The 288,358-nt window shown below is 43.5% G+C and overlaps 2 protein-coding genes across 2 annotated transcripts; both read right to left on the bottom strand.

Annotated features, from left to right (window-relative positions):
* Window positions 1-164,259: 164,259 nt before the first annotated feature.
* Window positions 164,260-249,156, bottom strand: PCBD2 (pterin-4 alpha-carbinolamine dehydratase 2). The gene is made up of 4 exons (XM_069954096.1): window positions 248,937-249,156; window positions 243,730-243,861; window positions 168,528-168,608; window positions 164,260-164,463 (listed from the first exon to the last, which is right to left on the bottom strand). The coding sequence occupies exons 1-4, from the start codon at window positions 249,051-249,053 to the stop codon at window positions 164,371-164,373; spliced, it is 423 nt and encodes a 140-aa protein (XP_069810197.1). The 5' UTR covers window positions 249,054-249,156; the 3' UTR covers window positions 164,260-164,370.
* A 13,265-nt stretch (window positions 249,157-262,421) lies between these two features.
* On the bottom strand, window positions 262,422-274,372 carry TXNDC15 (thioredoxin domain containing 15). Its single transcript, XM_069969603.1, has 5 exons — window positions 274,223-274,372; window positions 269,299-269,768; window positions 267,091-267,254; window positions 264,769-264,899; window positions 262,422-263,847 (listed from the first exon to the last, which is right to left on the bottom strand). Exons 1-5 carry the CDS (start codon window positions 274,290-274,292, stop codon window positions 263,651-263,653), a joined length of 1,032 nt encoding a protein of 343 aa, XP_069825704.1. The 5' UTR covers window positions 274,293-274,372; the 3' UTR covers window positions 262,422-263,650.
* Window positions 274,373-288,358: the final 13,986 nt, after the last annotated feature.

Below are 288,358 nucleotides of genomic sequence, written 5' to 3'. Positions count from 1 at the left end.
AGTGTCACTTTAAGGGTGCATTCAAACCTACAGGAACCGCAGCTGATTTTCTGCTGCGGATCCGCAGCAGATCTGCAGCAGATCCGCAGCAGATTTCATTTAAATAAGTGAACACGGCATTAAATCTGCACCATCAAATCTGCTGCGGATCTTGTAGGTGTGAACGCACCCTAAAGCAGAACTTATAACAGACAGAAAACAGAATTGTAAGAGAAGGGAAACATTTACTTTTTATGATCAGTTGAACAGATTGTGATGCCAAAAATTTTATGTCTCCATGTTCAATGCAGAATACTTAGTTTTTATATCATATCGGGATTGATGATTTCATGAAGTAATGTTGGCATGGTTTTACCACTTTCTTATAAATTAGATAAAATTGGTAAAGAAACCATTTTATAAAAGTCTGTCATGGAAGCGCTGCTGAGATCTTAACTGTAACTATGTGCGCTCGTAACAAGCGGCACTGACAGGGGGAGAGCCATTGGCTCCCTCCCTGTCAGTCACTCTTGTGGCCGCAGGAAGTGTTTTCCCTGCGGTCACAGGAGGCCTCTCTGTGTCCCTGGTGCCGGCACTCTAGAGGGGTCACTGGAGCGCCGGTGCCATGACAACGGGAGAGCGGCCTCTTGTGACCGCAGGGAAAACACTTCCCGCAGCTACAAGAGTGAAGAGAAGAGGAGACACCCGGGTCCAGGTGAGTATAAGTGGGTTTTTTTTGTGTTATATACTATTTGGTAGAGGGAGCACATAGCGGGGGTTTATATAAACGAAGGGAGCACACAGGGGGGCTATATAAATGGAGGGGGGGAGCGCACAGGGGGGGGTCTATATAAACAGGGAGAGCACTCAGGTGGGCTGTATAATGGAGGGAGCATACAGGGGGTCTATATAAATGGGGGGGAGCACACAGGGGTCTATATAAATGGGGGAGCACACAGGGGTGGCTATAAACTACAGGGGGAGCGCACAGGGGGGGCTATATACAAGTGGGGGAACACAAAAGGGGGTATATAAAACTGGGGGGAGCACACAGGGGTATATATAATTGGGGGCAGCACACAGGGGGTCTATATAGTATACTGGTGGTGCACACGGAGCTATGTATAACTGGGGCAGCACACAGGGGGTCTTTAAATAATTGGGGCAGCACACAGGGGGTCTATATATAACTGGGGGAGCACACAGGGGTCTATATATAACTGGGGGTCTATATACTACTGGGGGCAGCACACGGATATAGATATAACTGGGGGAAACCGAAAAAAATTGCACAATTATTTAGAAGTATAACAAAGTCCTTTATTTACATTTACAAAAAATTTATAAAAACTAGGGAATTTCATGGGAAAAGACACAGATAACACAAGGCCAGAGGGGGAGAAAGATCTCAGTGTGGATCAGAGAAGACGCCCCCTGTGAGTCACTGGATGTATCTGCACTTTGTTATAGGCTTTTAGTGATAGTGGTCATAGTGTGGTAGTATTATGTAATGGCATCATTGGTGATAGCTTTCTGTTTTGTTCAGAGCAGTTTTGAGGCCTCGACATGACTTCGCTTGGGGCCCCAGAAATGCCAAGACCGCCCCTGCTTGGAAGTGAAACGGGGATCGTTCAGCTCGGGATCAAAGATGACATAGGACATTACTGGGAGCGCGAAAAGGTAAGAATAGGCTGGTCGTTATGTTCTCACAAAGGGCAGCAACATATTAAGAAATCATTTTAGGCGGAATACCCCTTAATGCCAGTTTCACATATACAGGATTGCAGCGGATTTCACACTGCAAGTTCCGCAATGAAATGCGCTGTGATCCTGTGTCCTGTCATTTTCTACAAGCTTATATACTTGCAGCAGATTTTTCATTCAGCTGCGAGTATGTAAATCCCCTCCCTACTTAACCCAGCACTGCCCAGCGAATACGTTACCTGACAGCACTCCTGCTTGCTGCCCTGAGCAGCAAGCAGGAGCGCGGCCAGGTAACGTATTAGCAGTGCTGGGTTAAGTGGGACGGGGCTCTGCATACTGTAAACCTATACAGTAGACAAGTCCGTCTTTGAAGTCGAGGCAGGATCACTCAGCTGGGACCCAAAGAGGAAATTTGGGAGAGTGTGAGAAGGTAATAGGCTGTTTATGTTCTCACCAAGAGTAGTAACACATTAAAAGCTTATTTTTAGCAGAATACCCCTTTAATAATAAACACTTTATGCTCATACAGTACTTATACTTAGGGATAAAATAGAGAGATAAATGTCTGAATTGCGGCATGTTTTTCCAAGAAGATGACAACTCTATTAACATCCAACTTTTTTGTTTGGAAGGTTCTGTATATTTAACTACTAATATCTTCATACATCCTATATAAACAATTATGCCAAGTTTGATGGACTGTTTCATAAATACATAAATAGACAACTGTTTTTATTTGACGTAATACATTTAATTACTCTGTAATATATCTTCATTTAATTAAACAAAAAAAAATTTACCCAGTGCTGCTCGGGTCCTGTATACTTCTATTGTACAGTGGGGGCTCTCATATACCTGTAGCTTATAGTTGGGGGGGTTATGTATTACCTGTAGCATAGAGTTGGGGGTCCTGTATACCTGTGGAGGTGGGGAGTCTACCATTTTATTTCTATGAATCTGTTTTGAAGCAGCTGGCCCTAGCAACCAATCAGATTCCAACTGACTTTGAAAGTGAAAGTATTATTCATATTGGTTGCTAAGGCCTCAGTATGCCTTCCCAACTACCATCACTTCGTGGGTGAGAGAGAGAGAGGAAGAGAGAAGAAGGGAGCGTGGTCAGACACTGACATGTCTCTCTAGCTCTGGCTGAGTGCTTATTACCTCACCTGTACATCTGGCTAGGATGGGACCTTCGCTCTAACCTTCCTGGGCACCCAATATATCTGTGTGTCAAGTTTGGGGTCCAACAGTTCAGGCGTTCTGAAGTCTATAGAGGACAGACAGATAGACATTCATTTTTATTATATAGATGGTTGCTGTGGAGATGCTGGAGGGCTGCAGTTTGGAGACCCATGTTCTAAAGCAGTGCTTCTCAAACTGTGAGGCGGGCCCCACCAGTGAGGCGCCCCCTAGTTGTTGGTGAGGCCCAGCTGGGGAGCCAGTTTTCACAAAAGTGACTATGATCTGCACAGTCCTTTTGCTGTTTGCAAACATCTCAATTTTAGCAACATTATTAACTTATTTTGTACTTGCTTTATTAGTATAGAGAGCTTGGGAGATGGGTGAAAGGTAGCCCTAGTATTATTTCCAGCTTTATATGGACTTTCACCACAGATAGTGAGGCCCAGGCATCCTCTTGGTCAGTCTGGTGAGGCACAAGCATTGTCTTGGTCTGTTGGGTGAGGCTCCAGTAGAAAAAGTTTGAGAAGCGCTGTTCTAGAGGGATAGTAAAATAGGCCTTGCTTGACAAAGGAGCATAGTTAGGGTATGTTCACACTGAGTAAAAAAAAGATGGAATCCCACCTGCCTCAGTGTGTCAATGGGATGCCTCACGATCTGCTCAAAGAAACAACATGACAATTTTTAAGGCGGAGGCACCTGTTTTACTTAAAGGGGAACTCCAGGTTAAAAAAAATTAAACTTGTGCAGAAGCAGAAAGTATTACTTACCTATGTATCCCAGAGATGAACTCACAGTCCTTCACAGTTCATCACAGTCCTCCACCCTGCCCTTTCCCCGCCCAAATCTGTTGCAGAACATCTAGGCTGTGTTTACACATTGCAGTTTCATTGTGTTCTCTGAATTATTACTTTATTATTTCACAGCACACAGTTACTACCTGTATTCTTTACCTGTACCTCTGGAATATTGAAATAAAGTAAAGAACTTAAGTTGAGGCGCACAATAAGGAGTTTATCCAATACTATCTTACATGGGATATACTGTTTATGTCTCGTTTTTTGTCCAGGCGGCAGTGCCGTCTCTGATCCTCTCTGCCGTTTAGCATAATTTACTTGTGTTACTGCATCATTTTTGTGAATACGCTGTAGTACTGCAATGAAATGCGAACATGTATGAACACTGCCCTAAATTTCACTGCAGCGAGATCAGTGCAGAAGCCAGTCAGAGATGGTGGATCACTCAGGGGATTGGGGGATCCAGCCAAGCCTCCTGGGACATCATGCCCTGCCCCCTGTCTGCCACCAGTGTGGCAGAACCGTACAGATACGATAATACATTATATAGACACATCTATGTAACTTTTAATGTACTTTTAATAGAAAACAAGTTTTCCTTATCCGGAGTTGCCCTTTAAGCTCTATTCACTTTAATGGAGCTAAGTTGCAAAACAAACAACCAAACTGGAGTCAAGAGTGGTGCTTTCTCTGGAGGAAAGTAGCCAGGTTTTTGTAGCACTGGATAACTCCTTTTAGTTGCAGACAGCCATGCGTTTTTGTTTTGTGTTCCCCTAATGAAATAAGTCCAACTCCCATAATTTTTGTGGGGACGAGTCATGGCCGGAGGAGTCTTCATGATGGTCTGAGCCAGTTGGAGAAGAAAAGGAAAAACAAACAACTTATATTAGCAAAACTTCACTTGTAACTCATGTAGAGAAGATGCCTCCTATGAGTAACTGGATGTAACTGCACTGCAACTACTTGTAAGGTCTGTAGAACCTGTTTAGAGAGGAATCTCTATATGGCCCTTGCTGGGGGAGAATATTGATCTTTATTATCTAGGCACTGTGTGGTGATATGTGGTCATGGTTTGACAGCATTTTGCCCTGTCCTGTTGTAATAATCTTCTTAATATAGTGGATTTTATTCAGTGACAGTATAGTGGTATGATCCAGTCACTGTATTGTGAGGGTAGTGGTCATGATGTGATGGTATTTGTACCATATATTCTGGTATTATTGGTAATATTGGTCTTTCATATAGTGGATTTTATTCAGTGACAGTATAGTGGTTGTCAGGAACTTACCTAGCCGCGCCCCAGCGATATCTTTTCCGGTTTAAGCGCAGCGCCGCCTTCTCGGCCGGGGCAGTGTGACGTCACACATATTCCTCGGCGTCCCTGGTTACCAGGGGCGCTGCGGGCTCCAGTGACGTGCGGCTGCTCAGCTGTGAGCTGTTTAGCTCAGGTTGAGTGGCAGATGCTGCTGCCACTCAGCCTGCAGCCCGACATGTATTTTGGATCAGCACTCAGGGTTGTGTTCTGGTCCGGGCTCCTGGTCCTGTATTTAAAGAGCCAGCGGTCATTTCCTGATCGCTGGCAATTAAGGTTCATACCCTGATCCTAGCAAACCCTACTCTACCACTGCAATCCCAGTTAATTTCTCTGCTTCCTTGACTCATTACCTGACCTCCCGCCTGACCTTTTGACTATTGTTAGATCCCTAATTTTGTACTGCGTTGCCCGTTTGGTTCTGACTTGGCTTGTTGACTCTCCTTTGTTCTGTGTTACACTTATACAGTATAGGGCACGTCTTCGTGGTTGTCCGCGGCTGCCTAGGGCCAATCGAGGCAAGTAGGTAGGGACAGTGGGTGGGTTCAGGTCCACTGTCTTATCATGACCCTACCTCCCCGTCCTGACAGCAGTATTATACAGTTTACTGTATGGAGATAATTGTAGCGGTTACGGTGCAACAGTATTATTTGTACTGTTTTTTACTGACATACTTTTGTCTAGAGAGCAAGAGAGAGAGAGGGGGTATGTAGATATCTATTAGCTCATTAAGTATGTTGGTTTGCCCGTACAGAACATGTATCATTCCAACAGACATTTAGACAACTAGATGTCACTTATCAGTGATTAAAAACGTATTACTTATGCAGCCTTTGTATGGTGGGCAAAGATAGTCAGTTTAGAGGGATTATCCAGGATTTTAAATAAAGTTACTCTGAAAAACAGTGCCATACCTGTCCTGTCAGCCATGGGTGCGATGTGCAGCCATTTCTGTCTTTTTGGCTTGTGCAGAATTTAAAAGCTGCCATCAGTCCTTCCAGAATTGCGTCCACAGCTGACACAGGTATTATCCAGAAGCTTCTGGCTGTGTACTCTGCATTTTGGTGCATTTCATTGGCTCTCACTCTGCAGATCAGCACAACTGCGCTTCAAGAACTCTGCATTTAAGATGGAAATCAGCAAGCTGGAAAGACTGGATATCACCTCTTTTCAAATCCATTTCCGTCTTTGGCACTAAAAATCGGTCACATATCTGTTGGTGTAATAGGGCCCTAAGACCCTGTGTAGTTCCTGCAGGAATAGAATTCTGGAAGATTTTATGGAAGGACATTACAGACCTTCTCAGAGAGGAGATCAAAGCTTCTCTTCCTTCCCAGGCCCCTGTCCCTTCAAAGGTAGGAGAATTCTCTAGAACCTAGACCAGGTTCCAGTATGGTGGCAGATGATGAGGAACATCTGTCTGGGTTAAAAGAATCGGGGGAGGTTCTGGACCCTGATACTGACTCCTCTCACTCTGAAGCTTCTAATTTCTCTACTAAGGACATAGACCCCTTAGTTAAGGTGGTCAGGCTTACTGTGCAGATGATAACTCTGTTACTCAGTCCACCCAGGATATGATGTTTCAGACTCTTACTCCTAAGGAAAAGAGGGTTTTCCTATTCATCAGAGTATTAAAGATTTGATTTAAAAATATGGTCTAACCCTAATGGAAAGTTCTTCGTCCCCAAGGCTATGAAGCGCAGGTACCCCTTTAGTGAGGCGGAAACAGTTATCTGGGATAAAGCCCCCAGTAGAAGATATCCATAATATATCCAAAAAGTTTGCCCTACCTTTTGAGGATTTGGGTTCACTTGGGGACCCCACAGACAAAAGGGTGAAGGTATATCTGAAGAAGGGATGGAAAGCGGCTACTGCTTCATTTCAACTCCTTATTGCTGCCACTTCAGTTGCTAGATCCCTGGACATATGGCCTAATAAACTTACTAACCACATTAAGGACAATACTCCAAAGGAGCAGACACTTGCCTCCATGCCTACCTCTGTGGTTAAATTCCTTTTTGAGGTATCAGCAGATTATCTTAAATGTCTAACTCAGTGTGCAGTACAATGTGGCTTAAAGACTGGAAAGGGATGTCACTTTTAAGTCAAAACTTTGTGCAATCCCTTGTGAAGGTGAATTCCTGCTTGGTTCTTAGATTCTGTTTTGAAAAAAGCCTCTAAAAAAAGAATGTGTTTCCTGTCCTTACCCAACAACCTAAGAAAGATTTCAGGGGCAGAGGTAGGGGGAACCAGAGGGGATCAGGAAGAAGGGACAGAAAGGTTCCCAAGAAGAGTAAGGGCCCTATTCCACCGGACGATTATCATTCAGATTATCGTTAAATCGTTCGAATCTAAATGATAATCGGTCGTTTGAATAGCAGTTAACGACTAACGACCGAACGAGAAATCGTAGATTGTTTAATAAGACCTGTACCTATTTTTATCGTTGCTCGTTCGCATTGAATAAGAAGTCGTTCAGTCGTTCGTAGTAGTGATGAACGCAATAGCGACGACAAGCCGACCACAAGAACAATCATAAGTTTTAATTATCTTTCCATGTAAGTGGGTGAACGATTTCAGGTATTTCATAATAGCGGTCGTTTGGATCGTTTATCGTTAACGATTATGCGAATGATAATTGTGCCGTGGAATAGGGCCCTAAGGGATTCCTGTTTATGGGTACTAATTCCTCTAAAAAAAAAACTAGTACCTAATGATGCCAGGCCCCAGTGGGAGGTCGCCTTTCCCTTTTTGTTCTGGAATAGGATAAGATCTCTTCCAGTGTAAGGCAGTATATTTCATTTAGTATTTTGGTCCTCATGTTGCAACCAAAACAGGAGTGGATTGAAAACACAGAAAGGCTATGTTCACACAATGTTGAAATTGAGTGGATGGCCGCCATTTAATGGCAAATATTTGATTTTGGCAGTTTGAGATAATGGCAGTTATTTACCGTTTTGTGGCGGCCATCCACTTTCAACATTGTGTGAACATAGCCTTTCCGTGTTTTCAATCCACTCCTGCTTGGGGTTGCAAAATACTGACCAAATACTGAATCAAATATACTGTGTGTGAACCCAGTCTTAGGGTAGCTTCACACGTACCGTATCGCTGCGTTTTTATCGCTGCGTTTTTGGTGCAATTTTTACATGCGCGTTTTGATTTTCACATGAAAATCATGTGAAAATCAAAACGCGCATGTAAAGATCGCACTAAAAACGCAGCGATACGGTACGTGTGAAGTCACCCTTAGGCTGCATTCACACATCCGTATATTTTGCGGGCCTACAGATGAATGCTTGTCCTGGATTGTTCCCTGTCAGCATGGAAAACACTGTCAGTGATAATAGTTTCACAATTACTCACGCTACGGTATAAATAATGTTTGTTTTTATAACTTTTTTGTGTTTTATTGATACAATTAGGCGGATTTTTGAAACTTTTATTGGGATGGGGCTAGTCCTCCCCCACACAATTTAAGCCATAGCATAGCATTAATCAGAGTTATCTATGATCATTACATAGAGCGGAGGGGGGTGCGGGAAGCCGCCCAGGTGATTGCTAGATCGTCATAGCAGCGGGCAGTAGATCGTTGCTATGAGTCATTTGCCTTTAACATGTTGAAAGACAAATGACTGCAACGATAAGCCAACATTGTTCATGATCGTTGCCTCCTATTACACAAGATGATTATTCTTAATCGTTCCATGTAATAGGGCCTTTACGATCGCCAAGCTTACTGGCAGGAGGAAGGTAAGAGACCTCCGGCAAATAAAAATAATCAGGACCCCCGCAGTCCACAGCTCCTGTCACTGTCTTAAATAGAGCAATCCCAGTGGCCCATCATTAACAGTGGGGACCCGGCTACTGATAGCGGCCAGTCCCCACTTCTTAACTTATTTCATAGCACCGCTGGACCCACTGGTGTACTGGTACATCCTGGGTCCTTAAGGGGTTAAAGTGCTGCAATTGAAACTACAGATATTTAATACACAGGCTTCACAGGAGAGGGCTATACTATGTGGGGGCTACAAAGCGGAGGGCTATACTATGTGGGGGCTACAAAGGGGAGGGCTATGCTTTGTTGGGGCTGCTGCACAGAGGGGCATAAATGGGGAACACATTGGGCCAAACTACTATGTGTGGCACAGAGGGCACTGATTACTGACTACTATAGATAAAATATGAGACTGCGCCCCATGGTGTAATCCAGACAAAGGTGACGATGTATATGGAACTCAGAAGTTTTCAAGATAGCCGGGCAAGATGGTGAAGAAACACAAAAGTGAACAAGAGAAAACTTCCCTTGTACGTCATTGAATAACTGCAATATAATCACTTATAAGGTCTGCCAAACCTTTGTAAAGCCGGATCTACCTCTATATGGTCAATGCTGAGGAGGAATATTGTTCTTTTGTATAATGGATGTTATGTAGCAATGGTATGGGGGTATGAGTTACTGTGTGGTGATATTTGTTTCTTTTATAATAGTAATAGGTGATGCGACTATGGGGTGTGTGGCACATTGCCATGAATGTCCCTCTTTCCTTTTACCAAAAAGTTGGGAGGAATGCAACTATACAGTTTCTGAAGTATTATACAATTCACACTCCTATATGTTAATGGTGTGTGCAGAATCTCCAGTGTATCCTATGAGATGCAACTTCACAGTAGAGATATTGCAAAGAATGGCAGTAAAAGACAGCAGTTATATAATTCTTATCATTTCAGCCTCCTACTTCTATCCCCGCATCATGCTTGTAATTGATAGATTTCTCCTTGTCAAGTGATAGCGGTGTGCAGAAGCATCTCAATATACAGGAGACTCTTCATGATTCTAGAATTAAATTGAAACCAACTTCTCCATAATGCAATTCTTTATTGCTGTGTTTTAGCAAACAATGCCCTCAGGTAAGACTTGACATACACCAGTGTGCATTGTGAGATTACAAAGTGAGTGTGCATCTTTTTAAGAACAGCTGTCAGCCGACTAGTGCTTGGCTGGCAGCTATTGCAGATGCATGGGCATCTTTTTAGTGTCATTGTGAATATTACTTTAGGTAGGTGCAAACGTGGCAGAAAAGTCAACTGTCTAATCCATATGCGTAATATGCATATTTGACTTTAATGTAGAAAATATTCTGTTGCATGTAGATGAGATTGGTTCATATACCCAACCATATGGCTAGTACTGTAATCCATAGTGGATCGCCACCGAAAATCCAGAACAATTAGCCTTACTTCTGGGCACACACCGCAGCAATTTAGATAACAGACTTATTTAAATCACTTAAAGAAGATCTCACCCTGATAACTGAGATTACAGTGAAAAAATTAGTTTAGTGTTAGTAATACACAAGGAGATAGAGTATACTGATTAAGTAATGTCCAGGCACAGGGGGAAGCACTGATAAAAGCCCGCTTAGAATAACAAAGTCTACAGCCTCGCAATCAACAAAAACACTCAGACAGTAATTTGGTGAGAATTTGAAGGCTAATGTCTGCTAAATAACCTGAAAGACATCACATTTGTATGCTTGGCTCAAGGAAAGTTAATTGTCTTCTAAATGCTGAGATTCAGTTCAAGGCTTTGTTTACTGAACTGAAAAAAGACTACTAGGAGTTAGACAGCCCCAGGCATGAAACTTGATTTTTTTTTTTCAAAACTAAAAGATTGAATTTCAGTTTGCAGGATTAGGAAGAAGTCCTTTTTTTTAGAGGGTTATTCCTTGGAAAAAAAGCAAAGGAAAAGCAGCTGGGAGGGATTAGTACAAACTAGCGTCTGCACATTTCAACTGATTCAGTTTATTACTTACAAGACATTGTATATCAGGCTTCCTGGAGAGCATTCAAAACAAATAACACTTCATTTTTTAACATTTGGGAAAGTTATCTATTTGAAAAAAAAAATAGTTTTCAATTTGAATGCAATAATTAAAGAATAATTAATTATAACCACAAAGTAACAAATTTAAACCTTATATCTATGTTCACACAATTTGCATATAAAGTGTGTATGTATGTGTGTGTGTATATATATATATATATGTGTGTGTGTGTGTGTGTGTGTGTGTGTGTATGTATGTATATATATATATACACAGTGGTACCTTGGTTTAAGAGTAACTTGGTTTAAGAGTGTTTTGGTTTAAGAGCTCACAGTTTTTCAAAATTGTGACTTGGTGTAAGAGCATTGTTTTGGTTTAAGAGCTCCCTGTACTGGGTAGGAAGGGGAGTGGGGGAGGGGAATGGTCTGCATAGCGGGGTCTACAGCTCTGTACTCTGACCCAGGAAGTCTCCCTCACCTTCCAAATCATAGCAGATCCACTTCAGGCTGGGGCTTGCATCAGGGGACAGGACTGTGCAGGTAATCTCTCCATAGCTGTAACCCCTCTCTCCCCAGACAGAGAGTGCTGCTATACTGTGTCCACATCTGTCCTGCACATTCCTTCATGCTGCCTGCAGTCTCTGTCAGCCCTTGTGTTTCCCATCCTCTCCATTACTGTACAGTAACTTATAATATCACATATTCTGCTGTTTCTGAATGTTTGTTTTATTAGTTTCACATGTTATTCTGGATAATAAATCATTATTTTTGGGGTGTGGAACCAATTGTCTGCATTTCTATGATATCTTATAGGAAAATGTGCTTTGGTTTAAGAGTGGATTTGGATTACAAGCTCCGTCCCGGATCAAATTATGCTCGTAATCCAAGGCACCACTGTGTGTATATATATATATATATATATATATATATATATATATATAGATAAAATCTTGTATTTAAAAAGTTTAAAATTATACATATAAACAGTATAATTTTAATTTTTTTTTTATTTCTTTTACCTTTTTTTTCAATTTCTACTGCCTGCAGCTTTCTTAAGTTTAAAGGGTTTTACATTCATTTTTGCTGGATTGTGTTATTATAGTTCTAACTTACTAACATGTTAATTTAAAGCGTAACTGTCATTTCAGGGTCATTTTTCTGAAAACATTAAATATCAACAGTACAAGCGATTTTAAGAAACTCTGTAATAGGTTTTATTTACTAAAAGAGTTTCCTTCTGGACTGAAAAAGCAATCTCCCAGCCTCCCCCCTCACATCAAATGAAGCAGGATTTCTGTCTCCATTATGTGGCTATGGAGAGGGGAGGGGGAGGGGAGAGTGACTGAGCACGGAGCAGTCCTGCACAGCACAACACCCTGCAATCTTCTCTCAGTGAGTTCATAGATAAGCACTAACCTTTCTGACACCTGAATTTAGCGTTTTAGCTGCCCAGAGAGTCTACAAACAGCTGACCTTCATGTCACCTCTTGCTGCTCCCTCATCTCCCTCAGCCCCTCCCCCCTTCATAGGCTTACAATGGAGAGAGCAGAGCCCATCTTCACTGGCTTCTCTGTAATGAAGACGTGTTTGCCTGACAATGCACAGATAAGAAGTCAGGGGGGAGGCTGGGAGATTGCTTCTTGAGTACAGAAGGAGGCTTTTTTGGCTGATGAAACCTATTACAGAGTTTCTTAAAATTGCTTATACTACTGATTTCTGCAATAAAAAAAAAACATGACAGTTACGCTTTAGGGTACAAACCCACTTGACGTATTTGCTATGTGAATCAGTCTTAAAAATAAGCAGGCAAAACGCAGGTTGGCTTTATACAATTGTTCTGCGTTAAAATACGCAATTGCGTATTTTTAAAGCGTGAAGCTACATGCGATTTTCACACAGGTTGTTAACAACTGATGCTTTGCTAACAACAAGCTTCACGCTTCAAAAATACGCAATTGCGTATTTTAACGCAGAACAATTGTATAAAGTCAACCTGCGTTTTGCCTGCTTATTTTTAAGACTGATTCACGCAGCAAATACGTCAAGTGGGTTTGTACCCTAAAAGGGAAACCTGTCAGGAGATTCATGCTTCCTGAACCACATTACAGGCTATTATAACAATGAACTATGATGTGCTCTGAAAAGCAATGGTATATAAGAGAAAATCATAGTTTTAAAGCTTCCTCAGAATGGTCCATGACCGTGGGGAGGGCTCAGTCGGTTTCTCCCAGCCCTGCTGGACTTGATTGATAGGTCCCGTCCTATACACAAGTAGGGAGACATCTAGTAATAAAGTCTGGCCGGGCTGGGAGAAGACAGCAAAGACAGCCCCAGTGAACAGCCTTGGTTTCTAAGGGCCCTATTTCACCGGACGATTATCGTTCGCATAATCGTTAACGATTAACAATCTCAAACGACCGATATTGCGAAAGACCTGAAAACGTTCACTCATTTCCATGGAACGATAATCGTTACTTATGATCGTATTTGCAATCATTTTTTCTTCGCTATTTCTTCGCTATAGTGTTCGTATCTACTGCTAACGACCGAACAATGTCTTATTCAATGCGAACGATTTTGCGAACGAGCAACGATAAAAAGAGGTCCAGGTCTTATAAAGCGATCAACGATTTCTCGTTCGGTTGTTAATCGTTAATTGCATTTCAACCGAACAATTATCGTTTAGTTTCGAACGATTTAACGATAATCTGAACGATAATCGTCCGGTAGAATAGGGCCCTAAGATTTCTTTTTCTGCCGTGTTTCAGAGCTACCTATAGACATCTGTAATAAGGGAGCTTTTTCTAGTTTTAGGGTATAAACCCACACACCGTATTTGCTGCGTATTTGCTGCGTATTTGTTGCGTATTTGTTGCGTATCTGCTGTGTATACGGTGTGTGGGTTTGTACCCTTATACTGCCTGGGATACTCTGTATGCCTGTAAAGTCAAGGGCATGTGGAAGAACAAAAAGACCCCATAGACCCAATAGACCCCATTATGCATGAGGTCCACACATTGCAGTCATAATATGAAAAAACAGAAATGAGTTCATCTTGAGTATTCAGGAAAGCCTTTTTATTGGGAGTATCCTTTTTTTATTAGGGGATCCATTCCCATTTTGGTGCTAAACAACCTGGAGATTGTTGAGAGCTATAAAATACTTGTGTGCATGAGACTTAAGGGTATATTCACCTGCTGCTGTAATGAGGCAAATCGGAAATGTATGTATTTTAAACGATTAACAAGTATGGTATGGTAAAATTGTGGCTATTTCTTCTGTTCATACCATACTTTTTGGCCAGCTTATGTAGATATACCAAAAAGCTATATGCACTTGCTTATATTCTAAATTAACAAATAGGCTTCCATTTCTCAGATCAATGGATTTCTTTTTAGGCTATGTTCACACGTCGCAAGAGACCGCAGTTCTTAAAGTGACATGGTCACCTCCTTTTTGCATTCTGACATTTCTACACAGGTGTAAAGGGTAAATTTAGCGGTTTTCATACATTATTTTATATCATACATCATGGTGCTTGTTCAAGTAAAAAGTAATCTTTTAGCAACTGCAGATAGTGTTAAGTAGGCGGGGCCTCACAGCATTAGCGACACTTAGCCCCGCCCACAATGCCACAGTTAGCCCCGCCCCCTCGCTGGCCATTGGAACAGGCTGTCCGAAACGTCTAGACTCCACCCCCTTTACGTCGGCCAACCAATGGGCGTCAAGGGGGCAGGGCCAACGGTGCAGTTGTGGGCGGGGCTAAGTCACGCTAATGCCGCTAGGGCACGCCCACTTAATACAATTTGCAGTTGATAAAAGGACACTTTTTACTTGAACAAACACCATGACGTATGATATGAAATAAGGTATGAAAAACGCTAAATATACCCTTTACACCTGTGTAGAGATGTCAGAATGCACAAAGGGGGTGACAGTGTCACTTTAAGTACCGGCTGGATGATCTGTCCGGCTGCAGAGCTCTGATGCGGGCGCATCAGCGCGCGCCCACATTAGAGCTTCCCCCTGCACACTATGGAGCGGTTTCCTACAGCCGCAATTCATTTAATTTGCGGCCGCAGAAAACTGACATGTCAGTTATTTGCAGGGCCGCACGGGATCCTGGCCAGAGCGTATACGATGTGTATACGCTCCGGCCGGGATCCCACTGAAACTAAGGCATTGTTCCACCCCGCAAAAACTATGGCCGTTGTTGCCATCGGCAACAACGGCCGTAGTTTTACGTAGTGTGAACATAGCCTTATAGTGAAAATCATAGTTGAAGGTACTTTATTGTTTTGTTGTTTTAACCCCTTCCCTCCCTGGCAAATTTTCATTTTTGCGCTTTCATTTTTTTTCTTCTTGTGTTTAACCCCTTAAGGACAGAGCCTGAAATGGCCTTAATGACAGAGACAAATTTTATGAATATGACCAGTGTCACTTTAGTCATTAATAACTTCGGGATGCTTTTACCTATCCGGCTGATTCTGAGATTGTTTTCTCGTGACATATTGTACTTTACATTTCTGGTAAATTGGAGTCGATACTCATAACAAATCTTTATGAAAAAAACCCAAATAATGTGAAAAAATGTGAAAAAATGCATTTTTCCAACTTTGAAACTTTTTTGCGTATACAGAAAGTGGTTATACCACATATATTATATATTAAATAGCATTAGCAACATGTCTACTTTATGTTGGCGGCATTTATTAAACTATCTTTCATTTTTTTTAGACGATAGGAAGCTTAAAACATTAGCAGCAAATTTCCAAATTTTCAGTAAAATTTCAAAATCAGATATTTTTAGGGACCTGTTCAGGTTTAAAGTGTATTTGAGGGGACTGTATGTTAGAAAGCCCCACAAAGCACCCCATTTCAGAAACTGCACCCCCCAAACTCTGCAAAAGCATATCCAGAAAGTGTTTTAACCCTTTAGGGGAGTCACAGAAATAAAAGCTAAGTGTGTAAGGAATTTGAAAATTTTAATTTTCTGTGCAGAGATTTTATTGTAGTCCAATATTTTTCATAATTATAAACCTATTACCAGAGAAATGCACCCCAATAATTATTGCCCCGTTTCTGCAGTTTATAGAAATACCCCATATGTGGCCCTATTGCGCTATTTGACGCAACCACAAGCCTCAGATACAAAGGAGCGCCTAGTGAATTTCAACACCTCCGTTATATTTGGTCATTTCTGACTGTACCACTTCAGGTTGGCAGAGGCTCTGGGGTGCCAAAACCTAAAAAACACCCCTAAAGGGACACCATTTAGAAAACTACACCCCTCAAGGAATGTAACAAGGGGTGCGGTGAGCATTTAGACCCCACAGGTGCTTCACAGATTTTCCGAACAATATGGCGTGAAAAAAGAAAAATTTATTTTTTACACTAAAACGTTGTTCTAGCCTTCAATTTTTTATTTTCTTAAAGGGATAAGAGGGAAAAAAAAGACACAAAATGTGTAGCGCAGTTTCTCCCGAGTACGGAAATACCCCACATGTGGCGATAAAGTGCCAAGGGGGCGCAGGACGAGCCTCCAAAGGGAAGGAGCGCCAATTGACTTTTGGAAGCTGAATTTCACTGGAAAGGATTTCAAGGGCCATGTCGCATTTACAGAGCCCTTGTGCTGCCAAGACACTGGAAACCCCCCCACAAGTGACCCCATTCTGGAAACTACACCCCTCAAGGAATCTAACAAGGGGCACAGTGAGCATATGGACCCCACTGGTGACGGGCACAAATGTGGAACAATGTGACGTAAAAGTAAAAAATTTCATTTTTTCACTTTCATGGCACAAATGTGCCCGTCATCAAGGGGTCCATATCCTCACTACACCCCTTGTTAGATTCCTTGAGGGGTGTCGTTTCCAGAATGGGGTCACTTGTGGGGGGTTTCCAGTGTTTTGGCAGCACGAGGGCTCTGTAAATGCGACATGGCGTTCATCATCCATTCTAGCCAAATCCAAATGGCGCTCCTTCCCTTCGGAGGCTTGCCCTGCGCCCACATGGCGCTTTATGTCCACATGTGGGGTATTTACGGACTCGGGGGAAATTGCTCTACACATATTGTGTGTTTTTTTCTCTTTTAACCCCTTGTGAAAATGATAAATTCAAGGCTAAACCAACATTATAGTGTAAAAAATGTAATATTTCATTTTCACGCCACATTGTTCCACATTTGTGCCCGTCACCAGTGGGGTCCATATGCTCACTACACCCCTTGTTACATTCCTTGAGGGGTGTAGTTTCCATAATGGGGTCACTTGTGGGGGGTTTCAACTGTCTTGGCAACACAGGGGCCTTTTGAATGCAACATGGCCCCTCAAAATCCATTCCATCCAAATCCAGCCTTCAAAAACGAAATGGTGCTCCTTCCCTTCGGAGGCTTACCCTGCACCAGCATGGTGCTTTATGTCCACATGTGGGGTATTTACGGACTCGGGGGAAATTGCGCTACACATTTTGTTTTTTTTCTCCTCTTTTAACCCCTTGTGAAAATGATATATTCAAGGCTAAACCAACATTATAGTGTAAAAAATGTAATGTTTCATTTTCACGCCACATTGTTCCACATTTGTGTCCGTCACCAGTGGGGTCCATATGCTCACTACACCCCTTGTTACATTCCTTGAGGGGTGTAGTTTCCATAATGGGGTCACTTGTGGGGGGTTTCAACTGTCTTGGCAACACAGGGGCCTTTTGAATGCAACATGGCCCCTCGAAATCCATTCCATCCAAATCCAGCCTTCAAAAACCAAATGGCGCTTCTTCCCTTCGGAGGCTTACCCTGCACCCGCATGGCGCTTTATGTCCACATGTGGGGTATTTCCGTACTCAGGGGAAATTGCTCTACACATTGTGTTTTTTTTTATCTTTTAACCCCTTGTGAAAATGAAAAAATCAAGACAAGATCAATGATTTAGAGTAAAAATTTAAAAAAAAATACACTAAATGTTGGTCTAGCCTTGATTTTTTTCCATTTCCACAAGGGGTTAAAAAAGAAAATGAACACAAAACGTGTAGGGTAGTGTCCCCTGAGTACGAAAATACCCCACATGTGGGCATAATGTGCCATATGGGCACAGGGCAAGTCACCAAAGGGACAGAGCGCCATTTAGAGGCTGGAATGGAGGATGGAGGCCATGTCGCAATTACAAAGCTCCTGTGCTGCCAGAACAGTAGAAACCCCCGACAAGTGACCCCATTCTGGAAACTACACCCCATAAGGAATCTAACAAGGGGTGCAGTGAGCATATGGACCCCACTGGTGACGGGCACTTACGTAGAACATGTGCCGAGAAAATAAAAAATACAATTTTTTTCATTTTCACGTCCCAAATGTGGCCGTCACCAGGGGGCCATATCCCCGCTGCCCCCCTTCTTAGATTCCTTATGGGGTGTAGTTTCCAGAATGGGGTCACTTGTGGGGGGTTTCTACAGTCCTGGCCGCACAGAGGCTTTGTAATTGCATCATGGCATCCTCTAATGGGAATGGCGGCCATACCTACTTAGCTGGGGAAAAGGGACAATTCTAATTTATTTGGGGGTATTAGGCCAATTATTAGTTTATAAGGTTGGAAATGACAGGTGTCCATAATGGCGATTAGAATAATCCCCGGATCAACGTGACCCCTGAAATAGGAATAAGGGACAGAATTTAGATAATGTAGAACCCCAATGACGTGTGGTGCGCCTTGGAGCGATCCAATATGCAGAGGCCGGGGTGATCAGGACAGGTGTCACACTGGAAAATGGTGTCCTTCCTGATCCCCCTGTTACGCCACACTCTGCACTTCTTCTGGGGTCTCCTGTTTTCCAGTGTGGGGGACGTCACCTGGAAAATGTTGCCCTGGTGCGATACGGGGTCCCTCATATCCAGAAGCGCTGGGTCCGCTCTATGGCTGCTAAATATTAGGGCACTATTACGTCTTCTGATATGTTCGGATCATGCCGCAAGCTACAGTAGCTCGGGCAGCGAGGGACCGGAAGAGGGGGGTGCTGGTATAAAAGTTATCCCCGTACAGGTGGTGACCTTTATCCAGCAGTGGGAAGATCAGTTCCCGAATGATCTTCCCACTAACTCCGAGGATGGGGGGGGAGGGGGCATCTGGGGGCTGGATTCGGGTGTCCCTTCCTACATACACTCTAAGGGTAAGTGCACACTGCGGAATCGCGACAGATAACCCTTCGTGCATTCCACAGCTGGCACCCACCGGCGGAGTGATGCAGGCGCACGTCTCCACACGTGTCATAGACTCCATTCTATGCACGGGCGGATTCCGCTCTCCGTCCAACGTGTTCATTCTTTGGATGGACGATGGAATCCGCCCGTGCATAGAATGGAGTCTATGACACGTGTGGAGACATGCGCCTGCATCAGTCCGCCGGTGGGTGCCAGCTGTGGAATGCACGAAGGGTTATCCTTCGCCATTCCGCAGTGTGCACGTACCCTATATCTGTAAGTGTACCCTGAGATACGCTCACAGAGTTTGTAGAATTTCACACCATACCGTCATCTCTTATTGGGACGGTACTGGCGGAAAAGATGTGTCTGGGGGGCAGCGTACGCTACGCTACCCCCCAGACACGTCACAGGATGATGAGGATGAATGGAGGAAAGAAGGATCCCCCCCATTCATCCTCACTGGCTGTTTCGGTGTCGGAGGCAATAATAACGTATCCCTCTGACGCCGAAAACACCCTGGGGGCCATCTTTATACGGGGATTGGTATATGGGGTATATAGTGGTGTAGTCTCAAACTTTATTAAATGTAGTGTGGTGTAATGTAGTGTTTTTTACATGTTTTTTTTACAGTAAGTATAAAAAAAAAAACTACGCCAACAAAGGAGTTGCTGATAAATGCCGCACTTATGTGCGGCACTTATTAGCAGACTGTGGCAGTAGAATATAGAAAAAAAAACACCCTACGCCAAAAAGGAGGAGTTGCTGATTAGCAGCGCACTTTCGTGCGATGCTGATCAACACTCAGCGGCGATAGGGTGCGGAAAATAGAAAAAAAAAAATTTGAAAAAAAAAAAATAAAAAAATTCTACATTCTGAACATCCCTGTAGCTGCTGATAAGTGTATTACACATATCAGCCGCTAGAGGGCAGCAGAGCGCAAAATACGGAAAGAGCCGATGCTGGAGCCAAAAATAGCCGAGAGAAGCCGAACGTGACGTCACGGAAGAAGCCGAAGACCCGAACGAAGACGAGGATGCCGCGAACCCGGAAGACGCCGATCAGGAGCCCGGGACAGGTGAGTAATGTACAAATACCTGCTCTGGACCCCTCGGCTACCTAGCTGAGGGGTCCAGGGCAGGTATTTACTATTTTGTGGGACTCTGATCGCCGTGCCACCGGCCCGATCGCCGTGAACGGCCGGCCGGCCGTTCACGGCGATCGGGCCGGTGGCACGGCGATCACCATTACTTTTTACAGTAATGGCGGTCGGTGCCGTCCTCGGACAGCACCGACCGCCATTTTTTTCCGGGTCATCGGGTCGCCGATGACCCGGAAAGGTTCCGATCGCCGCTATTGGCTGATCTGAATTGATCAGCCTATAGCGGCGATCGTAAGCACGGGGGGGTGTGAACCACCCCCCGTGCCGTGAAGCTAAGATGGCCTGCTATGATTTATAGCAGGCCATCTTCCCCGACCACTGTGTGTGAACACGCAGCGATCGGGGAAACATCGGGCGTAAATTTACGCCCTGATGCGCCAAGTACCAGGGCGCGAGGGCGTAAGTTTAGGCCCGATGTCGTTAAGGGGTTAAAAGGCCTTAACACTTTTTTATTTTTTGCAACACCAATTATACTTTGCAGATACAGACTTAATTTTTCCATTTAATATGCTGTAAGACCAGAAAAAAATTATTTGTGCAGCGAAATTGAAAAAAAAGGTGCCAGAGTCAGCTGTCAGCGTGTGGGCCAGACCTAGAGCCTCAGTCCCAATCACGGCTGGGACTCCAGGCTCCATAAGTATCTTCCCCTGTGTCCCATTACTTTCCTGTGATAGAGCCTTGTTTACTAGTGTCTTGACCTTTTGACCTGGCATTTTGGTATATCTGGTATTTTTGACTTTTTGCTTTCTGGACTACTTTCTCGGATCTTGTTGTTGTACTGTGCCGACCTCCTGTTATTGACTTGGATTTAATGTGTTTTGTTTGTCTTGTCCTTGTTACATGTTCACACTATATAGGATAGGGACCGCCAACCAGTTGTCCGCTGCCATTTAGGGCTGATGGGGCAAGTAGGCAGGGACAGCGGGGCAGGTGCCAGTGTTAGGGCTGCACCTGTCCTTTGTCTTGCTGGTCCTATATATCCTGGCAATCATATTTCTGTAGATTGGATGTATTGATCCCTTTTATTTTTTTTTATCTCTAAAATGTATTAATCCTGGATTTTTTTTTATTTTTTTTTTGCTTTTTGTTTACGCATTTTGTTTTACTTTAATAGATTGGACAACTACGCACATTATGACATATAAAATGTTAATTTTATTATTTTTATGTGTTTTTTTATTTACATGCAGTCATTAGATTGCATTTAATGATCGCTGCTATGTCATAGCATTGATAAGTGTTATCTGTGATCTTCTGATAGAGACCTGACCGCACGGAGGAAAGTAAGAGTCCTCTGGAAGTCAGGCAATGCGATTGTGACCCCTGCAGGCACGCTGCAGGGGTCCCGATCGGTAAGTGACAAGAGCTGCTTCTGTCACACTTAAGGGGTTAAAGGCAGGCAGACATGCGATTGAACAGCAGTCATTGACTGTGAAGACCGATAGCAGCCAGTCCTCACCCGCTATGAAAAAAGTACAGCTCCTGAGCTCGCTTCATAGCTCTGTACCTCCAAATAAAAGAAGATGGATTCTGCACCACCTGAATAAAGGGGTGCTCTACTACATACCTAAGTATTGTAACACTAAACCTACAAGAAGAACTATGGGTATGTTATGTAAACGTAAAGCACACCACAAAAATATATACAGTGGGGGAAAAAAGTATTTAGTCAGTGACAAAATGTCATCTCAATACTTTGTTATATATCCTTTGTTGGCAATAACAGAGGTCAAACGTTTTCTGTAAGTTTTCACAAGGTTGGCACACACTGTTGTTGGTATGTTGGCCCATTCCTCCATAAAGATCTCCTCTAGAGCAGTGATGTTTTGGGGCTGTTGCTTGGGAACATGGACTTTCAACTCCCTCCAAAGGTTTTCTATAGGGTTGAGATCTGGAGACTGGCTAGGCCACTCCAGGGCCTTGAAATGCTTCTTACGAAGCCACTCCTTTGGTGCCCGGGTGGTGTGCTTTGGATCATTGTCATGTTGAAAGACTCAGCCACATTTCATCTTCAATGCCCTTGCTGATGGACGGAGGTTTGCACTCAAAATCTCACGATACATGGCCCCATTTATTCTTTCATGTACCCGGATCAGTCGTCCTGGCCCCTTTGCAGAGAAACAGCCCCAAAGCATGATGTTTCCACCCCCACAGTAGGTATGGTGTTTAATAGATGCAACTCAGTATTCTTTTTCCTCCAAACATGACAAGTTTTGTTTCTACCAAACAGTTCCACTTTGGTTTCATCAGACCATAGGACATACTCCCAATACTCTTCTGGATCATCCAAATGCTCTCTAGTAAACTTCAGACGGGCCCGGACATGTACTGGCTTAAGCAGTGGGAAACGTCTGGCACTGCAGGATCTGAGTCCCTGGCGGCGAAGTGTGTTACTGATGGTAGGCTTTGTTACATTGGTCCCAGCTCTCTGCAGTTCATTCACTAGGTCCCCCCGCGTGGTTCTGGGTTTTTTGCTCACCGTTCTTGTGATCATTTTGACCCCACGGGGGGAGATTTTGCGTGAAGCCCCAGATCGAGGGAGATTATCAGTGGTCTTGTATGTCCATTTTCTAATTATTGCTCCCACAGTTGATTTCTTCACTCCAAGCTGGTTGCCTATTGCAGATTCAGTCTTCCCAGCCTGGTGCAGGGCTACAATTTTGTTTCTGGTGTCCTTTGACAGCTCTTTGGTCTTCACCATAGTGGAGTTTGGAGTCTGACTGTTTGAGGGTGTGCACAGGTGTCTTTTTATACTGATAACAAGTTTAAACAGGTGTCATTACTACAGGTAATGAGTGGAGGAAAGAGGAGACTCCTAAAGAAGAAGTTACAGGTCTGTGAGCCAGAAATCTTGATTTGTATGTTTGTAGGTGACCAAATACTTATTTTCCACCATAATTTGCAAATAAATTCTTACAAAATCAGACAATGTGATTTTCGGGATTTGTTTTCTCATTTTGTCTCTCATAGTTGAGGTCTACCTATGATGTAAATTACAGACGCCTCTCATCTTTTTAAGTGGGAGAACTTGCACTATTGGTGACTGACTAAATACTTTTTTCCCTACTGTACTTAGAAAAATACATGATTCTTTATTAGCATAATCCATGATAGAAAAAAAACATATATACACATGGAACAAACTATGTACAAAATAGGTACCCTACTACTCAACAACCAGTAATACACACTTACTCTGAATGGTAAACTATAAATAAACAAATAAGTGAGCATGTGCAAGTGCAATAATAAAGTAACCTGGAATAGATCATTAAACAATATGAAGAATCGACCAATCATAGTGACCACCTTAGAATGCAAAAAAACATCACCATGCCCAAAAAGTAACCAGCCGGAGTAAGGAGGTTGGAGTCCGTACACCCTAAGCGTTACGTTCCCTACTGGAACTTCATCAGGGATTTACCCCGGCGAGGCGCCTGTTTGAGCGAAGGCCCAGGCTGCAGGGGTGTAAATGTACACCCACTGTCGTTAAGGGGTTAAAGCAAATTCCATGAAGATACATGTCAACTTGTTCCTTTTAAAATATGTTAATATTTGGACTTAAAAAGTTATGATCCTCAGTGCTTTTCTCCCCAGCTCACTGCCTTTTCCACCTCATTGCAGCAAATGCCCTCCATTTTAAGTATATGGGGACAATCTCCTGCAGTGAGATGGAGATTGCACCACACATGGAAAAGCACCTAGCCACATGCTTGTCCCGGCTCTATCTAGCAATCGTTGATAGAAAATCATTGTCTGTGCACCCAGACCATAAGGCATCGAAAGTTTACAAAGTAAAATTTAATGATTGATTTAATTAATTAGATGTAAAGGGCTCCATACACAATCACTGACAGCCAAACGATCATTCAGCTGTTGGTTATTTTTCACATCCTTTCCACACGCGGGGATTTTCGGCACGGCCAAACAATCCTGTGTTCTCTATGGGGAGGTTTAAGCTGAAGCCAGTCAGCACTTGAGCGGCAGGTACGGCCAACTGAAGTATAAGGTATGGGGACCTTAAGCCTGCAGAAGAGAGACCGTGGTGTAAAAACTTCACAGTATAGCCAATGTATCATGAGTAAAACATGGATGTGTTTTATTCCACCCTCTTCAGATTCAATGTAACTGCCTTTATCAAGCATGAAGATGGAATAAACACCATGTTTTACTTGTGACCCTCTGGCTACTTTTTACCTTTCATCTTCAATTTTGACTGTGGTGAGGCGAGATTCCCCACTTTCTGTCATCATGTGGAACAGAGGTGCCTGTCTCCCGTTTTCTATTGTTTTGAAATGGTGGTGTAGGTATATTGCTATCTTTTTAACTTGGCTTAAAGGGGTTGTCTGGGATAAAGCTATGCTGCCGAGGCTTTGGGGGACATGTCAGTGAGATATACTTACCTGTCCAGCTTTGCCTTAGCTGCTGGGTCGCGGGCCACCCGATCTCTGCTCCTATCTGCAGTTTTAGAACATTAGGTGACGTGCTGTTCTCTCTTGAAATGGAAGCTCAGCGCAGACAGTATAGAGTCTATGCTGAGCTCTCATTTTTGGTGGGAATGGCACGTCACTGGGTGTTTTGAAATCGTGGAGAGTGGGTAGCCTGGGATCTAAGAAGCTGCGGCCTAGCTGGACAGGTAAGTATACCTCACTGTCATGTCCCCAGCAGCATAGATAAATATCATTTTATCCTGGACAACTCCTTTAAAAGAATTATGCCACCTTTATTACTTCTAGAAACCTTCTTTGAGAGCACACTATCTTTTGTCACATAGACAGTGAATGGAGGGCCAGGGCATGTGGTTGACTGATGTGCCTTTCTAATGGGAGACTTTTGAACTTTTAGGGGTTCCAGAGGTCAGACCCCTGCTATAAAACTCCTTGTCCTGGACCAGTGTTTAAAACTAGACCAGGAGATCTCAAAATAACCCAGTAGCGCTCACTATACAATACACTTGCTAAACATTTTAGACATTTTTTTCTTTTGCCACTTCAATTTTACACCTAAAGTGTTTGGTGCCTTTTTAACCATGGCCACTTTTCTTTAACACTGTGACCCCTTTCTAGATACTATCTAGTATACTGCAAAAAGCGTATAAAACATATATTTTTTTTAAACCTAGCCCAAAACCAGTTTAGAAATGTTTTAAGGTCCTTTTAGACAGCACAGTCTTTGGCCAACGGCAGCCGTAAAGGAGTGTCCAACAGTGAGATCAGCATTCGCTTTCAGTGCCTTCAGACTGGACAATTGAGCAGCTGGGCGAACTATTCCTTGTATCGTTTGTGTGACCATTTACATACATTTCTACACAGGGAAATATGCCGCAGATAAACAGTGATTTATAGAGCCGCACAAAAGAGGTGATCAGCCGGGGATTCAGTGTTTTCCCGCTGATCAATGGCATTTGTACACAGGCCGATTATTAGCTGAATGAAGGTTTTAAGCAATGCCCTTTAACGATAATCAGCCTGTGTAAAACGACAATTAGACTGTCTTTGTATACTGACATACCTGTGTATATTTGGTTCATGTTCTCCTGCAGCACGGTAAAGCTGTTAGTAATGCCTTCCCTCTAATTATAATTAAATACCTCCTCTCATCCTGTCTTGGCCTATACAGAAAAGCAGATGTTGGCTACAGAAATGTGTTCTAGTGGCTAGTGTGAAAACTCAGATTAAGTTCAGGCCATAAAGTGGTTGCACACCAAGATCCTGTGTGATATGGAACTAAACTTAGCTCGCTCCTGAATTCTATTGCGTTATAAGTTCAGGTCCGTAGAACCTTTACAATGCAAAGCCTATGTGGGCGATATGATGCATAATGCAATGGATAATACCTAAGAAAACTGATGTACATCAAGAAAAGGACACCTGTTAAGAAAGGAAAGTAAAAATTAATCAGTTTACAAAGTTGTTAGACATATAGCCTTACCTGTCCCTGCTCCCGCTGTGTCATCCTACAGGACTTTGCTGGTTCCTGCTGATTGCAGCCGCCACTTGCGAGACAAACTCCTCTTGGAAGTGACTGCCCACTCAGCCAATCACTGACTGAGATGTGACAGCACTACAGCCAGTGATTGGCTGAGCGGACTGTTGATCTTTCTGCAGGGGGAGACCTGTAGGAAGACACCGGAGGAGTGTGAACAGGTAAGTATTGATGAGCAAACTTGCGATCTGCAAATTTTCAGCGAAGGACCAATGATAATTTGAGAACATGTTGAAAGACCAAGATGAATGATTTCTCGCTCATCGCTTGATTGTTGTGTTTACATGACCCGATTATCGCTCAAATGCGAGCGTTATCTGGAAAAATTGAACGATAATCGCTCTGTGTAAAAGGACCATTAGAACGCCAGTAAGCTGAGGCTTGTCTGTAATAGTGTCAGTTGCTCATAACAGCTGGCACCTGCCTCCCATTATTTCAAACAAAAGACCCACCTTTGTCACACAGTGCTTCCATGTGCCCCTCTCTTACACGCTGCTCTTTATAGGTCTCCCTGCCCCATACAGAAAGGCCCCCACCTCCTGTGGCAGACATCCAAAATAGCCAAATTACAACCTGCGTCTAGTGCAGGTGTTTTATACACGTGGCACCTCCATACATTATACTATACTGGTAAAGTACTGATCTTGTTCTATGGACAGAGGGGCAGGACCGTTGCTCCTCAGAGTTATCCCCCTGAATATGAATAAATGAATGAAAATGAATAAAGAACTTTTCATCTGATTTGCAAACAGGATCCAATATTTTTTTTTTTTTAGAATAAGGCAAGGTTCACACTGCGTTTTTGCAATTCATTTTTACAAAAAAAGAGATGGAAAAACAGGTGCATTTGTGTTCATCCATTTGATGTTTTTCTATTGACTTCCATTAAAAAATAATTTAAATAATTTTTTTTTTTGTGTACACAAAAATGTGGCCGACCATAGGTACGTTAAAAAATCTCATTTTGATCCCTTTTTTTTTTATAATGGAAGGTAATGAAAAAACAGATGCACACAAATGGCACTGGGGGGGGAGGCACTAGGGTACATACTGGTCCCACCTTATGCTGAGGTACCCACACAGCCAAACCCACCCTGCTGGACACCCTGCAGTTGCGCCTACGCCCTCTCCCCCATCTGGGCAGTAAAGGTGGCATACACTGAATTGGGATGGCACTGAAAATAATCCTGTCCACAGGGTTTCACTGGAAAGGAGGGGGGCATGGAGGAAGACTGGAGAAGCAATAAGGATCTAGGTCATAGAAGCTGTAGGCCCCATCCCTTTGACACCATGCCACCAGAATAAAAGATGTTTTTAAAGAAAATAGCGGCATCAGCAGCTGAACGGACGCCAAGGCAGGACATGGAATGAAGGGCACAATTCAGTGGTACCAGCGGTTTTTGATGGGATGGGGGGGAATACGGATTTGCTTTATGTCAATTTAAAGGGAATACAAAGTCAGCCAAAGAGCCAAAAAAAAAACAGTCAGCCAAAGTTGCTGATTTCTGTGGAACTGGCCGACAACCTAATGCAAATGGTGGTTCCAACTGCCCCCTAGCAGATGATTGGGGGGGGGGGGGGAGAAAGCTTGGGTTGGGGAACTAACATGCACCATTGCTTTAATGTGATAGATAAGCCTATGCCTATTCCCCTCTTCCCAATGAAAATACAAATGCATTTGGCCAGAGTGTGCACATGTATGCAGTTTATGGAAGAAATGGCTATCTACCAAATAGCCGCTTATAAGGGGTCCATCAGCTTAATCGTTTTATACTAATAATTGCAGTATAGTCTGTGCTGTTCATGTGAAAACAATGGAAAACCGATGTCAAAGAGTGATGGTAATGTTAACAGAACCTAAAATGTTTTCTTTCACAAGTTGCATATAGTACCGTATTTAAGTATGAGAACATTGATAAAAATATGGTTGTAAATTTGACACTTCTGAGGTATTTGGGCATTCTAGAAATCTGTTTCATTAATATCTGTTTGATGTTACTCAAAATGTTACTGATTCCATAGAAATTTGTGTTTTATGTGCTTAGACATAAACCATTTTCACACATTTTTGTTGCTGGTTTATGCCGGGCCCTAGATATCTCAGGAAGCAACATTATGCTTGTGGCAGATGGCAAAGTTTTGTTCATGTTCAGTTTAAAGAAAATATTTCAAGGCATGCAATTAAAGGGGAAAATGTTTAAGTAAGTAAACATGGAAGTTAATTGAATCCACATGTATCACAGACAGAAAAGTCATTCTAAAGTATAAAGATTCATTAAGTTTTATATAACTGTAAGTCATGTGATTTTGGAATCCATATAGGAGAACGGCTACAAAAGGCTGTTTTTAGAAAACCTAGTTTGGTTTTGTTCTGATAAGCAAAATGTATTCAGAATGAGCGTTTTATTGTGATTTATCTCCAGTGTGGATATCTAGGTATTTTTTTCATAATTGTCTATATTTTCATATAATAGACAGAAAAAGAGTATGATCCTGGGCATGACTTATCTCAAAGACATATGTCAGTCTTCTGCCTTCTACCAAATGTATTGTAGCAAAAAATGGGTCAGATAAAGTTAATTATGACATGATCAGACTGCACAACATTTGTTTGTAGTCTATTACCATGGAGACACTCCACTTGCCATGGAGACATTTCATTGCACATTAGTAGTGAAGTGTCTGCAGCTTCATCAGCACAATGTGCATGCACCCAAAATTGCTAGATACTGGAACTGTACACTTTAACTTGAACAAGCTGGAAAATTGCAGGAACCAACAGACTTCCTATAGGCATTTTTAGTACACTAAACCCCAGCGGCATAATGATCTGCTTAAACTTCACTGCAAACAACAGTAATTTGACCAACAGCCTATCAAGACATATGCCACCCAGGTACAAACTAGCTGGGGCCTGTCATTTTACCCGCTCACTGGCTTGTCTTGAGGGACATTGTCCTTTATTGATGGACGATTAAGCAAAAATATTAGTGTGTATATAAACCAAACATACAAAGCCTTTATACAAAATATTTTATTTAGGGATTTAATACAATTCAGTAAAAAAACGAGTAGAAGAAGAAATTAAAAGGTTAGGTATGAACAGCTGGTGTAGTCAACAAGACAAGTCTTTTATGCTAAAAGTTTGTTTCAATTCAAAAAAGCATTTGGATGAAAATCTGGCATATTTTTACAGATAGGCTTCTTGCCTTGTTACAGCCACTTTAGCATTTAAAAATTTTTTGTACAGATTAGGGATGGTCCGAACCTACCGAGGTTTGGGTTCGTATGAACCTTAACTCTCGGCAATGATTCCCCCTGTCTGCCCGCTCCATGGAGAGGATGGATACAGCGGGAGGACCGCCTGGAAAACTGGGATACAGCTCATGGCTACGGCTGTATCCCAGTTTTCCAGACGGTTCTCCCGCTGTATCCACCCTCTCCACGGAGCGGGCAGACAGGGGGAATCATTGTCGAGAGTTCAGGTTCGTAAGAACCCGAACCTCGGCAGGTTCAGACCATCCCTAGTACAGATCCCTAGTTTTAATGGCGTCCTGACTGTGTGCTGATGAATAAGTGAATGCTGTAGTGGTGCATCCTGTTGCAAATCTCCGTTCTCTTCACTTGCCGAAGCGCAATATGCTTGGGTCTCATGCCGCCAGAGGAAATTGTGCAAGACACAGCATGCCGACATCACTTTGTCTATATTGTCAGGTTTCAGATTAATAGCTGTGTGATATATAAGGAATCTGTTGGCCATGATTCCAAACGCATTTTTAACCACCCTCCGGGCATGGAACAACCTGTAGTTGAAGATTTTTTTTTTTTTTGTCGGATGTGATATTCCTCTCTGGAAAAGGTTTCAGGAGGTTGGGTTGTAGAGGAAGAGAGTGATCCCCAATGAAAACAGGTTTGACACCGTGTTCTGGTTCCCTGGCAAATGCAGAGCAGACTGGCACAACCTCCTGTAAGCTCCAATACACCTCCATCTGACATTCTGCCATTGGTACCTACGTCCATCATTAAAAATTCATATTTTGCATTTACCAGACCCATTAAAACAATAGAATTGGGAATTGCCATAATTCATTAAAATCTTCTGCCACAGCCAGCCACCCTTATTCACAACTGGGAAACTACATAGAACAGAAAAAAAATATGTAGCATATAAAATATCCTAATTTCAATCATGGATAGAAAATTATATTAAAACCACAAACTGTAGACTGCCCTAACCCCCCCAATGAGACTGACACCCCACTACTGCTTCAGGGCAGGGGGCAGCTCTCACAGCTCCTTGCTTCAGGAGTGATGTAGGGAAGCTGTGAGCTGTGCTGCCTGCTCACAGAAGCAAGGAGCTTACACCAGGGAGTGCAGTACACCCTCTCCCTCTCCCAGACCCTTTACTCCGCCCCCTCAATCATGGCCCCGCCCACACTCAGCGTCCATGGGGGAAAGTTTAATTTTTATTATTTTTTTGCTCAGAAGGTGCCGCCCCCTGCAGGGTGCCGCCCTAAGGCACCGGACCACGATGCCTAGTGGCAAATACGGCCCTGTCTATGGAGCAACACATTCCAAGGGGCAACTAAGATTTCTCAATGGACCAAGCACAAATAAATAAAATTATAAAGTCCTATTACAGAAAGGGGGGGAAATGGGGACACTTGATGGAGAAACGAGGGGGGCAGCACCACTTTGACTGCTGGGGAAGGGGCTCAACTGCCATGTTTACACACCTAGGTGGCACTTTCCAGTCCACTGATGCAACTATATATGAAATGTTTGTACACAGATGGGGGGAGATTTATTAAACATGGTGTAAAGTGAAACTGGCACAGTTGCCCCTAGCAACCAATCAGATTCCACCTTTCATTTTCCAAAAAGTTTGTGAGGAATGTAAGGCCCCGTTCCCACTGAGCAAAGGTAGCGGAATTCCGCAACGGAATTGTCCGCTGCGGAATGCCGTTAGCCTCCCGCTCATAATGGGAGTCTATGGGAGGCGCGTGCTGCTGCTCTATACGCGCTGAAGAATGAACATGTTCATTCTTCAGCGCGGACAGGGCAGGAGCGCGCGCCTCCCATAGAGTCCCATTATGAGCGGGAGGCTAACGGCATTCCGCGGCGGACAATTCCGTCGCGGAATTCCGCTACCTTTGCTCAGTGGGAACGGAGCCTAAAGTGGGATCTGACTGGTTGCTAGGGGCAACTGTGCCAGTTTCACTTTACACCATGTTTGATAACTCTCCCCCATGGTTCATACAAAGGTGACAGTATCACTATTAAAAAGTAATCTTAGAACTGTATTAGTTCAGCCAAAATTTCAAAACCACGTTTCTTCTTAAACATCGCCATCATAAAAATGGATCAGCAGATGGATCACCAAGAATAAAAAATAAGAACAAGCTTCGAAAATGTGCTCTGCTCTCTGCAGCTGAAAGGACAATGATCAACATGAAAACTGCAAGCTGTGGAGATGATACAGTAGGCTGGACAGTCTCAAATTCACATCATGGTTTACAAGTTTTGTCACACCTCTGTCACACCTCCACCTTTCTTTTCCCCACCTACATGATCACCCATTTTCCGATACTGCGAAAGTTTAACAATACTCATTCAGTACATCTATTGTTACATGGAATAATGTGCAAATCGTTTGCTAATGTTTTTTAAACATTAGCAATCATTTTGCACGTTTAGAGCGATAATCGCTTTGCAATTGCTTTGTGGAATAGGGGCTTTACTGTGGGAGGAAGGAGGCAGGAAGGCTGGAAGTTAGGAAATTGAGCTCACCAGGGAGCAAGCTCTAGACAGTAGCCCCTCATGCCGTATTTTGTGCATAGAGAGTGGCCCCAAAGAGACCTACAGAAGTTTTGCAGGTCTGTTGTCTGGGCAGGGGTAACCTGGTTGACGTGACTATTTGCAGATAAAGTTAGTGTGATGTCTCAATTTGGTGCAGAGTGGTATTTGTGGTTCAAATAAAGTATGGTGTAAATACTGTATTTACTTCATTAGTCTCCACCTAATGTTATTGACGGTTCTGGGAAGGCTGGTGGCAGTCTACCTATATTGCTTGGCAAATTTTGAATTTAGTCTTAAAAAACTGGGATTCAACCTCTAAAGAAAGTTAAAGTCGCCCTGTCAGCAGCAAGAGAGGCCTCTGGATAGACAAGGCTAGTCACAAATCAGGACATGCCTTTTTATATCTCCATAGTCCGTTCAATTGTCGATTATGTGTTTTTAAAATGTAAATGGGGATTACGTGGTCAGGGAGCATTCTGCAGCATAAAAGCCCAAGTAAGTCTATGTCCTCTTTATCTAGTGACACAACTCGCATAGCCATGCTTGAAGACAGTTCAATATGCACTTCTTAAATAAGGCTATGTTCACACTGCGTAAAACTATGGCCGTAGTTCTCGCCGCAGCACTACGGCCGTAGTTTTGCGGGGTGGGACATAGCCTATGTGCAATGGGATCCCGGCCGGAGCGTACACACATCGTATTGCTATTGCGAAAGACCTGAAAACGTTCACTCATTTCCATTGAACGATAATCGTTCCTTATTTGCGATCGTTTTTTCTTCTCTATTTCTTCGCTATTGCGTTCGTATCTACTGCGAATGACCAAACAACATCTTATTCAATGCAAATGATTTGCGAACGTTTTGCGAACGAGCAACAATAAAAATAGGTCCAGGTCTTATAAAGCGATCAACGATTTCTCATTCGGTCGTTAACTGCATGATTTAACGATAATCTGAACGATAATCGACCGGTGGAATAGGGCCCTTATTTGTGTGACTCTTCAAATGAGGATTGGTGTTTATCTTGTGACTGATTTATTATGTAGCACATTTTTATGTAGCACTGCCATAGTGAATGTATCTAGTAAAAGGCCGCAAAAAAAAGCAAAAATTGCGCAAACATATTCACCTAGTTTTGCACCTGTTTTAAAGTTGCAAATATTACTTGTCCAGGCTCCCCCGGTGTCCTCCAGCATTGTATGTGGGATTTCCCGGTCACCGCAGCTGCAGCTCTCACTTCTGGCCCCGTCTTTGAAGTGACAGGCCACTCAGCCATTCGCTGGTTTAGTGGCCTGTCATTTCAGACTGGACCAGACGTTGACTGGGGAATCCCACCTAAAAGGCTAGAGGATACTGGGGAACGTGATTAGATAAGTAGTAGCTTTATTATTTTACTCCAGAGCAAGGGCTTCACGCCATCGCTAATGATGTCCGTGCAGCCCATGCTGCACAATAATCAAGCTTTGTAATAGGCTCTGTATGCTTGGGGTGTATAATACTTAATTGCACGTTGATTTGTAAGATAAAATGCCAAACATACAATTTTTTTTTTCCAAATCTTAAGGGCGGAAGTATATGCTTACCCACCTTACAAGTAGTGGCAGTGGATTCCACGGTTTCATAGACTCCATTCTATGCTTAGATGGATTCCACGGTCCACCCAAAGAATTGTAAGCAAGTTGTTGGAGAAAGGTTTTTCAGATGTGTTTAGGTTGTCTGTGTCAGGGACGATGGTGGAATCCAGGGCAATTGGGAATTTGAAATCTGCAGGAGCACCCCGATAGAGTACTAGAAAAATTTAGGAAGGAAGTAAGTTTGGGTAGGATGGCTTTTATGTACCCTCCCCATTAAAGGATCTAGTTCTGTCCCCATTAGGGTATGTCCCCAAGAATGATTTAGAAATTTAGAATGTCGTACCCAGGGAGTCATTCAATAGGGCTAGTGATAGTTGTGTAAGGTACATTACCAATTATTTGAGGTGGCAGTTCAGTTGGTGAGGAGTGTGGGAAAGGGTGATAGGTTGATATATAGTCAGCATTTAGGTTGCTCCCTTTGCACCCTAGCAGTTTCAAGTTCACTGGCTGTTTCAAGGGAGGGTACTATGTGGATAAGTGTTTGCCAATGAGTTGTGCCATATCATGCACACTGTTTGAAACTAGCTCATTTCTAGCTCATTTTTGCATTGTTGTCTGGTTGAATTGAAGGGGTTGAATTTTTCGTGGCTGTTTTGACTGTTTTCTTTTTATTGGGCCACAGGGATCAGGTATTTGGGGTTGTGATGAGAAAATTCACTGGACTCCTAGAGGGGTTTGGGGTGCTGGTACATGAAAAACAGTGGAATCAACCACTAGACTCATACTTGGATTCAAAGGCAAGAGTAAGGAGACTTCCGAAGGAAAAGGTGGTGATTCTTAACGAGTTGGTGCAGAAGGTCCACGGAAGTGAGAAGGTCTAACTTGGGGATATGAAGTCATTGGTGGGTTCCTTAAATTTTGCATGTCAAGTGGTTCCTATGGGGAAAATATTCAGTAGACTGCTTGTGCTTGAAAGGAGCATGGTGAGGGTTAGGAAACCATTCCATTAAAATCTGGATGACAAAGCAGTTGAGGGAGGATTTGGCTGTGTGGGACACGTTTTTGTGTGGTTTTAGTGGGGTTGCTCTTTGGTTAAGGGAGCCAGCATCAAATAAGAAATTGAGATTGTTTACAGATGCGGCTGGGTCCTATAGTTTGGAGGCATATTTTGGGGGTAGGGGATGTACAGGAAAATGACAGTCAGTTTAATGGGAGTACATTGTGCCATTTTCATAGTTACATAGTTACATAGTTAATACGGTTGAAAAAAGACACATGTCCATCAAATTCAACCAAGGAGGGGATGGATACAGGGAAGGGGGAGGGATGATAAGTTATACATATGCATTTATATTATTTTGCTCTAAGAACTTGTCTAGCCCTGTTTTGAAGCCCTCTACTGTTGTTGCTGTGACCAGATCCTGTGGTAGACTGTTTTCAGTCTTGTATAGTGTTGAAGTCTTTAAAGGGGTTATCCAGCGCTACAAAAACATGGCCACTTTTCCCCCTACTGTTATCTCCAGTTCAGGTGCGGTTTGCAATTAAGCTCCATGTACTTCAATGGAACTGAGTTTCAAAACCCCACCCAAACTGGAGACAACAGTAGGGGGAAAGTGGCCAGTTTTTTGTAGCGCTGGATAACCCCTTTAGGAGCAGCAGGTCTAAATCCTGCAGATTACGGGTCGCAATTCTTCTGGATAGGTGCAGCTTCGGAGATTGCTTAGGGGAGGAACATATAAAAGACATAGGCAGATGGAAGTCAAAAGCTTTCATGACATATGTTCGAAAGATCTCAGTGATTTGGTGGTTTTCCATTATGGTGTACTGTAACTGTTTTATGTTCTACTCTCCTAGGAAAAAAAGGTTGTTTGGATTGTCAGGCGCCCTTATGTGCATTGGGCAGCAAGGTGGGGTGAAAGACGCCCATATAAATTTCAGCTCGTTCTGCCTATTTTGCGTGAATCAGGGCAAAACTGCAACCAGTAGCATTAGAGAACATACTGAAGAACCTTAACACGTGACTATGATGTCCTGTACAGTCTGCACTATGGAGGTGGAAGACTAAAACTACAGGTATTTGCCCTACCTGTTCCTTTTCCAAACAGTGGTACAGGGTGAAAAGTGGGGGCAGGGGGATACCGAGTGACCAGTCTGGGGATGCAGCAGGAGGATAAAGGATAACCAGAATGGGGTGGGGCAGAAGGACACAGGGTGACCAGTCTAGGGTGGGGGCAGGGGGATACAGGTTGACTAGTCTAAGTTAAGGGTAGGGATACACGAGAGCAGGGTCATGGGAGCAGTGTATGTGTGAAGAAGGGGGGTATTTTAGTGTAATTTGGGGTCTAAATTAATTTTGGTGTCTGTATTTACTGGTCTGGTTGAAGTCTGAAAAAATATTGTGAATTGAATTAAGAGTGAATAGGTTGGACATTATTTTTTACTTTTACCACTTGAATACACGTCTCCAGCCTTGCACCTTAGAATAACATTGCACTGGGGCTCAAGCTGGAGATGGATCAGGAAACTCCGCCTTCACAGGTACAAATAGCAGGGAGGCGAGACAATGGCACCTTTTGTTAAGGTATTTAGGCACCAAATTCAAAATGGATATGGATATGGAGTGTTGCTGTAACTTTACAGATACATGGCAAATATGACATCATGTATCTCGCTAGTGCTGCCATAGTTATAGTGGGGTGGAGGGGCAGAAAGTAGGGCTGGTGATCACCTGGGGCCCTACCTTTGGTGGGATGGGGAGGGATGTCTGTCCGGATTACCCTCAGTAAATGGATGTTTCTTAGTTTCCTGGATGATGGGTCCTGATTTACGACCAGCCTCCTTTGTGTTTCATAATAAAGTGCAGCTCCAAAGATGTGTGTTTTATTGTAGGGGAAGGGGACACAGAGTTGTAAGCAGCTATTGTGTGTGCACCTTTTCTGTATACTGATGTCATCTTTCACTGTACTTTTGTCTGTGTTAATAACAAGGACACTGCTAGGAAATGATCTGTAAAGAACAGGAAGTCTCAGCTTAGTTTTGGAACTAATGGCCAGAATGGAAACAAGATTTCAGGATTATTTTATGGAAATAAAGAATAATCACCAATCATTTTGTTTGTAAAATGTGACAGTATATTTTTAGAATTTTGAGGCTAAAAATCCTTTGAGGATAGGCTAACAGGGTTGGACTTTTTAGTGGCATAAACTGGTCATACATACTATACCAGTTGTGTAATATTATAACCAATAAAATGTTCCATTTGGAGAACTATCAGAGACAACTTATCTGCAATGAGCGTGCATGGTTGGCCAATAGAAAATTATATGATTATAAGATACTCGGATGAGATAGCTGTTGGCCAAACCTTTGCTGTCTTGCAATATATGTATGCCCTGCCTTAGGACTTTTTCCACCAATTATCTAAATATCATGTAATATAGTGTCCATATGACTAATGTCCTTTTACAGTAAAATCAGAAGCCTATTAGCAGTATTCTTTAGAATATTTATTGAATTTTGGAAATTCTTAGATTTTCTCTTTGTGGTTTCATTGGGTGCTAAGAGCAATGGGCATATGATGCGTTCCTTTTAGCTGCCCTCTGTGAGATACACTACTGGAAAATTGTAGTAAAGACGCAATGACAGATTCTACTCTTGCTAATAGCTGTACTATTCGAGAAATGTTAAGCAAATTTGAATGCATTTCACTAAAAAATGCTATTCCATCTTTTAAAATATTAAAGGCACCAACTCGCTAATAATCCATGCAGCGTAAGTCACTGATCTTCAGCCATTTCCTGTATAATAATATAACCTTATGATTTCACAATACCGCTGTAGACCCTGCCAGCTAGATCCTACAGACTAAAACAGAACTTTTCTTATCAGCTCTGGAAATTATCTTGAACAGCTTAAATAACTAGTATACTGTAAAGAATGTTAACATGTGACTTATTATTAAGGATGTCATATATTGTAAATTTAGTGAAGCCATTAGAATATGGCGCTGACCTTCTAAACAAATGATCTGTTTTATAAGTGGTCATAGAAAGGTATATTTTATTTTGGTAGTAATGTAATCTGCAGCCATCTGACAAGCAATGTCTGGAAGAGTATCTAACCCTTTAAGGGTATGTGCACACTGAGGAAAACAGGCAGAGGACTTGCGGCGGATTCCACCTCAATGCACAGGCAGATTCCGCCATTCCCCCGAAGAATGAACCTGTTCATTCCTTGAGCAGGCGGTGAAATTTGCCTGACCATAGAATGGAGTCTATGCCAAAGGCATAGAGTGAATCGAGAGCATGCGGGGATGAGCGGTGGTTTCCGCCGCAAGTCCTTCGCATGTTTTCTTCAGTGTGCACATACCCTAAGAAGGCAGAATAGAAGCCAGCCAGACATATTGTATATGGCATCATTTGTTCTTTCACTTTTTAGAATGATAGAAGGCTTAGAAAAGGTGTGTCAAAGTGGTGGCCCTCCAGGTGTTGCAAAATTACAATTACCATCATCCCTGGACAGCCAAAACTTTGCCTGTGACTGAAATTCTCTTTCATCTGTTCAAAATATACTTGCATTTACTTCAATGTTTGTTTCTGTTTACAAAAAAAGTACTATACTTGCAGCCACTAGGCGGTTCTCTTCCCAATAAAATGCAGCCCATTACTAATAGATTCTATTTTTAGCAACTTTGGGTACAGCTTCCCTCCGGGGCAGAGGTAGGCTACTGGGGGTGTAGTATAGCCTTAGCAGGCAGGGAAAAGGTGGGGGAGAGACTATTGGCTACAGAACCCCTGGTCATAAAAGGGGGCAGGCCGGTCCCTACCAACTTATTATAGCAAAAAGAGGAGGGGGGGGGGATTGATACAAAACCACCACCCCTTGTCAGCACTTTGCCTGCATAGAACCAAGGACCACATAGGGGCCGACTACAGTCCCTGGTCACCCATTCTATTTGTCCATGTGTCTCCCAAGACTGTAGTCAGGTGAAACATACCCAAACCCCTTTGCAATGTACTGACTTCCCATCCCACCTTGAATAACGACCCAAGACGTAACTTTTGCTGGACGGTGGTCAGTCACAGCGTTTATTGCTCGTATAACTAAAGGCACTCAAAAAATCATCTCCAACATGGAGACATCAGATCCACACTGGAAGCGTTGTGCCTGCTGCTGGACTCCCAGCGGGCACCTCGACCTTCCAGGCTCTCGCTACTCTCAAGATAACCACCAGAACCGCCAAGGAGGAGACCTCATGTATCTATACAGGGCTCCGACCCCCGCCCAGCAAGTACATGGCCTGCTCTATGCCATCTTGCAGCCCAGAGATAAAAATGTCAGTTCCTATATTAAATAGGTGCACCCCATCCAGCCGTATAAGGCGCTGTTATCGCCTTCTTATTGCCGGTGTTGCACCACCACCCAGGACCGCGATTTCACAAACCTGGAAACTTGGGAGTTAATGGACCTACAAGACCGGTCTACTGCCTCAGCATCCCGTGCACCCTGCCACACCATTTTCCATAGGATTTCAGACCCCACCAATACAAGGTCCAGGAAAAAAATTATTAAAACGCTCAATATCCACCCTCATTAATGTCATTAATTCAGCCATCCTCATTGAACAAAGGTCATTCCCTCCCACATAAAGAACCAGGATTACTGGACCAGAAACCCGTGTACTGATGTCGACCACCTCTGAGAAATTTTGGGTCCAACGCAGACCACTGATTCCGCGCCAGTGCACATCCACTCCCCGGAAACATAGGTTGCGACCACCTGGATGGCACTCCGCTCTCTGTGACGCACTCACGAACTCCTGAACGATACTCCTGAACGATATTGATCAGTCTTAGAACTGGTAACAATGTCCTTGCAGCCCTTGTTTCGTGATCATCGGGGCCGTGGAATAGGCCCAGTAAACGAGCATTTACATCATTGCTCGGCCCATGGAATAAGGCCCTAAGTTGTCCTCTGGGGAAATCCCATCGTTGACCAAGGCACTTCTCGGACGCGAAAGGTGATGAATAAGTTGATATTTTCCCATTTACTTTTTGGGCACCATGCCTAGGGGAGAAACCCGCATGTTGGGGGAAAGTTGGTAAGCCAAATGGACTCTGATTCTGCCCAGGGAAGACTCCTTTGTCCAACTTCTCCTGAAGGACCCTGGGGTGGTCCCTGGCTGATTTGAGGTTATCTGTAAACAAGGGAGTGTGACTGAGAATGAAGAGGATGAACAAACCAAATGTAAAACCAACCCGCAACTGCGTTGCAGCCTGCTTATTGGGATATAGATTTAGCCAGGGCTCCATCGTGGCTGTGTGAGTCCTTCGTATCACTAGTACCTGGCGTTGTGGACTTGGAGATGGTTGATCGGCAGCGGATGGCAGGTAGGTTTCCTCCACAAGTAGAACATTCATGTCAGTACTTGCATAGTCCGGCGAATCTACAGTGACCTTCATTGAACAACAAGCATTCACCTAATCTACGAACGGCCACTGTCCCCTGTGCGGCTGTGGATCCGGCAACAGTGGCACCGGAATGAAAGGGGTAAGCCCGTTGAGCTGTCATCGGTAGCTTTAACTCCCCAACCAATATCTGGCTGGAGACTTAAGCGACGACAAAATTCTCTGTCATACCGCCACCATCCACCATATGACTTATAGACAGTATAAACTGTGTCTAGATATGTAAAAAGTTCTTGACATAGTTCTGGGTGCTTTTGCCCCATAACGCATCCCAAGATGGCAAAGGCTTGTAGCCAGTTATTCATCGTTTTTACTGGCTTAGGCCTAGCATCAGCGGAACGATGCCAGTGACCAGGTATTAGTGTACTGGTTATTCCAGATCTTTTCCCTCAATTCGGAATCTACATGAGCCCCTAGTGGGTTGACTCTGCAGAAAAAGGTGTCCTTCTGAACACCCGCATAAGGTCACATGTCTTTCTGTGCCACATTTATTGGAGGAACAGTAGACTTTTCTAACAGGGATTTTAGCAGAGTGAGCATGTCCCCAGAACCCGCCCCCCAAGCATTTGCAAAATTAAACTCACTGGCAACTGATGGAGTAGGAAGAACAGGTGGAGCAGGAGGAACAGATGGATCAGGAGGAGGAAGTGAGACAGAGATGGGAAGAACCTCCTGGGTACCAGGCTGTGGGATCTGGATGGCGAAGGCTCCTGCCTCGTACACAGGGGCGTAGCTCATGTCTCCTGGGCCCTGGTGCGAGAGGTCAACCTGGCCCCCCCCACTTTCACGACCAAGTGATGCTACTGGTAGGTGTATGTCTGTGTGTGTGTGTGTATATATATATATATATATATATATATATATATATATACACTCAAAGACAGATATTACCAATAACACCAGCATATAGGAAGAGAAAATATTATCACCATACATATTACCGCCATATTGTTACTGTATACTGAGACCAATATTGCCAAAAATACCAGTATACAAGGGGCAAATATTAACGCCACACCACAACCACTATTATCACCACCATATTGTTACTGACCTAATCCAGTATGCTAAGACCAATAAAACACAGTACCGGATAACACGTAACCAATATTACCACATACCGACTAACACCGCCACATACCGACTAACACCGCCACATACCGACTAACACCGTCACATACTGACTAACACCACCACTGCTACTGAATCCACTGTACACAGTTCACTATCACCTCATACAGTTATATAGAGGTGGACGCAGCTCCACACAGGTTCTGTACACCATATAAATTACAGTGCAGTTATATCAGGTTACTCACAGAGGACGTCTTCTCTGATCGGAGTTCTTCCCTTTTTATTTTCTTCTCCATCTGCCCTGGGCCGTCATGAAAACTTCTCCAATCCGCGAATCCACAGAATCTGCCAGACAGACATATTAGGCTCCTCATACTGGCACCTTCCTCATCTCTCTACACACTGCACATCTGTATTGGCCCCTTTACACCCTCATTTAGTGGGTAGCCTGACACTATGTGACCCCCCTTATAGTATATATAGATGGCCCCCACTGCATGTTGCACCCCCCTTATAGATGGCCCCCTCTCTCCCCCTTCCCCGTATAGATGACCCCCTCTCCCCCTCCCCTTATAGATGACTCCCTCTCCCATGTCTTATAGATGCCCCCCTCTCCCCCATTATAGATGCCCCCCTCTTCTCCCCATTACAGATGCCCCCCTCTTCTACCCCCTCTCCCCCCAATATAGATGCCCCCCTCTTCTCCCCCATTATAGATGCCCCCCTCTTCTCCCCCCTTTATAGATGCCCCCCTCTTCTCCCCCCTTATAGATGATCCCCCTTCCCCTCCCCTTATAGATGCCCCCCTCTCCCCCCCCATTATAGATGCCCCCCTCTTCTCCCCCCCCCCTTATAGATGCCCCCCTCTCCCATCCCTTATAGATGCCCCCCCTTTCCTCTATGCTTAGCAGAATTAAAAAACAAACACACACAAACTCACCTGACAACCCGCTCCCCCGGCGATCCTCTCCTTCTTCACGCTCCGGCTGATGCGCAGCTGCCGGGGGTGTCCCATCCTATTCCCGGCAGCGCGGCGCATCAGTGAAACTCCCTGTACGCCGGGGCTGGGACTTCCGGGACAGGAAGGGATAGGATGGGACAGCCACGCATCAGCCGGGGGCCCGGGCGAGCCTGCTCTTGTGACCGTAAGCAAAACAATGCTTGCGATCACAAGAGTAATTTAAGGGGGGAGCAGTGCAGTGGCAAGGGGGGGCCCTCGCGGGCCTCCCCTTGTAGCGGGCCGGGTCGCAGTGGCGACCGCTGCGACCCTGGTAGCTACGCCACTGCTCGTATGGGTATGTAACCGCCTAACTTTGCTGGAGGACCATTCTGACAATGATCGGGAATGCCAGCGGGACAACCTAGACCTCCCAGATCGTATTGAAGATCTTGAATAATGGCGAGTATGGCGCCTCCGTTAACTGCAGTAACCGCGGTTCCCATAGCCCTGGGAGGAGGAGGAGGAGGATGAGCCAGAGCGGTGGAGGGGTCTATGGGGTCTCCTAGTTGCCCCGGCAGCTGGCAACATAGCAGCAGCCTGTGATGATGGAACAGAAGCAGCTGCTGCAGGTGTAGGTAACACAGCTGCTTCTGGGGTGGCAGCAGGAGCTATAGATGCTGCTGCATGTACAATGGCATGGGGAGCTACATATGCTGCTGCCTGTGCAGGGAGAGGAGCATCCCTGGAGGGCTGAACTACCACTGGGGCTGGGAGTGACACCTGCACAGCGTCCTCCACAGGCTGAGTGGGAGGAGGGGGTGGGGGGGCGCTCAGAACAGGAGCTGTGGCTGGCTTGGGCACCCATGCTAATGGTTGTGAGGGCTGTGGGCTCTGCACAGGAAGGAGGGGGGAGGTGCCAGATTACAGTCACCGGGGTGGCGGGGGGGAGATAATGCAGCCTACCGGCGGCTTAGTGGCACTTCATCAGCTTGAACATGGGCCCTGATGAGCTGAAGCAACTGTTCTTCAGACATGGCTCTGTAATTTTGGACAGCAAGTGTGCAATGTGGACAGCTTGACTCCAGGGCACCATGAGGGAGAGGGTAGGCTACTGGGGGTGTAATATAGCCTTAGCAGGCGGGAAAAGGGGGGAAGACTATTGGATACAGAACCCATCGTCATAAAAGGGGGCAGGCCGGTCCCTACCAACTCATTATAGCAAAAAAGGGGGGGGGGGAGACTAAAAGATATAAAACCATAACCCCTTGTCAGCACTTTGCCTGCATAGAACCAAGAACTGAATAGGGGATGACTACAGTCTCTGGTCACCCATTCTATTTGTCCGTGTGCTTCCTAAGACTGTAGTCAGGTAAAACATACCCAAACCCCTTTGCAATGTGCTGACTTCCCATCCCACCTTGAATAACGACCCAAGACATAACTTTTGCTGGAACCAAGGACTTTTTGCTAGAACCAAGGACCGAATAGGGGCCGACTACAGTCCCTGGTCATCCATTTTATTTGTCCGTGTCTCTCCAAAAGTACAACATCAAGCATCCTTCTGGCAGGTGAGAGCACATAGAACAAAGGGCAGTTTAGTGTAGACTGCAGCTGATTATCTGCAGGATACAGGATGTGGAACAGTGACCAACCACCAATTGCAGTAAAGCGCTGATTGTTTATAAATAACTTGCCTAGGTTTTAGGTGCACACTCAGGCTTCAATCAACCAGAAACAGTTTTGACAAACACAGTTTACGGGGAACTGTCCACCTACTGGGGGAAAATTTTTAAAGCATGAGCAATAGAATGGAGTCTCTGGCAGGCACAATAAGCACTAAAAAAAATAATTTTGACCTTTTATTGTTTTAACCCATAGGCAACCCTGGACTTACCCGTACGTCCAGGGCCGCCTCCATATGTTCAGAGCGGGGCCGTGCTCTGAACCGCCGTGGTCCTGGGTGCCACTCGTAGCCCAGGACCGCGGCCATTAGCGGGCACGGTCCGATCGCCGTGCCCGCTAATAAAAGTTGACAGCTGCATCCGATTACTTGATGCAGCCGTTCCCTGGTGTTGTCCTGGAGAAGCGATTCACACTTCTTACCCCGTCTGGGGTCAGTGCCGTAATGGCGCTGATCCCAGCTCGTCACTCGATCAGATCAGAGTACTTATACTAGAAGTCCCCCAGGGGGGCTTCTAGTAAAAGTGTAAAAGTAAAAATAAAAGTGTTGTTGTTAATAAAAAGCCCCCTCCCCTAATAAAAGTTTGAATCACCCCCCTTTTCCCATGTTATAAATAAAAATAAATAAATAAACATGTTTGGTATCGCCGCGTGCGTAATCGCCCAAACTATTAATTAATCACATTCCTGATCTCTCACAGTAAATGGGGTAAGCGCAAAAATCCCAAAGAGCAAAATTGCGCACTTTTGGTCGCATCAAATCCAGAAAAATTGTAATAAAAAAAGCAATCAAAACGTTGCATATGCGCAATCAAGGTACCAATAGACAGAACACATCATGGCGCAAAAAATGAAACCTCCTACAGCCCCATAGACCAAAGGATAAAAGCGCTATAAGCCTGGGAATAGAGCGAGTTTAAGGAACATATATTTGTTAACAATGGTTTGAACTTTTTACAGGCCATCTGATACAATGAAAGTTATACATGTTACATATCGTTGTAATCATAACGACTTGAGGAACATATATAACAAGTCAGTATTACCCCAGGGCGAACGAAAAAACACCAAATAAAAGAAATGCGTTTTTTGTTTTTTTTTTCAATTTCACCACACTTTAAATTTTTTTCCTGGTTTTGCAGTGCACTTTATGAAAAAAATTCATCCTGTCATTGAAAAGTACAATTAGTGGCACAAAAAATAAGGGCTCATGTGGGTTTCTAGGTGAAAAAATGCAACTGCTATGGCCTTTTTAAGCACAAGGAGGGAAAAACGAAAACGCAAAAATTTAAATTTGCCCGGTCCTCTAAGGGTTAAAAGCAGCATCATTTTCTCTAAATGAGCCTCTTACTCTCTTTAAAGTACCACTTGCCACCATGAAAATAATCCTGGTGGCGCAGTCCATTTTTCAAATTGCCACCTGGTTCCCACCATCTACAACTTTTTTTTTTTTTTTTATGTGAAAAGCGGGCCCCTCTGTGAACTGCAAGCCCCAATATCCCCTTCTTTCTGTGACATGGCTCATTTAGAATAGTCTCTGTCTGCTTCACCGAGGAGAGGTGGCCTAATTTTGCACATTAAGAAACCAACACAGATGGCGGGAACTGGACCGCAATTTGAAAGACCGCACCACTAGGGAAGTCATGAAGGGAAGTCGTACATTTGCTTTAAGGGACTGCTTCCTCCTCCCTGCCCATCCACCAATTTTTGTGTTAGTGAGTTGATAATTTGTCTTCGTCTCTTTCTCTGAAGATGGTTATTCCCAGTAGCGGATTATAATAGGGGCGTTTTGGGCGGCAGCCCGGGGCCCTGAGCTCCTCGGGGGCCCATGACCACCCAAAAAGGCTTATACTATCAGTGGTGTACTGTCTCCTGGCTACACTTCCGCCATGATTTGCAAAAAATCACTGTTTTTTTTATGGCAATTTTGCACAAATCAGGACATCATGACATTATCTGTCCTGTACTATGAACGCCAGGCTAGTGTTGCCATAGTTACAGTGGGGTGGGGGGGGCCTAGGCTTGGTGAGCAGCCCGGGGCCTATGGTAAAGTTAATCCGCCCCTGGTTATTCCAATGATTTGGGTGAGGTCATTCTGGATTGCATGCTAACTATTGCTAGACTAATAAATTGGCTAAAATGTACTTTATAATGTCTGAGGAAAATATACACAGTGGGAATAACTGAGACATGGCAGAATGATAGTTATAACTGGGCGGTTAACTTACAGGGATACAGTTTATCCAGGAAAATCAGGAGGAGTGAGAGATTTGCCTTATTAGAAGATATGTGAGAGGTGAACACGTGGATATAAGGATAATAAAATAAAATAAATGCTTTAACAACGGTCAAAGACTGTAGCCATGTTTTCTGGCAAGTCCTTGTGCTTCATCAATCTTCCCCAGCCACTGGGAGTTAAAGTGACTCTGTATCCACAATCTGACCCCCCCCCCCAAACTGCTTGTACCTTTGGATAGCTGCTTTCAATCCAAGATCTGTTCTGGGGCCCGTTCGGCAGGTGATGCAGTTATTGTCCTAAAAAACAACTTTTAAACTTGCAGCCCTATGTCAAATTAGCGTGGCTTAGAGTGTCTATGTATTAGGCTTCACAACCTCTCTGTCCCTTCTCCTGCCCTCCTCATCATTAGGAATGCTCCAGGCATATTTTCTACTATTCATCACTTGTGTCAGCACAGCACATGGGCTGGATCGTTAAAGGAGAAGTCCAGCGAAAATTTTTATTAAAGTATTGTATTGCCCCCCAAAAGTTATACAAATTACCAAGATACATATATTACAGGAAATGCACATAAAGTGATTTTTTTCCCTGCACTTACTACTGCATCAAGGCTTCACTTCGTGGATAAAATAGTGATGTAACAACCCGACTCCCAGAGCTGTGTGAGCTGTGGCTGCTGAAGAGGATGATTGCAGAGGGATGCTCAGTGTCCCCCCAGTGCCCTGTGTCCCTCAGTGCCCCCCCCCCCCTCCCTGCCATCATCCTCTCCAGCAGCCACAGCCCGCACATCTCTGGGAGTCCGGGTCGTGACATCACCATTTTATCCAGGAAGAGAAGCCTTGATGCAGTAGTAAGTGCAGGGAAAAAAGCACTTTATGTGCATTTCCCGTAATAAGTGTATATTGGTAATTTGTATAGCTTTTGTGGGGCAATACAATACTTTAATAAAAAATTGAATAGTGTCTATGGCACAGGCGGAAATGCGCGCCGTCGCGTGCGAGGGGAAATTTTTTTTTCATTTGTGGTGCAAAATGTCAGAGGGGATCCCAAGATCCTTGGGACTTGGAAGCTGGCTGACAATCAAGAAGGGATAGGGATGGGAGGGGGAGTGAGGAGGTATTTCAGCTTGCAGTGTTTTCTTACCTGTTGTTACATTTCCATAGGGTGGAGATGCTGAGGAAGAGGGTAGTTTTCTTACCTTAACCCTTACCACTGCCTCTCTGCAATTCTCATTGTTAAAATTCTGATTAGGTGATTTGGGTCACTGAGGCAATGGTACAGCTTTTAATATTCCATGGCCCGGGCTGCTGCACACTGGTGATGTGTGCAGCTTGGTATGCTCTGGTGTTTGGGGGCCTTGTCACAGTGGCAAAAACCACACACGGGCACTGTGCTTAAAGCGACTCTGTACCCACAATCTGTCCCCCCCCAAACCACTTGCACCTTCGGATAGCTGCTTTTAATCCAAGACCTGTCCTGGGGTCCGTTCGGCAGGTAATGCAGTTATTGTTTTAAAGCGACTTTTAATCCTACAGCGCTGTGTCTAACAGCCGGGGCTTAAATTTGTATGTGCATTAGGCTGGCACAACCTCTCTGTCCTTCCTCCCCACCCTCCTCATGATTAGGAAAGCTCCAGGCAGATTGCTTCCTATTCCCCAGCTGTGTGCATAATGAAAATGGGCTGGATCGTTAAGACACCTGTGCAAAGCTCAAACAGCAGTAAATGTTCCTGGATCATTACTAATGCTGAGGAGGGCGGGGAGGAGGGAAGAAGAGGTTGTGCCAGCCTTATGCATATACAAATGTAAGCCCCGGCCGTTGGACACAGCGCTGCCGGATTAAAAGTTGTTTTTAGGACAATAACTCCATCACCTGCCGAACGGACCCCAGGACAGATCTTGGATTAAAAGCAGCTATCCGAAGGTACAAGTGGTTTGGGGGGGACAGCTTGTGGGTACAGAGTCGTTTTAAAAAGTAGGTCAGTTGTGTTGTGTGAGGGTGCTGGTGCGGAGTAGTATGAATCCTCGGTCTCTGTCTCTATGTTGGGCTCCCACTGAAGATTCTTTGAGGTGGACGAGCATTGTCGGTTAGATGCATCGGCACTTAGCAGCTTTGTCTTACTGGGAGTCCCTCTGCCTCTTCTACGGGGTGATTGTCCTGAGGTTTAAGAAGATCCACGGTATAGACAATGGTGTCTTAACCCACGGTTACCCCGCTTCTAAGGTCTCAGCACTGCATGCTAGTTAGACTCCCCACTGAACTATACTCCACTAGGTCAGGACCTAGACTCCAGCTGCAACTTTCCCTAAGTGCACAGAACAGGAAAACCCATCTTTTATATAGGGTGGTGTGACAGGAAGGAAGAAGAATAGAGTAGGAAGAGTAAAGTGTCTTGCACCTGTGAATGGCTAAACACACACATAGCTAAACCTTAACCCCTTTAGGTCAAGGCCAATTTTCATTTTTGCACTTCTGCTTTTTCCATTTTATGTTTAAAAGTCCATAGCGCTTGCATTTTTTCGCCTAGAGACGTATATAAGTGCTTATTTTTTGCAAAACCAATTGTACTTTGCAATGACAGGCATTATTTTTCCATAAAATATGCTGCGAAACCGGAACCCTATGGTAAAACTGACTTGTTATGCATGTTCCTCAAGTCGTTACGATTAAAACGATATGACATGTATAACTTTTCTTGTATCTGATGGCTTGTAAAAAATTCAAACCATTGTTATCAAATATACATTCCTTAAAATTGCTCCATTCCCAGGCTTATATCGCTTTTATCATTTGGTGTATGGGGCCGTGTGAGGTTTCATTTTTTGCGCCATGACATGTACTTTCTATCGGTACCTTGATTGCGCATATACGACTTTTTGATCGCTTTTTATTACATTTTTCTGGATTTAATGCGATCAAAAATGCGCAATTTTGCACTTTTGATTTTTTTTGCGCTGATGCCGTTTACCCTGCGAGATCAGGAATGTGATTAATTAATAGTTCGGGCGATTACGTGCGTGGCGATACCAAATATGTTTATTTATTAATTTATATTTATAAAATGGGAAAAGGGGGTTGATTTGGACTTTTATTAGGGGAGGCGATTTTTTATTAATAAAAAAACACTTTTTTACTTTTTTTTTTTTACTGTAACTAGAAGTCCTCCTGGGGGACTTGTATATACACAGCACTGATCTCTCATAAAGATCAATGCTCTGTATATACACAGCAAAGATCGATAAGATGGGTCATAGATTGCTTTGGCCTGCTGCAGCGCCGTTCAGAGCGCCGTGACCCCGCTCTGAACACCCCCTGCGGCACCATGACGTACTAGATACGTCATGGGTCGCTAAGGGGTTAAAGAGAACCAATCACCAAAAATTATATGCAGTTATTTTACAGTAGGGAGGTAGTAAATATAACAAAACATAAAATAAATCACCCCTAGAAGCATTAGGGCTCTAAATTCTGTCATTATATTGTAAGAAAACTAACAAGGAAATAGCTCATAGAAGTGGCCATCTTGAGGCTGGCAGCTATACACATAGGCTACGCCCCCAGATTCCAAGCTTGTGTGCTGTAGGATTCCAAGCTTGTGTGCGCCGCAGCCTCAGACCCTTATCAGCAGCAGGGTCAGTGCTTTGGACTATAGGGTTTCTCCAGTGTATCTAAAGATTATTGGTACTGTGCTGCTAAACTCCTGTATCTAATCACATGGTACTTCAGATATGTTTTAGGGTGCCTTTACACATATAGATTTATCTGATAGATTTTTTGAAGCCAAAGCCAGGAAGAGACTTTAAACAGGGAACAGGTCATAAAGGAAAGACTGAGATTTGTTCTCTTCTCATATCCATTCCTGGCTTTGGCTTCAAACATCTGTCAGATAAATCTTTCTGTGTAAAGGCACCCTTAGTGCAGCAGTGTATCTAAACCCATGGAATTCTTTGCATCTATGCCCGTCATGTGTGATACTGTCTGCACGGCAGGTGTATCTATAACATACCCTCTGGTCTTCTCTTCAGCGGCTGAGCAGGAACACTGCTTCAGACGCTGATGCTGGCCAGCTTTTCTGAAGAGGCAGAGCCTGGCACACTTGTATCTTCTCAGTGTGCCAGGCTCTGCTGAAGATAAAAGATGTTGGGGTGAGTATCAATAGGGTTCTCCCTTCTTCCCCCAGCACTGTACCCATCCTAGCTAGGGGGGGGGGGGGTAAACCCCTTCCTTGCTGTGATGTGTACATTGTGACAGCAATGTGGCCCCTATAGGGTTTATTGAGGATGCTATGCATCCTCACTTAACCCCTTGTGTGGCAGACCGTAAGCAGCATCTGTTAAGATGCTGTATACTGTAAGGTGCAGAATACCTGTCACAATTATGGGTGTTCTGCTTGTGGCCTTTTTTTGTGGTTTTTCCTTTTGTTTTTCCGATATCGATATCCTGTGGATTATATCGGATTTGGGGGACTACGTCGATGACCAGCGGTTGTTGTTTTTTTTAAATAAAATGGTCAACGAGGGGTGTTCTTTTTTGAATAAAATACTTTTCTCTATTGTGTTTTGTTTTCTTATTCTTTACTTTCAGACTTAGTAGTGGAAGCCGTCTGATAGACAGAATCTGTTACTAAGTCGGGGCTTAATGTTAGCCGGTATAAAATGGCTAACACTAGACCCCCCTATTATTACCCCAGTCCCCAATGTCACCAGGGGTACTGGGATGAGCTGGGTGACAGTAGTCCCGGAGTGTCAGAATTGGCGCTCCTGGACTGGGGCGGCAGCAGGCTGGTAATATTAAGGCTGGGGAGGGACAAAATAAATGTCCCTTCCCACCCTGGTGTTACCAGGCTGCTGTTTGGTTTTTAAACCCGGCTGGTTATGAAAATAGGAGGGTCCCTACGCTTCCCCCCCCATAAATAAATAATAAAAAAAAAACACAGTAGGGTCCCCCCTATTTCCATACCCAGCTGGATTAAAAGCCAAGCAGCAGCAGCCTAGTAACACCAGGGTGGGAAGGGACATTTATTTTGGCCCCCAGCCTAAATATTACAAGCCTGCTGCTGCCCCAGTCCAGGAGCGCCATATTTGATGCTCCGGGACTACTGGCACCCGGCTCTTCCCAGTACCCCTGGTGTCATTGGGTACTGGGGTAATAATGGCGGGTTAGTGTCAGCCATTTTATACCGGCTAACACAGGACCCTTACTTAGTAATGAATTCCGTCTATCAGACAGCTTCCACTACTAAGTCTGAAAGTAAAGACAAATAAAACACAAAACAATAGAGAAAAGTATTTGATTTAAAAAAGACCACCCCCACACCCTTCGGTGACCATTTTATTAAATAAAAAACAACACTTGTCATCGACGTAGTCCAACGAATCCGACATAATCCACAGGATACGAATATCTGAAAAACAAAAGGGAAAAGCTCAAAAAAGGCCACGAGAACAACACCCATCATTGTGACAGGTGTTCTTCTCCTTACAGTATGCAGCATCTTTCCAGATAGCTGCTTACAGTCTGGTATCCAAGTGGTTAAGCAAGGATGCATCCTGCTTAACCCTTTGGGTGACATACTGAACAATCTAGGCCCGCAGGGGGTTAAGTGAGAATGCATTGCATCCCCAAATAACCCCCTGGGGGCCAGACTGATCTTACACTGCACCCCTAACAGCAAGGAAGTGCCCCCCCTTCCATGCTGGGAGAGATGCAGTGCAGGATACATGCACAGGGGAGAGAAAGCAGCTCCCCTGTCCTGTATCCTCAGCTCACACTCTTAATGTCCCTGCAGCCAGGGCTGTATTAACGGCTGCTGCTGCCCTAGGCACTAAACCTGAAGACGCCCCATCTTCACACACCTATTGGCGATACCAGACCTAACCAATACCACCATACCCCCCACCCCCATGGAAAAGACACCAGATTTACTGGCAAGCCTGATGGGGAGGAGGGAAACTAAAAAAATAAAAACTAAAAAAATCGCTGTTCCCCTGTCCTGCATCCTCCGCTCACAGCCGGCCCGCAGAGGACGGGATTCACTGCTTTAAGCCTTCCTCTCCTGGCCAGCCTGTGAGCTGAAAGTAAAAGTGCTGCATACCTACGGAACGGCCGTGCCGCACTGATTTCGGGGCTCCGTTCCTGAATTATGATCTTACGAACCGAGCCCTGGATCTGTGAAACAGCGGCATCGGAATCAGCGCGGCGCAGCCATTCCGTAGGTATGCAGCACTTACTCACAGGCTGGCCAGGAGAGAAAGGGTTAAAGCAGTGAATCCCTTCCTCTGCGGGCCGGCTTTGAGCTCAGAATGCAGGACAGGGGAGCAGCTTTCTCTCCCCTGTGTCTGTATCCTGCAGTGCACGGGGGGCGGGGGCTCTGTAATGTCTCTGCAGCCTAAGTTATAGGCTGCAGGGACATTGACACTAAGAGCTACATCTTGTGATTGCTCTGTATCTCCAAAGCACAGAGGATGCCGGGAACATCCGGCAAAGCTGTCACGCGCCGACTCTTTTGAAAAGAGCCGGTTCGTGGCAGTTTATAAAAACTGTTATAGCGCCTCACAGAGGCCAAAAAAGTAATGACATATATTTACAGTAATGCAATGGCACTTAAGGCCATTGCATTACTGTAAAATACCAAATTATCAACCGTAACCCCCCCCCCCCCCCCCCCCCCCCCCCCCCCCCCGTGATTGGTTCTCTTTAACTTTGAAGTTGAGCACAGTGAGACACCTAGTGGCTGTAGCGGAGAATCACAGCTCCCAGCTCTTTGTGTGACACCTGACAGAACTACTTTCTGACAGGCGACAAACAAGTTAGTTGCTCCTGTACTGGAACACTACCAATAGAAAATAATCCTTACTTGAGGTAAAGGAAGGTGTTAATATTCATTTTTAACATTTGAACATGTAATTCTAATTCTAAGTATAAAAAGGGGGGGGTATAAAAATTGTAATGATGATAATAAAGAATTCAAGTATTATGACACAAGTGCTTTTTAGTACAAATTGAGGTAAAATTTATGGAGCGCCTTAAAACAAATATAGTACATGCTTCCAGGAGCCTTCATTAAAATGTAACTAGCACATAGGATCAATTTCAGGTAATTCAGTTATGATTATTCAGTCTGCCATAACCGTACCCACATAAAGTGAAGTCAACGTCTTCTAAATCAAATTAACAAAACACGCTTGGACAAAACAATGGCGCTAGCTCACATAGGAACCTTACCTCTCATAGTAAGATGTAGGAAGTAATTAAAAGGTGTTTTATAAGTACAGGTTCCTGCTGTTCAACAGACCAGTAAAATCTTACTTGGGTTTTCTGATCGAGGTGTGCAAGGATGGTTAGCGCAGGTGGTCAGATAAGTGTGTTAAGTTATTACCTGTTGAATGATTGCATTGTAAAAATTTCATCTCATTTTCAGTGTCACTGGAAAAAAAGGCCTTGAGACAACTGTACTTAAGGGCTTTCATTTGCTATTTTTCGAAACTTCAGAGGCACTGAAGCGTGCAGTGTAATCATTCGGCATAGCATGACGGCGGCAGCTGTCTTCCATGTTTTAATAGTAGAACTGTAGTTTATAAAAGGACTGTGTGACTTTCCCATTGACGAAGGATAGCACAACATATACATAGCCAGTGTATGTTCATTTATTGATGCATGGTTGCTCATGTATAATTAAATGTGTATTTTTTTTTATTTTAGTTATTTCATTGACAAAAGTGCAGTAGGTAGTGGATGGATAACTCCTGCCTTGTAAACCCCACTCTAGACATATTAACTGGCCTTATAATAAAACAAATGGTCAACATGAACTGTGTTATGGCAAGTAAATTTCCAGAATCAGAGAGTAATGGACATGACCAAGGGTCCTATTAGACAAAGCAATTTTTAGTTTTCTCCAATAAACAATTGCAAACGTGTTAGTTGCGATCATATGTTACGATTGTTCTTAAACTCTAGGATACAAACCATTATAATCACAAGCGAACAATGTGTACATACACCGCAAATCTTTCAAATGGCTAACAATAATATGGTGAGCTCAAAAAGATGCGATCAACTACATACAGATTTTCGTTAGTCGTTTGATCATTGCCTCCATACATAGAGTAAGATTATTGCTTAAATTCAAACAATATGACCATATTTCGCATGATAATCTGTCCGTGTTATAGGGCTCTGAGTTAAAACCAGTGGGAAAATTTGACATTTACCCAACAAAGTATTCCTTATGGGGTTCGTTAACGGTGTTCTTGTTTGCAGGCCATATGGCATTTTTTTTCTGGCGTTTTTGTCACCTTTTGTGGTCCAGCAGCTAGGTCATGTGATGGCAGAGGACGCCTAAACCACAAAAAAAACATCATTCACACACACAGTCAAAAATGCCAGAAAAAAATGCAACCACACGAAGAAAAATCATGCGCCGCAAAAAAACTATGTGTGAGGGCACCCTAAATGTATAATGACACCATAGAGGAGTGATCCCCACAACAGAAGCTTTCCACAAACAATATTGGTAAGATTCATTCTGGCCTACAACCAGAGTGATCATATTTTCACTCTATGATATACTTTTTATTGAGCCCCAAACATACCAAGAGACTGGACATGTGCATATGACGGACAGGGATTGTTGCTATAATGCCCTGGTGTCCCCATAAGGATACTATGCCACAGTTATTTAATGCACTTGCCATATTGGCCGTGTTTTCTATTTGCGCTGCCCTGTGCCAACCTGTATATTGTCTGAATGTGTAAGACTTATGGGAGGCCAACAGGCTATACTATAACATGGTGTTTTACAAAAAAATTTGTATCTTCCAGTTTTCTACTATACTGTACAGAAACTTCAATACTCAGCTGTTGCCTGACATCCTGAGGATAGCAACCTGATTATTCCTGTAGCAAAGTCCTGTTCACTATATAGGGGTTAAAAGGTAAAGATTTAGAATTAACTCAAGTGTAACCTTGCCAAACCTATTGCTTACTAGGTCCACATCTGTCCAGGTAGGCCTCATGTCTTTCTGCTCTGGCCATGGATCCCACTTCATGTACTCTTGCTCAAAGTGGTTAATAACTGTCCCACTAGCATAATTGTCAATGTGTTGTTCCAGGTCCTCGAGAACAACTCATCTGTGTTGAGCACCCTTATACCTCCAGCCCATATTTCAGTGGCAGCTGTTTTAACACCATTGTCTGCATCTGCAGCCCTAGTTTGCTTTTGCCATTGCCATTATTCACCTCATATTAATGGTAAGTCCTGCAAAGAGTTCCACAATCTGTGTACTGTACATTTTAAAGTCTTAGGGCCCTATTACACAGAGCGATAATCCGTTAAATCTGGCTGATTATCGTTCAGTGTAATAGAGAGATTGATCAGCCGATGCAACAATTATCGGCCGATCGTTTCTTTAGGTCCTAACCTAAAATCATTGTATGTCGGGCGGCATCACTGCCTGTAACAGAGTTGGGCAGCCGATGGCTGATGATTGTAGTATTTAAATAAAGCATTAACTCGCCTTACCATGTTCCCTGATGTCCACGGGCCTTCTCTGGTGTCTGCAGCATTGCCTTCTCTGCACTGACAGGCTGCCGGCCACTCGGCCGATCACAGGCCGAAATAGAAGGCAGAGCTGCAGACATCAGGGAAGGCCTGAGGACACCAGAGAATGTGGTAAGGTGAGTTATTACTTTATTTTATACTAAAGGCAAGGGCTGCACGGACATCGCTAACTATGTTTGTGCAGCCTTAGCTGACCGATAGTCGTCCCTTCTAATTGCTCAGTAATAAGGCACCGATCTAGCTCGTTTACAGTTTATGATTGGGCCATCTAATAGGACCCTAATGGTACTTTTACACGGGACGATTGATCGTTCGTTTTTGCACGATAACGGTCGAATTCGAACGATAATCGTACGTGTAAATGCAGCGAATGATCAAACGACCAGCAAAAAATCGTTCATTTTGCTCTTTTAACATGTTCTTAAATCATCGTTGATCGTTCGCAAAAAATTCGCAGATCATTCCGTGTAAACATTCTTTCAGCGATTTCACCTATGTGTGAGATAGGCTTAAACGATCGCAAAACGATCGCATAGCGAATTTTCCATACGATGTATCGTTCCATCTAAGCGCTGATCTTTATAAAAAAAACATTGTTCATTCAAAATCGTTAATCGTGCGATCGGGCGAATTATCGCACCGTGTAAAAGTACCATTAAGCTGTGTGATCTTTGACAACCAATACTCTAAAAAGGCCACTTGAACACTAAGCAAATACTGGTTCTCTTGGCCTTCACTACTGTTCGAGGACCGCAATCTTGTCATGTCCAGTCTGCAGGATTTCTTAACGTTCTTCCATAGAATCTTTTAACCCCTTTACGTCTGTAATACGTATATTATGCAGTATTATGCAGTAGGAAAGTATATACAGTGGTGCCTTGGATTACAAGCATGGTCATGGAACGAATTATGCTCGTAATCCAAGTTACTCTTAAACCAAAGCAAATTTTCCCATAAAAAATAATGGAAATGCAGACATTTGGTTCCACAACCCAAAAATAATGGTTTTATATTCTAAATAACATGTAAAACAAAAGAAACGAACATTTAGAAACAGCTGAATGTTATATTATGTTACTGTACAGTTTAGCCATCAGCATGTGGTGTATAATGTATGGTGTACCCGAAAGAACAGTAGCAGTTTGTAGTTACAGGATGGAGCTGCAGATCCCCATAATGCAGTAGTGTAGTACAACAGGCTAGAATAGAGAAGCAGGGCTGCTGTCAGAGCATTGTGTGGTCACATGACAGCAATGGGGAAGGGGTGTGGGTTCAGCCTGGACCAATCAGGAAGTGAGAATCACAGCTGTGCAGGAGGACAGTAACAGAAACTTCTATACAGCAGTGTGTATAGCTGAGTGTAAGTGCGGGCACATTATAGCACCCACTACAGTCAGCTCTTAAACCAAAGCAACGCTCTTCTGTGAGCTCTACTGTGAGCTCTTCTTGCAAAGCGCTCACAATCCAAGTTACTCTTAAACCAAGGTACCACTGTATGTTACTATAGTGAATGGGCTTTAAATGTGTGTGGAACCATTCCAATGCGAGCGGTCCCACACATCAGTGTGGCCGGAGCTAATGAAAGGCAGCTGTGGTCATGCAGCTGCCTTTCATTAACCCCCTTAAACACCACGATGCATAGCGATTGTGGCATTTAAGGAAGTCAGTGACAGGTTAAGCACCTGTTACTGACTGATCGGGACCATCGCAGCATGGCTGCAGGGGTCCTGATCACTTGTTCTGACAAGCGGGGGTAAGCCACTTACCTCCGTCCTGTTGGATTGGCGATCTGTGCATAGAGTCTGATCTATGCTATGGCTATGTTAGCTGACTATTCTCTTGGATTCTGATTTTGTACCTTGCTGCCTGTCTGGTTTTGGTTATCAGCACAGATTCTATCCAGGACCTTGCGATCAAGGTAGAGGGTATGTCAGGCCTGGTGGTAAAGCTGACCAGGTAATTTACGGAAACGGGCCTAGTTACTCAAATCAGACTAGGTGGTGTATCTACCTCAGTTTCTGCACCACAACCAGCTGTTGTAAACCTACCATGCTACCCCTTGATGGGTTCTCTGGTGACCGGACTGAGAATGAAACCTTCTAGGAGTCTTGCCGCCTGTAGTTCAGGGTTAACCACTACAGCCCTTGGTGCACTGACCCTTCCTGCCCATCCGCTGCTGTTGGACTGGGTAGATCTGAGCACCAAGGTCAGTAGTATAGTGCCCAGTGCACCATACAACCTAATTAATATATTCAAAAAATGTTTGTAATCCAGAGTGGTTCCCAGGAAATGGAGTATGAATAAATGGAATAAGATTCTATGTAAACCCAGAAAGTTAGTGACCCTACCACCCATGCAGTTGCAAGACCTGAGTAGTATTAAAATAGCTGTGAAGGTATGGCTCCCCCAGTCCTTGAGTCTCCTTATTTTTATATAGTGGTTATACAACGATCCTTTAGTTTGGTGTTTAGACCAAATGAAACGTAGTACCAGTGATTGCAACTTCTGAAAGTAAGTTAATGGGAGCCTAGTGGGCATGGTGTATAGTACTATGGGTAGTAATAACATTTTGTTGACACTCTTCCTACCAATAGATTATTTACTGCTGCAGACTATTAGATTCTATACTGATAAATTCCATAACCTGAACATAGATTAGTCTATGGAGAGCATTGTGGGTGGCGGCGAGAGTCATTACAAAATAAAATGTAGCAACAAATGTAGAAGCTTCTCCAACCACTTCAGGTGCACGGAAGGTTCAAGTCCAGAAAACATCAAATATAGGAGACGGACACCGATTGGAGTAGAAAAAACTTCAGTCTTTATTTAAAATTACACACCGGCATAAAATTCGCATTGAAGCATACTGTTTACACGTTTCGGCTATTTGCCTTGTTCACAACATCAATGGGAGACTTGAGCTTTTAACCAGATGCCCCTTCCTTGGCAAAGGGATGGTTTCCGGAAACACCATGGCAATGAAACAGCAGGGGGAGCATGCATGCTTGCATCTTAGACTCCCAGGTTGCAGTATTATGCCGCTATGATGCGGCTCCATTAGAATCAATCATAGAGGGGCAAGGTTTCCTCCCACTGGGGGGGGGGGGCGCCTCAAGTGCTTCACCCCCGGCCAGTGATCGGGAATAGAATTTCGCAGTACAGGCCACGGTTCAAAAAGAGGACCATGGCACCGGCTTCCACATGCCAGCACCTTTCTATCCATGCGAAAAACTTAAAGCAAATATACAGTACTGCAGTACTGGTACATTTGCTTTAAAATCTTAAACACTATGGCTTTTTTTATATATATATATATATATATATATATATATATATAAACACCAGGAATGCATTACAGATACTTTGTGTTTTTTGGTTTCGTGTTTTTCTCTCCTCTCCTGTTGTTTTTGAGGCTCATTGGCAGTTTTTCCAAAACACAGCATGCTGAGGGTGTGACTTTTTTTGTTTGTTTTTTTGGCAAACTGTGGCATTTTTTTCTACCATAGACTTCAATGGGATTGTTCTGGTTGTCTCCAAAAACGCCATTTTTGTCCACCTTTTCTGATCCAGTGACTAGGTCATGTGATGGCAGAGAAAAAAAAAAAAGTTCAGTACACAAAAATGCCTAAACCACAAAAAGATCATTCACAAATAAAGTAATAAATGCAAGAAAAAATGCCAATGCATGGAAAAAACGCATTGTCAGTTTTTCTTGCATTTTTTTTGAAGGCCTGAAAAACGCCACACAAAAAGCATGTGAAAGAGCACCCCATCATGTTTTTTGTGTTGAACTTCGACATGGAGACCTCCAGAAATTTTCTAGCTAGTCCTGGGAGGGGCTTTCTCCAGTGACAAAGTAACTGTGCCAGGCGATGTGATCATCAGGTATATCTTCTGCTGATAGCAAAACACCACAGCTGCAAAGTGGGGCTACCTGATGGTGAGGTGGGTGCCAATATGGTGCATCAATGAAGAGAAGTTTGAGGTGCAACAGTAGGCACAGCCTATACCAAATGGGCTTCAATACCATGGCCATTCTATTGATTTTTAAAGAACGGTCGTTGTTTAACACACTACGGCAGACATTATTACAATGACTGTTGTCGCTACATTATTGTAGATTAGGTTTGACATGGCCACTTTTTACACCCTTTTGAGTGTGGCTATTCTAAAGTTCCATTCAAAATTGTGCAAACTATGGTCGAAGGACAGTGAAAAAAAAAATGTATGAGCAAACAATGTAAAATAACGTCTGCTGTTTGCTAAATAATGGCCGCAAATTAATTACGCAAACATTAATTTTACACCCATTGTGAACAGCTGCTGTTTTATACATTGTGTGAACCAAAACGGCCGTTTTTTTTTTTTGTTTAAATAAAATGGCGTCCATTATTATATAGTGTGAACTTGGCCTTGGTCTGAGTTTTTCGATTCCTCTGCATCACAAGTAAAGAGTAGGAGTGTTCCAACAAGAAATAACTCGGCACTTAACCCCACAACCGCATTTGGGCACTGTCTTGGTATGTGAACACTCACTGCTCCCGGACTTGTACTACTGGTGGTGCTCAACTTGCATAGTCCCATATAGAAACAACTTCTCCAAGATAATAAACGTGGTACTCACCATGTAGCAAATAATCTTTAAACTTTATTTCATCACCAACACAGGTAACATGAAGTGGATAGAACAAAATAGGCGACAGCTGTTTCGCACGTCACGTGCTTTCTCGCAGCCCTGACCTCATCACGTATTCTCACCCTTATATACTAAACACAGCGTCACCATAAATTTACATATTAAAAAACAGATACCCCGTGAACATAAAAAAGATAATTATACAAAAGATCATATTTGCACAATACAACGTAACTGGTAATGTATAGTCCATTCTATTACCAACAGGTACCGTGTATGCCCGATCTATCATTTAGACCTAACGGGCCCAAAGCGTCCGATTTTAATATTAATTCAGTCTCTTTTTGAAGTAACTTAAGTCCACAGGATGCGGGTGTGCAGGCTATACGGCGTCGATTGCTGGGTATTGGAACTATGGATGACACGCACGTACTATATACTTGTGAGATCCTTGCTTTTGTCCTACAGCACAACGCGTTCCAGTTCGCTGATCGGTGGTACCGTCAGCGAACTGGGACAGCGATGGGGACTACGGTCGCCCCAACTTTCGCAAATTTGTATTTAGCGGAGTTGGAGGATGAAATCATTTTTAATATCTGGAATAAATTTATTGTAAAAATTGCATTATATCTCAGGTATATAGATGACGTGCTAATAATGTGGACTGGGACGAAAAGTGATTTTGAAGACTTCATACAGTATATGAATATGAATACATATAATATGACTTTTACATCAGAATTTGGTGGCACGCAACTTAATTTCCTGGATGTACACCTGGAGGTAATTGTTGGTAATTTAAAGACCTGTAGCTATCGTAAACCTACGGCCACTAATTTACTGTTGAAATATGATAGTTACCATCCTGGACATGTTAAGAAGTCAGTCCCTTATGGCCAGTTTATTAGATTACGCCGTATTAATAACAGTGATATCTTTTTTGAGAGCCAAGCAATGGCATTGGAGAGACGTTTGGTTGAGCGTGGTTATCCAGTAACTATAATTAGTAAGGCAAGAGAAAAAGCCCGAAAAATCCCTCGTAAAAATCTATTAGGGGAAAAAAAGTGTAATAATAAAAACACCTCTAGGTTTGCCTTTTCTTTTAGACATACACCTATGGACTCCGTGATAAAGACAGCCGTAATGAAACATTGGCGGTTACTTGAAAGTGACACTGACCTGCGAGGGTTAACTGAACAACGTCCCCTAATATCTTTTCGCCGTTGCAGAAATCTGCCCGACGAGATTGTAAGAGGAAGGTTTTCGTAAGCTGAAAAAGGTTCTAATATGTGGCTAGGCAGACTTTGTAATGAAAAGGAAACTATAAGTGCCGAAGGTGTAAATATCTAAATGATGTGAAAAATTTGCAATTGGAAAGTCTACAATGGGAAGTGAAAGCCTTCATTACATGTAAAACGCAATATGTGGTTTATGCTATAATTTGCACGTGCGGTTTTTATTATTTAGGCAAAACCATCCGCCCTATGCACGTACGCTTTGCGGAGCATATCCGCTCGCTGAGGACTGGAAAGGGATGTCCATGCCTAATCTCTCATGTTCAGAGCGTACATAAAGGTGAAATCTCAGACCTTTGCTTCATGGGCCTTATTCAGATTAAGCATTCACCAAAAGGAGGAGACCGTGGACTTAAGTTACTTCAAAAAGAGACTGAATTAATATTAAAATCGGACACCCGTTAGGTCTAAATGATAGATCGGGCATACAGGGTACCTGTTGGTAATAGAATGGACTATACATTACCAGTTACGTTGTATTGTGCAAATATGATCTTATGATCTTTTGTATAATTATCTTTTTTATGTTCACGGGGTATCTGTTTTTTAATATGTAAATTTATAGTGACGCTGTGTTCAGTATATAAGGGTGAGAATACGTGATGAGGTCAGGGCTGCGAGAAAGCATGTGACGTGCGAAACAGCTGTCGCCTATTTTATTCTATCCACTTCATGTTACCTGTGTTGGTGATGAAATAAAGTTTAAAGATTATTTGCTACATGGTGAGTACCACGTTTATTATCTTGGAGAAGTTGTTTCTAAAAGAGTAGGAGAGTTTGTGTGAACACCTAACGTTGCAATGAAGAGTCACTGTAACTGATGCTAGGCACAGAGCTCATGCTGTATGCAACCGGGCTATGTCCCCTACCCTATATTTCTCTTCTCAGCATGGGTTGGTTGCTTAGATCTCCTGGGTACTGTTGTTTTTTAGATATATAAATGGGTAGATGCATACTACTCACCAGTGAAATTTTATCGTAAATGTAAAAAGTTCACACTACAGCAATATTATCATGAAAGTAGGGCATTTGAGTAGAGGCCTGCAATGATGACTTCTTCATTTCACTAAATTTATTAAAGCAAAAGCCATCAACAGTAGTGGATATACCCCAACAAAAATGTCAGTCTCAATAACTTGTCATGTGAACTGCATGACACATCATTGTCAAGCTGTAATTGATGCTGAAGGGCACAAGCTGACTTAGTGGCTGCCGAGACATGGCATCCCACTCTACTTAAAGGGATGGCCCTTAGGTTATTGAGGTTCTGGAGTACAAAGTTACGAACCTGTACACAGTGACAATAATCCCATAAGTTTTCAATTTTTAGATTTAGGTCTGAAAAAAGTGTAATGGACCATATATGCACCAAGTAATCGCCATGCTCAAAACCATAGGGTAGCGTTACTTATCCTAAATAACCCACTTTCACATTGTAAAAATAGTCATCTTTTCCCTAACAGTTTTCCTGAATAACTGCTCTGGATATTATCTGTAATATTTAATAAGGCTGAAGAATACTTGTTGAGATATCTTGGATTGCGCCTCTATTCAGACTATTTTCACATAATTTTAGGTCATCACTTGTGAGCTGCAACATCAAAGAGCAAACAGATGGACTGGCACTGTCAAGCACTGATGAGGTTAACCACAGGTATAAATCTCTATAAAGGTGCTCTGTGCAAATGCTAGAGCAGTCAACTTCTTGCGTGTGCACATAACATTCATCACTGGAGCTCATCAGGTTTATCTCCTGATTAAAAGACCACAAGTCTCGCAACTATTATTTTTAATTGTCAGCTGAACGCTCATAAGTGATAGATTTTATACTGTAAATGTTCCCTCAAATGTTTTCCCCAGGGATACATGAAATGGTTATAGGCAACAATGGGGTTCCTGGAGCAACACAAATGCAATTGTATTTCGTAAATATTTACATTTCTTTAACTGCTGACAACTGATATTTTCCTCCAACTGTAGAACACTCATTCATTGGGCCCACACAGTCACATGTTCTGACTTCTACAAAGGAGAGAAACATTAACCCCTTCCCGCATCAGTCAGTACATTTACGTCCCGATGCGGGAGGGGGGGTTCAGAGAGGGGTCGCACAGCGACCCTTCTCTGAACTGCCACGATTCTGGGTGCTATGTGTAGTCCGGGACCGCGGCTTTTAGCGGGCGTGGTCCGATCGCCGCATCCACTAATTAAACATTTACATGCAGCTGTCAAAACTGACCGCTGCATTTAAATGTATTGTTTCCCCCTTTCCCTGGTGTCTAGCTGTGCGATCGTAGAGGGGAGATCCCCCCCCCTCTTTTTTCCCATTTTATAAATAAAATTAAATAAATAAACAAACATATGTGGTATTTCCACATGTGTAATTGCCCCAACAATTAAATTATTTAATTTTGGATCTCGCACGCTAAACGGCGTAAGCGCAAAAACCCACCAAAGTGCTAAATTGCGCATTTTTTGTCACATCAAATCCAGAAAAATAGTAATAAAAAGGGATCAAAAAGTTGCACATGCGCAAGTAAGGTACCGATAGAAAGTACACATCATGGGTGCTATGTGTAGCCCGGGACCGCGGCTTTTAGCGGGCGTGGTCCGATCGCCGCGTCCACTAATTAAACATTTACATGCAGCTGTAAAAACTGACAGCTGCATTTAAATGTATTGTTTCCCCCTTTCCCTGGTGTCTAGCTGTGCGATCGCAGAGGGGAGATCCCCCCCTCTTTTTTCCCATTTTATAAATAAAATTAAATAAATAAACAAACATATGTGGTATTTCCACATGTGTAATTGCCCCAACTATTAAATTATTTAATTTTGGATCTCGCACGCTAAATGGCGTAAGCGCAAAAACCCGCCAAAGTGCTAAATTGCGCATTTTTTGTCACATCAAATCCAGAAAAATAGTAATAAAAAGGGATCAAAAAGTTGCATATATGCAAGTAAGGTACCGATAGAAAGTACACATCATGGAGCAATGACACCTTATACAGCCCCATAGACCAAAGGATAAAAGTGTAATAAGGGTGGGAATAGAGCAATTTTAGGAACACTTAGTTGTTGTTTTTTAAAGGTTTTAATTTTTAAAAGCTGTCAGATAAAATAAAAGTGACATAAATTACATATTGTTGTAAATGTACTGACTTGAGGATCATATACAACATGTTAGTTTTACCATAGGGCGAATGGCTCCATACAAAAGTAACAGATGTATGTCATGGAACACTAGGCACACAGCTATATATTTAGAAATATATAAATATATCTTTATTAATGGCAAAATACAAACAAAGCAGCCCTACACAAACCCCTAAAAATTAAGCAGTACAAGGGACCCCTATCTCCCCCCACTCAGCTTGCTGTGAATGTACACACACTCTACTGCGCTGGGCCACTGCACTGAGAGTAGTAGTAGGTGGTAGTACTGGGTAGGGACCTGGTTAGCCACTTGCCTGATGGTATGTCACGGTATGGGCACGAGGGATAGCAGCTGTAGACCGGGAACCTGACCAAGCGGAGGCCGAGCAATTCTTCGTTGTCCTTAGTCAGAGCACCAATAATTACACCAATGCCAAGGTTCAGAAACAACGATAGTTGTGTATTTATTATAACGGTGGTAACTCGTAGCAACAGTCTCTCCGGATGCAACCGGGAATAAGGCAGACTTGGATAAGGCAAAGTAATGGGTGATGCTGCAATAGGCTGTGAGAGTAACGTACTGAATGATGGGAGTAGTAGTAATACTGAAGTTGCGTCGCTGGGCGGAATGAAACTGAGATAAATACTTGCTGTTGATGATTAGAGATGATGATGAGAGTAATAACTGAAGACAGCACCCAGATCTTGTGGTTAGAATGAGAATCTTGAGAACTTGAGAATAGAACACAGCCAGGTCCCGACTGGACCGGAACACTTCTAGTCAGTGCAGCAGCAGGTACCGCAAGGTTGCGGCCTTTTGACACAGGAGCAGCAGCAACACACACCCTTCTCCCCTAAAGGTGGAGAGAAGACCTGAGGTAGGACAGGAAGTCACATGGTATTCCCAGCCAAAGCTTTATGGCTATTGGGGCTACCATGGAAGCAGGGGACAGTCATGTGACACCAAGCCATTGCATCATCACACCATTAGGACATATTGGATTGAATATACATGAGAAGTACCATACTTGAACACTGGGGGGGCGACACAATACCATTAGGCACTGATAACTGAATATGCATGAGAAATAAAGGAAATAACAGACCTGAATACTGAGAGGGGTGACACAATACACACAGTTTGCAGTAGACCATAGCTTTCCAGAACAGAGGCAATAACATATTGACTGACTCAGATATAAAGATACACTTTGAAGGAAACAACAAAAGAAGGAACTCTGTTCTGGGACACTGCACTACCACATAAATAATAATAGTATAAAACCTCCAAAGTAGATGAAATCACACTATGCCAAAGTGCAAGTGCATGAATCCAACAGTGAAAGCACACAGAACAGAATATCACCAAGTAGAGTGTGGTCAGCTGAGTGGGGTCCAAAGCACCCTACGCGTTACTACTCGAACCCGGAACTTAGTAACCCCTACTGTATTGATCCAGAGGAAGGCAAAAACTCCTATGAGGCAGATGACAGTTGCACCATCACAGGGAGAAAATTCCTTCCTGACTCCAATGGCAATCAGAATAATCCCTGGATCAACATATCACCGAAAATCTAATGCCCATAACTTGTAATATTATATTTTCAAAGAAAAACATCTAGGCCTTCCTTAAACTTTATTTAATGAATCAGCCATGACATGTGGCAGAGAGTTCTATAGTCGTACAGTATGCTCTTACAGTAAAGAATCTGCATCTGTGCTGATGGAGAAACCTTCTTTCCTCTAGATGTAGAGGATGCTCTCTTGTCATTGTTACAGGCCTAGGAGTAAAAAGATCACTACAAAGAGCTCTGTACTGTCCATTCATATGGTCCTTTTCGGAAGCAGTTTTTTATTTAGCAAATATTGTACTTTTTGGCTGTTGTTTTGATCAGTTGTTTTCATTTTTTTCATTGCTCTCACCCCAAGAGGTAGCATGAGGCAGTGTCTTCAACCCGCAGAAGTTGCTCAGGTAGTGCCGCTCATCCAGGAACATCAATATGAGCATAGTGTCTAGAGCATTTTGATTTACACTACTCATTTTCTGTTTTAAATTTCTCAACGCATTCCACTACGCAATGAATAAAGATTTGCAACTGGAATTTTTTTTTATTTATTGAGATCTAGAATGAGGTTTTTTAGTGTTCCATTTTTTTTTTAAGCCGTGTATATAGATGCCTAATAAAACCCTGAAACCTATTGGATATTTAGACTATCTACATTGATGAGACTGTGAAAATGTCAGATAATATGTGTGTTCTGTGTTTTGTTTTTATAATATGTCCTTAATGAAATATTATCTCTTCCTATTTGTGTTTATCAGTTTGGTGTATACTATTATATGGTAACCATTATAATTTTTTTTTTTTAAGTGGTGTATTTTTTTTTAACAACCCTGAATGTATTTATATGTTTGTTTTTGTTGTTACAGCACCCGAGGAAGATGCCGGTCCAGCCTTGAAACACATAGGGGGGAGATTTATCAAACGTGTGAAGTGAAACTGTCTCAGTTGCCCCTAGCAACCAACCAGATTCCAGCTTTCTTTCATAAAGAGTCTGTAAAAAATGAAAGGTGTGATCTGATTAGTTGCTGATTGCTGGATCCATCTAACCTGCTGCTGGATTGACTTTTCTTGTATAAGGGTATGTGCACACTGAGCAATTCTCGAGGAATTGAAGCAGAAAGTTTTCAGGCAGAATTCAAGCTGAATTTAAGCCCCCCTTGACTTCTATAGGATTCCTCTAGCAGATTTACAGCAGAAAATTCTGCTTGGAAATTCTGCAGTGTGAACAACAGAGCAGAAAACCCATTGAACACAATGGGACTTTGCTCTTTACATATTTTACAGGAGGAATTTCAAGCTTAAATTCCTCTTTAGTTCCTCACCTAATTCCTCGCCTTTTCCTCAGTGTGCACATACCCTTAGGGTATGTGCACACTGAGCAATTCTCGAGGAATTGAAGCAGAAAGTTTTCAGGCAGAATTCAAGCAGAATTTAAGCTCCCCATTGACTTCTATAGGATTCCTCTAGCAGATCTACGCTATGTTCACACTATGTATCTGTGCGGCTGTATTGCGGGCTGTAAATAATCGGCCGTATTTTTCAGGTTCATGCATACGCTGGAAAGTATACGATATACGGCTGCACAGTGCACACTATGTATGAGCCTATGGCCCGATCGTAAACGGACCCGTAAAAAATGAACAAGACCATTGTTTGCGGCCGGAACTGTGCAAATTTACGGCCGTGGATTGACAGGCGGTCCGTACGGAGTACTTAAAAAAATAGCCGGCAATAATGCCGAATGCCGATGCCTCTAATAGTTAATATATTAAATTAACAAAGTCCCTTTCGTTGTTCAATAATTTAATTCTAACGAATCCATCATTGTGCAATTAAATATGCTGTTAAAATAAATATATATATATATATATATAAATAAATGTATATTTATATATATATTTATTTTTTGACAGTATATTTAATTGCACAATGATGGATTCGTTTAAATTAAATTATTGAACAACGAAACTGATTTTATTACACCAAAAATGTGTTTTATTAATTAAATATTAATTAGTACAGGAAGCTCCATTAAGCTGTTAATTTATATTCCCGGTAAATAGAGCATTCTGTACTAATCAACACTTTACTTTAATGAAAACATCAAATGTTTCTTCTAATTATGTTATCACAATAGCATTATTAGAAGAAACATTTTGAATTATATGTGCGCTCAGCTGATTGGCCGGAAGAGGACACATCGGGGTGAGTATACAGCTCTCCCCACCCCCTCCCCAGCACTGCACCAATCCCAGCAAGGAAGGGGGGTCACTTAACCCCTTCCTTGCTGGGATGGGTGCAGTCTGACATCAGTCTGGCCCCCAAGGGGTTAAGGGGGATGCAATAAATAATTTAAAAACCCCGCATAGGGTCCCCCCCCCCTATTTTAATAACCAGCCGGGTTAAAAACCAAGCAACAGCAGCCTGGTAACACCAGGGTGGGAAGAGCCATTGGTTTGGGCCCTCCCCAGCCTAAATCTTACCAGCCTGCTGCCGCCCCAGTCCAGGAGTGCCAATTTTGACGCTCCGGGACCACTGGCACCCGGCTCTTCCTAGTACCCCTGGTGGCATTGGGTACTGGGGTAATAATGGGGGGTTAGTGTTAGCCATTTTATACCGGCTAACACTAGGCCCCGACTTAGTAATGGATTCCGTCTATTAGACGGCTTCCACTACTAAGTCTATAAAGTAAAGAAATAAAAACACCCCAACACCCCTCATTGACCATTTTATTAAAAAAAACACCAAACAACCGCTGGTCATCGACGTAGTCCACCGAATCCAACGTAATCCACTGGATACCGATATCTGAAAAACAAAAAGTGAGAAACACACAAAAAACACACAAACAGGAGCACAACACCCATCATTGTGAACGGTGTTGTGCAACTTACAGTATGCAGCATCTTTACAGATCGCTGCTTACAGTCTGGCCCCCAAGGGGTTAAGGGAGGAGGCATTGCATCCCCCTTAACCCCTTGGGGGCCAGACTAATGTCAGACAGCACCAATCCCAGCAAGGAAGGGGTTAAGTGACCCCCCTTGCTGGGATGGGTGCAGTGCTGGGGAGGGGGTGGGGAGAGCTGCAGGGCCGTTTTAACAGTACAATGGGCCCCTGGGCAGAGGTGCGTATTGCCCCCCCCCCAACCGCCACCATCAAATCCCCCACATCTTTGCATATAGTGCCCCCCATAGTAGCCCATCCCCCCATATAGTGCCCCCCATAGTAGCCAATCCCCCCATATAGTGCCCCCCATAGTAGCCAGTGCCCACATAGTAGCCAGTGCCCCCCATAGTAGCCAGTGCCCCCCATAGTAGCCAGTGCCCCCCACAGTAGCCAGTGCCCCCATAGTAGCCAGTGCCCCCCATAGTAGCCAGTGCCCCCCACAGTAGCCAGTGCCCCCATAGTAGCCAGTGCCCCCCACAGTAGCCAGTGCCCCCATAGTAGCCAGTGTCCCCCATAGTAGCCAGTGCCCCCATAGTAGCCAGTGCCCCCCATAGTAGCCAGTGCCCCCACAGTAGCCAGTGCCCCCCACAGTAGCCAGTGCCCCCCACAGTAGCTAGTGCCCCCCATAGTAGACAGTGCCCCCCACAGTAGCCAGTGCCCCCATAGTAGCCAGTGTCCCCCATAGTAGCCAGTGCCCCCCATAGTAGCCAGTGCCCCCCACAGTAGCCAGTGGCCCCCATAGTAGCCAGTGCCCCCCATAGTAGCCAGTGCCCCCATAGTAGCCAGTGCCCCCCATAGTAGTCAGTGCCCCTCATAGTAGCCAGTGCCCCCCATAGTAGCCAGTGCCCCCATAGTAGCCAGTGCCCCCCATAGTAGCCAGTGCCCCCCATAGTAGCCAGTGCCCCCACAATAGCCAGTGCCCCCCACAGTAGCCAGTGCCCCCCACAGTAGCCAGTGCCCCCCATAGTAGCCAGTGGCCCCCATAGTAGCCAGTGCCCCCCACAGTAGCCAGTGCCCCCATAGTAGCCAGTGTCCCCCATAGTAGCCAGTGCCCCCCATTGTAGCCAGTGCCCCCCATAGTAGCCAGTGCCCCCATAGTAGCCAGTGCCCCCCAAAACAACAAACCAGTTTCTCACCCGCCCGGCGGCCCCAGCAGCTGATATCTCCCGTCAGCGCGCACTCCCGACATCCTCCGGCACAGGCAGCGGGGTACAGAGAGACTGCCTGTGCCAGAAGTGACCTGCTGCATGACACATCCAGGACACAGGCAGCGTCTCTGTACCCCGCTGCCTGTGCCGGAGGATGTCGGGAGTGCACGCTGCCGGGAGACATCAGCTGCTGGGGCCGCCGGACGGGTGAGTTCCTGGACTGCCCGCCCCTTCTATCGCCGCTTAGCTGAGTCGATCAGAAGCCCAGGAAAGTGCTGCTCATTGCATTTTCCTGGGCTTCTGATCGGCTGTCAGCTGAGAAGCGATAGAAGGGGCGGGCGGAGGGGGTGGCTCAGGGCCGCTCACTATGCATATGCATAGTGAGCGGCAATAGAGGGGGCGGGCGGGACGGCTTCCTTGCGGTGCTCAGCACTGCTTGGGAGCCGTCTTTGCTTTATAGGACGCACTTAGTTTTATAAGTGCGTCTTATAAAGCTAAAAATACAGGTCACAGAGGGCAGGGGCCCCCTAGGACGCAAGGGCCCCGGGCAGCCGCCTACCCTGCCCAATGGATAAGACGGCCCTGGAGAGCTGTATACTCACCCCGATGTGTCCTCTTCGCTGGTCCGCAGCACAATGAAGTCACTGTACTACGGACCGGCTCTTTATATGTGCGCTCAGCCGATCAGCCAATCAGCTGAGCGCACATATAATTCAAAATGTTTCTTCTAATAATGCTATTGTGATAACATAATTAGAAGCAACATTCGATGTTTTCTTCAAAGTAAAGTGATGATTAGTACAGAATGCTCTATTACCGGGAATATGAATTAACGGCTTACTGGAGCTTCCTGTACTAATTAATATTTAATTAATAAAACACATTTTTGTTGTAATAAAATCAGTTTTGTTGTTCAATAATTTAATTTAAACGAATCCATCATTGTGTAATTAAATATACTGTCAAAAAATAAATATATATATAAATATACATTTATTTATATATATATTTTTTTAACAGTATATTTAATTGAAAAATGATGGATTCGTTTAAATTTAATTATTGAACAACAAAAGGGACTTTATTACAACGAAAATGTGTTTTATTAATTAAATATATTAACCATGAGAGGCATCGGCATTACTGCAGAGGATCGCAAACCCCGGTAATAGCGATTCCTGTAAACTGTTTCCCTGCTTTCCCAGATGCATCCAGAGGTGTTTGCATCACTTTCTAAAGATTTTATTTGTTATTTTTAGTTGAACCAGATTTCCAAGTAAATGACCGTATGTTTTCAGCCGCATGTCTATTTTTTCCCATGGCCGTAGTTTCAGCCGCACATTTCCAGCCGTGTAAAAACTACAGCCGCACAGATACATAGTGTGATCATACCCCTACAGCAGAAAATTCTGCAGTGTGAACAACAGAGCAGAAAACCCATTGAACACAATGGGACTTTGCTCTGTACATATTTTACGGGAGGAATTTCAAGCTGAAATTCCTCACCTAATTCCTTGCCTTTTCCACAGTGTGCACATCATCTAGTTTAAAGTAATTACCATCGAAAATGCTGATCCAAAGGATTTGTCTGTTACTTACTATGGTTTAAAGGTGGAACTCTAAGTAGCTTTGTTAAAAGGAAATAAAAACTTCCAAACAATGCAAAAAAAAAAAAAAATAGCTAACATTAACATCTGGGTGTTAATGCTGTAACCTGGGGGAGTTGCTAGGTGGTGGTAGCAGTGGGCTATTTGGTGTTTTAAGCGGGCACTTGTCACGGTGGCCAGGAGTGGTGATGCCCACCTCGGGTATACAAGCACTGGGCCTTGGTGTTTAGATGCTGGTGCAACTGGTAGTAATAAGCAGAGTCCAGCACTTAAACAAGGATATACCTTGAAGAAACACAGCAATATAATGTCCTTTCTCTTGATGGACAACACAGAACATTTAGCTTTTGGGTGCTTGGAGTCTATGTTAAGTATTGCTGAGTTCAGTTCATAAGGAAGTCTGTGAGTTGAGTAGAGTAGGAGGCTGCCTTGGGGTCCTTGCCTAAGTAGTACAGTACTCTGCCCGGATGGCTTGTAGTGACTTGGTGTAGAAGACGACTCTCATAGTCACAGTTAAGATAAGAAGAAAAAAAAAGCGCCTCATGCAAAACAAGTCCAGCGAGTGTTAGGTTTGGTAGCACGAGTCCCAGGTTTGAACAACTGGGCGAAGCTAACCTCTCAAGATTACCTGAGTAGACCGAGCAAGGTTCAATGGAGTACTTTGGCTTATGCTATTTTCTCCACTGCAGATCAATCCTGACTTTGGATTGTCCTGGCTTTAGAAAGATCCTAAGTGTAGGCAAGGTTGAACCCAGGTGACAGTTACCCCACCTTTTTAGGTTTAGCAGTACATAGTTGGAGAGAGAAGCTTTGTAAGAGTCTGTGAGAAAAGTTACTAACAGAAGACAAAGGCTGGCTGTAGACTGCAGCAGCAACTCTCTCTATGTATTTCCTTCACTGCAGACAACTGAACAAAACACCCTCCCACCAGTAACTAAATATGCTTACTGTGAAGCCATCTTATGCAATACAGGGAATGGCAGTGACACTTATGTCCCATTTATTTGATGCCCTACTATTGAATTATTTTAGGAAAACCTAACTATAACACTGCTGTAAACTTGTCCTAAATTTCTGTGCAAACTCTAAAATTAGCATTTTTAGGGTGTGTTCACACGTACAGGATTTGCAGCGGATTTTTTTGCTGCAGATTCGCAGCAGATTTCATCTAAATAACTGAACACAGCATCAAATCTGCACCATCAAATCTGCTGCAGATCTGCTGCTGATCCTGTATGTGTGAACGCACGCTTAGGGTACGTTCACACTTACCGAATCCGCAGATGATTTCATTTAAATAACTGAACACAGCATCAAATCTGCTGCGGATCTGCTGCAGATCTGCTGCGGATCCTGTAGGTGTGAACGCACCCTTATACTACTAAATTAGCATTTTTAAACTACTCCATTTCCATATTAAAAAGTCATCTGGACTGTTCAGTTAAAGTAAGCCACTGTGAAAAGCTGTGGGATATGGAATGGTTCAGCAACATTCTTGTCAGACACCTTGGACAAGCTTCAGGCAGTGGGGAGAAATTCAAGATACAAGTGGTGAAACACTTTAAAGGTTTTATAATGAAAAGCAGTTAAGTATAGAAGAAAGATGTTGTCCCGGGGAGTGCACAGCTGTTACACACCAAATTGAGCAATGGTGGTCTTTCAGTTCAAGAGTCAGATAACTATCTAGCAAAGGATATTCGTTTCCAAGGATTTGTCTTTTTCCCAGGAGAATTTTCTTTGCTGTATTGTGGCTTGTAAAATAAAACTCCAATGGCAAATGCAGCTTACTGATCTGCTACTGTAGATGCAGCTGAATAACACTTCCAGTAAAAATCTGCACTTTTTGCATATCTAAACAAAATGCAGGTATCATATAACTAAAATGTATGACTTTCATGTATGACTTTCATTTGTAGATTCCCAAAATTTAGCTTATTACAGGTTTTTGCAGTAGTGGAACTTGCAGCAACTGCAGACAAACTGTAACATTGGTGAATTCCCCCACAGTGCCACCACAGTTGAAATGAAGCACTACATGGTACCTCTGCGATTAGCAACATATTCGTAATATTTAATTAGTGCCATCATATTCTACAGGACTTTACAAGTACTGATAAGGAGATCGGTTATCTATTTTTTAAACTGCCTTGTATTTTTTTATTTAAAAAAAAGCAACTTTTTTAAACTAATACATTGCTGTGCTGAATCAGTATTTTGTGTATGGGCAGCAGCAAATTTGTTGGGGATCCATTTTTTTCACCTTTTTTAACTTGTCTAGGTGACAAGTATCTGATCAATAGGGGTTCAGCTACCAGGGCGACCAAACAAAGATAGCCAAGTGCTGTGCTATCCCCAGCAGTCCTGTAGAGGTGGTCAAGCATGCCACTGGGAAATAAAAGACTACTTTCGTTATCAGTTGGGGTCCCAGTGGTTGCCCCTCCCCCATCAATCAAATATCTATCAGCTATCCTATAGACAATTGAGAAGTTGGCAAATCCTTTACTTCATCTTGCCATGGCAATGGGTTTTTATTCCTAGCACTTTTCTATTTTAGTGTAAAATAGTATAAACATATTTTATAATATTACTAGAGATGAGCAAGTAGGGAAATATTCAGCTTTCGAGAATTCGAATCGAATAGGCACCAAGATTCGACTATTCGAACGAATACTCAATCCTATTATAGTCTATGGGAAAAAGATTTGAGGCACTTGGAAATCCAAATTCGACCACTTGGAGGTCACCAAGTCCCCCATGAAACCTCCCTAAACGATGCCAACACCTCTGGAATGACATTGTGACATCAGGGGGAGCATGCCTGGGTGCACCCAACAACCCAAAATCGCAGTATAATGCCACTATCACAGCCTCTCAACAATAAACTCCAAGCACAATATAACTTCTATGTTAAGTTGAAAAAACACCAGGAAACCCTCTTTCCTCTACCTTAACATAGACAGAGCCACATTTTAAGCAAAAGAAAAATTGCATGTACCCCTTTAAATCACGTTGCCTATGCCAACCACAGATGGCATAGGCAAGGAGGAAATCAAACAGCACCCACCGCTAACTGTCATTGTGTGTTATGTGGTGAGGCATGTCTTGTGACGAAGTGAGTGACCCGACCTTGCCCGGTGTCATGTGTAGCATTTAAAGCTGTGGGGATGTTGAGGCATGCGTAGCACCACAAAAGGAAGGCTGCAACCAGCAGGGCCGCATCACTTCCCCAAGGCAGGCCTCTGCGCAAGCTTTCCCCATCAAGGGCTCGTTCTTCCTTGGTCTGGAGATATTTTAATGTGTGCGCAAATGAAAAAATTGAGCGCGGTTTGCACACTGTGGCATTCGAAATTAAGTGGGGGCTCTGAAAAAAGTCCAAGTACGAGTGACCTGAAAAAGAAATAAAGAGAAACAATTAGCAAAAGGGGCGGATTAAGGGCCCTTTTACTCCAACAGATCTGACAACAGATTATCTGCCAAAGATTTGAAGCCAAACCATGAGTGGATTTAAAAGAGGAGAAATCCAGTCTTTCCTTCCTGACCAGCCAAGAGTCTGTACTGCAGAAACCTCACTCTGATCCTCCTTCTTCCGAGCCAGGAATGACCTGAAAAAGAGAAACAGAAACAATTAGCAAGATGAAAAACAATAAACTCAAGCAGTGGACACTGCAACAGTGACCTGATGGCGGCCACATACCTAACCTCTGTATCCCGTCCCTAGCCGTATGCTGTAACATCGGGGTGGACTCTGAGTTACGTGGTTAGCACAAAGATCCACTTGACCACCAAAACGTGGACAAACAGTTTTGGCCAGGGACGCTACATCTCCCTGACGGCACACTGGGTCAACGTCGTGGAGGTGGGGACCGAGTGGCCCAAGGACTGGCTACCTTCTACCCCCACCCAAGATTTCTGGCCCTGGTTCCGTAACCCTTACGGACAGCTCGGAGAACCTTTGCTTGTGGTGTTGTAGTCTTCTGAAATCCCTGGGCTGGCAACATGCATAATTTCCAATTCGGTTCAAGCAGGAATGACCTGAAAAAGAGAAACAGAAACAATTAGTAAGATGGAAAACAATTAACTCAAGCACCACGCCTTTGGTGGGGACAGCCCGTAGGTTGTTGAGACTGTGGCACACATGGCAGATTTCATGTTGGACTGCTTGGAAAGGGACCGAAGCGTTGGCCGTATAATAAACAGTAGCCGATACTGGATCCTTGCACTCGTGAACCCTCGGTATCCGCTGCTGCCTCTTCCCCTCGTTTGTCTGCTGCCCCTGCAGTCCAGATGACCAGGCAGGACACTGACATATCGGCCTTCGCTTCGGTCACGTCTCGGCCTTCCCCTTGGCCTGTGTCCGGCACTTCGCCCACACCTTCGTTTGCCTCCAGCCAACAATTGTCCATTGTTCAGGTATTTGAGCACAAGCGAAAGTACGCAGCTTGCCACCCACAAGCCCAAGCCCTAAACAGCCACATGTCAAAAATTCTGGCCCTTAAGATGTTGTCGTTAAGGCTTGTAGAGACCCAGTCCTTACGCGACCTGATGGTGGCTGGCGTGCCATGGAATTTGGTCCCCAGCCGCCACTACTTTTCCGAGCGTGCCGTCCCCGACCTGCACCAGCACGTGTCCGGTAACATCAAGCGGGCCCTCAGATACTCTGTGAGCGCCAAGTTCCACCTCACCACGGACTTGTGGACAAGCGTCTGCAATCAGGGACGAAGTGCAGCAAGTCAAAGTGTGGAGCAGAATTATTGTAGCTTTTAGCCTTCTTTAAAGAGATAGGTTTTCATGTTACTTTTGAAGGTCTTGATGGTGGACGAGAGCCGGATGTGTCGAGGTAGTGAGTTCCAGAGTATGGGGGAGGCTCAGGCGAAGTCTTGGAGGTGGTTGTGTGAGGTACGAACAAGGGGGAAGCACAGAAGGAGGTCACTGGAGGAGCGAAAGTTGCGTGAGGGACGGTAGTTGGATATCAGGTCAGAGATGTATGGAGGGGACAGGTTGTGGACAGCCTTGTATGTCATAGTCAACATTTTGAATTGGATACATTGGGCAATGGGGAGCCAGTGAAGGGATTAGCAGAGGGGAGAGGCAGAGGCAAAGCGATAGGAAAGATGGATTAGTCGGGCAGCAGAGTTAAGGAAAGACTGGAGGGGGGCAATGGTGTTAGAATGGAGGCCAGAGAGGAGGATGTTACAGTAGTCCAAGCGAGAGATGATGAGAGCATGTAACAGTAGTTTTGTGTAGTCAGGGGTAGGAAAAGAGCAGATTTGGGAAATGTTCTTGAGGTAAAGGTGGCAGGAAGTGGTCAGGGATTGGATGTGCGGTATGTATCACCTATTGTGATATATACTGTTCCAGTAGCCCACTAAGGGCACGTTATACATAGTTTTTCTATAGCCCACTGAGGGTATCTTAACAATTATGAAGAAGGGTAGTGCAAAGGGACGGGGCCGTAGATGCGGTAGAGGCGGTTTAGGCACAAGACGTGTGCAAGCACCCGGACAATCAACGGCTGCTGCTGAGGGGCAGGCAGGTTTAGGTTCTTCCAACATCCCTCAGTTCCTTAACCGGCGAGGCATAGGGCAGAGTACACCACTGTTAAGGCCAGACCAGCAGGAAATGGTGGTCAAATGGATAGCAGATAATGCTTCCACCCAAATGTCCACAGAGTCCATGTCCCTTCAGCAGACAAGAGTCTGGACTGCAGAAACCTCACCGTAACCCTCCTTCCTCCCAATCTGCCCAATGTTAAAAAAACATTGATGTCACCTTTGCCCAGTCCCTGGAGTTGTTTTCTGGCCCTTTTCTAGCATCAGAACTGAAAGAATCCTAGGAGCTACCTGCCTATTTTATATGCACTGATGCACAAAGTTTGGAGCATCCGCCATCTCCAGGTGATGTCGTTGTTGAGGAACGGCACCCAGCAGGTGGAATTTGCATCGTTGACAATAACGACGAGACACAATTGCCATCTGGGGAGGCAATGGGTCTGTCCGCTGAGCAGGAGGAGGATGACAGTCATATACTTGAGGAGGAGGCGGTCGACGACTTAGTGACCAACCCAACCTGGCCTGGGAAATTGTCCAGCGGCATTTAATAAAAGTGTCAATAACCCAGAGCTACTGTCAAAAGCTATCGGTTCACTTCACCAAGGCCAGGCAACTGGGTGACACGTATCTGTCATCTACTATGACAAATTGTATGTTCTCACAAGGCACATGAGGTGAATCCTTAAAAAATTAGCTTGAGGCCCATGAGGTGACCACTGAAAAAAAATTATATGGAGGCCCATCAGTTGAGCCCTGGAAAAATTAGAAGGAGGGGGCTTGAGTTAAGCCCCCCAAAACATTGCCTATAGTAGGCCCAAATGGTTTTTCCTTTTGAAAATCAATTGGGGGATCTTAAAGCGAGCTCCCGGAAAAATTGGGTCTAGTAGGCCCTACATGTGCAGTCACGGGTTAAGGAGAAAGTAGGAGGTTGAGAAGGAGTAGGAGGTAATGTGATAGGGAAGTGCACAAGGCACTTTACTGTTGGCTGCTTTGCTGTGGTGGACAAGTTCGGAACTCTTGGTCTATCCAGTTGTTGTTCATCTTTATAATCGTCAGGCAGTCAGCACTGTCCATGGACAGCCGGCTGCGCTTATCGGTTCTAACACCCCCAGATGCGCTGAAGACCCTCTCTGACAGCACACTAGCAGCAGGGCAGGCCAGCACCTCCAAAGCATATAGAGCCAGCTCCAGCCATATGTCCAGCTTGTTCACCCGTGCCTTTACTGGGCTTCTGGAACAGCATGTATCACGCGCCTTTACTAGGCTAGGCTTCTGGAACAGTATGTAGCACATGCCTTTTACTGGGCTACTGGCACAGTATGCGTGAGGTGCCTATTACTGGGCTACTGGCACAATATGCATGAGGTGACTTTTACTGAGCTACTGGTACAATAACTATGAGGTGCCCTTACTGGGCTACTGGCACAATATGCATGAGGTGCCTTTTACTGGGCTACTGGCACAATATGCATGAGGTGCCTATTACTGGGCTACTGGCACAATATGCATGAGATGCCTATTACTGGGCTACAGGCACAATAAGGTATCACATGCCTTTTACTGGGCAACTGGCACAATAGGTATCACTTTTCTTTTACTGGGCAACTGGCACAATATGCATGAGGTGCCTATTACTGGGCTACTGGCACAATATGCATGAGGTGCCTATTACTGGGCTACTGGCACAATATGCATAAGGTGCCTATTACTGGCCTACTGGCACAATATGCATGAGGTGCCTTTTACTGGGCAACTGGCACAATAGGTATCACTTTTCTTTTACTGGGCAAGTTGCACAATATGCATGAAGTGCCTATTACTGGGGTACTGGCAAAATATGCATGAGGTGCCTATTACTGGCCTACTGGCACTATAAGGTATCACATGCCTTTTACTGGCCAACTGGCACAATAGGTATAACGTTTACATGCCCTTAGTGGGCTAAACCAGGGACACTATAAGTCACTTGTACACACAGGGTACTGGAATGAATACACCTGCTGATGCTGATGCTGCTGTTATATCATCTATTTCTTAGCACTGAGAAGAGCTTTGGATGCAGACTTCAGAGATGACTTTTTCGCTTGATCTTAGCCCTGAAAAGGACTTTTGGGTTCAGTAGTAATCCTGCCTAACCAAAACGCTACTAAAACCTATTTCTCCCTTCTCCAAGAACTCTCCCTGACTAGGTTGAAAGCGCATCTGCGGTCGAGAGGCGGAAGTCAAGTTTTAAATATTCGAGGTCATGGGGTTCAGCCATCCAATGAGGGTAGACACAGGTTTCGCGCTGCCTGCATACTCCCAGGGTCCCTCACAGCCTCCCTGCATGGTGATTGGATTAAAAAAAGCGCCAAGTGCGATGGGAGGGCTTTCGAATGTTTGCCATGTATTCAACACACTACTCGATTGTATTCACCTCTTTCGAATACCGCAATATTCCATCGAATACCGCAATATTCCATCGAATACCTACTCGATCAAATTGTTTACAAGCTTTTAACTCCTTCAAGACAGAGCCCTTTGCATTAATTTGACCCTCACTTTTGTGCATCAATGTTCCTCCCCGCCTTCTAAGAGCCATAGCACTTTTATTTTCCCACCTACAGGACTGGTTGGGGTGTCATTTTTTGCACCATGCCTGTGTTTTGGGGTTTTTTTTGTTTACCGTACGGAAACAATAATGTAATATCTCAATAGATCAGACAATTCCGCACGTTACGATATATAGTGTTTATTTAATTTTTTAAAATATTTTTATAATGGGCAAGAGGGTATATTAAACTTTTATTGAGGCCGGGGGTATAAGGGTTATTTTTAATACTTTTAAAAAGTTTTTTACTACTACTTGCATGTTTTACTGTGAAAAAAGTGTTTAAAAAAAGTGTAGTAAAAAACGTTTTTAAAAGTATCTAATACTTATGCTGTGCCATCAGTATTATCGCCGATCTACGCATAGAGCCTGCCTAAGAGCAGACTCTATGCATAGAACGCCGAACTGACAGGACGGACAGGAGGTAAGAGGCTTACCCCCGCCCGTCGGTAGATGGGATCAGGACCCCCGCATCCCGATCACTCAGTGACAGATGCTTTTCTGTCACTGAGTACCTTTAAAGCTGCAATCGCTATAGATCGCAGCGTTTAAGGGTTAATGAGACGCAGCTGCGGGATCGCAGCTGCCTCTCATTACCCTTAGCTCCCTCGACACTGATGTTTGCGGGACCGCTCTCACTGCAGCGGTCCCACACAAATCAAACCCCTACTTAGTATGTGCAGCAGGAGCGTATATCTACGTATTGCTGACGTGAAGGGATTAAAAATTCTAAAAATTAAAAGGACTTTAAATAAATATAAAATAGATTTTGTTAACTAATTTATGTGGCATGACTTTTTTTTCTCACAAACAAAATATAATTTTAATTTTGAAAAATGCCAATTTTCTCTCCTCACCTTCATGACGGCACCACAGGAGTTAACTCGGGCCCTGAGGGACAGGAAAAGCACAAACACGAGAGGTTAAAAGCCCCTCCCATTCCCACTCTCACCAGTGCTTTTCCTGTCCCTGTAAGGGCAGGCACGAGAGTACGGGGTCCGTCATGAAAATGAGGATTCCTGTAAAGAAAAGTTGTCTTGTTACCTCCTTCCAGGGGCCTTGGTCTCCTTCCTTCTGTTGGTGTGACAAGGCCGGGGATCCTACACGCTCCGACCTCTGTAGCATCTCAGTAGTGTGCACACCGGGACATTATGGAAAAAAAAGGGAAAAAACTGTGTGTGTATATATGTGCGTGTGTGTGTATATACTGTGTATATATATATATATATATATATATATATATATATATATATATATATATATATAGTGTGTGTGTAAATCAGGGATTATTGAGAAGTTTAGGAAATATTACTATTTTATTTTTGATTTGTGCTTTTAAGACTGTTTAGTTCTTCTGTCACTTTGGATCCCACATCTTAGATCATCCTATCATCATTTATGTTGATTCTATTACCTTTTCGATATTTGACCGATTTTACCTTTGGCTGAACACTTTGCACTGTTAGTTGAGTTATCACTGGCTGAACAAGTTGAACTATTATTTTTATAAATCACCTTTGGCTGCACAGGATGAATCTTCAATCAATTTATCCTTGGCTTAAAATGTACAACTGGGATTTCAGTTGCTCCAGTATTTACTGGAAAAGTGAATATAATTTATTGACAAATATATATAAACTTTTCCTGTTCAGTCCTGAAAAAAATTAATCTCCATATAATAGATTACTTTACATAATATTTCACATTATTAAGTCATACAGAACATGTTTATTAGATAATTCAGATATTATCATTCAAATTTGGGATTAAGAAACTAACATTTTTGGGACACAGAGAAACAAAGAAATATGTAATTATCAAGGCATAGAAAAAAAAAATGTCCGCTTTCTTCTAGCAACAGCATCTCTTCTGTCAGTTTAGGGGAGGTTTTGCAGCTGACTTCCATTGAAGTCAATAGAGCTGAAGTGTAATACAAAAAAGAAAGCTGAAGAAAGCAGTACAAGCACTGGCAATTCTCGACTAACCCAATGTCTCTGATAACTTTTCTTGACCTCCTACAGTCTGGCTTCCAGTCCCTTCACTCCACTGAAAGTGCTCTCACCAAGGTGTCAAACAATCTTCTGAAGGCCAAGTCACAAGGAAACTTCTCCTTGTTGATTCTCTTGGAACTCTCAGATGCGCTTGACACCCTAGACCAGTGCTTCTCAAACTTTTTCTACTGGAGCCTCACCCAACAGACTAAGACAATGCCTGGGCCTCACCAGACTGACCAAGAGGATACTTGGGCCTCACTATCTGTGGTGAAAGTCCATTTAAAAGCTGAAAACAATGCTAGGGCTACCTTTCATCCATCTCTCAAGCTCTATTTACTAATAAAGCAAGTACAAAATAAATTATTAATGCTGCTAAAATGGAGATTTTGGAGGATTGTGCAGATCATAGTTACTTTTGTAAAAACTGGCTCCCCAGCTGGGCCTCACCAACAACTAGGGGGCGCCTCACAGTTTAAGAAGCACTGCCCTAGACCACCAGATCCTCCTCTCCATACTTTATTCTCTTGGTCTCAAGGACTCTGCTTTCTCCCAGTTTTCTTCCTATCTCTCTGACCACTCCTTCAGCGTATCCTTCTCTGGCTTTACTTCTTCTCCCTTACCTCATACTGTTGGGGTTCTCCAGGGATCAGTCCTGGGTCCCCTCCTCTTCTCCCTTTATACAGCCCCCCTCCGACAGACCATCAGCAGGTTTGGCCTTCAGTACCATCTTTATGCTGATGACACGCAGTTATACACCTCTTCCCATGACATCATCCCTGCATTCTTCTAAAACACCAGTAACTGTCTGTCTGCTATCTGAAATATGACTTCTCTATTTCTCATATCTTTCTAAAGTTGAACTTATATTCCCTCTCTCTAACCAAATTAAACCTGACATCTCACTCTGTCTCTGGTACTAGTATAACCCCCCCTGTATTCAGCTTGATGTCCTGGGGTTATGCTAGACGTTGTTGTTGTTGTTGTTGTTGTTGTTGTTGTTGTTTCAGAAACATCTCCAGAATCTGCCCATTTCTTACCATTTGACACAGCTTGGACTTTTACTATTGCCCTGATCCATTCTTGTCTTGACTACTGTAAATCCCTACTAATCGGTCTTTCTTTCTCTAAACTTTCCCCTCTCCAGTCTTTCATGAATGCAGCAGCCAGACTCCTCTTCCTCTCCATCCATTACCCTGATGTCTACCCCCTGAGCCAGTCACTGCACTGGTTGCCCATTAAATCCCGAATATATTTCAAACTCCTCTCCCTCACCCATAAAGTCTGTTGCTGCTATACAAATAAATATTATTATTATTATTATTAATACTTTTTTACAACCTAGTGTGGGCTGTGTCACTCTGTACCTAATCTGAGGGACAGGAGGGAAATTAACTATAGACTCCTATAAACCGACATCTGGAGGAGTGGGACATATTTTGTTGGATAGTTTTAACCTGCTAACCCCTTCAAGACAGAGCCATTTGATGCCCGGGTCAAATTAATGCAATGTTCCTCCTCACCTTCTAAGAGCCATAACGCTTTTATTTTTCCACCTACAGGGTTGGTTGGGTTGTCATTTTTTGCGCCATGATCTCTAGTTCCTATTAATATCATATTGGTGTGACAGAAAAAATTTTATTGCTTTTTATAAAAAAAATTCTGATATATAATTTAATAAAATCAGCAATCCTGGTGTTTTTTTTTTTTTTTTTTTCATTTACACTGTTCACCGTGCGGGAACAATAATGTTATATTTTAATAGATCGGACAATTCTGCATGCTACTATATGTAATATGTTTCTTTATTTTTTTGAATATTTTTATTTTTATAATGGGCAAAAACATTCACAGTAAAACATGCAACATTCGATTGCATGTACTGATCTATGCTATGCCATGAGAACAGACTTTAGGCACAGATCGCCGAACCTACAGGACAGAGGTAAGAGGCCTGTCGGTAGATGCGATAGGGACATGCTGCGGGGGTCCCGATCACTCAGTGACAGCAGCTTGTTCTCTCACCTTAAACGCCGCAATCGCTAGAGATTACGGCGTTTAAGGGGTTAATGAGACGCAGCTGTGGGATCCAGAGGAAGGCAAAGACCCTTATGAGGCATATGACACTTGCCCCATCACAGAGAGAAAATTTCTTCCCGACTCCAATGCCATAAATCCATGGAACAGTGTCCTTTCACATATAATCTAATGTTTATAACTTGTAATATATTTTTTCAAGAAAAGCAACCAGACCTTCCTTGAACATATTTAACCCCTAGACGACCTAGGACGTATGGGTACACCCTGGCCGCCTGTCACCAGACGACCCTGGGCGTACCCGTACGTCCTGAGTTACACTGATCAACCCCTTTTAAAGGCTTTAGACCTGATTTGTGAGGGCAATCTCAGTAGTTTAGATGCCTAGTCGGTGTGGTCTTGTAACTGTGCCACAGTGAAGTACTGCCCTCCTGTTCCTCGTGATCTAGTAGATAAACCAACAGAGAGATAGCAATGACTAGTTACAGCTGCCAAGTGTTTCCATGTTTGCTGCTGACATAGTTATCAGTCTATTAGTTTATAGCTGCTCTACTTCACACCCCAATGTCAGGAAGCTACTTGCAAGTATTTCTGCTATGAGGGATCATTGGAAGAGACAGAGACCAGAGTGACTCTTGTGAAAGCTAATCCTTTCCTTATATTCACCTGCAACCATAGAAGATAACAGTCAGTATTAGCCTTTGCTATAATGTCAGTGTATGGAATTCCAAAAAATACTGAATTTGCTGGTATCCCATAGAGGCATTACATCACCCTGATTACTTTTCACTGTGAAATGAAAAAGAAAAGAAAAAGCCTAGGGATTAAAACCGGCTTCCTTTTCAGCATTATACAGATGAGCACAGCACATATTAGTAGTAGGAATCTTGCCAATCGCTGTGAAATCTAAATACCTGCCTGCAGCGAAGTATTCCACCATCCAACCAGACAACTCCTTTTACAAGACACTATAAACTACAGGGAAGTTGCCTTAAAGCTGCCTACCTCATAAAATTAACCTGCTCAAATGTTCTGTGATGGTGCCATCATTTCCAAATGACTTCAAATATTTGTCGGGGAACTATTCTTTCATGTTATATGGATTCTAGCCAATAGTGCGGATAAGTTAATGGTTCACCTTTAAGTAGTTACGTTTCTTTAGATACGTGATCTGTCGTCCAAAACCTGTTACTATCCAATTATTAATGTCTGGGAGACTCTCATAATAAAGAGACCACCTGAAAAAGCAGGTAAGGACCTGGATGTAGGTGGGCTGGAGTCTGAGGACTTAATTGTGGGCTCTGTATTTATTTCATGGTCCATATTTTAGATCTGGAGTCTGTGTTTATTTTGGAGTCCTAATTCCATATATGTCAGTATTTGTATGGACACACTTGAGTTCCTGACCTGCAGACAGGGATTCCCAGCTTCTATCTGATCTGGTGCAACCTGAGGCCTCTGTTAGACTTCACATGGCTGCCTGACTCTGCAACTGATCCAGCCTTCCTCTCAAAAGACTAAAGCAATAGAATGCTGAGTTAATGGATCAATGCAGTACATAGGCACTGTGTTGATCTCTATGAGTAAGTTGTTGCTCATAGAAGTCAACATTGGGGACAGTGTATAAAAATATAAATAAATATAACCCATTATAAAAGTTTTTAGTTTACTTTTTTACTGCACAATAAATGGTGTAATAAAATTTAAATTTTACCTCACAAACAATATTTTTCCTGTTTAGTGGTATAAATTGTGATAAAATGAAAGGAGTTATAAAGCACATTTGCCTCTGCAAAAAAACAAGCCCTTATATGACTCTATAGATGGGAAATTAAGAGTTAAGGCTTTTAGAAGGAAAAGATTTAAAAATGAAAATTCTAAAATTTCCATGGTCCTTAAGGGGTTAGAGCATATTGTAATACCAAAGAATTACATGAAAAATGGGATCTGTTGCCTTGGATACTTTGTTAAATTTGGGTTTGGCAGCTTCTGAATAGCTTGGGATCTTCCTTTCTCCTCCTCCCTGCTTGGTTGACACCTGGAAGCTCGGGTAGGGGAGAGGGAAGTGAGGAAGTGTTAGGCCCCATGCACATGTCAGCAAAATCTATCTGGATTTCTTTCTGGATAGAGTTCCTGACCCATAGGGTTATATTGGCCATGGACACCCTATAGGACAGATTCTATCATTGATGATGGTTTTCTGATGTTCTTCCAGACCGTAAATACTGATTACTGATGGGGCTGAGTCGGGCTACCATGCGATGCATCCCGACAGATGCACATCTGGACCTGTCCAGAATTCTGGATGCTGCCAATAACATTCTATGGAGCATCCATGTTGGAATTCTGGACAAAAGTAGCACATGTCCTATATTTTCCCAAGCCATTTTCTGGCAAGGATATTCTTCAGGAAAAACCCTGAAGAGTATCTTTGCCCAATGGAACCCTATGGGTCCAGAAATGTATCTGGATTTCCTGATAAGAAGTCCAGATACATTTATCAGACCTGTGAAGGGTGCCTGCCCTTCAGGAGCTCAGGAAAGACATAACCTAGCCATAACATAGAAAAAAAAGCATCTTTCTATGTTATGGAAGCACAGACAAATTTATTTAAGTCAACGTGTCTCCTTGACCTATCAGTTATCTAGCAGTGTCAGCAGTTTGGAACACGAATTGTAGCCAAAAGATTGCCTTTGAATAATGCTCCATGCAAACATATCCTATACAATTGTATGTTTACAACTTTGTGGGAAGTTTGTGGACCTTGCTTTGTGAACAGGGCATGATCATGCTGGAATAGAGAGAGGCTTTCTCCCAAAAACACAGATGCATTCAATACCTTTTTAAGATGAACTAGACTTGTGATTGCAAGCCACGTCTTCTGGTCAAACTTCATTGCATGATTTCACAAATGCTCTTTGTAAAATAGCCTGTTGATTAAAAAAAATGCATTTCAACATTTCTACTTCTGTAACCAACCATATAGATGGGAGTGGGGCATCTTTCTCTCAGAAAAGAACAAACAGAATCTAGTGGTGCAGTGAATGCTGGCAACACTCTGCCAAAACCTCTTACTCTGTTTTGGAAAAACTGGCGATCACATTCAATTACGTGTAATGTCTCTAATTATATCATCACAGCCCGTTTCAAGGAAGTTCTTTGCACTCACCAGCACAAAGTAATTGGACATGTTAAGGTCATTACTAGGCTGAGGAAAATGGAGAATTTATCCAAAAGAAATTAACTATAGATCATGTTCTGCTTAGTGTAATGGTTTTCAATGATTGTCTCTGAGACCTTGTATATATTGGACACATACCTGAACAGAATGGTGCATCGAGAACTGTAAAAGTACTTATGTTTACAAATTGAATTGACTTCTCCCAAATAGTCATTCACTTATGTTTAGTGCCTGACTGTGAATTATCTTTGATAGCCATGTATGCATATTGCAGTAATCACTGCCCTAGCTAAAGCAGTCATATCAAACTTCAACCCAGTGTTTACCGGAAAATGTTGGTTTACTACTATTCGCCTATAAAGTTGATTGTGTTTTTAGGACAAAGGCACTTCATACATGAACTATTCTAAAGTTAGGGTAAGTTCAGATCACACAAATAGAAAAAAAAATCCTGACATAGAATTAAAGGGGTCATACTGTGAAATGAAACATATTTTCATTTCTGAAACTGTACTGTATGAGAGAGAGATTTATGAATACCCCATGTGCCTGCAATTATTGGCCAATTACCAGTTCAGACCGATAATCATTTAGTGTAATAGCACAATGTTGGCTGATCATCGTCTTTCAACATGCTGAAAGATCACAATTATGTAAGTGACGGTCTGCTGTGTGTTGCTCTACATAATAGGAGGGGCGGCAACTGATTTCAATGGCACATCCGAACAATCTAGAGTTCTTTGAGGCCGCTCCTTCCTGCCCATTGTCTGTGCTTGTAATAGCACAGACAGCGAGCGGGGAATGAGGGGGAAGGGAGTGCTGAACTGACAGGTCCACACTCGCTTCCCTTAGATTATCATGCCGTGTGCTATGGCCTTTAGGTTGGCCAAGCATCCTAAGTTCAACTGCAATCTTCAGAAACTACTGGCAGTTGGTCTCCACTAAGCTTTCAAGCAAGGAGGATTGTAGGAAAGTGTCTGCACTGTTACATGGCAACAGCAGGGTCACAGTTTGAAGAGGAAACCAGGAAGTGATCCATGGGGGGAGAAAAACAGTACAGGTATGTAAGTTACATATATCTATAAACATATATATATATATAATATATATATATATATATATATATATATATATATTACACACACACACACACACACACACACACACACACAGTACAGACCAAAAGTTTGGACACACCTTCTCATTTATTATTATTATTGTTTATTTATAAAGCGCCCTTAATTCCAGAGCGCTATACAATAGAAAGGCAACAGGCAGGAACAATACAAGATCAAAAAACATTATGTGACGGCAAAAGACAGACTGGTACATGAGGGAAGGAGACCCTGCCCGCGAGGGCTTACAATCTATAGGGTATAGGGAGAGAAACAGGAGGTAAAGTGCAGCCATTCAAGTGTGATGCAGAGTTATTGTATGTTGTAGCCTAGTTTGAAGAGATAGGTTTTCAGGTTACTTTTGAAGGACAAGATGGTGGATGAGAGACGGATGTGTCAGGGTAGGGAGTTCCAGAGTATGGGGGAGGCTCGGGCAAAGTCTTGGAGGCGGTTGTGCGAGGTACGGACAAGGGGGGAGCACAGACGGAGGTCACTGGAGGATCGAAGGTTGCGTGAGGGACGGTAGCGGGATATCAGGTCAGAGATGTACGGAGGGGACAGGTTGTGGATGGCCTTGTATGTCATGGTCAACAGTTTAAAGTGAATACGTTGGGCAATGGGGAGCCAGTGGAGGGATTGGCAGAGGGGAGAGGCTGAGGCAAAGCGAAGGGGAAGGTGGATTAGTCGGGCAGCAGTGTTAAGGATAGACTGGAGGGGATCAAGGGAGTTAGCTGGAAGGCCAGAGAGGAGGATGTTACTGTAGTCCAAGCGGGGGATAATGAGAGCATGTACCAATAGTTTGGTGGAGTCAGGGGTGAGGAAAGAGCCGATTCTGGAAATGTTTTTGAGGTGAAGGCGGCAGGAGGTGGTCAGGGCCTGAATATGTGGTTTAAAGGACAGGGCAGAGTCAAAGGTGACCCCAAGGCAGCAGACTTGGGGGACAGGGGACAGCGTGCAGCCATTGATAGTGATTGACAGACATGGGGGAAATATAAGTTCTGTTTTGTCCATGTTGAGTTTTAGAAAGCGGGAGGAGAAGAAGGAGGGTATGGCCGATAGACACTCTGGAATCCTGGATATCAAAGAGGTGACATCCGGAGAGGTAGATCTGAGTGTTATCGGCGTAGAGGTGGTAGCTGAAGCCGTGGGACTCTATGATATGTCCCAGGCCAGAAGTATAGATGGAGAAGAGAAGAGGCCCAAGTACAGAGCCTTGGGGAACACCAACAGTAAGGGGACGAGGAGAGGAGGTGGTGTGAGAGTGGGAGACACTAAAAGTGCGGTTGGAGAGGTAAGAGGAGATCCAGGAGAGGGCTAGGCTAGTGACACCAAGGAATGAGAGGATTTGTAAGAGGAGAAAATGGTCAACTGTGTCGAAGGCAGAAGATAGGTCAAGGAGAAGGAGCACAGAATATTGGCGCGAGGTTTTGGCAGTCAGCAGGTCATTAGCCACTTTGGTGAGGGCGGTTTCTGTGGAGTGGTGGGGGCGGAAGCCAGATTGCAGGGAGTCAAAAAGCGAGTTGGATGAAAAATGGGAGGAAAGTTCATGGTAGACATGTTGTTCCAGGAGTTTTGAGGCAAAGGGGAGAAGAGAGATGGGGCGGTAGCTGGATAAGGAGGTAGGATCAAGGGATGGCTTTTTGAGGATGGGTGTGATGGTTGCATGTTTGTATAGAGATGGGAAGACGCCAGAAGTTAGTGATAGATTGAAGAGATGGTTTAGTGCTGGGAAAAGTGCTGAGGAGAGGTTGGGGATAAGGTGGGATGGAATTGGGTCAAGTGCGCAGGTGGTGAGATGTGATGTGGAGAGTAGTTTGGAGATGTTCTTCTGTGATGGTGGAGAGGTGAGTTAGTGGGGACAGGCAGTAGACAGGCATGAGGGGGGGCTGAGGGGACTGCCACATTCTTCAAGCAGAAAATCGATGACATCAGGGTAAGCTTCACCTCACAAAGTCCTCAGAAGAGATGAGCGATGTGGGGGGTGGCAGTGGGGGGCGGAGAAGAGAGTTGAAGGTGCCTAGGGTTGTGAGATAAGGAAGATATGATGGAAGAAAAGTAGTCCTGTTTAGCAGAGGTAAGGGCAGATTTGAACTCAAGGAGTGCTCTCCTGTATGTTTGGAAGTGTTCCTCAGAGTCGGTTCATTCAAAGAGTTTTCTGTATTTTCATGACTATAAAAATTGTAGATTGTAGCGGCATGCTATTCCATCCGGTTTGCGTTTAGTTGGACCATCATTTATTTTTCAACAGGACAATGACCCCAAACACACCTCCAGGCTGTGTAAGGGCTATTTGTCCAAGAACGAAAGTGATGAAGTGTTACGCCAGATGACCTGGCCTCCACAGTCATTAGACCTGAACCCAATCGAGATGGTTTGGGGTAAGCTGGACCACAGAGTGAAGGCAAAAGGGCCAACAAGTGCTAAGCATCTCTGGGAACTCCTTCCAGACTGTTGGAAGACCAATTCAGGTGACTACCTCTGGAAGATCATCAAGAGGATGCCAAGAGTGTGCAAAGCAGTAATCAAAGCAAAAAGGTGGCTACATTGAAGAACCTAGAATATAAGACCTATTTTCAGTTGTTTCACACTTTTTTGTTAAATATACTGTTTAACTCCACATGTGTTAATTCATAGTTTAGATGCCTTCAATGTGAATCTACAATTTTCATAGTCATAAACCAACAGCTACCAATGCTCTTTTGCACTATAGTAGCTCCCCCCCCCCCATGTCAAGAAATCCATTCCATTTAGTCAGTTCCTACGACTGCGCCGCCTTAATAGTTCAGAGGAAGGGTTCCATAAACAAGCATTAGAATTAGGGGATCGGTTAGCAGAGAGAGGTTACCCTGAGAAGGCAAAGGAGAGGGCTTTATCTTATTCTAGGAAACAAATGATATTAAAGAAAAAGAACAGAGACAGGAGATTCGTATTTTCCTTTAAATACACCGAAATGTATGGAGAGATTCAGTCTGCAATTCAGACACTGGCATTTAGTTGAAGGTGATGAGGATTTGAAAGAGTATGCCTTTAGACACCTCTCTTCTCCTACAGATGTACCTGTACTATAAGAGATTTGTTATCTGACTGCGATTAAAATAAGATCGAAAGGTAATAAGAATTGGCTAGAGAGCTGTGGTCCTTGTTCCTTTTGTATTTTTTTGCGAGAGGGAAATGAGGTGACCATAGGAGGCACAGGGCGGTGTTGATTACTTGCAGATCTAAATGTGTTGTTTATGTCTTCTTGTGCCCCTGTCAGGGGCGTTGCTAGGGTCCAAAAACATCTGGGGCCCGGGCCCTCTCAATGCCGTCATAAGCAGTTAGCCAAGGAGCCCAGTGCAGAAGCTAGTAACCCCAATGACCGCTCTATTAGCCAAGCTCTATTGCCGCCACTCATAATAACTGCAGCTAAGCAGAAACAGGCAGCCACCCGCCCTTGGCTCCTGTCAGGGTCACTGTCATTGGTAATGGTGCCCACCACTGCCCAGGCAGCTCCTTCACAGCTCCCCCTGCACACACTGCCTCTGGGAGGTCTACCCTAGCTCCTATCCTCTAGACCAGTGTTTCAACACTGTTTCTACCTCGGGGAACTCCTACCAAATAACATTCTACAAAATGCAAAAACCTCATTCAGTGACTCACAGGTGACGTCTTCTTTGATCTGAGATGTTCTCGTTCTCTTTCCCTTTTCTTTTCCATTTGGCCCAGGCCTCCATGACGATTTCTTCCAGCTGCAATTCATCTCCTCAGAACCTGCCAGACAAACATCCTTCATCCTTCAACTTCATTCCCTTTCTCCCTCCTATAGGCTCCTATACAGTAATAATTCCACTGCTTGGTGTCAGTAAGTAGGTAGGTATGTGTGTTGCCCCCTGTATGTGGGATTCTCTGCCATGCCCCCATATAGTAATAATGTCCATTGTTGTGCCCCATAGTAATAATGCCTCCTGCTATGTTACCCCACATTGTAAAATGCCCCAGGCTGTGCACCCTTATATAGTAATAATGCCCCCAGTGTGCCCTCCATAGTAATAATGCCCCCTGCTGTGCCCCTCTACAGTAATAATGCCCCCTGCTTTGCCCCTATATAGTAATAATGCCTCCTGCTGTCCCCTCCATATAGTAATAATGTCCCTTGTGCCTCCATATAGTAATAATGCCCCCTGCTGTGCCCCTATATAGTAATGTCTCCTGCTGTGCCCCCATATAGTAATAATGTCTCCTGCTGTGCCCCCCATTAGTAATTTCCCCTCCTAGTATATAGTAAAAGTACAGTGCAGCCCAAATCTCAGTAACCGAGGTAACCAGACAAGGACACAATACCAAATGCGTCCAACAAACAAACCAAAGTATTTAAAACCAGTCTGCCCTCTAGGTCACAGAAATAGGGGGTAAGAAATAATACTTCACACCAAAACACCATTAACACCATTGTAATTACTGAAAACGTATAAATGTATTAAAATAAAAAAAATACAGAAATTAAAAACAATATATATAAGAGTGCAGAATGAATTAGCAAGTGAGCAAAGATCACCCTTTAGCAGCATTGGAGTACAACTCCTATCATGGAAGTTGTTATCAGCAAATGATGGGGAAGTAGTCCAGAATCAGCTAATTCAGGATGGACCGTGCACAGTAGTATCAGTGCACAGAATTAAAGCAGTCTGGTGAAGTTTATAACAAACAGCACATCAAACAGCACATCGGACTGTTTTAATTCTGTGCGCTGATACTACTGTGCGCTGTCCATCCTGAATTGGCTGATTCTCGACTACTTACCCATGATTTGCTGACAGCAAATTCCATGATAGGAGTTGTACTCCAATACTGCTAAAGGGTGATCTTTGCTCTTTTCTTAATTCATATATATTGTTTTTAATTTCTGTATTGTTTTGATTTTAATACAGTAATACGTTTTCAGTAATTCAGTAATTCAGGTATTAATGGTGTTTTGGTTTTAAGTTCCCCTCCTGCCTGCAATTACCTGACACACACACACACTTCCCCACCTTAACCCCACACACACACACCCACACTTCCCCACCTTAACCCCCCCCCCCCCACACACACACACACACACACACTTCCCCACCTGACCTTCACCCCCACACACACACACACTCCCCTACCTGACCCTCATCCCCCCACAAACACACAACCTCACCAGACCCCCTCCATACAAGCATACTACACCACCTGACACACACCCCCACACACACACATACACACCTCCCACCGGAAAACCATCTTAAACCCCCCCACACACAGACACATAACACACACATTACCTCACTTGAGCATGATTGCCCTGAGGTGATGAAGTGCGGCGGGCAGGAGCTTACAGGGAGACTTCCAGGAGCGAGGCTTGGAAGGAGCTTGGCGCGGTGGCGGAAAGCCCGGGCGCACGCGTACAAGATACAGGTGACAACTTGCAGGAAAACTTCCAGGAGCGAGGCTGGGCTGGGCACAAGAGGGGCTGGGCAGAAGCTTGGCGCCGCAGCAGTCGGCCATGGCTCACACACGTACAAGGCACGGGTACCGTCACTGAAGCTGCACCCTCAGGTACTGCTCAATAAAGGCGGCCAATGCGTGTTGTGGGTCGGACCAGGGGTCAGAGGCCGCGGTTGCTGCCAATTCGGTGCTGGCGGGTGCCGGTCGCAAATTACTTTCGGGGCTAGGCAGAATTCATTTGGGGCTTAGGCCCCGAATGATTATGCGTAGCGATGCCACTGGACCCTCTGGTCACTTCTATATTGGAAAAATAATTAGATTGAACTCTTTTAACAATTAATCAGATTTAACACAATCTGCAGTTGATAAAAGATGACTTTTTACTTGAACAAGCACCATGACGTATGATATAAAATAAGGTATGAAAACCGCTAAATTTACCCTTTACACCTGTGTAGAGATGTCAGAATGCAAAAAGGAGGTGACAGTGTCACTTTAACTCTTTATTAGATTTAGAGAGCACTGCAATTCAATCAGAACAATTGTTGGGTCACCCCGACTAATAGATCATGCTCTCAAAGTACATAATTATGACAACTATCCAATAATTCCTTCTAGGCATAGAAATGGTCAAGCCCCCTTGTGATGGAGGAAATCGCCATCATCTATTAAAACAAGAGTCCTGGTGGATTTTGCATACTGGAGCATTAGGATCTTTGGACCTTAAGGACAAAAATGATAGGAATGTATTCGTATAACTGCAGTATCTTATGTAAATATTTTTACACTGTAATGACTTTTGTATAGTTATAGTAAGTTTTTAGTCTATTCTTACAGTGATATTCTGTGCATATTATTAGGGATGAGCGAACCGAACCGTAACGAACAAGATTCGTTACGAACTTTTCAAAAAGTTTAAAATAACAATAACAATTAAAATCAAAGACATCCAAGACATCTTTAGAAAGTGATGCAAACACCTCTGGAATGCATCTGGGAAAGCAGGGAAACAGTATAACAGGAATCGGCATTACGGGGTTAGCGATCCTCTGCAATAATGCCGACTCCTCTAATGGTTAATATATTTAATTAATAAAACACATTTTTGTTGTAATAAAGTCACTTTCGTTGTTCAATAATTTAATTAAAACGAATCCATCAGTGTGCAATTAAATATACTGTTAAAATATATATATATATATATATAAATAAATGTATATATATATATATATATTTATTTATTTTTTTTTTTTTTTTTTACAGTATATTTAATTGCACAAGTATGGATTCGTTTAAATTAAATTATTGAACAATGAAACAAATTTTATTACAATGAAAATGTGTTTTATTAATTAAATATTAATTATTACAGGAAGCTCTATTAAAGCTGTTAATTCATATTCCCGGTAATAGAGCTTTCTTTCATAATTAATACTTTACTTTAATTAAAACATCAAATGTTTCTTCTAATTATGCTATCACAATAGCATTATTAGAAGAAACATTTTGAATCATATGTGCGCTCAGCTGATCGGCTGAGCGCACATATAATGAGCCGTCCGCAGCACAGTGACTTCATTGTGCCGCGGACGGCGAAGAGAGAAGATGGAAGATAGAAGAGAGAAGATCAAGACATCGGAGGGTGAGTATACAGCTCTCCCCAACCCCTCCCCAGCACTGCACCCATCCCAGCAAGGAAGGGGGGTCACTTAACCCCTTCCTTTCTGGTATGGGTGCAGTCTGACATCAGTCTGGCCCCCAAGGGGTTAAGGGGGATGCAATGCATCCTCCCTTAACCCCTTGGGGGCCAGACTGTAAGCAGCGATCTGTAAAGATGCTGCATACTGTAAGGTGCACAACACCGCTCACAATGATGGGTGTTGTGCTCCTGTTTGTGTGTTTTTTGTGTGTTTCTCCCTTTTTGTTTTTCAGATATCGGTATCCTGTGGATTACGTCGGATTCTATTATCGGGAATATGAATTAACGGCTTTAATAGAGCTTCCTGTAATAATTAATATTTAATTAATACAACACATTTTCGTTGTAATAAAATTAGTTTATACCCTAATCGGATGGGACGTCATCACCCCCGGACGAAGGCAACGAAACGCGCGTCAGGGTGGTGGCGTCCCGGAGGATTTACACAAAAACTGACCTTTATGGTAGTTTACTTGCTGGATCCCCAGAATTTGTGGGGTAGTAACAACAAAAAATAGGTGGATTATAGGACTAATGTTATGATGTATGCTAACTTAATGAATTTTATGCACTAGCACTTTGTTATTGTCAAGATAAATATAGCATTTTTTAGCATATTTATTGTGTATTGCACTTTATCCATCTGTTGAGCAACATGTGTTGTGGGTCAGGGATTGCAGCAAATAGTATGAGTTAACAAATATAAGAACCACCTCCGGGATAGCCACCGTTCTTTTTAATGTTAGGTTATGTTTCTCTCTTTTTATGAATTGTTTTAAATATGTATACTCAATAAAGATTACATTTTCTTGCTACGTAAGTTCAGCATTTTTCTTTCTTGGATAAAACTGTTAGTAAAGCTGTAGTAGCAGTACAGAGGCTGCATGCAATAAAATAGGTGATCATAGTGTATGCAATAGAGCACAAGGCATTGCTTTTAGACAAAAGTGTGAATAATATGATAGCATAATTAGAAGAAACATTTGATGTTTTAATTAAAGTAAAGTATTAATTATGACAGAAAGCTCTATTACCGGGAATATGAATTAACAGCTTTAATAGAGCTTCCTGTAATAATTAATATTTAATTAATAAAACACATTTTCGTTGTAATAAAATTAGTTTCGTTGTTCAATAATTTAATTTAAACGAATCCATACTTGTGCAATTAAATATACTGTAAAAAAATAAATATATATATAAATATATATTTATTTATATATATATATATATATTTATTTTATTTATTTTTTTATTATTTTATTTTTATATTTAATTGCACAATGATGGATTTGTTTTAATAAATTACAACTACATTATTAGTTATTACAACGAAAATGTGTTTTATTAATTAAATATATTAACCATTGGAGGCATCGGCATTATTGCCAATTTGCTATTTTTTTTCGCTATTTTTGCAATTTGATTTTTTCCACTTTTTTTATTGTAATAGCAACTGCAACTACACAAAACTATAGCCTATCAAACTCCCACTATTGTAGCTGCAATTATTCAGCCGTTATTGCAAGGTTAGTTTTCAATTCGGTTCGTAAGAATCCGAACTTCAGGAAAGTTGTGGTGCCGGCTACCCACCATCTCACTCTTCATAATAAACACGTCACCTACACATATAGGGAAAAGTGACATTTAAAAGAAAAATTTACTTAGAAACCTTGGAAGTAAATGATTTTAGCGTGAAATATCAATGTGAAGAGCTCTTGACTTCCAACACTTCTACATTCATCCTATATTGGGCCAAAATGTTATGTCTTTTAGAGAAATTGAATCCAGATGACTGGACAGTGACTGTACAATAATTAAGTGTTACATTTTTCTGGGTAATCACAGATTTTTCTTCCTGCCACAAAATTGTTTACTATTCATAATTCATCCAAAAACCATACATTTTATTGGTGGAAAAGTCAGGCCGAGTTAATGATTGTTGAATTCTTGGTTGGGTAGTGAGTTGAGTAGTGAGTCAGGGGTGACATTTGTTAATGTTATGATCCAATAATTGAAACATGTTAAAGACAAATTAAGGATTTTCCTCGGTGTCCTGCAGCTCGGAATTTATACAGTAGCAATGTGGTTGCATTTAAGTATCCATGTATTACATATAATGGACCATTCCCACGTTAAACTACTTTATTGTCTTTCCCTCTGCCGACTATAGCCCTGGTGGGGTGTACAGTAATTAGCGCAGATGAAAAACCTCAAAAGTCATTTCCCTTAATGTGTCAACAAATTATCAAATGTGGTTTTTGGCACTCATAATGGATATTGTGTTTTACTTAATTCACACCCATATGCTTGATATGAAAGTGAAAACTATTAAACTGGTATTAAAGGGCTCTCTCCCCCAGAACGCCAGTGTACGAGTGACAGTGGACAATGCAGATCCTATGGAGAACAGACAGCTTGCTGGCTTAGTCTTAAGATCCCTATACACTTTATAGTTCTGTCAGCCGAGCCCTCTGCTTATATCAGGTTTGACCATCAGTATAAAGAATATTGGGGGCTCCCGAGACCCCACCAACTGATGATTTAAAATCACCAGCCAACCCCTTTGTTCTTGGAGAGATAATCTGCCACCAGACATGCAGTATGTGTACATGGAGACCAAGATAGATGACTTTCAACTGAATGAGTCTTAAGCTAGCCATATATTTCAGATATATTTTTAATAATTACTTGATCTATATGCTGTGTTTTGGCCATGGTTATAACTCTGGTGGACCAGTCCATGCACCGTATTTGTGCCTTTGGGTTTTTATCTCTTGCATATCCCCAGATTCTGCCCACTGCACTAGTTCCCTGTTCTGGGAATTTTTTTCTATTATGTTCAGTTTGACATACATTATTATTATTGTTAGAGATGAACGAAGCGAATCTGGCGAATCAAGATTGCCAGTGAATTGCGCTATCAATTTCCTTTGTTCTGTAAAACCAATTCCCACCGTTTTGTTAAGGAAATTCACAAAAAAAAAGAAAATGGCATCCACACAGGGTGTCTGAAGCATCACTGGGCAGAGAAAGGGACTAACCATAATCCCTAGCACCCATCCAATCAGCTGCAGGCCCCTCTGGGATGTCAGCATCTCCCCCTCTATATAAAGAGGTTCGTTAACGGAGGTGGCCAGTCGGCTGTGTGTGGAGGAGAGAGCAGGATGGCAGTTAGAGCAGAGCAGGGAGAGACTAACAGAGCGATTTAGTCACAGAGATGAGAATAATGGTGGAAATTCTAACTCCCTTTGTATCTTTATTTTTATTTATTGAATAATGTTATATAAATATAACCCCTGTATAGTATAAAAAATAATCTGTTGGCGCTATACAAATTATTATTATTAAATTGGATGATTGACTGGCTGATAATGCACTTTTTTAAATTGTGATTTTCCAATTTTTTACACTTTTAAAACAACATCCTTAAAAAAATTGCCCTTCTGTAATAGTCCCAGTATTGTAGTTACTTTAATGTTTTAATGAATGACGTTAAGATTCGATTAGAGAATTTTAACGAGTTTGACTGAAAATTTGTAAAGCTTGTGAAACGAATTTCCGGCTGCTGTGTTCATCTCTAATTATTATGTATATATTTTTTATGCAACAGTTTTCCCATGCAGCTGAAAAGCCATGGTTGTCACAGTTGCACAGCAATATAGTCCTGTATGACATTTATTACAATTGAAGATGAGCGAATTGCTCATCTTAACAAAGCAAATAGTTTTATTTGCTCTGCCCTTCGGTCATCAAGTCGCTGACCTTTCAACACTGCTCTGCTCCCTGCCACACAAAGATAAGTAGGTTCCAAACCTGGGAAGCTTCTCCTAGTTTCCCAGGATTTGATCCAGCTTCTCCCCAACACCCGGGGTGGAGCTGCAGGGAGCGGAGCATTGCTGAAAGGCAGGCGGCTGGGTGACCGAAGGGCAGATCAAACAAAGCACTTCGGTTAGATGAGCGATTCATCCCTAATTACAATCAAAGGTATTCAGATTTGTTGTGTTACATGACCCTGATTCCAATGATCACTTCTTTAAAGGGAAGCGAACAGCAGCTTAGAAGAATCTAGTTTTTTTTACCTTCATCTTCAGTACCATTTTCATTCAATCCTGTGGTTATGAATGTGTTAATTAGGCGATTTGGTAGCCATATGTGCATCTATCTGATTGCTGCCTTCAGGAATATTGATCCAGTTCTCTGCAGTGATGTGCGGCTGGAGGCACATCACTGCAAAGCACCAGCTAAATATTCATGAAGCAGGACAGACAGATAAGTGCACCAAGGGCTGTAGTCTTGCCCCCAATGCACATAACCATTTTAACATATTAACATATCCAGCGCTACAAAAACATGGCCACTTTTCCCCCTACTGTTGTCTCCAGTTCAGGTGCGGTTTGCAATTAAGCTCCATTTACTTCAATGGAACTGAGTTCCAATCTGGAGACAACAGTAGGGGGAAAGTGGCCATGTTTTTGTAGCGCTGGATAACCCCTTTAACACAGAGAATTGCACAAAAAAAGTGCTGAGTATGGAGTTAAAAGGGAAAAAGCAGGTTAGAAGACTTTTGTTAATGATGTAATCACTGCATGTCCTATACTATATCAGATTTGTTGTGTTTTGTATGATTCTGAGCCTTGTTTCTGGTTGCATTATTCAGCCAAGCCATAATTCTGTAGCAGCAATAATCGTCAATGAGTAATCAAAAAATATGATAGCTTTGACTACCGTATTCTCAACATACAGGCCAGCCCTGTCTAATTGTTCACATCATCAGTATATTTGCATGGCTATATTATAGGTGGTCTTTAGTTTTTACATCCTCACTCTTTCACTCTAAAATTAAGTATTTTTTTTGCTCATGTACTACAGTTGAACAACATACTGACCACACGCGAAAATAAAGAAATGTTCCACAGCTGGTATGAATAAAAAAAAAATCCCCATGGTACAGTCATTAGAGCAGGTTAAAGTGTATAAAAAAAAAATTAAACTAAGAAATAATAAATAAAAAGTTTGAGCCACTAAGTGTATGCGGCATGAAGAGTTTATGCTGGAATTAGGTTTGACCTTATTAAGGCTATGTTCACACTATGTATGTGTGCGGCTGTATTTTTTATGCGGCTGGAAATGTGCGGCTTAAACTACGGCCATGGGAAAAAATAGACATGAGGCTGAAAACATACGGTCATTTACTTGGAAATCTGGTTCAACTAAAAATAACAAATAAAATCTTTAGAAAGTGATGCAAACACCTCTGGATGCATCTGGGAAAGCAGGGAAACAGTTTACAGGAATCGCGATTACCGGGGTTTGCGATCCTCTGCAGTAATGCCGATGTCTCTCATGGTTAATATATTTAATTAATAAAACACATTTTCGTTGTAATAAAATCCCTTTCATTGTTCAATAATTAAATTTAAACGAATCCATCATTTTGCAATTAAATATACTCCCCCCGCTCCCCCCCCCCCCCCCCGTTCTCCTCTCTTACCCTGTTCTCCTCTCCCTCCCCTTGTCCCCCTCCTCTCCGGATTCGGCTCCTTCCCGTGCTTGTGCTCCCCCCCCCCCCCTCCGGGCTCATGCTCCCCTGTGCTCCTGCTCCCCTGTGCTCCCGCTCCCCCGTGCTACCGCTCCCCTGTGCTTCCGCTCCCCCGTGCTTCCGCTCCCCCGTGCTCCCGCTCCCCCGTGCTCCCCCGTGCTTCCGCTCCCCCGTGCTCCCCCTCCCCTGTGCTCCGCTCCGGTCCCGTCCCTCTCCCTCCCCTTGCCCCCCCCCTCCGGATTCGGCTCCCCCCGTTCTGAACGATCAGGTCCCTTCACTGATCGTTTGAATCAGCCACAGGGACCTGATCGTTTGAATGAGTGTCAGTGTTACACACTGACACTCATTCTCTATATAATGCATTACAGCACTAAATATGTGCTGTAATGTATTATATATACACCTGCAAAAGTAAAAAAAAACACACACACACACAAATACATAAATAAAACAAATAAATTAAATAATTCAATAAATAAATACATAAAAAAAAAAATAATTAAAATAAATATACACATTCCCCATCCCCCTTTATAAATGATCCCCTATAAATAAGATACACATATTTGGTATCGCCTTGTCCGTAATTACCCCATCTATTAACCTGTTACATTAATTATACCACCAGATTAACGCCATTTAAAAAATAAATAAAAAACTAACCAAAATGACAATTTTTTGTTAATCCCGCCCCCTAAAAAATATAGAAAAAAGCTATCAAAACGTCACATGTACCCAAAAGGTGTACCACTAAGAACGTCAGCTTATGCCGCAAAAAAACAAGCCCTCACATAACTCCATTGGCGAAAAAATTTAAATATTACTGCTCTTTTAATATGCAAGACACAAACAGTTTTTATAGTATAAATGCCATAAACTATAGCAAAAGCTATATAATATGGATATCACTGTAATCGTACCGACCTGACGAATAAACATAACATGTCATATGTGACGTATAGTAAACGGCGTACAAAAATATGGTGAAAAACAGCTGCTAAATTGTGTTTTTTATTCATACCACCTCATAAAAAATGTTATAAAAAACAATCAGGGTGTCACATGTCCCTCACAATGGTACCGATGGAAACGTCAACTTGTCTTACACAAATATTTTGGCACCGCAAGACCCTGTGACATGGTGTAATGGCTCTAAAAAAAACCTGAAATAAAAAAAGACCCCAAAATTCCCCAGGTCTCTGTCATGTCTGCAGCCTGTGGTTGAGTCAGGTGACGCACTGCGGCCACATATGGGGGAATTCTAGAAACATAGGAATATGGGGAATAAATACTGAGTTCCATTTCTCAGTTAGTAATTGCTGTATTAGAGGAAAAAAAATGGATTAAAATGGAATATCTGCCAAAAAAATGAAAATTTTTAATTCCCCCTCCAACTTGCTTAAATTTCTGCAAAACACCCAAAGGGTTAACAAACTTATATAATGTTACTTTGAATACTTTGAGAGGTGCAGTTTTTACAGTGGAGGGATTTATGGGGGGTAACTAACATACAGGCCCCACAAATACACTTCAGAACTGGACTGGTCCCTAAAAAAATCAGAATTTGACATTTTCCTGATATTAGAAAAATTGCTGCAGAATTTCGAAGCCCTCTAACATCCTAACAAGTAAAAGGACGTTCACCAAATGACGTCACCATAAAGTAGACATGATGTAGATGTTGCAGTAATAATTAGTTCATGCAGCATGACTATCTTTCTCAGAAAAAGAGAATTTTGAATATAAAGGATAGTAAATTTTTCTAATTTTTGCGCCAATGTTGTTTTTTTTTACAAAAAATACTTAGTGTATCAACCAAAGTATACCACACACATAAAGAGGAATATGTCACGAAAAAACAATCTCAGAATAACCGCGATAGGTAAAAGCATTGCAGAATTATCACTACATAAAGAGAGACAGGTCAGATTTGAAAAATAGGCCCTGGTCATTAAGGCCAAAACAGGCTGCGGAGGCAAGGGGTTAAATATTAATTAGTACAGGAAGCTCCATTAAGCCGTTAATTCATATTGCCGGCAATAGAGCATTCTGTACTAATCATCACTTTACTTTAATTAAAACATCAAATGTTTCTTCTAATTATGTTATCACAATAGCATTATTAGAAGAAACATTTAGAATTATATGTGCGCTCAGCTGATTGGCTGATCGGCTGAGCGCACTTATACAGAGCCGGTCCGCAGCACAGTGACTTCATTGTGCTGCTGACCAGCGAAGAGACAACATCGGGGTGAGTATAGAGTATAGTACTCTCTCGACTCCCCTCCCCTGCACTGCACCCCTCCCAGCAAGGAAGGGGGGTCACTTAACCCCTTCATTGCTGGGATGGGTGCAGTCTGACATCAGTCTGGCCCCCAAGGGGTTAAGGGGGATGCAATACATCCTCCCTTAACCCCTTGGGGGCCAGACTGTAAGCAGCAATCTGTAAAGATGCTGCATACTGTAAGGAGCACAACACCGCTCACAATGATGGGTGTTGTGCTCCTGTTTGTGTGTTTTTTGTGTGTTTCTCCCTTTTTGTTTTTCAGATATCGGTATCCTGTGGATTACGTCGGATTACGTGGACTACGTCGATGACCAGTGGTTGTTTGGTGTGTTTTTTTTAATAAAATGGTCAATGAGGGGTGTAGGGGTGTTTTTATTTGAATTAAAAAAAAATTTCACTTGTGTGTTGTCTTTATTTCTTTACTTTATAGACTTAGTAGTGGAAGCCGTCTAATTTAAACGAATCCATCATTGTGCAATTAAATATACTCTCAAAAAATAAATATATATATATAAAAATATACATTTATTTATATATATATATTTATTTTAACAGTATATTTAATTGCACAACGATGGATTCGTTAGAATTAAATTATTGAACAACGAAAGGGACTTTATTACAAAGAAAATGTCTTTTATTAATTTAATATATTAACTATTAGAGGCATCGGCATTCGGCATCATTGCCGGCTATTTTTGAAGTACTCCGTACGGACCGCCTGTCAACCCACGGCCGAGAATTTGCACATTTCCAGCAGCAAACAATGGTCTTGTTCATTTTTTATGGGTCCGTTTACGATAGGGCCGTAGATTCATACATAGTGTGCACTGTGCAGCCGTATATCGTATACTTTCCAGCGTACGCATGAACCGGAAAAATCCGGCCGATGATTTACCGCCCGCAATACAGCCGCACAGATACATAGTGTGAACCTAGCCTAATACAGCAATGATTTTAAAAGGGCAATGTGAAATAATAGGAGTAAAAACAGCAAAACTTGTACTGGCATTAGTTTGGCCTTTGTTCCTGCCTATGTACCTGCTTTGTTTTGATAACCTGTTGCCCTTGCTTATGAGCCACCTTTGGGCTGGGGTGCCTCTCTGTCTTTTGAATATGTTGTTGAATATATTTTCTACCTAAGGTTCCTTTTATATACATGTTGGTTGTCATGTTTCATTTTTTTTATATACATGCCATTTATTGGCCAGTAGGGCCTTCCCACTTTAGGTTTAAGTAGTTGACCAGTCTCCCTGGCTAGCACTTCTTGGATTGGAACTATATACCTGTTTACTAGATGTGATTTACATTATGCAGTCAACTTGTTTACATTATTGTTGAAGCCAGATTATGATGGTGGCCTGGAACTATGGAAGTATCCTTATCCATCTGCCATTTGTTTAGTTTAAAGTGCCTCCATTCTTCATTGTTCTGTTGTTCACAGGTTCCACTCTTTGTATATAGTTTATCTCATGTTAATGAGATGGTTTTTAAGCCGGCAGTTCGATAAAATTATGCACTTTTACATATTCTTGTATATCCGCTGTTAGGTTTGTGCTTAGTGTAGGACGTGGATCATATTGGTAATGGTAAAGTCGACTTATTGTTTTCTGAGGCATGGCTTCCCACTCTTCTTGATGGGAAGCCCTCAGGTCATTGAGGTTCTGGGGTACAGAGTTACAAGTAGAGATGATCGGATTTCTGGTTTGTGAGAACCAGAACGATCGGCGTCAGATTCCCGCTGTCTGCACGCTCTCCGTGCAGCGGGTGGATACCTCCTAAGGAATGCCTGGAAAACTGGGATACAGCTATTGGCACTGGCTGTCACCACCCCGGCACGGGGGGTGGCAGGTTCCCTTTAAGACTTTTATCAATATGATGTTTTAAAAACTAGAAAATCATGATGCTAATTGATGAGTGAAGATGGGGCGTTAAATGCCTAGGGCAGCAGCAGCTGTTAATACAGCCCTGAGCGTCCCCAGACAGAATTGTCTGATTGCTGCAAAACTGTGCATGTAGATATGTCAATGATTATAGATGTGGTGTGAGTCTTGCCCTAGGAGGATGGAAAAGTCATTTACACCTTTTCACTACCGCCCCACTGCCTTGTAAAAAAAAAAATGCTCTTAGGGGCTACTTTTGGGCAGTGTACATATTGGTGAGAGATCATTGACCGCTAAGCATTTCTCTACGACTCACTATAAGACATTTTGCTTACTTGACAAACTTTGTAGGTACGCATACATAAAATGAATAATGTAAAGGAACAATTTCCAAATCACCAGGCAACAGATACACAATACAACTTACTAGAGTTTAAAAGCATGCACAGTTCATTGTAGCCACTCCACTCATCAGTACTATAATATAACCCCCCCCCCACAAAAAAAAAAAGTATAAAACATAAAGCCAATCTGCAGAATCAAATATTTTCCTTTAACCCATTCGACATGGCTGCAAGACAAAACATTGAAAATTTTATAATGTACAGGTTGGCTTTTACAGTTCACAGCATATAAAATACTATTTTTGCATCATATATTGGTCTATGAAGGTTCCACGTTCCTTTTGATGTCTATAGTTAGATTTATATAGCAGACACAATGTGGAATCTGATAAAATATTGTCTCTGCAGCTTGATTTCCATTCAGCCATTATCGTGATTGAATTGTGCACGAACCACATATGCCAGACACTGGCATTTCTATTTTTCATTTTTCACTAAATTCATAGACCTATAACTTTCTCAATGGAAATTTATTGGAAAGTAATACTGCACCTTGTTCAATTTCCTAGACCCGGGTACAATCCACAGTTTTGTGGTAAGTAAGCATTACTTATATATTATCTGTACACAAACCAAAGGCATATAGTATAACAAAAATATTGAACTTTTTGTAATACATTTTTGCTCACCTTACAATAAATTGATTTCTAAGAAAATTTGACATATCTTCATCTGTACATTTTTTTTAAAAAAAGAAGTTGTTTCATGGCAACTTCATTAACTCTAATAATCCAATATGTAGCCAAAGCAGAGAACCTTTACTGTCTTAGGGTATGTTCACACTGAGTAAATCGGGCAGAATTCCTTGGCGGGATTCTCAGTGTGAACATACCCTTAGGTTAAGTTCACACAACGTGAAAATTCATTAAACAACGTCCGTATTTGCAGTTTTGCAAACTCTTATTTAATGAATTGGCCGATCGCATTGAAATCTATGGTATTCCAGGCGGCCATACAAAAAATTGACTTGTCAGTTTTGTGCAGCCGCTATTCATTAAATAGTGACCACACAAGACTGGCAGAGCAGACAATGTAAAGTTCGGCTTCAGGCGCACTTTACATTGTCGACTGTGGTTAATTGCAATGCTGGCATGCCAGAATATGCCTGAATTCCAATTTAAAAGAAATGAAGTTCATCCAGCCAGTACTGCAGTACCAGCTAGGTAGAACTTCACAGACAGTGGCTGTTCTGTGACACAGCCGAATCACAGAACGGCCGCTATCCGCCGCGTGTGAGCCCAAAGCCTTAAAGTGGACCTGTCAGCAAGAAAACAGGCATGTTAATAAGCCTGAAGCTTGATATGGGCATTCTTGTTAACCCCTTAGTGACCGCCGTGCTGCCTTTTCACGGCGGCCACTAATGGGCTTTATTCCGATGCGTACACCCTTTAACGGCGTAAGCATCGGAATGAATTGCCGCCCGGAGGCGGCAGCAGAGCGGGGGATCAGCGGTCAGTGTGACCGCTGACCCCCCCCTGAAACTTCCCGGAGTGGAGGATTCTTCGCTCCGGGCAGTTTAACCTGTTAGATGCCGCTGTCATGGTTTGACAGTGGCATTTAACAGGTTCCTGTCGGCGTCGTACGTGATTGCGATGTCCCGTGGCATGGTCTGGTCCTCCGATGTCTCCATGGTGATCCCGGGGTCCTAATGAAGGTCCCCGGGGTCACCATGGAGATGCCTCATGCTGACAGGGGTGGCTGTGGCTATTGCCTGTCAGCATGAGGCATGATACAATACATTACAGTAAATCAGGTACTGCAATGTATTGTATCAGTGATCTAAGTATTTTACACTAGTGTACAGTAATGTAAACTAGTGTAAAAGTAAAAAAATTTGAAAAACAATGTGCACCAAATATAACACAGCCCCCCCTCCCAATAATAAAGATGCATTACATTCCCTATACCCAATAAAACGTGACATAAAAGTGATCAAAAACACAAATCCTATACATATTTGGTACCGTTACGTCCGTAATGACCCAATCTATAAAACTATATCAATAATTGTACCGCATGACACACGCTGTAAAAAAAAAATAAAAAAACAGTACCAGAATAGCTGTATTTTTATCAATCCACTTTAGAAAATACGTCATAAAAGAGATCAAAAAGTCATATACATATAAAACTTGGTATCAATAGAAACTACAGATCTTCCCGCAAAAAAAAGCCCAAAACCAGCTCTGTCGCGCAAAAGATAAGAACGCTATGGATCTTGCAATGCGGCGACAGTTTTTGTGGGTTTTTGCTAGGAAGATAGTTTCTATTGCGCCAAAGTGATAATAGTTAAAAAAAACCTATACAAATGTGGATAACCGTAGTGACCCAGAGAATACATGTATTATGTTATTAGTGACCGCCAATACAGATTTTTACGGCGATCACTAATGGGCTCTATTCTGCTGCCATCAGCTCTTTATGGCGCAGAATAGTGCAGCGGCGCGTGTGGGCTCAGTCCCGGCCAGTCCCCTCACCGGCGGCCACCGGTAACGGGCATTGCCAGCGCAGCTGAACGCTTTCATCTCTTCTCTTAGTGAATCCACGGTGAGAAGAGATGAGAACATGTCCCCCCCCTGTCCCCAGAATTAACCCTAGTGACCTGGTCACTGACCCTCCCCTCCCTGGGCGGCCATCTGATCCAAGATGGCCGCCGCCATCACTGTGAACAGACTCTGTTCACAGTGATGGAATTTCTAAAAATGATCAAAGCTCCATTCTCTCCACCACCAAAGGTAGCAGAGAGCATGGGACAATGATCAGGGACCACCCGGTGTGGTCCCAGTACAAGCGATCAGCGGTATATACTATATACCACTGATCGCTTGTTCCAAATGGTGCCGGCACTTTTTTACCCGTCACCAAAGTCAAGTTCCCTGGATTACCCGTAACCACCCCAGATTACCTGTAACCACCCCAGATTACCTGTAACCACCTCAGATTGCCCATCACCACCCCAGATTGGCCGTCACCTCCGCAGATTGCCCGTAACCACCCAGATTGCCCGTAACCCTCCAGACTGCCCGTAACCCCCCAGATTGCCCGTAACCCCCCAGATTGCCCGTAACCATCCCAGACAGCCGTAACCATCGCAGACAGCTTTTAACCATGGCAGAAGGCCCGTAACCATCGCAGACAGCCTGTAACCACCACAGATTGCCAGTAACCACCACAGATTGCCACAGACTGCCCGTAGCTACCCCAAATTGCCTGTCACCACCCCAGAGTGCTCGCAACCTCCCCAGATTGCCCGTCACCTCCCCAGATTGCCTGTCGCCTCCCCAGATTGCCCGTCGCCACCCCAGATTGCCCGTCGACACCCCAGATTGCCCGTCACCACCCCCAGATTGCCCATCACGACCCCAGATAGCCAGTGAACACCCCCAAGTAGCCAGTAAACACCCCCAGATTTCCCGTAACCACCCCATATAGCCAGTAACCACCCCAGATTGCCCGTAACCACCCCGGATTGCCTGTGACCACCCCAGATTGCCCGTAACCACCCCAGATTGCCCGTAACCACCCCAGATTGGCACAGACTGCTCATAACCACCCCAGATTGCCCATAACCACACCAGATTGCCTGTCGCAACCTCAGATAGCCACTAAACACCCCAAGATTGTCCATTTCCACCCCAGATAGCCAGTAAACACTCACATATTGCCTGTAACTAAAATGACACTCCTTCCCTTCTGAGCCCTGCTGTGTGCCCATACAGTGGTTTATGCCCACATATGGGGTACCATTGTTCTCAGGAGAAGCTCTGTTACAAAGGTTGGGGTGCTTTTTCTCCCCTGTTCCTAGTGAAATTGAAAAATTTCAAACTAAACAAACATGTTATTGGAAAAATTAAATTTTTTTCTTTTTTACTGTCTAGTTTTGAATACTTTCCTCCAATACCTGTGGGGTCAAAATGCTCACCACACCCCAAGATGAATTCTTTGAGGGGTGCACTTTCCTAAATGGGGTGACTTTTGGTGGGGTTCTCTTCTGCAGACATTACAGGGGCACTGCAAACGCACCTGGCGCTCAGAAACTTCTTCAGAAAAATCATGCACTGAAAATGCTAATTGGCGCTCCCTTCCTTCTGAGGCCTGCTGTGTGCCCATACAGTGGTTTACGCCCACATATGGGGTACCGTTCTACTCAGGAGAACCTGCATTACATATATTGGGGTGAGTTTTCTCCCCTCTTCCTTGTGAAATTGAGAAATTTCAAACTAAATGAACATATTGGAAAAATTCAATTTTTTTCATTTTTACGGTCTAGTTTTGAATATTTTCTTCCAATACCTGTGGGGTCAAAATGCTAACTACACCCCAAGATGTATTCTTTCAGGGGTGTACTTTACAAAATGGGGTGACTTTTGGGGGGGTTCTATTCTGCAGACACTACAGGGGAACTGCAAATGCACCTAGCGCTCAGAAACTTCTTCAGCAAAATCATGCACTAAAAATGCTAATTGGCGCCCCCTTCCTTCTGAGCCCGCTGTGTGCCCATACAGTGGTTTATGCCCCCATATGGGGTACCGTTATACTCAGGAGAACCTGCGTTACATATATTGGGGAGAGTTTTCTCTCCTGTTCCTCGTGAAATTGAGAAATTTCAAACTAAACAAACATATTATTGGAAAAATTATATTTTTTAATTTTTACTGTCTTCTTTTGAATACTTTCCTCTAATACCTGTGGGGTCAAAATGCTCACCACACCCCAATATGAATTCTTTGAGGGGTGTACTTTCCTAAATGGGGTGACTTTGGGGGGTTTCTATTCTGCTGACACTACAGGGGCGCTGCAAACGCACCTGGCGCTCAGAAACTTCTTCAGAAAAATCATGCGCGGAAAATGCTAATTGGCGCTCCCTTCCTTCTGAGCCCTGCTGTTTGCCCATACAGTGGTTTATGCCCACGTATGGGGTACCGTTCTACTCAGGGACACCTGTGTTACATATATTGGGGTGCTTTTTTTTTCCCTTTTCCTTGTGAAATTGAGAAATTTCAAACTAAACAAACATATTATTGGAAAAATTCTATTTTTTTCATTTTTACTGTCTTCTTTTGAATACTTTCCTCTAATACCTGTGGGGTCAAAATGGTCACCACACCCCAAGATGAATTCTTTGAGGGGTGCATTTTCGTAAATGGGGTGACTTTTGTTTTTTTTTATTCTGCTGACACTATAAGGGCTCTGCAAACGCACCTGGCGCTCAGAAACTTCTTCAGCAACCTCTGAACTGGAAATGCTAATTGGCGATCCATCACTTCTGAGCCCCGCTGTGTGCCCATACAGTGGTTTACGCCCACATATTGGGTACCATTGTACTCAGGAGAACCTGCGTTACAAAATTGTGGGTGCATTTTCTCTCATGTTTATTATGAAAATGAGATACTTTAATCTTAACAAATATATTATTGGAAAATTTCAATTTTCCACTTTTTTCCGGCCTAATTGTGAATACTTTCCTCCAGCCCTTGTAGGGTTAAAATGCTCATTATACCCCTAGATTAATTCTTTAAGGTGTCTAGTTTCCAAAATGGGGTTTCCAGTATACAAGCCTCCTAAATCAACTTAAAAAAAGAACTGGACCCTAAAAAAATCAGTTTTGGAAATTATATGAAAACATCATAATTTGCCCCGTAACACCCTAAAAAAGTGAAATATGTTTACAAAATGAAGCCAGAATAAAGAGGTCATATTATCAATTTTTTTTAGAAGCAAAGAATTTCAAAGTTCGTAAAGTGCAAATTTTTCATGATATTTTGATGTTTTTCACAAAAAACACACAAGACAGTGACCAAATTTTGCCACTAACATAAAGTACCATATGTTAGGAAAAAACTATCTCAGAATCGCTAGCATACGTTAAAGCATCAGTGAGCTATAAGCGCATAAAGTGAAACAGGTCAGATTTTGAAAGCCTGGTCATTAAGGTCCAAATAGGCTTGGTCCCTAAGGGGTTAATATGCAAATGATGCCCAAAAGCCCAGGGAGCATTCCTCAGCATGATAAAAGCTCAGGTCAATCCAGCCAACATCCGCTTAGCTTACTACCTCTGTACCCCATTCTAACCGCCTATCCCATTTGACTGACAGCCACTAAAGAGGTCTGTGGCTCTTGCTTTGCTGGGGAACAACCCCCTGGGCTTCTGAGCCTCGTTTACAGATTAACAAAAAGGCTTATATTGTGGTTCTGTAAAGGGCTAAGCTGATAAAGCCAATCCCAGAATCCTGATGGCTAGCTATATTGAGTCAGGAGCTTATACCACTGTTTTACTGCTGACAGGTCCATTTGTTGAGTCCTGTCTTTAGTCAAAGTGAATGAAATTTAGTTTTTGGTATTTGTTTTTCAAAATTTCTGATGAATCTGTTGGCGATATACAAATTATTATTAATAAAAAATAAACTGAAATCGGATCTGCAAGCATCTTATATGTTGCAGTGGCTTAATGCAATTTTGTGTACAACAAACAGTAAACCAATTGCCAAAACTCCCACATTTTGGTTTTCAACTAATGACAGCTGCTTTAAACTCGAGGAGAAAAAAAAAAGATATTTTAGACTAGGGAAGCAGAATAGTAAATATTATCTAATGACACAAACGGGGGAAAAAATGACTTGAAAGGTAGCAAAAAATAAAAAAAAATAAAAAATTGGTTGAGTAAAAGTGCCATTAAACGCTTAGAGAACCTAGCAACCAATGTATCACGACTGAGATCTTGTTCACTTCATACAGCTCTTGTAATTCAGTATTTTCTCTGGCTGGCTTTCATTCTTGGCTACTGATGCCAAACGTAGAACTTCTGGCTCTGTTCTCTCTTTGAGTTTTACGACTTGCCGCAACTAATAAGACTTAAAGCAGCAACTGTGTCTTTTTTGGCATGGGGCTTGCTCATGGCCACAGAGCCTGCAGTTTGCTTCACAGCAATAACTAAGGAAAACAAAATAAAATCTATGAACTCATAAATGCAAAGTTCACTGCAGTTACTGATATTTACATGGTCTGTATGCATCTGATAAGCAGCAGGGCTGTGCTGACAAAAATGGTATTTATGTTTCAGCTGTTTGGCATCTTGAATTCCTAAGGCCTTCGCAGATGTAAAGATTTGTGTTTGCACAATATCAGCACTGTATTGTATGCTTGAGGAAATCAATCATAAAAACTCATAATCCTATTTATATTTCAACATACTGTGGTATTAAGAAGTGAAATTTTCTGGTCAAATTTGGCATAGTTCAGTAAAAGCAAAAGTTTTACGCCTGCAATTATTTAACAATATTGGAATAGTGATTGGTCTTGGACAATATTAAATTGAGATTTTTCTGGTCTCCACCTACCACTACAGAGCACGCTGTGGTTATTCTGCTACAGTGAAATTTAAATCCCAATATTACTTGCCAGTCTGGTTAGCAAACTTACTGAAATCTAATTGTTATGTTCCTGGAAGAAGATCAAAATGAGAAGATCAGAGAAGAAGTTATTAGTGCTTGAGTAGAAACTGAGAAAACCTAATGGACTGGGTGGCAGCTAAATGGTAGGGAATTTCTAATGAAGACTATTTAGAAACAACAATAAAAATAAAATAACATTTGGTAACAATATGACTATACTGTTTGCAGTGCTTGGTCTCAATGAGCAGCTAGGTTTCATAACCCTGATTTGATCTGTGCCTGGCTCCTTGGGTGGGTCATATGGCACCTGTTGTGAGAGACATATTTCTTACTTTTCCATATACGGAGCCACATGAGGGCTTGTTTTATGCAAAACGCTCCCTTTATTATTGCCATACAATTGGTACACATGCGTTGGTACACAGAGCTATTTATCTGACAGATTGTTGAAGCCAAAGCCAGAATGGATTTTATAAGAAGAGAAATCTCAGTCTTTCTTTTATGACCTGTTCCCTGTTTATAGTCTGTTCCTGGCTTTGGCTTAAAAAATCTGTCAGATAAATGTCTCTGTGTAAACGCACCATAAGAGATGTGTGATTATCATTAATGATAATGATCATTATGATTAATGCCCATGTCCCTTAAATTATGGTCGCAATGTACGGGGATTTCCTTAATGGAGCATGACACAGAGCTGTGCGGCTGTGTCATCCAAACAGTTTTCCTGCTCCCGGCATGATGCCCGGAGCAGGGAAACGGTCCATCACAGGGCTTCCCTGTCCATAGGGCCCGTAATTTACAGGATGTGGGAAAAAACGCACATTTACAACGCACATTTCCCTCTAGCGATATAAACTTGCCAGTGATCAGCTGAATCTTTTGGGCGGCCATATACATTACTGATATCAGTGGCACATTGCCCTATATATACATGGGATGTGCGGCCGATAACAATGTAGGTAAATGGCTGCAGACCGGCTGCATATGACTGCATAATGGGCCATGTAGAAGGGGCACTATTCTCATATAGGTCCTGTGCTGGGAATATCTATCACTTATCTTACTATACTAATATGGCTCCTGTACTGGGAATATGTATCACTTTTCTGCTCCTTCAGTTTCTCCTCATCAGACATTTATTGCAGCAAAGAGATAGGGTTAACCCTTACATTGTCTGCACAGGTAACTAATTCATAGGGAGGCAGTGTGAGGGTTAAACTCTCTGCAATAAATATAAGTGACTGATGAGGAGAAACTAGTGAAGCTGCCCATCCCCCCCTCCCCACTCACATCGGGCCCTGATACTGCTGTCTTCCTGGTGACACACACGACCCCCCACCACCACCACACACAGCTCAGATCAGCTGTAATAAGATAAGGGAGCAGGACTTACACAGGGGCTGTCATGCTGTGGCCGGGTCGGGAAGGAGACGCTCTGATGGCTGCTGGCTGTGTGCCAGATAACGTCCCTGCTCTGCTCCCTTCTCCTCTTCGAAGCAGCCACAGGTTAATCCAGCTATCTCCCAGGACACAAAAGGGCCCCAGGGGCCGGGTGCTGCATGTGGGGGCGCATTGGACACTAAGCCTGCAGCTCTGGCACAGACAGTATGTTGGCCACTGCTGCTGAGTGAGGTGTGGGAGGGCGCCCCCTAGCTGTCAGCGCCCCGTGCGGTTGCCCCACCCGCACGGTGCTAGAAACGGCCCTGTTTATTTTACTAACTTGTCAGTAACTTACCTAAACACGATCCTGCAACGTCCTCTCTCGGCTTTCATTCCAGGGACGTCATCGAGTCTCCGCTACACCACTCGGCTCCGTCAGGGGGAACAGAGCCGCACTTCCGCCCCGGCTGCCGTAGCCAAGCCGAGAGACAGGACGTCGCAGGATTGTGTTTAGGTAAGTTACTGACATAACTTAAATGTAGTGATGAGCGAATACTAGAATGCTTGTTACTGCTTGGGTGCTCGTTACTCGAGGCGAATATCTCTCGCTACTTGATTGCTTGTTTCGAGTAACGAACCCCATTAAAGTCAATTAGAAACTCAAGCATTTTGGTAGGGGACCCAAGTTTTTTAGAGGGAAGGTCGTGTGAAAACCTGTCAACCTCAGAACATGATGGAAACTCCACCGAAATGGACAGGAAACAGCAGGGTCAGCATGTATGCATGCCTCTGTGGCTGCCTAATTGCACCATTATGCCAAATTCTGGGTAACAGCTGTGGGATACAGTCTGTTGGTGGCTGCACCTATACACACTCTGTGACACCCCCATTACACTGAACAAGCAGTAGTGAACTTAGATATGCCTTGCGTAAGAAATACAGAAACCAGGAGATATAGTAGAGGGCTCGCTAGTTTTTAGGGGGCTGTGGGATACAATCTGTTGGTGGCTGCAGCTATATACACTCTGCGACACCCCCATTACACTGTGCAAGCAGTATTGAACTTAGATATGCCTTGCGTAAGAAATACAGAAACCAGAAAATATAGTAGAGGGCCCAATAAAATAGTACTGAGCACTTCTTAGGGGTCTGTATGCAACACCTAATGTCCCCTTTCTGCCAGCAGCCGATCACCACAGTTTGCTGGTGAAATCGTGGTAGCTGCACTGCAAGTCCCAGCCAGCAGTCTGTAGTAATACAATTTAAAAACGTTTTGAAGCCCTTACAAGGGCTGTTTGGTTGTTTCACTAGTATTCCCTGCCTACTGGAACGCTATTTCCCTCCCTAAAGCTCTCCCTGACCAGCAGCAGATCTGTCCCTAATCACTTCAAGCATATATGTGAGCCGACCCTCGGCGGCTGAGATTTTTATATGGCAGGGTCATCTGATCTGGCCAACCAATCGCTGATATCGACATGTATGGGTCCCACGTGATCGCAGGATTTACCAAAGCGTGTCCTGCATGTTTATTGGCTGAGAAAAAGCGCTGAAACTTACAGGAAATGGATGATGAGATTTTCTCGAGTATTGTAAGATGCTCGTCTGAGTAACGAGTACCATTGAGTACCCTAATACTCGATCGAGTACCAAGCTTGGACGAGCATGCTCGCTCATCACTACTTAAATGGTAACTGTCAAAAAGTATGCAGGACTTGACATGGCATGCATTCCATTTGCCATAGGAAGTTTTAGTATGCAAGGAGATCCCACACTAGGTCGGTGATGTGCACAATCCCAATTGAATCAGAATGTGTGTTGCACCCAGCTCGGACCTGGCTTGGTTGTCTCCATGGATACTCCATTGACTTTCTGCAGGAAATGGAATGGAATACCTGTCACAGGTATGCTTTAAAGACTTGTGTCTTTTTATTTTTTGTCTTTGAATTGCCATATTCTTACCTATATGATTTATTTTATTTATACATTTTTTTTCATCTATCTGACATATGGCCACAAATCTGCAAGTGTCACGGCCATGGCATGTACCTCTGCCCATGCCCTTGTCCCTGCCCACAGCCATGTGCAGCTCCCTCCTCCTTCTCTACTGCAATTTAAAGGGTCAGTGCATCACTACAGTAATTGATGCAGGCCCTATAAAGCCCAGGCTCTTCCTATTGTCCCCACCGGATTTTTAGTGCTCATAGCCTACTGAGAAAGCATTCTTTGCCTGTTGTTTCCATTTCAGTGTACCAGTTTTGCTATCGTCCCTTGACTTCATTCTTGCCCTGACCTGTCTGCCTGTCCCCTACTACGCATTTCTCTCATGCTACTGTACTTCGCTTCACCCCTCCACCTATGCAAGCAAGTTGGACCAAGGGGTTCACCTGCCACAGTGAGCCTATCCTGTCTTGCAGCAGAAGCTGTTGAAGACCAGCGGCCCCTTAGACTGAGCTTCTTGGTGCAGCTTACACCATCGCTTGTGCAGGCTCAGAGGATACACTACACTCCAGGCGTTACAGCAAGTGGGATCAATAATGTTATAGTTTGATAGTTTGGACAATTACATTTAGGATGATACCAATAATTTTTTTTATATAACGGTTAGTGTTATAGTTCACATTTGAGTGAGTTAGCTAGCCAATCTTATGCATGTCTCAATTACCATCACAGACCATTATAATGTAAAAGAATGTGGTACCCGGAAGTGTTGGTGCATTATACATTACCTGATCCGTGTCGCGCCCGTCCGCCATCTTGTGCCACAACGTCATCTTCGGACGGACGGCCGAAGCTCTCCTATCTTCCCGAGTGCCGACCGCCCTCTGCCGCATCATCATATGCTCAGCCGCGATTGGCTGAGCATAACTGTGCTAAGCCAATCACGGCTGAGCGGCTGATGACGCGGCAGAGGGCGCCCGGCACTCGGGACGATCAGAGAGCTTTGGCCGGCCGTCCGAAGATGACGTTGTGGCACAGAAGATCGGGGACGGGGGTCGGCACATGACCGGTATGTATAATGCACCACACTTCCGGGTACACGTGCGGGGGTGGGGGGACACAGGGAAGGGGGCGATTCACAGACATAACATACATTACAAAGTTGTATAACTTTGTAATGTGTGTTATTCTGTGAATAATTTCTTAGCGCCACACTACCCCTTTAATGAAGAATTTGTTTTACAGCTTGTTCTAGGGAGATATTACCCCTGTATGGAGAATGAAGAGCAACCCTAACAAGTAAAATATTGGGAGAACTGTCAGTTCAAACTAAAGTTCAGGACCCTATGTAGCAGTAAATGTACTGCATACCTAAACAAGATGTATGATCTCCACAGTCTTACAGATTTAACATAAGTAATGTCAGATATTAGCTAGTCTAGCTGTCTACATTTTCTACATCTTTGAAGCACAGATGGATATATAAAAGGTACCTTTTCCTAACAGCTTTCTTACAGTGTCAGCAGTTCGTACTACATAAATCCCTATGAGCCAGGAGGACTACAAATTAATTTAAAGAAAATAAAATAATATATAAAAACTCCCAAATCCTAATAAAAGTTTAAATTACCCCCTTTCCCTATTAATTAAATTAAAAAAATTGTCATTGTCGCATGTGGAATTGCCTAAACTGTCAAATTATCACATTTGTGGTCTTGTAAGTAAACAGCATAAGCTCAAAAACCTGACAAAGTGCAGAGGCTGGGGTGATCAGGACAGGTGTCACACTGGAAAATGGTGTCCTTCCTGATCCCCCTGTTACGCCATACTCTGCACTTCTTCTGGGGTCTCCTGTTTTCCTGTGTGGGGGACGTCACCTGGAAAATGTTGTCCTAGTGCGATACGGGGTCCTTCATATCCAGAAGCGCTGGGGCCGCTCCATGGCTGCTAAATATTAGGGCTCTGTTACTGCTTCTGATATTTTCGGATGGTGCCGCAAGCTACAGTAGCTCGGGCAGCGAGGGACCAGAAGAGGGGGTGCTGGTATAAAAGTTATCTCCGTACAGGTGGTAACCTTTATCCAGCAGTGGGAAGATCAGTTCCCAAATGGTCTCCCCACTAACTCGGAGGATGGGGGGGGCAGGATTCGGGTGTCCCTTCCTTCATACACTCTAAGGCTGGGTTCACACACAGTATATTTCAGGCTGTATTTGGTCCTCAAGTCAGGTCCTCATAGCAACCAAAACCAGGAGTGGATTGAAAACACAGAAAGGATCTGTTCACACAATGTTGAAATTGAGTGGATGGCCGCCATATAACGGTAAATAACTGCCATTATTTCAATATAACAGCCGTTGTTTTAAAATAACAGCAAATATTTGCCATTAAATGACGGCCATCCACTCAATTACAACATTATGTGAACATAGCCTTTCTGTGTTTTCAATCCACTCCTTGTTTTGGTTGCTATACAGCCTCACAAATACAGCCTCAAATATACATAGTGTGAACCCAGCCTTAGGGTACGTGCACACTGCGGAATGGCGAAGGATAACCCTTTGTGCATTGCGCAGATGGCACCCGCCGGCGGACTGATGCAGGCGCGCGTCTTCCCCCGTGTCATACTCCATTCTATGCACGGGCGGATTCCGCCCTCTGTCCAAAGAATGAACATGTTCATTCTTTGGACGGACGACGGAATCCGCCCGTGCATAGAACGGATTCTATGACACGGGTGGAGACACGCGCCCCCATCAGTCCGCCGGCGGGTGCCAGCTGCGGAATGCACAAAGGGTTATTATTTCATGTAGTGTGGTGTAATGTAGTGTTTTTTACGTTTTTTTTGACAGTAAGAAAAAATATCCCTACGCCAAGAAAGGAGCTGCTGATAAATGCCGCACTTATCAAATGACAGTAGCGGTAGGATATAGGGGGGAAAATGCCCCTATGCCAAAAAGTAGGAGTTGCTGATCAGCGGTGCACTTACATGCGATGCTGATCAGCACTCAGCGGCGTTAGGGCGCATAAAAAGGGGGGAAGGGATTTTAACCCAAAGCAACTGATCAGTGAATAACATTCACTGATCAGCCGCTAGGGGGCAATAGAGCGACACTGGCTAAGACTTCCGAGGCCCGCTGAAGCCCGAAGAGCCGAACATTTTCAAAGTTAGACGACGCTGGACCCGACGAAACCCGGAAGCGATGCAACGAAGAGAAGAGGAAGCGCGGACCGCCGATCGCCGCTCCGGACGCCCAGATCAGGTGACTATAGTGCACCTACAGTATACACACCTGTTCTGCACCCCTCAGCTACCTAGCTGAGGGGGCAGAACCCGGCGACACTGTTTTTTAACAGTTTGATCGCTGTGATGGGCCGGCCGGTACTGGCCGGCCTATCACGGCGATCGTGGGGGTGGCACCGGCACCATCTTTGGTGGGGACACTGATAGCGATTGGTGCTGTTTCGGACAGCACCAATCGCCATTGCTTTCCGGGTCACCGGTGACCCGGAAAGCTGAATTTGGCTGCTATATGCATTGATCAGCATATAGCAGCGATCGTCGGCACGGGGGGTTAATCACCCCCCGTGCCGACAAGCAGGGATGGCCTGCTATACATTATAGCAGGCCATCTTCCCCGATCGCTGTGTGTGAACACACAGCGATCGGGGAAACATCGGGTGTAAGTGTACGCCCGTTTGCGTTAAAGCCCACCCTGCGAAGGCATACACTTACGCCCGACGTTGTTAAGGGGTTAAACACTTCTATTAATTTTTTAAAAGGTTTTGTTTTCTTAAAAGCTGTAAAATAAAATGAGCAAAATTGCCTATCATAATTGTAGTGACTTGAGGAACATAGATAACATGTCAATTTTATAACATTGGTGAAAGGAGTAAAGACGAAACGCTATTAAAAAATAGCTTCTTTTTTTTTTTACCACACAAATAATTTTTTTTATAGCTTTGCAGTTCATTTTATAGAAAAATTAAGTTATTACTCATATGGGTCCGTAGATGAAAAAGTGCAAGCACTATGATCTTTTAAACACAAGGAGGGGAAAAAATCGAAAATTGGCTCTGTTCTTAAAGTGTTTTTTTAATTTAAAAATACTTGTCCCCTATCCGCAGGACAAGTATGAGAAGCGAGGGGTCATACCTCTGTGCATCCCAGGGATCTCTCTATTGGCAGCCTGTCTCCTTTGTTATGAATTTAGCCGCAGGTTTGCTATGAAGCTACTGGAAGGAGCAAAATGTACTCCGCTTTCTCCGACTCATGCTCATGCTCCAGAAAATGAAGAAGAGCAGGTCACATGCCAATCTGCGTCACATTGAAGGCGGGTCGCCGATAGAGAGATCATTGAGGGGCACGAAGGTCAGAACCCCTGCCATCTTATATTTGTCCCTTATCCTGGGAATAGGGGACAAGTATTTTTAAATCAATTGACATGTAAATGCCAGTCTTGATAAATTTCCTTCCATATAATCACATGGATTCTCATACCTTTTAGTTGAAAAGCGTGGTAGTTGTAGTGGCTTCCATTAAAAAGGTGTTAGATTTATAAAAGTGATTTTTCAATCACAATTGGAGATCTATCCAAAAACAAAAAGCTTGGTCAATTCATAAAAAGAGGTGCTCTGCTATAGCAATATTGGCAAATACCCTGTTACTATGATGCATTGGTGACACAACATTTTGGAAAGTGCACTTTTACAGCAATGATCTCTCCTGCAGCTGCAACTGGTCCATGGTTACGAGGCTGCTGATTCCATTTGTTTAAAATGTAATATTCTGTTATGTTCTTTCCTTGGCATCTACCCAGAATCTATTACAGAAAAAGACACCTGTATTTTTTAAAGTGGAGACATGAAACTTCCCACTATTGTGACTCCTCCACATCCAAAACAAAAGGAATATTTTGGGTGTCTTTGAAATTCTTCATCTCAGTCCCCAGACACGCATTCAAACAACTGCCAAAATTTCAAGTCTGTGATTTCTTCTTGCAGTTGGCTCCATCTACTGAAATTGAAGCTACTCACAGCTTGGATAATGCAGGCACCAAATGGTTTTTAGCAGTTATTCTGTTGTGAAGTGAAAAAAATAATTTACTGTACTATTCATCATGAGCAACTGATGTGCTTATGCTTTTCTGAGATATTGAAAAAGTCACATGTCCTAGCAGTAAGTCATTTATACAAAAATAGATTTATATGTTAAATGTGGCCCTGAGTTGACAAGCATATTATATTTATAAAAGTGATTTGACAAAGTTGGGCCTATTTCAAGCACAATTTACATTACCGTTCAAAAGTTTGGGGTCACATTGAAATGTCCTTATTTTTGAAGGAAAAGCACTGTACTTTTCAATGAAGATAACTTCAAACTAGTCCTAACTTTAAACAAATACACTCTATACATTGCTAATGTGGTAAATGACTATTCTAGCTGCAAATGTCTGGTTTTTGGTGCAATATCTACATAGGTGTATAGAGGCCCATTTCCAGCAACTATCACTCCAGTGTTCTAATGGTACAATGTGTTTGCTCATTGGCTCAGAAGGCTAATTGATGATTAGAAAACTCTTGTGCAATCATGTTCACACATCTGAAAACAGTCTAGCTTGTTACAGAAGCTACAAAACTGACCTTCCTTTGAGCAGATTGTGTTTCTGGAGCATCACATTTGTGTAGTCAATTAAACGCTCAAAATGGCCAGAAAAAGAGAACTTTCATCTGAAACTCGACAGTCTATTCTTGTTCTTAGAAATGAAGGCTATTCCATGCGAGAAATTGCTAAGAAATTGAAGATTTCCTACAACGGTGTGTACTACTCCCTTCAGAGGACAGCACAAACAGGCTCTAACCAGAGTAGAAAAAGAAGTGGGGGGCCATGTTGCACAACTAATCAAGAAGATAAGCACATTAGAGTCTCTAGTTTGAGAAACAGACGCCTCACAGGTCCCCAACTGGCATCTTCATTAAATAGTACCCGCAAAACACCAAAGTCAACATCTACAGTGAAGAGGCGGCTGCGGGATTTTGGGCTTCAGGGCAGAGTGGCAAAGAAAAAGCCATATCTGAGACTGGCCAATAAAAGAAAAAGATTAAGAGGGGCAAAAGAACACAGACATTGGACAGAGGAAGACTGGAAAAAAGTGTTGTGGACGGATGAATCCAAGTTTGAGGTGTTTGGATCACAAAGAAGAACGTTTGTGAGACGCAGAACAAATGAAAAGATGCTGGAAGAATGCCTGACGCCATCTGTTAAGCATGGTGGAGGTAATGTGATGGTCTGGGGTTGCTTTGGTGCTGGTAAGGTGGGAGATTTGTACAGGGTAAAAGGGATTCTGAATAAGGAAGGCTATCACTCAATTTTGCAACGCCATGCCATACCCAGTGGACAGCTTTTGATTGGAGCCAATTTCATCCTACAACAGGACAATGACCCTAAACACACCTCCAAATTGTGCAAGAACTATTTACAGCAGAAGCAGGCAGCTGGTATTCTATCGGTAATGGAGTGGCCAGAGCAGTCACCAGATCTGAACCCCATTGAGCTGTTGTGGGAGCAGTTTGACCGTATGGTACGCCAGAAGTGCCCATCCAACCTATCCAACTTGTGAGAGCTGCTTCTAGAAGCGTGGGGGGGCAATGTCTCCAGCTTACCTCAACAGATTAATAGCTAGAATGCCAAAGGTGTGCAATGCTGGCATTGCTGCAAAAGGAGGATTCTTTGACAAAAGCAAAGTTTGATGTAAAAACAATGTTATTTCAAATACAAATCATTATTTCTAACCTTGTCAATGTCTTGGCTCTATTTTTTATTCATCTCACACCGTATGGTGGTGAATAAGTGTGACTTTTCATGGAAAACACAAAATTGTTTGGGTGACCCCAAACTTTTGAACGGTAGTGTATATTATTATATATATATATATATATATATATATATACAGACACACATTTTTCAATGTAATGTAAGGTACAATGTAATAAAAAAAAGAAAAAGTGGGATCACATACAGTGCTTTTTCCCTACACTACTGCATCAAGGCTTCACTTCCTGGATAACATGGTGATGTCACGACCCAACTCCCAGAGCTGTGCAGGCTGTGGCTGCTGGAGAGGATGATGGCAGAGGGATGCTCAGGGTCCCTCCAGTGCCCTGTGTCCCTCAGTGTCCCTCTGCCATCATTCTCTCCAGCAGCCACAGCCCAAACAGCTCTGGGAGTCGGATTGTAACATTACCATGTTATCCAGGAAGTGAAGCCTTGATGCAGTAGTAAGTGCAGGAAAAAAAGCACTTTATGTGCATTTTCCGTAATAAGTGTATATTGGTGATTTGTATAACATTTGAGGGGCAATACAATAATTAAAAAAATGTTCGCCTGACTTCTCCTTTAAGTGCGTGGACAGGTGTTTTTTTTTTGTTGTTTTTTTTTTATTCAGGTAACAAGTTTAAATAGGGGCAATTAATGCTGGTAATAAGTGCAGAGTAGGACAAGCTTTTTTAAAGAAAAACTAACAGAGAGAATTTTAAGCTTTTCTAATGTCTATTTTTTTTTTAAACAGTAAAACGTTTTTTTTTTACGCAAATAATAATGATTCAAATGGCCCCACTGTGACACTTATAACCAGGGCTGTGAAGTCGGTAAACTGCAGTTTCGACTCAAACTCTGACTCTCACTCCAACTTCTTCATAAATGGCCAGTCACACACCAGGAGACTTATTTGTTCAACTAATGTAAAGTAGATCTAGTTTAGCAGCTTCGGTGTAATGTCCTACATGATCCTGGGGGGACTTCTGAGGGAATAAGGCAAAGATATAAAGCAGATTCTCCTGTGTGTGTGGTGGATGCAGCTGGTCTCCATGTCCTGAACAACTCAGAACTAGACTAGATGGAGCAGGTGTACTATGTTTTTAACCTGTGATATAGAGGGGTCAGCCATAAGGATATAGAGGTCACATATAGTAATACACCTTCTAGTGCCCCTGCTCTCTACTGTCTCCTCTCATTGCACACACAAAGTCCAGGTGCCATATATAATTTCCAAGACATTAGGCAACATATAGCAATGTATGCCTTTATAAGTGGAAACCATCAACATGTGTGGGAATTCTCCCAGTGTAAAGGGAATAAACCTTCCATTATTGACAGCCAAACCATTGACTGTCAGTTATTAGAGATGATCGAACAGTGGAAAATCTTAGGTTCTATAGAACTCAAACCTTGTCGAACCTTCTGCATTTGATTGCCGATACCTTACCGGTCCGTGGGAAAGGAGGAGACAGCCTGGGTACCACCTGGAATTCCGGGATACAGCCTATTACCTAGGCTAAATCCCAGGTGGTACCTGGTCTGTCTCCTCCTTCCCCACGGACCGGGAAGGCATAGGGAATCAAATGCGGAAGGTTCAACAAGGTTCAAATTCTATAGAACCTAAGATTTTCTGCTGTTCTGCTGTTTGTTACAGAATAAATACTATGTATAAATCCTCAGAAGAGGACACTTAAACTCAAGTAAGGGCCCTGCATGAACGACCACTGAATGAGGTTCATATATATATCGGACATGCCTCTGCTCCTATTACTATTACATGGAGCGATGTGCTGCAGACTATTGCTGATTTTTTTTTAAAAGTTGAAGGACCACGATCAGCAAACATTTACTGATGATTGTCCTTCAACATGTGCTATTACATAGAATGATTATCTGCCTGAATGGTTGGTAATCACCTAAGTAAGGCCCTAAGGGAAAGAGAGAGATTACAGATTATTCTCTATTCCAAAATTGATCAAACAACCTCTTTAACTCACAAAAACAAAGAAAGATGTAGTGCTAAAGAAGGTTAACACATCCCTCAGAGAGTCCTTCCACACCCCTATCCCCCCCCCCCCACAACCACACACACACACACACACACGCCTTTCAGACAACTTGTTTGCCTCCTACTGCCCATTAAAGGGGAGGGGGATCCGGTGCTCCAGAAATTCCTGACTCACAGTGGTCTCCTGCTTAAAGGGAGAAGTAGGGCTGATGCATAGAAAGTACAGTAGGTGAGAATAGTGACTATGACTAAATGTCTAGCTGAACCCTATACACATCTGTCCATATATGAAGTCCATGGTTTCCATATGTTTATTTGCCAAAGCAAGCACACGTTATGGTAAAGGGAAGTAGAAAAAGGTCTGTAGAAAAGATTTCCCTTTTCTGAGATCCATTGGAGACGGCTCAACCCATAAATATGGCTGGCTAAATATATGTGTGTGCATGCCTAATCCTTGTCCTTAACTTGGCTTAAAAGTAATGGCTAGGTCTCTAATAGCGTCCACGGCTACATTTGAGGCCCCAACAATTTTACTAGTTGACCACAATTGACCACATAGTACACAATAAAACCTTGAAAGCCTTCATTGTCCCATACTAATTCAATATACTCATGTTTCTCTCTAGCTAGACATAGTTCCTCTATATCTAAAAACAGAAACAGGGAAGAGGGATATTTGCACTTGACACATATCCAGAACAAATGAAGCACATATTTGTTTTTAAAGGAAGTGGAAGCAAACAGTGCAAGCTCTAAATATAAGGCAGTATGTGTGAAGGAAGTAAACAACCAGCTGTAACAAAATGGAATAAAATGTGGCGGCTACCTGTTATCACTATGTTAGTCACTAGTCATGACAACACCATCAACAACAAAAAAGGCTGCACCCAATGTTTAATTTTTTTTTCTAAATCACTAGTCTAGAAGACCTGGATTATTATTTTTTGTTATTTTGTTCATAGCAAACATCAGTAGACTCCTTTTAAAGGGGACACCAGGGACACAATTGTAGACCAGCCCAAGGCTGGGATGGGCTACAGGACAAGAAGGTTAAAAGGTAACAACTGTTGGTGCAATTATTAGAAAATGGAAGAAACACAAGATGACTGCCAATTTTCCTCAGTCTGGAGCTCCATGCAAGATCTCCCCTCGTCGGGGAAGGATGGTTTTAAAAAATGTCAGGAATCAAACCAGAACTACACATCAGGACTTGGTTAATGACCTGAAGAGAGCTAGGCCCACAGTCTTAAAGATTACCATTAGTAACACGCTATGCCATCATGGTTTAAAAGCTGCATTGTAACAAATACTTCTTTTTCCCACTTGAATTTTGACCAGACCTCTGGTGCTGTGATCGTGATATACACTTGGCTTGTAGATCCGGACTGGTGCTCTGGTTGGTCAACTACAGGTTGGATGGTGTCCCGTGCTGGCTTTCACATTATTTGCATCAAAAGCTCACCCATGAAAATTCAGCTGCAACCATAGGGAGACAAGTGCAGGCCCTCATGACAATAATAATTGTGAAATATGTACAGGAAGGGTCCAGCCGAGAGAAAAGGATGCGATAGCCCCTACAGACCCCAGTAGAGGTAAAACTTTGGAAAGGTGGCATTGGGGTATGTTGCTTTAACCTTTCTGTGTTGCTGGGCACCCTGTAAACCAGTGCTTCTCAATTCCAGTCCTCAGGCCTCACCAACAGGTCATGTTTTGAGGATTTCCTAAGGGCCCTATTCCACCGGACTATTATCGTTCAGATTATCGTTAAATCGTTCGAATCTAAACGATAATCGTTCGGTTGAAATGCAGTAACGATTAACGACCGAACGAGAAATCGTTGATCGCTTTATAAGACCTGGACCTATTTTTATCGTTGCTCGTTCGCAAAACGTTCGCAAATCGTTCGCATTGAATAAGACATCGTTCGGTCGTTCGCAATAGATACGAACGCAATAGCGAATAAATACGGAAGAAGAAACGATCGCAATTACGATCATAAGTAACGATTATCGTTCCATGGAAATGAGTGAACGTTTTCAGGTCTTTCGCAATAGCGGTCGTTTGAGATCGTTAATCGTTAACGATTATGCTAACGATAATCGGCCGGTGGAATAGGGCCCTTAGTATGTCACAGGTGATATAATTATACTCAGTGCATCAGGTATTATCGCAGCTGTTCTTTGTATGGGAAATCCACAAAACATGACCTGTTGGTGAGGCCTGAGGACTGGAATTGAGAAGCACTGCTGTAAAGAATGTTAGAAGTCTGTGCTAATTAATTAAAAAGGAAAGCCTAAATTGTTGCATTGACATAGGCATTCAAAGCCATTACTCAGTAGTTTGACTGGAGGCTGCCAAAATGTGCTTTGACTTCTTGGAAATTATGCCACAAGGTTTGCACATCTGGATTTGGGGATTGTCTGACATTCTTCTTTGCAGACCCTTTCAAGCTCTGTCACATTGGATGGAAACCATCAGACAGCCATTTTGATGTCTCTCTAGAGATGTTCAGTTGGTATTTACAAGCTCTACAGCATCATAGTACTGGTTTAGTCTGCAAAAAGCTAGTAACCGGTTTCTTTTAAGCTGAATAAATGTTACATTGGTGTTGATTATTATAATTTGTCCAGCAATTCAATAGTATGTAACTTATTACTGTTTACCAATAGTTGAGTGAACCAACAGCAAACAGATTTTAATTGAAAGCTTCATTAAACCCTTAATGACTGCTGATACACCTGTTATAGCAGTGTGGCAATAAATATAAAGCAGAATCACAATCTGAACAAGCTCTATAATGCGGCAGGTGCCAGCTGTACCTTACAACTGACATTTGCCTGTGCCTGCCATAGTAAACCTGCTTATACCCTGCCTCAGACAGGCTTTACTAGCAGAGCACTATTCTAACAGATTTATGCAATGTTTGTCTTGCCCTATATAAATAATCTAATGATTTCTTAAAGCCATTTGTACCTGTAAGATCTGTCCTGAGGTCCGTTCGGCAGGTGATGCAGTTATTGTCCTAAAAAAACAACTTTTAAACTTGCATCCCTGTGCCCAACGGCCATGGCTTGGAGTATCTGTGCCCCTAACTTTGCACCACTCCTCTGTCCCTCCTCCCTGCCCTCTTCAAATTTTTTCCTATTCCTCTGCAGTGAAAACTACACAGGTGCCTTAACTATCCAGCCCATGTGCTGTGCTCACACAAGTGATGAATAGTAGAAAATCTGCCTGGAGCATTCCTAATGATAAGGAGGACGGGGAGAAGTGACAGAGAGGTTGTGCCAGCCTAATGCATACACAATCTAGGCCACGGCCGTTTGGCACAGGGCTGCTAGTTTAAAAGTTGTTTTTTAGGACAATAACTGCACCTGCCGAACGGACCCCGGACAGATCTTGGATTAAAAGCAGTACAGGTAGAAGCAGTTGGGGAGGAAGTGGGGTCAGATAGTGGGTACAGAGTCACTTTAACCCTTTCAAGACTAAGCCTATTTGCACCTAAAAGACCAGGCTAATTTTTCAAAATCTAACCTGTCTCACTTTATGCGCTTATAGCTCAGTGATGCTTTAACGTATGCTAGCGATTCTGAGATTGTTTTTTCGTCACATATGGCACTTTATATTAGTGGAAAAATTTGGTCACTACTTTGTGTGTTTTTCGTGAAAAACATCAAAATATCATGAAAAATTTTAAAAAAAATTAGCATTTTATGAACTTTGAAATTCTCTGCTTCTAAAAAAAGAAAGTCGTATCACATAAATTAGTTACTAAGTCACATAATCGATATGTCCTCTTTATTCTGGGTTCATTAAATAAACATATTTTACTTTTTTAGGGTGTTACGGGGCTTAGAAATTTATCAGCAAATTACCACATTTTCGTGAAAGTTTCCAAAACTAATTTTTTTAGGGACCAGTTCTTTTTTTAAGTTGATTTAGGAGGTTTGTATACTGGGAACCCCCATAAGTGACCCCATTTTGGAAACTACAAGAATTAATCTAGGGGTATAATGAGCATTTTAACCCTACAGGGGCTGGAGGAAAGTATTCACCATTAGGCCGTAAAAAAATGAGAAATTAAAATTTTCCAATAATATATACGTTTAGAATAAAGTTTCTCATTTTCAAAAGGAACATGAGAGAAAAAGTACCCCAAAATTTGTAACACAGGTTCTCTTGAGTATGGGCACACAGCCCATTTTACTTTTTTAGGGTGTTACGGGCTTAGAAATTTATCAGCAAATTACCACATTTTCGTGAAAGTTTCCAAAACTAATTTTTTTAGGGACCAGTTCTTTTTTTAAGTTGATTTAGGAGGTTTGTATACTGGGAACCCCCATAAGTGACCCCATTTTGGAAACTACAAGAATTAATCTAGGGGTATAATGAGCATTTTAACCCTACAGGGGCTGGAGGAAAGTATTCACCATTAGGCCGTAAAAAAATGAGAAATTAAAATTTTCCAATAATATATACGTTTAGAATAAAGTTTCTCATTTTCAAAAGGAACATGAGAGAAAAAGTACCCCAAAATTTGTAACACAGGTTCTCTTGAGTATGGGCACACAGCCGGGCTCAGAAGGGAAGGAGTGCCAATTAGCATTTTCCGTGCAGATTTTTCTGAAGAAGTTTCTGAGCGGCAGGTGCGTTTGCAGCGCCCCTGTAATGTCTACAGAATAGAACCCCCCCAAAGTCACCCCATTTTGGAAAGTACACCCCTCAAAGAATTCATCCTGGGGTAGGATGAGCATTTTGGCCCCACAGGTAATAGAGAAAAGTATTCAAAATTGGCCAGTAAAAATGAAAAACTTGAATTTTTCCAATAATATGTTGGTTTAGTTTGAAATTTCAAAATTTCACAAGGAACAGGAGAAAAAATTTACCCCAAAATCTGTAACGCAGGTTCTCCTGAGTACAACGGTACCCCATATGTGGGCATAAACCACTGTATGGGCACACAGCAGGGCTCAAAAGGGAAGGAGCGCCAATTTGCTGGAGTAAAACCGCAGCTAGTAATAGTTATTAGAATAGCGCAGTTACTAAAATAAAATAAAAAAAATGAGATTACAGGTAATGTGGGGTGGTTACGGACAGTCTGGGGTGGTTCCGGGTAATCTGGAGGTGGTTACGGGCAGTCTGAGGTGGTTCCCGGTAATCTGGGGTGGTTACGGGTTATCTGGGGTGGATACGGTCAACATGGGGTGGTCACGGGCAACCTGCTGTGGTTACGGCAACCTGGGGTGGTTACAGGCAACCTGGGGTGGTTAGAGGCAACGTGGGGTGGTTACGGGCAACGTGGGGTGGATACGGACAACCTGCTGTGGTTACAGACAATCTAGGGTGGTTACAGGCAACCTGCTGTGGTTACGGGCAACGTGGGGTGGTTACAGACAATCTGGGGTGGTTACGGACAATCTGGGGTGGTTACGGACAATCTGAGGTGGTTACAGGCAACCTGCTGTGGTAACGGATAAACTGAAGTGCTAATAGGTAATCTGAGGTGGGTACCTGTAATCTGGCGTGGTTACGGGCAATCTGGAGGGGGTCACTGGCAATATGGGGTGGTTAGAGGCAAGGTGCAGTGGTCAGAGGCAAGGTGCGGTGATCAGAGGCAAGGTGCAGTGGTCAGAGGCAAGGTGCGGTGGTCAGAGGCAAGGTGCGGTGGTCAGAGGCAAGGTGCGGTGGTAGGAGGCAAGGTTGCGGTGATCAGTGGCAAGGTGCGGTGGTCAGAGGCGACGTGCGGTGGTCAGAGGCAAGGTGCGGTGGTTGCGTGCAATCTGGGGGGTTACATGTAATCTGGCATGATTACGGGCAACCTGGGGTGGTTATGCGCAACCTGCGGTGGTTACGGGCAACCTGGAGGGGTTACAGACAATCTAGAATTGTTGCTGATAGACTGAAGTGCTTATAGGTAATCTGGGGTGGGTACATGTAATTTGGGGGGGTTACAGGCAATCAGGGGTGATTACAGACAATCTGGAGGGGGTCACTGGCAACATGCGGTGGTTACGGGCAACGTGCGGTGGTTACGGGCAGGTTACTGAAGTGCTTATAGGTAATCTGGGGTGGGTACATGTAATTTGGGGTGGGTACCTGTAATCTGGCGTGGTTACGGGCAATCTGGAGGGGGTCACTGGCAATTTGGGGTGGTTAGAGGCAAGGTGCAGTGGTCAGAGGCAAGGTGCGGTGGTCAGAGGCAAGGTGCGGTGGCAAGGTGCGGTGGTCAGAGGCAAGGTGCAGTGGTCAGAGGCAAGGTGCGGTGGTCAGAGGCAAGGTGCGGTGGCAAGGTGCGGTGGTCAGAGGCAAGGTGCGGTGGTCAGAGGCAAGGTGCGGTGGTAAGAGGCAAGGTGCGGTGGTCAGAGGCGACGTGCAGTGGTCAGAGGCGGCGTGCGGTGGTCAGAGGCGACGTGCGGTGGTCAGAGGCAAGGTGCGGTGGTTGCGTGCAATCTGGGGGGTTACATGTAATCTGGCACGGTTATGCGCAACCTGCGGTGGTTACGGGCAACCTGGAGGGGTTACAGACAATCTAGAATTGTTGCTGATAGACTGAAGTGCTTATAGGTAATCTGGGGTGGGTACATGTAATTTGGGGTGGTTACAGGCAATCTGGGGTGATTACGGACAATCTGGAGGAGGTCACTGGCAACGTGCGGTGGTTACGGGCATCGTGCGGTGGTTACGGGCAATGTGCGGTGGTTACGTGTAAGCTGGGGGTTATGTTAAATCTGACGTGATTACGGACAACCTGGGCTGGTTACGGGCAACCTGCGGCGGTAACGGGTAACTTGGGGGGGGGGGGGGGGGCACATCACTTTTTTTCCCCTGTCACCAATCATTTATGGTGACAGGGAATAAAAAGTGCTGGGGAGCACAGGGCACAAGCGATCAGCGGTATATAGTATATACCGCTGATCGCTTGTACCGGGACCCCACAGGGGGGTCCACGATCACTGCCCCATGCTCTCCGCTACCTCCGCTACTAACTCTGCGGATGTGTGCCATAGCCCTTGGGGGCACATATATCATTGTTTTTGCACCATTATTTTAGCGAAGTTTGGGTTTTTGTGCACGTCAGAAAATTTTACGCATCATTTATGAAGCAGTTTGTGCTATTTTTAAGCACTTTTAAGCCAGCTGCACCATTTTTGAATTTATTTTGCTTGGTGGGGGCGTTGTGGGGTAGTGGTTTTATGTTAGCCACTTTTTTAGCCAGATTTATTATGTGCAATTTTTTTTGTTCTGCGCAAAAATAATTGGGCAGCATCACTTCTGTCAGACCATGGCATAGTTTGTTAGCCATTCTTTTAACCCAAATATTTTTGTGCAATATTTATTAAGGCACATACTCCTAATGATAAAAAGTGTGCAAGCGCAAAAATAATTGTGCAAGTAATACATACCCCTCTTTGTGTTCATTTCAAGCTCTAGGTTTAGAAAGCAGCACAGATATGTAAAAAGTCAGTGAAATGCCTTTGCGTCAGCATATCTAATATTACCCGGGAGTGTGGTATGAGGTTTGACTGAACCAAAATAAATATTATCCCAAGATAACCCAATGCTTGCATTTAGCCTGTGTGTATTTTACATTTTTCATTCAGCGATTTGTTTTAAATATTCGCTGACTCTTAGAATGTTTATGACTACATACGGTTTCTTAGATTCAATTTCAATAATTATACTTTAGAGAAAAGTATTTGTTTAAATTACCTTTTTTTTTTTTTTTTGCTTATTTGTAATGATGATACTCTGTAAAACAAAAAAGAGCTCTCACGTTTCCATCCTTGTGCCCAGACACATTTCCCAATATTTATACTGGGTAAATGCACTCAGAGGGGATGGGGAGGCGCAATAAGAATTCAATGTACTTTCTTGAAAAATAAAAAGAAAATGGCAGTGCCAGAGTTGCCAAGAACAACAGAAAAAAGGAAATGAATGTTGCTTTGCCTATGAGAGACTATGGTGCCATATGTTTCTAGGATATGATTGAATACATTCCCTCAGAGGAAAATCGCTCCAGTACTTTAGAGGCTGGCTTTTTTAGTATGACGACTTGTAGGTAGCTTTTTACAGGGAAACGCTTTTGAAAACTAGGAGTTGTATATGGTTGTATACACTCACCGGCCACTTTATTAGGTACCCCTGTCCAACTGCACGTTACCACTTAATTTCTAATCAGCCAATCACATGGCGGCAACTCAGTGCATTTAGGCATGTAGACATGGTCAAGACAATCTCCTGCAGTTCAAACCGAGCATCAGTATGGGGAAGAAAGGTGATCTGAGGGCCTTTGACTGTGGCATGGTTGTTGGTGCCAGAAGGGCTGGTCTGAGTATTTCAGAAACTGCTGATCTACTGGGATTTTCACGCACAACCATCTCTAGGGTTTACAGAGAATGGTCCGAAAAAGAAAAAACATCCATTGAGCGGCAGTTCTGTGGGCGGAAATGCCTTGTTGATGCCAGAGGTCAGAGGAGAATGGGCAGACTGGTTCGAGCTGATAGAAAGGCAACAGTGACTCAAATAGCCAACCGTTACAACCAAGGTAGGCAGAAGAGCATCTCTGAACGCACAGTACGGCCAACTTTGAGGCAGATGGGCTACAGCAGCAGAAAACCACACCGGGTGCCACTCCTTTCAGCTAAGAAGAGGAAACTGAGGCTACAATTTGCACAAGCTCATCGAAATTGGACAGTAGAAGATTGGAAAAACGTTGCCTGGTCTGATGAGTCTCGATTTCTGCTGCGACAGTCGGATGGTAGGGTCAGAATTTGGCGTCAACAACATGAAAGCATGGATACATCCTGCCTTGTATCAACGGTTCAGGCTGGTGGTGGTGGTGTCATGGTGTGGGGAATATTTTCTTGGCACTCTTTGGGCCCCTTGGTACCAATTGAGCATGGTTGCAACGCCACAGCCTACCTGAGTATTGTTGCTGACCATGTCCATCCCTTTATGACCACAATGTACCCAACATCTGATGGCTACTTTCAGCAGGATAATGCGCCATGTCATAAAGCTAGAATCATCTCAGACTGGTTTCTTGAACATGACAATGAGTTCACTGTACTCCAATGGCCTCCACAGTCACCAGATCTCAATCCAATAGAGCATCTTTGGGATGTGGTGGAACGGGAGATTCACATCATGGATGTGCAGCCGACAAATCTGCGGCAACTGTGTGATGCCATCATGTCAATATGGACCAAAATCTCTGAGGAAGCTTCTAGCACCTTGTTGTATCTATGCCACCAAGAATTGAGGCAGTTCTGAAGGCAAAAGGGGGTCCAACCCGTTACTAGCATGGTGTACCTAATAAAGTGGCCGGTGAGTGTATGTTGCAGTGAAATGATAAAATCAGGGATTTGATCAAATCCCGGGAAATGAGGAAATGACCGCGCCATTCCATCATTTCCCTAGGGAATTGATCAAATCACTGACCCCTTTCAGGGAAATGATGGAATGAGCTCATTTCCCCCTGCGACATAGAATTTGATTACCGGATAACCTCTCTGCTCCCCCCAACCTGTCCAGTCTGCTCCCCGTTCCACTCGTTTACCCTGCTACACGGCTCCTGCTCCCAAGGCCTGTTCGCTCCACATCCGCCCCTGCTGCTGTATGCCTGCCGGGAGGTGTACCGCTCTGCTCCCCTCTACCTCTAGTCCCGTCTGCCCCGGCCTGTCCGCTCTGCTCCATGTCTATCCCAATGCCATATGCATGCGGGAGGTGTGCCGCTCTGCTCCCTGTCCGGCCCCGATCCCATCCGCCGAGTTGCCACATGCCTGCCAGGAGGCTTGCCGCTCAGCTACCCCGTCCGCCCTACCGCCATATGCCTGCTGGAGAGGTGTGCCGCTCTGCTCCTCCTTCCACCTCCGCCATTGTGCCTGCCGGGAGTTCCCATCCGCCCTGACTGCCATATGCCTGCCAGGGAGGTGTGCCGCTCTGCTCCCCCTCCAAAGATAGAGCTGGCAACTCCTAGGGAGTCTTTAATATTTCTTATGAAGTCTTAATAATTTCCAATAGGCCAAAAAAAAAAGGAATAGCTATAGAAGGTGAAGTAGCAGTAGCAGTCCTAGTGCCCCAATGCCCCTCTGTCTTATAGGATACCATCATCATAAATGGCACAAATCAGGGCAGAAGGTTTTAAACTGAAGGCCAGAGTCTATAAATTATGTTTCTGGGAAGGGCCTAAATATATATCTGTTTAGTAACAGAAAGAAAAGTGAGTCCAACATATGATGGCCCCTACTTAAAATATATGAAAAGTACAGTGGCCCCTCCTAGGCCATCATTAGTTGAATATAGCATCATTTGCTGACTTTGGTCGTTTTGTATGTTGAGAGCCATTGGACTGAAGTAGCTGTGCACCTATATGTGTCTCACCCCACCTGCTCCACACCTGACCCCTTATACTTTATCCAAGATCTTGACTCAAGTGTCACCACTAAGCAACAGATGAGAAGTTCTGTAGGCCAGCCTCATTGTTTGTGGCTGCTGAGTAGATGCCCATTATTCAGGTACTGGAGCAGCGCCTCTTTCTCACATGATGCTTGGAGGGGTAATGAATTGAGTGATAAAATGGCAACAATCATTATTCAGATCAGAGTTCAGACATGTGACATCAGAGGGAGATAGTATAGTATATAAAGTAAGGTTCCAAAGACAACTCTGTAGCAAACCATGCATAGAGATAGGACCAAAACAAGTCTTCATAGCAGTCTGGGCCGGATGAAAGTGAAAATGAAAGACTTAGAACAGAGAAGACATCACTTGTGAGTCACTGGGTATAACGGTTTGTTCCGCTCCTGACTTTGTCTGATTGGAGTTGGGGGAAACCCAAGCTGAAATGTTGCACCAGGGCAGATAAGCAAACTTCGAGCATGCTCTGGTTCATCCAAACCTGAACTCTCGCATTTGAAGAAGTTGGCCGTATCCATGTTTTCCAGGCAGCCTTAGGACTGCATCCAACTTCTTCAGCCACCAGTAATCAAACGCCAAGAGTTTGGGTTTGGAAGCGCCTGAGCGTGTTTAGAGTTCGCTCATCTCTAGAGAGAGAGTTTAAGCATCTAAACTTCCAGGATTCGCTGCCCAGTTTCACGTACAAGCACAGGTTAAATATGTACATAACTAGAAGGCAGATTTAACCATTCGATTTTTTTTTTTCATTAAGATATTTCACCATTTTCTATGTGCCTTTTATCTACCTCATTATTCAACAACTGAACTTAATAAAACCTTATATGCAATGTTCATTAGATTTTATGGTTTTGTATTTATTATATTCACTTAGTTTTAATAAACGTGAACATCTGCATGAGTGTAAGGATCCCTCTGACCTTCCTGTAAACTAGCACATTTACCTTCTGATTGTGAAACTATTCACCAAAGCTGAAAAGGGGATGTAAGTTAGATTGGGGTCTCCTTGGAGTGAACTCTTTGGCTTATTATGAAAATGTTCTTGGAGATTATTAAAAAACGAAAATTTAACAAAAACTGATCTAAAATGAAAATAGCGGGGCTGGATCCTCTGATAAGACGACTTAATGATTTCTTTTCATCTACTTTACTGAGAAAAAAAAATAAGTTTCACAAAGGTTACGTAGAGAATTTTGGTGAATAGAAAATACTATTACTATGGATTAATATAGCTTCAATGGAATAGATTTATAGGTAATGCCAAATTCTGATAACCAGTAGTGTAAAAAAAAAGTAAATCTTCTATTGAAGACCATAACAAAATCCTTAGTAAAAGACATTTAAGGCATGACATATGGTCCTATGAGTTTCCATAGGTGAAGTATCAGGACATAAGGAGATGGACTAGATGTACATGAGGGCTAATGTTTTTCCCTCCTATATCAGCTGGACATCCCCCAAATTACCTAAGTGGGTCATTGTATTAGTATTGTTGTATAACTTCCCCTACCCGATCCATCCTTGAAATGTGTCCATTTGAGAAAATCCACTCCTGTAAATAGAAATCAATCTTCATAATTTGGACCTAAGGAGTTATGCCCATCTGAAGATATTATTTTTTTATTTACAGGTTAGGGGACAATAAGCTGAGAACAGGAACAAGATAATCTCAAGTGAACGGAGGGCACCACACATGCACACAGCCAGCATGCTGTTCTTTCTCTATCACCATCCATTCTCTATGTCAGCGCTTCTCAAACTTTTTCTACTGGAGCCTTACCGAACAAACCAAGGGGATACTTGGGCCTCACTATCTGTGGTGAAAGTCCACTTAAAAGCTGAAAACAATGCTAGGGCTACCTTTCACCCGTCTCCCAAGCTCTATATACTAATAAAGCAAGTACAAAATAAATTAATAGTGTTGCGAAAATTGAGATTTTTGCAAACAACAAAAGGGCTGTGTAGTTTATAGTTACTTTGTGAAAACTGGCTCCTCAGCTGGGCCTCACCAACAACTAGGGGGCACCTCACTGGTGAGGCCCGCCTCACAGTTTGAGAATCACTGCTCTATGTGGCCCTCAATCATGCCTAGTGCTGAGCTTGGCAATTATCAGAGGCTGCACAGAGAATGTACAGAGACTATTTTTCCCCATTCGTGGGATCAGTATTGGTCCCAGATCAGACCACCACTGATAGCTTCATATACTGTACCCTAGCCTGCAGGTTTCAAGCTTGTAGTCCTCCAGCTCTTACACAACTATAATACCCATTAAGCCTGGACAGCAAAAGCTTTAGCTGATTAGGCATGATGGGTATTCCAGTTTTGTACATGTTTGACGCCTGTACTCCAGACTCTGAATAGGGAATAACATCTTTTCATAGGAGTACATCTTTAGGCTATGTTCACACTACGTATATTTGAGGCTGTATGTTTGAGGCTGTATAGCAACCAAAACTAGGAGTGGATTGAAAACACAGAAAGGCTATGTTCACATAATGTTGTAATTGGGTGGATGGCCGTCATTTAATGGCAAATATGTGCTGTTATCTTAAAACAACGGCTGTTGTATTGAAATAATGGCAGTTATTTACTGTTATATGGCGGCCATCCACTCAATTTAAACATTGTGTGAACAAAGCCTTTCTGTGTTTTTTTAATCCACTCCTGGTTTTGGTTGCTATGAGGACCTGACATAAGGCCAAATACAGCCTCAAATATACATAGTGTGAACCCAGCCTTAGGCTGGGTTCACACACAGTATTTTTGCTCAGTATTTTGGTCTTTTGGTCCTCATATTGGAACCAAAACCAGGAGTGGATTGAAAACACAAAAAGGCTATGTTCACACACAGTTGAAATTTGACAAATAATGGCCATTATTTTATAACAACGGCCCAAATTTTAAAATAACGCCAATTATCTAACATTGAATGGTGGCCATCCACTAAATATTATTTATTTTTTATTTTATTTGTATAGTGCACACAGATTCTGCAGCGCTTCACCTATCTGTATGTTTTTGGGTGTGGGAGGAAACCGACGCAAACACAGAGAGAACATACAAACTCTTTGCAGATGTTGCCCTTGGTGGGATTTGAACCCAGGACTCCATTGCTGCAAGGCTACAGTGCTGCCATGTGCTAAATTTCAACAGTGTGTGAGCATAGCCTGTCTGTGTTTTCAATCAACTCCTGGTTTCGGTTGCAATATGAGGACCAACATACTGAGCAGGGATGGTCCGAACCGAGTTCGGTTCGGGTTCGTAAAGACCCGAACTCTCGGTAATGATTCCTGCTGTCTTCCTGCTCCGTGCAGCGGGCGGATCCAGCGGGAGGACCGCCTGGAAAACTGGGATACAGCCATAGCCATAGGCTGTATCCCAGTTTTTCAGGCGGTCCTCCCGCTCCACAGAGCTGGCAGACAGCGGGAATCTGATGCCGAGCGTTCAGGTTCATACGAACCCGAACCTCGCAGGGTTCGGACCATCCCTAATACTGAGCAAAAATACTGTGTGTGAACATAGCCTAACTGTTTATGATTTCCTAAATAAACATCAAAGGGGGTTATCTGGGATGAGAAAAAATAGTTGCTTTCTTCTAAAAACAGCACCACACCTGTCCATCTGTATTTACTTCAGTGAAGCTGAGCTGCAATACCATGTAGCAACTGAGAACAGGTGTGGTGCTGATTCTGCAAGAAAACAGCTCACTTTTTCTAATCCTGGATAACCCCTTTAAGACCTAATAAGTAATAAAACACTGAAATTATTATTTAAATGCTACATGTTTTCAAAGCTCAACTGGATGGATGTGGTTTTTTCCAGCCCTACAAACTATTAGTATTGCAAAGATAATCTTGTACCTTTGACTACATCAAAGTAATAAATATTTGGAAAAAATATATATTTTGTTTGTGCATTTTGTGTGTGTGTGTGTGTGTGTATATATATGTGTATATATATATATATATATATATATATATATACAATTTTTTTACATTATTTTTATCTTTTGTGGAGGTAGTCTACATATACTCTTTAGTTTTGTGTACAATGCCCCAGATTGGGTAGAAGGTGTTAATCTTTAGGCTTCAATTTTTATGTATTTAAGCTTCGTTGTTTCATAGATTAACACCTTGTAGTGAGTCAGGGCCAGCAGCTTTATAGCGATCCCTTTCGACATTTCTATACACAAATTTCAAAAGCTACTTGGTTCAAATTTCATGTTTAAAGGACAAGTGCCATGAAAAACTTTTTCCCAGTAATTGAAGCACATTACAAAGTTATATAACTCTGTAATGTGCTTCAATCACCTATCTGCCTCCCTTCCCTGTCTTTTCCCCCCTTCATCCCCCACCAGGAAGTGTAAGAAATCACACTGACCTAATTACTGTCGTCACAGTCACCAAGCTCTTCTCTCAGCTCCTTCTCCTGTTACACCAGCCTCCCCCCTCCCCTGCCTTGTCAGGTGACAGCTTGCTCAGCTCCCATTGGCTGAACAACTGCAAGCCATCACTTGTCACATCTCACTTGCTTATCTTCCCTCAGACTGACTCCAGCACTTAGGCAGCTCCCCCCTCCCCTCATACCCTCTCTCCTGCTGCCGTGGACTCAGTGAAGAAGTCATGTCACTAGAGAAGATAAGCTGAGCAAGCAGAGTCACCTGACAAGGAGGGGAGGGGGAGGCTGGTGTAACAGGAGCTAGAGCAGCCCTCCTGCTGATGACTCATCCTCACAAGAAGGAGCTGCCTGGTGACGGTGACGACAGTAATCAGGTCTGTGTGAGTTAGGACACTTCCTGGTGGGGGGTGGAGGGGGGGAAAGGCAGGGAAGGGAGGCAGATAGGTGATTGAAGCATATTACAGAGTTATATAACTTTGTAATGTGCTTCAATTACTGGGAAAAAGTTTTTCATGGCACTTGTCCTTTAATAGCTATAAAGAACTATGCATTCAACTTACATCCTTCCCAACTACAATACAGATGAGAAACTGCCAAGTGGCACCACCAAGAGCAGCTACACATACTGTAACCTTAAATATTTAATAGGGTCAGGACTGATCAATAAGTAAGATATGGGGAATATTCAAACACAGCTAAAACAGATGTTTTGAGGTCTGTGTAAGATTAGGTAATGCCCTGATTCATTGTGGAAGATTTTAAGTCTCTTACAACATAGAATAACTTTATTATATGAAATAACTCCAGTGTTGTCTTGTGCTAGTTGTATTGCTGTCATCCCCAAATACTGTGGTAGCATATAATAACCATATCATATGTCACACCAGTACAAGACAACTTGGGGGAGCAGAAAGTTAAATAATCAAACCTAAAAAAAATGTATCCGAGTTTCTCATTTACCATATATATATATATATATATATATATATATATATATATATATATATATTTTTTTTTTTTTTTTTTTTTTTCATTGTAGTATATTCAACTGCTTTAAGTTATACCCCTTATGACCAAGGGCGTAAGTGTACGCCCTTGCGTCATTAAGGGCGTTCAGAGGGGGCGACCCCGCTCTGAACTGTCATAATCCCGGGTGCTATCTGCAGCCCTGGACTGCGGCAATTAGCGATCAGAGTTGCCAGCTGCATTTAAATGCTTCTTTTCCCCCTCGCTGGTGTTTAGAGGGGGGGGGGGCGAATTGGCGCTGATCCCGGCTCGTCATTCTATTGCTCTCGGCTGCCAAGAGCAATAGAACACAGATTTCATCAATCTATGCAGTATATCTATACTGCATAGATCTTAATGAGAGATCAGAGCAGTAATACTAGAAGTCCCCCAGGAGCTAGTGTTATATATACAGGTGGTCCTTGGGTTACAACGGTCTGGAGTTTCGACGTTTCGTGGTTACGACGCTTTGTTCCGACGCCTTGTTCCGACCTACGCGGTTCCGTCGTAAGTCGAGTACGTGCAGTGGCGGAAGAATACAGTACAGTACTGTACTATACTATACAGTGACAGGTTCCAGACTGAGAAAAACGAGTCTCCTGGCTGCTATAACGCCCTGCATTATGGCTCCCAAACCTAAGCCAGACTCTGCTGATGCCACCTGATGTACCTATTGATTGTTTATTGATACTTATGTAGGGTACTGTGTTAGCATACAGTAGGTGTTAGGACAGGTTAAGTGTTTACAGCACAGTACTGTTATTATGGTACAGTACTGTATGAATGTATGATCCGACTTACGTCGAAATTCGGTTTACGACGCCGCGCAAGAACGGATCAACGTCGTAAGTCAAGGACCACCTGTGTGTGTATATATATATATATATATATATATATATATAATAAAATAATCCCCTTCCCTAATAAAAATTTGAATCACCCCCCTTTCCCCATTTTATAAATAAAAATAAACATATTTGGTATCGCTGCGTAAATAATCACCTGAACTATTAATTTATTTCATATCTGATCTCTCACGGTAAATGGCTTAAGCGCCAAAAAAGGATAAAAGCGCTATAAGCATGGTAATAGAGCAATTTAAAGGAACATATATTTTTTAAAATAATAATTTTTTAAAAGCCATCAAATAAAATAAAAGTTATACAAGTTACATATCGTAATCGTAACAACTTAAGGATCATTCATAACAATTCAGTTTTACCCTAGGGCAAACAGCGTAAACACGAACCCCCCCCCCAAAAAAAAGGACTCATGTGGGTCTCTAGGTGAAAAAATGCAAGTGCTATGGCCCTTTAAGCACAAGGAGCAAAAAAAAACGAAAGCACAGAAATGGAAATTGGCCCGGTCCTTAAAGGGAACCTGTCACCGGACCCCCCGCTAGAGCCCCCTATACGCACCGGGTCTCGCTTCTTGATCTGGTTCGGTGACGGAGATTTCAGCGCCTGAAGCCCGGCGCGCACGCTCCTGAGATGAGTCCGAAGCTCATAGAGAATGAATGGAGCGTCGGACTCACCATTCATTTTCTATGGTCATCGAACTTATCTCAGGAGACACTGGACCGGATCAAGAAGCGGGACCCGGCGTGATCAGGTAAGTATAGGGGGCTGTAGCAGGGGTCGGGAGCCTGTCACCCCGACATGGGGGGGTGACAAATCCTCTTTAAGGGGTTAGGGGTTGTGCAGCAGTGCTTGATAAGCGCTAAAGTCCCAAAACTGTCCCTGCCTTGCATTTCCAGACACAAATGTTGGCAGTGGTGGTAAATTAAAAAGTATACATTTATTTGATTGAAGTTTTATTACAAAGTGTTGCAACTATTAACGTGGTTGACCAGTGAAAATATTTTACTTTCAAATTAACTGGTATCAGAAAGCTATACAGATTTGTACATTACTTCTATTTAAAAATCTCAAGTCTTTCGCTGCTGTATGTTCTGCAGGAAATGTTTTATTTTCAGTCTGACACAGTGCTCTCTACTGACATCTCTGGCCGAGACAAGAACTCCATAAAGAAGGAGAGGCTTTCTATGGGAATTCCAATAGAAAGCCTCTCCTGCTTGTGACAGTTCCTGTCTCAGCCAGAGATGACAGCAGAGGCCACTGTGTCAGACATTTCCTGCAGAACATATAGTAGCTAATGGGATGGGAAAACTAGATATTTTTAAATAGAAGTAAATGAAAAATCTATATAACTTTCTGACACTAGGTGATTTGAAAGAAAAAGATTTCCGCTGGACTACTTTAACCCCTTAGCGACCCATGACGTATCTGATACGTCATGGTGCCGCTCGGGGTGTTCAGAGCGGGGTCCCGCCGGGACCCCGCTCTGAACGGCGCTGATCCCGGCTGACACATGCAGCCAGGCAGTGCCTCTATTAGCCGGCGCGGGTCCCGTTGCCGCGCCGGCTAATTAAGCCTCTAAGTGCAGCTGTCAAACCTGACAGCTGCATTTAGAGGCACTGCGCCGCACGTCCCTGGTGTCTAGTGGGTCTAGATGCGATCGCGGGGGGGAGATCCGTTCTTCTGCCCGTGCCGGGCCTCAGCGTCGGAATGACGCTGATCCCGGCTCGGCAATAGATTGCTATGGCCTGCAGCAGGCCATAGTAATCTATGACCGATCTAATCGATCTTTGCTGTGTATATACACAGCATTGATCTCTATGAGAGTTCAGTGCTGTCTATATACAAGTCCCCCAGAAGGGGCTTCTAGTTACAGTAAAAAAAAAAGTAAAAAAGTGTTTTTATTAATAAAAAATCCCCTCCCCTAATAAAAGTCCAAATCACCCCCCTTTTCCCATTTTATAAATATAAATTAATAAATAAATAAACATATTTAGTATCGCCGTGCGCGTAATCGCCCGAACTATTAATTAATCACATTCCTGATCTCGCACGGTAAACGGCATCAGCGCAAAAAAATTCCAAAGTGCAAAATTGCGCATTTTTGGTCGCATCAAATCCAGAAAAAATGTAATAAAAAACGATCAAAAAGTCGTAAATGCGCAATCAAGGTACCGATAGAAAGAACACATCATGGCGCAAAAACTGACACCTCACACAGACCCATAGACCAAAGGATAAAAGCGCTATAAGCCTGGGAATGGAGCGATTTTAAGGAACGTATATTTGTTAACAATGGTTTGAATTTTTTACAGGCCATCCAATACAATATAAGTTATACATGTTATATATCATAGTAATCGTAACGACTTGAGGAATATGCATAACAAGTCAGTTTTACCATAGGACGGACGGCGTAAATGCAAAACTCCCCGAAATCAAAACAAATTAGTTTTTTTTTTTCAATTTGACAGCGCAAATGATTTTTTTCCGGTTTCGCAGCATATGTTATGGAAAAATAATGCCTGTCATTGCAAAGTACAATTGGTTTAGCAAAAAATAAGCGCTCATATACGTCTCTAGGTGAAAAAATGCAAGCGCTATGGACTTTAAAACTTAAAATGGAATAAGCAAAAGTGCAATGTTAAAGCAATGTTTTAAGAAAAATCCTCTGAATACCCCTTTAAGCTAATGATTAGCTATAACAAAAATTTTTATGGAAGTGCCTACAATAAGTAAAATACATTTGCATCTGTTTGGGCCCTTTTTACTATTTTACTAGTTGGTTGACAGAGGTTGAGGGGGAGCCAGTTTTTACTCCCCTACTACTAAAAAAATAAAATAAATAAATAAAACACAAACTCCATAAAAAATGCATTATATGAAATTATATAGAATTAAGGCCCTATTACACGGAACAATTATCAGCCATATTCGGCCGATAATCGCCCCCTGTAATGGGGCTTTTACACAGACAGATTTATCTGACAGATCTTTGAAGCCAAAACCAGGAACAGACCATAAACAGAGACCAGGTCATAAAGGAAAGACTGGAATCTATCCTCTTTTCAAATCCATTCCTGGCTTTGGCTTCCAAAATCTGTCAGATAAATCTGTCTGTGTAAACGCACCATAATAGAAGGCAACGATCAGCCGACATGAACACTGTCAGCTGATCGTTGCTGCCGTTTGTCTTTCAACATGTTGAAAGACAAACAGCTTTGATAGCAGTGATATGCTGCGGGGGCAGCAGACCGCCACTATCCTCTATGGGCTGCCCGGACAATCTAGTGATCACCAAGGCAGCCCCCCACCACCACCACCGCACCTCCCTGTGGTCTCCGCTGTACTCACCCGCTCACATGTTTGCCACCATTATTTGTGATCTTTCACCTTAAAAGAAACCAATCACAACAAAATTAAGCCTGGCATATAAGTAATTGGTAACTAACTGAAAATTAGACATGGAGCCTGCAGAAGGGAAGACTAGTGGTTCCAGAATACATTGCTTTCCCTCAGCTGTTCATCACAGTCCCCCACCATGCACATTCCCCGCCCAAATCTGTTGCAGAACATCTAGGCTGTGTTCACACATTGCAGTTCCATTGTGTTACTGAATTAATTGCAGTACTTTATAATATCATTGTAATCCCACCCACATGGCGCACTGTTACTACCTGTAATGCCGATATTGGAACAAAGTATAGAACTTTTTGAATTTAATTCTTTTTTCTTTTCATCTCCATGCACATATTATGATCAAGCATCTTTTATCTTTGAGATTGAGCCCCACAATAAGGACTTTATTTGATATTATCTTACATGAGATATACTGTTTATGCCTTGTCTTTTGTGCAGGTGGGATTGCCAGTGCCGGCTCTGATCCTCTCTGCTGTTTAGCATCATTTAATTGTGTTACTGCATCATTTTTGTGAAGATGCTGCAGTACTGCAGTGAAACTCCAACATGTGTGAACATAGCCCTAAATTCACTGGAGACTTTTTCACAATCAGTTTAGATGCAGCAGCTGCTTCTGGCTGGTCAGAGATGGTGAATCACTCAGGAGGCTTGGCTAGATCCCCCAATCCCCTGTGACATCACGCCCTGCCCCGTCTGCATCATCATTCTGTGCTCAGCGAACACACACAATGTGAGACAGAGGCATGTAATCTCTGTCTCCTAAGGTGGGAAAGCAGTGGGAGCAGGAGACAATGTGAATTGGCAAAGCGGCCATTTTTCTTCACTTCCTGGATTTCTATCAACTACCAGTGTGGCAGAACCGCACAGATATAGCAATACATTGTATAGACACATCTATATCAATTTTAATAGAAAAACAGTTTTGGTTATGTGGAGTTCCCCTTTAATTGCAAACCACACCTGAACTGGAGACAAGAGTGGTGCTGTCTCTGGAAGAATGTGGCCATGTTTTTCTAATGCTGGATAACCCCTTTTCAGTGATCTACAGACTCAAGCCAGCTAGCTTTAAAGGGAAACTCCAGGTAAAAGTAAAAAAAAAAAAAAATTAACCTTTTCCAGAAGCATATAACATTACTTACCTATCGATCGCAGTTTTGAAACTCCCAAAAAATCTATTTGTTTGTTTGTTTTTGTTCTGTATTGTGTTTCTGTACTTCCTGGTTGAGCAGTTGTACACAGTACTACAGGTTCCAGAGTGCAATGCTTTCCTTCAGCTGTTCATCACAGTCCCCCACCATGCCCAAAGCTGCAGAACATCTAGGCTGTGTTCACAATTTGCAGTTTCATTGTGTTACTGAATTATTTGCAGTACTTTGTCATTTCATTGTGTTCCCACCCACACAGCACACTGAATTCTCTACCTGTAACACCGGTATTTGAATAAAGAACTTTAAAAAAAAAAAAAAAAAAAAATTCTTTTCATCTCCACGCACATATTGTGATCAAGCATCTTTTATCTTTGAAGTTGAGCTCCACAATAAGGACTTTATAATATATCATGGATGTATACATGGGATATACTGTTTATGCCTTTTTTTGTGCAGGTGGGATTGGCAGTGCCGGCTCTCATCCTATGTGCCTTTTACCATCATTTAATTGTGTTACTGCATCATTTTTTGTGAATACGCTGCAGTACTGCAATGAATCTCCAACATGTGTAAACATAGCCCTTATTTCACTGAAGAGTTTTGCACAATCATTTAAGTTGCAGCACCTGCTTCGGGCTGGTCAGAGATGGTAAATCACTCAGGGGATTGGAAGATCCAGCCAGGCCTCCTGTGACATCACACCCTGCCCCCTTGTCTGCATCATTATTCTGTGCTCAGCAAACACACAAAATGTGAGTCAGAAGCATGGAATTTTTGTCTCCTAAGGTGTGGGAGCAGGAGACAATGTGGATTGGCACAGGGGCCATTTTTCTTCACTTCCTGGATTTCAAACAGCTACCAGTATGGCAGAACCGTACACATATGGTAATACATTATATAGACACATCTATATAACTTAATAGAAAACAAGTTTTCCTTATGTGAAGTTCCCCTATCACAGATGCACTGCACAAATCTGTAGATGTAGAATTCAAAAGGAGCTTTACTAAAATTCAAGACAATGCATTTTGAGAATACGCTGCTCCCTCCATCAGTTCTAGCTATTGTCTTGCTTTTCAGTAAAGCTCCTTTTTGAACTATACATCAACTGACTCCTGCAGCGTTTCTATGACAGCAATCCCCTCCCTCTGTCCATTTATATCTGGGACAGAATTGTAAGAAATTCCTTTCTATGCGTAAATCTTCTTTCAATCACCCAAACAACAATGAGCACTAACACTAATGGTCCCCATACACCTTATACTTTAGCTGGCGGTGGGTTCGGCCATAGGTATAAGGTGTATGTGACTCTCCCAAATGACCACCAACTGATGATGCTGGTGGAAAGAGCGGTCGGGCCTGATGAAAAATCATTGCCTATCCCCTTTGTTCTGGTAGAGATAAGCTGCAGTCAGAGCTCTTTGGTTGCTGTTTAACCTTCCCCATAGAGAACACAAGAATGCTCGGCCATGCTTTTAACCCTTTCCCGCATGAGGACGTAACTGTATGTCCTCGCACGGGTGGGGGCATTCAGCGGCGACCCCGCTCTGAAACACTGCGGTCCCAGGTGCCGCATGTAGCCCGGGGCAGAGGCTATTAGCAGGCACGGTCCGATCGCCAAGCTCGCTAATTAAGTCTTCCAGAAGTCCAGAAGTCTTCTAGAAGTCCCAGAGGGGGCCTTCTAGTAGAAGTGTAAAAGTTAAAAATAAAGTGTTATTATTAATAAGAAGCCCCCTCCCCTAATAAAAGTGTGAATCACCCTCCTTTTCCCATTTTATAAATAAAAATAAATAAATAAACAAACATGTTTGGTATAGCCACGTGCATAATTGCCCAAAATATTATTTATCATATTCCTGATCCCCTACGGTTAAAACAGCGTAAGCGCAAAAAAATCCCAAAGTGCAAAATTGCGCATTTTTGGTCGCATCAAATCCAGAAAAATTGTAATGAAAAGCGATCAAAACGTTGCATATGCGCAATCAAGGTACCGATAGAAAGAACACATCATGGCGCAAAAAATGACACCTGACATTGCCCCATAGACCAAAGGATAAAAGCGCTATAAGCCTGGGAATGGAGCGATTTTAAGGAACATATATTTGTTAACAATGGTTTGAATTTTTTACAGGCCATCAGATACAAGAAAAGTTATACATGTTACATATCGTTTTAATCGTAACGACTTGAGGAACATATATAACAAGTCAGTTTTTCCATAGGACACACGGCGTAAAAACGAAGCGCCCCCCCCCCCCTCCCCAAAAGAAAAATTGTGGGTTTTTTTCAATTTCACAGCGCATTTAATTTTTTTCTGGTTTCGCAGCATATTTTAAGCAAAACTTCAGCCTGTCATTGCAAAGTACAATTAGTGACGCAAAAAATAAGGGCTCTTGTGGGTCTCTAGGTGTAAAAATGCAACTGCTATGGCCTTTTAAGCACAAGGAGGAAAAGACAAAAATGCAAAAATGAAAATTAGCCTGGTCCTGAAGGGGTTAGACAATCAAGCAAGGTGGCAGAAGGCTAATGCAAAGCACCAATGGAAGTCTGATTATCTTTAATCGCCAATGATAAATATATACATAAACTTTTCTACTGAATTTTAATATAGTGTTGCTTTTTGGTTAAAGGACCAGAGGAGGCCTTCAGAAAAGGCATATCAACTAATTGGGTTTATATTTTTCATTAATTATTCCATTTTTTTTCCTCTCTTTATCTGCAAAAACATATGAAATGAAATAATTTTCTTTCATTCGTGGAATGTTTCATGATGTCAGAACAATGTGTTTAAAAGCCAAACAGTATGTGTGTTTGCTGAAAAGGAATAAAAGTTGGGCGATTCTATATTTTTTTGCCAGGGGTTATAACTTTTCTGAGTTTACAATTTCCACTCTGCGATAACTGTTTTATTGTTACGTTTCTATTCTATGAAATAGAGAATTCTGGTAATGACAATACATTTTGATTACCTTTACATCTGTAATTTTTTATAATATTTTCTATGAGAAGGACACGTATCCTCTTGATTTAACATTTCTATAGATAATATGTTTCTTTGGGACATATTAAAAATATCCGGCATAGTGTTTTTATAATGTCCTGGATAAAAGCCAATGGGAAAATGTACAGCTGTCATTTTATTGCATGTATTTTTTTTCTATCGATTAGTAAAGAACATTATTAACACAAAGCACAAATAAACTTCTACCTAGTTTAATATCAAATGCTAATTAAAAAAAATCCACTTTTGAACATTTCTTAAGGTTACAAACCCACTTGCCGGATCTGCAGCGAGTCTCCTTGCTGCGTTTTTGCAGCGAGACTCGCTGCAGATCCTGGCCCTATACTTTCAATAGCAGAGAAACTCGCAGCAGGGATGTACACAGGGGCTGGCTGGCACATTTTAGCCTGGGGGGCAGGTACACAGCAGTGGCCCATGAGTAGCCGGCTAGCGGCCCATCCTTCAAGGACCACTCTGGTCCTTACCTTTTATTACGCTCCCCACATCGGTGCGAGGAAGGTAGATGCCACCCACTCCAATACTTCCTCCAGCGGCAATGTTCTCACACTTCGGATAACACATTGAGCCCTTCCAGTCATTTGTAAACAAGGAATTCCTACTGTTCCCTGTGAAGGGGTCGGAAGACACTTTCCTGTATAAGTCCATGGGACGGCTCAGCGCTGACACGGATCATAGTCCCATAGACTTACATTGACAAAGAGACTTCTGGCCCTTTCACACAGAGCAGTGGGAATTCCCTGGTCACAAATGACCAGAAGGGCTGGAGACATTATCCAAACTGTGCTGCTGGCAGAAGTACAGGCCCGGGTTATCATCCACCATCCCTGCACTGATGTTGGGAGGGTAATATTTGGTAAGAGCACAATTGTGCTGATATGGTTTTCAGCTGCACAGTATAGATTTACTGTGCATCTCCCCGAGGCTACCAACCACTGGGTATAAGATGCTGGGAAAGCTGGGTGACCTCCATTACACTGAGTACAATACAAGATGCTGGGAAACTGGGGTTTCTGTATTTTCACCATAGTCACTTTTCCCTTCACATGATCACTTTTGCTGTCGAAATTCCCCCCGCCCCCCTCATGTGCGCACCCCCTATTAGTAAAAATAATAATAAACATGGGATGCTGTGTGTGTGTGGAGGGGGGGGGGGCTGCAGGGGATGCTGTGTGTGTGGGGATGGGGGGCTGCTGGGAGGGGGGGGGGTAGGATGGGGGGCTGCAGGGGATGCTGGGAGGGTAGGATGGGGGTCTGCAGGAGATGCTATGTTCGGGTATAGGGGGGTCTGCAGGGGATGCTGTGTTTGGAGATGGGGGGTCTGCAGGGGATGCTGTGTGTGTTTGGGGATAGGGGGGGGCTGCAGGGGATGCTGTGTGGGGGGGATGGAGGGGGCTGCAGGGGATGCTGTGTGTGTGGAGGGGGGCTGCAGGAGATGCTGTGTGTAAGGATGGGGGGGTGCAGGGGATGCTGTGTGTGTGGGGATGGGGGGTCTGCAGGGGATGCTGTGTTTGGGGATAGGGGGCTGCAGGAAATGCTGTGTGGGGGGGATGGAGGGGGCTGCAGGGAATGCTGTGTGTGGGGATAGGGGGGCTGAAGAGGATGCTGTGTGGGGGGGATGGAGGGGGCTGCAGGGGATGCTGTGTGTGTGTGGGGATAGGGGGGACTGCAGGGGATGCTGTGTGGGGGGGATGGAGGGGGCTGCAGGGGATGCTGTGTGTGTGTGGGGATAGGGGGGCTGCAGGGGATGCTGTGTGTGTGTGGGGATAGGGGGGGCTGCAGGGGATGCTGTATGGGGGGGATGGAGGGGGCTGCAGGGGATGCTGTGTGTGTGTGGGGATGGGGGGGCTGCAGGGGATGCTGTGTGTGTGGGGATAGGGGGGGCTGCAGGGGATGCTGTGTGGGGGGGATGGAGGGGCTGCAGGCGATGCTGTGTGTGTGTAGGGATGGGGGGGCTGCAGGGGATGCTGTGTTTGGGGATAGGGGGGTCTGCAGGGGATGCTGTGTTTGGGGATGGGGGGCTGCGGGGGATGCTGGGGGGGGTAGGATGGGGGGCTGCAGGGGATGCTGGGAGGGTAGGATGGGGGGCTGCAGGGGATGCTGTGTGTGTGTTGGGATGGGGGTCTGCAGGAGATGCTATGTTCGGGTATAGGGGGGTCTGCAGGGGATGCTGTGTTTGGAGATGGGGGGTCTGCAGGGGATGCTGTGTTTGGAGATAGGGGGGGCTGCAGGGGATGCTGTGTGTGTTTGGGGATAGGGGGGGGGGCTGCAGGGGATGCTGTGTGGGGGGGATGGAGGGGGCTGCAGGGGATGCTGTGTGTGTGGAGGGGGGCTGCAGGAGATGCTGTGTGTAAGGATGGGGGGGTCCAGGGGATGCTGTGTGTGTGGGGATGGGGGGTCTGTAGGGGATGCTGTGTTTGGGGATAGGGGGCTGCAGGAAATGCTGTGTGGGGGGGATGGAGGGGGCTGCAGGGGATGCTGTGTGTGTGGGGATAGGGGGGGCTGCAGGGGATGCTGTGTGGGGGGGATGGAGGGGGCTGCAGGGGATGCTGTGTGTGTGTGTGGGGATGGGGGGCTGCAGGGGATGCTGTGTGTGTGTGTGGGGATGGGGGGCTGCAGGGGATGCTGTGTGTGTGTGTGTTTGTGGGGATAGGGGGGGCTGCAGGGGATGCTGTGTGGGGGGGATGGAGGGGCTGCAGGCGATGCTGTGTGTGTGTAGGGATGGGGGGGCTGCAGGGGATGCTGTGTGTGTGGGGATGGGGGTCTGCAGGGGATGCTGTGTTTGGGGATAGGGGGGTCTGCAGGGGATGCTGTGTTTGGGGATAGGGGGGGTCTGCAGGGGATGCTGTGTTTGGGGATAGGGGGGTCTGCAGGGGATGCTGTGTTTGGGGATGGGGGGGGGGGTCTGCAGGGGATGCTGTGTTTGGGGATAGGGGGGCTGCAGGGGATGCTGTGTTTGGGGACAGGGGGGGGGGGGCTGCAGGGGATGCTGTGATTGGGGATAGGGGGTCTGCAGGGGATGCTGTGTGTGTGGGAGGATGGGGGTCTGCAGGGGATGCTGTGTGTGTAGGGATGGGGTCTGCAGGGGATGCTGTGTGTGTAGGGATGGGGGTCTGCAGGGGATGCTGTGTGTGGGGATAGGGGGGGCTGCAGGGGATGCTGTGTGTGTGGGGATGATGGTCTGCAGGGGATGCTGTGTGTAAGGATGGGGGGGTGCAGGGGATGCTGTGTGGGGGGGATGGGGGGGCTACAGGGGATGCTGTGTGGGGGGGATGGGGGGCTGCAGGGGATGCTGTGTTTGGGGATAGGGGGCTGCAGGGGATGCTGTGTGTGTGGGGAAGGGGGGGCTGCAGTGGATGCTGTGTTTGGAGATAGGGGGGTCTGCAGGGGATGCTGTGTTTGGAGATAGGGGGGGCTGCAGGGGATGCTGTGTGGGGGGATGAAGGGGGCTGCAGGGGATGCTGTGTGTGTGGGGAAGGGGGGCTGCAGGGGATGCTGTGTGTGGGGATAGGGGGGCTGCAGGGGATGCTGTGTTTGGAGATAGGGCGGTCTGCAGGGGATGCTGTGTTTGGGGATAGGGGGGGCTGCAGGGGATGCTGTGTGGGGGGATGGAGGGGGCTGCAAGGGATGCTGTGTGTGTAGGGATGGGGGTCTGCAGGGGATGCTGTGTGTGGGGATAGGGGGGCTGCAGGGGATGCTGTGTTTGGAGATAGGGGGGGTCTGCAGGGGATGCTGTGTGTGTGGGGATAGGGGGGCTGCAGGGGATGCTGTGTTTGGAGATAGGGGGGGTCTGCAGGGGATGCTGTGTGTGTGGGGATAGGGGGGCTGCAGGGGATGCTGTGTTTGGAGATAGGGGGGTCTGCAGGGGATGCTGTGTTTGGAGATAGGGGGGTCTGCAGGGGATGCTGTGTTTGGGGATAGGGGGGGCTGCAGGGGATGCTGTGTGTGTGTGGGAGGATGGGGGGCTGCAGGGGATGTTGTGTGTGGGGAGGGATAGGGGGGCTGCAGGGGATGCTGTGTTTGGAGATAGGGCGGTCTGCCGGGGATGCTGTGTTTGGGGATAGGGGGGCTGCAGGGGATGCTGTGTTTGGGGATAGGGGGGGCTGCAGGGGATGCTATGTGTGTGGGAGGATGGGGGGCTGCAGGGGATGCTGTGTGGGGATGGGGGGCTGCAGGGGATGCTGTGTTTGGGGATAAGGGGGGCTGCAGGGGATGCTATGTGTGTGGGAGGATGGGGGGCTGCAGGGGATGCTGTGTGGGGATGGGGGGCTGCAGGGGATGCTGTGTGTGGGGAGGGATAGAGGGGCTGCAGGGATTGCTCTGTAGGCCTCCCCTGTACAGTAATTACCTGGGACTGCTAGGATACCCTTTGCCACGTGAATGGTGCTAGCTAAATAACTGCACAGACAACAGTTCCAATTTTAGTGGACGGGGTCGGCCACAGCTTTTATTAACTTAACCAATATCAACCAAACTTCGTCGGGGTTGTGCCAGCCGTCGGAAGGCCGACGGGCACTGCCTCCATTTCTCCTTCTCTTCACCGCCAGCTGTGACTTTATAAAACACATTCTTTTTTTTTTTTTTTTTTTTTTTTATAGTGACGTAACACACACACCAACCTCTTAAACAGACAAACCAACGCCACTGAGTACAAAACATAGGGAGGGAGGGAGGGACAAACTCCTGTTGAGGCAAAGCCGAAAGAGGGTAAGCCCGCCCCTTCCTCGGGCTTATGTATCCTTGCCTCCACCCATAGCCTGCCTTTTCCTGGTAACTACTCCTCCCCTAGTTACCACCGGAACTTCCCATGTGCAGCCATCCCAGCTATACCCCCTTCACTAACCATTAACCCCTTACGCTCACCACCGCCCCATCAGTCCAAGACACCATGCCTTATACAGGCTGGTGTCCCCTAGACTGCTAGGATACCCTTTGCCACGTGAATGGTGCTAGCTAAATAACTGCACAGACAACAGTTCCAATTTTAGTGGACGGGGTCGGCCACAGCTTTTATTAACTTAACCAATATCAACCAAACTTCGTCGGGGTTGTGCCAGCCGTCGGAAGGCCGACGGGCACTGCCTCCATTTCTCCTTCTCTTCACCGCCACGGAGGGGCTCGGCTAAGCCTAGACCGAGCCCCGACCCCCCCCCAAAATATACAAGGCCTGTTCCACCCCGTCCTGGAGCCCCGACAGGAAAATATCCAAACCAATATCATTCAGGTGAGTTCCGTCAGCAATCATTAATCTCCGGTTGTCCCCTTCCAATTGCCTATGGCGAACCACCACACCCCCGTTCGCCCGCACGAATCTAGAAGTGCGAGCATTAACAGTCCTACGGGCCCTCTCCATCGCCGCTGCATCCCTAGCGCCCTGCCACTTGACCCTTGAAACTATTTCTGACCAAACCAACACCACTTCATTAAAAAAGCCCGGCAATCTCTCAAAGTCGGAACGAATGATGGTCAGTAACTCATTCAAACGAAGTAGGCACAAATCATTCCCCCCCGCATGTATAACCAAAACCACTGGAGAACGAGCAGAACGTCCTATCTCGATCGCCTGGGACAGGACCTCGGACCAGCGGAGCCCCTTGACTCCTTTCCAATGCACCTCCAAATCCCGGAAACCAAGAGACCGGCCTCCCGGGCGATGCGCTGCTCTCTGTGCCGCCCAATAAATGTACGAGTGGCCAATTAGCCACACCACCGGACGTCTAGGACCTGCAAGAAAAACACATTAGCAAAGAAGTTCCGGCCTAACATAAGAGGCATAACATGCGGACCTCCAGCGCCCTATCCTCATCACTTGCTCCTCTGACAACCCCGCTCTAGCTGCCTCCGTCGCCGCGCCAATTCTAAAGGAATGCGTCCCAAACTCGGCCTGGGGGGCGCCGGCCGCCTCCAAGGCCTTTTTCATCAATGCTTGAAACTGGTACCTAGATAAGGGAACACCATCTGCGTGTACCAGAAACTGGGTGCACCGAGGACGAGCCGCCATGTACCTAGAGACAATGCTGACGGGACAAGCCGGACCTTGAACCGGAGATAGGGGGAGCCATGCACCCAGACCCAAAAGATCTGTCTTGGATCTGCGGACCCTAACCCTAAGCACCCCGTTGGATAACAACACATCCTCGGTCAAAAGGCCTCCAGCCCGAAGACTAGATGGAGGAACCAGCTCACTGACTCTAAACGCCCCAAAAAAAGCCAGGACAAAGGCAGCAGAAAACAGTAAAACTTCAAACTCGGTCCGACATAACTTATCTAACTGATCTAATAAACGAACTAACAACGAATAAGAAATCGGCCTGCGACTGTCCTTAGGAGTCTGACTCCTCCTCCAGCCCTTAAGGGCCTGACGGATAGTAAAATTGCCACTAACGTCCGCCCAACCTCGCAACTTAAAGTGGAAATTAATGCCCGCTATCCTACGCTGCGCAACCACACCTGATAGTCCTTTATCCCGTAGAGACAGAAGGTACTCAACCGTAGTAGAAACACGGTCGTCCTCGCTCAGCATGACATTTCTTGAACCGACACAACCCAACCACTCATCCCATGCCTTACCATACGCAGACCACGTCGATTGCGACACTGAAGCCTGCACTAGCGGGAGCAGCCGTGTGTCACTAAGTCCCAGAGGTGCTCCGGGCATGCCAGTCCATTCGGCGCCGCTTCCGGACGGAGCTGTCGAAAAACCTGCCAATCAAAACGGGATAAAGCGTCAGCAACCACATTAATTTTACCTGGAACATGTTGTGCCCTGAACACAATATTACCCTCGAGGCAACGCAAAACTAAGTGTCGCAACAAAGCTAACACCGGGAGGGAAGACGAGGTTAACTTATTAATACAGAAAACGACACTGAGGTTATCTGTCCAAAAACATACCCGCCTGTTAGCCAGAACTCTTCCCCAAAGTTCAACAGCAACCACTATGGGAAAGAGCTCCAGCAGCGTAAGATTACGACAGAGACCAAGCTCCTGCCAATCCGGAGGCCACGCCTCTGCACACCAATCGTTGCCCAGGATGGCCCCAAAACCGCAGGAACCGGCCGCGTCTGTGAACAATTCCAATTCGTCGCTGGAAACCTCCTGAGAGGGCCAGCAAGTGCGACCATTGTAGGAACCCAAAAATTCCTTCCACACCATCAGATCGGCCTTCAAGGCAGCGGTCAGCTGGATGCGGTGGCTGGGCAACCTGACTCCTCTGGTGGACAGCGATAAGCGCCTGCAGAAAACCCTGCCCATCGGCATGATTCTGCAGGCAAAAACTAGCAATCCCAACAGGGATTGCATTTGCCGTAATGAGACCTTACGCACAGCCAGGAAACCGTCAATCAGAGAAGCCAAGCGAGCCAGCTTGTCCGCCGGAAGTCGAAAAACCATGTCCATGGAATCGAGTTCGATCCCAAGAAAAGACAGCGAAGTCGCCGGGCCCTCAGTCTTTTCCCCGGCAATAGGAACACCAAATTTACGCATATAAAAAAGGAAGGTGTTCAACAAAAAACGACACCAATGGGAATCTGCTGGGGCAACAAACAAAAAATCATCCAAATAATGAATGATCGCATTACTCCCGGTTTCATAGCGCACCACCCATTCGAGGAAGGAACTGAACATCTCGAAGAAGTGACACGAAATGGAACAACCCATAGGGAGACAAGTGTCATAGTAATACAAACCGTTTATCTGAAAACCCAGCAGATGATAACATTCCGGATGCACCGGGAGGAGACGAAAGGCAGACTGTATATCCGACTTCGCAAGGAGGGCACCGCGGCCGGCCGCAACAAGAAGGCGGACAGCACTATCAAAAGAAACATAAGAAACCGCGGCGTCCTCCTTGGGAATACCGTCGTTGACAGAACTGCCCTTAGGATGAGAAAGGTGATGTATCAAACGAAACTTACCAACTTCTTTCTTAGGGACAACACCGAGAGGTGACACCCTCAAATTCTCAAAAGGAGGAACAACAAAAGGACCCTCAACCCTACCCAGGGCTAACTCCTGACTAACCTTATCAACGAGGACCTCATGTGCTTCCCGGGCAGATTTCAGATTATCCGCCCATAACGGATAGGGAGAAAAATAGAAAGGTATGAAAAACCCATGGGTAAAACCATGTAACAATTGACTAGCTGCATCACGCTTAGGATAACTACTTAACCACGGGCGCATCGCGTCCACGTTCACCGGGGTCTTTCCCGTCAACACCCGCAGCTGGCTTTCCTGGCAACTTAGATCGCTGGCATCTAACCGCCGCGTGCTGCCCCCCGCAGGAGGAGCACTCGTGGCGGAACTTACAGAGTCCGAAGAACTTGCAATGGCCCTCGTTAAAAAGCCAGCAGGTTCCTGGCCGTCGCACGGCCACTGCCCCGGGTACTGCAGGCGCTGAGGCAGTGGCCGCTGAGGGAAAGGGATTGCTCTTCTGAGCCATCATCAAGCGCAGCCACACATCCGTGGCCTTCACACCCCACCCAATCTCAGGCTGCAAAGCAAGGCGGCGGCGAAATTCCTCATCGTACCGCCACCAAGCGCTGCCCCCATGTGACTTAAAAGCACTATAAATTGAGTCCATATAAATGAAAAGCTCAGAGCAACGCTCCGGGTGCTTCATACCCATAACACAACCCAGTACAGAGAAAGCCTGTAGCCAGTTGTTTATGGTCTTTGCGACCTTTGGTCGTTTATCATAACGGTCAGCAGCGACGCGTCGCTCTTTGTCGACGGTGTGCTGATCCGTAGTGATCAAGGACCAAATATCAACATATTGGTTAGCCCAAATTTTACTCTTTGTGTCATCGTCCAAATGCGTGCCCAGCGGGCTAATCCCACAGAAAAAGGCGTCCTTATGAACGCCAGCTTTTGCCGGAGGCTGCCTAGCTCCAGCCTGTGGCGGGGGAACCGGGTCAATTTTGCTAAGAATCGCCTTAAGGGCAGGCACTAAATCACCCGCCCCCCCACCCCATGCCCGTGCAAAGTCAAACTCACCCCCAACTGCAGATGACGCCTGACCAGGCATCTCCTGAGGAATAGGCATCGAAATCGAGGGCAACATCGGTGCTGCCGATAACGTCTGTACCGGCGCCGGCGGGGCTGACGGCAGAGTCTGTGCACTTGGAGCCGCCGCTTCTGGCCGAACTGAGCAGCATGGACTCCTCTTCCGGCGTGAAGGCTCCCGCCTTTTCTTGCCACGAACTGACTCCCCATCAGAGCTCGAGGGGGTACGAGACGAGGACCCAGAGGAAGGGGATCGCCACCTAGAACTTCTGGAGCGCCTCGATCGGCTCCGTTGTCTAGACTCCCTATGGTGACGTCTGGAATAGCGAACTCTAGAGTCGCGGGATCTATGGCGCCTATGCCTGGAAGATCCTCTGGAGGACGCATAGGATGGCGAGCGGGAGCGCCTATGCCCGCACACACTGGCACGAGACCCACCGCACGCCTGCGAAGTCACAGGCAGCCGCTCCCCACAGGAGGCCTGATCGAAACCACGCTGCGCGGTGAAGCCTAATGCAACGGGAGGCTGGCTGGGCGGCATAAGGGTGGGAGGGGGGGGGGGGAAGGGGGGGGTCATCAGGAAGGGAGAGGGGATGGACCTCATGCTGTGTAACAGGAGGGGGGGGGAGGGCAGTCAGGCTCGGGCAGTTAACAGTAGCCTGCTGCAAAGGGCTGGGAGAGCTGCACTCACCGGACTCATGTGAGGCAGGGGAGACTCCAGCCTGATTGCCCATCGCTGCTGACACTGATAAAGAGGGGGGGGGACCGGGCACTGGTGGAGACTGTGCAGCCGCGGTACACCCGGACACGATGCTGGCAGCGTGGGCGCAGGGCGGAAGGGGCGGAGCCAACGGCGGCGCAACCGGAAGTGACGCCGGTGCAACCGCTAATGCGGCTCTACCACCTCCCCCTTGCCGGCGCCGGGCAGAGAGCGGGGGACTGGGACTAAGGCGCGCGGGTGGGCGGATGCGCCGAGCGGACCGCCTGCCACCACTGGACAAAACCTGCCCCGACTCTTCCCCCAAACCTGCCAGCAGGCGGCCGAGGAAAGACGGGTCCTGCTGCAGCTGCAGCCGCAAAGCTTCGGTCAGACTCTCCTGAGACATGACAAACTCCTGTTGAGGCAAAGCCGAAAGAGGGTAAGCCCGCCCCTTCCTCGGGCTTATGTATCCTTGCCTCCACCCATAGCCTGCCTTTTCCTGGTAACTACTCCTCCCCTAGTTACCACCGGAACTTCCCATGTGCAGCCATCCCAGCTATACCCCCTTCACTAACCATTAACCCCTTACGCTCACCACCGCCCCATCAGTCCAAGACACCATGCCTTATACAGGCTGGTGTCCCCTACTCCCTGCAGACCACCATCTTCTCAATTTTCCGGCTCCTCTATCCAGGCTGTATTAGTGGCAGCTGGGGGGAGAGAGCAGCCCCTAGTGGCCGGAGGGAGAAGGTGCAGCAGTTTACTTTTAACTATAAGCCTCATAGGCTTTAGTTAAAAGTATAGGGGTCTGCTAAGGGGGCGGGGCTTGACGGCGTGGAGGGGGCGGAGCTTCAGCGGTGGCCCGCAATACAGCCTGGCCTCTCAGCGCTCTTAGGTGACAGAGAAAAGAGCGCTGGGGAGGCAAGAAGCTGCAGGGCGGCCCTGACACCATCAACCAGCTGTCAGTGAGTGACAGCTGTGCGGCCCTTCAATGAAGTGGGGAAGAACGGCCCGGGGGGCAGATGCCACCCTGCCCCCCGGCCCAGCCCGCCCCTGGATGTACATCCCTGCTGCGATTTTGTCTGCAGCCCGCCCTATTAACCCCCTGGCCGCCGGACATTATACATTACCGGGTCCCCGTTCCTGCTTGCTTCGGGGCTCCCGGTGTCTTCACGGCCCGCCCGGCCAATCAGTGCGCTGCGGCGGGGCAGCGCACTGATTGGCCGGGCGGAACGTGCCGGGAGCCGCTGAAGCAAGCAGGAGCCGGGATCAGGTAATGTATATCGCCCCCAGCCCCACCATCGCCCGTAGCCCCCGGCCGCACGATCGCCCCCAGCCCTGCAGCCCCCGACCTCATGATCGCCCCCAGCATCGCAGCCCCCGGCCGCACGATCGCCCCCAGCGGGCGATCGTGCAGCCGGGGGCTGCGGGCGATCATGCGGCCGGGGGCTGCGGAGCTGCGGGCGATCGTGCGGCCGGGGGCTGCAGGCGATCGTGCGGCCGGGGGCGATCGTGCGGCCGGGGGCTGCGGGGCGATCGGGGCTGCAGGGGGGCGGGCAGGATATACATTACCAGGTCCCCGCTCCTGCTTGCTTCGGCGGCTCCCGGCACGTTCCGCCCGGCCAATCAGTGCGCTGCCCCGCCGCAGCGGACTGATTGGCCGGGCGGGCCGTGAAGACACCGGGAGCCCCGAAGCAAGCAGGAACGGGGACCCGGTAATGTATAATGTCCGGCGGCCGGGGGGTTAATGGGGCGGGCTGCAGACAAAATCGCAGCAGGGATATACATCCCTGCTGCGAGTTTCTCTGCTATTGAAAGTATAGGGCCAGGATCTGCAGCGAGTCTCGCTGCAAAAACGCAGCAAGGAGACTCGCTGCAGATCCGGCAAGTGGGTTTGTAACCTAAAGGGAATTTGTTACCTACTTTTTCTTTTTTTATTTGAACATGTGTTAGTATCTGGCCATAATCTGTTTTTATTTTAGGATTGTACTTGTGACATGGACTCAGATGGCTTGCAGTTGTTTAGCCAATGGGAGCTGAACAAGCAGAGTCACCTGACAAGGCAGGGGAGGGGAGGGGGAGGCTGGTGTAACAGAAGCTAAAGCAGCCCTCCTGCTGATGACTCATCATCACAAAGGAGCTGAGAGAAGAAACTGGGGACGACAGTAATTAGGTCTGTGTAAATTTCTTACACTTCCTGGTGGGGGGTGGAGGGTGAAAAAGACAGGGAAGGGAGGCAGATAGGTGATTGAAGCACATTACACAGTTATATAACTTTGTAATGTGCTTCAATTACTGGGAAAAAGTTTTTCACCGGAGTTGTCCTTTAACAGTAGTCGCTATTCAATATATGGTGGTAATGTGTGTTCATGGTGTAGCGGTATTATATATATTTTTTTATATAATTGTCTCCTTACAGTGGGTAACAATATGATGGTAATATCTATGGTGATATGTTTCTTGAACAGCAGTAAATTTGTATCTTTGACTACTATATAAAGACATAGGAGGAGATTTATCAAACATGGTGTATAGTTAAACTGGCTCAGTTGCCCCTAGCAACCAATCAGATTCCACCTTTCATTCCTCACAGCCTCTTTGGAAAATGAACGGTGGAATCTGATTGGTTGCTAGGGGCAACTGAGCCAGTTTCACTTTACACCATGTTTGATAAATCTCCCTCATATAGTCCACTTTGCTGGTATAGTTTAATGCAACAGATTTTCTGCACTCAAATCCTAACTTCTGATTTGCAATGGGGGCGGCAGGGGGCACCGTTTCAATTTTTGACTTGAGCTAGAAACAGCCCTGACCGTAAAGGATGAGTAGTAGTATAAAAGGATGGGGTGAGAAAATGGAGTGTGGTGTAACATTGGTAAATTTTGTAATGAATCTCTGACTAAAAGATGAGGTTATCCAATATATTTTTCTGCAATATTGGGTGGGTCCATAATTTTTGACATCAGTTATATAGTTTATCCTGCTGAAATGTACCAAATCTCCTCCTTACTTACATTAATAGGTATTTTAGAAGAAGTTTATGAGATATAGTCTGCAGTAAATGTTTGGAATGGTTTTTGTCTTGTACATCTAGCTATCCAGTTTTTAAAAAAAACAAAAAAAATATACTATACGGTAAATGCTAATGCAACTTTGTTAATACACTTGACATCAATAAATAATTACTGGTATACAATACACGTTATATAAGGAATAGGTATTTGTAATAGTTTATCCAAGACATTTATGTTAGGCATGCTGCCTTCATAACAGAACCTGAGAAACTATGACCTCTTGCCTTGACCTTTATCTCAAAAAACAGCACAATGCTATATGCAAACATTGTCTTATCATCCAGTTCACAAATACATATGTTTTATCAGTCATGGAAGCTTAAGTTGCTGATACTAGGTTTATAACCAACTTAATCTAAAAGATAACTTTATAGATAACACCTAAAGGTGACAATTATGAAACTACCACATAAATGACAGTTAGGGTGCCTTCACACCTACCGGATCCACAGCAGATCTCACTTCTGCGAATTCGGAGCGAGATCCACTGCGGATCCGGTACCATTCACCCTAATGATAGCACATACCCGCAGCGGGATTGACATCCCACTGTATGAGCTTTAACCCCCTGATGGCCGCAGCCCCGCTGCATCCCCGCCTCCTGCAGCTCCACCGCTGCCCCCATCAGCCCCGGCGCCCGCATCCCCGATCGCCGCCCGCATCCCCCATCATCCCTGCAGCCATCACGCATCCCAGATCATCCCCGCAGCCCGCCCGCATCATCCCAGCAGCTGCGCCGAGGAGCAGGTAATGTATGCTCTCGGTGGCGGCCGGCGGGCTGCAGGGATGATGCGGACGGCTGCGGACGGCGATCGGGGATGCGTGCCGGCTGCGGGGATGATCGGGAATGCAGATGGGCTGCAGAGATGATGGGGGATGCGGGCGTTGATCGAGGATGCGTGCGGGCGGCAATTGGGGATGCAGTCGCCGGGGCTGATGGGGGCAGCGGTGGAGCTGCAGGAGGCGGGGATGCGGCGGGGCTGCGGGCATCAGGGGGTTAAAGCACATACTCACAGCGGGATGTCTATCCCGCTGCGGGTATGTGCTATCATTAGGGTAAGTGGTACAGGATCCGCAGTGATCTCGCTCCAAATTCGCATAAGTGAGATCCGCTGTGGATCCGGTAGGTGTGAAGGCACCCTTAAAAAAGGTATTGCCTCCTTGGCAAACCATTTTACTAAAAAGGGGTTGGCCACTTTGTAGTAAAATAATTCAGTGTACTGTATTAGTAGGTGTACTCACTGTATATACACTGACTCCCTCTGTACCTCATAGAACTAAAATCAGATTCCTCTCCTCCAGGCTGTGCTGCCCTGCGGTGAGCCTTTCAGAAGATATCAGACATGGAGGAGCATGCGACCATGCCCAGTCCACCACTGAGCCTGTATATGCCCATTAAGGACTCTAGAGGCGGGGCATGTCACATGCTCTTTCATGTCAGCCATCTTATGGACAGCCACACCACAGAGCAGTAAAGCACAGCCTGGGGGAGGGAAGTCCGATTTTAGCTCTATGAGGTACACAGTGCTGTGAGTATTCTTACTTATACTACACACCAAACAATTTTACTTTTTAACGTGGCCTTTTTTATTGTTTCTTTAGCAGATTTTGTGTCATCCTGGAACACCACTTTAATTCCATAGTACTACTAAAATATCTATTTAAAAAAAAAAAAAAGTCTAAAAAAATTATTATATTTGGCAACCAAAACCAGGAGTGGATTGAAAACACAGAAAGGCTCTGTCCACACACTGTTGAAATTTAGTGGATCGCCGCCATTTAATGGCAAATAATTGCTGTGGTTTTAAAACAATGGATGCTTTTTTGGGTGGGGGGAGGGGATTAATAAAATGCTTTGGTTGCAAAATACTGATGAGAATACTGTGCGGAAACATAGCCTAAAAATGTCCTCAAAGAATATTTTACACTTTCCCTTCAAGTTTTCCTTACTAATTCCATTTAGTCTTCTTAGTTATTTAGGCAAATAACATGTTTAACAGTGTAGGACTAAAAAGCAGAATAAAGATTAATGAACTTTCAACACCAAATTTTTCAGTGACACCAATTGATTAAAAAAAAACCAAAAAAAAACCACACACACTAATTCAAAAATATTCAATTTGACAAAGAATGGTTGCAATAGTCAGTACCAGTGTTTTATTTTGCCATTAATAAAAATCAGCTTTTACATTTACAGAAGAGATGAGATAAAGTACCACAATACACAAAACAATGAACATTATTAATTTATTAGGAAGTGGAAACTTTGTCTATAAAATGAGCAAGCTTCACGTCTTTTCTTGTCAATTTATCACAATCATGAGTTGTCAAAGTTATGTGAACCTGTAGGAACAAAGAAAAAATAAATGAGTATTAGATTTGAGAAGCACATGCACATATACTGTATGTGGTGTAAAATGCTTAAAAAAAAAAAATATCTTCAAAGTGGGTACTTTTAGAGGGTTTGTTCCACTATTAACATTTGATTTATCCCTTATCCAAAGAGTAGGGAATAAGTCCATATTCTACTTTCAGAACAGAGTATTTGTCACAAATATGCACAGCCCCACGTTCATCCCCCATCCTGTGAATAAGGAATAAATCTTAATGGTGGAATAACCCCATGGGTTTAGATGGGTTATTCAGGCTTAGAAAAATAAAGCTGCTTTCTTTTCTAGAAACTATATTAATTGTAAAGTTCTGTGCGCTATATAAATTAAAAAAAATATATTGTTTATTATTACTTGTCCTGTTTGTGTGTGCCTCAGTTCCATTGAAGTGAATGGAGTTGTAATACCACAAAGGACAGATGTGATGCAGTTTTAGGAACAAACTAGCTATATTCTTATAATCCTGGATGACTCCTTTAGGTTAAACTGTTGGAGAATAATCAACTACATCATCTAAAATACCAACATACCATAAAACCACACATACTCATCGCTGAGTGTACCAATCTTTCATTACTTATCAGCTTGTGTTTATTTACATCTCTAGATTAAGGTCACAAAAAGTGGGTGTGGTTTAAATTACAGGGAATCGGTCACCATGAATATTGTTGTCTGGCTATTGACTCATGTTATAGAGCTATATAGAGTATACCTTTGTAGGATTCAGTATGACATTTTATTTCTTTTCTCTCACATTGCCATGTTAATTAGTCCAGTGAATGAGCCCTTCTAGAGATGAGCGAACCTGGAGCATGCTCGATTCCATCCAAACCTGATCGTTCGGCATTTGATTAGCGGTGGCTGCTGAAGTTGGATAAAGCCCTAAGACTATGTGGAAAACATGGATATAGTCATTGGCTGTATCCATGTTTTCCCGACAACCGCTAATCAAATGTCGAACGATCAGATTCGGATGGACTCGAGCATGCTCGAAGTTCGCTCATCTCTAATCCCATCACAAAGTGTCACTGTTCAATAGATCAGAGATGTAAATTATTGATTGAAATTTCTCAAGTAATGCAGAGTCTTTTCCCACAAATGAGATATCAGTCTGTTCAGCTTTTCCTGCTCGGTAAAGTGATGCTGATAGATTAGATAGCATTTTCATGGTGACAGGTTACCTTTAAGCAGGTGCAGCTAATGCTTAGGGTACTATTACACGGGCCGATGGGGGCCCGATAATAACTAAATGAGTGCCATCTCCTAGATCGGCGCTCGTTTACTGGGCTTATTACATGGCCCAATAATCGTTTAACAAGGGCTGCATGGACATCGTTGCCAATGTCCTTGCAGCCCTTGCTTAAACTGCATATATTACCTGTCCATGGTCCAGGGCTCCTCTTGCGGTCTGCTTTTCCCCAGCTTCAGAGCGGCCCGTCTTAGCTGACAGGCTGCTCAGCCAATCACTGTCCGGGAGCTGCAGCGCGTGGGACCCGGGATGAAGCAGAGCGAAAGAGCAGCCCTGCAGCATGGATAGGTAATGTATAGAGTTTGGAAATCGTCAGCCGCACACCACTATTACACGTAGCAATGCGTGGTCGGCGCCCAACAATTATAGGTCCAAACCTATATCAACGATCAGCCGATGATCGTGGTCATCGGCTGATTGTTGTGTTTATTACACGGAGTGATAATCGGCCGGATAGGGGCGATTATCGTTCCATGTAATAGGGCCCTTAGTCTTTTGTAAGCTATGCCATTAGTATCCAGACTCCAGATTTAAATTGTAACGAGAAATTAACTGATAAGACTGACCTTTAATTTGTCGGATCTTAATCTATATAACAAGTGTCACATCTACTTAAAGGGGTTATCCAGCGCTACAAAAACATGGCCACTTCTCCCCCTACTGTTGTCTCCAGTTCAGGTGCGGTTTGCAATTAAGCTCCATTTACTTAAAAGGAACTGAGTTTCAAAACCCCACCCAAACTGGAGACAACAGTAGGGGGAAAGTGGCCATGTTTTCGTACCGCTGGATAACCCCTTTAATTGCATTACTCCATTATGAGAAATATGTTGTGGAGCCAGAAAGGTGATCCCACAAGTTAGAGGAATATTCTCTTCTATACAGTTTAGATTTCTACAAGTGCCTCGCCCACTGAATCGGCAGTTTAGATCGTCTTCAGTGGTTTCTATTGCATTTACTAGTGTTAGGACATAGTGGGCTTAATTCAGAGATCGATATTCTATTTAAAGTATAACATTGTCCCTCGAATTGATAAATTGAGGTTCTCATCATCAGGCACTGAAATGCATCTAAACTGCTGGCACAAACCTGCGTGGAAGGTGATAAATATTCTGAATCACCAGAATAAGCCAGTTGTAAATTAGAGTATGGAAAATATCACCCTCAGGTACTTTGTGTAAAGCTGCTTAGTTGGAGTCAGCTCAATGTTGGAATGACACTTCTGGGTTACAGCCATGGTAATGTGCATATATCCAATTAGCTTACAGTAATACCAAATAAAAGGTCTGGGGAGTACATGACAAACATAGCAGCAGAGAAATCAAATCCTAATATAAATTCTACAATTGCATAATGTTATACAGAATAATGTACAATGTTTAAATAAAGCCTTGTGCTTTTAGGCATCTAAACTACCATCATGCAGTTACACTGGGCGGTAATGGTCTTCTAAAAAATGCACCTGTAAACTGCTAAATGTAGAAAGGGAACTTATACTCTATCTGGATGTAGCACAGTGCCGAAGAGTCATGCAGTTTGGCCTGTAAACACAACCACCCTGCATTGAATGCCACAGTGGTTAGATGCCACCCCCCCCTCTCCTTCCCATTAGAAAACATGGCCACTTTTGCCGCACTCTTGTCTCCAGTTCAGGTGTGGTTTGCAATTAAGTCAACAGTGGTGCAAAAGTGGCTATGTTTTTGTAGCGCTAGATAACCCCTTTAATAGTTATCTCCTAGTGTATCTAACCACTGTGGCATTTAATGCAGGGTGGTTGTGTTTACAGGCCACAGTGGTTAGACACCCCCCCCCCCTCCCCATTAGAATTCATATTTCATGGGTGGTTAGGCGATAACTATTAAAGGGGTTATCCAGCGCTACAAAAACATAGCCACTTTTGCACCACTGTTGTCTCCAGCTTGGGTGGGGTTTTGAAACCAATTAAGTAAATGGAGCTTAATTGCAAACCACACCTGAACTGGAGACAAGAGTGGGGCAAAAGTGGCCATGTTTTTGGAGCACTGGATAAACCCTTTAAGGTCGGCTTTAAAAAGTTTCCAAGTTTGGTAAGCCAAAGTTAGGACATTAAAACCCCATCCCCAATACCACTTAGGAACGAATCTCACCCCCCCCCCCCCGCCCCAGATAACCACTTTTGTGTTGGGTTTACATAAACTCCACACCTTTTGCAACCCAGTACACAGGATTGTGCCATCAAGGTTTAAGAATGTTGGCAAATATGAGAGTTCTGGTTACCATGGCGAATAAGGCCAGTTTTTCTATTAGACAGTTTTAACAAGTGAGGCCGAGGACCCATTAAAGCTAAATAATGCAACCAAGGAAGAAGCCATTACATCACAACCCATTAAATAAGGGAAACAAGGGGAGTGGTTGACATTTGGTCCATTTTGGCACAACACATTTACTGTCATATTTCCAGGATACATTCAAAAGGAGGATGACGTTTATATTACACATATAGCTGCCAGCAGCGAACAGTATGTCACTATATGAACTGATAGAAGCCATTGCTACGCGCGATTGAACATACTGATAGCGCAAAAGGTGACAAATTCATTTTGACACTTGACAACTATTCCTGTGCTATAACCTTGCATGTGCCAGCACGGGACCTTGTAGGTCTGAGCAGTGAAAGTCTTAGCAGGAAGCCATATTCCCATCTGAGCAACAAAACCCAGTAAAGTGATACGCTGAAAAAAATGTACCAGTGGTTTAAGCTCAGGTGATGGAATAAAAATGTAATGAATTACCTTGTTGTACGCATTAAACCATTCTGGGTGGTGATTCAGTTTCTCTGCTTGCATGGCCACACGAGTCATAAATCCAAAGGCCTTTAGGAAAAGAAACAAAAATTATACAGACATTAGGCCAACACAGGAACACTGTTAATGGGAGGGTTTTCTTGTATAACTCGTATATAGCCAGAGTTTTTTTTTACTTTTTTTTTTTAAAGGTGAGGGCAGTTGTGAACTCTTAGGCTACAACATGCAAGTTAATACAAGATGAATGTATTTCACATGCCGTGCTGAGTATCATACACCCCTCAGCATACAGTATAGCCATTAAATGCTTTCAGCACAACACCAAAACGGGGATAAAATATACAATATTGTCTAATAAGTGAAAGGAAGTTCCACCTGTGGAGTTACTTATATTAATACTTCTATTAAAAAGGTTTCTTACTTCAACATAGCCCATACACCATTTATATAGTACTGAGAGGCTGCTAAAAGGATACCCTTAGAATACAGGAGAAAAAGAACTAAGAATGCAACAGATTTATCACAGTGGCTCATGCGGTTTGATAATCTAGCATCTTTAGAATAGCGCAAATTAAAAGGGTTAATCAGAACTAGAAAAAAAAAGTGTTACTTTCTTGCACAAGAGGGGTGCTGTTCCTCAAAGAAAGCGGGCATGTTATTATAACCCTGTACAAAAAGTTTGTATGTTCTTTCCGTGTTTGCGGTCGGTTTCCTCCGGGTACTCCGGTTTCCTCCCACACCCAAAACATACAGATAGATGAAGCGCTGCGGAATCTGTGTGCGCTATACAAATAAAATACATTATAATACAATAAATAATAATAATAATATAAACTATACTGTTATAGTCGTTCTCCTCTCCCACTGCTCCTTCACTTTTTCTACTCTATCGCTCATTGAATAAAGTTTCATTCTTTACACATGTAAGCAAATACTTCTACTGAAATCTCTCTCCCATATAGTCCTCCCATACATCTCTGCATTAAATCTCCAGACGCCAAGCCAAACACAACCTCCGCTCTGCATGTGACCTCCTCTCCTCTGTTCTAATCACACTCTCTCTCATACAAGACTTTTCCCATGCTTCTCCCTTTCTTTGGAATTCTGTATCACAGGCCATCCAAAACTCCACAATTCTTCTACCTTTGACCGGCTAAAAAAGTTTACAATCCTAAAATAAACTTAACACATAATGTGCATACTTACCCAATAGCAAGCACACCACCTTTTATCTTCAACAGTCCTAGACCATAGGCTTCCAAGTACAGGTTTTCCTATATCTTGCCATGTGGTCAACTATACTGGAACTATACTATAATAACTATATACACACACACACACACTATATGGGAATTTCCAGTCCCCATTATTACATATTAACGAAACACAAAACTGTTGCTGGAAGGCATCACAACTCTCGGGGCGGGGGTGGGGGGTGGTGGAGAAGGCCTGTCCCGGCTTATGGATTGGCCGGGTGTCCCACCTCAGTCACTGACTGGCTGAGTGGCCAGTCCATGAGCTGGGTCACATGTCAGCGCAGGAGATGCCGAGGCCAGTAGGGGTCCAGAGGCCGTTCCTGCCTCTCACCATGGGCACGGGGAGAGGCAAGTCTGTACTTGTAATCAATTTCCCCCCTGCCTGATTTTATAAAATCGCCAGACTTCTCCTATAATGAGCTCAGTAAAAATGATAGGTCAGTTGTAATTGGCCACTATGGACAAATCAAACAGTTTTAAATTCTCTATTTCCCCCCCAAATTGTATATTATACATCATGTTCTGGAGGAAGTTCTGTCAGAGGAACAGAATGAAGTAGGTTGAACTCGATGCACTCTTGTCCTTTTTCAACCTCAGACTATGTAATTATACATACACACACACACACGACTCACAAAAAATACTTGATGATATTTGGCTTGCAGTGAAATTTATGGAAAACTGAAGAATGTTCATACTACAGTGATATATCATGAAAGTAGGGCATATAAGTAGAAGGCGATTCCCTCATCCCAAACAATTTATTGAAACAAAACCCAACAGTAGTGAGTATTCCCCAACCACAAATGTCAATGTCTCAATAACTTCTCATGTACCTCTTTGCATCAATTACAGCTTGACAATGTCTACTTGTGAACAGCATGAGATGACAAAGGGTCCATTTACACAGAAAGATTATCTGCCAAAGATTTGAAGCCAAAGCCAGGAATGGATTTGAAAAGAGGCGAAATCTCAGGCTTTCCTTTTTGACCTGATCTCTGTTTATAAGTCTGTTTCTGGCTTTGGCTTCAAATGACTATAAAGAGAGATAAGGTCATAAATGAAAGCCTGAGATTTCTCCTCTTTTCAAATCCATTCCTGGCTTTGGCTTAAAATCTTTGGCAGATAATCTTTCTGTGTAAATGGACCCCTAGGGGCTTATTCCACAGAGCCATAATGCCGATTCGGCCGCTTATCGCTCCATGGAATGGAGACAACGATCAGCCGATGATCGTGTCATCGGCTGATCATTTATTTAAGTGCAAACCTAAAATAATCAGGCACCCACCACGCATCACTACGTGGAATAGCGGTGCGTGTCGGGCGACGATTCCACAAACAGCATACATTACCTAAACATGCTGCAGGGCTTCTCCTGTGCTCCTTCACCCGGTCCCGCGCGCAGTAGCAGATTCGGAGCAGCCTGTCTGAGCTGACAGACCGCTCAGCCAATCACTGGGCGAGACAGACGCGGCCAGTTATTGGCTGAGCAGTCTGTCAGCTCAGACAGGCAGCTCCGAAGCTGCTGCACGTGGGACTGGGAGAAGGAGTGCAGGAGAAGCCCTGCAGCATGGTAAGGTAAAGTATGCTGTTTAAACAAGGGCTACAAGAACATCGGTAACAGTCTCCCTGCAGCCCTCGCTAAATGATTATTGGGCCGTGGAATAGGCCCAGTAAACAAGTGCCGATCTATTAGACCGGCGCTCATTTACATCATTGATCGGGCCCCCATTGGCCCATGGAATAGAACCCTAATTGTCTGCTGAGGCATAGCATCCCAGTCTTTTTGAAGGGCAGCCCTTAGGACACTGAGGTTCTGGGGTACAGAGTTTCGAGTCTCTACACAGTGACTCAACTGATTCCATAAGTTTTCTATAAAATTCAGGTCTGGAGAAAGTGCAGGCCACTCCATTTGAGGTACCCCAATCTCCAGCAGCCGGAACGTCCTTGCAATTTTTTTTTTTACAGTTTCCATAAGTTTCACCTGCAGGCCAAATATCCCTTTTGTGAGTCAGAATGCCCCTATCTAACCAGCCCAGTCTGAGTCCAGAATTAGCACCACTCATCCTCAGTTTGGGTGGGGTTTTTCAGCTCTGAACCATTGAAGTGAATAAAGCAGAGTTATAATATCATACACAACCTGAGGACAGGTGTGGTGCCTTTTGTGGAAGAAAACTATGTTTAACTAACTGGAAAACTCTTTTAAAGGGGTTATCCCACATAATTAAAAAAAAAAAAAAAAAAATCTCTAATACCACCCATCCATATTCTAATACTATCCATTGAAAACAGCTTTTCAAAAATTTGCAATGGATGAAACATATATTTACATTGTAATGAAGTACCATATTTTTTTAGTTTGATAACCCCTTTAATGTGATTAGGGGTCCTCTTGGCTCAGGGGCCCAGTTGCAACTGAGACCCCTATAACTACCACACTGAGTATATATATATATATCTCTGTTTTTTGCATGGAATTGTGTAAATAAAATGTCATACTATTTTCTTTTCGAAAGGAACAGAAACAAACTTTCTGACATATAAATAAAGTAGGTTTTCAGGCTAGAAATAAACCTTGGGAGAGCAGGGATAGGCTATTAAGTCTGCACAGTGCCTGAATGTTTGTTTACATTTGCACAGCTGCTCAATACAGCCGCGCACATTTAATTGGTTCTTTATTGAAAATTAGTCTTTTCCCACATGATGGCCACGAGCAAATAGAGTGTAATGGTAGATAATGATTTCATGCCTCCGCGTGTAGAGAACTCACAAACTGTTTGTGCAGGAATGAATCAAGAGCCAATTTGCCAGGGAAGAAAAAAAGTGTGTGTAGGGGGAGGGGTCACCATTGATCCCAATGAAGTTTGTCATTTGTGTCAGCAATTTAAATGTTTTCCTCAATGAGACAAAACCGATCCATAGGCCCTTGGGGAGAACAGACTGCCGAGCATGCCATTTAGATGCTACAAAAGAACTGATCACTTGTTGTTTTCTGTGCTAATGTGGAGTTTCTTTATGTAGAGTATGAAGAAAATTAGCGGAGGTGGTCATTATGATGCTTTCAGACTTCTGTTTGTAAAATGAATGATAGATAGATAGATAGATAGATAGATAGAAGATTTTATTTAACAAGGATTTATTATACCTGACGTGTTCACACTAGAAAATGTGTAAGCTGCACCCGACTTTTAGAGTGGTATATAGGGGATAAGTGGAAAAAAGGCTACTTCCATTTCGAGTACACTACTTATCTTTGCGACTCAAAGATCTGTAATGGACATCTGGTATAGTAGGCTCTTGGAACGGATTTAAAAAAAAAATAAAAAAATTATATATGATCTTTATATTAAGGGCAATAGATCGATGTGACAATATAAAATAAAAATATAATCTAATAAAAACAAATAAAATCAAATGATATATTACAGAGCCAATATAGCTCATTCAATAGCTGGTTATGCAGAGCCTTTGCATAGTCAGCCTTTTCTCCAGTTTAAATACCCTCTTCCAAGTATTCAAATAGAATACATAGTAGACTTCATATGATATTGTATAGTAGTGGTTTCCTTTAGGTATTATAGCAATAGATGCTCACCGGCTGTCTTGTAGAGTAATGTGCCCACTAATTGTGGCTTTTTTATGTAAATTGTAAGGGCCGTATTAGAAGGCCCAATCATTATAATAAGCGAGCACCTATCTGCTAGATTGACGCCTGTTTTCTGAGCCTATTACAAGGCTCAGTTTTAGTGCAGCAAGGGCTGCACAGAGATCAGTGATGCCTGTGCAGCCCCTGCTTTAAAAGTGAAATAATAAAGTATGAACATTACTGCTTTACGCTCCAAGGAACCACCAGTGCAAATTCATGCCCGGTCGCTGAAGTAACAGGCCGCTCAGCCAATCGTTGATTGACTGAGCGGCTTGTCACGTCAGAGACCAGCTATGAAGCTCCACTGGTGGCTGTGGGAAGACAACAGGAGGAGACACCAGGTAGCGTGGACAGGTAACGTATATACTTTATTTTCTTTACAGATTCATCAGCTGTTGGCCACGCATCCCTATTACACATAGCGATGAGCCCCCAACCACCAATGATTTTATGTCAGGACTTAAAGACTTGGTCAGCTGATCAGGCCGATTGTTGTCTTTATTAGACGGAGCAACTCCACAGATTATCACTGCTGCTGCTCATAGCGAACGCCGAGCTCCACAGTGCTTGGTCTGTGAGCACGCATAACTTCGGGTGACTTCTGTTTGAATTTGGACCAGAGGATGCAAGAGCGGGTAGTGTTGATTTCAATGGAACAGATTTGCTTAATACTGATTTGCATTGTATTATACTGAACCCCAGATGTTTGCATACAGTGCGTTTAGTGGGGGTCCCCAGGGCTCCTTTTCCTGTGCTTGAGAGTTGCAGAACTGAGGTACACCAGGGTGATGCAGTGTTTTTGTGGTCCCGATGGGATGAGGTCTCAAGGCTTCCCTAGTTAATGCCGCAATGGGAACGCTATTGTGCATATATACTTACTCACAGTGGGCACTGTTGATGTGACGGCACGTCTTTATTCTGATTACGCTTTGTTACTATGTCAGTCCTCCATTGGCTACTGGTTGCTAGGGAGGGCTTGCTCATGTTGAAGCATGCGCAATAACATTCTACCCATGCTATAATTAGACACCAGTCGCCATCTTTGTACATTTAATGTGATATATGGAATTTTTTAATCACTGTTCATACATAAGCAAATATGTATGCCAATTTTCTGGGTCTACAAATATGTACCACTACTGACACCTGTTGCTTTCAAAAGACTCAGTGTTAAAACATAGTTGTTTTCACTACCTGTTGTGGATAGAACAGTTTTTCACCATTTGCGCCGCTGTGCTGCGGACTCCTGTCTAATACGGATTGATGGACTTTTCAGCTAAGGTTCTCATTCTGCTTGCACCCTGTCATTAAGCCTTTTTTATCTGGATGTGCTACTTTTTTTCTGCAATAGATACTGTATATCTCATACCACTAAGCCATACACACATAGTAGCCAAGTCATGACTTTCACCATGGGCAAAGGGAAAAGTAAATTAGTACTTGTAGTCCATTAACACCCCCCCCCCCCCAGCCTGTTGCCGGCTTATATAATCCACCGGACTTCTCCTTTAATCAACTGCATGAATAGTAGAGAGAAATGTGGGATTTTACAGCTACTGGACCATCTTCCAACTTCAAAAGCCAACAACAGTACGAGAACAGTACTAATAAGTGGTGGTATACAGAGGTTATCCTCACTAGTAAACCTTCTCCAAATCTAAGGCCACCCCAATAAGCAGCAGATGTCTGCTTCTCTATTCCCCAGCTTTCACCTATAGGTGTTTGACCACTACAGTGAAAATGTGGAATTACATAGTGCTCATTTAAATGAATGGACAATCATACAACACATGGTTACATGGTTGTGCCAAGTATACAGCTGGTATCTTTAGATTATCAAAGTCGTTCTCTAAAGTCAATACATCCTCAAGAGAAATTTGGAAAGAGCTTTTCCAGATTATCCATTTATTATGTTTTTACTTCTCTCTTAAATATCAAGTGTCTCATCATTCCTGAACTAATGTCAGGGATACATTGGGACAAAAAAAAACACTGTGCAAACAAATAAAACCTTTTAAAAAAAAAACAAAACAAAAAAAACACCAACTCTGGAATTGTTTTCACCTTCATGGTAACCGCTCATACATATTTATATAGTAAATAGGAAAGGAACATTTTGTACGGCGTGAAAGCTTCAGAGGACACAGCAGCTCAAACAGTGAACTTGGATATTCTGTGAAGTATTTATGTATTACTTAAATATTAAAAAAGGGGAAAAAAAAAAAAACACATAATTCCACGTTCGGAAAAAATACACATGACTTGGAAGTAATTTCTGCCGTGCAATCTCCATTAAACCCCTAAATACTTCCCCTGTCATTACATTAATTGAAAAGTATTGTATCTGAGCAATCCTATGTATTTAAAGGTCTGCAACCTTCTTACTGGCTATGATACAACTGGTGATAAAAGGAAATGATATTTATGTTACACTATGTAATCTTGTTTTTATTCCTCATCAGGCGGGGTATTTATTCAAGTCTTGAAATCTGATCACTAATTTGGTCTAATTGGTGATCAGGAAAACTATCTTACTATCAATTAAAGTAATTTTGGGCTTCCGGCAGAAAACCCTATGTTAATTTGGCAGACGTCTGTGCTTCTTCAAGTTTAATTAACAATAATGAAAATTATCAAACAGTTTTGCAGAGTAATATTATTGTCAAACACGTTTATGTCACACGGCATCAGCCCAAGGTTTAGGAAGATCACGTTTGTTTGCAGACTTCTATCCTAGTTAACTGCAGTTTTCTTTTAAACTAAGGAAAGCATGACTGTTCAGAAAATGTAAAAATATTCCAAATAGGTTTTTGTTCCCCTTTCATTCCCATAACAATGTGAATAGATAAGAAAATCAGATCATATTTGACTATTATAGGTAATATTCAAATGGCCTAGAAAGGTAAAACAGAACTTTATTATATTTTTAAATGCTGTTTTAAAGGGGTTAGAAACACCAAGCTGTTTCCTTCCAAAAAAAAAAAAACAAGAAAACACCACTCTTGTCCTCGAGTCACGTGTGGTATTACACCTCGACTCCATTCACTTCAATGGAACAGAGGTACAATAGCACATACTCAGGTATGGTGCTGTTTTTGCAAGGTGGGAGCCATGTTTTTCTAATCCTGGATAACCCATTTAAAGGGGTTATCCAGTGTGGGGGCACTTTTTGGGGGGGACCGGGTGGCTGAAATAAAAACGTCCACTGACCTCCCCGGTTCCAGTGGCGGGTCACTCATCACGGCGCTCCCTTCCCCGGTTCCCGGTCGCTTCCTGGTGTCTGACGCCGCCCGAGACGCTACGTCTCAGGGCCGCTGAGCCACTCAGTAAAGGAGGCGGGATCCGTTTAAAGTCCGCTCGGATCCCGCCTCCTTCACTGAGTGGCCTTGAGATGTAGCGTCTCGGGCGGCGTCAGACACTAGAGTGTGGCCGGGAACTGGAGCGCCGCGATGAGTGACCCGCCGCTGGAACTGGGGAGGTCAGTGGACGTCTTATTTCAGCCACCTCCTCCCCGGTCCCCCCAAAAAAGTGCCCCCACACTGGATAACCCCTTTAAAGGCTATGAGCCTCTTTACAATTGATTTTAGTTCTTCTTGTTTGTACTTATTACGTAGAAGAGACATTTCTCTATAAATCTTTGCTAAATCTTTTGTTTGCTTGTTTTTATACAGCTTCTACAGTGTTGTTAGTGAAACCAGCTTACAATGTTACAGTCATCAATACAAGTAAAAAGAGACTGGTTGTTCAATCCCCCGCAGATCACTAGAATGAGATGGAAAAAGCAATCGGCTGAACGCTGCTTTCTGCAGGAGACAAATTCTATAGTAAATCTAAAAAAAGCCTTTCTGTATGACCTGGTGGAATATGTATTGTTTGTGCATATACACTTATGTGGACTGTACTCCACTTGTTGCAATACTTTTTTTAAAAAAAAGCAGTATGGTACCGTGTTAACCAGTAAATCTATGAAGCGCCTCTTTTGCACCATTGTGAACACTGCCAGGCCCAAACATGTATATAGACATCAACTGCAAGAAATAAAATTTTTTACATTTCTATTAATTCATTGATTCATTTCTCTCTATGGAACTCAAATATTGTAATAATGCTCAGCTTAAAGCAAATCTGTCACTGAATTTATGGTGCCTTAAATGAAGGCAGCATAAACTAGTGACAGAAATGCTGAACAGATCGGTGTATTAATTACATCATTCTGTTCAGCTGTTCTCCTAATATGCAGGAGAATGGGATTCTTGCCACACCCCTCCACCACCCTCCAACTGCTGATTAACAGCTGACTGCCTATACACAGCATGGATAGATAACTGTCAATCAGCAGCTGGTGGGCAGAGTTTTCTGCGTCTCATGAATATTGAGGACTACTGCGCTCATGCACATAATGGAGAGGACTACTTATTGTCCATGTTATTCAGGAGGATATCTTCACATTAGCTGCTTAGAACAATGTAAGTGATCCATTCCAGTCTTGACTACTGTAACTCCCTACTAATTGGTTTCCTCTCTCTAAACTCTCCCCTCTCCAGTCTATCCTTAACGCAGCAGCCAGGCTCATCTTCCTCTCCAGCCACTATACCGACGTCTCCCCTTTGTGCCAATCACTGCACTGGTTACCCATTAAATCCGGAATCCACTTCATGCACCTCACCCTCACCCATAAAGCTCTCCACAACTCTGCCCCTCCATACATCTCCCCCCCCATCTCCACCTATCATGCTTCCCGTGCTCTGCGCTCTGCAAATGATCTAACCTTAACATCTTCCATAATCAGAACCTCTCATTCCCGCCTCCAAGACTTCTCTCGTGCTGCAGCAGTTCTCTGGATTGCCCTACCTAAAGACATCAGACTCGTACCCAATATTCACAATTTCAAGCGTGCCCTGAAGACTCATCTCTTCAGGCTCGCTTATAACGTTCCCTAAACTTGTTTCCCTCTTCTGTTGCTTTCCCTTCTCTCTCTGACGGTTCCTGCACTTTTTATGTTTACTTGCAATCTGACATTGGCGTTGTTGCTGGCTCATCCTGTATTTCTAACTATGTACAATGGCTGGACCATGGACAAATTAAGCACTTATGCCTGGTGTCAACCCAAGTTGTAGTCTGTAAGCTCCAACGAGCAGGTCTAGTTTATACTTTGTATTTTTATGTTATTTTTATTTATTCTAATTATTTAACTGTGTATTATGTACCTCTGTACTGTATGCATAGAAAAAAAGTGCTGCGGAATCTGTTGGCTCTATACTAATACTAATAATAATTCTGTTCAGCCTCTGCTACTAGTTTGTGCTCCCCTGAGAAATGACACCATAAACCTACTGACTTTCTCTTTAATAAATGTAAAAATTAACTGAACAGGTTCACTGTATTTGTATATTCATATATTTCAGCTAATTTCTGACATAATCCCAACATTGATGTTTCAGTCTCCACAACCTTTTTCAACAGGTATTTTTTTTTTTTTTTTTAACAGTCATGGCATCAAACTAGCCTACTTGGCACATTTATTTTTCTCTACTACAGCATGCTGGAGGTACAGTATGAACAGGGCTTGTTGTTTGAGATCATGACAGTTAAAGCAAATGTCTCACTGTACCTGTTCAGTGCCGGTGCGTAGATCCTGGTGGTGCTGCCCGGTTCCCACGATCTGCACCATTTTTTTCTATATGCAAACAGGGTCACCTGGTGCACTTGAGACGAGCCAAGTGCCCCAGTGTACTGATACCTCCTCCCCTAGGTGACACGTGGCCTTCTGAATAAAGTCTGGCTCTGCCTCAGCGTTTGTACCAGACAACCCTGTTTACATATAGAGAAACTCGCGCAGATCATGGGAAACAGGTGGCGGTTTGAAAAATAGATGTCGCCTTTGAGATCTAAGCGCCATGCCCAAACATTTCAAGTAAAAAAAAAATGTTTTATTTATTTTTTAACTAAGGGAAGTGTTACATTTGCATTACACAGGCCTGCTTCCCACGACTGGCGCGGCTTTCTTCATGTGCACTTCGGCCCGCTCAATGCACTGGAGGCAGGCCCAGAACCCCCAGTGTAAGATATCCCCTTCTCTCAATGACATGCCTCCATTAGAATAAAGTCTAGCCGTATTACAAAGGGGAGGCTATACTTATATACTGGGGACGTCTCCAGTGCATAGAGCAGGCCGAAGTGCACATGAACAATCTGGTGCCGATCAATGGAAACTAGGTGGTGGTATTTTGAATAATGGACCGCTCCACCAGGATCTCCGCCCAGTCACCAACAAAAAGGTGTAAAAAAAAATAAATTCATTAAGCAAATTGGTACATGTGTTTTTAAAACTATAAATAGACAAGCATATTCACAGTGAACTTCATAAAAAAGTTATGATCCAAATCATCTGGTTTTAGAAGTGTATACAGATTTGTCCAATTTTTTAAAACTCCCCATAAGCGAGAAAAGAAAAAAACACCTTTGTACAAAACAAACCAGTACACAATTTACTATTTGAGTGTATATATAAGTAGTAACGCCACAAATTTCCCTATGAAATAAACATAATAATCGGTCACAAATAGTGCTTTTCCTTCATCATTTAATGGGTTCTACTTTCCTGGGAAGTAGAAAAGACTCTGTGCACTGACCTGTCAATAACATTGTGTAATATGCTGTTTCAGTGACATATTTTTCTTCAGGTTACAAGGAAAACATTATTAGTGTGGACTTAAAGACCATCTGACTTGTTGCTGACATCTCCCGGCATTTACTTGCACACGTCTCTGCCGTGTACTGTACGGCTATTAGCTAGATTACTGATTTCCTTCCCTTACCTATTTCCCTTTTTGTGTAGAGTTCAATCTCCTTTCACCAGAAGGGATATTTAATACTGTCAAATACCCATCTCTGCTCTGTTTAGGTTATTCACAGTTCAATGAATGAATTGAAATGAAATGTGATAAATTGATAAATAGGTAATCCCAGATTACCCATTACAATGTGTATAGTGTGGGAACAAGCAGCTAAAAGCGCTGTAAAAGTTCAGTATAGCGTGGACTTGGCTTGAAGTTATGCAACATAAATCTGATATTTCTAGTTTACTTTATGGAATATTGAATACATGAGCTCAGAGGAGCGAATCTACAGCACAATGAAATGGAAACATCAGAGGTTGATTTGTTGCATCTAGAGAAAAAAAAAAAAAGGTTATAACTTTTCCAGGAGATCAGAGCACTTGGAAAAGCAGATCAGACTTTTCCGGCTTATCCTTCAACTACTCCATCCTACTTTGGAGATTGCTCTGTCCCTGGTGACTTTTTGGATATCTGTTGAACCTGCCAAAGGGTTTAACTTCAATGGAACAGGGTTTATAGAGTGATTAGACTGATCATTGGAGTTAAAGGGGTACTCTGAAGAGTAAATTTTTTTTTTTTGTTAATACAGTAATAATTCTGTTCTGGAACACAATTGGTTCTGGGAGGATGTTCCAGAACCAAGCAGTCCGAGAAGAGAGCTGTGTGTTCCCATAAGGAACAATGTAAATGTTTTTAACTGGTTTTGACACTCCAAGTGTCAGGTGCAGAACGCCCGGCCCACAGAGTATAAAGACTAGCAGTAAGTAGCAATGCATTGTGCACCACTACTTACTGTAAAGGAGCGGGTATTCCCGTCACAATGATGGGAATCCCCGCTCTAAATCGATGGGTGGCAGCCAGAGAGGGGCTCTTCTGGTAATATAACTTTATTAAAAGGTTTGTATTAATAAAACAAAAGTCTTCAGAGTACCCCTTGAGTGCACCGGTCATAATATATAAATATATATTTGCCTTATGTACACTGTTGGTCTTGACGGCAATATTGATGCTCCAATGGCCCATTGCACTGCTCATGCTTCTGTATTTTTTTAAAATAGAAATTACATTACACTAAAAGATCAGTTAGTTTAATAAGTTTAACATAAAAACATTTTTTAAACGATCGGTATATTTCTGATGACAAATTCCCTTTAAGGGTGCGTTCACACCTACAGGACCCACAGCAGATTTTATGGTGCAGATTTGATGCTGTGTTCAGTTATTTAAATGAAATCTGCTGCGGATCCGCAGCAGAAAATAAGCTGCGGATCCGGTAAGTGTGAACGTACCCCAAGTCTATTTCCACCCCTGAGATGAGCTCTCTAACCTTTTCTCTCATTCCTTTTTCCCCCCTTTTTATTTTTTGGTGGTTTAAAAGACTTTTTGGCTCTAATTAAAGTGTACCCATCATTACCGCAGTGTGGCAGGATACGTTATTAAAATGTCAGGAAGAAAGAAATGATAGGTACACTTTAAAAATACAATAGGCCATCACTGGCGGATCAGCGCTCATCTCAGCTGCTGATTGGCTGAGCAGACAATGCATGTGCCGACCCCAAAGCGCATTGCCATTGGACTGGCCCCGACACAGGCAGTGGGAGCGAGGAGGGAAAGTATATGCACCAGCGCATTTTTTATTTTTATTTTTTTTTTTACAACTCCTTTAATAGTCCTTGGGTGAATGGAAGCACATGTCCTCACAAAAACAAACGGAAGCCAAAGACAGAGCAAAGTTTGTTGGAAATCTGATCTAAGATCACAGCAAACTTTTGTCTATCTCCCTTGTGCTTCATTATAATCCGTTTTTTCTCTGTTACTTGGTAGACTTTGAGAGGACAGCTGGACTTAGCCAGCCCCTAATAGCTGGGAGATGTATTTCATTGCTGGCAGGCAAGTGTTCAATTTGATCATCTTGCGGTATCCCACCGCAGGATTTGCAGGGTCTTTTGGACAACAAGAGTCATTTTAATGCCACAAAAAAAAAAACAAGCAAAAGGTCCGTCTGTGAATGAAATATTCTGTTACTGGAACATCTGTCAATGGGCATGATATCCCCATAAAAAGGCTCATGTTGACTATCTGATGCTATAATGGTGCCTGAGGGGCTTTCAAATACCATTACCTACAGTACATACTTTTTTGCAGTTTATACACAAAGGGTTAAAGTATTGGAACTGGTTTTGACTCCTGAGGAAGCTTTAAAAGTGTTACGGCTTCAAAAAATTAAGGTTATTCTTAGTGTAATGGAAAATAAAATTTTTGGTATTAAATTTCTCAAGATCTCTGCATGTAGTTGCTCATAGAGAAGCTTTTTAATTTACTTTCAATGGATAAAAACGGTCATGTGACGCTCAGCTGAGCACTGGTGATTCCGTCACATGACCAGTACAGATTTTGCTGCCAGCAACTGAACAATGCAAATCACCAGTACAGATCCTAGATCATATGGAATATAAAAAGTATATTAATAAAACGTACAACTGATTGGTAAGAACTACATCAGTCAGCCAATCACTATCTGCAGCCGTGTCCCTCCTCAGTCAGTGATCGGCTGAGCAGACGCTTCTTGCAGAAACCACATGTTATCTAGAATTAGCACTGAATATAGGTATAGCAGAGGATAGGTAAGGTGAATATTATAATAAACTATTAATAACTTTTTTTAAAGACTTTTCCAACCTTTTAAAGTAAATTAGATTTTAGACATACAATTTCATTATGTACACCTCTTATTAAAAGGGGTAAGCTATGCAAAACTTTTTTTTTTTTTTTTTTTCAAAATTAATGTCAGAAAGTTACAAAGATTTGTAATTTACTTCTATTAAAAATTCTCAAGTCTTCCAAAACTTATGAGCTGGTGTATGCCCTGCAGGAAGTGGTATTCTTTCCAGTGTGGAGAGCAGGAAAGGTTTTCTCTGGGGATTTGCTACTGCTCTGGACAGTTCCTGACATGGACAGAGGTGGCAGCAGAGAACATTGTGTCAGACTGGAAAGAATACACCACTTCCTGCAGGACATACAGCAGCTGATAAGTACTGGAAGACTTGCGATTTTTTTTTTTTAATAAAAGTAAACTACACATTTCTGACATTTTCTGCTGAATTACCCCTTTAAAGTACACACTGTTTCATGTAGGGGCATAGACTAAGAAGCAATTTACCACTCCCTTGCACCCATTTCTACAGTGTGTGCATACTATAGCTGTGCATAAAGCCATTGGCTACTTTGTCATAGTGCTGTATTATGCTGAGTTTACACGTAGTGATCATACGATTAACGATTTCGAAGTAACAAATTTTTTTCTATAACAATCAGCGTTTAGACGGAACGATATATCGTACAGAAAAATCGTATTGCAATCATTTTGCAATCGTTTAAGCCTCTCTCACACAAAGGTAAATCGGTGAACGACTGTTTACACAGAACGATCTGCAAATTTTTTCCGAACGACCAACGACTATTTGAGAACATGTTCAAAGATCAAAATGAACGATTTCTCGGTCGTCGCTTGATCGTTCGCTGCGTTTACACGTATGATTATTGTTCGCATTTGATCGTTATCGTGCAAATTCGCACGACAATCGTTCCGTGTAAACCCAGCATTACATGGCTCAATTACTAATTTAAATGAGCAACAATCTAGTAGATGGGTACTCACTTACTAAGCCTATTATATGGCTCGATAATCGTGCAACAAAGGTTATACAGTACTTCTTGTTAGCGATGTCTAACATCTCGGCCAGTGATTGGCTGTCACTTTAGAAACCAGCTCAGAAGTTCCAGCAGAAGCTGCGGGCACAAGCTAGGAGAACATGGGGGATTGTGGACAGGTATGTATAAACTTTTTTTTTCCGTACACAGTCATCAGCCGTGCATCACTATAACCCGTAGTGTGGAGGCACTAATAGGGCACTGTTACAATGTTGATGCCACCAGGGAGTTCTTCTCCTGTGTGAAGCACTATTGTCCCAATTCAAGAGTGCACTAAATGTTTACTAGGAAAGAAACAGGAGGTATAGGATATCACTGTTAGAAGAGACATCTCAATGGGAAGTTCGAGGAAAGGGTGTCAAAAAGATGTGAAGGTTTTTGAAAAAGGTGTGAGCCAAAGACATCAGGGTGGGGAACTCTTCATCATACTGAGCACCTGTGTAGAGTTGGTATCTACTGCTTTATGGTCCCTGTATGGAGATAATATTTGTTTGTGTATTCTTAGTTTCAGTTAGTGTTTCTATGATCCACCCATATGTTTAAACCTGGTCTCATGACAAACATACTTTAAAGGGGCTATACGGTGCTACAAAAACATGGCCACTTTCTTCCAGAGACAGCACCACTCTTGTCCCCAGCTTGGCCGGGGTTTTGCTGCACAGTTCCATTGAAGTGAATGAAGCCTAATTGCAAACCACACCTGAACTGGAGACAAGAGTCGTGTTGTGTCTGAAAGCAAGTGGCCATGTTTTTGTAGCACTGGATAACTCCTTTAACCCCTTAAGGACTGGGCTAATTTTTGTTTTTGCGGTTTCGTTTTTTCCTCCTTGTGTATATAAGCCCATAGCAGTTGTAATTTTACACCTACAGACCCACATGAGCCATTATTTTTTGCATCACTCATTGTACTTTGCAATGACAGGCTGAATTTTTGCATAAAATATGCTGCGAAACCAGAAAAAAAATTATATGCGAAGTGAAATAACAAAAAAAAAAAAAGAAACGCAATTCTTTTTCTTTGGGGGGGCTTCGTTTTTATGCCGTGTCCCCTATTGGAAAAACTGACATGTTATATATGTTCCTCAAGTCTGTACGATTAAAACGATATATAACATGTATAACTTTTATATTAATTGATGGCTCGTAAAAAATAAAACCTTTTTCAAAAAATAAACGTTCCTTAAAAATCGCTCTATTCCCAAGCTTACAGCGCTTTTATCCTTTGGTCTACGGGCTGTTTGATATGTTTTTTTTGCGCCATGATCTGTACTTTCTATCGGTACCTTTATTGCGCATATGCATTTTTCTGGATTTGATGCGACCAAAAATGCGCAATTTTGCACTTTGGAATTTTTTGGCGCTTACGCCGTTTAACGTGAGGGATCACGGGCGATTACGCACACATCGATAGCAAATATGTTTGTTTCTTTTTTCATTTTTATTTATAACATGGGAAAAAGGGGGTGATTTGGACTTTAAATTATTAGAGGAGGGAGTTATTAATAAAAACACTTTATTTTGTTTTCACATACAGTAATTAGAAGCCCATTGGGGGACTTCTATATACACAGCACTGATTTACCATTGAGATCAATGCTGTGTATATAACAGAGCACCGATCCATTAGATCAGGGCTCTATTATAATGGTCTGCTGCAGACCAGCTGACGCTGAGCCCCGGCCGGCTCATTAGAACGGATTTCCCCTCCGCGATCGCATCGCGCGGGGGGGGGGGGGGGGGGGAGATCCCCCACTAGACACCAGGGAGAGGGGGCACAGTCACCATCCAAATGCAGCTGTCAGCTTTGACAGCTGCATATGAATAGTTAATTAGCCGGCCACGGCAATCGGGTGCGGCGGCTAAGACCTGTGGTCCCTGGCTGCACATAACAACCGCGGACTGCAGAGAGGGCTCACGCCGGGAGTCCTCTCTGATCCCCCTTAACGGACGCATGACTGGTATACCAGTCATGCGTCATTAAGGGGTTAATATTCTTATAAAACCTGTTGAATATTGTCTAGTTTAATGTAAAACGCCTTATTAGTGGTATAGACCAAAAATACTGAACAATAATGCGGACCATGGTCTCTACAGGCAGATGTGTAAGCCCTCCACCCAGCAGCTCCTTTCCCCTCCACCCACGGCTAATTGCTTCTCTTCATTACCATATTTTAAACCATTAACCAGGCATTGGCTTCGACTCCTAAATGGTATTGTAACTTCAGAAATTGACCATGCTCTGCACAAGCTCTGCGTTTCTTCAGGAATAGGTGTGACAAACCACACACTGCCCTTCAGATCAAATATCCTGGAAAAGCTTAAGTCAACTTTCAAAGACTTTTACTAATCTCATAATATATCTGGTCTCACACTTTCTCAAAAGACCAAGCCAAAAAACTATTCCGTGCCCAGTAAAAGATATGATGCTAGTAACACATCTAGGCCAGAAACGTCTTATTAAGTAATGCATCCGCAAAATAATCCCATTGAAAAGCATTGTGTGGAAGCAGCATCTTAAGCAGTACGCCAAAACTATTCTGTAATGTACTATTTTTGTGAGCCTAAGAACTTAATAGGATTGGCTGAGCACTTTATTGTAACACAGAGAAGGATTTTCTATAAAACAGAAAAAAATATATAATAGTGCCTCAAAAGTACATGGAAGTAAATGTTAACAGACATGCTTATTCTTTGCTTTTTCTTCTTCTGTATAAATCTATCACCTCCATACTATTAGCAACTGCAGCATAGAGAAACCTCTAGCACACGGGGAACCATTGGTAGAAAGTACATAAAGCAGTTGTTATAGCAGTCTGCATCCTGCAACAGCCTCCTCCTCATCAGCACCATGCAGTGCCCTATAAGACCATGCAATAGGAATAAAATGCTGAATAAGTTGTACCCCGATTATAGTCATGGACCCATGTTGAGCCTTAAATGGGCACTGTCGTTATCGATAAATAATGTTATATCAGCAGGGGAGGTGATTTGCTACATCTTTTCAAATTACAGTGGTGCCTTGGATTATGAGCATAATTCGTTCTGGGAACGTGCTAGTAATCGAAATCCACTCTTAAACCAAAAGCAAATGTTCCCAAAATAAATAATTGAAAAGCCAAAAATTGGTTACCCTGAAAATGATGATTTTTTTTTCTGAACATATAAAACAAACAAAACAAACATTTTAAAACAGCTTAAAGGGAACCTGTCACCCCCCGTGCCGGGGTGACAGGCTCCCGATCCCCCGCTACAGCCCCCTATACTCACCTGATCTGCCGGGTCCCACTTCTGGATCCGGTCGGGTCACGGAGATCTCAGCCGCTGCAGCCCGGCGCGCGCGCTTAGAGATGAGTGCAGAACTCAGAGAATAACGGAGAGTCCAGCGCTCCGTCATTCTCTATGAGCGTTGAACTCATCTCTCAGCGTGCACGCCGGGCTGCAGCGGCTGAAATCTCCGTGACCCGACCGGATCCAGAAGTGGGACCCGGCAGATCAGGTGAGTATAGGGGGCTGTAGCAGGGGTCGGGAGCCTGTCACCCCGGCACGGGGGGTGACAGGTTCCCTTTAATGTGTTGTATAATTTACTGTACAGTACAGCAATCAGCATGTGGAGTATAATGTATAGCAAGTGCATAAACCTGAAAAACAGCAGCAGTTTGTAGATACAGGATGGAGCTGCAGATCCCCATAATGCAGTAGGGTAGTACAACAGGCAAGAATAGAGAAGCAGGGCTGCTGTCAGAGGTCTGTGTGGTCAAATGACAGCAATGGGGAAGGGGTGTGTGTTCACCATGGACCAATCAGGAAGTGAGAATCACAGAGCTGTGCAGGAGGAGAGTGACAGAAACTTCTGTATACAGCAGTGTGAATGGCTGAGTGTAAGTGCAGGCACATTAAAGCAGGAATGACGCTGTGCAGGCCAGGCACCTCCCCCACTTCCCGTCCCACCCATTACAGGGAGCTCTTAAACCAAAGCAATGCTCTTAAACCAAGTTGCTCTTAAACCAAAGGTACCACTGTACTTCATTTTTTTTTTTGCCTATTTTCTGTTAGCCACTCTGTCTCACTTAATGGAAAACTGCAGTCTGGGCTCCGTCACTAAGTAGATGGCATAGTCTTCGAAACGCGTCAGATGGTTTTTGGTCCACACAGGCCCATACCCATTGTGACATCACACGGGATACCCAATTTTTGTATACTAGAATTACCTCTGAGTGAGAATCGCGCCACCGACTGGGGCACACTCTTCAGCATCAACAAGTGAATTGCTACAGTTAAGCGGCCTGCTACCGAAACCCCAAGCAGCATGGAATTGGGCAGCCTCCCTTATTACAATGGATTTTCACTCTTAAACACTGCAGCGTTTCAGAGGAATCAGTTTTAAATTGTCCTGGATTAGGTTCTAAGTCACTAGTGCAGTCTTAGCTGGTTTCTCCCTGCCACACCAGCCTCGAATGATAGATCTCCTCCTTTCCGCGTATAGTCTCCTTATGTAATATGGGAGACTGTCTCTGTATCACACTCACCATAGGCAGCATAAAACGAATTACATGTTTCCTTTAAAAAGTCTTGAACAAACACGAAACAACCACTCGTGTACTTAGATATATTAGATATTAGATATATTCATAGTTTTACAATAGGGATAGTTATATGCCCTATGGGGAAAATTCATATAATTAGTAACTAGTGGCTGAAGGTATCCTTGTTCAATTCTGAGCAATAAGCAAGGACGTGCACCTGTTGCTCCAAGGGCAATACCCTAATGTATCCAATGCCCTAAAAACAGAGTTCCAACATGTTTCTCCCAACAAGATAAGGGTTCATCACAGGATTGCCGTTGTATTCAAAACCCAGTAGCCATAATAAAACTAGCAGTAATGATTGATCACATATCATTGCACACAGTGACCCAGATCACAGTAAACAATCACAGCTCAGGTTTGATGTATTAACAAGCTCAGGTAAAATTAAACATATGAGAGCTGTTATTTGACTGGTTGCTATGGGAAAGTAACACCAGTTTGTGTTTCACACAGATTGATTAATTTGGGTGAACGCGTAAGAACATTGACAGCAATAAGTACTCACAACTTGGCCTTCCATAAAGATGGGTCATTATGGATGAAGCTATTTCTATTTTTACCTTAATCCAAGACAGGAATATAAACAGTCCCGCACTCGCCAATATCACTTAGGGCTTCTTTATCTGAGGCAACAGAACTGCATGTTGGGGGAATGACAGCTACCGTAATTACAGTATGACATGTAACTCCCTCCACATGTGGACCTTATGCCTCAAAGAAGCCACAAGTTATATTGGTGAGTGTTGTGCTCTTTATTGCCATGTCTTGATTAATATATATATTTTCTGCATAACGCATAGAGGAAAACCCCATGGTCAAGTTGGGATGCCAGTTACCCAAGCAGTGCTCTTATAGTGCCAGTCTGTTCAAATTGTATATATATATATATATATATATATATATATATATATATATATATATATTTAATTTATTTTTTTCACCATAGTTTACATTTTCATGGGGAAAAAAATTATTTTTACATTGGTTTTACACTTTATTAAACTTTTATTTACAACATTGGTCCCACAAGGACACTTGAACATGTGATTGTTCGATTGCCCACATAACACACAGTACTACTTCTGCAGTGCAGCATCTTACCAGGCCCTGCTTCTAAGGGCTAATACAAGTACAAAGATGGTAGACCTGAGGACCTCCATTAGTTCTTGGCTGTCATAGAGACCCATGATACCCTGTGATCATGTCATGGGTGTACCAATGGGGCTACAAAGCTCTTTTCTCCCAATTTACTAAGATCAATTGTTTCAAAGTTGCAACCCTCTGGTATCTATTTACTGCAGCATCAAATGTCTTAATTGGCCCCAATAGGGACATTAGATAACGGAACGCCCCTTATGCCTAGCATGTGACGACATTGGAGGCCTTAGAATAGACTACCATAAAAAGGTTTCAGTTTATAATTACTATCGTATGAAGACACATTATCAATAATTATTTAAAAAGTCATGTGTAATTTAGATGACCTGTTTGTTTAATAGGCCATACATTAAAAAAAGTGCAAGACCCTCTCAGTACTCCCCTGTAACTCGATATGATAGATAACATTATTAGCTTGTCACAGTTCCCACACCACAAGCAGAAAGAAGAGGCCTCAGCACCTACTGGAGCAGAGGGGAAATTACACAGTTTCATGCACCGCCGTGTGGCTTCCTTTGGTATTGCAACATAAGCCCATTTAAAAGAACAGACATAGGTTGTGCAGTTAAGAGGCCTACAGCAAGTGTTGGAGGCCAGGTATTCTGTTGATGCATGCTCACACTAACAGAAAAACAATTGCCAGTCCTAATGGTGCGTTTACACGGGGCAATTACATTCAAATTTTCAAGATAACGCTCGCATTTGAGTGATAATCGGCTCGTGTAAACACACCGAACGATCAAGCGGCGAGTGAGAAATCGTTCATGATCTTTCAACATGTTCTCCAATAGTCGTTGGTCGTTAGCTAAAAATTTGCAGATCGCTTCATCCAAACAGTCTTTCACAGATTCACCCTGTGTGTGAGATGGGCTTAAGAAATGTTTTTTCTAACTATATATCTCTTCGTCTATATGCTGATCGTTTTAAAAAACCAAAACTTTGCTTCAAAATTGTTAAATGAGCGATTGGGCAAATTATCGGTCCGTGTTAACGTACCATAAGGATGCTGGATAAGCCCCTAAAACAGGTATGGGGAACCATGGCCCACCAACTGTTGCAAAACTACAGATGACTCTCCAGATATGATGGGAATAGTAATTTAGCAGCAGCTGGAAGGTCACAGGTAATCCCTGCTCCAATGAGATATTTTCCGAACTAAAACATAAAAAAAAAAGTTTAATATTGATCACAAGGCCATTCTTTCTTGGAGACAATTTTAATAACATGAAATCCAATGACATGTGTTGTATAATGGGTGAGATTGAAATCAGGCTAGGTGCCTTTAAAAGTGACTTAAAGGGGTACTCCAGCAAAAAAGCTTTTTCCCAGTAATTGAAACACATTACAAAAGTTATATAACTTTGAAATTTGCTTCAATCACCTATCTGCCCCCCTTCTCCATCTTATCCCCCAGGAAGTGAAGTAAACTTAATTTTACCTAATGACTGTTGACCCCAGGCTGCTCTGTGGAAGCCATTTTGTGACAATGACCTCATCAAGAGGGAGGCGGGTCCAAGCCCTGTTAGGCCAGCCTCCCTTTGACTCAGGTTGCTCAGCTCTGATTGGCTGAGCAAGATGTAAGCCATCTAACAGTTTTACAGAGTTAGACATCACAGGAGACAAAGTGCATCATGGGAAAGCCCAAACCAGGAAGTGAAAAAAAAAAAATGAAGATACCAACTTGGGCTTCAGGGACCTGCAAACAGTGGGAAATTCAAACAGAGAGACTCAGGAGGGATGGCAAGTGTAAAAAATATGTTTATGATTGATTTTTTTATCAGCACCAGAGTACCCCTTTAACATTAATAAGTCTAAACATTAGATTAGTCAGCTTCAATCACTTCTCCCATTCCCATGCAACGTTATGATAGACAGCCCGGGACGGCAAAGCTCGCCAAGGTTTCTGCACATGGCTCACTGGTAGAGCAGCCTCTCCTCGGAGAGAATCTTTCCTTTCATTCACACAAACAAATCTTGGGCCAAACTGTTTGGATTTTACAACTAGCTGTTGCAAACAACAGTGTGTGTATTAAGGAATAACATATGAGCCATAGCTCGTGTTAAGTTTAATGCAGCACAGATCTCTGCCAAAATGCTGTGATATGCCCATAAAAAATATTCCAATTTGTTGTTTCTACATTGGATGAAACATACTGTAGCAATCTTCATAATTTATGTCCTGCTGGGACGCAATGATTTAAAGTAACATAATACAGACCAGCATCACAGCTAATCTAAACCACCTGACCAGATAAACAAAAGTTTCCCTTTTCTTACTGCAGACGCTATTTCTGTTTATTGTCGTGTCATTTGTTAATTTGAAGAATCTCGCCAATAATTGCTGTCAAACCACCGGTCAATAGGCTGAGGGTTCGTCCTCTGTGTGTGTGTGTAGCCCAGCAAGGCATGTACTGTATGTGCTCAGCTATCATCGAGTCTACCCAAGGCGCACTCCGTACAGCCAATCTCATTTCCAAAATCCTTTGCGGTTGAGGGTAAATCTGAAGTTCATCCCTCTGCAATTTAGACCAGGTGCAGTGTCTTAAACTCCATATTTCTGCTGACGCTATGGCAGCGGCTTTTGAAGAGAAGTTATAACGTCTCAAACTGACATGCATATAAATATTTAAGGTACGTGGCAAACAAACGCTGAATGGGGAGCAGCTATCCAGAATGTGTTAAAAAGGGATTTCATCCACGTATAGATCTGACCCTGGTTCATCACGCAGCAGTTCAACAGAACCTCTTTTTATCCCGTGTCCTTCGAGAAAATTTACATTGACGTCCTTTGAATTCAGAACAGAAAATAGTAATTCTATGCATGAAATCTGACAAGGCATTGCAAGTCTTCAAGCCAAAAACAAATTTCCATAGACAAACTCCCATTGATTGTTGATTCGGTTTTTCTGATGTCAAGTCCCTGGACATGAGTGACTTGCACAATTATACAAAGCTGACATAGAATACATTGTTCTGTGTATTCATTACATCACTCAGGTCTTCAGGACAGTCATGTCCATCTTCTGTTACATCTGGTAAGTTGATTAAGTGTGCATAATGTCAGTGACTACTAACATGTATATAAAATGCAATGAGGTCATTTTCCCATACTTAGCAATGTTGCACATGCTGCAACAATGAATGAATAGTGAGTCTGGGCAGACCTACATTAGCCTCTTAAGGACGGATGGCGTAAGGGACCGTCATGTATCCGCAAGAGGAGTTCAGAGGGGGCCGCGCCGCGACCCACTAAGCTGCCATAATCCCGACTGCTATCTGCAGCATGGAACCACAGCTATTAGCGGGAGCGGCCTATCACCGTTCCCGCTAATTAAGACCGTTAGATGCTGCTGTCAAACATGACAGCTGCATCTAACAGTCTTCTCTGCAGCCTTCCCTGGGGTCTAGTGGCAGTATTTCCCCCCCCCCCCCCCCCCCCCACGCGTGATTGCAGAGGGGGGATCCCTTCATCTTACCACGCCAGGCCTCAGCGTCGGAATGACGCTGATCCCAACTTGGTATTCTATCGCAATGGTCTGCAGCAGACCAAAGCAATACAACACCGATCTCATGGAATGGTAGTTGTGTAATTCAACTACACTGATCTCTGAGAGATCAGTGAAGTCGTTTTAGAAGTGTTTCTATAAATACAAAATCCCCCTCCCCTAATACAAGTCTGAATCAGCCCCCTTTTCCCATTTTATAAATAAAAATAAACAAACAATGTTTGGTATCACCATGTGTGTAATCGCGTTAACTATTAATTAAATGGCGTAAGAGCAAAAACACACCAAAGTGCAAAAATTGTGCATTTTTGGTTGCATCAAATCCAGAAAAACTGTAATAAAAAGCGATCAAAAAGTCGCATACACGTAATCAAGGTACCTTCAGAAAGAACACATCATGGCGCAAAAAAAAAATGACACCTCAATCAGCCTCATAGACCAAAGGATAAAAGCGTTATAAACATGGACATAGAGCAATTTTAAGGAACATTTTTTTTCTGTAAAAGTTTTTTTTTTTTTTTAAATAAGCCATCAAATAATATAAAAGTTATGCAAGTTGCATATTGTTTTAATTGCTTGAGGAACATATATAACATGTCAGTTTTTCCATAGGACGAACAGCGTGAAAACGAACCCCCCCCCCCCCCAAAAGAAAATTAATTGCGTTTTTTATTATTATTTTACCGCACATATGATTTTTTCCTGGTTGCGCAGCATATTTTAGGCAAAAATTAGGTCTGCCATTGCAAAGTACAATTAGTGACGAAAAAAATAAGGGCTCATGTGCTATGGCCTTTTAAACACAAGGAGGAAAAAACGAAAACGCAATAAGAAAATTGTCTCGGGAGGGAAGGGGTTAAACCCCATCAGGCCGTATTTCGAGAGCACTTTGCAAAGCGGCAGCCTAATTTAGGCTACCCATGCTGCAAGGCCCCCATAATTGTAAATTAACATTATGCCAGCAAGAATATCCTTTTTCCCAATCAACATCAGTAACATTGTAAAGACTCCCTTAAAGACCCCCCCATAACTTTAAAAAAAAAAAAAAAAAAAATTGACTGTGGTCTGGTGGAAGGCTGAAGGAAAAAAAACAAAAAAAACAAAAACACATGCAGTTGTGCCTTGGATGCCATCCAGTATTGCAAACACTGCATAATATCTGCTCATAACTACCATCCTTAGGCCTGGCTAACATTGCGATTTTGCTGTCCGTTTAATGTATCAGTTCTATGAAGACAAACAAAAAAAAAACACAACAAAACTGTATGCAATCCATTTTGATCCGTTTTCCATTGACTTACACTATATATATATATATATATATATATATATATATATATATATATATATATATATATATATATATATATATATATATATATATATGGACAGCAAAATCCTTATGTGCACCTAGCCTAAAGGACCTGTCCCCACTGAGTAAATCAGGTGGAAGCGCAGGCATCCTATTGACACACTAAGGCACGTGGGGCTCTGTCGCAGAATTCTGCCTGATTTACCTGAACATACCCTAAGGCGCCATTCACACACAGCAAGAACGGCGGAATTTTCTGCCGTGGAATGCTGCTAGCCTCTGTGTCATAACGACTATGGGAGGCGCGCGCGCTCCCATAGAGTGTCATTATCATTGTCATTCTGTGTGAATGGCGCCTTAGGGTATATGTTCAGGTAAATCAGGCGGAATTCTGCGACAGAGCCCCGCTTGCCTTAGGTGGAAGCGCAGGCATCCTATTGACAGACTGATTTATTTAGTCTGGACGGGTCCTTAGGCTAGGTTCACATCGCAATTCCGCCGTTCTTGCTCTTTGTGAACGGGGCCTTAGGGTGGAAAAAGCTGAAGGCTGTATCTTCTTCCACCAACAGTTTTGGTTATGCTGTGTAGTCAATACCCAATATATATTTAGCATTTATCCCCAAAATTAAAATATATATATATATTTCTTGTAAGCCTTTCTGTGAATCAGTAGGCGGCTGTCAAATCTGCAAAACCTTATGGGAAATCCTAGTAAAGTAAACCCCTGAATATAGCATTGAATATCTGCTTCATGATTTAGCACCACCTGTATTTTTGTACAGTATTACACAAAACTCTAGATATGGTATACCAAAAAGAATGCACTTGCTGTAATACCAATTAATAGAATTCTAGGGATTTTTATCATCTTCATGGGCCACCAAGCATACCGATGTCTCGGTGTAGAATGAACACAAGAACTGGCAAATAAAGATTTCTAGGAGGGACTTACATCACTCCAGGAGCTAGTTTGAGGTCAGAAGGCCACAGACATGATATTTATTGGCTGATCTAACTCATTTTAATAGCCTTAGCAGATGCTGGGTCATAGACACTAGATTGTTGGAAGATACCATCACTATATGATAGACCCCCCAATAAGTCATTGTCACCTTTAGGGCACATGAGCTTGTTATAGCCCTGGACAACCCAAAAGCCATGCAGTGTGGTAATACACATTGCAGAGCAATATGTACCATGGCATAAAATGTGAATATCAATCTGTCAGCTGCAATTTACTTACAAAACTGCTTTATCTGTGTTTTCCAGGCAAACTTAGGGCTGCATCCAACTTCTTCAGCCACCGGTAACTAAATGCTGTGAGTTGGGGTTTGGAAGAACCCCAACATGTTTAAGGTTTACTCATCTCTAATCCTCACCTTCTAAGGCCTTGTGAGCACAGAGGAAAACTGAGAAAGATATCAAAATTTTGTTAAATCCCATTTCTGCTCAGTGCGGAAATATAGCAGAAACAAGGCAGAAAGGATGCGGAATTGCAGCTTAACTGGCACAGATTTGGAGCTTAAATACAAAGCCCTGTAGACTTCAACAGGATGTTATCCTCGGGGGGGGGGGGGGGGGGGGGGGGGGAGAATACATGGGGGATACTACCTAATCTGGGGCCTTCCAGCGCAGAACAGCCAAGCTACTATATGGATGCACAGAGGGGGGGACCAGACTACTATATGGAAGCACAAAGAGGTCTTATCTACTATGTGGGGGCATATAGGGGGCCTAAGCACTATTTGAGGGCCCAGATTAGATCTAAATACTACACAGGAACACAAAGTGAGCACTGTTACTGTGTGCGGCAATACAGATGGGGACTTTGTACAGAGAGGTGAGGATAGTGCTGGAGCAAAGATCCTAAAATGTTTGCTTGACATTCTGTGGAGATGAAAATGCTCCCTATCAGAGAAGACGCCACTTGTGACTCACTGAATGAACAGTAACTGTGCAGTCATTATTTTATGCTCACTGTATGGAGGTAAAATTGTCTGCATATAGTGTTTTACATACAGTATGATGGTATTAGTCACTAGGCGGTGGTAATAGGTGGACATGGTCTACAGGTGCACTTCGTCATAGGCAGATACGGCAGGCCCCAAGGCCTAGCAGAGGCTTCAGGCTGCCATGACAAGTTGGCACCCTGCAAATATTACCAGGGTGCCAATCAGGGCGCTAGGCTACCAATAGCTCAAGTAAAAACAGTAAATGCTGTAACCACTATTGATCAGGGCATATAAACATTTGGAGTGGTCCCTGAAGTTGGTCATTACAAATAGGAGTTTGTCTGTAGATGACGCCTGGTACCACCCGGGTATGATGCAAGCCTGGCTCCTGAGAGCGCAGCTTACTCCCTCAGTTGTATGTGTGTGTCACTGGTCGAGAAAAGACTGAGAAATCAGACTACTGCAGTCTCCTAGAAACATTGGAGATACATACAGAGCCTTATCTGTATGTATAGTGTAACTATCCTGCCATATCTAGCCTTCCAGCAGTACAACAGAACATAGTACAATAGAACTGCTTATACATTAAAGCTATAAGTGAGCCAGACTTTTGTATGCTCTTGTGGCCAGAGTCAAAAATGCAGTAGTCACAAAACATCATCAGTATTTAATGATGGTTAAAATTTCTGATTGAAATTATATTTGTGCATTCACACGTACAGGATCTGCAGCAGATTTGATGGTCCAGATTAAGTTAAAAGCAAATCTGCAAATTCAAATCGGCTGCAGATCTGTCGCGGATCCTGTACGTGTGAACGCACACTTAAAAAAACCATTTCCTTTACATAGAGTCCTTAAATTTACTGTTCTGTTAGAGTATTAGTAACTTTACCTTGCAATGGTGGTAAGTGGAGATTTGCGGATTTTCGTTCAAACAAAAAGGTGTGTTGAAAGGCTGCTGATGGATGAGCAACCACTCAGCAAACTTTATTGCTGTTGGCATTGCTTAGCAAATCACACCCATGCCCAGGCTGTGATTTGACAGGTGTGACATGTGACCTCACGGCAGTCACGTGTCCCTCTGGCATTCTGCTGCTTAACTGACTAGGGACAAGGGCAGGAAAATTTAACTAACTGCCCTTTGAGGGCACAAAGATGTCATGGGGCCAGTAGATATGGGACTCAGGAGCCATAGGGCCATCAATGTGTGTAGTAAAAAAAATAAATAAAAAAAAAAGTCACAGGTTTGGCCGTCAGTGCGTGGCCAAAAAAAAAAAAAGTAAATAAAAAGGGTTGCCACAGTTAGGTTATCAGTCCGTGGCTAATATATACAAGTGTTGGGCAAGTAAGGCCAGTGCGTATGTATTTTACATATATAACTTTAACGCTTGTCTCAAATATGTGCGTCTTGGAGGAGTAGAAATGGGAAATCAGACAATTTTTGACATGTAAATCTAAATATGTGGTTTATGCCCTACTGTGTACATGTGGAGCCTTTTACATAGGCAAAACTATTCGTAATTTACATATACGCTTTAGGGAACATGTACAATCCATAAGATCAGGTTCCGGCTCCCCTAGAGTAATTTCGCATGTAAGAGAGCTACATGATGGTGATATCTCTTGTCTTAAATTTATAGGTCTCGAAATGGTACCGCCTAATAAGAACGGAGGTGATCGGCATAAAGCATTGCTCAGGACCGAGACCTCCTGGATTATACGGACGGGAGCCATGGGACCTGCAGGTCCTAATGACAGATTGGAAATGAGCTCTTTTTTGTAGTATAATCCTATGATTTTATTATAATTGTCTTGTGTATGTATTCTGTGTATATTTTCTACACTTTTTGTATACTTGTTCTATATTGCAATCAAGACGTCTCAGACGCATAGCTTGTAGTGACCTACTTAAGCTGCGCCTGATGACGTAATCACTGTGAGCCAGTCGAAGCGCGGTAGCGCGAAACGATCGTCGCTCCTTTCCAGTGGAATGCACTTGTTTGTTGCTCTGTATATGCCCTGAAATAAAGCATCATTTTAAGGATCCGGTGAGTGCCACTGTATACTTTCTACGTGCGTTTACATATATAACTGTTACTACAGTTAGGGCATAAGTGTGTGGCTATTATATTCATTTGTTGCCTCACTTAGCCTGACAGAAGACAACGTGGCCATGATGAAGCTGCTGCTGTAGGAAGAGGACGTGGGAGATCTGTGCCTGCAACACTAGAAAATGTAACAGCTTTCTCTGGTGCAAGCAGATGCAGGGTGTGCATCGTCATTTACTATGCCCCAATACCACTTGCCAAACGGTAATACAAGAGCAAGTGGAGGCTTTGTTGGGTTTCATTCGATGCCCAAACCACTTCTGATGGAGAAGGACGTGGAAAGGGTGATGAGGAAATACAACTGCCAACTGCTGAAACAGTTACAGAGGGCAGTAGAGAGGAGTGGGTGGAAGATGATGGGAGGGGTGATGACTATATCCTTGATTCCACATGGGCTGAAAGCCATGAAGGTCTGGAGAAAGAGGTGGTGGTCACCCAGTGGGGGGGGGGGGGGGGGGAGAGAGAAAAAAAACACAGTGAATGATCTTTGGCTAGTACCTCAGCTAGTACTGCCCACCACGCCAAGGGACTGAGCACGCCGCAGGCAGATCAGAGGAGCTCTCTGGCTTAACATTACTTCCTCCAAAGTGCTGAGGACAAGACACAGGTGGTTTGCACGCTGTGCCACCAGGGTCTTGGGTGAGGCGTAAATATCAATAACCTGGGCACCAATAACCTCCCTCTGTTCCCTCTTCGGCTTCTGTTCTCTCGGCCTTATCACCCTACTCAGTGATAGGGCCACCTATCTCCCCAAAAAGGGAGGATGTCACAGCAGCAACACCATCGCCATCCACATCCCCAGCCATGTCCACCATCCCAGTTAAGCATGCAACCCTGGAGAGAAAAGCGCAAATACTCTCCTTCACACTCACAAGACCTGGTTCTTAACAGGAGCAATGCAAAATTGCTGTCCTTTGAAATGCTCCCATTCAGGTTGGTGGAAGTAGACAGTTCCAATAAACTTATGGTGTGGCAGCTGTCCCACAAAACTTTATTCCCAGCCACCACTGCTTCTAGGTGGGCCAGCCCTCACCTGCACCAACAAGGTGGGGAGAAGATAAGGTGTGTGCTTCACAAAGCCACCAGTGCCAAGGTCCACATTACCACGGATATGTGGACCAGTCAGCACAGTCGGGGACATTGCATTTCACTACCTGCCCATTGGGTTAATCAAATGGCAGCTGGGCCTGACATAAGAACGGTCTTGGCACATGTTCTACTACCAACCAGGATTGCTGGATGGCAATTCTTGCACCCCGTTGCTGCCTCCTCCTACTCTACTCATCTGGCCAGCGTAGACCACGCATCACGAATTTTAACACAGTTAAGGGGGAGCGACAGCAGGTGTGATGTGAGGTATATTTCCAGTGTGTGGGTACATGTGCTAAGTCTGCAAGTTGAACCACAGAATGCATGAATGAGTCGCAGCATAGACTAACGGCACTTCACCACCAGTGGGTAACCATGCACAATGTGTGTGCAGTGTTGCGATGCTTTGAATACGCCACAATCAGCACTACCATTTCCATCCTATGCCTGCTTAAAAAACCCTTCAAGCTATAATGGATGATGTAATGTTGGCACAGGCGGAAGCGGAGAAAGAAGGCCCATTATCCTAGTTGTCTACACCACTTTCAAGCCAGGGGACAATTTAGATGAGGATGATTTGTCCTCACAGCATGGTGGCACTGGAGAGCGGCTGAAGAGCCAGAGGAGACCCCTCCAGACCCCACCGAGGACAGCTTGTCCTTGCTTCTAGACAGCCTGGTTAACATGAGCAATTACCCACTGCTGTGCCTGCGCAATGACTAGCAAGTTGCCCGGATTCTTACCAGTTCTGATTACTGGGTCACAACCCTGCTGGATCCCTGCTACATGAACAGTAGATGATTATCAGTAGATGATAGAAAGATATGGGAATACAAGTGCAAGCTGCTAGAAGCACTACTGTCGGGGTTTCCATCTGACAGAAAGGGCTCAGTGGGAGTCGAAGATGAGGAGGGAGTTGTTAATGCAGCTGAGGCACCAGCACCACCTTGGAAGGGAGGGTGAACACATTAACCACAGTGTTAGCTACCTCCTCTTCCACTGGTACTTCCACTTGGGCCTCTGCTTCCGCTTTCCAAATAATTATTTCAATTCATTTTATTTCTTTGATTTTTATTTTAAGTACTTTCTCTACCCCATTTATTGCAGGGCAACTGTCCTGTTTTTCTTCCATTTTCCTTTTCAGCCCTGCCCCTTCCTACACCCATTTTTGACCCATAAATTCAGGCCCCTTTTCATTTAAATGGTGTTCAAGTTCAGGTCTGCAAACTTTTTTCTTCAAGTTCAGCTGAAGCCAGCAAACCCAAATTTGACAGGTCCACTCATCACTAGTGGCAAGTCCTTTAAAAAAAAAAAAAATCCAAAAAACAACAAGACGATGCACCACTGGTATGTTTGCTTTAACCTGAAATGAACAGCACGACCAGGGGCTTGTGGGTATATCCTAACGAAATACGCAGTTTCTAATATTTTTAGCTCCTGTTAACAATATTGCCCGTCATAACATGGAGAACATGTGAATATCATTCTAATAGTTTGCTTCAGGAATTTTAATAGAAGCAGCGAGTGAGGTGTTCTAGCACTGCTTTGAGGCCTGTCAGTACCAGGGATACAAAAATATGAAATTCTTCAATTTAGAAAGATTTGTCTGGAATATGGGCAGCTCTGTAAAATAAATTATGATGTAACTAGGTTTTCAATGCCCAGCTAACAACATTCCCCCTTTTTTTTCCAGAGCAACATGGCTGAGTATAGGCTTATTCTATAAATGGTTTCCATTTATATCAACATTGCTTTTTAGAAAAAGCTTTGCAAGCTGAATACTATTTTTCCTTGAGCGGATTTATATTGCTATTTTTCTGAATGCGACTATAAAATCTAATCAAGGACTATTGAATATTTGCCTTTTTAACCTTTAGCTTTTATAGCAATAGTTAAATTGACAACCCAGCCTATTACATGCTTATTTAATACCTAAATAAAAAACAGGCAGCATGGAGGAGCAGAGTCTATCACTGCAGTTGTGTTAGTTTTTATGGTATGTTAAAGGAAACTCCACACACAAGTAGTATTTATGCATAGTCACAGCGTAAAGACCATAAACTACCCCTTTCTTCATGGTCCATTTTCAGGACAATAATTTGTTGGGCAAAAACTTGGATCTTACCTAGTCCATGAGATTTCCCTACAATCCGGTGTAATAAGTATTAATCTTGTGCAACAGGTTTTGTAGGTTTTCCTTCCACAAAACTGGCCTCCATGACTTGTAACAATTTTTTAGTTGTGTTTTAGACATTTTGGTGCCTATTTCAACAATTAGCTGTGGCTTACCCAAAACATGGTTGTAATTTAGTTCAACGTGGGGAATAGCTTAAATGCAAACTTTTTCCTTTTTTTAACCAGAGGTTGCAGTTAAAAAGGGGGTACTCCGGGAATTTTTTTCTTCTTTTAAATTTGGTGTCAGAAAGTTATACAGATTCCTAATTTACTTCTATTTTAAAATCTTATAGTATGTATCAGTTGCTGTATGTAATGCACAAAGTGGTGGATTCTTTCTAGTCTGATACGGACAGAGGTGACAGGAGCTGATAAGTACTGGAAGACTTAGAAGGTTTTTATAGATTTGTAGTTTACTTCTATTTAAAATTCTTGACACCAGTTGATATGAAAGAAAACATTTCTCGCAGGAGTTCCCCTTAAGGACAGAGCCTAAAATGACTATTTGTAATTGTGTTTTTCCTCCTCGCCTTCTAAGAGTGAATTTTATCAGGACAGACTCAGACTCCTGCTCCTTCATAAATGGCCAGTCAGATATGAGGGGAGTTATTTATGATACTGGCTCAGCAGCTTCTCCCTAATGTCCTACATGATCCTGGGGCATCCTATAAAGCAGCTTCACTTGTGTGCGCAGTGGATGCAGCCAGTCTCCAGGCTCCAGCCTGCTGCAGCCATAGCACGCACACACACGCACAGCCTGCTGCAGCCATAGCACGCACACACACACACACGCACAGCCTGCTGCAGCTATAGAACACTGAAGAAAAATGCACACATTGAGGACACCACAGAGGCTACTGCTCCTTTATATTACACAGGATATCTTCATATTACACTGCTGCTCATATACAATCATCCAGCATCCAGGAAGAGAACAGCACAGATCTCCCCCCCCCCCCCCCACCCACACACACACACACACACACAATGGACTCTTCCAGCTCAGACACATACTGCCAAATAGTTACTGACCTTTCTCCGACCACCCTTATCTAATAGGGCCAGTGTCCCATTAGAATGTTGCTCATAAAATATATTGATGAGCAAAACTTATAAAATTCAAAACTCAATTCTACATTTTTTCCAACTCCAGCCAGAACTAGCTCTAACACCGAATTCACAGCCCTGAGTACAATTTCACAAATTTTGAGCGGGTTCCATGTTTCCCTGATGCACTTTATGGTAAAACTGACATGATTATCTTTATTCTATAGGTCAGTCTGAATACAGGGATATGCAGTTTATACAGCTTTCCTAATGTTTTACTATTTTTGGGGGGTTATTAGGTATGATTAAATTGGCTCCGTTGTGGCTCTTATCCTATATAGACCCGTGGGTGAAAAGATAAAAACGTTATGTAATTTTTTGCACAATGATCTCTAGCTTTTATTAGTATCATATTTGTGTGGATGGGACATATTGATCACTTATTACTTTAGGATATAAAATTTTATAAAAATCTGTGGGTTTTTTTCTATTGCCTTTTGTTCACCGTGCGGGAATAATATTGTTTTTATAGATCGGACAATTACGTATGCTGCAGTATATAATAGATATTACTTTTATAGGTTTTATTTATGAAATAGGAAAAGTGGGGCGATTTAATTTTATTGGGACAAGGGCTGTGACAGGTTTATTTTTATTTTTTTTACACTTTAAAAGAGGCTCTGTACCCACAATCTGACCCCCCCAAAACCGCTTGTACCTTCAGATAGCGGCTTTTAATCCAAGATCTGTCCTGGGGTCCATTCGTCAGGTGATGCAGTTATTGTCCTTAGAATATCTGTGCCCTAACTTTGCACCAACCCCCCTGTGACAGCCTAATGCATACACAATCTAGGCCATGCCCATTGGACACAGGGCTGCAAGTTTGAAAGTTGTTTTTTAGGACAATAACTGCATCACCTGCCGAACAGACCCCAGGACAGATCTTGGATTAAAAGCAGCTATGCGAAGCTACAGGCGGTTTGGGGGGGGGGGGGTAGATTGTGCATTGATGGCCGAGCTGACTGCTGCCAGACGGTAGGTAAGAGACCTCCAGCAGTCAGTAAAAACAATTGGGACCCTTGCAGTCACACTGACAGGACAGGAGCGCTGCTGCAGGGGTGAATGGTGTGAAGCCATGCAAGTGCAGCAGCCGTTATCAGACGGTCCTTGCGCTCTATGAAGCGATCTTCGCTTCTGAGCTCACTTCATAGCGCCGCCGGAACCACTTGCATACAGGTACATCATGGGTCCTTAAGGGACATGTTTTCATGACGTAACGGTATGTGATGGGTGCTTAAAGGGTTAAGCTATGCTCTTTAAAATAAATCCAAATTTTTGTACTCTCTGTAGGTGAATCATTCGCTTGTACTTTTGTTTCTCTTTTTATGGGGGCTCACTTTTTGTGCAGTGATCTGCGATTTTTATCTGAAAGATTTTGGAGGTAGATGGGACTTTTTGTTTGCTTTTTATTAAACTTTTATTTTCCTGTTTACACTGGTCATTGTCCACGATCATTATATTTTAATAGTTTTGACATTTCCAACTAATTTTGAGTGTTTTCTTTATTAGACAAATGGGGATGAAAAGAGGAGGCTTTTAATTTTAAATTGGGGGATTTTCTTTAATTTTTAAACAACATACAAAAATTTAGACTAACATAGGAAGAGCAATAGGCACTACTCTTTAGGTGTCCCCTGATCTTATAAGCACAAGTAAGAATCACTTAGGCAGCCCATAATTGAGTCATTATGGTAGTGCTCTAAACACCGTAGCCAAAAGTTCAAACTTTTAAATCCTCAAACAAGGAAAATTGATTTGGGTCTGGAGAAGCATGTGTGCGTGAAACAGCTGTCACTGTGTGTGTGTGTGTGTGTCTGTGTGTGTGTGTGTGTGTGTGTGTGTGTGTGTGTGTGTGTGTGTGTGTGTGTGTGTGTGTGTGTGTGTGTGTGTGTGTGTGTGTGTGTGTGTGTGTGCGCGCGCATGCACGTACACGCGCGCGCGTGTGCTGGCTTCCGCACTGCCAAGCAGTTTTTGATGTGTCACTACTATCAATAAAAGTCACATAGCCTTTTGGTGCCCCTCCAATTTCTTTCTTCATTCGTGGATTGTAAAATTTAGTAAGCCCATAAGGCTGATAGACTGAGGTGGTGTGATGCTGTTCAGAATGAAGTGTGAAGATTCATCACTACAAAGAATTTGTACCTTCTATAGACCAGCAGAGCTTCATTCAAAAAAAACAAACAAAAAAAACAACTGTTTTTTGCCCTGTGAGTTTTGTTGTCTTGATATGGCATCCAATTAAACAAAAAGTTCCTCTTGAATATCATTTAAACCAAAGAGGAAAAACCTCTATACAAAATAGGAGCCATACCGGCGTGCAGTAGGGGACCATTGACCCCTATGGATACTATATTATAACTCACTTTTAAGCTTTAACAAAGCTATAATAAACAGGTGTATTAGCCCATAATGTACTACTTAAAGGGGTACTCCAGCTAAAATATTTTCTTTCAAGTCAACTGGTTTCAGAAACTTAAATAGATATGTAATTTACTTCTATTTAAAAATCATCAGTCTTCCAGTACTTATTAGCTGCTGTATGTCCTGCAGGTAGTAGTGTTTTCTTTTCAGTCTGACACATTTCTCCTGCTCTGGGCAGATCCTAACATGGACAGAGGTGACAGCAGAGGGCACTGTCAGATTGGAAACAATAAACCAATTCCTGCACAACATACAGCTGCTGATAAGTATGGGAAGACTAAATAGAAGTAGATTACAACTCTTAAATCAACTGGCTTCAGAAAGTTATATAAAGAAAAAAATTTCGCCTGAGTACCCCTTTAAATAACTTACTATCTTGATGTAAGCAAATATTACTTAATATTTCCATTAAAACTTTGCTAGAGGAGTAAAGAAAATAATAGCCTGGTCACTTAATATGAAACCTGATTTAAAAAAAAATCCCAAAGCATCTTGTGATAAAACAGTATTAGTACTGGGTGTCAGGTCTGCAGCGTACAAGCTGAAATGGTGCCAAATTCCACGTTAATGGGAATACCTGGTGTTAGCATAGTGTTTGACCCATGGCTATATTTGTTTTAATAGACCTATAAAGGGCATGCCGGTAAATTCCTTACACTTCATTATCAGTGCTCTGACAGCAGCCAAGTGTACCCCGAGAAACGTACAGAAAAAAAGGGCATCAGTAAGTTACTGTATTGCAGTCCAAACATGGCTCACATGCAACGTCGCTCGACTGACACAGAAAACTTATCCTATGTTTCACGATGTAACAAATAATTGGTAGTGGGTTAATATGCTGCTGCTCTTGCAGCTGAAGAAAACATGAAAGCTGTACAGTGTTTTTAAAAAAAATCACTTAGTCAATCGCCCTGCGGTCAAGAGCAGATGCCTTGGTGATATCCCACCCCCGTCATTGTTTACAAGCGGCAGAACATGATTGATGCAGCCAATCCGTGGCCTCACATTGCTGAGTGGGGCTGGCAATGCTACAACAGTTGACTGCCGAGGTCACAGATGGGCTACAGTGGTCAAATACTGGCCTTGTAACTGATGACTGAAGGGACTGCTAAAGCATCTGCACTGGATTGCTGAAGGACTGAAGAGGCTTTTTTATTATAGCATTCACTGCTGTTCTGGTTTTATTAGAAACTGGAGAACCCCTTTAAGTACATTTAATAGGTGCTGCAGAAAGTATGCAACTGTTGCACATATTTGACAGCTATTTAATGGAAAAAAAAGTGGTCAACCACACTTTAATGAACTTGTGGCCTAAATGTATGTTGGATGAAAGTGAGGCACATGTATAGCTATTAACGGTATTCGTTTGTCTAAACATTGGCAGACATTTAAAGGGGTTATCCAAGATTTAAAAAAAAACAAAAAACAACATAGCTACTTTTTTGCAAAAGCAGCACCACACCTGTCTCCAGTTGAGCTCTATTCACTTCAATGGAACTGAGCTGCAAAAATCACACTCAAACTGAGGACAGAAGAGTGTCTGTCTCTGGGAAAAAGAAAAATCAGCCATGTTTTTGTAAGCCTGGATAGCACCTTTAAGGGGATATAGGCCCAATATGGGTTAAAATTAGTCTAGAGGGGGACCAAAACTTTCAAAATTGTTTTTTTAAGCAAATCCAAAAATTTTACACATAGCAAGACGAACAGAAAAACATTCTTAAAGTGTCACTGTCGTTATAACTTTCAAAATCTAAAATCTACAGTAGATGTGATATACAGCAAGTTTACATAAATTTTTTTGGTAGTTTTCATGGAAAACACAGCACTTCCTGTTCCTGTTTCCTAGGTCTTCGTGGCGCTCACACAAAAAAGGCAGACGTGATTGTCGGACACATTGAGTCGTGACTCACTGTGCTGGCTGGAATTCCAGTGTTTAGTCAGTTTCTTTCAACCAGCACAAGTCAGAAAATCTGCTTTCAGAAGACTGGACATGGATTTCTGGTAAGTTCAGCTTACAGCATAACAAGAAAATCAATGAATGCATATTGCAAACTTTATTTAACATCTACTGTTGATTTAGATTTTAAAAGTTTTGACAGGGACACTGATTTTCCTTTATTTTTAGCAAAGATTGGTTAAGATTCACCAAAACTAACGGTCATTTTACATGGCCCAACATTGGACCGTGCGAGGACGCAAACAAGTGCCGATCACAGAGATCGACGTTCATTTGCAGTGCCTTTATAGGGTACAACAAATTGAGTGGCTGGGCTACATGAACAATCCTTGTATCATTTATGCAGCCATGGAAACTGTCAGCACAGATATGCATATATTCGTTGTCAGTTTACAAATCACAAGCAGTACATACTTACCTTCTGTGCTGCTTGTGACCCCGAATCCAGCTCTTTGGCTCTCCCATCCTGTTGTCTGGCCAGAAGATACAGCAGCGGCCGGAGGACAGAAGAGCCGGAGAGTGGGATGCCAGATCATTAGCAGCGCTAAAAGGTATGCAATGCTTGTGATCTGGAAATGGACAGCAGAAATATATGCATATCTGCGCTGTCCGTTTCCTGTGTTTCAGCACACCTCCTGTTTACACAGGAAGATATGCAGCCAATAAATTATGAAGCCAGGTCTTAAGAGGAGATTAGCTAAGCGTGGGCATTCTCCCACTACTTGGCTGATCGCTGCCACTTTCACAAGGGCCAATTGTCGATCAAATGATCAATTCTAAGAACGCTTATTGCCGATATTGCCCCGTGTAAAGAACCATTAAGTCTTCGAACGTGCCAAATCTTCAAAATGTTTAGCCTAATAGATAACTCTTTCAAATTTAAAAAGCGACACCCATTTTACAAGGGTACACCAGGTTTGTCTAAAAACTGTTTTTTTTTGTCACAATTGTAAAGATAAGATGTTATTGAGTTTCCAAAACAAAGTAACAAAGTTGTAAAACAAAAATTCTTGATAATTACATCCTTTCAAAATTAGTATTACAGGAGGTACAGCAAATGTGAGAGGACCAGAACATAACCGAGAACAAACAGGACAAAGTTTGCAAGGTAACTATAAAATTAAAAAAAACACCATAGTCTGGAATGAAAAATAAATAAGTAGGACTATGGGTGTATAAATAAAGGTAACGGGAGAAAGGTTAGTCTGACCAGAAACGGGGGACTAAACAGTAGGTTCTCGGCAGGGGGGGGGGGGGGGGAGGCCACACACGTTATTAGGTGTAGACTTTGGAGTTTGTATCAAAGTAGTAACTAAACAATATCCTTAGCCAACACCGATGTTTCATCTTTTTCTTTTCACTAATATTAGGCGAGGTTCACATAATATGCCTGACAATCTACTACATACAACCACACTGAACCTGACCTTAGAGAACCAAAAGAGGAGATAATGGAGAGGATTTAGCAAGACCAGCACATCTGTATGACAGTGAGTCTGAGGCTGCCCTGCAGCAGTCTCAGGAACATACACTAGATGGAGAAGGCAAAAATGGGGATGATATATGCCCATCCCCATTTACACCTAAAAACTGATTAAGCTGAATGCATAACAAATATAAATGAAAAGATTTGAGCAGAAATGAAAACTCATTACCCAATAACTAGAGATGAGCGAATTTACAGTAATAAAGAAGAAGCACTTTGTTATCTCTGCAATCTGCTCATCAGCCCGCTGCCTTATAACTCACTTGCACTCTGTGCCACTCCTCCCCAGGTGTTGGGAAAAGCTGGATCCAGTCCTGGGAAACTTCTCCCAGTACCTGAGGAGGAACGGCACAGAACAGCAGTCAGTTAAAAGGCAGTAGGCCAATGAGCAGATTACAGAGATAACTTTGTTTATCTCTAGAAATAATTAGAATAATAACAATAAAGTGCATCTCCTACAACAATGTGGGATATTTTGTAAGTTGTAAGTGGATACACACAGAACCCAACATACCCAGTGTCAAACAAACTGGAATATAACTGGAAACTATAGAATTTGGTACTCTTTGGAGGAACCAGGAATTTCGTACATGAGTAACAAAAAGGAACACGTCTAGTTATCTGTCCATAAATGGAAATGTGATTGGGTTCTACTGCTAGACCGTGATGTAAAAACACAAAATGAATAAAATAAAAATATTGCAACATTTCATATCAATACGCCTGATGTTGATTAATTTATTTCACAATTTCAAAATTCTAAGTCTACTGTGCTTTTTTTGTTCATTGGATCATAAAATACTTTGTTCAGTTGCTAACAATACATTCCTGCCATCACTGTACGTTTCATTAATAGGTTTAACAACCTATTCAGGTGCACATTGTTTCATTAAGAGGAAACTGAGGGCCCATTAAACACAAGACCCCATGTGTTATCAGTAGATTATATAGTTCATTTTCTATTTCTATTTGATATTTAGCGTACAATTGGCCAAACACAAATTTCTTACATTTTTTACTAATGACCCGATACAGTTTCATTAACTGAAAAACTGGTGTGAAACATATGATCAATAAATATGTGCCAAGATTTTCCCCCCAGGTTCTGAATGATTTTGAACACTATAAAATGTTTTAGAAAGCCTTAAAATGCCCATATGGTGCACTATTTACAGGTTAATTACTTTTGTAGTATACAACAATTAAACATCTATAGACAAATCTTTTCCAGTATACCCAAAACATTTTCTGACTAACTTACAACTTAGTATTGAAAGTTTCTATGGCTGGTTCATATCGTGATTTGTGCCTTAGACAGGGATATGTTGGTAAAATCGTCTGGTAATCTATTGGCATGGACCCTATTCAATTGAATGCAAACAGTTGGCAACTATATTTAAGTCATTTTGTAAGCACATACAAGTTTTTTCTCAGCCTGAAAAGGAAGGCACAATTTTCATTTCTAGCAAAACTCATATAGCTTAAAAAAAAAAAGGTCATTGAATTGGGGCATGCACAGTTCATTTTGAAAGTCGTCCATGGAGATAGAAAATGTAGGGGTTTACATATAAGATTAACAGCAGAAAAAACCACTGGGTCCATCTAGTCTGCCCTTTTAGTATTTCCCTTCTAATTACCTTAGGATAGATATAGGTTTATCCCAGGCAGGTTTAAATTCTGTTATTGTAGATTTGGGTTTTTTTTTTTTTTTTTTATTTAAAACACTTCCCTCCCGAACCTTATTTAGTCCTTTAACATACGTAAATATTTCAATTGTGTTCCCCTCTCTTCTTTTCTCCAGACTATACACATTCAAATCCCTAAGTCTTTCCTGATATGTTTTATGCCCGACACCCTCTACCATTTTTGTAGCTCGTCTTTGGACCCGTTCTATTTCATCAATATCTTTATCTTTATCAATATCTTTATTTCATCAATATCTTTCATCAATATCTTTGTGGTTTCACTAGAGCTCGGGCCCAATTCTTCCAATGGCTACTTTTAAAAAACAAATGTAAAAATAACAGGTCATTCCAATGGGTCCACGAACACAACTATAAATCTAGTCAATTTCCATCACAGTTTAAATGACATAACATGGCAAACCCTCCACAACACCACACTTGTCCTCAGCTTGGGTGTGGTTTTGCAGTTCAGTTCTATTGAAAGTAAATGGATCTGAACTGAGGACAGGTGTGAAGCGGTTTTGCAAGATTGTAACCCCTTTGAGCTAAAGCATAGGAACAATGTAGTAACCAAAGCACACATATTACTGACATTTAGACTTACTGTATAATATATAGTTCATAGGTATCTAATCCCTGAACTGACTGTGGATTAACAGACTCACTGGATTCTATAGGGAGAACCTAAAGTATGCGATATCCCCCATAAAAAAAGAAAACATGCTTTTAGGATATAAATATGTTCTATTTGGGGGTAGGACAAGATGGAGCCGGAAAGGATGAGCTGAAGGATACAGCAATCGATGGGTTTATACAAACACCCTGTCCTCTATCCCACGCTGACAATGCCGCTTTTAAAGTGTCCCTATCATTCAAAAAACTTTTCACATGTTTCACAGACATGTCATAAGTTTCGAATCACTAGGGGCCAGGGTGTTCAACCACCCTGCAATCTCTAGATATATCCAAGGAGAAGCCTGCAGTTATGTGCTTTACTCCATGTCTCCCTGCAACCTTCATCTCGCTGCACAGGACTACCACCAAAGACTTATAATGGAGCTCATATCTTGCAGAAAGTATTTTAAAGACATTTTAAGAGATCTTACATTATGGTTATGGACAGTATATGCAGTAGGCATATATCCACTGGAAAGATGGCCGGACCATTGTAAAGAAGCACTTTAGCTCCTCTGCCTTTTGTCTCCAACCCTTTCCTCAGTCTGTAAGCTCTTCTGAGCAGGGCCCTCACTCCTCAAGTATGGATAACTATGTAATCTCTGTAATAGCTGATTTAGGTCTATGTATGTAGCCCAGATTTGTATAGTGCTGCAGAACCTGTTGGCGCTATATAAATAAAGTGTATTCTTCTGTCCATCAGCTTTTTTTTTTAAGCTGAAAGAAAAATGAAGCCCAGAACAAAGGAGAAATAAAATATTTCCTATATAAGTATTTTAAAAATGTTGAGATTCATGTTTTTATTGCCGGTGGACATGAGGATTAAACTATGTAAATGAATCCTCACTACAAATCTTAGAGAAATTGCTGTGTATAGACAGACATACACTTCAAAAACTATTTAAAAAATCACTACAGGCGAGCTACTCAATAGTATAAATATTTATCTGCGTAATATGAAAAAATCACTTTTAATTCTCTTGGAAATTAATTGTTGAGGTTCTCAAAAAAAATAAATAAATAAAAATCTGTATAGCCATATCCTAAGACTGCTTGACATGAGAAATTAAACAAAGATTTGATTGCAAGATCTTAAGGGTATAAACCCACACACCGTATATGCAGCGTATTTACTGCTGCGATACGCAGCAAACTCGCAGCAAAATCGCAGCAAAATCGCAGCAGATTAGATCTAAATAACTGAACACAGCATCAAATCTGTACCAACAAATCTGCTGCGTATTTGTTGCATATCTGCTGCATATACGGTGTGTGGGTTTATACCCTAAAAGTTTTTTTTTGTATAAAAGACTGCTAATCTACTTTACAGAATATACAGCTTTCTATGGATCTATGCAATATAAAAATGAGAAAATTATTAGGCCCAACATGGCTGTGAAGATACGATTACTTAATTAAACTCTTTAATGAAATAATATTGTAGATTTTTTTTTTATAAAGGCATGACATGTTTCCTCTCATTGTATTGATAATGTAATATTAATATATTATGTGCTATCAATCTAAGGCCTACATGCAGCAAAAAAAAAAAAAAAAAAAAAAGTTCTCTTATTTTGGAGTTGGTGTTTGGTTTACTTAAACCCCCCCCCCCCCCCCCAGCCCTGAAGCTCCAGCAAGATGTGCACAGGTACTGTAGATCTCTATGGATAGGCGGGTACAAGAGAAGCAGGCTCAAAATGTTTCTATTTGCTTACATCTGTACTATAAGAGCATAATGCATTGTAAGTTAATCACTGCTAACAGACCATTATATAAACAGTAAGGTAGTAAGTTCAAGTATAATACACTTAAAAAAAAAAAATAAATACTGCATATAATGTGACTGACAGAATTCGTATTTTTTTTCTCTAATTTCTAAAGTTTTTTTTTTTGTTAATACAATACAATTTACAGTCTTTAAGATTCCAGACTCTCCAGACTAGATGAAACATATACAGTAATTAGATTTTTATGAAAAACAAATGAAAAATTACATGTGCCTTTTACTGATGAACTGTGGCTCGGCCAGCATTTTTTCTCTCCTAAGGAGCAGATGTAACATTTTAGCCAATATGATTGTTTGTGGAAGGAATAATTCTGATCAAGAAGGAAAATGCAGCCAATGTAGGTCCTGTGTTGTGTCACTTGTAATCTGTTCTGACAGGTCACAGTAAGTGGAGATTCCTACCGTGAAGAGAGCAGATGTGAAGGGTCAGCGTCAGACTGAGGCATCAAACCCGTTAAAGTGTAAAACAGTACGCATTAAGGTCTAATATAGCCGCTTGATGGATTAACGAATGGCCATTACAGGGACTGATGTGCTTTGAAATATAGATAGCGGACACTTTACATCAATTTCCCTTTCAACTTTTGTGTCGGCATCTACTACTTTTTTAATTGGTGTTTGCCTTTACTCTGCTAATCACCCTTTGTAGCTGGTTATATGACGGACAGACCGCAACACTTAAAAATTCAATACTAAAATACAATTTCGGACACAAAAAAAAAAAAAAAAAAAAATGTCAAAATGCCTCCATTGCACAAAAATAAAGACAAGTCGACCTTTCCAGAAAATAGAGATGGAAATAGAATCATATGGAAAGCAACTTGGTGCTTTGTAGATCCTTATGCCAAAAATACCTTACAGACCTCAAGGATGTCATAGCTGATTACAGAAACCTAACAACCACCCCTAAATTGCTTGAAAGGCAAGAGTGTTCCTTAAAATGGTTCTAAATTGCTGCAAATCAAGATATTTTGGGAAGACAGACTGCAGATTAGACTCATTTCCCCCCAAAACTCCAGGGCAGACCAGTCAGATTACTCCAGCGAGAGGGAGCCTTCTGGTTGGTGGTGCTGATTACAGACAGGGCAGATGAGCCTCAACAAGTTCTAATTACATTGTAATCGGATGAAGCCAGGACATTCCAGTTCCTATTTAGGAAAGACGACCGCAGCTTTACTGGAAGTCAAATGCACATAACTAAAAAAAGGTATACATAAAGGTTGATGTCCTGACATTGTCCAAGAGAACTATTGCCAGGGAAATAACCAATTTGCCATGAGCTCTTTTATACGTTCGAACTTGACAATTTTTTAGGCTACTCTTAATATAGGGGAATTACAGCGAATAGGGGCAAGACACAAAACATACAAAAATGCTAAACATTAATTAACCCCTTTGCGTCAGTAATCTGTATATATATGTTCCTGACACTTACTGGGCTTCCTGATGTGAGCAGGATCGCTGCAGTGAGAGCGATCCCGCTCACATCAGTGTCCGGGGCCGGAGGTAATGAGTCAGCTGCGATCCTGCAGCTTACTCTCATTAACCCCTTAAATGCAGCGATCACAGCATTTAAGGTGCTCAGTGACAAAGCAAGCATCTGTCACTGAGTGATCGGGTCCCCCGCAGGTCCCGATCGCATGTGCCGACAGGCAGGGGTAAGCTCCTTACATCAGTCCTGTCGGATCAGCGATCAATGTGTAGAGTGTGCTCTCAGGCAGGCGCTATACATAGATCACCGATAACACTGATCTATGCTATGGCATAGATCAGTATATGCAATCTAATGATTGCACATTTTACAGTGAATAAAAGTGTAAATTAAAAAAAAAAGTTTAAGAGTATTAAAAAAACCCTTATAAACCCCCTCCCAATAAAAGTTTAAAAGACCCCCTTGCCCATTATAAAAATATAAAAAAAATACACATATTACATATTGTAGAGTGCGGAATTGTCTGATCTACTAAAATATAACATTATTGTTCCCGCACGGTGAACAGCATAAACGGGGGCAAACAAAAAAAACACACTAGGATTGCTGATTTTATTAAATTATATATCAACAAAAATTTTTATAAAAAAGCAATCAAAATGTTTCCGTTACACCAATATGATAATAAAAACTAGAGATCGTGGCGAAAAAAATGACACCTAATCCAGCCCTGAAGGTGGAAAAATAAAAGCGCTATGGCTCTTAGAAGGCTAGGAGGAACATTGTATTAATCTGACCCGGTCTTTTGTGCATCAAAGGGCTCTGTCTTGAAGGGGTTAAAGGGGTATGCCTATTTCAGCTAATATAATTAAAGGGGTAGTCCAGTGCCAGTGTAATTTGACACATTAACGTGCTGCTGGGGATACAGGATACATTACAGAGGGGGACAGTTACCAGTCCCGCTCCACTGCGGCTGTTGGTTCCCAGGCTGCCAGATGTTGGACCCTTTCCTCTTTTTCAAAACCTCCGCTGACGTGTGGACAGGAAGTGACCGCTTAATATAGAGATCAATGCTAAACAGTCATTTCCTTTACAAACGGCATATCAGTGAAGTTTTGAAGAAGAGTACAGTGTCCGACACCAGCTGCCTGAGAAATAGCCACTATGGTGGAGCTGGACACCTCTGTTATGCTCCCCATAAGGGCATTGTCAGATTGGAAAGAATACACCACTCCCTGCGGGGCATACATCAGCTGATTAGTACTGTAGGCTTGAGTTCTTTTTTTAAAATAGACAAATTTACAGATCTGTATAACTTTCTGGCACCAGCTGATTTGAAATTTTTTTCTCTAGAGTACCCCTTTAAGACTAAAGACGTTTTAATCTTAAACAAGTAAACAGCAATTTTATGTCTCTCCTATATCAGATTTTTATACAGAATAATAATCCAAGTTTTGCTTGGATAGATGTTCATCTTTTAAATGGATTTGAGAGAAAATTTAAGGATTTTTGTTGGACTACAGTACAAAATGGTTATTTCTGAAACAGTCATTACAATATTACTATCAAAATATATTTGATTATTATATAGTGAAAATATATAGTGAAAAAAATAAAGAGATGCAAAGAATACATAAATAGCGTTGAGCTGATCTGTCAAAATGTCTGAGATTAGCAACTGGAAAGCTCGGCATTTGATTACCGGTGGCTGCAAAAATTGGATGCCGTCCTAGGGCTGCCAGGAAAACATGGATAAAACCTATGGTAATGTCCATGTTTTCCTGGCAGCCCTAGGGCAGCATCCAATTTTTACAGCCACCGGTAATCAAATGCCGAGCTTTCCAGTTGTTAAACTTGAACATTTTGACAGATCAGGTCAACATTTTAAAGATTATGGAACCTTACAAAAATAATGATAATGTAAATTTGTGAAAAACATGAGCCAGGCAGAGATATTTTTTGGAAATGTAATACATGCCTAGGGACACTTACACATCTGGCTCACTTGCCCAAAACTTCAAAACTTCTGGCAAGTGAACACCCAACATAGTCTATCAATTTGTGGTAGTAACATTCCACTAGACACTTCACTTATTCTCTTGTGGGCCCCCAACCCTTTATTCTCACCAGCCAAAAACCACTTACCAACATAGTTATTGACGACAGCAAAACGTATTCCTCTGCATTGGAGGGAGGAATCCCCACCTACTTTAAGTGAATGGATTGATAAAGTATATCAAATCACACACCTAGAGGAGCTGTTTAGTTGGGAGACGGGAACCCATGACAAAAGTCTTACCTTGTGGGAACCATGGAATAACTTTTATAAAAAATATTTATATTCATCTTCATCTTCTTAAAGCCATTTTATACATAGTATAATCCTGTTCTATTTTCTATTCTGAATGTATGCAAGATAATTAAATGTACTACAAGGTTCTGAAGATATTTGTTATAAGTTATTTTTCTACTTATTCTAGGTCACCTTTGTACGTAACAGTTTGAATACGCAAGGTCTCTTTGTGCCTAGTAATGGCATTGTATACTCGCACAAAATGTTAAAATAAGGTCACAAATATTGGTCTTACAGATTGTTCTTTTACAACTAGGACCTGCGTGCCCCTATTTTTTTACCTTGACTAGTGATGCTAATATGTAATGACCTCTCTCAAAAATAAGTTTGTAGGAAAAAATTTTACATACCACAGCAGAATTTTTGCTCTCTAGTCCAAAGAAAAAAAAAAAGTTTTGCATGCAGAGAAAAACCTGCAAACCCCACAAGCTGAAATACAGCTGAAAAAGGACTCTGTGAAAACCAGCAGTGTGGCTGTTTTAAGACACACAATAAGGAGGCACTTAAAGAAAAATGGGCTGCCTGGTCGAGCCGCTGGAAACAAGCCATTCCTGTACAAACGTTCCAACATGACAACGAACCAAAACACAAGGTCAAGTCAACCTGTCATTGGCTACGGCAGAACAAAGTGAAAGTTCTGGAGTGGCCATCTCAGTCTCCTCACCTCAATATCATTGAGCCACTCTGGGGAGATCTCAAGTGCGCAGTTCATGCAAAACAACCCCAAATTTACAGGAATTTGAGGATTTTTGCCGGGAAGAATGGGCAGCTTTACCATCTGAGAAAATGAAGAGCCTCATCCATAACTACCACACAGAAGACTTCATGCTGTCATTGATGTTAGAGGGGGCAATACACAATATTAAGAACGGGGGTATGTAAATTCTTGGTCAGGGTCATTTGGATGTTTTTGGTCTTCATGATTCAAAAAGAGAAAACACAGTAGTTTGACAATAAATGGCTTCACCCAACCACTAACCATGAGTGAAAAAAAGTTTCAGCATTATTCATATTCTCTAAAACTTTTGAGCACAACTGTATGACTCTTATGCTAAATAGCATTGAGCGAACTTGCCAAACTGTTCGGGTTAAGCAACATGCTCAGCACTCAACTCTCTGCGACTTGAGAAGTCGAATGCCGCCCTATAGCTGTCAGGAAAACATAGATACAACCATAGAACATTTAAAGGTTAAAAACAAAGAAAAACAAAAATGCAGCCATAAGCAAAAACAAAAAGGGCAAATTCAATTATACATACACCCCTAAATGTTGTAACTTTTCTTTCCTGCCTGATTCACAGGAATCTGGCACACACAAATAACCAATTTGGAATCAAAAGATATACAGTGGGGAAAAAAGTATTTAGTCAGTCACCAATAGTGCAAGTTCTCCAACTTAAAAAGATGAGGCGCGTCTGTAATTTACATCATAGGTAGACCTCAACTATGAGAGACAAAATGAGAAAAAAAAATCCAGAAAATCACATTGTCTGATTTTGTAAGAATTTGCAAAATTATGGTGGAAAATAAGTATTTGGTCATCTACAAACAATCAAGATTTCTGGCTCTCACAGACCTGTAACTTCTTATTTAAGAGTCTCCTCTTTCCTCCACTCATTACCTGTAGTAATGGCACCTGTTTAAACTTGTTATCTCCAAACTCCACTATGGTGAAGACCAAAGAGCTGTCAAAGGACACCAGAAACAAAATTGTAGCCCTGCACCAAGCTGGGAAGACTGAATCTGCAATAGCAAACCAGCTTGGAGTGAAGAAATCAACTGTGGGAGCAATAATTAGAAAATGGAAGACATACAAGACCACTGATAATCTCTCTCGATCTGGGGCTCCACGCAAAATCTCACCCCGTGGGTCAAAATGATCACAAGAACGGTGAGCAAAAATCCCAGAACCACGCGGGGGGACCTAGTGAATGAACTGCAGAGAGCTGGGACCGATGTAACAAAGCCTACCATCAGTAATACACTACGCCGCCAGGGACTCAGATCCTGCAGTGCCAGACGTGTCCCACTGCTTAAGCCAGTACATGTCTGGGCCAGTCTGAAGTTTGCTAGAGAGAATTTGGTCTGCTGTTTCTCTGCAAAGGGGCCAGGACGACTGATCCGGGTACATGAAAGAATGAATTCTTTATTCTACAATACTGTGCTAATGTAGGATACAGTAGGAACAGTAGTATTGTGGTAAAATAGTTCAACTTGCAGTAGGTTCCTGTAGTAAAAGTACTGGGAGGTGCATGGACCTCTATATGCAAATAAATAACTTAGGAACTACTTGGTAGTAGTACCTGTGGAAAGGGGTGTGTGGTCCGGTCATTGCCTGCCTGCTGCATGTCGGTGGACCCCAGTGTACACACTAGCAGTAATCCAGCCAGTGGTTTCTCGATTTTCTCGATAGTGTTTGCCTCCACTTTCTGCTGAGGATTATAAATATATACACACTGCCCACATGATACGGCAATGTCAGACATACGTAAGGAGGTACCAAAAGCACACGCACAGGAGACAGCATATATATATATGACACCATGGTCAAGCGGCACAAGCAGGTATCCACAACATATGCAGGAAATTATTTCAACCTTATTTAGAACCCTGATGCCATGATCGGAGGGGGTACAGTAGGAGGCACGGCTGAGGCATAAATTTTCCTTTTTGTCTCCTTAGTGATTGACCATATGGTTGAGTGGAGGTACATCTGTATAGCAATACTTTAACTGTTTGAGTGCTAACATACCAGCCTGATTGCTGATTAGGCAACATGAAGCATATGGTAACTGGTTGCCTCGTTGTAAGCCAGACTGATTAACGCATACGTGTTCTTAGGGAACTCAGTTCTGTAATTTCTATACCCTCCTACAAAATATTCTGCAATTCTTTGGTGACTGGTATTGTGCTGTAAGAAAATACAGGGCCAATCTTCAGAAAGGGCTCTAGGTCTTCCCCATGTAATTATAGACCGGTAAGCTTAACATCCATTGTGGGGACTTATAAGGGACAACATCCAGGAATATATAGGGGGTAATAGTAGTATAAGTAATAACCGGAATGGTTTTACCAAGGACAGAAGTTGTCAATCCAACCTAATATGTTTTTATGAAAAGTTGAGTAGAAGCCTGGATTAGTGGGGCAGCTGCGGATATGGTGTACCTGGATTTTGCTTAAGTGTTTGACACAGTCCCTCATGGACGTCTGAGGGGTAAGTTAAGGTCTATGGATTTAGAAAGTTTAGTTTGTAAATGGATTGAAAACTGGCTTAATAATCGTACCCAGAAAGTGGTGGTCAATGATTTCTACTCCAAATGGTCCCCGGTAATAAGTGATGTACCCCAAGAGTCAGTACTGGGCCCTCTTCTGTTTAACTTTTTTGTTAATGATATTGAGGATGGAATTAACAGCAATGTTTCTATCTTTGCAGATGACACCAAGCTTTGTAGTACAGTGTAGTCTATGGAAGATGTGCAGATGTTACAGGATGACTTAGACACTCTGAGTGTTTGGGCGTCCACTTGGCAAATGAGGTTCAATGTGGATAAATGTAAAGTTATGCACCTGGGTACTAATAACCCGCATGCATCATATGTCCTGGGGGGAGTTACTCTGGGAGAGTCACTGATAGAGAAGGATCTGGGTGTACTTGTAGATAATAGACTACAGAACAGCACACAATGTCAGTCAGTGGCTTCTAAGGCCAGCAGGATATTGTCATGCATTAAAACAGGCATGGACTCTCGGGACAGGGATATAATATTACCGCTTTATAAAGCTTTGGTGCAGCTTCATCTGGAATGTGCTGCTAGTTTGAGAATCCAATTTATAGAAAGGACGTCCTAGAGCTGGAGAGGGTACTAAGACGGGCAACTAAACTAATAAAGGGAATGGAGCATCTTAGTTATGAGGAGAGATTAAAAGAATTACATTTGTTTAGTCTGGAGAAGAGACGTTTAAGGGGAGATATGATTAACTTATTTAAATATATAAATGGCCCCTACAAGAAATATGGGGAAAAGATGATCCAGGTAAAACCCCCTCAAAGGACAAGAGGGCACTGCCTCCGCCTGGAGAAAAAAAGGTTCAATCTCTGGAGGCGACAAGTCTTCTTTACCATGAGAACTGTGAATCTGTGGAACAGTCTACCACAGGATCTGGTCACAGCAACAACAGTAGAGGGCTTCAAAACCGGCCTAGACAAGTTCTTAGAGCAAAATAATATAAATGCATATGTATAGAACCTATCACCCCTCCCCCTTCCCTGTATCCATCCCCTCCTTGGTTGAACTTGATGGACATGTGTCTTTTTTTAACCATACTAAGTAACTACGTAAATTCCCTTTAGACAGCTGCATCAATTAATAAAATCTTCAGTTCTGTACTTTTTGATGTATCAGTGAAATAAAGGTTCACGACAAATTATATCAGCTATCTCTAGAGCATTTTAATGTGTGCAGGCATTGTTCTTTCATTAAATGTTTTTGAGAGTACCAACACTGAATGAACAGGAATATGAAATAGATTTTTTCAACTCAATATGAGTAGAAAAACTGTATTTAATTTACTAACAAAAAAGACAGTTACATTTGGGGAAAATGGATAAAATCCACTCCTGTTCACAGTTAAAGTTTTTATGTGTTTGTATCTTCCCTCCCTTTTCTTTGTTCTCCAAATTTTTCCCAATAGTTGAGAAGAGTGGCCTGATATGGAATGGAGTAAAGCTCATAGTGAACAACACAGTTTTCAAATAAATAACGGTGGAGCAGCTACATTTATACAAACAAAATACCTGATAGGATGTTACTACTTTGGTCACTAGATGGCACTGTCCGCTATATGCATTATGCATTGTACTTTATTTCAACCTAGGATGCCAACTCATGTTAATACTTATAAATGAAAATATGCAAGGAAATAAGCTCATCCGTGTGGAATAACTGAAGACCATATGTTCTAGCGAAAATTTATGAAATATACTTAAGATACAATTTCCTTTAGTGATTGTCATAATTAACCACATTTCTATAATAAGTTCTGTTACATATAAAAGATGATAGGATGGTGACGTTACAGCATAGACTTATTAAGCCGATCAAAGCCCTTTGGGGTTTAAATAAGGACAATGGTTTAAGAAAAAAAAAAGTCCTACAAAAGAAGGTCATAAGTGAGCGATCCGTCAGTAAAAATATTCAGCAGATCTAGGTATTAACCCAATCATTTTAGGTCTATTGACATGTAACTGCTGGACTGTAATATGTGCTGAACTCTGACATGTAACCCAGTTTTTTTGGAAAATACAAATTGCATCAAATTAATTGTAGATAGATAGATAGATAGATACTACAACTTGAAATACATGAAGTTGAAAATATGGCTTGTAACCATGCTGGTTGTGAGATCCACCATGACATCTAACATTTAAAAAAAACAGACCAAGATTGAGCATTAACCCTTTGAGGACCAGGCCCAAAATGACCCAGTGGACCGCGCAAATTTTGTTCTTTGCGCTTTCGTTTTTCCCTCCTCCCCTTCTAAGAGCTCTAGCACTTTCAGTTTTCTATATACAAGGCCATGTAATGGCTTATTTGTTACAGGAATAGTTGCACTTTGTAATGGAGTCTTTTTATTTTACCATAACATGTATGATGGAATCCCAAATATATTTATGAACATATAAATAGGTGAAATCTTAAAAAAGAATGCACAGATTCTCTAATGTTATATATATTTTTTTTTAATGAAATCCTTTTTTTTGGCAATTAAATATTCATAAAATGGGTCTATTGTGACGCGCATTTTTTCCCCTCTTTTAGTCTACGCCGTTCACCGTTCGCAATGACGCTTGTTATATTTTAATAGATCCGACAATTACGCACGCTACGGTATATTATATGTTTATTTTTATATGTTTTATTTATATAATGGGAAAGGGGGGTGATTTAAACTTTTATTGGGGGAGGGGTTTTGGGGTAGTGTGTTAGTGAATTTAACTTTTTTTTTATACATTTGTAGCCCCTTTGGGGGACTTGTACATTCATTACTTTCATTTTATACACTGATCATTGCTAAGCCATAGGCATAGCATTGATCATTGTTATTGGCGCTCTGCTCATTGAGCCTGCCTGTGCAGGTTCAGTGACTAGAGCACTGATTGGACGGCACGGAGGCAGGTGAGAGACCTCCGGCGGTCCGTTTTAACGATCGCGACCCCCACAATCACACTGCAGGGGTCCTGATCGGTAAGTGACAGGGGACTCCCCTCCGGAGCGCGCTTCATGGCTCAGGACGTACCAGTACGTCCAGGGTCGTCTGGGCACAGACTTCCAGGACGTACCGGTACGTCCTAGGTCATCAAGGGGTTAAACAAAAAAAAGTCTAAGGAGAAGTCCGGGGTATTATAAAATCCTGCAGCCAATGCAGTGAGGGGAAATTACATGCAAAGTACCAACTCACCTCTCCCCGTGCCCATGGTCAGCAGCAGAACCCCCACCAGAAGGCATTCCCCCCCACCCGAATTGTGACAACACGCCGTGGGGGGGCTGTCCCGTCTGATGGACTGGCCGCTCAGCCAAAGACTGCAGCGGCGTCCAGTCCACCAGTCGGATCGTGATGTGTCAGCTCTGGGGTCCCGCGGTCCTCACAATGGGTATGGGGATAGGCAATCAATTTTCCACCTGCCCCTGCCAGCTGCAGGATTTTATAATTAAATATATAATTATTTTATATTATATACTAGGCGTACTCCCATCTCAACTAGTATAGTTAAAGTTGTAGGACTCGTCAAGCTAAATATTTTTGTTAAAAACATGGAGGGAAAGTGGGCGCTCCAACCCAATCTGCAAGCGACTCACAGTCCCAGACGTGGTCCGGCTATGGGCTACTATTCGGTGGTGCTCAGCTTAAAGTACATAGTCTTTACAGTAGAGATAAGGCAGCGGCAATCACCGATCCATGAAACAATACTTTGTTTCAGGTCAGATACAGATCAGAGAGACTATCGTTTCACGCTACTGCGCTTTAACTGTTTCACAATTATGTCACCCGGCACAGCTTAAATATCTCAGTACATGCTGGTCGCCCAATACAATAAATTATATAAACAAGACAAAGTGAAAAACACAACCCAACAATAAAAACTAAGTAGAACAAGCATGTATAAAATCAATAGAAATTCAGAACTACAGAAATCTCATTATTTCCACTCAAAAGCCACCGCTTTTATCACTTTTTCTTTGTGCTCATTCAACCCCACAGGTTCCAGTCCATAAAATTCAGTAGGTCTGGGTTCTTAATGATCTTGTGATGATCCCTTCCATAAGCTGACTCTAAACCTATAGTCGACCATCTCTTAACCTATAAATTTAAGACAAGTACTGTCACCTCCATAGACCTCTCTAAAGGGGAACCAAAGCCTGAGTGTAGATGCTCCCTGTAGGCCAGTGATTTTCAACCTTTTTTGAGCCGTGGCACACTTTTTATACTTAAAAAATCCCGGGGCACACCACCAACCAAAATGGCACAAAATGACACTAAAACAGTACATATTATACATATAGTTAATATAGATTCTAAATGTATTTATACTCACTCACTGGGAAACCTGGGCCTGTTTTCTTCTCCCCCCTGTGCTTCTCTCCCCCTGTGCTTCTCTCCCCCTGTGCTTCTCTCCCATCCCCATGTTTCTCTCCACCATGCTTCTCTCCCTGTCTCTCCCCCACGCTTCTCTCCCCCATTGTTTTCTCCTGTTTCTCTCCCCCGTCCCCAGGTTTCTCTCCCCCACCCCCCTTCCTCCTCACCTCCTCAGAGATGGTCGCCGCTGCTGTCTGCCTCACCTACTGGCCGCCTGTAGGGCCCGGACGTGCTCCTCCAATCAGCGGAGACCGGGAGCGTGGTGCCGCCGTTGATTGGATGCGTCCATCACGCCACAGCGCACCACGCTCTCGGTCTCCGCTGATTAGATAGGAGGAGCACGTCCGGGCGCTAAAGGCGGCCAGTAGGTGAGACAGACAGCAGCAGCGGGGCGATCTGCGAGCTAGATGCGGCCATCAAAAGAGCCGTATCTGGCTCGGAAGAGCGGGGCAGACTACATCCGGACTCCAGGGACAGCGCACACCACACCAGCACATCACTCAGGGGCCCCAAAAGTGACGTGCTGCAAACTAATAATGTGGGCGGCGGCGTGGGCCCCCCCAGAGCCTCGGCGGCCGCCCAATCCGCCCACATTATAACCCGCCACTGATCGCTGCGCATTGCCGGGGAACAAAACACAGGGGCACCATAGTTTGGGGAACTTTCCCCGCGGCACACTGGTTGAAAAATCACTGCTGTAGGCAACATATCGTCTTGCTTATATATAAGGCACCCCACAAACACAGTAGGGCATACACTACAAATTTAGACTTGCAGGTTAAAAACTGTCTAACTTCCCAATTCATACAACAGCAACAGTCCGCACACCCTTTAAATAATACTGTTGGGTGCCAGTGCAGAAGGATTCCTCTATCCCATAGTATATGTAGACAGAAGCACTGCACTTCCAAAAGGTTGTATGCTTGTGAAAGAATTTTATTCAGAAAAGAAAAAGATGTAACAATCCAACCAGATCAAGATACAAGAAATTATGCAAAAAGGTAATGCTACTGGCGACATTTCGGTCGTGCTTCCGACCTTCCTTAGGCCAATGTAGCCATACTGTTAATCAAGTGTACTGCGAGAGAGATCTGGTGGTGTCTAGTGTGGGTGGCCTGCCGGTTTAAAATGATTTTAAACCGGAGATTATCTCCACAGTCCTGTCCCCTGATGCAAGCCCCAGCCTAGATCTGCCATGATTTTGAAGGTGAGGGAGACTTCCTGGGTCAGAGTACAGGGATGTAGACCCCGCTATGCAGGCCATGCCCCTCTCCAACTCGCCCTCCCACCCAGCACAGGGAGCTCTTAAACACGATACTAACCATGACAGTCTCTATTCCACCATATACTCAGAGCCTCAAAAAAAAAAAGATTTATCAAACATGGTGTACAGTAAAACTGGCTCAGTTGCCCCTAGAAACCAATAAGATTCCACCTTTCATTTAAAAAAAAAAGTCTGAGAAATGAAAGGTTGCATCTGATTGGTTGCTAGGGGCAACAGCCAGTACCACTTTACACTAGGTTTGATAAATCACCCCCATTGAGTCTTTTTGATACTTATTTTTTCTTTTTTTTTTCTCTAGCCAATCATGTCTATTTCAGGACTATAAATGTGCCTGTGATCTCAGCTAACAAAGGATGCATAAGCAGAGATGAAAAGCAGTGGCACTCAACCTCAAGGATGTGCATCAAATTTAACTTTATTCGTCATCACAAGCAATGACAGCAGAAGTACAAAGAATAGTGCTTGAGACGTTCCACTAGTAGGCAACAGGCATTTCTGGGCTGGAAGTAGTGGAGTTACCCCAAGAGGGCTGTTGCCTACTAGTGGAATGTTCTGAGCACTGTTCTTTGTGCCCCTGCTGTCAATTTGTATGCACATCCTGGAGGGTGAGTGCCACTGCTTTTCATTTCTGCTTATGCATGGTTACATGGATGGTCTGCTTGCTCATTTTAGTGCCTTTACATGGTACAAAAATCTAAGCAGCCAGGCTACACAAATGATCCATGTATCACATGTTCAGCCAAGGAAACTGACAGCGCATATATACATATATCCATGCTGCTAGTTTTCAAGTCACACAGCAGTGCATACTTACCCTTATGTGCTGCTATGATCCAGCATCCTCTTGTCTGGCTCTCCCCTACAGCCACTGTGTTTTAAGGCCCAACCTCCTCCTTTTGGAGGAAGTGGCAGCCTGAGGATGCAGCAGCTGGACGGAAGAGCCGGAGAAGAGTATGCTGGGTCATAGCAGCAGCGCACTAGGTAAGTATGTACTGCTGTGTGATCTGGAAACTGGCATCACGGATATATGCAGTTTGCCTTTATCATTATCGGCCTCACATCTCTCACAGGAAGATGTGCGGCCGATAACATGCTTCAAAATGTAATGTTAACGCTGTGAATCAAGCGTTTTCCCAGTCCTCAACTGATTGCTGTCACTTTTACATGGGTCAATTATTGGCTGCAGGGGCATTTCTTGCAATGCTCCTGGCCAATAATCGGCCTGTGTTGAAGGCCATTAAAATGAGTGTTAGAAATCTATTTTGCTCAGCTATCAAAAGAGTTATTAGTTTGTCTGCCTTTATGGACTGCGCTCCCACATGCTGATAAGCGGTCAAAACCATGCCCCATGCATTCACCAATAGCCATGTGATGTTGTCAATCTGGGTATGAGGGACCACATCCTAATGTTTCAAATGGCAGAATCTAGGGTAGTGGTAATCTAGGGTAAATGAACGAAGGAACGAGTAGAAGTGTTTTTTTTTTTCACTTTTATTTTTGGAGTAAAATGCTTTGAACAATTAGGTAGCTATGTGAGGTAAAATATTTACAATAAACCATTTATATACTGAACTACTTTCTTATAAAAGATGTCTAGTAAATAACATAGAATAGCAACCTGCTCATAAAAGAAAGAAGTTCGAAAGTGCTAAACAATGTTGTACCCCTCACTTCAGTGCCACTGATAGGTTTATGGCTATTCAGAGGATCATAAAACACAATAAAGTCGTTTTTTTTTAACTTTCAACTTCATAGTCACCCGACACAGGACTGGATGCCTCTCACAAAACTGGAAATCAAATTAAACGTAGACTTTTTTGAACAGTCATGACAACCATAATCCTGCTTACCATGTAAATTTATGGTAAACGACTGCAATATCAGCCACAGGTGTTGCTTTTAATATATGGGGTGCAGCTGGCTGGGAATATCAGTTCTCACAAGACCTGAGAATGACATCACTATCAGACATGAAAGATACAAAAACAAAATTAAAAAGAAATAAATAAATAAAATATAATAAATATATTATATATATACAGTGGTACCTTGGTTTAAGAGTAACTTGGTTTAAGAGCGTTTTGGTTTAAGAGCTCACAGTCTTTCAAAATTGTGACTTGGTTTAAGAGCATTGCTTTGGTTTAAGAGCTCCCTTTACTGGGTGGGAGCGCGAGTGGAGGAGGGGCATGGCCTGCATAGCGGGGTCTACAGCAATGTACTCTGACCCAGGAAGTTTCCCTCACCTGCCAAATCATAGCAGATCCACTTCAGGCTGGGGCTTGCATCAGGGGACAGAACTGTGGAGGTAATCTCTCCATAGTTGTAACCCCTCTCTCCCCGGACAGAGTGCTGCATGTACGTGCCCACATCTGTACTGCTCATTCCTTCATGCTTCCTGCATTCTCTGTCAGCTCTTGTGTTTCCCATCCTCTCCATTACTGTACAGTAGCTTATAATATGACATATTCTGCTGTTTCTGAATGTTTGTTTCACCTGTTTTACATGTTATTCAGAAAAATAAATTATTTTTGGGGTGTGGAACCAATTGTCTGCATTTCTATGATTTCTTATGGGAACATGTGCTTTGGTTTAAGAGTGGATTTGGATTACAAGCATGGCCCTGGAACAAATTATGCTCGTAATCCAAGGCACCACTGTGTGTGTGTATATATATATATATATATATATATATATATATATATATATATATATATATATATTATATATATATACATACACACACACACACACACATACATATACATACACACACACACATATACATATATGTATGTGTGTGTGTGTGGTGTGTGTACACATATATACACACAGTGTATTTTATATATGCTCGGAAGGCAATATAGATATTTACAGTAGCAGTGGTCATCATTCTGAGGCTGGGTTCACACTACGTATATTTCAGTCAGTATTGTGGTCCTCATATTGAAACCAAAACCAGGAGTGGATTAAAAACACAAAAAGGATCTGTCCACACAATGTTGAAATTGAGTGGATGGCCGCCATATAACTGCCATTATTTCAATACAACAGCCGTTGTTTTAAAATAACAGCAAATATTTGCCATTAAATGGCGGCCATCCACTCAATTTCAACATTGTGTGAACAGATCCTTTGTGTTTTTAATCCACTCCCGGTTTTGGTTGCTATATGAGGACCACAATACTGACTGAAATATACATAGTGTGAACCCAGCCTAAATATGTAAATGGATTACTTTTGATGTACCTGTAGTTTGTAAAAACTTTTTGACAGGTCCCGATATAAGATATGATCGGTCCGGGTCTGAGCGTTCAGATCCATTTTGATTGGGAGAACGAACGGGAGAGGACCACGATGCAGCACAGTCCACTCCCGCTCTGTTAGGGGGGGAAAGGGGGGGAACTGAGTAAAGCTCATAATGTAACTTTTATGGAGTCTAACGCTCTTCCTTACATAGAATGGGAAGAGGATGTGCTGTAGTGCGGTCTTCTCCCAGCTTGTCCTCATGATTGGTATGGGTTTGAAAACAGACAATCAAATCCTTTTACTCGCATCTAATACAAAAGTTTTTACAAACGGGTACACTTTGAGACCATTTTCACACAGGGTAAGACAACGGCCATTATTTGACACCTGGCTGATATTTAAATTTAATTGGAATGCATGTATATTCAGGGGTGCAGGCTGGGAGCCACGCACATCACACTGTGGGGTGCAGGCTATCTTGTACGGCCGCTGTTCACTGATTAGAGACTGCACAAAATAGACCTGTCAGTTATTGTGTGGCTGCAGAGAAACACAGCTGTAGTGTATACAGCTTTTATACACTACGGCCATGATTCCATACACTAATGTTGCAACCTGCAAAAGTGGCCATTGTTTAATGCCAAAATACAGTGTGTGAACATGGCCTAATGCTTTATTCCCACAATGTCTATTTTGTGTCCGTTTCAAGGCCAATGAAAGTACAACTGGTCCTGCAAAAAATATGTATATGGGAATTTAAAAATAATACCAGTTATACCACTTGGGAGGCAGCCATGTTAAAACAAAATAAAAATATAATTAGTGTATATATATATATATATATATATATATATATATATATATATATATATATATATTAGTATAAAGTATCAGCTTTTAAGCAGACCTATATGTTTCCATGGAGTTTGATGCTCTAGTTATATTCTCTTCCACCTGTCCCCTACATCTTGCTAACCTACCAAGTATAGGTTAAATGCAATCTAATCCTACAAATCTGTAATCTGATTTTACAACCCAAAAGGGATTCCTTGTAGTGTTACAATCAATATACTTTGGTCTGTATATGAGCTGTGGACACAGATCTTTGTATTTCCCCCTGATAAAAATATACAGTACATGGTTATTTTTCATCCCTCGGCCTTGGTTCTGGGTATAAATATATGACAGATGTATACAGACACCTTTTTTTCCAAACTAAATAAACTCAATTCTAGACCTCCATGGGCAGCTGTAACCTAATAGACATGAGCAGTTGTTCAAGATTGATTATATAGGGGAGTGTGGGGTAAGGAAAGTATCTCCAATAAGTCCATTGTAACATACTGTGTATATAAGACACAGTGGTACCTTGGTTTAAGAGTAACTTGGATTAAGAGCGTTTTGCAAGAAGAGCTCACAGTTTTTCAAAATTGTAACTTAAATTGCATTGCTTTGGTTTAAGAGCTCCCTGTACTGGGTGGGAGTGGGCATGTCCTGCACAGGGTGGTCTACAGCACTGTACTCTGACCCAGGAAGTGTCCCTCACCTTCCAAATCATAGCAGATCCACTTCAGGCTGGGACTTGTATCAGGAGACAGGACTGTGGAGGTAATCTCTCCATAGCTGTAACCCCTCTGTCCCCAGACAGAGAGCGCTGCAGTTATGTGCCCACATCTGCCCTGCTCATTCCTTCATACTCACTTCAGTCTGTCAGCCCTTGTGCTTTCCATTCTCTTCATTCCTGCTAATAAGGTGCCTGCACTTACACTCAGCTATACATGGCTGCTATAATGTGCCTGCACTTACACTCAGCCATTCACATTGCTGTATATAAAGTTTGTCTGTCCTCCTGCACAGCTTTGATTCTCACTTCCTGATTGGTCCAGGCTAAACACCCCCCCTTCCCCCATTGCTGTCATGTGACCACACAGAGCTTTGACAGCAGCCCTGCTTCTCTACTCTTGCCTGTTGGCCTATGCTACCGAATTATGGGGATCTGCATCTCCATTCTGTATCTACAAATTGCTGCAGTTTTTTCAGGTCTATGCACTTTCTATGCATTATACACCACATTATTATTGCTATACTGTGCAGTAACTTTTATTCAGAATAAAAAAATATATATTTTTGAGGTGTGGAACCAATTGTCTGCATATCATTGATTTTGTATGGGAAAACTTGCTTTGGTTTAAGAGTAAATTTGGATTACAAGCACAGTCCTGGAATGAATTATGCTCGTAATCCAAGGCACCACTGTATATAAATTGTAACAAACTACAAGCAAACCCAGTGAATGCATGATAGATAGATGGATAGATAGATAGATAGATAGATAGATAGATAGATAGATAGGGTGGACTATAAGTATGGATGGACCCTGATAAAATGGAAGTGGTTGTGCAGGTCAGATTTCAACAGTATCCTCCATATATCATAAGCAGGATTACAGTGAAAGGTAACATCAATTTACAATAGGTGATTGTTAGCGCACAGCATCCCCCACTCTGCAGCATGCCAAAAGCGCCCCAATATTTAGGTGCATACTGTCTGGGCTGGTGTGTTATGCCTTCGTCCATTGGGTGTGCTGTAAAGCACACACATATATATATATATATATATATATATATATATATATATATATATATATATATATATATATATCTATATATGCGTGTTTTACAGCACACCCCATCGACATAGGCATAACACACCAGCCCAGACCATATACACATTCACTGTAATCCTGCTTCTGATAATATGGAGGATACTGATGAAAAATAAAAAATTCTTAAAGGGTAGCTTCACACATCCCGGAGTTGCAGCGGATTTCACGGATTTCCACTGCGAATCCTGGTACTGTCAATTTAATGGGGTTACATACCAGCAGCTGAATTTTCATTCCACTACAAGTATGTAACCCGACACTTTAAACCCCCCCCCCCCCCCTGCAGCATACATCACCTGCTCGGCCCCGCGGCTGCATGTGAGACTCCCAGCGGTCCCGCTCAGCCAATCAGTGCACGGGACCCCCCTGACCGGGACCGACGTGAGCCTCACATGCACCTGCGGCGCCAAGCAGGTAATGCATGCTGTGGGTGGTTAAAAGGGGCCGGGTTACATACTCACAGCGGAATGAGAATTCTGCTGTGGGTATTGAAGTAACAGTACCAGGACTTGCAGTGGATTTTGCTGCAAACTCGCAGCATGAAATCCTCTGCGAATATGGTGCGTGTGAAGGTACCCAAAAGGAATTGGAGAAACACAAACAAAACAAAAAAATTGGTTAAGGTCAACCTTCCTTTAACTAGGAGAACCAATATGAATACTGGAGACAGCAGTGGGACCATATGTTGAGAATATTACAATAGCAATTTCAATTTGTGAACAACATGAAATACATAATAAGTGTAAAAACCAGCATATAATAGACATCTGTAACCTGAGAGAGTGCGTCCTGGACTGTATTACTGTAACAGCACGATGCATACTTATTGATTCATAAAATACACAGATATCCATAACTGTGCACAGCAAACTTCCACTTCAGCTGTAGCACATAAATTCATTAAATCACTACAAGGCCACATGTAAAAAAAAGGTTTGTGTTGCTATAATAAGCCGAAAAAAAGTAACGCCTTGAAAAAGAGGTTTAATAAAATAGTGATTCAGAATGGGTTTCTTTTCTTTGGCACGCAGACCAGTGGTCGGTTCATTTTATAGATTTAACACTGCTTTGGAAAGTATATATTTTAACACATCTTATGCATCGTACATATAACAAGAATACTTTATATTATATAATAATGATCATACTAAAAGTAGCTATTAATACCAGGACATAGTAAACGGGTCCTCTAAAAATATGATCTGAGAAGCCATAAATATATGGAACATAAATGCCTAAAGAGACTAAAATCAGCAATAAGCAAGGCTTAGGATTGGAGGCAGCCTACAACTAAAGAAACCTTCCCACCACTGGCTATGGCTTCAACTTACTATTCTCTAGTAGGAAGAGCAGCTCTGCAGCACAATAAGCTTGTGCAAAAGAGAAAAACCATTTATGACCATGGACTTAGGGTTATAGGAGATTAGAAACTGAATCAATCCTGTTTATTTAAACTGCAGTATGACCGTAATATTTTTTCTCTCCTCATGTTCACGACGGCACCACAGGAGGAGTTAAAGGGGTTATCCAGCGCTACAAAAACATGGCCACTTTTCCCCCTACTGTTGTCTCCAGTTCAGGTGCAGTTTGCAATTAAGTTGCATTTACTTCAATGGAACTGAGTTTCAAAACCCCACCCAAACTGGAGACAACAGTAGGAGGAAAGTGGCCATGTTTTTGTAGCGCTGGATAATCCCTTTAAACTCATCCCCTATGGACAGGAAAAGCACAAACACGAGGTTAAAAGCCCCTTCCCACAAACAAGTGCTTTTCCTGTCCCTTCAGGGAAGGCACAAGAGGTGGGGGATCAGTCATGAAGAAAAGGAGACCCCTGATGCATTTTTCAGGCAATTCTTACCCCTCAGCCGAGTCGATCCCTGGGAACAGCTGTGGATCCTCGATGCGGGGTAGCGAGATGGTCCGGTCTGGTCCATCCCGGTGGAGTGGTCTGCGATGGCGGTCCTGACCCTGATACGGTCGGCTCCCCGGACGCACGTGGACCAAATCGACCAGCTGCCAGGTTAATAGAGGCCACGGGACTGCTGGGACTCGAGCAGGCCTAGTTGCGGCCTACTTCCGGCGGCGGGTCACAGTGACATCCTCACGTTAGATGGGGGAAGTACTGACATCACACGCCGGAAGCACCGGCATCTTCCGGGCACAGATTTCAAGTCACTGGGACTGCATATAAGGAGAGAGAGTCGTCCATCTCTGATCGGTCAGGATGGATTCTGCTTCTTCTGCAGTGGTCAGTTGTCAGACTCAGTGGTTATAAGTGCTGGGGAGGTGGAGGTACGGGCTAAAAAAGATACCTCTTTTCTTCCAAACGAACAGGGCCCTTCATAGAAGCAGTAAGACATGCCCTAGGTATGGAAGAGGTTCAGGAAGACATCGCTCCTAAGGATAAGCTCTTTGCAGGACTTAAGTCTAAAGAAAAGACAGTCTTTCCTATTCATGAAGCCCTTCAATCCCTGGTTCTAGATGAATGGAAGGAACCAGAGAAAAGGTTTACTGTTCCCAGAGAGACTACCGGAGAGAAATCCAGAAGAGACTACCATTTAAAAGATGGACATTATTAAATGGGATGAGGCACCCAAAATTGATGCGCAGTTAGCCTCCTCAATTAAAAGATCCCATGGATTGCAAAGCGAATATTTTAACGTCTGTGTTCAGGAGAGATATGGGGCGGTAAGATATCTCTGCAGGGTCTTTCCCTTTCTTTTTAATTAAAACTATGTGGGCTTCTCATTGACTGAGGCAGTACCCCCCCCCCCCCCAAAGGATTCATTTAAAACCCCAAGGAGGATGGGCAAGAGGACACCAGAAAAATTTCTATAAAATTGAAAAGGGAGGCCATCAGACCCAGGAGAGGAGTTTCCTGCAAAAGTACTAAGGGATTCGTTAAGTTCCGCAAGGGTAATGTCTCCGCTCAATAGCTCCCGCTGCTCCTGAGTCAGCACCGGTAGATCTATCTTACTCAAGAACTAAGATTGCTCATCGGTATTAGCCGGAGCTTCAGAACCATATAGCGAAGAGAAAAAGGAGACAAACTCTTCCTCGATCTCTCCGCTCACATTAGTCACTGACCCCCCCTGGGTTTTAATAGCAGCTATAGTGTTCCTCTCTTGACCAACCTTGAGGATATTTTCAAGAGTTTTGTTTGGTTTACCCCCTGCAATAAATTTGCTTTGCCCCCGAAAAAAAATTTGTTGTGCCTTTAATATGGCATAATTATTTTGTGCTTCTTGCAACTCTAGCCAGGACTCACGAGTATCACATTGTTTATACAATTGTTTTTTCTCCTCCACTTTTTCATTACCTCCTGTTCCTTATTCTTAAGGTCTTTTTAACCAAAATACTCTTGAAAAAGACCCCACGAATGTAGGCCTTCATAGCATCCCAGGCGACTAATACTGAGGTAGAAGACTTGTTGACCGACCAGAACCATTCTATTTCTTTACAGAACTCTTCAGCCATATTTAAATGACCCAGAGGTCAAGGGTTTTTGCCCCAGGGCCATTTCCAAGAGAAGCGGAGTATGGTCAGATAGGTTCCAACTTTATTTTTTTATATAAGGCATAGCGTTTTCATTACAAATCACTAGGTCTATCCTAGAGGCTGCCTGGTGGGAAGCGCTATAACATGTAAAGCCCCTTGTAGAAGGGTAAAGTTTATACCATGCGTCGACCCAACCAACCTCAGAGCAAAATCTCCTGAGAGGGGTTGGGCCAAGGCCCCACCCAGAACTCCTTCCTCTACAGTCCTTCTGATTATCCCATACACAGTTGTAATCGCCCAGAGCATAGAGGGCAGAATAGATCTTATTACATGCAAACCTAACTAATGCCTCTAAAACATCAGTTTTAAAGGGAGGTGCAATGTAGACAAAGGCCAGGATAACAAAGATCCCGCTTAATTTCCCATATAAAAAAACTTAGCGACCAAAGGCAGACAGCGTAGAATGAAATTCATATTTAGCCCATTTTTCATTAGGTGGATCTGCATCCTTAGGGATGTGAGTCTCTATCAATGCCAAAATGGCAGGCAGATGTTTAGTGACTGCACCCATAATTGCATGTTTTTTCACCTGTCAGCCATTCCCCTGCCGTTCCAGGTCAAAACTCTGACTTTAGACATTCAAACATAAAAAAAAAAAAAAAAAAAAAAGAAAAGGAAATTCCCTCCTCTGTCCAGGTCCCTCCCCCCACCCCCACCCAATGTTGCCAAAACCAACACTCCCCCAACACCAACTCAACCTAAACCAAAACCACCCTCCCTCCACTGGAGACTACCTCACCAACACAATAATTTATAATAAAAAAAAAATCCATGGTCCCTGATAGGAAAAAAAGAATTGTTATTTTATGCCCTCCGACTCCATCCATTCACTCGCCTCCCCAGAGGAGGCTTAAGAAATGGATGGAGTTCTTATATACAGCCCGTAGTCTGGCCGGGAATAACATAGAAAATAAAAGTCCTGCATTGGACAGACGTTTTTTGACCTCCCTAAAGGAGTAGAGTCTGGGTAGAAAAAGATTTTAGATCCGTTCCAAGAGATGTCACCCTTTATTCTTGCTTGTCTTAGGAGTGCATCTCTATCAGAGGAGCAAAGAACCTTAATTAGCATTGTGCGAGGAGGACTCCCTGCTGGAAGCTTCTTTCCTGAGATCCTGTGGGCTCTCTCCAACCCAAAGATGAGAATGATTCTGCTCCAAATAGATCAGTTAGCCACTTCAGGCAAAAATTGACCGGGCATTCCCCCTCTGGAAGACAGACTATGCGGACATTAAACCTACATGACCGGTCTTCTAGGTCATTAAGCTTATCTTTTAATACCACATTGTCTTTCTTTAAAGTGTCTATATCCTTTTTAACCTGTTTCATAGAGTTCTCCAGTGGAGAAATTTATTTTTCCATTACAAACATTCTTTCACGGATATTAGAAAGATCCTGATGCACCAACATTATGTCAAATGATACAGTTCCCACCTGGGTCGTCAGCTGTATGATAGCCTGGCTGCATTTGGAGACTTCTGCCAGAATCTCTTTTAACACTGGTGGGTCTATACCAGGTCCATGAGTTGAATCTCCCTCTGCTCGATCAGGCAGAGGAGCAGAAGCTTCCCCCACGGAAGAATTAAGAGACAGTTCTAACTTGTTAACAGCAGGGGATTTCAAATACTTCCCAATCTTAGGGGGTAAGTCGTCGTCTTTGGCCAGAGTCCCCTTACCAACCTTCTTGTTTTGAGATTTGAGAGACATTTTAAATCAGCCAGAGAGCAGCAGCCACCCTAAAAACAAGCCAGGTGGACCTTATAAACTCAGTCAGTGCCCATATACTTTAAACTCTTTCTGGACAGTAGAGGTAAATTGTCACCAATCTCGGCTGGGCAGGGGATTTCCACAGGAGCAATTTAAAGCATGGAAGTGGAGAGAATAGCCAGAATCCGCACCACCAGGGTCTACGGATTGATAGACTCTGTCCTCCAGCATAGGCCCTGGAGAGAGCAATCCAAACACAAACAGTACATTTACTCAGTCAGTGGAAATATTCCAGTGAGGAGACATCATTAAGTATATTGACCGGCTCTTTACATATATCCTCTGGTGCTTTACTTAGCACATCCGCAGCCATCTGGCTGCTTAGCCCAGCCATAGGGGGGTAAATTTCAACAGTACCTTGTCCAGGGGGGCCCGGGGCAAGAGTTGGCCTCTGCGTCAGTGTTCGCTCCACCAACGCAGCCTTAACGCGCCACAGCACCGCCAGCCTCTCCTAGATGTCCATTAGTGGCTCAGGGCATCAGCAGTCCCCGGGTCTAATAGGCGATTAGCGGTCACATGACATGTTCCAGCCGGTGCATCACTGCACGTGACCGTCGGCAGGCCCCGGAGCCTCCGAGTCCCCCCCAAGTGAACAGCACGAGGGGTGCCTCTACCCATGCATCACCACCGGGGGCCCCGCCACAGCTGGACTCCACCTCAAACCGGGCAGCATCTCCCAGGCAAGTCAGGCCATCAGGGATCAGGACTCCTCGTGGAGGAGAGGGAGGGTGTTAGAGTGACCAGCGGCATGACGTAGGAGCCGCACGCTCGATCTCTCCTGAACACAGACGTTAAAATATTTGCAATGGATCGCAAAGCAGAAAGTTTATTAAAGAAATCCTGGGATACAAGTTCTTTTTCCATAAATAACATCGCAGCCACCAGTGTGGCACGTGCTATGCATGTATGGATAGAACAATTGGATGATAATTTAAAGAAAGCCTTTAGAGAAGATATAGCGGATTCTATTTTGCTTTTGAAAGATGCAGCAGCTTTTTTGGCAGACTCTTCAGCCGAATCAGTGAGAGCAGCCGCCAGGGATGGAGCCCTTACTACTGCAGCCAGACTAGCTTTATGGCTGAAGGACTGGTCTGCAGACCTCATTTCTAAATCTAACATCTATTTAATTTCTAACAGCTCTGGACAAAATATGTGAGAAATCAGATAAAAAAGAAGGCCCTTCTGAAAGGTAAAACACCAAAGAAGAAGGAGCCATAGAAGAGACCAAGATACCACAACCAGACCAGAGGTAAAGGTAAAACAGGAGGTCGCTGGAGCTACCAAAACGGGGGTAAAAACAAAAATACTTTTACAACCCCAAAGGCTCCCAAGACAAGCAATGTCCAGGCATGGGGAAGCCTGGAAACAAATAACCCCAATTTTTTGGATTCTAGACATTGTTCATCAGGGTTACAAAATAGAATTCACCCAGTCTCCTCCCAAGAGATTCCTCATCTCCCGTCAGTCATCCCCACTATTACAAAAGGAACTTGTAAACAGCTTAAAGTGACTGTACCAGCAGGCCCAGGCTGAAGCACTGGAGGCAGACCGACCCACCCTTAGTGGGAGGAAACCCTCGCTCCTCTATGATAGGGTTCCATTAATTCTAATGGAGTCACGTCATGGAGGGGCTGGAGTTTCTTCCCACTAAGGGTGGATCGGCCTGCCTCCAGTGCTTCAGGCTGGGCCTGGTGGTACAGTCACCTTAAAGAAGCTGATTCTTTTGGATGTGTCTCCTGTGCCAGTGAGGGAACTGGGAAAAGGACAATACTTTAACCTGTTTCTGGTGAGGAAACCAAATGGTTCATACAGACTAACTATAAACTTAAAACTATTAAACAGGGTAGTAAAGTACAAGAGATTCAAGATGGAATCCATAAGATTTACTACTCCTCTGATTTCAAGAGACGCAGTGATGGCATCGATAGATCTCACGGATGCGTATTACCACATCCCTATTCATACATCTCAACGTTACCTAAGATTCGCTCTGCGGATGGACGGTAAAGTTCAGCAGTTTCAGTTTAAGGCTCTCCCATTTGGGATATCCTCGGCTCCCAGAATTTTCACAAGTGTCATGGGAGAAGTGGCCTCCTATTTACACCTGAAGGGCATAAGAACTGTATGTTATCTGGATGATCTTCTTTTAATTGCAGATACTCCTCAGAGGCTTAACCTAAAAGTGACATCGGAACCTGGGATGGCTGATAAAGAAAAATCGGACTTGGTGCCAAGCACCCAGAGGTTATCCTCCCTACAGATAAGAAGTTATCTCTAATTTAAAAAGTAAACAGCTTCAGGAGGAAAAAGTCATGCAGAATCCATGAAGCCATGTCTCTGTTGGGATCCCTAACAGCCTGCATCCAGGCCGCACCGTGGAGCCAGGCCCACTCCAGAGTATTGCAGAGACAGATACTTTGTCTGGAATCATAAGCAGACAGGTCTGGACAAACTAATGTCTATTTCTCCACAGGTCCTACAGTCCCTCAGATGGTGTCTCTCCATGGGTGTCCATTGGAATCAAAATCCCAAGATTACCATGACCACGGATGCGAGCCTGTCGGGATGGGGAGCCCAAGTAGAAGGTCTTTTCCTACAAGGCATATGGTCTCAAGAAGCATTCAAAGCCTTCCAACTAGAGAGTTATTGGCAGTCTGGATGTCTTTGAAACAGGCAGAAGATATGCTGAAACAGTGTCACATTCAGATTTTATCAGACAACGTCACAACAGTTGCCCATCTACGCCATCAGGGCAGTGAAAAGAAGAATTCCCTTCAGAACATCTCAACAAAAATCTCTTTCTTTGGGCAGAAGAGAACATTCTGTCACTGAGTGCCACACATCTCAGAGGTTCAGACTATCTGAGCAGGCATGCAGTTCACCCAGGATAATGGTGCCTCAACGACAGGGTCTTCCAGCAATTAACCTACAAATGGGGTCATCCATTGGTGGACCTGTTTGCCAATGCACAAAACAGGAAGACTCAGGACTTCTTTCTGGACCTCAGACACGGGGCGATGTGGATAGATGCGCTATCCCAACCATGGAATTGCAGCCTAGCGTATGCCTTCCCACCAATTCCTCTGATACCAAGAACCCTCCAGAAAATTCTGAGAGGAGGCCTCGGTAATCCTCATTGTTCCTTTCTGGCAGAGAAGATATTTGTTCGGACGTCTCCAAAGTCTTGCAGTAGAACCCCCAGTCCTTCTCCAGGAAGAGCCAGATCTTCTTTCAGGGCCCTCTGTTCCATCCCGACCTACGGACACTCAAACTATCAGCATGGATCCTAAGAGGTGCATGCTAAGAAGTAAACATCTTTCTGAGGAAGTAATTTCTACAATTCAGAAAAGCCGGAAACTGGTTACAAATAAGATTTTATTTAAAGGTCTGGAAGGTGTTTTCATCATGGTGCACATCCAAACCACCTTTTCCAGTAGAACCAAATATTGCACAAATACTCGATTTTCTCCAGGCAGGTCTTATAAAAGATCTAAAACCTGCTACTCTATAGGTTCAAGTGGCGGCTCTCTTCGCCATCTATGATTACTCTAATCGCAGACCATAGGTGGGTGAAGTTGTTCATGAGAAGTGCACAACGTCAGTCTCCTAAGAAGAACCTACATCCACCTTGGGATCTCAATACGGTCCTCGAAGGACTCACCCAAGCGCCCTTTGAACCTTTGGAAGAAACAGACAAAGCTACTATCCTATAAAAAGTCCTTCTTAGTGGCCATAGTGACTGCCTGAAGAGTGGGAGAACTACAGGCCCTTACTATTTGTGAACCATTTTTTGTCATAGAGGATAGAATTGTATTAAGGACCGAAGAGACTAGATGGACCCAGTGGTCTTTTTCTGCCAACAATCTTCTATGTTTCCTCCCAAAGGTCGTGTCCTCCTTTCACCAGTCTCAGGACATAATTTTACTATCATTCTGTTCTTCATCAAAAAATGACGAAAATTCCATACATTAGAGGTAAGAAGGACTATTCTTTAATACCTAGATACTTGTTCATACAGTTCCAAGGTAAAAATAACGGGAAGAAAGTATCCAAAAGTGTGTTAGCACGGTGGATCCGTAATGCAATTGAACAGGCATACAGTCTTCAAAACCTGACTTTACCCCTACAAATCCGAGCCCATTCCACCAGAGCTGTTTCTACCACCTGGGCAGAAAGAGCTTCCACTTGTATAGACCAGATCTGTGGGGCAGCCACTTGGTCCTTGGTCGTGAAGATGAGGAGAGAAAAAGGTATTAGTGTTACCAGTAAGACTGTTTTGCCGAAATTTTCACGACGGCACCAACATCCATCCCTTACTATGTATGGAAATATAGAAAATATATATATTTATTTATTTTTTATTTATTTATTAGTACTCACGTGGTGCCAGAAGTTATACAAGTTTGAAAATATATTTATTAATCCTTGCTTTGTACTTTCTATAGTGTAAAAACATTTTCTCTACGGGTATTTATAAAACATTTGTTACATTCGCTCCCACATTCCCCACAGCTTGTTGTCTTACCTCTATTCTATACTTGTACACAGTCTACATCCTCCTCCTCTGCAAACTGCCTTGTATCTGCTCTTCTTATTCTCTTCAGCCTGTTTGAGTTCTCCCCCAGGGTGTCTCTCCCCTTATCTACAATCTTAGCTGGCCTTTTACCTACTCCCTGCGGTTATCTCTAACATTGATAGAGGGGAAAGTCCATCATACGGACAGACTTATCTTATTGTAGCAGCTAAATGGTAGGACACTTCTAAAAGATGATTTAGAAAGTTGTTTAATTTAAAAAGAGGAGAAATATCTGCCTTTCCTTTATGACGTGTTCTCTGTTTACAGTCATGCAGAATTACAAAAAGCACAGCTACTTTCTTGTCAAAACAGCACATCCCTTGTCACAAGTTTGGTTTGGTATCAAAATTCAGCTCCATTCACTTTAATGAACCTGTGGCCCTATTTTGCAATACACAACGTAGAATTGCATCACGTCTATAATGCTCAGTACTGTAACATGCAGAGCCCAATATTCAACAGAAATATACATGATGTCAAGATACCATTCTCCTAATGAAATGCATTCATACAGAGTCCTATGACAAGTGCTTACACCAAAACGCAATCATTCCTCAATTTACAATTCTCATCTATCTAGCAGAACAGTCCTCCATACATCTGAAAGTGTTTTCCTGCAGAAACCTCCCCATGTCCATGATCTCAAGGCCCTGATCTTCTGTACGATTCCCATCTGGTGATGTAGTGTACAGAGCTTCTGAGTCTGGCAGGCTTTTCAATAAGCACACAATTTTCCATGTGTGTTATCAATGAGCAGTCAGACATGAGCCCAGAGCAGTGATCTAATATGCATCACATGTGACTCACAAATGAAGAACACCCTACTGTGTGATCACAATCGTAGAGTCATGGATCGCAGATTGGAACTGACACCGTGCCCCTAAGTGGAACCAGCGACTGAACAGAACAGGCACGTGACATTGCTTTACACATTCACCACTAAATATTGAGGTAAAAAACAAGTTTAATCAAAGCAACTCTGTACCCACAATCTGACCCCCCCCAAACCACTTGTACTGTCAGATAGCTGCTTTTAATCCAAGATCTGTCCTGGGGTCCGTTCAGCAGGTGATGCAGTTATTGTCCTAAAAACAACAGCTCTGTGTCAAGTTGACGTGGCCTAGAGTGTCTTTGCCTTAGGCTTGCGACGCCCCTCTGTCCCTCCTCCCCGCCTTCTTCCCCATTAGGAATGCCCTTGGCAGGATTTCTCCTACTAATCACTTGTCTGAACACCGCACATGTGCCTTAACGATCCAGCAACTGTGCAGTGTTCAGACAGGTGATGATTAGGAAAAATCCTGCCTGGGATATTACTAATGGTGGAGAGGGCTGAGAGGAGGGATGGAGCATGGGTGCAAGCCTAGGGTACAGGTACTCTAGGCCACACCAATTCGACACAGGGCTGCAAGTGTAAAAGTTGTTTTTTAGAACCATAACTGCATCACCTACTGAACAGAGCCTAGGACAGATCGTGGATTAAAAACAGCTATCTGACGGTACAAGCAGTTTGGGGGGGGGCAGATTGTGGGTACAGAGTTGCTTTAATGCTTGGTGCCACAGTGGTTTCAGAAGGTGCACCCAATACCATCAGTCCCTGAAGTTCAACATTTTAGCTGATCACACACATTGGGCTCTGCTCAATGTGTATGTGACCTGGGATTGTAATACTCCTATGTAAGTTTAGTTGTGTCATGCAGCATTATTGGGCAAACAAATTCAATGTCCAACTGGAAATATACATCCAGAGCGTTATTACTTAATCCATAAATTGTGCAACTGCTCCACTCAAAAGTGTCCTAGGCAGCTGCCTAGTCAGCCACTGCATTGTTCTCCATTCATGAGACCTGAGCACAAGTGGATGTGTGTGGAGTATAAAATGCTAGGCCATTTCTCCTTAGAACATGTGTGATCAAATCAGGATGTTGCCAGTCACCTGCGGATACTGTACCCACCAATTGTTGTGTCTTAAGGCAAAGATTGACACATTTTGCTTAAAGGGAAACTAGAAGCAGGATAGAACAATAACAAGCAGGATAATAACAATGATCACACAATAACTGTGCAAGTGGTGCAGCATATTAAAGCTAACAACAGCAGGTAGGATTCTTCTGGTCAATGCCATTAGGCATTTTTAATGCTTTAGGGCACCACCTAATGAATTCAGGCATCGCTGCATCCCATCCTTTAATATTTTAGTTGTTTCCTTGGTTTACCAAGTCACCTGGTTAAAAGTCTTGAAGACAAACTCCTTGTAAAGGGCATCTCTCTCTGTGACAAGTGTCCATCCCATGGACTGAAGTTCCTGGATTGCTTGGTTCCTTTCCTCTGGAGTCAATAAGTGCACTGCTGAAGTCTGCCAATAAAAAAAAAGAATGAAAAAAAACAAACAAACCTGAGGTTTTGTTCACACTTAGCTGATACAATGACTGATTCTTTGGGTATGCATATGTAACAGTTTGGAGCCTTTTTATGCGATGAACGAATCAATAAATCCCAAATCCAAAAATTACAACTAAAAGTTTTAACTTAACAGCACAAATCCTGTCCACTAGACATTCCCATCTTTTACACTCTTGCATTCCTGACTGTAGATAGGGGTCTTGGGAGGGAGGGGGTTATGCTACTGCATCCTTGGGTATGCTAGTGCAAACACATATCAAAAATAAGATCAATTACACTAAAATATCTGCCTAAGTACTACTAGACTTGTGTTAATTCCTTGTATTGGTTTTTGGTATAGTCTTAATTATGGAAAACCAGGACCTAAAGTTGAAAACAAAGTACAGTATAATGCAAAGCAATGTACATTTTGTCTCACTCTTGGTGATCTGTTTGCAAAAGGTAGACTTATTATACAAGACCGCCAGATGGTGCTATAAGCTAAGTAATATATCTTCCCTACTTTGGCTCAAATGAAGGTAGTTCTTACTGCAGTTAGGTGTTCGGCTCCCGCACTGTCTGTTTATACATTACCTCTCTCCTTGCAGCACGGGGTCCCAGCATCCTGCTCTCCCACCCAGCCAATCAGTGTGTTGCTCAGCTGCAGCCACTGATTAGCTGGGCAAGAGAGCAGGACTCCGGGATCCCGTGCTGCAAGGAGAGAGGTAATGTATAAACAGACAGTGCGGGAGCCGAAGGGGTTAAGGAGGCGGCTGCTTTACATACTCAGTGGTCTGAAAGACCGCTGTGAATATGTATTGACCGGGGCCTGCCAGGACCTTAACTCGTAGTGGATCTCTCTGCAAAACTCGCAGCGAGATTTCCACTGCGAGTCAGTACGTGTGAACGTACCCTTAAGCGGAATTCCGCCACATTTGCTCAGTGTGAACATACCCTTACATGTAAATTAAGTCTATCGTGTTTGATCCCTTCCAGGTACCATGTGTCTCCTTGACCTGACAGGTATCTAACAGTGTGGGCATTTTGGAATGTGAATCGCAGCTAACATATTCATTTAAAACTTTCTATGTGCAGACTAATGCTACGTTTACACGAAACGATTATCGGGCGAATTTTTGCGATAACGATCGAAATCGAACGATAATCATACGTGTAAACGCGGCGAACGATCGAAAAATTGTTCATTTTGATCTTTTAACATGTTCATAAATCGTTGTTCGTCGATCGCAAAAAAAAAAATCGCCGATCGTTCCGTATAAACAGTCGTCGCGTGATAGTCCAGCCACCCGCAGCCCCGCCCGGAGCGGTGGCGGGGGGGCGATCAGAGCGGCGGGGGTGGCGATCAGGGCGGCGCAGGGGGCTGCGGGCGTACAATTGCAAAACGATTTTTCCGTACGATATATTGTACCGTCTAAACACTGATCGTTATAAAAAAAAATCGTTACTTCAAAATCGTTAATCGTACGATCGGGCCAATAATTGCCTCGTGTAAACTTAGCATAATGGTCCTTTTACACACACAGATATCTGACCAATTAATCTGGCAGATCATTAAAGCCAAAGCTCTTACTTCTGGTCCTGTCTCTAAAGTGACAAGCTACTCAGTCATGTGGCACATGGTGGCTATTAAAGGAGAAGTCCGGCCAAAATTTATTTTTTATATGTTATTACTTATGGAAAGTTATACAATTTTCTAATGTACATTAATTATGGGAAATGCTCATATACTGCTATTTCCCTTAATTTAGTGTATCAGGAAGTGTTAGAATTCTCTCAGAAGCAGTGACATCACGACGAATGGTGTAATTCCTATGGAGTGTCCAGCAGGGGGCGCTCTATATATAGAAGTCAATGAGGACCATTGACTTCTATATATAGTGTGCCCCTGCTGGACACTCCATTGGAATTACAATGGATGTGTGTATGTAATGTACTGTACTTTGCGATTGAATACATTTATGGAATACTTTGGGGAGCAAGTGTCCTTGCTCCCCAAAGTATCCCATAAATGTATTCAATAAATACATTTGCTGGGCACAGAGCAGGGAGGGAGAGAGGTGCCATCTACCTCCCCCCTCCCTGCTGGGCACATATAGAAAGTACTACTCCGACATTATCTGCAGATAATGGGGGAGTAGTACCTGTGCTATCTTATCGCCGCCCACTCCGCCGCCGCTCACAGTAGTGCCCCCTCCTCCTCCGCTCCCCCTCGAAACACTATGGCCCCGCTGACTCCCCGCCGCCTGCCCGTGCCGCCCCTCACACTATCCGGCCGGCCACCGCTCTCTGCTCCTGCAGGCCGGCCCCGTCAGCCCTCACCCACACCGGCCGGCAGCACGGCGCTCCTGGTGCTTCCTTGTGTCCCAGGCCGGTGTGGGTGAGGGCTGACGCGGCCGGCCTGCAGGAGCAGAGAGCGGTGGCCGGCGGATAGTGTGAGGAGCGGCACGGGCAGGCGGCGGGAGTCAGCGGGGCCATAGTGTTTCGAGGAGGAGGGGGAGTGGAGGAGGAGGAGGCACTACTGTGAGCGGCGGCGCGGGCGGCGATAAGATAGCACAGGTACTACTTCCCCATTATCTGCAGATAATGTGGGAGTAGTACTTTCTATATGTGCCCAGCACCAAGCAAGGAGGGGGGAGGTAGATGGCACTTCTCTCCCTCCCTGCTCGGTGTCCTGCAAATGTATTTATTGAATACATTTATCGGATACTTTGGGGAGCAAGGACACTTGCTCCCCAAAGTATTCCATAAATGTATTCAATCGCAAAGTACAGTACATTACATTACATACACATATCCATTGTAATTCCAATGTAGTGTCCAGCAGGGGCGCACTATATATAGAAGTCAATAGTACTCATTGACTTCTATATATAGAGCGCCCCCTGCTGGACACTCCATAGGAATTACGTCGTGACGTCACTGCTTCTGAGAGAATTCTAACACTTCCTGATCTACTAAATTAAGGGAAATAGCAGTATATGAGCATTTTCCATAATTAATGTACATTAGAAAATTGTATAACTTTCCATAAGTAATAACATATAAAAAATACATTTTGGCCGGACTTCTCCTTTAAATATGTTGCATTTGAAAATCATGTAAGTTTAGACTAATTGTAGTGGTTCCTCAACATGATATTACTTGGTTCCAGGATGACCATTTTATGTTAAAAGGTGTAGTTAAAGAGTCACTGTCAAATTTTTATTTATTTTTTGGCAGAAATGAATAGCCCAGGCAATTTTAAGAAACTTTGTAATTGGGTTTATTAGCCAAATATGCCATTATCTGCATTTAAAAAGCCTTTTCCCAGGTCCCCCTCCTCCTCTTTTCCATCCACTGCAAAAAAAATCAGGAAATTGTGACTCGTACCCAGTCTGTTCTAGGGAGAGGGGAGAAGGGAGGAGGTAGGAGGGAGTTAGCCAACAGCAGAAAACATAACAGAGGATTACAGGCACGGAGCTGGGTGAACTCTAATCAGAGCTTGGAGAGGTCAGTGGTGACTGTCAGAAGAGATAATGGGTGAGGTATTTGTAGATTAACTCTTTGTTGTCCTGTTTTGGTCTCTTATTTTGCTCTATCCATAGGAGAACAATGAGAGTTTCAAACTGCTTTTTCATGTTGAAAATGCATTTTTCGGCTAATAAACCCATTGACAAAGTTTCTTAAAATCGTCTGGACTATTGATTTCTGAAAAAAAAAAAATTCACGACAGTGACACTTTAACCCCTAGACGACCTAGGACGTACCGGTACGTCCTGGAATTCTGTACCCAGACGACCCTGGATGTACCGGTATGCCCTGAGCTATGAAGCTTCATAGCAGGTCGGGGCCGGCACCTCACCGTTAATGACACACTGCAGCGCGACATTAACTCCTTAAACGCCACGGCCTGGTGGTACAGTCACTTTAAAGTGACTGTACCACCAGGCCCAGGCTGAAACACTGGAGGCGGGCCGACCAAACCTTAGTGGGAGGAAACCCCCGCCTCTCTATGATAGAGGTTCCATTTATTCTAATAGAGTCACGTCATGGAGGGGCTGGGGTTTCCTCCCACTAAGGTTTGGTCGGCCCGCCTCCAGTGTTTCAGCCTGGGCCTGGTGGTACAGACACTTTAAGCCTTCCAGTACTTTTCAGCTGCTGTATGTCCTGCAGGAAGTGGTGTATTCTTTCCAGTCTGACAGGAAGAGCAGTAGCAAATTCACATAGAAAACCTTCCCTGCTCTTCAGACTGGAAATGATTACACCACTTCCTGCTGGACATACAGCAGCTGATAAGTACTGGAAAGCTTGAGATTTCTATGGGCCATCTGTTCTGCACCACTGTAAGTGTCTTCATAACATCCAATGCCATGCTGTCCTATTCCCAAAGGAAATAGCCAGCCAGCATAGGCTCTATGCTGAGTGGCCATTTCTGGTGGGAGCAGCATTTCATTGGATGTTATAAAAACACTGAAAGTGGTGGGCAGCGGGCAGGGACAGGTAAGTATAACCCTTTAGTCTGGAGTTCACAATTATTATCTGGACTATAATTAGATTTACTTGACCTTCAGGCTGTGTTCACACATGGAGTCTTTGCCATAACATTCCCGCTATTGTGCTGCAAACTTCTATCAAGATCATGACAAAAATGGCGATATTTTACTGCAATAGCAGAAAATCGTGGCAAAAATGCATTAAAACCACAAAAAATGCCATGTGTAAGCACAGCCTCAAAGCCAGGAGTGGCATATCCATAGAGAGTGCAGAGGATACATGGCTTTAGAGGGGTGTGATGGCTGCGGAGCCAAGAACTTTTAGGCTACACTACCTATAAGAGTCTGATCTGCCTTTGGTTACCATTAGTGATTTCATTACATTTATTGTGCTGAGTTTAGCAGAAATACTGTGGAAATGTGTTGCACTTGTCTGGTTACATAAGTGAGCTTGATGTGATGCTTTTGCACAGACCATATACATTGTGCTTATAGTCCTAGGTTATGTAGCAGAGCAGGCACACTGCACCATGGAGGGAAGCCTGCAGGTACTCACCATCCTGGAGTAATGACTGCTCAGGGCTGAGGCTGATATCACTTGCTTGCTGCACACAGGCTGGAGGAGCTGGGCTACAAGTCTGCCAGTGTGTCTAATGAACATGAAGCTGCTCATGGCTGAGCCTGATGCCTCCTCCCTGAGCTGACAGCCTGATCCTGGGTCTGCACACTGCACTCACAGCCTCTGCTCAGTGTGTGTGCTGTGATCACTGAAGAGGAGGTGTGACCCAGGCTGCAGGAAGTACTCACCCCACCCATCAGCTATGTCCCTCCTGCTCAGAGAAGTGTACACAATCTACAATACAGCACAATCCTTCTGCCTTTCATTTCCCTATGAAGAGCCTGGATATTTCGTACAGTTAGTTGCAGAAATCTTTTACACTACAATTGTTGTTGCAGCCACAGCATGTATTTCATTGTGCTTTTTTTGCATTGTGTATGAAAGGGTGGCTGCTCTCTGTTGTCATAGACTCCTCCCATCTGCCCCAGCTTGGTGTTAATTAGAGCAAAGTATATCTGGATCCTGCATACACCCAGACTAATGCTGGGTTTACACGGAGTGATAATTTGCCCGATCGTACGATTAACGATTTCCAAGTAACACATTTTTTTATAACGATCAGCGTTTAGACAGAAGGATATATCGTAAGGAAAAATCGTTTTGCGATCGCTTAAGCCTATGTCGCACATAGGTTAAATCGGTGACCGACTGTTTACACGGAACGATCTGCGAATTTTTTCCGAACGACTAACGACGATTTGAGAACATGTTCTAAGATCATAATGAACGATTTCTCGCACGTCGCTTGATCGTTCGCTGCGTTTACACGTACGATTATCGTTCGAATTAGATCGTTATTGTGCAAATTCGCACGATAATCGTTCCGTGTAAACGCAGCATAAGGGTCTATCCACACGTACAGACTAGCAGCGTAAATTTCGCTGCAAGTCTGTCAGGTCCTGGCTGTTCCCTGTCACTACAGCTGGGCAACACACTGATTGGTCGGGCGGGAGAGCAGGACGCCGGGACCCCGTGCAGGAGACAGGTAATGTATATACAGACACAGCAGAGCGGGAGCCGAAGGGGTTGCAAGTATGTAGTGACAGGGAACTGCCAGAACCTGCCAGACTCGCAGCAAGATTTACGCTGTGAGTCTGTATGTGTGAACTGATTAATTGCATTTTTTCATCCTCTTAAAGGGGTTATCCAGCGCTACAAAAACATGGCCACTTTCTTAAAGAGACTGCCCTTCTCGTCTCCAGCTTGGGTAAAGGTTTTGCTGCTCAGTTCTATTGAAGTTAATTGCAAACCGCACCTGAACTGGAGACAAGAGTCGTGTTGTCTCTGAAAGAAAGTGGCCATGTTTTTGTAGCACTGTATAACCCTTTTGAAAACATCTACCACATGCTGCTGTATCCATATTGTGTCTGTTGTTGTGGTCCATAATATGAAGTTAATGTTAATGTAAGACTATTCACATGGCCAAATAAAACTAATGCCCCTATTCCACGAGTCGTTTGGAGGAGCAAACGAGCGCTATTAGCGCTCGTTTGCTCCTCGTTCCCCGCTCGCTGCCGCCGCTATTCGATGCGGGTAAGTGCGGGAGGGGCTGCTCGGAGGATCGCTGATCGTCCAGGCAGCCCATAGGATATAGCAGCATCTGCTGCCGACGCTCCTATTCAACGGAGCGACGGCAGCAGATCGCTGCTATATCAGTCGCTTGTTTTTCAACATGTTGAAAAACAAGCGACTGCAACGATCAGCCGACATGAACGATGTCGTCTGATCTTTGCAATCTATTCCACGGGACGAATATCGTTCGTAGCGGCCGATATCGGCCGAATACGAACGATATTGCTCCTTTAAACGACCCGTGGAATAGGGGCTTAAGGCTATGTTCACACAGTGGGGGAGTTTTATCAAACTGGTGTAAAGTAGAATTGGCTTAGTTGCCCCCGGCAACCAATCAGATTCCACCTTTCATTTTTCAAAGACTCTGTGAGGAATGAAAATTGGAATCTGATTGGTTGCTAGGGGAAACTAATGGTGCGTTTACACGAAACGATAATTGGCCTGATCGTACGATTAACGATGTCGGAGTAACGATTTTTTTTCATAACGATCAGCGTTTAGACGGTACGATATAGCGTACGGAAAAATCGTTTTGCGATCGCCCGCCCGCAGCCCAGCCCCCCGTTCGCAGACAGGTCCCCCGCACATCTGCAGCCCGGCCCCACAGTCAACCGCAGCCCCCTGCGCCGCCCCGATCGCCACCCCCGCCGCCTCCGCTCCGATCGTTCCCGGCCGCGAGCGTACCCGGTGGCGATCAGAACGGCGAAGGGGGTGGCGATCGGGGTGGTGGGGGTGGCGATTGAGCCGGCGCAGGGGGCTGCGGATGAGCGGCGGGCGGCCGGACTCTCATGCAACGACTGTTTACACGGAACGATCGGCAAATTTTTTGCGAACAACGATTTAAGAACACGTTAAAAGATCAAAATGAACGATTTCTCGCTCGTCGTTTGATCGTTCGCTACGTTTACACGTACGATTATCGTTCGAATTGGATCGTTATCGTGCAAATTCGCACGATAATCGCTTTGTGTAAACGCAGCATAAGACAATTCTACTTTCCACCAGTTTGATAAATCTCCCCCACTGTGTGTTTTTCATGACAAGACCTGCCATTGTTAGCAAATAAAGCAACGGCTGTGCTTGTCATAAAACAATGTGTTGCATTGAAATCATAGCAAATAGTGTCCGTTGTACACACAGTGATATACCAATTATTTCTGTCCGTAGTGCTTTGAAATCAGTGCAGTTTTCAGTGCAACAACTACATATACTGATGGTATATCATGTGAAATACATTAATATTACAGATCAAAGAAGTGTATAGAAATATGTCCATTATAGTTAAGTTGGGCTAGGCTCTTGAGAGGTTCTGGTAAGAGGCCATCAGTAGATGGGGGACACAATACATTTTCAGTAACTGACGGCCGAACTATTATCTGGCTGTCAGTTCTCTCTCCCGCGCGCTTGCCACCTATCCTACCTATACACAGGTACATTTGATCCGACTGAGCATTCCTGAGTCCCCTATATGGAGGGGTAAATCACAGCGAGAAAGCTCTTGCTGCGGCTTATCTCTCCCAAAACAAAGGGGTTAGGTAATTTTCCAACATCCTCGACCCCTATCACCACTGACATTATCTGTCAATAGTCATTCTGGATAACCTCATACACATTAGATTGATACCCGAATATGCACGTTTTAGAAGTTTAGGAGTTTTAGTGGTGGTGTCAGAAAGAGACCCAGCAGCCAGGGGTCATCTACTGCAGGAGCACCGGGGGGGGGGACCGCTGTCACAGAGAGACCCAGTGGGCAGTGGTTGGGGGGATGTGCTGTCAGAGACACTGGTGCTGCAGATCACCCCCAGGGCTGAGTCTCTCTGTGACAACAGTTGCTGGGTCTTTCTGTGACAGCTGTGTGCCACGGGAGGGGGCAACTGCCAGCGGAGTCACAGGACGTAAAATTGGCTGGGGGGGTGGTAGGTTGTCGCAGCACTGTCATCTGTCCTCTATCTCTTCAGTGGGCAGGGTTATAATCACTAACCGGGCCCATTAAAAAGGAGGAGGACATGTGATCCCCAACACAGAAGGTGGGGGCCGGAGCGGACTCTGTCTACTGTCTAGGAGATTGTCAGCATTCAGAGGTGGTGAGTTGCTGGGGAAAGCACAGAAATGGCGCTGAAGCCATATTTATATATCTGTGCTGTCAGTTTAAAGCTCACAAGCAGCAGTGTATAGTTACATCCATGCAGTTTGTGACCCAGCATCTAGGCCTCCTGTCTTCTGGCCCCACCTCCTCCTGCTGTCAATCATTCTGAAGGAGGTGGGGCCTGAAATTACAGTCATCGGTCGGAGGATGGAAGACCTGGATTCCAGATCACAAGCAGTGCTGCTCATGATCTTTAAATGATAAACATTGGCTGGCAACGATAAAATTTAAAGGCAAGCATAAAGATAAAACATGGTAATCACCAACTTGGCGTTGAATCATCCTGCTTTATTGCACATACGAGAATCGGGGGAGGAAGCAGTCAGGTGACTGCAGTTCAGCTGCAGAACGCAGCATTCTGCCGCAAAACTGTGGTCAGACTGCATTAACCTCTATAACAACAAACATTCCCATATACCCACCACCGCCAGGAATAAAAACACAAGACAACTTCTTCCTTTGCTGGGTGGAGATCGGCCACAGCTTTTATTAACTTTCTTAACATTCTTCGTAAACCGGCACTCTCCAGTGCCAACTCAAAACCGGACTAGCAGCCGTGGTATGCCACCGGCGGACTCCCGCCGTACATGTCTGGCTGCTCCCAACCATCAATCAGAATATTCAGGCCAAGAAGGAGCCCTGTGACCCCTACACAGGGCTACGACCTCCCGTCCTGCAAACCCGATAGGAAAATGTCATGCCCAATTTCACTCAGGTGTACGCCATCCGATGACATCAAACCCCGATTATCACCCTCCAATTGGCGATGTCGGACAACAACCCCAGAACGGGACCGTACAAAACGTGACATTCTCGCATTGAGCGTCTGCCTGGAACGCTCAGTCGCCAGGGGATCCCTGGCATACTGCCACACCACTTGAGGAACGACCTCTGACCACACCAAAACAAATTCCGAAAACAACGGACCAAACCTTAAAATGTCGGCACGCATAAGCGCCATAAGCTCATTGATCTTGGCGTGACAGAGGTCGTTCCCACCCGCATGCACCACCAAAATAACAGGGCCGGAAGTAACCCCGGCAATAGACATGACCTCCGAAAGAACCTGAGGCCAACGCAGCCACTGGATGCCTCTCCAGAAAACTTCAATGTGACGAAAACCCAGACTCCTGCCAGCAGGACAAATCTCAGCACGCTGTCCCGCCCGGAAGATATAAGAGTGACCTAATATCCACACGGTCGGGGGCACCACATCTAAAAGAAAAACAGACATGAATTCACAGCAGCAAATCCGGCCTAAAATAGCGAGCATAGCACGCCGAGCGCCAATGACCTATCCGCATTACCGCTGACTCGGCAAACCTGCCCTCGCCGCCTCCGTCGCTGCCCCGATGCGGAAGGAGTGCGTACCAACAACGACATCCTCGCTGCGCAAACCGCCCGGCTTCAACTTAGAAGGAGGTAAAAGCTCCCCAATCCGTAGCGCGCCAAAAAAGGCAAGACCGAAGGCCACGGCAAACAGAGCACTCTCATAGGGAGAACTGCAAGCCGCCGGGCAAAATTGAATCATGCGAACCAGTAACTGATAAGAAACTGGGCGCCGCTGATCAACCTTCACTTTCTCCTTTTTCCATCCCTTCAAGGCTTGCCTAATCAGGAAAGCCCTGGTAACATCCCCCCAACCCAAAAGCTTAAAGTAAAATGAAACCCCGGAAAGCTTACGCTGCGCTACAAAGCCAGACGCCCCAGATGCCCTTAGAGCCAATACAAATTCAACAGTAACTTCCAACCTTACAGACTCGTCACCTGCTGCATCTCGACCCCGGACCAAGAGCACCACTCCTCCCACGCCTTACCATGCAATCTCCAGGTCGCAGGCGTCACTGAAGCAGCGATCATCTCCATCATCCGAGGTCCACTAGATTCCATAGCTGCTCCGGGCAGGGACAGCCCACCTCCTTGGCTCCAGGCAGGAGCGCTCTGAAATCCTGCCAATTAAAACGGGACAACGCATCAGCAATGGAGTTCTGAACGGCCGGTACATGACGAGACCGGAAGTAAATATTATAGTCCAAACAGCGCAAAACCAAATGCCTTAGAAGACTAATGACCGGAGGAGAGGAGGAAGAGAGGTTATTAATACATCGAACAACCCCCAAATTGTCCGACCAGAAACAAATATGCTTATTGGCGAGGCGAGGGCCCCAGATTTCCACTGCCACCACGATGGGGAAAAGCTCCAACAAGGTGAGGTTCTTGCATAAACCCAACTCGCTCCACTCCACCGGCCATGCTTCCGCACACCAATCGTCACCTAAGACCGCCCCAAAACCGTCAGAACGTGCCGCATCAGTAAAGAGGGCCAACTCATCATTGGTCACTCTAGTACCCATTAAGCAGGTGCGACCGTTGTATGAGCCAAGGAAATCCTTCCAGACTCTGAGGTCAGCCTTTAAAATGCCGGTGATGCGTATGCGGTGCTCAGGGAGGCGAATGCCCCTGGTAGCCAAAGACAGCCGCCTGCAGAAAATACGCCCCATCGGCATGATTCGGCATGCAAAAACAAGCAGGCCCAGCAAAGACTGCATCTGTTTAAGGGTAAGCTTAAACACGACCAAAAACCCATCAATCAAATCCTCCAATTTCGCCAATTTGTCCTGAGGAAGGCAGAAAACCATGGCCACAGTGTCAATCTCAATACCCAAAAAGGTAAGAACCGTGGCAGGGCCCTCCGTCTTCTCCAGCGATAAAGGGACCCCAAAACGTTTCATAAAAAACTGAAATGTAGACAACAGGAACTGACAAGAAGAATCATGTGGGGAACCTACAAAAAAGAAGTCGTCCAGGTAATGTATAATTGAACCGGAGCCAGTTTCATAACGCACCACCCACTCCAAAAAGGAGCTGAAAAGTTCAAAGAAGTGGCATGAAATGGAACATCCCATAGACAAGCACATGTCGTAGTAAAATCTGCCTTCCCACCGAAATCCAAGCAAGTGATAACAATCGGGGTGAACTGGTAGCAGTCGAAAGGCAGATTCCACATCAGATTTCGCCAAGAGAGCCCCTCTACCCTCCCTCCTAACTAACATGACAGCCTTGTCAAAAGATACATAAGAGACTGAGGCATCATCTGCTGAATTGCCGTCATTGACAGACGAACCTCTAGGATAGGACAGATGATGAATGAGTCTGAATTTACCTGGCTCCCTTTTTGGAACTACCCCCAAAGGGGAGATCCGCAGGTTATAAAAAGGGGGGGCATCAAAGGGGCCAGCGACCCTGCCAAGCGCAACTTCCTTGGCAATTTTCATACCTGTAACTGCCGACGAGCTGACTTTAAATTATCAGAAAACTGGGGTAAACTAGAATAATTAAACGGGATAAAGAAACCAAACTGAAAACCATCTAACAGAACAGAGGCATCCGAACTATTGGGGTAACTGTCTAGCCAAGGGCGCATTGCGAGTACGCTCACCGGCGTCCTTGACCTCGGAAGGTACTGTTCTATTAATCTGTCGCACCGAGGGCCTGGGACATCGCAAGGCTGTATGGGCTCCACCACATGAGGAACACTCATGCTTGTACTTGCACAATCCTGCGAAACGGCAACTGCCCTCATTAAAGAGCCAACAGGAACCTGGTCTGCGCACGGCCACCAATCCTGAAGCGGAAACTCCTCCGGGACCAGTGGCCGCGGCTGGAAAGGGCTGAACTTTCGGTGCCATCATGAGGCGGAGCCAAACATCCGTGCGCCTGATGCCCCAGCCAATCTCCGGCTGCAACGCCAGGCGCCGACGGAAGTCCTCATCGTACCGCCACCAGGCGGACCCCCCATGCGATTTGTATGCACTGTAAATGCTGTCAAAATATACAAACAATTCCGTGCATCGTTCTGGGTGCTTCTGACCCATGACACAACCTAAAACCGAAAAAGCCTGAATCCAATTATTCATGGTCCTAGCCACTCGGGGCTTTCTAAATTCAGTGGCTCTATTGTTATCAGTGAAAGTGCGCCGTTCCTTATCCACCGTAAATTGGACGGCTGAAATAAGGGACCAGATGTCCACATATTGATTCGCCCATATCTTCTCCCTAGTTTCCGCATCCAAATGCGCACCCAAAGGGCTGATACCACAGAAGAAGGCCTCCTTGTAGATACCAGCCCTAGGTGGGGGAGGCTTAGAAACCGTAGAAGCAGCCGGGACCACGCTCACGGCGGGTGGGAAAAGCTTACATAAAATGGACTGTAAAGCAGATAAAACTTCACTGTTACCTGACTCACCCGCACCCCAAGCTCCCGTGAAATTAAACTCACCACTCCCCGATGCAACCGGGTCGGACAACGGAACAGGTGGAGGAACAGTCGGTCCCGCCGGATCAGAAACGGGAATGGTCGCAGGAACAACAGCAGGCTGGGATGACCTCCTAGATGAGAGAGAATATTCCCGCCGTCTACGGTGACCCCTCGGGCTCCGACCAGCGACCTCCAAGGCGCTCGTTGAACCGTCAGAAGTCGACGGTGACTGCCAACGGGAGGACCTGGAACGCCTACGGCTTTCGGAGACCCTGGATCGTCGTCTTGAGGTGCGATAATGGTAACCAGACGACCTGCGGCGGTGGTAACGCCGCAGGCTCTGAGAGGCTGAGGAGGAGCGAGATCTGCGTCGACTGGAAACACTCCTGCGGGACTCCGCTCCGGCAAGTGGGACTGGTAGCAGGGCCCCAGCATGGGAGGCTAGGCTGCAACCGGCAGGCTCAGGGGCAGCAGCCCCGCTGGCAGTGAGAGGGACAACTGACGGCAACGCGATTACACTAAGGGGAGGCTGGGCCTGGGCAGAAACAGCCATTTCACAAACTGCCGGGGTGCTAACCGGGGCAGCCTCTGGCTGACTATTAATGACCGGCTGCTCAGAGGGGATGGGGCATCATCAGAGGATATACTGGCCATTCCTCCCATCCTGAGCCAGGGAGAAGCTACAACCCGGCCAGAAAAGAAATCACTAGCAGGGGAATGCTGTGCAGCCGCCTGGACCGCACCGCCGGGATAGGAGGGGTTAATAGACTGCCGGCACTCCGGGGGGGGGGGGGGTGGAGGACAGCGCAGGCAGGGAGAGCTGAGGTCCCGGAGCAGCACTGGCGGCAGTAGCCAGCGAAGAGCGGGCGGGGGAAGGAGAGGAGGAGTGGGAGCTGACCTGAGGAGGAGGGAGAGCAGATGCAGAGTGTACAGCAGCGCCGGCATGTAGGGACCTACCACGCGCCGAACCGGAAGAGACAGGCTGGGGCTAAGCTGGTCGGGAGCGCGTGTGCGCCTCGCAGAGCGCCGACCAGTCTCGGGGAGCGGAGGTGGAAGGGATACCGGAGGGGGGCTGATCCCAGTCAGGAACCTGCTGAGCCAGCCCTCACCCTCCGTAGCGGCACGCGCCTGCAGCGCGGCCATTAAGAACTCATCAGCCGCAGCCATGGACGAACCACTTCCAAAATCGCTAAGTGGTGCAGTGGACCCGGGAACAGCTCTATATATACAGGTACCCTCCTCTTTCCCAGCGCAGCTTCCCATAGGCTAAAAAGACCGCCAAGGCCCAAGATTGGATACAGCAACAGTGATGAGGAAAGGAGGGAGGGAAGGAGAGAGGAAAACATTAGTTAGAACTTTTAACCCATTCCTGGCGGCAATAAGCATACAGCCTACAGAATATGGAGAATGGCACATGCAGTCCGCCTGCGCCCTTCTTAATCAGTCGGGCACGACACACCCGACTCGTTCCTTCCCCGATCCTTGTATGTGCAATAAAGCAGGATGATTCAACGCCAAGTTGGTGAGTGCCATCTTTTATCTATATACTGTACCTGCATTGTTGGGACTTTGTTGTTCAAGACTGAGCACCATCTGGTCATGTGAAACCTATGGTCTGGACCGGAGCTGTGCCATCTACTTTGTTGCTGCTTGTTGATAAATTTTAAAGCCTTCTCTAAAGGCCAGATCAGCGTAAGATTGGGCATTTTCTCTGTTCTCTGCACTTCAGTGTCACTTTTACACAGGAGCATTTCTGACAATGCTCCTGGCCAATAGTCAGCCTGTGTAAAAGGCCCTTTAGGGACAACTGGCAGCTGAAATCTTGCTGCAGTTTTGCAGCGAGGTCCGCTATGAGGTAAGGTTCTGGCAGGTCCCTGTCAATACATACAGCAGTCTGAAAGACCGCTGCGAGAATGTAATTCATCCGCCCCCCTTAATTGGCTCCCGCTGTCTGTATACATTACCTGTCTCCTTGCTGCATGGGGTCCCGGCTTCCTGCTCTCCCACCCAGCCAATCTGCAAAGCAGGAAGCCCAGGGACCTGCCAGGACCTTAACCCGTAGCGGATCTCGCAGAGAGATTTCCGCTGCGAGTCGTCCTGTGTGAAGGCACCCTATATGGGTTATCCAGCATTAGAAAAACATGGCCACTTATTTCCAGAGACAGCACCACTCTTGTCTCCAGTTCAGGTGTGGTTTGCAGTTAAGCTCCATTCACTTCAATGGACTAGAGTCGCAAAACCCCGCCCAAACCAGGGACAAGTCGGGATCACTGTATGACTGAGATCAGAGTTTGTTAGGTGTGCAGTGTAGGCAATTCTCTGTACTCCAGGTTGATACTATTATCCTGCTGTAGACCAACATATTATGGAACCATGACAGGAGACATGTTTTGCAGATATTTTTAGCCCATAGAAGATTGTCTGGAAATAATTATAGCAAAGTCTTGAGTCATATGAACCCGAACGCTCGGCATCAGATTCCCGCTGTCTGCCCGCTCCGTGGAGCGGGTGGATACAACGGGAGGACCGCCTGGAAAACTGGGATACAGCCTATAGCTATATCCCAGTTTTCCAGGCGGTCCTCCCGCTGTATCCACGCTCTCCATGGAGCGGGCAGACAGCGGGAATCACTACCGAGAGTTCGGGTTCGTACGAGCCCGAACCGAACTCGGTTCGGACCATCCCTAGTCAGGAGAGATTTTTAGGCTCTGGAGGTTATATAAAAGAATATTTTGTTGTCTGTCTGCAGATGGGATATGATTGTAACTTGGCCTTTGATTACCAGTGGCTGAAGAAGTTGGATCAAGCCCTAAGGAGTCTAGGAAAACATACCTATGGCTGTTTTCCCAGACACTAGGACTGCATCCAACTTCTTCAGCCACTGGTATTCAAATGCTGAACGATCGTGTTGTGCTCATCTCTAATTGCTACACATTGTGTAAACCCTGATTCCATGCTCTACGCTAGGCCAAGCAGAAATAATCTGACCGTTATACTGCCATGCCAGGATAGCAGAAAAGCTGCATTTGGGTTACTTGGCAAAACCACACGCTTCTGGCAGTACTCCAGTATATGATGTCTATGTCTGTGTATCATGCGGGTATCAGCAGAGCAGAGACTGAAATTACCTTCTGGTCCTGGTGCACAAGTTACCACAGCAATGGTTAATAGCTGGCATACATTTCCACAGCAATTCTGACTGAATTTTGGTGCATAGATCCTTCAAAAGTCAAGCATGTACAGAGTTACTGTTTTTTGGGGTAACCTGTGACATATCAAAAGTTACTGATCGCACCTGGTCTCCTCCTGAGACCCGCTGTGATACGGAGATACAGATGAAGTGCACTCCACTCTGTAAGAAAGTGAAAGTCAGATTTGCGCACTGCCTCAGCGGAATCTCTGCATTGCAGCAGTTGAGACCATATGTCTGATAACATGTCAAGGCTTAGGCTACATTCACACGCCCGCAAATTTACGGACCTTACGAACAGGGAAAGAATGTAACGGATTCTTTTGTCGCCCAGCATGATGTCTCAATATCATGCCGGCAGCGGGGAAACTCTTTGAAGTGCTGCAGCACTGTAGTGGCAAAGCTGTGGCATGGATGATGTGCGATTGTCTGGAATAACTGAACTCCCTGTATCATGATTCATTATGATGCCAGGAGTTCTGTATCAATTTAAATCTACAGTACCGACACAGCCACACAGATGTTACAGTACAGCATGAAGATTTAAACTAATAAAAAATAATACTAGCTGATCCCAAGGTAATGCATTCCTGCATGTCGATCTTTGATTACCAGACCCATTGTCTGCAGCAGTTTTGTATAAACACAGCATGCAGTCACTGCATGCTGGATCTACAGAGACTTACAGGGACCAGAGATGCATTGCTAGGGGAGCAATAAGGTGCATAGTGTGTATCTGGCCAAAAGTATTTTTTAATATGTTATTACTTATGGAAAGTAAGACAAATTTCTAATGTACATTAATTATGGGAAATGCACATATACTGCTATTTCCCTTAATTTATTAGATCATGGAGTGTCATGGTGCGTTTACACAGAGATTTATCTGACAGATTATTGAAGCCAAAGCCAGCAATGGATTTGAAAAGAAGAGATTCCAGTCTTTCCTTTATGACCCATTCCCAGTTTATAGTCTGTTCCTGGCTTTGGCTACAAAGATCTGTCAGATAAATCTCTCTGTGTAAACACACCATTAGAATTCTCCCAGAAACCGTAACGTCACGATAAAGGGTGTAATTCCTATGGAGTGTCAAGCAGGGGGCGCACTATATATAGAAGTCAATAAGTACCATTGACTTCTATATATAGTGCGCCCCTGCTGGACACTCTATTGAATCAATATATGTGTATGTAAAAATGTTATGTACACTACGTTTTGATTGAATACATTTATGAAATACTTTGGGGAGCAAGTGTCCTTGCTCCCCAAAGTATCCCATAAATGTATTCAATGAATACATTTGGAGGGCACCGAACAGGGAGGGAGAGAGGTGCCTGTGCATTTACCTCCCTGCGCGGTGCTGGGCACAAATGCATTAAATCAAAACGTACCGTACATAACATTTTTACATACACATCCATTGATTCAATAGAGTGTCCAGCAGGGGCGCACTATATATAGAAGTCAATGGTACTCATCGACTTCTATATAGTGCGCCCCCTGCTGGACACTCCATAGGAATTACACCCTTTATCGTGGCATCAGTTTCAGAGAGAATTCAAACACTCCATGATCTAATAAATTAAGGGAAATAGCAGTATATGTGCATTTCTCATAATTAATGTACATTAGAAATGTGTCTATTTTTCCATAAGTAATAACATATTAAAAAATACCTTTGGCCGGACTTCTCCTTTAACTATCATCTGGACTTGTGGGTTTTTGCTTCAGATAACCTGTGGATCCACAGCAAAACCTACAACAATAGGATTTAATTACGGATGTCTTCTTTGATAATAAATACAATGGAAAACCCTAACCCAGTCAGTGCACTTTCTACAGCAGAAATGGATGTGACAGATGTAATAACCCACATAGCGAAACGATTTTTGTGTGGAAATATTCTGCATCATGTGGATGCGATTAAAGGGTTTGTCAGCACACTGTCTGTTCTGGGACCTAGAACCTTTTTAAATAACTGACAACAGTGACATTGGGTCATCAGACTCAGGATCTGGTGTTCATAGTCTGCTATCAGACCAGGCCAGGGACATAGGGCTGTATTAGGCTACTGTATAACACAGCATTTGATTATTAAAATGGCCACATGTAAAATGACATTTCACTGGTAGCAGACTCTGTAGGGAGAGCCAACAGACAGCAGCAATACATTGACTCGAGACTGTGGCGAGATTGCCCCCTCATAAAAACTTCTTCAAAGACACATGCAATAAACAATAAATGGCAGAGTAAAATTCTGAGAATCAAAATTCTTTAATTTAGTTTTATTGAATATTTACAGCACATATCCATTTCCAAAGAAGCGTTCAGAACGCTGTGAACACCACCCCCCCATTCAATCTCCAATAGCTGCATGGTGCTACTGAGATTAGCAGGAACATGGTGCGTCTATGGGGCGAGGCAGTTTTCACAGCATTTAAAATGCATATGTGGAAACCCAACCTAAGGGCCCTTTTACACAGAAAGATTATCTGACAGATTATCTGCCAAAGATTTGAAGCCAAAGCCAGGACTGGATTTGAAAAGAGGAGAATTCTCAGGCTTTCCATTATGACCTGATCTCTGTTTATAGTCTGTTCCTGGTTTTGGCTTCAAATCTTTGGCAGATAATCTGTCAGATAATCTTTCTGTGTAAAAGGGCCCTAAGACATGAGTCCTGGTAACATATGTACACCTGTCTCCTATTTCAGAAACCTTTCTAATGGTGTGTTTACACAGGCAGATTTATCTGACTGATTTTTTTAAGCCAAAGTCAGGAAGACCATAAACATGGAACGGGTCATAAAGGAAAGACTGAGATTTCTCTTCTTTTCAAATCCATTGCTGGCTTTGGCTTCCAAAATCTGCCTGTGTAAACGCACCATTAGCAAAGTTCTGGAAGTGATTTAGTTGGTTCTGAAAGCATTTAAAGAAGCACCGTCATGGGGACTTTTTGACACAACAGAGAGACATGAAATGTTTTGATTGGGCAGGGTCTGAGTGTTCAGACCGCAAACGTTCAGAAGAACGTGCAGGGAGAAGTCCACGCTCAGCACATTCTCTCCCAGCTCTGTGTCATGTGACCTGGACGGCCACATAGTGCACATATATGGAGCAGTTTCGCTCACACAGAGCAGAGTGGAAAGCCCACAGTGGTCAGGTTGTCTCCTTGCTCATTCTACTGACCATCAGGGTCTGAACACTCAAACCCTGGCTGATAAAAACCTTTGACATGTCAAAAGCTTTTTTTTTTTGACAGGTACACTTTAAGGTTTTAGGACATGTCATAGAACACTCAGAGTCTGTGCACATGCTTAACAACTCTACATTAAAACAAATAGTCATTGCAAGTCACAAAGTCCAGTCCTCCACTGATCAGTGTCCGATAATGGCCTAGACATATGTTGTAATAACACCCTTTACGCCATTTACAGAGATGTACAATGTCAGCAGGCATCAACCAGTCCTAAGGGGTTTCAGAGAGTCATTCCTGGTGTTCATGTTCTTGCCCTGGTATAAGCCATCGGATCCTATCAGTTTGCATAGTGGCATAAACAATAAAAGATGTCACATAGACGACAGAGAAAACAAGCAGCCAGTCTATTCCAGCCTGAGGAGTACTGGGTAGTGGACCGTCAAGGTCCGCTTCTGTCACAAAAACCTCCGGTTTTGCTTCAACACCTGGAAAGAAAAACTAGGTTAGAAACCATTCATTAACAAAGTCATGAAAAATTGGCACATGACATTTGTTCCTGTAGTGTTGTGACAAACTGGAAGATAGATGAGACTCCCCTGCGGCCCATCATCTAGGTCTTTATTAAAGGAGTACTTCAGCTATGGAAAACTATTTAAGCATTGCTTCCCTTGGGTAGAAAATAATAAAGATGCTATTCTTATCCCACCACGCTCCCCCAGTGTCCTCCTACAGCATCTCCAGGTCTCCTGCAGATTGTGGCCATTACCAGTACAGAGACAAACTCATCTCTGCAGTGACAGACCTCTCAGCCAATCACTGGGTGCGGCGCTGTCTCATCTCAGTCGGTGACTGGCTAAAAGGGCTGCCACTACAGAGACGAGTCTGTCTTAGAAGTGGAGTTGGAGTGGAGACCCGAAAATGCCATAGGATACTGGGGGAGGCCGGTGAGGTAAGAATAGCATGTTTACTATTTTCTACAGAAGTAGTATAATACTTTTTATATTATAAGAACTGGTTTTATAGGATTTTTTTTCTCTTCTGATGTCAAAGAAAAGTGTGTGTATTAAAGGAAGGCTATCACATTAAAAGTGTGGTCCAATCTGCATGCACCACCAAGACCACCCACTGGACCAGAATGAGTAGAGCTTTAGAGCAATAAATGACATGTTATTCTGAATCTAAAACAATATAACAATATCTTAATCTGCTCAGCATCTCCTGTATTATTCCATACTACTTGCAGAATAGTGCATTCTCTGCGATTCCATTTACATATTGTTTGTTCATGCTGTAAAGGTATTCTGATTTGGTGGTACACTGTGAAGACCCATGTCACAGCTGGATCTCGATTAACAGAAAAAAGAGGGCCCAGACCCCACCATGTTCAGCCTAATATGTGTATGTACCTGATTGATTGAATATAAATGACTTAAAAGATTCCAGGTTCCTCTCACTGTGGTTAAACCGTGCCATGGGCTTTGCACCTTGAAAGAGCAGGATGTTGGGAACTGCGACTGTACCAAATCTAGTGGACAGGCTAGGAGGGAAGTAAGAGCAGGTTAGATATCACACGGATAATATAATGTAAAATAACTATTTCAGCAGAAATCTGTAGCAACAAACAGAATAGCCTAAGGCAATAAAAATGGTTTACACTGCAAGAGCGTAATCCTATAGGAACAATAGAACGATATAATAGCAGCAAATTTGATGGGCTTTGTAGTAGGGCTGGGCGATATTGGCCTAAATCAATATTGTGGTTAATCGTACATGTATCCGCGGTTACGATAATTGAATAATAATTAGGACACTCCCCTTTTTGCAAGCCACACCCGCTTGGCCGTGCCAAACTGGCAATATTTTGTTTCAATAAATCTAAAAATAAATAAATAAAGGAACTCATTGAGCAGCAACACACGACTGTGCCATTTAGTCTATAGTCATTATTATCTCAGCAGAGACCTGGACATGTATACAAAGGTATATAGTTATGTACACACTACAGGATGTTTATACACAGGTATACAGCTATGTACATACTACAGCTGTAGGAGCAGTGCAGACTAGGAAAGTAATAAACCCTGTTACTGTATCAGATGTCACCTCTCTAGACCGATCGTAATAATCCTATAACTTTACAGGACGTCACCTCTCTACTCTGTTTACACATGGATACCATAATCCTATTCCCACATGTGATACCTCCCTGCAGAGCATTCTCACAAATGATAATAGTCAGCAGAACTTTTCGCTACTCTCCTTCATTGCAGACCATTGTCCAACAACACTGTCCCATATCCTCCCACATGACAGGTCTTTGCAGAACATTTCCCCCCTACAAAGCATACCCATGCAGCACATCTCTGCAGAGTAACCTCCCCCCAGTACAACTCCCTGCAGAGTATTTATTTCTTTGGAGAATTCGCCCACAACACCTCTCTGCAGAGCATTGTACCCTTCACAGCACCTCCTGACATAGCATTCCCCCCACGACACCTCTCTGCAGAAGATTCCCCCCATGACACCTCTCTGCAGAACATTCCCCCTATGCAGGGGCGTAACTAAAACTGGCTGGGCCCTATAGCAAACTTTTGATTCCATTACCACTATACTGTTACCAACCAAATCCAGTATGTTAAGATGCATAATACAAACAGTACCAGTTTACATGGGACAAATATTACCAGCTCTCACTGGACAGGATGAGCCACTGCGGATAAGTGGAGACAACACGTCTCCACACACAGGACGCACTGCCGGCACACTACAGAATCCTGATACAATACTCACAATATTAGGGATTATCAGGACCTTAGATCGGTGATAGCCACTGCTTTGCTGAATCTATGTGGTCCAAGCCCGACCCACCGAGGCTGTGTGAATACCATCCATGATTGGATTGCACTATGCTGACACTGCAACAGCGGACTCACCTGCTTACTAGTGTTGCTCTTTACCATACGTCATAGGTGACGATGCAACACAGTGTCATAGGAGATTGGACCATCAAACTTGGCGTCTCTGTGTTAACTTATCTGCTCTAATTCCTTATGGACTGACTGACACAGGGCTTAGACTTACCTTTGTGTTTTATTGTTTGACAGACATTGGTCATTGTGCATATATGGACCGACAGGGGTCCTTGTTTTCTGTTTAACACACCAACATGGTTGTTTCCTTGTGAACTACAGGGGTTTTATATACAGACTGACATGGGTCTACTCATGAATTGCAGTGTATTACATACTGGTTATAGATATTAGTCTTGATTCCTTGTTAGTTTTATGACAACCTGGACATGTACGCAGACTGACTTGCAATGTCTGTCTTATTGTAAATATTTATAGGAGCCTGTTAGGGTCCATTTACACAGAAAGATTATCTGACAGATTATCTGCCAAAGATCGGGAGCCAAAGCCAGAAACAGACTATAAACAGAGATCAGGTCATAAAACCCATTTCTGGCTTTGGCTTCAAATCTTTGGCAGATAATCTGTCAGATAATCTTCCTGTGTAAATGGACCCTTAGTTAACAGCGATTGTATAGCTACCAGTGGCTCATTTTGTACAATAAACCATATAGATTACACATAGCCCTACTTTAGTCTTTGTTTCTAATTTTTCTTTTTCCATATACATCATGGGACATGTAAAAAGGGACAAAATCCACTTCCCTGTCCACAATTCCACATGTAGCTCTATGCCTTCTCTAAACAGATCAACCATACCTGCTGTGCTGAGATGCATCCAAGGCCAAGAACTGTAGTGTTGGGAAGGCTCTGGGTAAGGCATTGAAGTGAGGCGCTAGGGCAGCAGAAAACTGACACCAAGGGGTGAAGAACAAAACCATGGTGCACTCACTGCTATTTGGATTAAGAAAATCCATAAGGTCCTGCAGAATAAAGAAATGCTTTCTATTATTGGTGGAACATAAATGTATGGCATGGTAGGAAATGTTATGAAACGTGTGCAAAACTTCATTAAAGCCTTAGGCTATGTTCACACTGAGTAAATCAGGCAGAATTCAATCTCGCCTGTCTCAGTGTGCCATAGCCTGTCTATGGGGAAGCGCGTGCTCCTCCCCTGCTGCCGCTCTCTGCTCCCATGTCTATTCTTTGAGTGGAGGGCAGCGGCAGCGCGCTCTCTCCCATAGACAGGCCAGGGCACACTGAAACAGGCGGGGTTCCGCCTGATTTACTAAGTGTGAACACACCCTCATTGTTATTTGAAGGTAAATTTTGACACGTCATCAGACTTACTTCTGAGATACAATGCAAATGTGTATGGGGACAAAACCCAACAGTTTCTTTTAAACCAGAAAACCCCTCTAGGGTGGGTTCACACGTACCATATCCGAAGCGGATTCAATGCTGCGAGTTCACGTTAAAATCTGCTGCGGATACCTTCCCTGTAACTTCAATAAAATTACATACTCGCAGCATGATTGTCATCCCGCTGCGAGTATGTAGATGCTGGCCCCCTTAACCCACAACCACCCAGAACATATTTTACCAGGTCCACACTACGACTACATCTGAGGCTCCCAGCTCCCGGAGGACCCACCCAGCCAATCAGTGACTGCGGCAAGGCCACGCATTTAGCTGAGCGGGACCTACGGGGATCAGGAGCCTCAGATGCAGCAGGAGTACGGACGAGAAAAAGTATGTTCCAGGCAGTGGTGGGTTAAGGGGGCCGGCATAAAGATGACAATCCCGTTGCAAGTATGTGATCTCACTGAAGTGACAGGGAAGCCATCTGCAGCGGATTTTGCTGCAAACATGTGAACCCACCCTTAGGCTGGAAACACACACTGCAGTTTTTTGAAGTACGGACACTGCAGTTTTTATGCCAAAACAAGAAGTGGATTCAAACGGGATCGAAAATATAAAGGAAGGACTTCTACTTCTCTTTCCTGTTGGATCCTCTTCTGGCTTTGGCACAAAAATTGCAGTGTGTGTGTTTCAGCCTTAATCATTGAAGCCAAGTGTTTTATTCATTCCCATTGCCATGAGGGTATAGAATCAAGCACCTACCAATGAGTCTGCCTTAAAAGTGTCAGCTATCTCTGGTAGCTCCTTGGAGAAGGGATAAGGGCCTTTAGGCTATGTTCCCACCATTTGCTACCAAAACCAGGAATGAACTGAAAACACAGAAAGGCTATGTTCACACACACACACTGTTTAAATTGAGTGGATGTCCATCATTTAATGGCAAATAACGGCCATTATTTCAAAACAACGACCTTTGCTTTAAAATAACAGACGTTATTTGCCATTAAATGGCGGCCATCCACTCAATTTCAACAGTGTATGTGAACAGATCCTTTCTGTGTGTATGGTGAATATTAGAAACATAGAAAAATGTCAGCAGGAAAACACCACTTGCTCCATCTAGTCTAGTTCTGAGTTGTTCAGGATATGGAGGCTGGAGACTGGCTGCATCCACTGCACACACAGGAGAAGCTGCTTTATATCTTTGCCTTATTCCCTCAGAAGTCGCCCCAGAATCTTGTAAGACATTACACAGAAGATGCTGCTGTGTGATAAATAACTCCCCTGGTGTCTGACTGGCTATATTTTGAGGAAATGGAGTCAGAATCGTTCCTTGATAAAATTTAGGAGTCGGAGCCGCAGCTTACTGACTCCACAGCCCTGGTAAAGACACATCATTTGGCAAGAAAGTCACTGTCTTTTTTCTAAACCTGGATAACCCCTTTAACCTGCTCACAAGTCACATCACTCATACTAGTCATCTATTTCTTCCAAGTGTTTTACCCACAGGCCCCAAACCTGCACAAAAAGCATATTGTAACCACTGCGTATTCCTCTGCACTCCATAAATATAGTAAATCCCATAAAAGCATCTCCAGATCCCTCCCTCTAATAGTAATACCATTACCACTTACAGCAATCACATACTAGTCGCATATATCATACCTGAGAAATATTAAGGATCTGCAGAGTAAAGTTCTCCACATTAGTGATGTTGCGGTCCTCACAGTTGACTTTCAGAGGCTTACTGCTGTCTGTGGTGTTCGAGTCATCGGTCTTGGCTTGTTCTGGATCTACAGGGCCAGGTTCCATATTTTGGGTCTGTTCTTGCTCTTGGTCACCAGTATTACTATGCGTACCATCACTTGGGCCACACTCAGCACCACCCACTGCAATGTCACACACTGGATCCGCACCAGCTCTGTCCTTCATGTCCCTGGGTAGCATAGAGAGCAGCACAGCAGGGTCGTGCTGGTTGTCTGAACTCTGCATGGCATCGGCAATCTCAGCAGTCTTATACTGGACACCCCCAGTAACACGGCCATCCTCATTCCTTACTGGGGTTGCTATGGTGCTGGTGCTCTGAAGGATTTCTGCCTGACCTTCTTCTGGATAAACATCTACATTTTCATTACCTGTAAAATTGCAGTAAAAGAAAAATACGCCTTAAGACAGTGAAAAGATAGAATGGGCCAAAGGTGGGCTACAAAAACATCCACTCTGGTGACTAATAATAAGGGGACACCATTTATAGGGCATATTCTCTGGTTACTAATATTACTAGGACACTATTTATAGGGGTGCTGTTGGTTAGAAATATACTATGAGGACACTATTTATAGGGGTTAGCTGTAATATATTATGAGGACACTATAGAAGTGCTCTCTGGTTAGCTTTAGTATATTATAGGAGCACTCTATGGTTGGCTGTAATATACTATGGGGACACTATAGGAGCACTCTATGGTTAGCTGTAATATACTATAAGGACACTATAGGAGCACTCTATGGTAAGCTGTACTATACTATGGGGACACTATAGGAGCACTCTATGGTTAGCTGTAATATACTATGAGGACACTATAGGAGCACTCTATGGTTGGCTGTAATATACTATGGGGACACTATAGGAGCACTCTATGGTTGGCTGTAATATACTATGGGGACACTATAGGAGCACTCTATGGTTGGCTGTAATATACTATGGGGACACTATAGGAGCACTCTATGGTTGGCTGTAATATACTATGGGGACACTATAGGGGCACTCTATGGTAAGCTGTACTATACTATGGGGACACTATAGGAGCACTCTATGGTTAGCTGTAATATACTATGGGGACACTATAGGAGCACTCTATGGTAAGCTGTACTATACTATGGGGACGCTATAGGAGCACTCTATGGTAAGCTGTAATATACTATGGGGACACTATAGGAGCACTCTATGGTTGGCTGTAATATACTATGGGGACACTATAGGAGCACTCTATGGTAAGCTGTACTATACTATGGGGACACTATAGGAGCACTCTATGGTTAGCTGTAATATACTATGGGGACACTATAGGAGCACTCTATGGTTAGCTGTACTATACTATGGGGACACTATAGGAGCACTCTATGGTTAGCTGTAATATACTATTGGGACACTATCTATAGGAGCACTCTATGGTTGGCTGTAATATACTATTAGGACACTATAGGAGCACTCTATGGTTGGCTGTAATATACTATTAGGACACTATAGGAGCACTCTATGGTTGGCTGTAATATACTATGAGGACACTATAGGAGCACTCTATGGTTAGCTGTAATATACTATTGGGACACTATAGGAGCACTCTATGGTTGGCTGTAATATACTATGGGGACACTATAGGAGCACTCTATGGTAAGCTGTACTATACTATGGGGACAGTATAGGAGCACTCTATGGTGAGCTGTACTATACTATGGGGACACTATAGGAGCACTGTATGGTTAGCTGTAATATACTATGGGGACACTATAGGAGCACTCTATGGTTGGCTGTAATATACTATGGGGACACTATAGGAGAACACTATGGTTAGCTGTAATATACTATGGGGACACTATAGGAGCACTCTATGGTGAGCTGTAATATACTATGGGGACACTATAGGAGCACTCTATGGTAAGCTGTACTATACTATGGGGACACTATAGGAGCACTTTATGGTTAGCTGTAATATACTATGGGGACACTATAGGAGCACTGTATGGTTAGCTGTAATATACTATGGGGACACTATAGGAGCACTCTATGGTAAGCTGTAATATACTATGAGGACACTATAGGAGCACTCTATGGTAAGCTGTACTATACTATGGGGACACTATAGGAGCACTCTATGGTTAGCTGTAATATACTATGAGGACACTATAGGAGCACTCTATGGTTGGCTGTAATATACTATGAGGACACTATAGGAGCACTCTATGGTTGGCTGTAATATACTATGGGGACACTATAGGAGCACTCTATGGTTAGCTGTACTATACTATGAGGACACTATAGGAGCACTCTATGGTTAGCTGTAATATACTATGAGGACACTATAGGAGCACTCTATGGTTAGCTGTACTATACTATGGGGACACTATAGTAGCACTCTATGGTTAGCTGTAATATACTATGAGGACACTATAGGAGCACTCTATGGTTAGCTGTAATATACTATGAGGACACTATAGGAGCACTCTATGGTTGGCTGTAATATACTATGAGGACACTATAGGAGCACTCTATGGTTAGCTGTAATATACTATGAGGACACTATAGGAGCACTCTATGGTTAGCTGTACTATACTATGGGGACACTATAGTAGCACTCTATGGTTAGCTGTAATATACTATGAGGACACTATAGGAGCACTCTATGGTTGGCTGTAATATACTATGGGGACACTATAGGAGCACTCTATGGTTGGCTGTAATATACTATGGGGACACTATAGGAGCACTCTATGGTTGGCTGTAATATACTATGAGGACACTATAGGAGCACTCTATGGTGAGCTGTAATATACTATGGGGACACTATAGGAGCACTCTATGGTTGGCTGTAATATACTATGAGGACACTATAGGAGCACTCTATGGTTGGCTGTAATATACTATGAGGACACTATAGGAGCACTCTATGGTTAGCTGTACTATACTATGGGGACACTATAGTAGCACTCTATGGTTAGCTGTAATATACTATGAGGACACTATAGGAGCACTCTATGGTTGGCTGTAATATACTATGAGGACACTATAGGAGCACTCTATGGTTAGCTGTAATATACTATGAGGACACTATAGGAGCACTCTATGGTTAGCTGTACTATACTATGGGGACACTATAGTAGCACTCTATGGTTAGCTGTAATATACTATGAGGACACTATAGGAGCACTCTATGGTTGGCTGTAATATACTATGGGGACACTATAGGAGCACTCTATGGTTGGCTGTAATATACTATGGGGACACTATAGGAGCACTCTATGGTTGGCTGTAATATACTATGAGGACACTATAGGAGCACTCTATGGTGAGCTGTAATATACTATGGGGACACTATAGGAGCACTCTATGGTTGGCTGTAATATACTATGAGGACACTATAGGAGCACTCTATGGTTGGCTGTAATATACTATGAGGACACTATAGGAGCACTCTATGGTTGGCTGTAATATACTATGAGGACACTATAGGAGCACTCTATGGTTGGCTGTAATATACTATGGGGACACTATAGGAGCACTCTATGGTTAGCTGTAATATACTATGGGGACACTATAGGAGCACTCTATGGTTAGCTGTACTATACTATGGGGACACTATAGGAGCACTCTATGGTTGGCTGTAATATACTATGGGGACACTATAGGAGCACTCTATGGTTGGCTGTAATATACTATGGGGACACTATAGGAGCACTCTATGGTAAGCTGTAATATACTATGGGGACACTATAGGAGCACTTTATGTTTAGCTGTAATATACTATGAGGACACTATAGGAGCACTCTATGGTTAGCTGTACTATACTATGAGGACACTATAGGAGCACTCTATGGTGAGCTGTAATATACTATGGGGACACTATAGGAGCACTCTATGGTTAGCTGTAATATACTATGGGGACACTATAGTAGCACTCTATGGTAAGCTGTAATATACTATGGGGACACTATAGGAGCACTCTATGGTAAGCTGTAATATACTATGGGGACACTATAGGAGCACTCTATGGTGAGCTGTAATATACTATGGGGACACTATAGGAGCACTCTATGGTTAGCTGTAATATACTATGGGGACACTATAGGAGCACTCTATGGTAAGCTGTAATATACTATGGGGACACTATAGGAGCACTCTATGGTTGGCTGTAATATACTATGGGGACACTATAGGAGCACTCTATGGTTGGCTGTAATATACTATGGGGACACTATAGGAGCACTCTATGGTTGGCTGTAATATACTATGGGGACACTATAGGAGCACTCTATGGTTGGCTGTAATATACTATGGGGACACTATAGGAGCACTCTATGGTGAGCTGTAATATACTATGAGGACACTATAGGAGCACTCTATGGTAAGCTGTAATATACTATGGGGACACTATAGGAGCACTCTATGGTAAGCTGTAATATACTATGGGGACACTATAGGAGCACTCTATGGTTAGCTGTACTATACTATGGGGACACTATAGGAGCACTCTATGGTTAGCTGTACTATACTATGGGGACACTATAGGAGAACACTTTCTGGACTGACACCGATTGTAGTTGGGGGCGTGGTTTAGTATCTTAGGGCGGGGCTTATGTTTTTAAAGCAGCGGTCTCTAACCTGTGGCTCACCAGCTGTTCCAAAACTACAACTCCCAGCATGCCCTGCTAGAGAGAACCACAGGCTGCAGTCCGCGGATTCAGTCTCCCACGTGACACGTATAGGAGCCCGGACTCCTATCCATCCTCTGCAGGGGGAAACAAGCCCCACTCTCCCTCACTATAACCACGGCCCCAGCTCGCGCTCTTTTCCACGAACAGACGACTCTCACCTCCAGCGGCCAGTGCCAGGCACAGGACGTACACGCCACATATTATCCCGGGCCGCACATGAAGCCCCATGCTCCGTCCGATTACCTCATCTATATACAGACATCTCTGCCTTATGCGTTCCAAGCTGAGCTCTACAACATTTCCGGCCTCTGTACCTGACACGCTTCCGCTACAAACACCACTCTGCCTGACAGTTCAGACGCAGGAAGCCTCCATTTCCTCGACGACTCTGCAGAAGTCTACAGAAAAATGGCCGCCATCTCACCAGCTGCCGCATGAGGGCGCCCGGAGCCTGTGTAAGCGGAGAAGCGAGATCGCAGGCAGACGAGGAGGCGCATAAGCTGCATTGTAACAGGGATATCTGATGGGAGATAGTGGGCGTGTGTGGGCCTCAGAACATCAACTACAGAGAGGGTTTTCAGGATTAAAAACCTAACTGCATTGTTGCCAAATCAGAGCCACACCCGTCTACAAGTAATATGTGGTATTGAATCGGTCCCCATTTATTTCAACGAGAGTTAAGTTGCAATACATGAAATAACCTGTGGACAGGTGTGGCGCTGTGTGTAGAAGCAGCCATGTTTTTCTAATCCAGTGGCACTGCTTTCTCACCTAACACTCAATTTTTCTAATGTTTTTTCCCTCCCCAATTTAAAGCTTATTCTTTGTATTTGTATGTTTATTGCCACCCTTCATTTTACTAACAAAATTATTTGCGAAATGAAAAAAAAACAAAAAACAAAAAAAAAAACACAATTATTGTTAGGCAAATTTACCATACAGTAAAATTGACATATTAGTGTTTTTGGGATCAGTTAGTCCATTAGCATCGCCATGTTCTGACCCTTATGAATTTTGTTTATTCACAGGGCTGTGTTAAAGGGGTTCACCAAAAATTGTTATCTTCCAGATCAACTGGTGCTAGATAGTGCCAAAGATTTGCAATTTACTTCTATAAAAGAAAAAAAAAAAAAAAAATCTTTTGTCTTCCAGTACTTATCAACTGCTGTATGTCCTGCAGGGGGTGTGTATTGTTTTCCAGTCTGACACAGTGCTCTCTGCTGCCACCTCTGTCCATGTCAGGAACTGTCTAGAACAATCCCCTTGTAGGCATTGACCTTTAGATAATCCCTTCCCTCCCTATTATGTTGTATCCCCCAATGTAGTAGGAGCCCACTGTAGGTAATCCCCTTGTTAGTTAACCACTCCCCCAGTAGATAACATTCCTAGTGTTAGGCATCTCCTCTGTTAACCCCTCCCCAAAGAAGACACCCTCCCTGGTGGTTAGCCCCTAACCACCCCACCCCATAGAGGCATCCACTCTGTGTAGTAAAAAAAAAAAATCCATACTCACCTGGCTGTGATGCAGTCCTTCAGTGTCCCCTTCCTAATCCTGCTCTGTGAGTGTCACTTGTGCCCCGGACTTCTGGGAGGCCAAAGGCAGAATATTGCCTCCAGCCACAACAGAGTTTGACAAAACAGGGAGCCAATAGCTCATCAGGAGCTCTCACAGTTAAAGGGGAACTCCGGGTAGAGGTAAAAAAAAAAAATGAAACTTCTGCAGAAGCATAAAGCATTACTTACCTATCTATCCCAGTTTTGAAACTACCAAAAATCCATTTGTTTTGGGGGGTTTTGTTCTGTTTTGTGTTTCTGTTTTTCCTGGTTTATCAGTTGTACACAGTACTACAGGTTCCAGAATGCAATGCTAAAGGCCCTATTCCACGGAACGATTATCGTCCATATTCGGCCTCTACGGACAATAATCGTCCCGTGGAATAGAGTGCAACGATCAGCCGATATCGTTCATGTCGGCTGATCGTTGCAGTCGCTTGTTTTTCAACATGTTGAAAAACAAGCGACTGATACAGCAACGATCTGCTGCCGGCGCTCCGTTGAATAGGAGCATTGGCAGCAGACGCTGCTGTATCCTATGGGCTGCCCGGACGATCAGCGATCACCCGGGCAGCCCCCCCGCAGCTCCCCGCTGCTCCTCCCGCACTCACCCGCTCGCTGCAGCCGAGTTGAATAGTGGCGGCCGCGAGCTGGGAACGAGGAGCAAACGAGCGCCGAGAGACGTGAAATAGGGGCTTTACCCTCAGCTGTTCCATCACAGTCCCCCACCATGCACATTCCCCGCCCAAATCTATTGCAGAACATCTAGGCTGTGTTCACACGTTGCAGTTTCATTGTGTTACTGAATTATTTGCAGTACTTTATCATTTCATTGTGGTCCCACCCACACAGCACACTGTATTCTCTACCTGTAACACCACACAGCACACTGTATTCTCCACCTGTAACACCACACAACGCACTGTATTCTCTACCTGTAACACCACACAGCACACTGTATTCTCTACCTGTAACACCACACAGCACACTGTATTCTCTACCTTTTAGCACCACGCAGCACGCTGTATTCTCTACCTGTAACACCGCACAGCACACTGTATTCTCTACCTGTAACACCACACAGCACACTGTATTCTCCACCTGTAACACCACACAACGCACTGTATTCTCTACCTGTAACACCACACAGCACACTGTATTCTCTACCTGTAACGCCACACAGCACACTGTATTCTCTACCTGTAACGCCACACAGCACACTGTATTCTCTACCTGTAACGCCACACAGCACACTGTATTCTCTACCTGTAACACCACGCAGCACGCTGTATTCTCTACCTGTAACACCACGCAGCACGCTGTATTCTCTACCTGTAACACCACGCAGCACGCTGTATTCTCCACCTGTAACACCACACAGCACGCTGTATTCTCTACCTGTAACACCACACAGCACACTGTATTCTCTACCAGTAACACCACACAGCACGCTGTATTCTCTATCTGTAACACCACGCAGCACGCTGTATTCTCTACCTGTAACACCACGCAGTACGCTGTATTCTCTACCTGTAACACCACGCAGCACGCTGTATTCTCCACCTGTAACACCACACAGCGCACTGTATTCTCTACCTGTAACACCTCACAGCACGCTGTATTCTCTACCTGTAACACCACACAGCACACAGTTACTACCTGTAACACCACACAGCACGCTGTATTCTCTACCTGTAACACCACACAGCACACTGTATTCTCTACCTGTAATGTTGATATTGGAATAAAGCATAGAACTTTTTAAATATTTTTTTTTCTTTTCCTTTCCACGCACATATTATGATCAAGCATCTTTTATCTTTAAAGTTGATTCCCACAAAAAGCACTTTATTCGATACTATCTTACATGAGATATACTGTTTATGCCTTGCTTTTTGTGCAGGTGGGATTGGCAGTGCTGGCTCTTATCCTCTGCTGTTTAGCATTATCTATTCGTGTTACTGCATAATTTTTGTGCAGATGCTGCAGTACTGCAATGACACTCCAACGTGTGTAAACACAGCCCTAATTTCTCTGTAGACTTTTTCAGCAAAGTTGAAACACCTGCTTTTGACCGGTCAGAGATGGTGAATCACGCCCTGCCCCCTCTCTGCATCATCAGCCTGTGTCTAGCAAACACACACAATGTGAGACAGAGGCATGGATTATTTGCCTCCTACGGGGGGATAGCAGTGGGAGCAAAGGAGACAATGTGAACTGGCACAGAGGCCATTTTTCTTCACTTCCTGGATTTCTATCAGCTACCAGTATGGCAGAACCGTACAGATAGGTACATTTATATAACTTTTAATGTACTTTTAATAGAAAACAAGTTTTCCTTATCCGGAGTTCCCCTTTAAAGGGTCCATGCACAGAGCTGTTGCCTTGGGGAGTATGGATAGTTCAGACTATGGGCCCCCAACCTACTGACTGTAGGTTAAGAAAACCTGCAACCAAAAGCTGACAGCATGCAGCCAGGCAAGAGTCACCACTGTCGCTGCCCCCACTCACCCACCATTGATACACAGATCTCTTCCTATGCACAGTCATAGAGATTATTCCGTATATCATGAGTAGGGGCAGCAGAGGTGGTGACTCAGGCTGTGTGCTGCCGGGTTTGTGGTGTAGGGCAGTACATCTCAGCGTACAATGAGGGCAGCATAACCTAAATGACACGTTCCATTTAAAGTTATACTATCTGGCCAATTTATGTAGTATACCTAATATTCCATGTCAGTTCTGTCACGAAATTGAGGGAATTTAATTACATGTGTGGTGTCCCAGAACAGGGTGCTGTCCCCTGGCACCTGTGTAAAGTTTTCTCTCAGGTTAACCAGTGGGAGATGTAGTACTTAATTTTCTGTGCCGGGGTGAAGGCCAGTCCCCGGACAGAGATATCCTTGTTGGAAGCCCGGTGCGCGCGCTGCATAGATGAGTCCAACGCGCATAGAAAATGAATGGAGCCGTCATTCTCTATGGGCATCGGACTCATCTTCGTCCCGACCGACTCCAGGAGCGGGACTTGGCGAGATGGGGTAAGTATAAGGGTCTCTAGCGGGGGGTCGGGCAGCCTTCACCCTGGCACGGGGGGTGACAGGTTCCCTTTAACTGTCTTATACCATGTGTTGTTTGCTGATCAGTCACAGGTTCTCTTCTTTCTACTTATTCTATCCTGTCCGTCCTTTCTCTCACACACACTCAGCCCCATCCCTTACAGTAGGGTTTACATTTACCCCTGTAGGGAGGGTTAACTTGGTTGAGGAAGTTAGTCAGTTTAGACAAATTTTTTTTAGTGTGAACAGAAGCATGAGAAGCAGTAGCGGATTATAACAGGTCCGTTTCGGGCGGTAGCCTGGGGCCCTGAGCTCCTGGGGGGCCCATGACCACCCAAACAGACTTGTACTTTAGGGGTGTATTGTCCCCTGGCTACAATTCTGTCATGATTTGCAAAAAAATTGCTGCTTTTTTCTGTGATTTTGCACAAATTAGAGTACTATGACATTATTTATCCTGTACTATGAACACTGGTGAGAAGCTAGCTCTCAGAGAGACTTTATGCAAGCACTACAGTTATTCAGTGCTAAGCTCCACTTAGGGGAGAGAAGCCACCTAGGATAACTCTAGCCAACATCAGGAACCCTTCTAAAATGTGCATGGCAGTCTCCTAAAACGAGAGGAACTGACCCCAGTAGGACAAAGTTACCGAGAATAGGTCTACGTAGCCTACTGTACAGTGCAGGATGACTGCGTAATCTTGGAAGTTTGCTACGCCCAGATAAACAATGACTGGGGATCGTGCTACCCACCTAGAATGAGTTTTACGCAACTAGGGGGCAGAAGACTATAGTATAATTTCAACGTGATCTGGGTGACTTCCCAATCAGAAAGGTATATAAATGGCAGAACAGAAATATGAGAAGAATTGAGAACTCTAGTAGAGAGAGGGCAGATTCTGTGTCATCAATATCATCACTTAGTGGTGCCAGTACAATGTCAACCACATCCACCAATTTTAGGAGAGGTGGTTTTAAACACAAAAATACCAGGACAGTGGCTGTCCCCAACGGAGAAAAGTTGGAAGAAATGAGGACAACTCTAGAAATTTTGACTTTTTTCCACAGTAACTGATTTGAATTTATTTGCACGCAAATTGATTTTAAAGAAATTACATTGCAAGGGGGAGAACAACCAATTGAATACGACAGAAGAACAACGGGCGGTGGAGGAATATTGGAGGAACTTCTTGACGAGCAGGATCCTGAGGACACACAAATCACCAACAGAATAGGTAATTTCCCTGAATATTTGTTCCCTAGATCAAAGAAATGCCCTCCACTGTCTCTCTGCCCGGACGTTGATTTATTTGTCAAATTAGTGACGGCTGATCTGAAGAAGGTTCCAAACAGACCAATACATGACAATTTAACTTATAGGCAAAGACAGGCGATTGGTGAACTGCAAAAACGCAAAGATGTGGTCATTAAGCCCTCCGATAAGGGGGGGACGTGGTAATATGGCCCTGCAAGATGTACGAAAAGGAGGCGTTTAGACAACTTCGTATTATCACATGTTACCAAAAATTGACCTTTAATCCCCTTAAGAAATTTCAGGGTGAATTGAGTGTATTGATAACATGTGCATGTGATGAAGGGCTAATCCCTAAAAAAAATGGCCAATGGACTCTTAACATCTGAACCACCAGTGGCCACCCTCTATCTTCTCCTGAAGATTCATAAAAACGCCAAGAATCCACCTGGCCGACCAATCGTCTCGGGAGTTGGCAGCCTGACGGACAACTGTTGTAAATTTGTTGATTTTTTTCTAATTCCTCTAGTTGAATTGTTGCCTTCTTATTAAAAGGACACGACTGACCTTTTGAGGAAGTTGGAAGACATCCACCTGGAAGATGACATGATTCTAGTAACATGTGACGTGGAATCCCTGTATACGCCCCCCTGCAATAGCCCGTCGCTAGCTCCGCCCCCCGCAATCGCCCGCGGCTAGCTACGCCCCCCCCCCGCAATCGCCCGCGGCTAGCTACGCCCCCCCCCCCCCCGCAATCGCCCGCGGCTAGCTACGCCCCCCCGCAATCGCCTGCGGCTAGCTACGCCCCCCCCCCCGCAATAGCCTGCCGCTAGCTCCGCCCCCGCAATCGCTGCCGTCATCGCCAACTCAGCTCTGCTACGCCGTCACCCCCAACTCAGCTCTGCTACGCCGTCACCCCCAACTCACCTCTGCTACGCCGTCCCCACCAACTCAGCCCTGCTACGCCGTCACCCCCAACTCAGCTCTGCTACGCTGTCACCCCCAACTCAGCTCTGCTTTGCTGTCACCGCCAACTCAGCTCTGCTACACCGTCACCCCCAACTCAGCTCTGCTACGCCGCCACCGCCAACTCAGCTCTGCTACGCCGTCACCGCCAACTCAGCTCTGCTACGCCGTCACCGCCAACTCAGCTCTGCTACACTGTCATCATCTCCTTCATTGTCTCAGCTCTGCTACACTGTCATTATCTCCTTCATTGTCTCAGCTCTGCTACTTCACCATCATCAGGCAGAAGCATTGCATGATGGGAAATGTAGTTTTCTATCTTGGATAAAGATCGGCTTTTAGAAAAACTTGTAACTTGAGAACGGCAGCAGCTAGAAAGATGGGAGACGGCTCAAAATACTCAGAGGGACTTGGTGAGTAAGAGCAGCTAGGTTTGGGAACATTTCATTTTTTTAGCTCTTGGGGGGAATACCCCTTTAAACAAGTATTGGCCGATCCTTTTAACTGACCATACTCTGGCGAGAAATTTGCAAGAAAGACCAGCAATGACCTTCAGACGATCAAAAAATCTACGGGACATGCTAGTCAGAAGTCACTACGCAGGTACTAAACCATCTAATCCTTTTACAAGCACTAAACAAAAGTGGGGTACCAAACGTTGCAGAAAATGTATAGCCTGCTGTAACATAGAGGAGACTGAGGAGTTTTTCAACTGGGATGGCTCTAGAAAATACAAAATCACTCATACCATCCAGTGTGACACGGATCATGTTGTTTATTTTGCAGTTTGTCCTTGTCAGAAAATTTACATTGGTTTAACATCACGACCCTTGAAAATCCGGGTACGGGAACACGTTCGTGGGATCATGGCGGCAAAAGAAGTGGCTGATCTTTGGTCTCTATGCCCTATAGCCAGACACTTTAAGAAGCATCCAACTGGACTCATGGTAAGGGGTATTGATCGAGTGTACCCTTCAATAAGAGGTGGAGATAGAAACAAGATCTTACCCCAGAAAGAAATGCGCTGGATTTAATTACTAAACACCTGGACTCCTCACGGCCTGAATGAGGCAGCGTCATACGTCTGCTTTCTATAGGGATTTGACTTAAATGAATTTGTTTATGATTTTGAACAACTTGGATCTTTGTTTATGGCCTAATTGCACAATATATAACCTAGATCTTGATTTGTCCTCTTTCAATTATTTGGGCCCTTCAGTCCTGGCTTTTTGTTTACCCAGGACTGATCTGCCTTTTTAGATGGGGTAGGGTTTATTGTTGTTTTTATTCTTCATTGTTGGTTGTATTTTAACTTTGTTTAGTTGTCCTTAGTTTTCATTTGGTATGTGAGGGAGGGCCGATTTTTTTTAAAAAAAAGTTATTACACCAATTTTTCTCTTTTTGAGAGAGAACTTAATTGATATTAGCAGATGGTTATGATGCACTGAGATATAATGTTGACTTACCTGATTTTACCCTTCTGCCGTTTTTCTCTTTTTCCTTCTTCTTTTCTGTTGTGCTCTGTTTGTCTTTTGGTCGTCGTGTGGCTTTCTCTTCCCCCGTTTGTTGTTTGTTTCCCTTTTTTCATTTGTTCCCTCCCTTTTCTTTTTTTCTGTTGTTTGTTTTTTGTGTCTTTGTGGTTTTTGTGGTGTTTCGATGTCTCTAGGGAGTGATGGTGCCTGGATGAAGAAGAATGGATGCAGTGAAGATTGCTAATATCATTGGCACATTTCCTATTATGGACACTAGATGGCAGCATTTCTCCTTGTTCAGTTTCTATCTATGTCTCATCCTCCATTTTTTATCACATATAGCACTTCTTTGACCATATGTACACTATCTTTTTTTATTAATCCACTAGTATTATATTCTCAATTTTTTCACCTACACATATTGTAATTTTTCCATAATCATTATCAATAGTGCCCAATAGCTGTATATCTGGGCCATCATCACTTTACACCACCACGCTAATATTTATTATAACTTATTTAGTGTATATATGCACTGGCATAGTTATTTATTCATGTACATATTGAGTCTATATAATTATGTGTAATAATTTTATTCTTATTTATCATTGACACACACATATATATATATATATATATATATATATATATATATATATATATATATATATTTTATACATATACTTTATCTACATTTTGTAACATGATTGCATGGATTGAGTGATTATCAAAGATTATATAATTCGGTTTATTATTAAATTTGGTTCTGTATATTCACTTTCACCTACACACTGCGCACTTGCACACTTTAGCCCTTTAGTATATATATATATATATATATATATATATATATATACAAAAAAGGGGGTCCGTGGAGCCTCAGTTACGAGTCTCAAAACACGGGAATAGCCAGATATCCCTCTCTCCAGAGAAGGAAGCCCATTGCCAAGGGGTGCCTCCTAGTGGGGAGAGCACCAAACCACCCTGATACATAGTCCCTCAGGTCCTCACTCTGTAGCGAGCTTTGGGACCTAAATAGGGAAACACCAGGGTGGCCCCTGTGAGTCAAAGTCTAACTCTGTGGCGAGTATAACGACATAAGACAAAGGTTACCAAGGCTAGGCATCCATCCACAGACTGCAGTTTCGGGGTATTTGCCCCTCATCAGTGTGGAGCAGGATTGTGGCTACTGGGGCAATGATAAATAGACCAACAAAACACAACAATCACTGAACTCAGGGAGAACAGTGAAAAATTCCAATGGAGTACTCATTTACGAGTCTCCATTGATTGTCCCATACAAAATTTGAATATGCAAAAAAGAGGTCCGTGGAGCCTCAGTTACGAGTCTCAAAACACGGGAATAGCCAGATATCCCTCTCTCCAGAGAAGGAAGCCCATTGCCAAGGGGTGCCTCCTAGTGGGGAGAGCACCAAACCACCCTGATACCAAACCACGACCTGAGGGACTATGTATCAGGGTGGTTTGGTGCTCTCCCCACTAGGAGGCACCCCTTGGCAATGAGCTTCCTTCTCTGGAGAGAGGGATATCTGGCTATTCCCGTGTTTTGAGACTCGTAACTGAGGCTCCACGGACCCCTTTTTTGCATATTCAAATTTTGTATGGACCAATCAATGGAGACTCGTAAATGAGTACTCCATTGGAATTTTTCACTGTTCTCCCTGAGTTCAGTGATTGTTGTGTTTTGTTGGTATATATATATATATATATATATATATATATATATATGTATATATATATATATGTATATATATATATATATATATATACATATATACTTTGTTTTTCACCTCACCTATTTATTTATATATATTTTTTAGTATATGTCAGGGGTATGGATATGTAGATATGTGATTGATTTAGGGTGATTGGATGCTTTTTAATCCTAATGAAATAATGTGGTACAATAATAGATGAATATAGTGCAATATTGCTGTGCCTTTGTGCAACCTTATCGGTTTTAGCCGGTATCATCCTTTTGTATGTTTTATGTTCGTCCTTCTATTTCAGGTTCGTCTCCGATGCCATAGTTGTCTGTGCGCTCTGGAAGACTTGTGGACACTACGCACACGCCGACCTTTTCTGGCGCATGCGCTGTGCCCCCGATCGTCCACGCACAGACTTTCTTTGCCCCAACAATTCTGTCACCATATATAGTCTAGTAGTATTATTTTTACTGGTGTTTTAAGGCCGCAGTAGCTGCGGTACGCATTAGCGATTTACGCATGCGTGCTGCACTACGTGTGGCCATGTTGGTTGGGGCATCTGTGTGGCGGAAGTGACGTAGTTCCGTCACTGACGCAGCTGTGCAGTGACTCATCCAAGATGGCGCCGCGCCGATATCTCCTAACATAGTGCATACCAAGTATATCAATTCTTTATTCTATACATCTGTTAGCCAAGATCTCTGATTGGTCATCCCCTCTGTAAATACTCCTCCCTTCCCATCATGCACCTCCTGACGAAGGGTGTACCGAAACGGCATTGGGGTGTTCCTGTGGGTAAGGGAGCCAAACGGCATACATGCATGGTGTTTGTATTCTGTGGTTTTTATTAGATCTATCTTTGCCTGAGGTGATTGTTAGTTCATATTAAGCATTTTTTGCACTTAATGGTTTATCTTTATCACCTCAGGATATTTAACTAACTATATATGAACTATGTTATTTATTTGACTTTTTGTGCATGCTTTGCCTTTGTTATGTTTGTTTGTTTATTGCATGTTGCACTTTTGCACTTTGTAATATATATGATTCATTGGCTAAAGCATGCCCTGTATTTTTCCAATTATTCATGCATGAACCATGTGGCTTCCCTTTCCTTTTGTTTGTATTGTCAGTTTTGTGTAGTCCTCCTTTATGTATGTGTAAGGAATATGGACAGCCCTGTCCTTATTCATGAATATGTAAAGTGGTTTTAGGTGTGGTGTGGTTTATATGTATTCATGCAGTGGATATTTTATAGATTGTGATTGATATTTTATAGATTTAGTCTAATAGCAATAACCCATAGCTGACGCAAGTTAATCATATGGACTTATTGATTAGCTTGGAGTCAGGCCGTCTGATTACCCTGTGTAAAAGACCAAAAGTCTCTCTGCATGGGGCAATAAGCGTGGAGCTGCAAAGGAGATGGTGGAGTAGATTGTGACTAGAGTGTTGACTTCGCACCTCTGAGGCAGGCTCACTGACTCCATGCCAGCAGGGGGTGGATGCTCTTTAAGAAAAGGAATATGAAATCTTTCATACCTTTGTCAAAATAAAAAATAGAGCCACGGAAGCCATACCATTGTGTTGGGTATGATGAGGACATCGCAGGGAGTCCAAACATGGCCTGTCTACCTGTCCTCATCATGCCATAAGGGGTATCTCACCTTCTGAGTGTCCGAGGCATATGATGTTTGATATGCCAGGAATCCGGATGACGAGATATAAATTATGAACAAGGGCTGGGGCCCGTACCATTGATATGGTGCCTGTGAAAGTATCTTTTTTGATATGTCCAAGTGTGTTCCCTTGAGGGCTGAGGGGGGCAGCTGAAGCTCTGCCCAAAGGGGCTGAGTTACAGATGTCAGGTGACGCCCTCAGCCCAACCCTTTCAGGTCTTACATAAAAGTGAGACCTAGGGAACATGTAATTGTCACAAAGTTGGGGATCCAATCGAATTGGTTTGTGCACCACTTTCTAAGCCCAAATCCCCTGGGAAGGAAGAACCCATATGACGCTTCCTGTGCTAAGTATTAGAACTTTCTTATTTTATCCCTTTTGTTTTCATTGTTTGCAGTGTCTGTATGTCTTTTTGTAACCATCTTTTTGTAACCAAGTACTGTCCATTTTAATGCATTAAACCTAAAAGTTTGATGGTTTGTCTTGTAGCCTAAACGAACCTAATTAGCTCCAGGAAGAGTGCATGTGCGGTGTGTGACCGTATAGTGTATGACCGGGTGGCTTACTCTACCGTGTGGGTGTGTCTGCTTGCGGGTGGAACACTCTTGGGGTTCCCTGTCTCCCCAGTAAGGTAATAGATAGGGTGGTGGCAGCAAAGTTGTGTATGTATGTTGTGTTTGGGTGTCTGGCAGCGGCTGGAAGGTCACGTGTTTGACGACAGCCGGTGGGTCCCAACATAGCAAAGTTCTGTGTGCGTGCTTCGTGGATGTGTGTCTGGCTGCGGTCAGTGGGTCACGTGTATGACAGCGACTGGTGGGTCCAGATACCGCGAAGTGTCGTGTTTGTGTTGGCCAACGAGCAGGCAGTGTTCGTGGCCAAGTGGGTGTCTGGTGTCTGGGTGTGCGGAAGGCGGCAGGTGGCGATTTACGCTCGAGTTACGGCCCGGGAGCAGGGCGTAAAGCGTGAGGTGAATCGACCTGTAGGGCTAGAGCAACCCAGGGGAGTCCAGAGTCTTTTGATCCTTGTTTTAGATCCTTTCCGCCTGGTGTGGTTAGGATTCCCCTCCCCCTTGTCAGGGCCGGCGCAGGTTGGCGCGCGTGGTCGTGACAGTATGTATATAGTATATCTTATGAAATTGCGTTTTATAATCATGTTTGTCTACAATAATTGATTTAATTAACTTTATTAATTATTAATCAACTGGCAGTAGGCTCAAATATCTCTTCTTTATGAAGAAAAATTTTTTTGGTGTTATACACGAAGCTGATATATTTTTTTGAGCCTTTATTGTGTACCTCCAAATTTCTTTGTTTTTTTTAGCAAAAGTTTTTTTTTTTCCCTTTGGCTCCTATAGTCTATACGTGAGTATGCATATCACTTATTTCTCCTTATCTACCCTTCAGTTCCAGAAGAGAACACATTCTACATTGGGCAGGGCTCCTCTGGCAACTCCTCTCCTCTTCCTTCTCTTCACAAAGCACTTTCTTTTTTTTAATCAAAGTAGTTTTTATTAAATTATTTTTCATTTATAAAGAACAACAGCAGAGAAGGACACCACATGTGTCCAGTCAGTGCACAACAACAACACAAACAATACATAAACAGTACTGGCAACGTCCATTGCAGTATTCAGTATGTCCACTTGTATATAAAAAAGCAGTGCAATACAAGCAGTTGAATAGAAAAAGAAAAAGTGTCTGGATCATCCGTGAGGACTGACAGGACATGAGGCGGTTGGAGAGAGGTCATGTCTAAACCATGTACATAGCACAACAAACTCAGGAGACCACAGAGGGAGCAGCCCTGTCTCTTGTGAGCGACAATGGTGCCAAGCCTGGAGTGTCTAGCCAACGGGCCCATATTTTTTCAAACTTTTTCATGGCATCTCGTTTTTCGTATGCATGTTTGTCGTTGGCGATAAGCCAGTTAACCTTGGCAATGAGGACCGAGATTGTGGGGGGATCCTGGTCAAGCCAGGATTGGACAATCAACTTCCTTGCCATATATAGTATCCGGGCAACAGCTATTTTCTCAGGGGCAGTTACATTTAAGTCTTCCACATAGCCCAGAATACATACTAAGGGGGATTATTCTAGTAAAATAGAAAATACCTTGTGAATAGTGGAGGCAACCTCCCGCCAGTACCGTGTCAATTTGGGGCACCGCCAGAACATGTGCAAGACCCCTCCCACATCCCTCCGACATCTAGGACACAGGGCGTCAGAGCGGATCCCCACTTTATGTAAGAACTCTGGGGTTCTATACACCCTGTGTAGAAGATATAACTGGGACAACCGGTGCTGCTCCCCTATAGACAACTGAGGAGTCATCTCCAAGACCTCCTTCCACAAACCGTCCTCAAGGGGACCCAGGTCAGCCTCCCATTTTTCTTTAATGGTCAGCGGGTATTTTTCAAGGAATTTATCATGTAAATGAATATATAGAATAGAAATCAGGCCAGAAGTGGATGTTGAAGTACCCACTAAATTAATAGGCGGGATGATAATTCGGTCACTAGTTAAGGTCTCACCCTCCGCCTCACAAGCGTGGCGTAGCTGCAAATATTTATAGAAGTGGGTTCTAGGTATAG

This window comes from Dendropsophus ebraccatus, chromosome 1 (assembly GCF_027789765.1).
Source record: "Dendropsophus ebraccatus isolate aDenEbr1 chromosome 1, aDenEbr1.pat, whole genome shotgun sequence".
Classification (NCBI taxonomy): domain Eukaryota; kingdom Metazoa; phylum Chordata; class Amphibia; order Anura; family Hylidae; genus Dendropsophus; species Dendropsophus ebraccatus.
Note: the sequence above shows the minus strand (reverse complement) of the source record. Positions and strands in the feature narration are given on the sequence as shown.

Excerpts from the sequence above, each read along its gene's own strand:
- PCBD2 (XM_069954096.1), bottom strand. The coding sequence starts at position 249,053 with ATGAGCAGCTTCATGTTCATTAGACACACTGGCAGACTTGTAGCCCAG. Across the intron at positions 243,862-248,936 it reads GCAGTCATTACTCCAGGATG|ACTTCAGCAGTGCACTTATT; the intron begins GTGAGTACCTGC and ends TTTTATTGGCAG. Across the intron at positions 164,464-168,527 it reads GGTTTAATGCGTACAACAAG|GTTCACATAACTTTGACAAC; the intron begins GTAATTCATTAC and ends TTGTTCCTACAG.
- TXNDC15 (XM_069969603.1), bottom strand. The coding sequence starts at position 274,292 with ATGGGGCTTCATGTGCGGCCCGGGATAATATGTGGCGTGTACGTCCTG. Across the intron at positions 264,900-267,090 it reads GATGCATCTCAGCACAGCAG|CCTGTCCACTAGATTTGGTA; the intron begins GTATGGTTGATC and ends CTTCCCTCCTAG. Across the intron at positions 263,848-264,768 it reads ATTTATATTCAATCAATCAG|GTGTTGAAGCAAAACCGGAG; the intron begins GTACATACACAT and ends TTTTCTTTCCAG.